Below are 271,564 nucleotides of genomic sequence, written 5' to 3'. Positions count from 1 at the left end.
GTTAATTGATACGTTAATAAATGGATTGGTTGATTAATAAAGCTTCATTCCCAGACACATCTGAAATTTGTCTCGCTCACAGCAGCAGCAACATTTGAAACATTAAATATGTAAGAGGTAATTAGAAGAAAGTAAGAAGAAAAACAAAGGAAACACATTTAACATCACATTCAATCTACAGAAGACACTTTAACACTTCTTCTAATCTTTTTTTCCCTTTAGGTTATTTTTATTTAGCACAGATTGAATTTGAAATACATAGAAAAATGACAAATAATAATATACAGTGCAAGCAGAGGCAAATGGTCAGTGGGCTCATTTGAAATATTTTGCTAAAATTTCTAAATAGTCAGCAAATCAACAATAATATGTATAGCTCAAGAAAAACAAAAGTGTGCAGATGCTTTCACATGCACGCCTGAGTGTGTTGTTAGGGAAGATATCATTTAATACACATACAATACTCAACAGTAATTACAAATCATGTCTCCAGAAACAATAATGCATAAAGATCCATTGTAGATCAGCAGTTAAATGGTCTGTTTAACTGCTTTTCATCTTCTGTAACCTTTAATAGAAGAACACTTCTACCACCTGGGAGAAGCCATCCCATAATTTGGCTGCTCTACATCTTACTGAAAATTGACCTCTGCTTTAATGTGTTTTATATCAGTCAATCAGTCCATACATTTTTTTTTTATAGCTCCTATTCCCTGAATCACAATTTGCGTCGCAGGGCTTAATAGAGGTGACTTCTTCTGCCTTTAACCCTCGATAAGAGTGAGGAACAACTACCGAAAAAACCTAGACACCTCAGAGAGAGCCACATGAGAGGGATTCCTCTCCCAGGGCGGACGTCAAAAATATATTCATTACATTCATAAGAAAAGACAACGTGAGAGATAAATTCGGAGGTGTTTCAATGTTTTAAGTATTTATACAAAAGAAAATGTCTGATAGAAATGAAAGAGCAGGTACATTACATATCTAAGCAATCTAGTTGTGATCAATCCGTAATCAAAAGTAAAAACAAATCATATCTCCAAAGACAACGATGATAAAAGATCAGTTGTAGAACAGAAGTTAAATGATCTCTTAAGCATCTTTAGTGACATTTTACACATTTTCACAATTTACAGTTCTTTGGCACCTGTGGAAAGCCATCCCATAATTAGGCTCCTCAACATCTTGTTGAAAATTTACCTAAAAAAATCAATCAATCAAATTTTATTTGTATGGCTCATATTCAAAATCACAATCTGTCTCATAGGGCTTAACAAGGTGCAACATCCTCTGTTCTTAAAGGTTCAGTGTGTAAGATTTAGGTGAAAGGGATCTATTGGCTGAAATTGAATATACAATAATCCTAGTGATGTTTTCATTAGTGTATTTCATCTGGACCATCTAAACACCTTTTAAGTTTTTATGACAACTGAAGGCTGCCACAGGTTCTCTTTCATGTTTGGAAGGGGAGGGTGAGCACACGCATTTTGAAGCCTGTTGCGGTTAGTGGAGAGAGCGATCATGCCTTTGCATGCCTTTTGTGCACTGTGGCAAGGACAAACGCTTCACTTCCTGCGTGTGTCACGTGATGTCGATCCTTGCCTGCTAATTGCTCATTACGGTCCACGCTATCAATTGCACATCACACTGTGAAAATTGTATGTAAATCGAATGATAGTTGTAAAACAAAGCTTACTTCCTGTTGCCAGACTAATAGATCTGTTCAAGTAGGGGCTCTGATGTAGCGTGAGCAATTTTGTGTCAATTGGACAATGTTACAACAACATAATTATCACACTGATCAGTAGGTGGCGCTATGACCCTGCACTAATATTAATATATGGAGTGTCCGTCTGTCCGTCCGAAAAAAGAATAAAAATACGGACAGACAGACGGACGAAAAGCCGTCCGTCTGTCCGTCCCAAAAAAAAAAAAATACGGACAGACAGACGGACGAAAGTACAAAAGTAACTAAAAAGTAACTAAAAGTACGAAAGTAACGAAACGTAACGAAAAGTAACAAAGTAACGAAAAGTAACGAAAAGTAACAAAGTAACGAAAAGTAACGAAAAGTAACAAAGTAACTAAAAGTTACGAAAAGTTACAAAGTAACGACAAGTAACGAAAAGTAACTAACAGTAACGAAAAGTTACAAAGTAACGAAAAGTAACGAAAAGTAACGAAAAGTTACTTAAAGTAACGTAACGTAGGTGGCGCTATGACCCTGAACTAATATTAATATATGGATGTGTTCAGGTCAGGATTGTGATCATAGGGCAGTAGTTCGGAGCCGGTTGGATAATGCAGAGTGGATTTACAAAGTACTTCCTGTTTCATGGCAAATCAGTAGGTGGCGCTATGACACTGAGGAAATATTGACACATAGAGCTGTTCAGGCTTGGTCTCTGATCATGAGACATCAGTTTGGCGGTGATAGGACAATGCACACTGGACTTATGACAACATCGTCTCCTTTGGCGAAGGATGAACCTCGCGTTTTGATGGCGTGTAATCAAACTTTGACGCCACGCCACGGTCACACCGTGTGACGAAAAATCGATCTTTGAGGTAGTTTTCATCTCCATCTTGTTGTGATGACACGCATCTCCATATGAAGTTGATCTGATGAAAGCCCTGGGACAAGTACATCAAAGTAAAAATGTGGAAAATGGCCAATATGGCCACTAAAGTCAAAATGGCGGGCTTCCTGTTGCTTTTTTCCCATTGCACCTCTGACCTTTTTTGTGAAGATCGGTGAAAGCTAACTGAGGGGCTTTTCCTTAGATGGCGCTGTTGAGCCATTTTTCCACGCCCATTTCAAATTACTCCAGAATACAATAACTTTTTGGGGTTTTGAATTCCCAGCAAACTTTGGTAACAATTTGAGCATGTCTAGGCCCTGAAAAAGCCCCAAAAGGGAAATACAAATCCTTCGAAATACAATAGGGCCTCCCACCGGAGGTGCTCGGGCCCTAATTACCCCCAAAAAACGATTAACAGGTTAAAAAGAACGTGGAATCCTCAGATAGAGCCACATGTGATGGATCCCTCTCCCAGGACGGACAGAAGTGAAAAACAACCCATGCATTCATGCACTTACGATACGTTTTGCAAACTTTCTTAGACATGACGCAGCATTCTGGACGTCCTGTCTCCTGTCGATCCTCCTGTGTTGTTTCACTCCTTGATCCTCGACTCTCTCGTCTCTGATGGATCCTGTTTCAACAGGCTTTGCTCTGTCCGGTGAGGGGCCTCTTTCTGTTTGCTGGGTCCTCAGTGTAATGAGTTCTTAATCGATGGGCCTCACTCAACAACAGTTACAGTCAATACAAAATCCTCTCAAGGTGCTGAATTCTCAGTTTATCCCACAGTGAGGATTGATTCGATGGTTAAACAGAGGATAAACCTGTCAGTGATATTATTATGTGTTTATTTTATTGTAATGAGCAGGATTTAGGTCTCTGATGGAGCTAAACAGGTTATATTCACATCTGTGCTGGATCAATATGTGCGTTTACATCCAGTCATGCTGAGGTTTAGCTGTTGCCGCAGTCTCCTTCATCTACAGTATCTGTTCGTGTTTATCTGTTATCGCTGCCCTCAAGGGGAAAAAAAGCCAATACTGTAGATTATGGAAACTTCTGCATTGATTTTAATATAAGTCTCCGCTATAACAGTGTCTCAGTGATCTTCAGTCTCACCAGTAACAACATTTATAATATTTTCCAGGGAGCTGGTGGCTCCGGTCCTTTAATAAACGTCTACATCAGCACCCAGGGGACACGTTCACCTGAAATGCCTGGGTGCTGCTGTTTCCTCACTTCATGCTCAAAGTCGCACAGTAGCGCACTCTGTGTGAGTTCATTGCTTTAGTCTTTGAAAAGTGAACGTCGTCGTCAGCGATATCTGTGGTCATCTCTGTGCTGAAGGACGGCCAGGTGGTTTGTGCAGAGGAACAAAGAGATGTTATCTGCTGCTGCTGCTGCTGCTCTGATCGTTCAGAGAACTCAACTTAAACCCAGACAGAGCAGTGACTAAGTACATTTACTCAAGTACTGCGCTTAAGCACATATTTGAGATACTTGTACTTTTTCGGTAACATTATAAACACTTAAGTTGAATCAAGTGAACAAATTCATTCACTCTCTGTTTTACATTTGCTTCTGTTCCTTCATACTGTGCTTGTTAAAGTCTGTCTCAGTACTTTTCAATACATACTATGAATTACAGATATTTGTACAGATGTAATTAATGTGTTTACAAATGATCATTGTCGAAAATACCTCAAAGTGCACTGATGTGACAAACAATTCCATGTGTTGGATTTAGTTGTGGATTGTGACAATGTGACAAGGTTACGTTATAACCTTGGTTCTCTGAGTGAAGAGATTATCTCACTCAACTCCGTACATATGAAACATGTAACGGAGAGATAGTCCCGATACGGTAGAGAACATTGGTCTTCTTCTCTTCTGAAAGTTATAAATATATAAATAATGGTGGTTTGATGACCACTTAAAGGGAAAGTTCACCCAAAAATGTAAATTTAATCATCTACTCACCCCTATGCTGATGGAGGGTGGGTGAAGTGATTGAGTCCACAAAACACCTCTGGAGTTTCAGGGGTAAACAGTGCTTCAGCCAAATCCAATACAATTGAAGTCAATGGTGACCACTTAAAAAAAAATACATAACATGCAGGAATTTTCATTTTGGGGTGAACTATCCCTTTAAAGCTCTTGCAGCACAGTTTTTAACATTCATCCATTCACACACACATTGATACAGTGCATCTCTGTGCAGCACTTTCTCTATGAGAAGGGTTCCGCCCAAGGACACTTCAGCCTGCAGAATATATAACCTCTCTAACATTTAACTGATAATAACATGTACCAGCTTCTTCCAGCAGCATATCACATGACATCTAAGAATATTTCTTGCTGCGTTATCTCTTTGCAGGGTTTCTCGTGCTCCAGCAGCAAATACACACACTACACATATGTGGTGCAGTGTGTGTATTTGGTCTTATAATAGGATTTGAGCCATGTGCCCCAGTATACATCTTCATCTGTAATGTTTGTTAGCCTCGATGTTGGGCCTTTACTCCTTTGTTATCTTCACAGTGTCTTTACAAGACTGAAATCAATTTCCTCTTTACTGTAATTATCCCAGTGTGTTTTTCAGCGGCTCTGCTTACTCAGCACAAACACGCGCAGGGAGCATGTTGCATTCAGGTGGAGTCTGTGAACGTGAATGCTCGGTTATGTTGTAACCTTGGTTCTCTGAGTGAAGAGTCTATCTCTCCAACTCCGTACATATAGAATGTGCTTACAGTGGAGGATCGCCCCAAAAAAGAGAAGGGCAAAAGTCAGAGCCATGTTTTTTTCGTCTTAAATTCATTGTGAGCTGGAATCAGATCTCAGGGCGGAAATCGATTTAATCCAAGAACATGAGAGTGAAACATGGAAACAGAGAGTTGTGTTCTGTTTGACTTGACTTTCTGAGCTCTAACTGTGTTTCTACTGTAGATTATTTCCATAATGAAAAAATACTAAGTAGATTGATCTATAGCATGCTCTTTGTCATCTGGGCTGACTTTTTAAAATATGCAAATTCATTTTAACGATTAAATCTCCTCTGCTTCTCTCTCTCTGCCAAAGAGTTTGCTGCTTGATGGTGGAGCTGAACACAACTGCACCGAGGGCGTCTCAGAGGTTGGGATCAAGTTTTCTGTTTGACATGAAAATTGATTTTGTTTTTTTTGTGTGCTGACAGGAAAGAAGAAAAGAAAAGAAATGGAATTCAAGTGCAAATGAAATATAAACAGCTGATGTCATTATATGAGCTTGTAAAGATGAAGCTGTGAGGATACAACTGTAGTTTTGGTTTGATACGAATCAAGTTGTGAGGTGATGGTGCAATTTTGTTATCACTTTAAATGTGAAGCTAGGGAACAGGACAGTATTTTTGCTGTGTGTCACCATGTCTCCTGAAATCAATTTATTCTCCTTACCATTATTTTAGGACTACACTGACCAGCATGCATTGTGAAAGGTCTGCAGACCAAAGAGGAGTTCAGGATGTGAAGTACGGTTTAAACACTGTACTCTACACCACGAGCTCAGCAAATAACACATAATATATTATATTATATTATATTATATTATATTACATGATATAATATAATATAATATAATATAATATAATATAATATAATATTATATAATATTATATTACATGATATTATATTATTTTATTTTATATTATATTATATTACATGATATTATATAATAAAGTATTTTTTTCTTATGTTTATCAAAAGGCAGTTATGTAGATTATTTGTCTGTACGTGATCTACAGTTTGAAAGTAGGACTATTTTCACCATGTCATGTTTGCTTTATGAGCCTTTGATGGAACCACACTGCCGCTCTGTGGTAGTTTTTTGCCACTACAGCTCAGGAAGGTGTACGCCTTTTATTTTGACAGGTCAAGCGGAAGTGTGATGTGATTATGTCTGACTTGATTCTTGTGATGACCCGAGAGACATAAAGTCATTGATAGAAATACCCGTTTTTATATTTGAATTACTAACTAATTTAAAGTGTAATGAGACACATAACTTTGTATTAATTTACAAATGTCAAGCCTTCTAAAAATTATGATGTTGTACACTTATTATTACCGTTGACTGGCGTAAGTAGCATTAGCCGGGTTAGCTAGAAGCTAACACCATAGTAAAGTCTACATGTTGTAAGTGATCATGTTTTACTCGATGCTTCATCCAGGTGAAGTTACCAGCTCAGCTAGCAGTTACGCCACCTAATGGTCACAGTGAGTAACTGTAAAAATCAATCAAACAACCTGGAATTGTAGACATAATTTCTAAAGATGCAGTTGTAGTTACTCAATATGTCCACGAGAGGGCGATGTATTACAATGAGTAAGTACAGGCGCTTACCATTACAAATACTTTCTATTTTTTTTTATGTTCTAAAAAACACATGAAATAAAATAAACACTTGAATATCATTACAAACTAATAATATTAGGATTAATGTAATCAATGTAATTATTAATCTGACCACTTAAAAGTCATAAATACTCATAGTTTTAAAAACACCATCACAAACCTCTGAAGGCAAAAGATAATAAGAGCACGGGCACACTTCAGGCTTTCACTTTCAAAGTAAAACAATTCAAGTGTCTCACATAATTATTAAAATTCTGTCTCCTCTAATCTGTTGGAAAATATTGAACATCCTCAGAGACAGCACCGGGAGTTTGTATCAGATTTAATTTGTTGTCAGTTTGCGCGAGATAAACGACAAAAGCGTTTTCTAGCTGCTTTGTTGCAGCAGACACACAGTTTGTAGAAGAATAGCACTGTCTTCTTAATGATTGATTATAGACATTTCTATAATAATAATGTAAAATTATTATTTGACACTTTATTTGTGGATTAATTCTGGGAATGTAATTACATTTTCATTTTATATCGCTAATTCAGGTAGGTGCATAAGAATAATAGACATACTGTATTTAACTAAACAAAATAATATAGACAACTAGACATAATATAACATAACCATAATATTTGATTTTAAATACTGCATATACAGAAGACTAAAGGCTATTTCCTCTATTACTTAAATATATAAATATATAGACTATATGCCTCCTAGTCTTGGAGGCATATAGTCTAGTCTATTCTGGAAGAAAATAAATTACATTATTTAAGATTTAGAATAATATTTTTTTATATAATATTTCTGAACCAGAAAGAACGATAACATTTCACTGGGACTAATTGGAAAAGTTAAGCCTGTAATGATCATAATGAACATTGTCATTGGACCAAAAGGTTTTATTTAATCCTACCAATCAAAAGATGGGTACAATAGTTGTTCCTCTCTTTTTCTTAGAATGGTAATAGTATAATAATAATATTAATAGTAATAATAATAGTGTGATGATATTTTCAATATTAGAGTTCATCTCAAACATTTGCAGAACCTGCAATGTGAATTAGAGTCAGCACATTACCATGAACGAAAAAGAACAATTCCAAGTTGAAAATCATTTTATTATTATTATTATTGTTCATTTAAATTAACAAACACTGCTATACATATTGCTGTTTTTTATTAATTTTGAATCATTTTCAACAGTTAAAGCATTTGGAAAAGAAGTAATAGTAGCTGAAAACAGACGACAGACAGTAGATGACATGTACAGTAGAAGATCTACAGTCAATGGCTTTCCTATGTGTGTCGAGGAGCTTCAGAGTGTTTCAACATACAGACGCATCAGACTCGCCCACAGTTAAGTGTTTTTGGTTTTGGTTTTCACCTCCACAGGATCCCAGACGTCCTGCTGCATCACACCATATCACAGCCGGTGATGTTAAACCCAACATCAGTGAAATATAAATAGCCGACATGGTTTTCTCCAAACAAGTAGCAGCAGCTCGTATATTGAATTTCCAAAGTCTGTATTTCTGCATCCAGCGCAACAAACCACAACTCCTCCTCCTCTGATAACAGAAAGGATTCGAACAAAGATGACACCCCCACTTTCACCCCTGACATGTTATATTCGTTAGGAATGTTTGAAGTAAACATAAGAAAAATCCCAAATATCGCTGTTGTGTCCTTCTCAGTGCACGGTATTTTAAATCCCTCATCCCTTTAAGATACACACATGTAAAAAAAAAAAAGAAGTGCTTCATAGAACTTCAGAAATATTACGTCTTGTCAAGGTGTCTCCTCTTTCATGTCAGGCCAGCTGGGGAGAGAGTTCTTCTTATTTCTTCCTCAAAAAAGTGAACCGTGTCCGGCCCTCACTCGAAGCCAACTCACCGAGTACATCCGTGTTGGCCTATATTCATACACACCCATAAATTAGCACATCTGAGTTGAATTCAAACATCGTTTCTTTACTAAAAGTGACAGATTTACAAACACAGTATAAACAGGGTTGACATCATTGGCAGCTGGCGACAGTCTAGACCACAGTGGCTTTTTCTATTTTTTCAAATTTTAGCAAAAATTCCTTCTTTTAGACAAAGACGGACGAATCACAAGCCTTTTTTGGCTTTTTGAAACCTGACCTGCTGCAGAGAGGCAGCGTTGAGAGAAAAAAGACCTTTATTAAGAGCCTATAGGAGACAAACAACAGAATCTTGAGGAGGAGGAGGGTTCTGTTCGGTTATGTTGTGACACAATGAAGCGATGAAGTTTGTCGCCCCCTGCACATAAAGTACCAACTCTCCAACGGCTCGACCATTCAGCGGCCTCCAGTCCTGCCACGCTCCTCGCGACGGAGTTCTACTACACCAGAGATATGATCCCTGACATCAATGTAAATCACATACACTTTGTCATAAACAGGTTGTAAAGTTCAGGTACAGAACCACTGAGGAAAAGCACAACAATACTACTATAAAGTCAAGCCACTATGGCAAAAATAGAAGGTATAGAGTATTGAGGATCTAGTCATTGATTGAGAGTTGGCTCATAGGTTTGCAACACTGAGGAGCGCTCCAGTCACCCTGCGGATGACGACTTTGCTTTTTCTACAGGCGGATTAAGGAGAGGGGCAGAATCTCATCAAAACACTTTGCAAAACGGAATCGGCACAGTCCATAAATACAATTAAAGAGACGGAGATCACGCCCGGAAATGTGCGAACACCCTCGGCAGTGATTCCCGAAGCGAGGTCCAGAGAAGAGAAACAAAAAGACACGAGGAAGTCTTCGCTCTTTGTCTATTTCCCTCCTAAGAAGTGCCAGTAAGACGCTGACCTCGTAGAAGTGATTTATTGATTCGTCTTGGCAGAGTGCAAGTGTCCACATGGCTTTTTTCAACAGGTTCAAAAAATATATATATTAGTTAGGAACACGCTCTCTAGTTTAAGTCACGTCAACTCACGGTTGCCACATGGAGGCGAGTCTCTCGTCAGGATTGTCTGCCCAGTAAACAAGTTGACACTCGAGTTGAAATGGCAAAGGGATGACTCTCTTTAGGTTTGGTGCACGCACTTTTACAAATAGAAATATTTTTTTACAGTGAAGCAGAACAAGAGGAAACACGCGGCGTAGCCCTTGTGGGTCTCCCTGCGGAGGGGAAACGGCTCACATGGTCAGCTTGGTCTGGACTTTTCAATGTGCTCTTGGGTCTTTATTAAAAGACACTGGAGAGAGGGGAGGGGGCGTGCAGTCGGTGCTCATGCTCGCCCTCAGCCACAGTGTTTGTTTCTCAGCTGCGCCGAGCTGATGGCCTCGCTCAGAGCGCCAGCAGGGTGGGCGAGTTGAGGGAGTCTGAGGACTGGTCGCCGCTGCTGCTGCTGCGCCGGTGGGCCTTGGAGCAGGACTCGGAGGAGGGCGACGGGCTCTCGGGCTCCAGCATGCTCGGGTAGGTGAATATGAGGCTCGGGGCGTTGGGCGTGGCAGCCGGGGTGGACGCCCCCACCACCGGCGTGTTCAAGCTGTCTCCATCTGTGCAGTACATCCCGCCGCCCCCCAGGCAGATAGGCTTGATGACAGAGCGCTGAAGCTTGCCCAAGTCTCCCACATCATCATCAGGCTCCTGCTTCACCACCACCGGGTTCATCTGAGCGCGGGGCGGCATGCTGGGGCGCATGGTCAGGGGGAGTGGGGCGCACTGCTGCTGGTGCTGGTGCTGCTGGTGGTGCCCCGCCGACTGTTGCCGATCATCAATGGGCAGCTTACACACTGGATTGTGGGCGACCAGCATGAACTCCAGCTTGTCCTTCTCCTTCTGTAGGCTCTCGATCTCTTTCTGCAGGTCGGATTTCTCATCCTCCAACTTCTCTGTCTCCTGTTGACACACAAATGAGATATGAGAAATGAGAACTTGAGCACAAGTATGGACATGTTCATTTTTGTTTACTTTATCTTGGACAGAATGGCAGAATGATGAAGAGATGATGACAAATGGAGGGAACACCATCCAAAAAAGATCTTGAGTCAAATGTGAATCAGGCAAAATGCCCCAAACACATTATTTGTAAGTTGAAAATGCTCGGCTGTAGAAATGATCGTCAGCCCAGTAAGGGCTTTCTGAACCATGTGATGATGCCAGAGTTTCCTCCACAGTCAAGTAGTCAGGCTGTGTGAGTGTGTTCCTCCAAAGCGCCAAAAGAGGGCACTGTTTGCTTGCTGTGGTTTCTCAAAAGCAGACAGTAGCACAGGCAACATTAAATCTAGAATTAATCACGGACCATTTCAACTTACAACGTGTAATCTCAAGGCCCTCCGTTTGAATTTGAGCGCCCAATAATGACTGCACTGTTTGTGTCTGGGAGATACGGGATCTGCATCAACAATGTGTCATTAATGTTTCACACAAAACAGACAAAGGCAGATCCCATGAAAAGCTGTTTGTCAGGCTCAGACACAACGGGCTGATAAGCTGACATGCTGTCTGAGAACTTTGACTCGTGGGCAAAGGTATGAGGAAGTTGTGCACAAGAGGGCCAGGAAGGAGGTGGTGGTGCCCAGTGTGAGGCTTGTGTGTGTGAGCGATATCAGTAAATCAAAGAGGAGATTAATGTCGGGATATTGCTCCGTCTTTTCTTTTCAGTGGAAAGCGATCATAACATCCTTATTTGGAATAAAGAAAACAGGCATGTGAAGAAGGAAGGGCTTTTTTCTTTCCTTCCAGGAAGCATTTGCTGTAATGTGTGTGTGCTTGAATATGTGTGTGTGTGTGTGTGTGTGTGTGTGTGTGTGTGTGTGTGTGTGTGTGTGTGTGTGTGTGCAAGCAGCATGCCTCTATGTGGGATTGTGAAACAAGCAATTTGCCCCTTTTATAAAAATGTCCTGCATTCATGGAGACAGCTGCCTACAGCAAATTCCATTCCTGCATGGGGTTTTTTTAAGGCCTGACAAGCTCAACCTCGCTGTAATTCGGCTAATTAGTCCATTTAGATGCCGTTACTGTCTGCCAGGCAGGGCCACGAGACAGCCCTACCTCTGTCTACAGCTGCCCAAGACAAAAAGCTTTTCAGCGCCTGTCATCTCCTCACTCAGACCTTGCACTCAGAGGCACAGTGAGAGTCGAAACCAGTAATGCGAGGTTGTAAATTTAGGTGTGGAGTTCAATCACTCGTCAGAAATCTGGATTCCTGCCAGACGTCTGAACAAAGTGTATCCCCCACCTTCCTATTGTGTCCTGTGTGATCTCTGTGCAAAAATCTTTTCTCTTGTTGCTCTTTAGTCATTTTTCAAATTTTCCGCATCAACAATAAACACGACAAAACTGGGTGTTTATCAACTCGAGCTTTTTGCCCACATAAGAGGAATGAGAGGCTCTGATTTTGCGGTTGTTTTACACAATAGCGAAACCCACGAGATGATTGTGATGTGCTCTGGTGACTATGGTTGTCAGATCTCCGCCACTCACCCCTTGCAGCATCTCGGTGAGCTCTCGTCTCCGGTTGCGGCACTTGGCGGCGGCCAACTTATTCCTCTCACGCCTCACCCTCCTCTTCTCCTCTTCCTCCGGGGTGAGCTGAGGGCGAGAAAAGAACGAGCACGACAGGTTAAAAAAAAACAGGCCGTTTTGAAAAAATATTAAAATGAGGAGCAAGAATGTCAACAAGAGCTGGGTGATATTATGGCAGACTGTGAGCAGAATAACAATCAGAGAAGGAATTTAACGGTAGAGTAAAATGCAATCAATGATAAACATGTTTATTCTATGGTTTTTAATGATTACCAAATAGTTTTGCTTTGTTCTCATCTAAAGAAAGAAATTCACATAAAAGTATATTCCCCAAAAATATTTTTGTCATCCCAGGTCTCTCACCTGTTCGTCCCGCTTACGCCGGCCTCTGGCGTCCCCGATGGAGCGGATGACCCCGGGCCGAGCCAGCGTGTTGTGCCCCAGCAGCCCCGGCCCGTTGGTCAGGTGATGGCCGTACGGGTGGGAGCGGGAGTAAGGGTTGGACATGGAGGTGATGACGGTGGGCTGCACCATCCACTGCAGGTCCTGGCTGGTTGTGATTGCATTGATGGTGGGTATGAAGGCACTGTTGGAGCCGGGCATGTCAATCCTGTACTTCTGCAACGAGAAGGGACGAGGCAAACAGGATGAAGAATGATGAAAGAACATTTTCCAGAGAAGTGGGTTGGCAGTCACATCCAGGGGAGCAAGCCTATTATGCTGGCGTGGTGTCAGTGGATACAAGGACAACAACCTCACTTTAAGCACCGTAGTTTGTATATATGAAGCGCTGCTCCACTTCACTGGCAGCACAATCGCACACACACACACACCACCCACCATTATTAAATTCACACTTTTTCCACATTTCAAGCAAATAGCCGTGATTCAATCCACGCAGGCCAAATGCTGTGTTTGTCTGTGTGTGTACCCATAGAGTGGAACAGTGACACATGCTGTGAATCATGGGAAAGCCCAAGGTGTCCATTGCATCTCACTTTACTACAATAACCAGAGACAAATAAACTGAACGGAGGAAGTGTTACACACGTCTGGACTGTGAGGAGAGAAGGAGGGGGGGATTCATTTTAAATTATTTTAATAAAATAACATTTAATAAAAAAACATTGTTCTGCCATCACAAGGATGCAGAATGGTCTCGCAGCTCATCCAGAGACATGAATGTGAATCCAAGCTTTTCAACTTTTGGCACAACCCCTAAAATAAAAATATTTAAGATCTTTTTCAAACACTAACATATATAAATGTATAATAATCTACTGTCTATAAGTGAGTGAAAATTGTTTGCGTAATAATCAGCAGTGTGAGCAGCGGTGTCAGATCAGTATTGCCTCATGTCTCTGGACTCCACAAACAGTCTGCCAGCCTCTGTGCGTAATTTACGCAGGTCCCTATAGCCCCCGATATTCCCGATTTTCCGTCGGACATCCTGGCAGTCTGTTGGAACTTTGTTTATCTGGTGAGTCATTGTGTATGGGATTTGTTAAGCACATGCGGAACGCAGTCAGTTCCAGTAAAGAGGGAAAACAGCCAGCTGGTACAAGCCAGACATAGTTATGTGAGCGTTTTTTTTAGGAGAGAGCTTGTCTTGAGAATTCGCTGTAAATCAGAACAACACGTGGATACATTTCACGCAGTGAGGTGTGAAGGACATCAACATTCATCAGAATAAATAAGGAGAAGTCTGCTTAAACTTCTGGTCTCATAAAAAGTATGTGGCTGCAGTGAAACAAAAGGATAAAAAGGCTTGATATGTGTCAATAAAGCGCACAGAGGGGTCGTGTTCCAGGCCGCTGTAATGGGAAACAGCCAGTGTGAGATTACAGGGAAATGATAGATATGGGCCAAAAGTCCTTTTACCGTAATGTTGCGTGAGCCTGGCGGGGCTTTTCCACAGAACTGCGCTATCTACGCAAGACTTGGCTGCGGGTAAACAACACACCACTTCCTGGATTTGTATCCTATTATTTGTGAGAACAAGGACGCGGCGTGCTCATAACCTCACACAGACACAGCGACAGTATGTGTGGTGTAAATCTCACAGAGTGTATCAAAGCACAATTTGATGGAATCGAAGAGATGAGTTGCAGGGATTTGCGTTTAACGCGCAAATGTTGGAATTTTCTCGGCTACAGGAGGCTTCAGATGGCCCCGAGCTCCTCGTGCGTGCGCGCAGCCCGAGACCCGACTGATCAAATGTGATCTATAACCATAGTATTCCCTACAGCGCAATAAGAGAAATGTCTGGGACAAATAACAACTTTAACTGAGCTCCGCAGCAACGCATGCCTCCGGTGAATGTCCAGAATGCTTTAACACCTGGCCAAGAAAATGTAGACATCTCCAAATCCGTGCGTTGCATCTTCCACTATATAAGCTTCAGCTCTGCCCAGTTTAAGTGCCGGTCAGAGTGTCGTATGTACAGAATGTGCTCTAGAGATTTATCGTCCTTGTCATGCGTGCGCGTATAATGCTCCTCCGGTGGTGCCACAGACGAGATGACATGGTTTTACGCACGGATTGGAAAGATGGCAAGCATTCTAGGCATTTTAGTGTGTCCATGTGCCAGTGGAGTTAGTGCGATACGCACTGTTGAAACATTAGGGACAGATTCAAGAATAAATGTTTTCCTCAACTGATACACGCACGGGTTCGTCATTTACTTTAAGTACCAGCCTGTGCGTACATTTCTGATCAAAGCAAATCAGCAGACTGTGTCGAGATAACTCATGACATAATTCAAATGGTATGAGTCCAAAATACTTGTGTACAGATCCAGTCTATTGCGTCTGTTCTGAGTCACCGTTTCTATCTGTGTCAATGGGTTCGTGCGTATTTTTCTCCCCAAACGACCTGCAGGAGTCAGATGAATTAGTAAAAGCGCGGACGCACGGTTGAATACATATTTCGTCATGTATTTCTAAGATGTTCCGAGCCTCAAGCTAATTTCAAAACATTAACGTGTTACTTCCGCCACGTTTGCTTATTTTTCTTTACCTGGTAGTTTGAGGTAGAGATCGGACTTCCGATCGTGCTGCTGCCGCTAGTGAAGGACTCTGGCTGGGCCGGAGAGGTGCTGCTGCTGCCGCGGGACGAGGTGTCGTAGTTCCCGGAGTAGTCCTGGTACATGATCCAGGAAAGAGGAAGATTTCAGTAGACGATCTGAACTGTGGAACTTTTTTGTCTTTCTTAAAATCCTCGCAGATTTTTAAAAAAAGGCACCAACAGAAAAAATTTAAAAAATCCTCTGACTGGAGACGTTGTTTTTTGAGGAAATCCAGTGAAGAGATGGCAGAGCCAAAGTGCAATAATGCTCCTATAAACTAAAACCTAGAGCATCTTATAGAGAGTGCAGCGTAGAATAAATATTGTCTGTTATATTAATGGCTTCTTCTTCGTCTTATTGCGCCTGAGCCGCAGGTAAACCTACGCTAAAGATCCTCTCAGGTGCGCAAACTTCCGCCTGAAGTCAGCCTCAGCAGTCAGATCCAAGTGAACCTGGAGTTACAGCAGTGACTCACATGGACCTTCGCTTTAAAGCCTATAGCCTGTCTGACCTCTGAGGATTCTCTCCCTCCTCTTACCTACTTCTCTATCTCTGCGCTATCTGCCGCTCACGGAACACTTCGAAGTTTTTTTTTTTTTTCTCTCTCTCTCTCTCTCTCTCCTTCTTTTCCTTTTCACCACACTGCTCAGAGATGACTCACTTCAATGGCACTATGAAGAACTGCAACGGCTTTTCAACACCAACGACACAGCCTACGTCACGGCCTGGGCGTTGCGACTCCATCCGAGGGAGGGGTCGCGTCTGGATAAGGCAGCGAAAAGGAGAGATCCGCCGCGGCCGCGCGTCGACCGGAGCGCAGCGGGGATGTAAAAAGAAAGAGTGCGGGTTGGGTGAAAGTGTCAGGAACGCGTCTGGAGATGCGCGCGTGTGTGTGTGGTGCACGGAGCTGTGCGCGGAGCTCGCTGTTTGGCTCACTTGCTTTGGTCCATTGACGCATGTTTCCTGAAATGGGCAGTTGCGTCAGAGCGCGCGTGTGGGTTTCCTTGGTAAAAAGGAGCGTCACACACGGGAGGGATTCCCTCCCCTCACAGCGCGCGCCGGTCCCGGTCCGGTTCTCTCTTCAGCTGCAGGAAAGTGAGGAAGGTATAGAGAGATATAGATATCACATAGACACACACACACGCACACACGCACTCACGTCATGTCTGCACGACTTCAGAACTTGCATTGATTTCCCCTAACCTTTACCATATACTTGCCTAACCTTAACCTAAACCTTAACCTAACCCTTAACATAACCTTAAGGGTATTACACAGGTATCATTTGTTGTGATGGGCCTTTTAATGAATCAATCAATCAGTATTTAATAAGCACTGCCCCCAGTCTCCTTATAGCACCCATTACGCATTTTAACTAACTAACTAACTTACGTACTAACTAACCAACTAACCAACTTGAACCTAACCTGACCTAATCTTTAAACTAAATTGAACTTTAAAACATTTGTCATTTTAAAGTATAATCATTTATGTTTATGGGGACTTATTTATTTAACCTAATTTTCGGTCCCCATAAGGAACAGATGTAGGACCTCACAACATGAGAACCGGCTGCACCAGACAAACACACACACTCATCAAAAGACAAGTGGCCAGTACGGGGATCGAACCCGCGACCTTGGCGTTATTAGCACCACGCTCTAACCAACTGAGCTAACCGGCCATGAGCGATCGGAAGAGCATCTGTCTTTTTTAAACATACACAAAAAATATCCTTGTACTTCTGTCTTAGTGAGGACACTCATTGGCGTAAGTGGCTAGACCCTTACCCATAACCTTTAAAACCATAACTAAATGCAGAACTACCCCCCCCCCCCCCCCACACACACACACGCCGCCTGTTCTCTATCAGTTAATAAAAAGCACTCAGAATGATTGGAAACGCGCTGTTTCTGCACAATCAGGCTTATTGTTATTAAGCGCATCATTTGAACTGAGCGCACAATGGGATTCACAAAACGCGCAGTTATCCTGCGCTAATGGTCAAATGACCGTGGCCCGCTGCTGTTCGAGCGCCGCGCTGCTGCTTCAAAGGCTCCTCACTGAAATGTGGGCTAATTGAGATTCGGACGCAGCTCACAAACAAGGGCGCAGCGCCCAGAAAGTGACACGTTACACGATATGAATTGGCGTATTAAGTATAATCCAATCGACCACGGTTCCTATTTTAATCTGTATCACCATAACCGGTTAATGCTGAGCTCTCCTAAAGCTGTTTGCCGCGCGTATCTGTGCCAGAGCCGGAGTCTCCCGTCAAAAAGTTTCCTCCACCGTGTGTGCGTGTGTGTGTGTGTGTGTGTGTGTGTGTGTGTGTGTGTGTGTGTGTGTGTGCAGTCAGAGGAAGTTGTGCAGAGGGAACATAATCAGTCTGCAGGGATGGAGAGGAGGGGGTTGTCTAAGGTGACCAGTCAGTTTCTGTGCTCGCTCATATCTCCAGCACATCAGTTGTACAGCAGGTCCATGCAGCCCCTCTGGAGAAAGACAACACATTATTATTCTGCCTGCATGAATGGGAGAAGCCCAATATTTGCAAAAGTTTGAGCAAATGAAATTGTGATATCATCCAGTTATAAAAGATTTTAATGAATGAAGCCTTATGACCCTTATCATGACACACTGTCCAAAATCACATACGTTTTGACTGGGAGTCTGAATTTGCCAAATCATACCGCTGATTAAAGTAGTTTACAGGAAACTATAGCCCACCTGCACTTATGTGTTACCTTAAGCTGCTTTCAGACATGAATTAAATTCTGGACAACCTCCGGACATTCTGTATTTGCGACACATATTTCAGAGCGAGAGAGTCCAGGCTTTCTGTGGACATACACGTAGAAGACACAGACTAAGATGTCAAGAGAGCGGAATCCAAGCCGACACTCCACGTTACATCGGCAGCAGAATTCATACGTCACGATCGGCCTCACCACCCCTCACCTGAAGGATTTCTGTGCTGTTGTAAACACGTCTGATTAGAGGATCTCCTGCTGTGTCGTGCATGTGTGAAAGGCGACCTTCGCAGAAAGTCCGGACCCAGTTCTGTAGACATTCTCTGGAGTTCATGTCTGAAAATGGCTCATGTCAACTCAAAATAATCTGAATTTATTCATGAAGAGAGTTTATTTTTGCAGTTTGAATATTGTGGTTTGCAATCAGAGCGATGACAGTCAAGACGGAAAATCACATTACTTCTGAAACCAGTTAACAGGAAGCTGTGGCCTATCTGCACTAAGGTGTCAACTTAAACTAGGGGGTGGGCAATGGCCCCTCAAAATGTCCGTGCACGTCCCTGCTCTGACCTTTGCAGTGATCTGTCTGCAGAAGCTTCTTTAAGCTCCGAGCTGCTGCTTCGCCCCCGAAAAAGGCGACATGCAGAAAGCACGCAGATGTTCAATAAATCTTTATTTGAATGACATTAATTAATGATTAATGTTTATCATCTGCCAGCGGCACAGCTTTTCAACGGTGACGGTGTTGCTAAGCGACACAGTTTCTCCCCAAATTGCCTGAGGAAATCTAATCTGCCATAGTCCTATAATTAATGCAGTAATATCATTTTTGAGATGCACCCATCGGCGTCAATTTGGGCAAAGCAAGGTATGGCGCTGTGACAGGTCGTGTTCCTATAGGAGTCCAATTTTGATCTTTAAGTACATAATGAGATATCAAAGCAGAACACTTGGAATGCACAACAAACAGCATTATAGGCCCGCGTGACGCCTGTCACTCACACGCTGCTGCTCCACTCGTTGCTTCCATAGAAGATGTTAAATCACAGTCTCATCTCCAGACGTGATGGAGAGACTCTGCAGAGGTCAGCTCAGGACAGGTCGTGGGTCAGTGTGCACACTGCTCCTACATCACACATCATAAGGAATCAGCTGCAGAACATCTCATCCAGCCTGTTGTGCACACACGTGTTATGTCCACTCACAGACTATTAAGCAGGAGGCTTACCTGACTGTGATATGGCTGCTCTGACGCAAGAGCACCCATGGGCCTGATGCTGCCTTCACGGACCTTTAGATCAATCAGGGCGGGGAGATATTAAACAAAGTTGGTCAAGAGCAATAGGAAAAAATGCATTAGGATTATTATCTTTCTAATTTAATAAAGTTGCTTGGAAATGTTCATATGGAAGCCTTATAGTTAACGTAATCCTGTGTATAGAACATACTTTGACAACAGTTAAAAGAATAAACACATCATGCAAAATGAAAAACGTACTATATCATCAGAAAATCTTTATTTTCTGTTATTCCATTCCATGTAATGCTGTATCACAAATGTGTTTTTTAAGGCATTAAGGAGTACATGTTATTGTTTAATAATTCACACGTTTTTCATGGTCTGTATTGTATTTAATACATTTTTTTAAACATAAAGGCCGACATCACTCATCCTGCTTGGGCTACTACCCAATGATGGAGGGTGCGTATACTCAACTCATGTGCTACAAGTAAACTTTTGATGAAATTGTACTTTTAATTTTGTGCCCCAATGCCACCACATTTATATGGTAAATATAATACCTTTTACAGTTAATTAAATATGATGTACTGTTACAGATTAAACTGTAAATAAAATAGTTAGAACCACCGGAATCCTCCGCATCACCAGAGGACAGAAAGTCGTATGAATAACAGGCATAACAAATGGAGATAATAAGATAATGGAGCAAAGTAGTCACCGAAAATACCCCCCCAAAAAATCCACTTATACCAAACATAACAGTTCAACAGTGTTTACAGACACCAGCAGACATCAGCATTAGTAATCCTATAATATTATTTATAATCACACAACACTGAGAGAACCAACATGCCACATTTACCTACATTTGATTCTTTTTGCCAACACTAACTGTAATGAGGTGATATTTTAAATGTATGACTTTTACTTGTAATGTTGAATTTAATATTTGACAACGTTGGCTTTTTTCACCCAAGTACAGAATCTGAATATGTCGTCTCACTCTGACTCCTCTATTATCATCAAGTGATTATTCAGATACGAGTTTGTGTACAGTAATATGTTTTGCTGCCTGTACATTTAATTCAGATGAGATATTCAGGTGCAGTTTCTGACAATAAGAAAAGTCTTCACTCCACATGAAGAAATTGGTTCAGACTATAAATCAACTCATAAGTGCATTCAATCATTTACAGTATCAGTGAGTCACAAATGTTAAGCATGTAAACAGTTCGGTGGAACAGAGAGGGGGGGGCGAGTGTTTTCTCTGAACTGAAACTTTTCCTCACCTCGGAACATTCAGACCTCACAGTGACAGTTTCATTTCTGTTTTTGTGCCCTTGCCTTCCTTTGTTTCCTCTCTGAGGCGTCACTCACCTGTCTTGTTGTAAGACCTTAACCTGGATAACAGCTCGACACGATCAGCAAGGCTAATCTCATGGCTCAAGTGCTGGCAGCAGGACACGCGTAGGCGGCAAAGTGCTGACTAGCAGGGTAGAGGGAGCGGGTTAAACAGCAATCAGTGTCACCGACAGTGGGATTTATAGTTGCGCTCCTGGCCTGTTAACACACTAATGTTTAGCTGCGTTTCGTGATGCAACACAGCAAACGAGCAGCAATGCACGGCTGCTGAGTTCACTGCATGATTCCAGGAGCAGGGCGAGCAACACGTGCCCTTGTCTGTTGAATCCTGTGACTTGGTTTGCTCTGACAATGCAGTGGGAGACACGTGCGCCCTCGTGACACTGCATCGTGCAAATTGGATAGAAAAATTGAATAAAAGAAATCGAATCGGCGGTTTCATCAGGATGCCCGCTGTGCAAGAACATGGCTTTAAAAAGAGGCTGGATTACCAGACAGGCAGACAGCTCCTGTGAATTTAAGTAACCATCCTTCAGTGATTTCTTTTACCGGTTGCCTTGGTGACTCTTGAACACCAGTCAGGCACAACAGCGCACAGGGATAATTTGATCGCTCTTGACCTCTGGAGTGTGGGATTGGGCAGAGAAGAATATGAATTCATTAGCTGCATGTCCTCCAATAAGGCCAATCGCATAGAGGTATGCAAAAAGAAAAAGAAAAAGAAAGTATAGCTGCTTGACAACGTCTTCTTGTTCATATACAAGACAGGGAGACTGCATATTATGCATTTATGTCATATCAACCTTCTTCTGTGGCTTTAGACTGAATGTTAGATCCCATTTGCTACAGATCCAATACTGTCTGTATCGAGACACCACCTAATTAAAGGGCCACTCCAACAATGTTACACAAGAAGATGATTTTAGTGTTCGTCAGGAGCACCACTCAGACTGGAGAAACAGTTGTATAAGGTCTCCTGTGGCTCTGCAGGGAGCCTTGTGGGTCATCCCAGCTTGTGATTACATTTCAGAGGGTAGAGTTGAACTCTGAATCAAATTTTAACTGTTTTCCGATATGGAGTTATGGAAATATTTTCCTTGTACATATGAAGAACTCAGCATGAGATTGTCAGAGTCAGATGTGTTCACAACAACAGGAAAATGTCCGGAACATTCAGGGGAGGTGAGGGGGCTGCGTAGAACACGCAGGACGTGTATATTCCACTGCGGAAATCACGTGTCGACCCTTTTCATCAAAAGCTCTTGAATCTCGATGACAACTTCATCTGCGTCTTCAGCGTATATGACACCTCTTTTTTATCCTGAGATCTTTGTACTCTTCTTCGCGTGTTAGATATGTCATCAATTGCTTGCCCACTTACTTTTTGTGAATAATCTGGATATTTTCTATATTCTTACATGGGCTCACTCAAACGATTTGTGGACATTTTACTAGGGGGCTGGCAGGAAAAGTTCTGGAAAATGCCTTGAACAACTGACTCGAACATTTCCATTCTCACTTACAGCCACTCTGGTGCACAGATCATGTCTGAGGGCAACTAACTTTGGAGTTTGACCTTTTTTCTTTCATGTTTTTCTCTTCTTTGAAACATACAGTATGTTGGTTTGGTATTTAACAAATTTAATAACTATTAAAATTGATTGGTAATAATTGATAAACTAGTCTTTAGTACAGCCTATTGCACTACCAAGGTGTAACAATTACACTAATACATCTATGACAACCAAACTAAATATAACGGCAGAGGGTGACTTAACAATAAATAATAGACACTAAGTAACAAACAATACTGATCAGATATAATCAATAATGAGCAGTAATTTAATAATCAAGGCACAAATATAAGGGAGTGAGGATAAGTATTCAGGTGTAGGACTGAGTGAGTGTTAACGTGAAGTAAATGCTAGAATGAGAAAGGAGGTGCATGCATGTGTGTGTTTTTGTGTGTGTGTTTGCAGGTGCACACTGAAGAGAGGAGGAGGAGAATGTCTGTGCGAGGTGAGAATGAGAGTGGAGGTTGTGAACCAGGAAGTGCACCTGGGGTGAGATAAACAAAGGATCTCCAAGTTGAGGGCGAGTCCCAACTCGACCTTTACCCACTGAGCTGAGACCTCAGACTAACACTGAAGTCCTAATGTCTGATAGGTGTGTGATAAGATTACGACCAAGGGAGTTAGAGCAAGGGAGACAAACAGAGCATGCAGCCATTCATAGAGGTAGGTACAAAGGAAAGAGAACCAATTTTACATGTAACACAGTGTGCCCATCCAAATCACAAATTCATTCAAACAGCAGCTTTTCACTCATATACTCATATTACCTAATATACTACTCTCTCTGCTCATATGCCAGTTTTACTTGAGAACAGGTGCAGGTCAGAGGGAGAACAATTCATCAGCTGAAGAGCATCGCTGGTCCGAAGGTTGTGTGATGATCTCGAAAGGGTCTTATCTTGTAGTTTGTTGAAATTAAAGAAATGAAAATGTTTCCAGTTTCCTTCTGTTTCTGTGACACTGTGTGGGCAACATACTTAACATGAATGTTACGACTTAGTGAGAGTAATTAAATTATATCTTGGCCATTTTTATCTTTTTAGTGGTACCCGATTTTAGCTCTGATGTTGATGTTTGTTGGTTTTATTTGTTATTAATGCTAGCTAGCCTAAGATGTGTTGGACCGACATCTGTTGGAACAACATCTGTTCCCTTTAAAGCTAGGGTTGGTAATCCTGGAAAAGCTAACAAGAGCAGGCTACATTTAAAAAAAGATAAAACCTTCATAAACATCCCGCCCCCTCCCATGACTGTCAACTGTTAGAAGCCGACTTTTCCGTGACACGCTCGCTAACTTCTGACAATCGACTCTGCTTCAGTGGTGTATAGCGAAAATAATTAGGTCCGAATGAAATGATTGGTCATATTTATCAAAACGGGGGCCACAGACACTGACGTTTTTTTCTTGTTGGTCACCGCGACGTCAAGAGGATTCAAACAAATAAGATAAAAAGTGTTTCAGAAACATATGACCAAGCCTAACATTAAATGGAGCCAGACTGGCCATTACCTCTTGTATTCAGTCTTTATGCTAAGCCAAGACAGCTTGTCACTTACGTCAAGAAAGAGGATTTGCATATTTCCTAACAACTGTAGCCTACTTTTTCTAAAAGCATTAAACTAGAGGAGAAGAGAAGCTCTAGGTTTTCTTATGGTAATTAATGAGCTGGATGCCAAATATGTCATGTTGCTGAGTATTGATTATGTTAAGAGGTTCTTCTGATTTAAATATCAGTCAACAGGGTTAAAAGACAAGGTGGCAATTGGGAGAAGCGCTTACTTTCCTGCAGGGATCAAGTGTTGCAACCTGAAACTTGCCCACACATGAATGCTGCTGGATACGAAGCTGGATCACTTTTTAAAGAAATGCATCTTAACTATCGGAGTCAAAATCTAGACTAGACTTGAATTGTTTGCTGGACCTCAAATTAAAAGAAGGGCAGCGCTGGAATTGTCGTGAGACGGGAATTAGAGGGTGGAAGCATCTTACTAAATGCCATCACATAGCAACCACATGTTTTTTTGCTTGTTTGCAGCTGCAGTATTAAACCAAACAACCTCACCTGATTCAGCTTCAGCTATACAACTGGTTTTTACATCACTGTGCACGAGCCAGCAAATCTAAAATATGTTTTGTCACAGGAGGTTACAGTGAATCAAGGTGCTTTATTCTGAAATTTGCCAAATTATTTCAATCTGAAATTCACAGAGTAAAGCACTAGAGTATAACGGCCAAGTGTGGGTACATAAAAACCTGTACCTTCCAATCAACACACCCGTTTGACAGTAACTTTACAAGCATCGAGGCATCAGTTCCTGATACAATGGAAGGAAGTGCGTCACCGACACGCTGTAGCTCGAGACAAAGAAGAATGGAACGCAGCTCGGGCGAAAACAGCGGAGAGAGAAGGGGAAACGTTGGAGCATGTGGTGGAAGAAGTGAACAAATAACAGGGACTGAGAGAAGAGAAAAAAACCTGCGAGCGGTCGGGGGACTCTTGAGCAGGCACGGAGCGACCAACACAGCCACCTGCAGACCGCAAATAAACAGACCCCCAGTGTTCCTTCCCCTTTTACTGGACAGCTTGTTTTCAGTGGAAGAAAACAAAAGTCCCCGACGCGATAATAGTAACCGAGGAAAAGGAAAATGCTGGCCGCCTGTCAAAATCTGCGCCACAAATTATTTTGTTTTGGTCCTTCTGTGTGTTGTTTTCCTTGTCGATGGCCTGAAACAGTCAAATCAAATAGTGTTTCCGAGAGACGCAGCTCCGTGCAGCCACGGTGAACACACAATGGACAAGTTTATCTCACTCCGTCAACAAGGTTGTCAGTATAATTTATGAGTATGCTGGTCTGAGAGCAGGCTGACGGCTGCACAACTTGGAATGTTAATGGGTTTTGGTTGAGGATCCGAGTCGGTGTTTGACCTCGGCTGAAAAACCATCACCCTCCTCTCTGCAGATAATTATCTGAGCTGCGCAAATGAGACATTTAAAGCAAAAAAAACCTTGATATCTGACAGACTTCTTCTTTTATTTCTTCACTTCACTTCCCAGAACCTCTCAAAGTGAAAACGTGGGTGGCACAGTGACATCATCTTTCCTTTGTGTTACGGTCGATGATGCTCAAGTTTCGTAGCCTCTGTTAGTATCTAACTAACTCCCTCTTTCTTCTGGACGTCAGGAAACACAAACACATCACTTCCTGTTCACCAAAAGATATTTTCCCAGGAAGTGGTAAAAGTGTTTACAGTAAGTTCAGAACGGTTTTTGGTATGGAGGTTGAGTCATGTCATTACTGTAAAAGTCTGTTACTTAAGCAACTTTCAGACAGGCACTGAACTAAAGTTTTGCTGACATTCTCCGGAGGGGCTGTATGTGAGCATGCAAATGTCTGGACTCTATCCGGAATTTCTCCTTCCAGAGAATGTCCGAAAGAGCACAATACAGAAGAGAGAAATCCTCTCAGGATTCACTGTGCAAGGGTGTGTTAATGTCCTTTCTATCAGAGATGCAAAAATGAAAAAACTAAAAGAAAATGTCAGGATTTGTAAGGATTTGTCAGCGTATGTAAGGATGACAAAGTGGTGCCAAAGTGGTGCCACGTAGAAGACACAGATGAAGAGAGTTTGTGGTGATAAGGGTCAACGTCGGAGACGATGTGCTGTAAACAAAAACACGTGATCTCTTTAGCAGAATCTATACGTTACACCCTCCTCTGCCTGCTGCACCCCCCCCCCCCCCCCCATCATCTGAACGCTCCAGATACTTCTGTGTTGTTGTGAACGAGAGGACACCTGGCAAATGTGGTAAGAACGCAGGCAGCTCTCATGACAGAGTCAAGGTTCCCCTTGAACTCACTACTGTCACTACAGTCCCACAAAATACTCAGACATTTACATTTTCACTGTTTAAAAATTCCATAAAACCATCACTTTCCTTCACTTGGCCCACAATAGAACCAAAAATCTGTTTCAATAGATACAGATCAAATTTGACCTGGAACACCTTCAATGTAGAAAAAGTGTGGGCAGCTATACAAAAACATAATTTATTTATATATTCAGATTTGTGAATTCACTTTAGATAAAGTCATCAATAAATCAAAATGTTATTATAAACTGAAAGAGTATATATGAATAAATAATATGATAAAGGAGTAAAAATCAATAAACTCTACCTCTAGCACAATGACAAACAAAACCTGGTCGTCTGAACTCAAAGTAAAAAGAAGAGGAGGATAATGAAATATTTAGCTTCTCAGTAATTTAGCTCAACCTTTCAGCTTTTTAACCATCGTCAAATTACAGACTGTGGTTCTTTAATAGATCCCATTTAGTCTGTAATCTATAATAGATTCTGCAGAAAGCCAGTATCTACATGCAACATTACATCAGATGTTTTCATGAGCATTTAAGGAGTCTCACTCTTTTGATGTTTTTAATCCATTTCATTGTTGCTGACCAGATAGGTCTGCATGTCGGTATTAACCCCTCTCTGTAAATCTGTTTTTAAAAAGAAGCTAAAATTAAAAAACAAAGACTTTGTCCTGGACAGAATTGAAATGAGCGTCCCTGTCATTCAAACATTAAATTGTCAGAGTTGAAGACTACAGGCTATCCTGAAAGTCGCTTCTTTTTCTTCTTCTGTTGTTTAATGTTGTCACAACTTCCTGCAGTTGGTCCGAAAGTCCAAACTAACCCCAACATTTTTTGCAAACAATCCGAGCCAGGGTTTGTTTGTTTTCATCATCACAGCTGAGATCTTTAATTTGAGTGATAATGAAAACAGGTCAAAAATATGTGAAAAGAAGACAAAACTTGGAAACCTTCAATATAAATATATGTATAAACCTTTTTTTTTTTTTGTGTAACATGACCTTTGAGCAATGGAATCTATGTGTCATTTTAAACCGAACTGTATTTACCAAACACGTGTGGACTTCTGCGTGTTCCTGGACACAACATATTCCCAGGCCTGCTTCATCGGCCAAGTGGAGGCAGAGTCGACCGCACGTTTTTTGTTTGTCTGCTCTGTGGTGGACAAAGACTGCAGAAAAAAAACATGGCCATAGAGTCAGTGACATTACCATTAGGTTTGTGACGGGATGCTTTGAAGCTTGCTGGCCTTTCGTCAAGTTCTTTGGAGCAAAAAAAGAAAAAAAAAAGGAGAAATTTCAGCGGTAGGGTGGAGGCCGGGCTGAGCTGAAGCGAGTAAGCAGCGCTCGCCTGTGAATGACTGATACACAGAGACACCTGTCAATCAAGATGCACACAGCAAAACATACGGTGCCACTCTTTACACCTTCAAGTCCCAACCAAACAAACTGCCACAAGTACCCAGAATCTGTTGAAGTGGGGGAAGTCACCATTGGAGACGTCTTGTGTGAAATCGGTCAATAATCAAACAGAGATGTGGAATTGTGTGGAAGAATGGGAGGGGAGGAGGCGGGGGTGCTGGGCCATCTTCTTCCTGGGGTGGACTCCTCCGGTGCGTCCATTCCTTCCGGCTCGATGGAGGCTTAATGTGAGTGTGGAAAAGTGGAAAATTTAATTAGGCTGCCAAGGGGGGTTTGTGTCACTTGGCACGAGCCATCCCCCACCCTCCTACTACCACCTCCGCTGTGCCCCCCCACCCCCCTCTCCTCCTCCTCCTCCCACCCTCACTCACCCTACCTCATTTGTTGCATCGACGCATTGTACCTCTTTTTATGTATTTTTACCCATAGTGCTCCAGGACATGTCCCGCTGAGGCCAAAAGGAGCAGACAAGAGGTCAACAGTTTACAGATGTGCAGATGTTGTGATGCGGGTGAGAGCTGATGTGGTGGAGCTGTCACTGAGCACTGATGTGTGGATGCACTTAAAGAGCGAGACTACTGCCAGGAGAGCGGGGCACACACACGGACTGTACCACCGACACTGAGTGTTTGGATTCAGACTGATGCTCATATCTGGGTTTATATCTGACCACAGTGGTAAACCAACATGTGACACTGACAAGGTGTGTCAGCACATACAGAAGTTAGGTGTGTGTTTTATGTCTGGTTTTCTCTTTTTTGAAATAAAGTTGGACATTTTGCTTAGTTTTCTTTAGTGTGTTTTTCATGCTGGTATGACAGGATTCATTTGTTAGTGGACCCAGGACTTTCCAGACCACTGTCACAGATTGTATTTATAGACTGTATATATTTATATACAGTCTATGGTGTGTGTGCACTGTCACCTCCAAACGCACATTACACACAATGCACACAGTACATCTATGCTAGAATAATACTACCTGGCTCAAATGTGTCAGTTTGTTTTCGGTTTTCCATTTGATTAAACTTTATTTGGCAATATGCATCATGTAAGCACAATATCGTTACTCGATTTACTAAAAGAGCAGCTGTCCTATTCTCAGGATTGTGTTGCACAAACTGTTCATGAATCCATCCTAAAATAATTACAAAGTTCTAAACAGCTCTCTGGTAATATCAAATTCAGTTGCAACAATAAAACTTGTCTCAGCTCGTGTGGACTTTCGTAATGTGCAAATGCAATATGAAAATATCTGTGGTGTTGTCTAAGCAAAGTCAACACAGTAAGCAAACAGTCATTGTAGCATCATGAGCTGCAAGATTACTTCTGAAGGTAACAAATATAATTACTAAATCTTTTTGTTTTTAAAGGGGTTACGTTATTTAAAACCTCGCTTTACATCAATATTAAATGCTGGGTCATGCTGGTTTTCATCTTTTACGCTTAAATCACACATATGATGATATGATCAGTTTACATATGATCTGGTTAGTTTTGTTTTCACATTGTAATTTAGGGAGCAGACTTTTAAATGATATACGCACGACATGTCATCATCACTTATGTGGGCTGCGACCACCTATACTTGACAGTGATTGGTTGTCTACAAACAATCATTCGAGCTGCGTCCACTTCTTTTTTTTCTTCCTCAATTGTTTAAAGCTGTCTCAACTTTGTGCAGTTGGTCCTCAGGTCTGAACCATCCAGCGCAGGCTTTTCACACAAGCCACAAGCCAAAGCACCTCCATGTTCGTGGATGGGGCCTGGACTAAACTAAAAAGTAAAATACAATATGTTCAATTGTTCATGTTTCTGTTAAGTTTGGTTTGAATTATTTATTTGATGATAAAAACACAGGGTGAAATGTCATGATTAACAGCAGCAGGCTGGCTTGTAAATGGTTGAACTCATGTAAAGTCAGGGGCCTTGTTACCAGGCTTCCCCTAATCGCTACTGTACAGACTCTGGCTGTAAATTACATCATCACTCCAAGATGGCAGCGTTCGGAATATTTTTTTCTGTTAACTGGTTTTTAATAAGTTATTTGATGCTATAAAAACAGGATGACAGCTGAGACTGAATCATGATTGGTTGAGCGCGTGTATTGGCGGGACCTTGATACCGTGGCTCCACCCCCAATGTGCAAATTCTTTATACACAGTCTCTGGACCAGGCTGTAAGCATGTGTAGACGTTTCAGTAACAACTAATCTCTTTCCAAGAAACTAGTTTGTGTCCATCCTGTTAAGTGTTCAGAAATCTGCTGTAGGTAAATAATAGAGTCGGAGTTTGATTAGGGCTGCTGGACACTAGAGGATACTCGGGCTGATTTTTGATCACCTCCAGCTCTAAAGCTTATTCCGCCCTCTCAGCTATACACCCATAGTTTATATTCTCTTTTTTGTTTTTTTGCTGCAAATCCAAACACCCAAAAGTGCAGCCAGCTGACAATTGTTTTTCTTCTGAAGTCACGTTTAATCACGTAAGTTGGCCACCCTTTCAAAGTTGTTTGCCTACTGTGATAAATAAACGAAAACAGAAGAAAAATCATGTTTCTGTGAGATAACAAGTCTCTGGAATCGCCAATGTGAAATCGTTTCCTTCAGATGGCGTGCGTGTGGTCTTACGTTCTGGCCAAATCGTCTGATGATAATGATATTAAAAGTCAGTTAAATCTTGAGAGTGGAAAATCCTCTAGCGTGCACCAGGCCTTGGAATCAGTTGTACCTCACATGCCTCCCTAACAATTACAGCTAAAGTTCATGAGCTAATGATCTGAATAGAAAATCTGTGATTCCTCAGTGAGGCACAAATTGGATTTCAAACACTGAGTGGTAAAGTCTCTACATCGAAGTAGATTTTGTTCAGCTGCATACAGAGTGTCTATTTGTCGAAATGTAATTCAAAGATACAATTAATTTGATCTTGTGCAGAAATAACATTTAAGCTGATGCCCAGGCCGTACTTCATCACGTGGCTGCATCACATCCACTCAGCTTCAAAAGGAAAGTTTCCCTCAACTCGTCAGGAAACATGCTCATCCCTCATGCACTCCTCCAACTTCCAACGCATGGATATTTATTTTTTGGATTGGGCGGGTGGGGGTTGGTGGTGGACAAAGTGAAGGGAAGGGGTGGTGGTTGTGGTGGAGGGATGAAAAGAGTCTTGTCACATTACATGTACCTGTCTGCGCATGTCTTCACTCGGGGCTGTCATCTCACCTGACAGGTCTATCAGTGTCCGCGGCTGATCAGAACACGTCTCTCAGCCTGACAGGTTGAACCGACAGCGCGGCAATCCAGACTGACAGCTCCTCAGGTAGCTGGTGGAGGGAGGGAGGGGAGGGGGAAAAACGAGAGGGAGGAATCTGGGGGGATGAGAGGAGAGAGGAGAGGCCGCGAAGGAGTAAAAGAACACACACACACACACGACAAAAGGAGTAAATGAAGTGAGTAAACATTGAAAAAATTAATTCAATACGACTGGTCTCAATGCTGCTCGCCTAAAAACCCTGAAGTGATTGTGAGATAATTCTCTTTAAACGAGTAATAGCTGCCAAACATTACCTTTAAATCCATTAAACATTTGAATCCTCTTCTCCTTGGCAAACACCCGGTGCCAGTTAGAGTATTTTTATAGCAAATCGAGTCTCATCTGTTTTTACGACAATCGCGCAAGACTGAACCAAGGCCAAAAGAACAAAACACCTGCGGGATGTGTTTTGGTTTAAACCCGTGAAAGGTTTAAATCAAGTATCTATGATCACACCCAGGGGGAAACGAGGAGGGGAGTGACACCCTCCACCTCCCCACTCCTCGAAAACAAATCTGTCTTTATCTCGTCAAAAGCCAACAAACACGAGACCATCCAGAACGCCTCGACAACACGAAAGACAAAACGGGGAGAAACCGACAAGATCCGGAGCAAAGACTCATCTGATCAGCTTAGCTACGCTCTCTCCTGGCTGCGGAGTGTACGAGGAGTAATTAGCAATTAACAATCAAGGTTTAGCGAGATCCAGTTATTATCTGTATAAGCAAGAGGAGAAGGTGTGTGTGTGTGTGTGGGGGGGGGGTATCTGCCACTTCGACTTGGGAGTGTATTAGAATTCCCGCGTTACTCGAGTTTGTTAAAGAAAAAGAAAGAAAAAAAGAAGAGTGAGGGACCCGAGAAGTAATTCTCTCATTTCAACGACATCTCTGGGCCATTTTTTTTTTTTTTTCAAATTCCCAGATCAAACAGCCGGTAACAAAAGGCCCCAAATCCCCCCTCCGCTCTCCTCCTCCTCCTGCTCTCTCTTTCCAAAATTAGTTAAGCCTCTCAGCTCCATCATCCTCAACATGGCTCGCATCAACAACCCTACGCCGTGTCGCAAATGCTGCATAGCCTCTGAAATCCACCCTTCAGACACACATACACACTCCTCTTCAGCCCCATCCCTCCAACACGGGGAAGAAGATGATGATGGTAGAGGGAGGGGGGGGGGGACAGAAAACTCCCCATATGTCACTCTGAATTTGTACTGACAGAAAAAACCCAGAAAGTACCCCACACTAAGAGTTTTTGATTTCAGCCACTCCTTCCTCTTCCGCTCGGCTAACTTTCTGTCTTTTGTCTTTTTCTGGGAGAAGATGTGAAATCAAAAAGGCGTTGTATGAAATATTAAAAAAAATATGAATCAGGCGACGCTGACAGGCGATTCGGACAACAGGAGAATAAACAGTCTAGGATGATGCAGCTGTTACTGCTCTCTGACATATTCAGGCCCTTTTGGGATCCTCCTTGTTTCCCCCGCTGATTACCTCACCCTCTCTGCTGTTTACCATGACAGTTCACGAGGTGATGATTCAGGATTTTCAATCACTCTCCTTCCTCGTCTTCCTATGCACACTCTCTGCACCGGCGCCTGCAGCTTCGTCCACTTTCGACACACTTTTCCTACTCTTCAAAAACTTTCTGGCGGCTTGCCCCGACTTCAGCTGGGTGAGTGATGCCGAGAGTTAACTCCGGGGTTATTGCCCAAGCGGGAAGGTGCTCGTTGCTCAGCTTTAAGTGATCCTGTTTCACACACTTGTCAGTTCTCGGGGCTGGCAGGTCCTTACTGCCTCCGAGCTGGCTGCTTATAGGGTTGTCACCACAGCAGTTAATGTTAATCTAATGCTGAGATTCATGTTTGCCAGCTCCCTTGAGCTAAGGACACCTGCTTGTGGAGCATGTCAGGCTCCTGCCAGCATCAGACCCGTGCCCTCCATTGTACAATCATTACTTTGTATAGCTTGTGTTAGGTCAGCTGTTCCCCCACCAGCACGTCGAGGGTGGAGATGGAAGTCTCACCTCAAGCAATGCTGGAGAGAGGAAAAAAATTAATCTAAAACACAACTCAATCGTCCGTTCATCCTCCGAGGGAAAATGACCATGTTTAATCGTCCCTAAAATCGAGTCCTGGTCCAGCAAAGCGTGAACTCAGCCTGACCACGATAAAACCCCCTCCACCCTCATCAATTTAATCATCCCCCGTCCACAGATTCCGAGCTAATTATTCCAGCCTTTAATTATTCCATCCGACTGCCGTTGAGATCTCCTAAAGACGGCTGGATTAGTGGATTTGGAGTATTAGCTCGGAGGGTTGGCAGACCTCTGCACTGTGATTCAGGGGGCTGAGAAATGCATCTTCAAAAGGTACCTTTAGCAGCACCTTCACAGGATCATTACGCCGGATAAATCCGTGTTAAGTTGCTTAAAAGCGTGTAAAGGTGAGCCATGTTCGGGTGCAGACACCTCGGAGGAAGGGGGCTAACGGAAATGTGACTTGAACATCGCGACTGTGACATAGTTTAAACCACTTTGGAAGGAATTGTTCACAAGTTACTTAAAGGGCTTATGTCAAGTTGGGTCAACGTTAAGGACGGGGGAAAGTTCCGGACTGAATACGTTTACAACCCAAGTTGGCACACTTCACACACTGCAATGTCATGGTGTGCTTTGAGTGGAATCATTTAGGCTTCACTTTAAAGAAAATGATTCAATTTCTCTTTTGTGTTTCAATGTAAATTTAGACTTAGTGAGTTTAGATTCACAAAGTGGCTCAAACCATGTCAAGACTCGCTACCGTTTGAAAATCGGCTGGTACCTTTTGGGTGAGGAGTTGCGATGTCTAGACTCGACTGTCAAGTTAAACTATTCTTTGCTCATGCTTGTTAAAGATGCTACCCATCATCCCGCTACCCCTGCTTTGAACTCCTTCCCTCTCCAACAACCCTGCAGCTCTCCAAAATGAGAGCAGCCTGTCCCGTGGCTGACAACCGAGATGTTTTGAAAGCAGGTCGGGAAAGGTTAGAGCAAGAAACATGGAGTGGGGCAGTGAAAAAGACAAAAAGAATCTTGCTTTTTAATTATTTTATTAAGAGCCTTGATGCTATTAAATGCCCCAGATACATTCACCCTATAGTTCTCAATTAGACTTGACAGTTGCTGCTTTACCAACAATAAATATAGCAAAGGGCTGCGCCTGAGGCCAGGAAGGACCCCTAACTATGACCCTCATATTTAATGATGAAAACAAGCACACACGCACACGCACACGCACACACAAACACACACTGCCTCGCTCAAGCACATGCATGTGCACATCCATGCATGGGAATGTTCACACACACACACACATACTCTCTGTGCTGTGGCTCCACATCACACGTTAGGGTCCTTCAAAAACAGTCCTTTACCAATTGACATCATTTCTATGGTTTATAAATACATAAGTGTATAAAATATAGTGTTTATTAAAGCTTTATTTGTAATTGTAAGATGGCACTAAAATAAATAGTGTCTCTGAAAAATGTTTTGTATTTCACTCAGCAGTCTTTTCCTCTGAGCACCTCTCTTTTTCAGCCACAGCAGCTCCGTGGCTTGTGGATAGCCGCGTCTGTTGGTCTGTCCCTCGCTACAATTCAGACTGAAATACCACATTGTCTATTGCATGCATTGCCATTCAATTTTGAACAGACATCTGCGCTCCCCAGAGAATAAAGCCTCATGACTTTGGCGATCTCTTGACTTTTCATCATGTGCCACCAGTAGGTAAAATCTTTCACTCATCCACCTGAAAATATCTTTATCTTAAAGACAAACATTCATGGTTCCCAGGCGATGAATCCTTATGGTCATTGTCATAGACTGTATATAAACATGGATGACATGACAGCTCCCCAAAGAGCAGCCAAAGCGTCTCAATCGCTCTCTGGTGGCCGACGGCATTATGGATAAAAAACCCTGCCTCCTCCATGTTTAGGGATGGGACATGGACCAAACCAAAAAGTTAAAGTACACGTAAAAACTATGGTATATGTCATTTCAGGTCACACTGTTGTTGGTTTTCTGGTAAGTTTGGTTTCAGCTAGTTATTGGATGCTATAATAATGGCCAGATTGACAGATGAGACTGACTCACGATAAGACAATGGTGTGTATTGCTGGGATCTCTCTTCCTTCATTCCTCAATCACTACTGCACGGACTGTGGCCTTAAAAGGACGTATTCGGCGCAAGATGGCAGAGTTCATATCCGTTATAATTTGGCTTTATTTCCAGATAGTGGGAGACATATTTAAATACATGGTCATTGGCTGATTATTTCTTTAGTTTTTTCTGTTTCTAGTTTATTCCTGATTTTTTTTTAGAGATCATCTTTATATTTTAATCCCCACATGTATGAAATGCCATGACCAGCATTTCTATATTATTAAACACATTTTCACGTAGCGATTTCCTGATGAAGCAATGACCAAAACAAAACAAAACAAAAGCAGACAAACTGTCAGAGGAGACATACTTCTTTACTGGATAGACATTTTGACAAAACACATGAATTTACAGTACTGCCGACATCTCAGACTAGATTAAATTAAACCCACATCATTCTAACACAGATCATTTCAACATTCGATGGTGGAGTCAAACGTGAACGAACAGCAAACAGAGATGTAGCAAACTCACAACAGCTCTTTGTGTAGTTAACAAATTGTTTAACTAATGTATAAACAAACATCCGTTCACACTGTGGCACCAATGTATGGAGTGTTGTGAGTCCAAACCCCAGTGCTTTGAGAGCTTGAAGCCAGGTGTCATTGGCAGAACACAATAAAACAACATGTACAGCTGAGGTCTTCAAAGTAAGTTCCTGTCAGACTATGGAGAATCTTATTCAAATTCAAGGCCTTTGACTGTGCCAGTGATAGTGATCCACAATCATCATGAGAAAGAGTTTGGTGCTGGGACGACTAGACAGCAAAGTGGCTTCTCTATACAGGTACAATAAAAAGTGAAGGTAGTGATTAAGAGGCAATAACTTCAAGGCCAAACGATGTGGAATTCACAGCGTCTGCGTGCAAATACGCACACTGTCACTCTCACTGTACTGTTAAGTTTGTGCACGCTCATGTGCAGGTTCACAACTGCATGCACGGACACACACTCACACACACACACACACACTCCCTCCCTCAGGCAACTCTCCAGGCAGGTCATTTAGCTGGAGAGAGTGAGCACTACAGCTTTCCGTTGGCAAAGGCTCCCTCTTGGAACTGCGGGATGAAGCTCTTGAAGTACGCTCTGGGTGGGAGACAGAGAGAGAGAGAGAGGGGGGGGGGGCGATGGAGGTGGGTGAGCAAATGAAAATGTGACAACAACTGAGTTTCAGCTGCTTCAAAACGTCAAACAAATTCACCGCGTCGGTCCCGCTCCCAGTGTTTATCAGAGCGCAGATGAAAGTCAGAACGTCTTGTACTTGTTAAACTACAAATGTACATGAGATGCTGTGCGTATGCCTCTGTGTTAAACTCTCCAGGGTGAAAACAAGACAAACATACTGTACGTATTGAGGTTTGTGTGTTAGCGCCCTCCAGTCAAAACACTGAGATATACACTGATTTACCTGACAAGTTTCCAGTAAAGTCACAATAGCCGCTTTCGGACACGCACTGAAGTCCAGACATTTTCCAGAAATTTTCCAGAGGGGCTGTATGTGTGAACGCAAATGCCCGAGTCAGTTGCTCTGAAAATGTTCCATAGAGCAGGAAAATCTGAGTGGGTGGGTGTGTTGATGCTGTTTCGAACATGCAACTAGGAAAATCTGGGACCATTCAAATATCTCAGGATGAAAAAGAGGTGTCATATACGTAGACGACACAGATAAAGAGGTCACACAGACAACGTGATTCAACAGCTTTTGGCAGTAAAGGCTGACGCCAGTGTAAATGTGATTTCCATAGCATCTACTGCATACAGGTGCCACCCCCTCGCCAGAATGTGTTCGGATGTTTTCCTGTTGCTGTGAACGCGTCTGACCCGAACACTCTCCTGCTGCATTCTTCATAAGTGAAAGGAGCTAATATTGTTGGAAAACCTTATTTGTTAGTTGTTAGTTGTTTATGCTTTAAACAACCATTACAAAGCCAAACTTGTAGTCAAATCCAGGCACCAACAGACAGACTGAATTTAAAGGGTTTCATTGACATTTAAGCGTAGTAAATATTAGTAGGTAAGATGATAAGGTAAGATGAGAAAGAAGTATGTGAGTAAAACTGATAATTTGTTGCCTTCTATAGTCACTTGTGCCAGGAGAAAGAACAGGCTGTGCTCACTCCTCAGACAACGCCTAGCTTTACTCTTGTGAGGTCAGGGCAGTTAATGTGTACTGAGGGTGGAATCAAATCTGTGAATATCAACACAGTTCATGTGCTGCATAGTCCACACAACACGGTCCTATTGTGTCATTCTGTATCTAATGCATATTCATTCTGGTAAATGATGAATGCATGATAAATATGCCTTTATTATAAATACTTTCATGAGGAAGAATATTCCATCTATGCAAACGACTTTGTGAGGAACAGAGCATTTTCTGACCTTCTGTTGTGTTTAAAATTAACACATTAAATCCCAAAATTAAATGGTACAACTTCCAAAATGCAGGAATTTTTATTGTATCAGATTCTACTTACTTTGCCCTCTTGGCCATCTCGTTGCCGTCCCAGCGTGGGCTGTAGGGATACGACTTCTGCACCTGAGAATACAGCTGACCGCTGTTGGTGAAGTGGTAAACGGACTGAAAGGTGAGGGTAGGCTGGTCCCTGGGGAAGTACAGCGGGAGATCCACTACAAAGAGCAGAGGAACAGAGAGAGAGAGAGACAGAAACGCATAGACGGAGAAGGAGAAATCGAGGATTGTTAGGTAACTTCATCGATCCAGATCGATCAGAATCAGAATCAGTGTGATTGTGACTTTTCCTACCGTGAACTAGGAAGCAAAAGTCTTTCCACATGAGTAGCAGGGTGAGCTTTGTGAATCCCTCGGCGTCGTACTCCACCACCCCCCTGCAACACACACATACCAATTTCTGTCATTTGGTCTCATTTAACACCTCTTTTGTAAAAAAGGCAATTACAAACGTGTTGTCAATCTCAGAGTCTATTGACGTTGAATCAGCCTCTAGGGGGAACGGACAATATTTTGGGGCTTCCAGTGTAGGCAGCAGATATCGGGGCCAAGACTCTAACCCTCTGTTTGCCGTGCAGTCTGACTAGTTTCTTTCTCAATCACAGAGGTCGAATGTTTCCTCACACAGAACCCAAACAGCCATACTTTTTGTATGTGTTCTAGATCCAGACGATATATTGTCTAATCTCTATGGACAGCTATCTCCATGTGAATGCAGATAAATCAAAAAAGCCTCTTTTCCTCTCCACATGGACTGTTTACCTGCGGCAAACCAAAGCCTGCTCAAACTAGAAACAGGAACCAGAAGGCTTCCAGACCCAAAATCGTGTCCCTTGCCAACAGATTCTGCATATTCACATGCAGAATCTGTTTATAGAGATTATGTGTTGTGATTATGTTGGTGGAGAGCGTGGCCCTCGATGGTTCACTCACATTCCAAAGTGGCTGAGGAAGGCAGCGATGTACTCTCTCCTCTTGTGATAGCCTTGGATGACATACTGCACCTATAGAAGTAAAAAGAGGAAGTGAAACAACATGTGAACATGAGCAGAGACTTAGGAGAACTTCAAAATCTCAGGGAAAGAGAGGTAAATGAGGTATAGGGTATATCTGAAACAATCTCGATGTTTCAGTTTGTGAATTTCCAAATAATTCTAAAAGACATTGTATTTCTGGTCAGAGCCATTATATATTCAAATCCTAGCAGTGGCACACCCAGATCCGAGTTTGCATTGTATATACATATATACCAAAGGTCTGTGCTGCAGTTCAAAATGTACGAATGGGTTCACAGAGTGCGTTGAAATACAGGCAAGTGTTTATTATGCTGCCAACACAACACATTATATATTACAGCGTGTCTGCAAATGTGTAACAGATTTTTCTACCACAAACCAGATCCAACAAAAACATGTCACATGAGCAAGTTTTACACTAAATCCATACCAGAAGAAAGATGTGAAACGCAGCCACAAAAATGTACAAGACGTTTTGAGGAGCCACAGTAGATGTCAGACAAGAGCTCACCAGAAATGTGACTGGATCATTAATTGCAAATCCATTTATTTGAACTAAATTAGTGCAGTGTGATGATGAATAATCAGGTTGGTTCCAGATAAGCACAATTTTACTCTAGAAATAAACTGAAACTAGAATGGCGTTCTGTAGAGCACACGACACAGCCAAGACCCAACAGCCTCCTCATGAAACCACATTTAAATTGAATAGATCCTGACTATTTTTTTGTTCTTCCCCGAGTCTTTTGCATCCTTCCACTAAGTTTCGTGGTAATCTGTCCAGTAGTTTTTGTGTTACCCTGCTAACTAACTAACAAACAAACATACAAAAAAACCCACACAGACTTATATTATAATTCGTCTAATTTGTCCTGCCACAGTTTCATAATGAACCAAATAAAATACTTAACACTTCTCATTTTATCATTAGAGATCTTTAAGTTGGTGTTTTGCTCTGTTGCTGCATTGTGTAGCTGTGTGCAGCACTATTTAAACACTGTTTGCAGCACACTTTCTCATGTTATCGTCCATAAAGTTGTAACAGTCCACGCAGAAAGTCAGACCTCATAGTTTCAGCTGCAGTTGTGTGCGTGCCTGCAAGTGTCATGCCTAGCATTTCTCTGTCTCGTGTAAGAACGTATCTTTCAAGACGGAGACACTCATTTGTGTGCACTCATCCCTGCTACCGCCATAGATTTAATGAATTCTGTGGAGAAAGCTAATTCCTGGATCCACACCAAAATTTATTGGGCTCTTTCCTGACATTTAACACATCATTCCACCAAGTTTCGTGGTGATCCTTCCAGTAGTTTTTGTGTAAACCTGCTAGCTAACAGACAGACGAAACAATAACATAACAAACAAACTTGATTATTAATAATAGATTTGTTGGTACATACTATCAAACCACAATAATTTAACATCTTGATGATAATAATGATAAAATAGTAAATTTTTTGGGCAGCTAGTGAACCTTTTGGAAATGGTCATCACAGCTGCAACAGATTTTTTAAAGATTTTGACAAGTTACTGAAAACATAGGAATAGAGATTAATGGTTCGAATATGGTTTGTATTATTTCCACCCGTCCTCACGGTTTCAGGGTCTTTGTTGCCCTGAACTCAGCCTCTGTCTGTCTCAGTCTGGCACTGTGTGATGCCAGCAGAGAGGCTTTCTGACTGAACCTACCCAGAATGTAAACAATGCCTTGGCAGGAAGAGAGCATTGACAGAGGTGAACGTTTTAATGGTTGCTTTCACTTTAAAACCAGACGGCTCAGAGTAACAAAAGCAGTATTACATGCAGTCTTTGTGCGGGTCGAATTTAAATGTCACAGAAGTACAAAGTCTTTAGCTTACCACTTGACAGCTAAATAAGCTGGTGTTAAAAGCTCTACCATAGAGTCTGTCAAATGCAATGAGAAAAGACTGTCTGCTCAGGGTACTGTGTTCATTTTACAACAGTTTCTCACATTTCGCTCCATATTTTTGAGTGGAGCCTCAATGTTGCATTTTTCCTACTTAAAGGGATAGTTCACAGAAAAATTTAATTCAGTCATTATCTATCCACCACTGTGCCGATGGAGGGATGGGTGAAGGGTTTGAGTTGACAAAACACGTTTGGAGTCTCAGGGGTAAACAGCATTGTAGCAGAATCCAATACAATTGAAGTAACTAGTGACCTCTTCTTCAGATGTAATAAAAGAACAGAAAATAGTTTCCGCAAGCCCCGACGTTCGTATTCGAATCGAAATGGCATCATTTACACCGTGTTTTTAGCCTAAATGTCCTCTGATTGCCTCCTCGGAGGCACATTCACGTACGCACGGGCAGACTGGAAACCTGCACACACTCTCGCAAAAGGGCACGTGCGGGGTGCGCGCTCGTGTGGCTACGTCCGCTAGCATCCCCACGTCCAGTAGTGGACTTTTAGGCCTAAAACATGGTGTAAATGACCTCATTTCGAGTCGAATATGAATGTCGGGGCTTGCGGACACTTTTTTATGTTGTTTTATTACGTCTGAAGAAGAGGTCACTTTGCCTGAAACACTGTTTATCCCTGAGACTCCAGAAGTGTTTTGTGGACTCAAACCCTTCACCCACCCCTCCATCGGCCTAGTGGTGAGTAGACAATGAGTGAATTAAATTTTTTTGGTGAACTATCACTTTAAATCTTGCAAATGTGTTCTGCGCTACATGCACGTTTAGTAGCCTGCTTAGAAAAGAAGAAAAACAGTGTTCGTCTGTATCAACATTTTTGTATTGTCTACACTGTTAAGACACCAAAGCAACTGCTCGTTATCTGTGATGGTATCATAACATTTCCCCACACAGGAATTCCCCGGCTGGAGTTATTGCTGTGATGCAATAGAACATATACAGAGACGACTAATACATGAATGAGTGTGAATTCAAAGGTCAGTCAGTCAGCCATGAAGGTGACTGACTCTATAGACTAGTGCTCAAACTGGGGCCATGTCTCTGGAGCACATGGCTGATTACTGTACACAGAAAAAGTGGATATCCAGACTATATGATTGATGAGACCAATATGCAGTAATGTGCAAGAAGGTTCCTGGTTCGAATCGACCGGGGTCTTTATGTGTGGGGTCTCCTAGTGTCCAGTGGGTTTTCTCCAGATATTACGGCTTCCTCCCACACTCCAAAGACATGAGGGTTGATTGGAGACTCAAAATTGTTTAAATATGAGAGTGAATGTTTGTTTGTTTCTGCAATACACTAGCAAACTGTCATGGGTGTACAACGCCTCTCGCCCAATGTCAACTGGGATTGGCTCCCGCGACCTTCATGGATAATACATGGATAAATAGTTCCATTGGCCAGTTTTCTCCTCACTCTTCTTATTTGTTTGGAGCACTAAGACCATTGAGGTAAAATCTAAGTTTTGGCTGGCACTAAACTTTACAATGACGGATATCATCAGTGGCAGATCACACTGTTTCCACTGTACCTAATTATTATCAATACAATAATGGCTATGATGGAACTTCTGGTTGACTTTTGTTCTCTCTGCAAGACAGGATCGGTGGCTTATCTAAGGATTGTAACTGTGAGGACACCATGGACTCATGTCCAAATCTCTTACTATTTTAACAGCAGAAAAAAACGTGTTTCTGCACGAGGGGCATGGTTCAAAAAGGATTTGCTTAATCTCTCAATGAACCCTAGGTGTGTTTTGGTTGGAACATGAAATAAACGTCATCACCCATTCCCACAGCCAGGTGCAGAGGCACCATGCTGGACTGAACACTTGTCGGCAGAGGGAATGGTCATCTGTGTGTGTAACATGTTGAGCACTTGCATACGTAAGCACATTCTACTATCATGATAATCTGCCCTTAAAATACCAGAGAAATACTTTGCCAATGACTTCAAACCAGGATCCGGTTTTAGTTGGTCAATCACACAATCGCTCTCTGCAGCCTCTAGAAAGCAACGTATTAACAATGCACCTGACCACACCTCATTTTAAGACCAACTTGCACGCATTTGAACACCCATGGGTGTGGGTGTTCAAATGCGTGCAAGTGCATTTGTGTTTTAAACAAAGTGGGGCAGGAAAATTACAACTGTGTTATGTCATGCTTTGCCATCACTTTACTTTGGATGTAAGATAGGCCCCTATAGTGGGAGAAAATGATATAGGACCTCTAAAGATATATTAGGCTTCCACTAAAATATAGCTTATATCAAGTAAATATTGACAACTGAATCTTAATAAATACAATAATGGATTTGGCATGAGTCATATTAAAAAGGAGGGTTTGATCTGAAATGTTTTTATCAACCAATAACATAATATGATGATGTTTCCCATGAAAGAGGTTTTTATGATACAGTATGATACATAAGCCAGGGCTTACGATAGTGTATTAGAGGCAGATTACCAAACCGTTTTTGTGATGCAACAGGAACCTGGAGGCAAAATGAGCACAGCCATTTGCAGTTTGGAATGACTGAGGTGCTTATTAAAACTATTATTTACCAACAGCCATAATTTGGACAAAGGGTTCAATTTTGGAAGGTTAAGGAGTTTAACAGTCTGCAGCATGAGTTAAACTTCAATGTTATAATGATGACAGCGACTCTATAATGCATAACATAGTACTCTATTGCTGGAACAGATTATTTATCCCTGCTCTAAACAGTCAGAAACAACTAGTATAATAGCAGTTCGCTTGAGGACTGGATATATAGACAGAGCTGCAGGCAGTATTGGGTTACTACATGGTGCTGATTACTCATTAACCTTGTATGAATGACAGTGTTTTGTGAGAGAGGAAAAGTGTATGACATCTCTGCAGAGCTCGTAAACAGTCGCCTCCTGTTGAGTTATGCTTTTCATGGGACAGTGGAGACAAAAATTAAGCTTTTCTACAAAGCTACAAGGCCACATATTCAATAAGCTTTTTATTTAGTTACACTGACAGTGTTTCAAGGGAACTGCAGATCAGTGAACTTTCACACCCATACTGGGAGAGGATTTTCCGCCCCCGCTGTCACTTTGACTCGAAGCCAAGTCCTTCTATTGGCTGCCTGGAGGCTTGATTGATGCAAGACAGGTGATCTTGCTCTGCAGGTATTCCAACCTGCCCACACCCATGACTCCCTCGCCCCATGCTTCCGTTTTTTGTGTTTGTGCATGTGTCGGTGGGGACTGTGATGCAACAATGCTGAAAGTGCTTCCTGCTGTGTGATTAAGAAATCTCTTCTCACTCTGTCACATACGCATTTACACCACCCCCGGCTTTCAGAATATAGAGAGTGGCTGATTTGATATCTCACTATGAATTCATTTTAAAAATCAATGCCTTTGGGGATCTGATGAGCTTAACACACAGGGTGTATAAAAGGAAACAGTAGAGAAAAATCGTAATGGATAAAAGAATAATAGCTTAAAAGAATTTTATTTGAAAGAAGTAGGGGAGTGAGAACATGGTGACGAATTTTCCTTTACAATTATGAATCCTATATCAATAAATCCTGAAATCTCTGTCTGACAGTGGGACCGTTACATGCGGATTAATCTCAAGCTTACAAGTTATAACTATTCTCCACATGATGATAGAAAAGGTAAAGGGTCTGGAATCTATCTAATAATTCCAGGAATCTTTGTCTGTCTGACTGTGGAATACACATCTTGAGAACAGTTCATTTAATCGGCCTCACACTTGGCTTGTGAATTTTTAATAGCCTGAGAAAGTGCAGTGTCCAATTTTTTGCAATTTAGACACAGGATACATTCAATATTAATAAAATTTGAATAAACAGGTGACCAGCACTTTGTAGCAGTCAGTGTCGGTTGATCAGGTGCATTTGCGGACTGATCTGAATCTTCTACATCCTCAAAAGGTAGTGGTCGACAACTGGGTCAAAGCTCGGCTCACCAGATCATTTTGAAATTTGGATTCAATTTATCTTACCATATCTGACTGACGCGGACATTTACAGGTGTCCCAAATCTCCAACATGGCAGCAGTATTCATAAATCACTCCCTCTTTTTCAGTTTGTCTTTAAAGGGCCCATATTGTGTAAAATTCATTTTCTGGGCTTTTACTATCTGTAATGACTTGAAGGGGGTCAGTAGGGACCCTCAAAGTATGAAAACAGTCACTCCACAGACTTTTTCACTCAGTCCATTCTAAGAAATATGTTATTGAAACGTCTCGTTTCGTACTTCCTCACCCTTATGATGTCATCATAGAATCGAACTCTTCCCTCAGCCCCACCCAGCGGGTACCAGTCCAGCCTCTGAACCCACCACTCCTCCATGTCGCTGAGCTAGCAGCTTGTTAGCTACCACAGGCTAACCACAACAACAACACTGAAGAAACACCGCAGCGTGGAGGGATGCAAGGAAGAGAATGTGTCCGTGCACATTCCTCCTAAGAACGTTACTGTTCGAGACCAGCGGTTACGCTTTATTTCTTCTGACGTGCCGTGTCGCTATGTTCAGCAACATGTCTGCTTGGTGTATTGAAACTCCGTACTGTAACTCGGGACGTTACTCCTTCATTGGCCGACTGTCCTGCTAACACTTGAACAAACATGAGGACGGTGTAACTTACAGTTAAGAAACACCCTGTTGTAACCTACTGTAAATATGTGGCTGTTCTTCTATAGCTGTATCCAAACATAATGTGACTTTCAGCTGGTTTACCAGAGAGATCGTCAATGCGCCAGAATGAGACCGGTGATAGGCCTGGTTGCGTGTCACTCAAAGTGCAGTTAGCCAATCAGAGGAGGGGCTCAAGAGGCAGGTGAAAACAGCCTGTTCTGTTGCTCCAGAGAGAGGCAGAAGAGAGGACATGGAAATACACATTGCAGCGTTTTTTTCGACTTTAAACCACTGATATATCATATTAGGAGGACCAATACCTCAAATTAAATCCCAGAAAGGTGTAAAATATGGGCCCTTTAAAGTAAAAGCACAACGTTCATTTTGTTGCCGCCATGCTTTATATTGAGTTGAATTACAGAGCATTTATTTTGAAAAGCTGTGAACCTGGGAGTGAGGGGTGTTGTTGATTGCTTAACAGACCTCTGAAATAGCTGGCATGCATCAAGAAATTCTTCTTATGAAAAACACTGAATATAAAATCTGGTTGCAGTTTGAGAAAGAAATCTGCAACCAGCATCACCACAGGCCAAGGTCAGTTTGTTCTAGGCACTGCAGTTTACGAGAAAACTGTTGGCATCAGTTTAGTTTTCTTGCGACTGATAAAATATCTGTTATCTGTTTTTGACTGAGGAAATACGACATGCAAGCTAAGAAAGTATGACATTGAAGTCTGATTGATTGATTCTTTGTCTTAAGCAAATAAATTACATATGTATCACACGCAGAGGAGAGGACTGAAATGCCCACAGGGCCTATTAACTTCTGAAGCTGATTTCCATGAGTAATTTTTTGAGTAATGCAGATGCCAGGTGCCGCCATCACCCATAACACTCACAGCTGAGGTATGTGGCAGTAGTTCTGTCAAAACAATCATAGCATCTGGAATAAGTGGGAGGAAATAACTGATAAATGAATATAAAAAACCCACTGCACAGCCTGTCCTTGCACAGACTGCATGCATGTTTGCCAGGAATTTTAGAATGATGTCTCTTATCCTTTACCGTTCTTCAGCTTCATTTGATAAATACCGTACACAACATCAGATGTGCGGAAGCTGAATAATGCTCCGTGTCTTTTGTTACTCGTACAGCTTCTGTACCTCTGCTTATTCTGGCAAAGCTCAGGTTACTCTTGTTAAAAAAAAATTATACTTCATGCTATACAAGTGATACTTTTTCTTTTAGTGTGTTTCTGCTTGATAAATATGAGGCAACAACTGCCAATAACAGTTTGACATCCAGGTCTGATGTACAACAATGACAGCTTCATGGTGACGTGAAGAGCCAAACGGTTGCTATATCAATGATACGATGAGCGATACCGTCAGGAAAGTGCATTTTTAAAAGGCAGCAAACACTTTTTCTATCAATCTTAGCTGCACTGATACACTAGAGATTCTGATGATTCACAATGCTACAGCATATTGTATAGCACTGATTACACTTGCTGAAAGGAGCCAGTGGCCCACCTCGAAATCAATGCAGGACTGATGAGTGATGTGGATTGTAGATGTCTTGAATTTGCACTTGCTCTCTGGTGGTGACATGATGAGCAAACAGTCCTTCTCCTCTGTGTCATGGTGCCTGTATCTGCTATTGACTCTGCTTTTCAACATGCCTTTCCAAACACAAGCTGTGGCTCTTTCAGGGAGGTGGAGGGAGCAGCTCTGACACTGGTGGACTTAAACAATCAGCGACACTGAGGTCAGTCAGGGACACGAGTGTTCCAGACATTCCGAGTATGCTGGTCAGAGTCCAGGTGAATAGGGAGAGATGGCGGGTATCTGCCTGTGTGTATGGGAGACTGTGGGTGATGGGCAATTCTCCCGAGGGAAGTGGCATTACAATGTGTCTACACCGCATATCTACCTGTCAACCTGCGGAGGCCAGGGAGCGCTCAGACAGCCTATGGAGGTTGGCCAGTACGCCCACGATGGCACAGGCCAGATACACATGCTTGAGTGCACATACACAGATTACCGCACCCATCCCTCAGTGGGCACATGCCTTCCTGCACCGATGCTTACAGATATGCAATAAATAATTCACATACCTGTCACACACTCACATGGAGGGTAAGGAATATTGCTCTTAATCAAAATACCAAGACATGAAATGTTGCAAATGAATGTGAAATAATGAAAACCCCAATGCTAATGGCTAAATGACTTCTTTGAGGGGAAGACAGTGACACAACATACAGAGCATATTTAACAACAGTGTGTGAGCAACAGCGAACACCTTTTACCTTGCTGGTGAGTAACTGGCACACCTGAGGGACATAGTCAATTAGGCATCCTCCACTGGGGAATGCTGGGATATGAAGTGCAGAGGAGCCTCCCAGAGCACTGGTTGAATGAAAAAAAAGAGTTAGCAGTTAGTCTTCAAGTTCATTGTTATTACTGTTCATCATTTTTCATATTATACTAGTAAAATCTAAATGAATACAGTGAACATTTTCTCAATAACCTGTGACGATCAGGTAAGAACATGTTTTCAGAGACTTTCATACTTATATACAAACATATTTGGACTCTTAGTTCAGTACTTTGTATAATCTCCTATGGCATCAATTACAACCTCATGTCTTCTTGGGTAACTCTAAAGCTGCACTTGGCTATCAGACACCTTTACCAGAGCCACTCTGGCGTTGTCTTGGCTATTTGCTTGAGCAGGTTTTCTTCAAGATCCTTTCTCAAGGATTTCCTCAAGGTCTAAGGTTCTCTGTCCAGCCCCTTGACCATAAAGGCCTTATGGGTTTAGTGCTGTGTCCTTACAGCAGCTTCTCTAATCTGAAGCTCTGTTAGAGTGATTGTTGGGTTCTAGGTCAACTCTCTGAATAAGGCCCTCTGTTCCCAGTTGCACAGTTTGGACAGACGGCCAAAAGAGGAAGCCTGGTTGCTCTAAACTTCTTCCATTACATAATTATTGAGGCCACTGTGCTCCTGGAAACACTCAGAGCTTCGAAATGCCTTTGTACACCTGCCCCGATCATTGCCATGTATCTACTTTTAACACAGAGCTCTATTTAGAGATCCTTGGACTATATGTGACCACCTGATTTTATGGAAATGAATTTGAACTAAGAACATGAATTTGCTGCTCTGTAGTTTAAAATAACGTGACTTGTGCCTGTGGCATCATCATCCTCCTTCACTCGTTCTTATATTATTTTGACGTCCTGATTCAATCCTGCAGCGCAGCTCCATTAGTGATTAGTGCATGCTTGTTTAATCATGCTGCTGCAGCTCCCCGGTGACTAACCAAGCGAAGTAGTCACTCCCTCATTTTTTTCTGATCTGGGGCAAAAAACAAAGAGAATACCCTGAGGATGGGTTAAAGGTCTTAAGGAACCGCTTATTGGCTTTTAATGCTCACTTTAAGACACATAGAAGAGGATTTCTTCCAATGCTTTCTATTTTTATTCCATTCATCATTAGAGCAGGACAGTCTCAGGACATTTAGAGACACTCCTATGTCATTTTAAAAGAAACATTGATGTGGATGACAGACGTTTACCAGGTTAAGCGTGCATGATGCATGTAAATAGCACACATCCTGTACGATTTTTCCAAATGTCAAAGATCACATATGTTAAGATGCAGCCCCTGAGGCTTGTTCTTTAGTTGATCAGAAAGTCTATGATGTGCAAATTGTAATTGTGTATTAAAAGGTGAAACATAACAGTGAGTAACAGAACCAGAATCCTGATCCCACCAATGGATAACATCATCATAACATTTTCACATACACCACAGATGTGTGGTGTATGTGAAAATAGTTTCCACATCTTGTCATTCTGATCAGCAGCAGCTAACAAAGAAATCTAGAGAATTTCACAATGCTCAGACTCCCAAAGAAAGGTTGTGGGAGTTGTGAGGAGAAAGGTGGAGCACCTCATGATTTTCAACATCTTACTGTCATGACCAAAACCCACAAAGTTTACAGGAAAAATGATGTGTTAACAGGGGTCAGGGAAAGTTCACAAGCAGCCGGACGAGTCTACATGCACATTCATTCAGAATAAATAACTACTGCTTGCCTTGTGTAGGAAAGAGCTGATCTAATCTAGTTTTGTGATGGTGTCAATTTTAATTTAGCTAAAGATAAGAATCACATCCATCCTCAAAGATTGAAATATGTTAACAGTGTTTATTTCAATCGTTTTGAGACTGCGATGCCATGCAAACTCGTGAAGCTGTTTTCATTGTCAAAATGATTCTTTTCTCAGAAACTCCAGAGCCACCATGTACACAAGGCTTTTCACACAATTAGCATTATCCTGTGCATTTTGCCGTGCGCCGACAAATGGTCGATTGAAAAATAGCTTACAGCGATGAGGAGAGAAGCCTTTGAAAATGGAAAATCTAAATGATGCCCATCTATCCTCCCACAGATCTAAGAATAGCTCCTAATCATTCAGATGGAAATGCGGACAGAGGCACAAAATAGACGGTGGAGTGTTTGTCAGTCATTTGTGTCAATTGAACAAATGTGGTGCACTTTGTATTTCAGCAGTTTTTCCTCTGGAGTACTCATTTGAAGGAGGACTGATAAGGCACTGGGTTCATGTGCAACAGACAAAAGGTCTTTCAACATGTTAAAATTATATGACGGCGGTTACCAACTGGTCGAGCCTTAAGGTCAAACCTTTCCCTTCATGTCATGATCGACACACCACTGTCAGTGGATTCAAACCCATGACTGTAAACAGTGTTAGGCATTTTTGTTGAGACAAGATGAAAATTAAAGGCAGCAAATTAAGTTTAATTAAATTTGATAAAAATACAATAATTGGCAGATTGGAACAATGTGGTTTGGCCCCATCAGGTCCCTCTTACCTGGGGCTCCCTTAAAATGCGCCTGGGCACATGCACTGTATTTTAAAGTTTAAGTGGGTCAGGCTCCAGAAACACTTCATCATAAAGTCTTCATGATGCAACCAATATCATCTTTTGTTAGAGCCTCTCTGCCCAGTTAATTTTTTTTCGTCTTTCAAACTCCATACCCCCGGTTTGTAGCGGAGCCTTCTTGTGTTATAAATTTGTAGTCAAGTCCAAACTGTTATTATACTGATTAAATATTTTCTTGGACTTGGCACAGCTGCTTCTGGGCTAGAGAAGGCATTATAAAGCTGTTTAAAAAGGCTCAGTGGTACTACTCACAACTACAACACTGACCTTTGTAAATGTGTAAAACCAGCAGTGTTCCCCTTTAAACAAACAGTGGGTGCTCATCTTAAGAAAAGGTCCACCATAGACACGATAGAAGAACGATATCTGAGTGCACGTTTTGAATACGGTCCACTTTTAGATACAAACACAGTATAACCTTGAATATTTGCACAGTTTGTTGTGTAATGGTTAAAATTGCCATTTGCAAATAGTGCCTAAAGTGTTTCTGAGAATTTATTGTACAGTGTTATGCGACTCCAGTATGAGTATTAAACTGCTTTAAATTGAGCTTTCTGTGGGAGGGCTCAGAATGGAGACATAATGGTGTTTTACTTTCAAAGTGGCACCCTGAAGAGTCCCCGCTTCTGTCTCCACTGGTGACACCACTCTGAACACTGCCCACACACACACTTCAGTCATCAACGTGCCGCCGAGCACAACCCCTCTGAGCAATGTAACCTACTGTATGACATATTTACACTAGACTGTATACATGCATACATGTGAACAAACACACTGTACAGTGACAGGGCTGCCTGTGACTTCATCAAGCACTGAGATTATCCTGCGTGACTCAGGTGGATGGTGACGAAGCTCAGTTTATTTGTTTGTGTGTGGTGTGGTCTGGTGTGTGTGTATGACAGTACAGTGACAGCGTGAGAACAGATAAAGGCAAAATTGTAAAGAGGGCAGACATGATTCATTACCCAAGTGAAAGATAAGGCCAAGTAGAACTGTTTGGAGATTCAAATGTAGTTTCAAAGCAGGAACATTTCCATTTTGATTGCCTCCTTCATTTCCTAAAGCCTGGAGGGTCCTTAGAGGTCCACATATGACTCTGTTTGTTGACTCTATAGACTAAATAACATCCTATTCCTCTACTGTTACACTGTAAAGGCTCTCTTGGCTTATGTCAATAGGAGTCAGTAACCTTTCTGTTATGAGGTGACCACGTTTGCATAACGAAGCTGAGTGTTTCTTTAATTTTGTATTCATCATCCACTTGGAGAAATCCAGATTAATCAGAACCTTTAGCCACAGTCATTGAACACTCTCACTAGAATACTGGAGAAACAGGAAAAAAATGATTCTATTACACCCATCAAACATCACTGGCTACTAGGCAAATTTATTGGTGGGGGGGGGGGTGCTCATGGCCACGTGAGCTCCATGTACACCCCTGCATGTTGTTGTATAATCACAATTTCCTGCCTAAAAATGTCATAAAACAGCTGCAGCTGATTCTGAACTCTTAAGCCCGAGTGCTGACCAGGACAGAAAAAGAGGGAACATACAGACGAAAGTCTGTACATTGGTGTCTTCTCTTTTCTTTTTTTCTTACTTACTTTAAGGCAACTTTTAGTTTTTATGCTCCAAGTCACTGCAACAGTTTGCCTGACGACCTGAGAGATCTTTGAACGCAACCTCCAAACCTCTTTGGCCTAGTTTTTGATTGCGTAGGGTTTACAGACAGTATTTTATTGCATCTATGTTGTAAATTATATTCCATTTGACCTTTCTTGTAATAAAACTATATTTAATACATTTTATCCCCTGTTATTGACCCTTTTCTTCTATTTATTTTACCTTTTTATTATTATAGCTTTTAAATTTTACTTATTTTATTGTTTTTGTCTTACCCATGGCTCATCAGTTACTTGTGAAGCACCTTGATCTACATAAAGCCTGTTTAAAAGATGCTATACAAATTAAGTTTGATTGATTGATGGAATAAGCTGGATCCGTGGAACTTACACTCCCTTAAAACGTCCTTGTCCAGAAAACTGAAATAACACTGACATCACAAAATAACACAGTTTGAACAACACAAGCAACCATTTCTCATATGAATTGCATTTATATACTAATAATTTGTAACAGCTTATACATTTTGTGAGAAATATAAATCATAATTCATCAACAATGAGAGAACATATTTTAATGAACGTATCTGCTAAGTTGCAGAACATGAATGTGTCAGCAAGATTTTCACTTGACTTGACAACATAGTTCATATGTTTTCCTTCTAAAGTCCATGCCTGTAATCAGCACTAACATCTACCCATAGCAACCAGAGCATGGTGACATTTTTTATAGTAATGGCAAGGCACTCCAAGTGCTTGGTTGAGTCAGAATAAGGTTTCTTTCCAAAACAGGATCCTTCCGTTTGTGTAACCAATATGATTTTAGTAGCCTAACACTGTGACAACACAGCCTGCATAATGAAGGTACCTTAGCAGAGCAGAAGTTTAGTCCTCTATCTGTGTCTACACAGGATGCGTTCGGACTCTCAGAGCTGTATTGCTAGTTACACATGTTAAATGGAACAGAATAGATTAAAAGAATAAAAAAATACAAGCTTCTCTCTGTTTGCATGCAGTCCAATACATGGTGAAACAAGAAAAAAAAAAATCACTTTTCCATTACACCTGTGTAGTATTTATAGAGTGCATGGTCTGTAGGTGTGAATGCACCCAAGGAACATTGAGGCGCAAATGTGATCCAATCACCCAGACCCCATTTGGAGGTGGTCACATCCTTTATCGGTGTGAACACAAATGTGTCCTCGACCACAATGAAGGACCGATAAAATATTTAACTTCTCAGTGCCACAAGATTAACACTGACCACCACAGAATAAGCCTCTTTTTTTTTTCTTTACAGTACACACACATTGACAACTAACATGACAATCAATAAAATATGTTTGTATGATTTCTATCTTGCATGGTGACCTGATTTGATGTAATCCTTTTAAATTTTATCTGAATTTCCAATGACATATTTAAGTCATGTCTCTTTACGACAGCCTTCTTTCTTATTGACGGATTCAGTGGAGATATTTCACAAAAACACTTTTTGCATTCGAACCAAGGGCCTACATATTGAGAAGGATGTGTTACCAATAACAAAGCCGCATCACCAAACTCACTTCATGCAGCAACATAATGCAGAAGTGTTCAAGGTGACAAGGATGAAGAAGTGGCAGAATGCTTTGAGATGCTGAGAGTGAGAGACGTGTCTGCGCTGATGTTTTCGATTGCTGAGTGGGTTCGCTGGGTTAGGGGTGAATTTATGCTATCAGACTGACAATTTCCGACTGTGACAAGATGTTCACAAAACCTTGAAAAATATCTTATCGCAATGCAAAGATTTTCAAAGACTATACAACACCTCTACAGACCCTGGAGAAGGGACACACACAAACTGTACACCCACACAGGCACACACAGATACTCACACACATCAGGAGGCAGGCAAGCATGTGCGCTTAAATGTGCATGCGTGCGCTCACGCTCACGCTCACACACACACACACACACACACACACACACACACACACACACACACACACACACACACACACACACACAGGCACCTAAAGGCAAATGCAGATACACAAACATTAGTGCACTGCAGCCTAAAACTGTCTCTCTGTGTTGATTTTTCTGGGCTCCTAAATCTGGTTTGGGGGCAGAGACGGTGCCCACTCGATTCTTTTATGCAATGCAGCAGGTTTTCTGGGGGAAGGAGAGATGTATCCAACTCATCTCATGGGCACAGTAAAATCAGGTAAACGAGAAGCAAAAGTGAAAATGAAAGGAGCGATGGGTCTGGTTATAAAACAGTTGGAGAAGGAGAATAAAAACACACAATGTGGATAGAAATAAAAAAAAAACTGCAGACGTGGTTCTTAACGATGATTGCGAATGAAACAAAGAAATTCTGTGAAACTGCTTCGAGCTGCACGGACACAATCTCATCACTTACTCAAATCTTTCACTGGTACAAATAAAACCTAAATAAGACATGCTAATGAGTATTTTACTGCTGCTGGTAGGTGCTTGAAGAAACACTTCTGGCTAAATGCTCTAAAAGAGCAATGCAACATGAAGGATGAATTAAATCTTACGTTTGGGTTCCTTCAAATGAAAATTTGAAAAAATATGTGTTTTAGCAACTATGTGGAAATGGCTGCTCGTAGTGATGAACCCACACTGGTGTTCCTTAATGCGCTAACGACATTTAGTGTCTTTCAGCTCAGTATTTTGGTTAGTTTTTGTTTTTCACAGCTTTAATGTTTTCCACTCATCAGTTTTGTTTTTCACCATAGTAACAAACAGTTTTTAGCAGTAAAGCTCCTAAACCCCACTGTCCACTAAATGCTCAGCAATAAAAGACAGACAAAATTTGTGAACTGGCTAAATGAACATTCAGCAGCTGAAGAGCCAGATAATTCCCTTAGGAGGTGGAGAGTAAAACAGAGCAAAAAACATTTAATTGAAACTAATGACATTGACACAAATGAGAGTGCAAATGAATCCTAATATCCTAACATAAGTGACAGTGTCTTACAGTCGTAGCCATCCTAGCTTGAAGTGTAATATTCAATCGCAGCTTGTTTCTGTTAAAACAAATTTCCATGCCCTCTGGAGCACACAGCTTTTTTGTGAATGTGAAAAAATGATGTAAAAACAGTGTTGCCTAAAGGATCCTCTAGACTAAGTTGCCTTGGCAGAAATAGTTTGATGCTTTGTGTAAGATTGATGTTATTCCACTGGGACAGATATGTTTGATCTGCATCTTCTGAAAACCTTTGCTCAATCTGGTAAATCAGTCAATGACTATTAGTCCCCATGGTGCAACTGGTTACGCAGCACTGGGATGCACACAGGGCACATAAATACAACGCTTAGACCATAATACAAAATACATAAATACAGCACAAAATTAAATAGGTAAAAAAAGACTGAAAACCAATTATTGAAAACCTATAAACTGAGGAGGGTGAAACATTTGATATAAAGAATACGTAAATAACTGTAAGTTGTATATATCCACTTGAGTTTCCATTTCCTGCTGCTGATATGAAAGACCTTATTGAGTACATTTCTGCTTTTAACCTTGAGAGATTGATACTGGCAGAGAAAAGAGAAAGTGAGCACAGACTCAGTTAAAGATTAATAAAACATTGTCTTCAGGCTTTTGTCAAACTGAAACTTAGAGAGCTTCCTGAGACAAAAGAGACGCTGCTGGCTTTTCTTGTACACTTTGTCAGTATTACTCTCAAATGCCAGTTTATTGTCTCGTAGAAGCCTCTCTTATTTCTATCTCTGGCTATCAAACACTTTACTGTCTGAGGAGGAGGGAGAATGTTGAAAAACAATTGAAATGTTCTTGGGGATCACGGTCCGGATCAAGGTTCACATCTTTGTTACATTGTAAACATTTGATCCAATTTTGGTTTCAAATTGCAATGTAGAGAGCAGATTATCGACTTTTGTGTGACATACGCATGTCCTGTCATCTTCACCTACTCGGACTGCATCTACCTATACTTGACAATGATTGGTTTGCAGATGGCTGCTGGTACTATTGCTCCATAATAGACAATCGAAGGTCCAACATGGCAGTATGTCTGATGTTGTCATGCTGTCAAATCAGCAGATAGTATTCTTCAAGTTTAAATGGAGAAAATACTGTAATATCATTACGATATTGTTGGATGTGATGCAAGCAATCCTGCAAGCTGGAGCGACTCAGTTTCTGGATAGACTTCTGCTTCTTTTTCTTCTTCTATTGTTTAACACTGCGTCAACACCTCCCAATGTGTCTAAAAGTCCAAACTCTCCGAAAGAGTTTTCACACTGCAACCAAACCAATTCTGTTTGATCCGGAACAAGACTACTTCTTTTGCTCTGAATACATTTTGCTCCGTTGGTCTGGACCGTGGTCTGAGTCACCTTTCATTCAGAACTAAAAACAATTGAACGAACCAATTTAAAAAGCCCGTCGAAAACAGGACTGTGAGCCGTTTCCTGTTGAACAGGCTCACTGTGACAGTATCATCAAACTCCAGTGTGTGATGGTTATCATAAACAGATGTTCATGTCTTTAATTGAAATGTATAAAGACCAGAAACAGCACATTCCCAACTGACTCCCAGTTGAGCCAAGTGACCCTGATCTTGCCCTTTCTCAAAACTATGCCATTCCCCTGGGATACTAGATTCCTTGCAAACATGCTACATCTCACAACACAAACTGTTAAATTAAGCTATCCAACAAATTCTAACCCCAAATGCCCCCAAAGAAAACCACATTTTCTTAAATTATCTAATTGTCTTACCTAGTTTGAAAGATAGAGGGAAAATCAGAACGAGCTACACAACGTGACACCATGTCTTTCACAGTTGTTATCTTCTCTGCAGCCCCATAAAACATTATATAACAAAAGAAAACTGAATCTTAAGCAGGTAACTCTCTAAGCAGAGTAACACCCATTTGACCTCTCATAATCAATAATTTGTACAGAAAAAGAAGCAAATTCCGTGGAACAGTTCTATCAAAGAGAGAAGCGAATGCAACCTTCTACGTAAACTGTACATTATTGGTAAAAATGTGGGTGTCTGTCAGGGTATTTCAACATCATTTTTCCCCCTCTGTAAGGCATAAAAACATTACAGTGACGGTCTGTTTGAAGACAGAGGAAGAAAAAGTAACAGAAAGAGCAAGAAAGAGAGAGGAAGAGGGAATAGAAATAGAGGTAAAACACTGTAGCTCAGGGGGCTTACGAGTTTGCGTAGAGAGCTTTTAGATCCGAGCCCCTGCTGAAGGAGAGTAAAAGTGAGATATCAAACAGCTCAGGAGTGATGGGAGAGAAGAGAGGTGGAGGAAAGAGAAAGGAGAGAGAGAAAAGCCCTCCTCTCCCTTGTGCTGTATGTGTGTGTGTGTTGTTTTTTTTCCCTCGCTGCATTTCAGTCAAGCGAGGGACGACCTTGCTGGGTAGAGCGCAACGCTTCTCTTTCTTTCAAGTCCCACTCACTCTCTTGGTTCCCTTTGAGGATCAGCCAGAGGGATCAGCAGAGGGGAGAGAGTGATAGAAAAACGGAGGAAGATGGAGAGAAAAGAGACAGGCGGCAGACATGTGAAAAACGGGAGGGAAAGGGAGGAGGGGTTTGGAGGAGATAGGACCGAGAAGACAAGAGTTAAAAACTGGAGAAAGTGGATAGATAGACAGGATAGCAGTGAAGGATAAGGATGGAAGAAATGGGAGGATGGAGGATAAATGGACAGATGATAAAATGATCATATGATTGATCATTGACAGCAAACTGAGACAGGAACAGTAAAAACCCTGGAACATCTTGACACAGAGTAGATGGAGCTGAAATGACAGCCTGTAACAACACTGAGCTCAAGTGGTGCCAGAGCCGGAAAATAAATCATGTCTGCAGTTGCTCACAGCTGTTTCATGCAATGATGACAAATTTTAAGATATAATATTTAGCAATTCTTCGTAAAAATGTCTAAAAACAACTAGACCTATGTTATTTATGTTGTTGCCTAATGTACTTACATTATGCAAAATGTTTCTAAAAAGGGAAATCCTGAATTCTATTCAAGATATGGGGGACGTTTATTTTGGCCGACTTTTAATTTCACATATCTGCTTTACCATCGTTTTGCTCTATCTTTCGGGGGCAAACAAAGTATGATAAAGGAAAAACACACTGCTAGCGAGTTAGCCAGTTAGCGAGTTGGCTTTTATCACATTAGCAATCTCTAACTTGGTTTGTGCAGCGCTATTTGCTGCTCTCTCGCACTACAGCATGCTCACGCTGGGCCATAACATTTTTACTATCCACGCAGACAATCAGAGTTCATAGTTTCCGCTGCAGTTGTGGCATCAATGCAGTTCTTTCTCTCAACCAAGCACTTATCTTTCACTCTTACTCTTTACTGTGTACCTGTCACTTCAAAAATATACATTTTGCGCATGCACTCCCATTACCGCTAGACATTGAATTAATTCTGTGGGAAATGCTGTGATGTCTACACAGCCCACATAGTAAGAGCACAATGTTAGCAAAGCAGCCAAATCAGTCCTCCGTCTGACTCTACACAGGAAGCATATAGTCCCAACGCAGAGTGTAGATCCCCTGTATTTTGGCAGAGGTCGACTTGAAATATCAAATATTGGGTCTTGGTTATGTGACTGTAGTGAAATGCAACCCATGTGGTGGCTTGAATCATAAGCTGGATTGATGTACACAGAAGGGCGTTAGTTTGGGCATGTCTCTGCCCACTGCGAAGGAGTAAGGCAAGAATCAGGAGCTGTCACAAAAATAACAGTCAACCTCCAACTTCTCATCAATGTAACTCCACCGTCCTCTAATGCAGTGTGGAAAAATACGAGCGCTGCATGAGCGTGCAGCATGAATGCAGATCACTGACTACACATGGTCAACTGTAGAATTTATAACTTCATTTTTAAAAACAAAACATGAGTTTGTGTGGTAGCACTGTAAAGAGATACCAGCTCATCTGTTGCACATCTGACAACGTAGCTGCTCCACAAGTGTTTGCTGTGGCATTAAACCGCACTTCCTGTTACCATGGTAACCACTAGTGTCACCGGTAAACCACGACTGATCCCGTCCCTTCAAGTTACAATCTTGAAGGGACGGGAAGGGAGGGAGGTTGGTTAAAAAATAATGGTTTGTAAAAAAAAAAGTGAATTAAAAGACAGACAAGAGAGCAGCATAGGAAATCAAGAAGCAAGGGAGGGATGAATGGATATGTGGACAGATTGAGACAGAAGAAAATCAAAGCATAAGATGATTGATTAAAAGCTAAAATTAACAGGCTTTTAATGTCATAAAAAAAGCCCTGAATATTTTGACACTGAATAGATGTAGTTAATAAATCCGCCTGTACCAACACTGGGATCCAGTGGTGCCAAACCAAATCTGAGTGAATAGTTCTCCACAGTTGCTGTATCCACCATTTCATCACATTAAATCTGATTTAAACATTTCTGCACTGTATATGAATTTTATCGTAACATTATATGATACTGTGAACATTTGTGGTTGCTCAGGTTAATGCAGAACCTCATGAATGTCGCACTCTATCAGATGCTTACTAGAAAAAAACAGAGATGTGCAGGCACACTGCAACAAATGAGTTTTCCTCTTCACTGGAGCCAGCGCAGAGATAATGGGCAGCTACACAAGACCAAAGGACTAACAAGGGTCAGCAAGGACATGGAGGAAAAATAACAGGGTAACAGATCTGCATAAACACACGTACAGCGGGAAGGCTGGCTCGCACAAATGTGCATGCTAAATTAGGTGGCAACCATAATGAATACAGCACAAATGCGCTGATGCACGAACTCACACACACATGCGATCGTTTGTCTTCAAACAATGGTGAAGAAGACATACATTCTCGCCCTGGGTCATGAATTAACACACTCCCACACAGCTGACAAAAAGGTGCACAAAAGCATGTAGCGGAGTACATTCACACACGGCCTTGATATGCATATGTGCAAATATCTCCAGACAAAGAGGCAACATTAAGCAGGAGAACAAGGGTGGTAAATGAGAGTTTGGCTCAACACAGCGCGGTTAAGCCTCTGCATTTCCAGATCATTCTTAGAGGGTTTAGATGAGAGCGGTTTGTTTTAAGGCCTCTCCTCCTTTATCTAACCCCCCGTCGCTCCACCGGCAACCACCCCTCTCAATCCCATGCGCCATAGCTTCGCCACTTTTTGCTCTCCACTATAGCGCCTTCAGCCCCCTTCTGTCTGTTCTCCTCACGCAACTAGTAGTGGAGGAGAGCCTCTAACGCCACTGCAACAGCTTCATTCGGGCCTGTAGCCTCTCTGAGGTCAGTCTCCCTCACATACACACAGCTTCATCATGGAAGAGGCAGATATGCAATGAACGCACATATCCACACCCTGAAGCATTCCGCAGTTTCTCTGCTGAGCGGTGTCCGTCAAAACATGGTGGTGTCCATCAGAACAGCACATAACACACTGACAATTAAAATGACCACAAATGTATGGCATTTGCAGAGCATGTGCAAATATAATTATTAAACTAAAGCTGAAATCTTGTATATTTGTGTTAGTTGCTTAATAGTAAAAACATAATAAAACATCCTGGAGGTTGTGCTACAAAAAGGTTAGCAGAACTGTGTCTCTCATGTTATTGCTTTCATGTGCTCTTACACATGCACAGCCCGGATAAAACGAGGATATTGCAGGACAAGCAGCAAGTAGGTGACCTTTTTTCTGTGGGGCACATGCTTAGGGTATTTTGTCATGCTTCCTGCATGGGAATATGGTCCTGTTGTGGTTCATTACAACCTATCGCAGTAGAGTAGTGCATGCATGTATCTACTTTAGCAACGGTGTAGGAGAGTGAGAGACAATTGCAAAGATGTATAAGGAGAGATGATGTGCAAACGTGGACTGCAAATGACAGACAATAGACGATACAAGGAAGAATCTGATTATTGTAAAAAAAAAAAAAAAAATTGGGAGAGCTAGACAAAATAAAGGAGACAAGGAGGAGCATGGAAGATGAAGATGAAAAAAGAACATGGTGAGACAGGGGGACGAGAGAGAGAGAGAAAGAGTGGTGGTGGTGGTTGGGGGGAGCAGAGGTCTCTTAACCTGGTGCGACGGTGCGTGTGCTTGTAAATAAACATCAGCCTGAGATTATTCCGAGCACGAAAGCCCAGACTGTGGGGCCCTGAGGTCAGAGTGGGCCCATACCTGTCTCTCTCTCTCTCTCTCTCTCTCTCTCTCTCTCTCTCTCTCTCTCTCTCTCTCTCTCTCTCTCTCACACACATCTACATCCACACCTACAAAAGACTGTGTCGAGAGCAAAGCCTATTCAAATACAAGTGCGTGCACACAAGCCCATGAAAACAGACATACATTTGTGTTATAAAAACCCACAAGCATGCATGCAACCAAACACACGCACAGAAAAACACACACACCCAAATGCAAACTGACAAATGCACACCAACACATACACACAAACACTAAATCTAGCCAGACAAAAAATGGATTTGATCAAAGAGAATACACACACTGGTGAAGTACCCACTCACACAGTGCCCACAGACTCACAGAAAACATTCCACCCAGGCCTGTATGCGCACACACACACACACATACATACACACACACACACACACACACTCTCTGTACTGTTAACACCCCAGATGTCTGCAGACATCCAGTCATCCCTGGCTCAGACGCTGTGTGTCATCCATCTCATTTTTTTTTGTTCTTCCCTTATTGTTTTTGAGGAACTGACTGATAAATCCAGACACTGGGATATGGGATTATTCACAATGACATAATATGTCGCCAGATTCACAGCACACTCACGCTAATCCGTCAACTACATCTTGCACCCTCGAAATCAGAAGGAGTGCCGAGTGGGCCTACATTACCTTTGGCTGACCTTCCCTGCTCCTCCCTGTGAGTCTCAGGGTATTCAGGCTTTATTAGTGAGGAACCGCAACAAACTTTTTCTTCTCTTTATAGAATTTGCATGTGATGATACAACCCCCAAATGTAATTACAAGATTTGTACAAAGGAGAGTGGTAAGACTGACTTTCTCTGGTGACACAACGAGGAGATGCTGTGATGACCATGAAGTCAACCTTTTGTGAGACCGGTATGAAATAAAGTTTGTTTAGATCCAATTGGTTACTATATCATCAGCTTTCTGTTCATCAAGGAGCAAAATATGACTCCTTGTCCTGAACACAACATACATTTTACTGAATGGACTGATAAATGGAAAACACACTGATTTATGTGATGTACTCACTGTTCAATGCTGGGGGAAAGGTAGAGTTTAGGAAAAACTTGAGTGGCCTCAGCATCCTCAAAGCTCACTGAGAGAAGAGCCACATCCTCTCCAGGGTCCAGAGCTGTGTCCTGAGAAAGACAAAAGAAATGCTGAGTATTAAATTCAGCAAAAAACACACAAACATACGAACAAAATACCATTGGGATTTATGGATCATTTATGGTTACTCGTGCAAGTAACCACAAACTGCTAATATTCACCAGTTCTCTTCTGTAAAAAGAGGAGAGGAGTACTACTGGCTGCAATAACTACAATAACTATGTTGTCCACAAGACCATCCGGGTGCCAGGACCTGTCTTCTGTGATTTTCATTCTCAGCAATGACTTGCTTTTGTGACATATCATCACGCTTATCTTTTGCTCAGTTCAAATATTTTAGTTCGAGCGGGTGAAGGGAATAATTCAAATGTTGCATCTTTGCATTGACTTTGTACATAATCTCATCGTGCAAATAATTTGCTCCGAGTTTGGTCTGAATGCACCAGTAGAGCAACATACATATCAAATAGGTGTCATTTCCTGAATTATAACTTAAGTAATCTAGAAATTGTAAGAGGCTAAACTGTAAGAGAGCCGCAAAGGTTGTCGATGCATTGGTGGATTCAGATTTGGTGGAAAATGAACTCTGGGCATGATGCACTTCTATGTGTTCACAACAAGTGTGCAAGTCCCAAAAATATTGAAAGAGATGAAGAGGAGAAGAGGAAAGACACCAGAAGAAACATCTGTTTTGTTTCATGCCACATTAGCTTCAACAGCTGCACCATGAGGCTGAGCTGATGACTGCGAGCACCAATCAAATCATGTGTGAGATGGATGCAGAGGCCACCCGGAGCTGCTCGCTACAAAGCCTGTCTGTCTCTCCAAGGTTCTAATTTCTCATTCTGTGATATTTTTCCTAGAGCATGGCCACTTCCGAGACACTGTCATTAGTGTGATTCCACATCAACAACCATTCCGGGCTCTCTCTGCCGACAGAAGCTCGGCGGCGTTAATCAAATGTCTTACAGATGGTTTGAACTCATCCATTTGTTATAATCGCTGCCCACCGTGGTGAGAGGAAATCTAACCACCATACATGATGGACAGAGGCACAGTGAAACCAGTTTGCAGCAACGCCGCCTCAAACATGTGATCAGGCCTATTAACTGATTACACACGCTTTGGTCTGTTAATCACGGAACCAAAGTGACCATTGGATTAAAAAAAACACGGCTGAGTGGGCGGAAAATGAAATTCCTTCACTGACCACGTCTTCTTCAAGTGAAGCTGAATTAATTTTCTCTGCATGTAATCTAATGATTTTGAACACAGTGTTTAATTAAAGATGACAAACTATAAATAAATAATAAATCAAAAAAAAAAAAAAGGTGCATGAATGATAAAATTCAGGGGTAAGGGCAGCAGTTCTGTCTTTAGTATTTAACATAGAAAGCAAATATGAGGATCATTGTTAAGAAGTTCTTCAGTCTTAAATACATTAGTAATCTAACATCAGCAGTAACAACAATGGCTGCTGCTCTGCTGACTGTCATGCAGTTTGCCTTGTCACTACAAATACATTAGGGGGTGAATACATAAGGAGTCGATGGGAGGCGGTGAAAAACAGCAGGCTGTGTGGCATTCAAAAGTGTTGCATGATGGAATCAGCTCACATCAATATAGTGTGCATTTGTAAACAAGAACTGCTCTGTGTCTCACAGCAGCGCCTGCAGCTTCTGCCGCTGACGATATGGGACGGACATGAACAGGCATGGCGATGTGGGGCAGGAGATGGCTTTTCTTTTTTGGTGAAAAGATTGCTTTGCTCCAGTTTGTAGCTGTCAAGTTCCGTTTCCGTCTTTAAAGGTGATTTAATGGATGCTTCCTTTGGACTGGGGCAGAGTAAACAAATGAATGAAAACCAACAGGAAGGTGAGAGGGCCAGGAGAGGAAGATGGGTCAGCTCCGTATGGGCTGCAAAAGAACATGCCGCAATTCGGTCAGACCAAGGGTGCTGTTGCAGGAACAGCCTTTTTTGCCGAATGATTCAGACTCATCTTGTCCTAAGAGACAGCAAAGAGCTGTCACAAGTCACGTTGCATCAGTGAAACAAACAAGCTCACAATAACTAAAGGCAGAACCTTTAACTTTTAGCTGTTGCCATCGTAAATTAAAGGTGCTGTGCAAGGAAGCTGAAGATGTGCAGATGAAAATAGATATTTTGGGTTTTCAAAAACACAAACTTAAAATTCAGTCTTTGAATAAACAGGGTAAAAACTTTTTTATAGTGAGTTTTGATAATGTTGCTTATTAGACAACAGTCTGAGAGATAAACACAGATTGTGGAATCTTCACACAAATGGCTGCAATGCTGTTTGCCTGCGTCACCAACCTATTAACTGTGATCGACCTGTTAAGGTTGGATCTGAGAAGATCATGAGGCATTTCAGTTGAGAGTTTATTTGTGAACACATCTGAACTCTCTCACAAATGCTTTAAGTTGCTGCTAAATCAAAGTGACTGCTGCTGCCCTTGTTGTACATTAAACAACAATTAACAGTGTCAGAGTGTAACAATGTTGATGTAGATCTGTTTGGACAATACGTTTTTTCAGGCAACAGGATCTCATGATCTGATGTCATCAAGGTGAAAAACATGGTTTAGATTAAAATCTATTTAGACTAAATCTATTATTAGCTTGTTGCCTGAGAGATTCCATTTGTAAAATTTTTAAGTGTCACTATTGAAGATTTGAATTTCCCACTGATCTTGGGAAGCTGTGCTTTGTTTCTTGCTGTGCCTAATTTTCTCCCAAGACAAAATATGAAAATGTTTGAAACTGATGTGTATACTGTGTATTCAAATGTACTGCATTAAAGAAAAGGCCATGTGTTCGATGGCAATGATATATAACTGGATTTATTAAGCAGATAAATAAACTGGGTTTATAAGGTCAATTGTAACCTCAGCACTGCCCAGATGCTGTAACGGATAATGCAACTGTGTGACATATATCACTGATTTATAATGAATTAAAGATCGTTTGTTGCTGTCAAATATTCAGGTTTAGGAAACTTCCCAAAATAAAGGCATTTTTGAGCAATTTTCACCCTTATGACCACTAAAGCTCTTTGGACTGTTGTTTCAAGTGCTAAAACCTACAATCCATAGAGGCACAATGGAAAATATAAGAGGAAATATATATATGATATATAGATATATGTACTTTATTTATTTATACAAAACATAGGAGATACAAAATACAAACAATATAAAGGAATACAAAATATTAAATATGTTTTTTAAATCGTGTGACAAAGATGTCTGTGTGTTAATCATTTAAATTCCATGGTACAAAGTTTTCAAAGCTTCTTAAGTGGAACTTGAAAAGCAAAATTAAAGTGTAGAAGGACAATACACATGATTTTCTTGATGGCTGGTTATGATTATGGAATATACAGAATACCGAAGAGTATTCAGTTGCAGTGTGGTTGTTATTTCCAGGCATTTCAAATCTTTTCTTCCTCCCAAACTTTGCAAATCTACACAGGAAGCTTGTGAAAATGTATCCTAAAGAGAACAAAAGTTGACCTTTTAACCTGCCTGCCTTGAAACCATTACTTAAATTGAAACAGAGGAGCTTTCTCCCAAACTAAATGCCCCAAATGGCCATTATTTGTTTCTGTGCACACATACACACATCCTTCAGCCCTTTTAACCAAATACCCTTGAGGGCAACTGCTGCTTGCTTATGTAAACAGTTAGTAGAGAATTAACATTTAAAAAAAAGCCTCTGCTCCACAGGCTATAGTTAGGAGCTTAATGAAGAGACTTCTTCATTGGTAAGTAATGAGCACGGAAATGGCCTGGGTCAGACCACTCCAAGTAAAGGAGGGCGTCCTGCAGGGGTGGTAGTTGGACGTTGAGGCAGTATTTACTACATGCCCAGAGAGAAAGTGACTCAACTGCTTAAGGACTGGATTCAAGAGGAGTGTGCATGCCTGCGTGTGTTCGGCCATCAAGGTTAGTGAGTGCCTCAGAGTCAATCCCTTTCACGTGGCCGCCACCCCACGTCTTCCATCCTCCTTTCTCTTTCAGACGTATGTGTGTGTGATCACACACATACACACAAACGCATAGACTCTATCCCTTGTGTCCGTTCTAGTGTCTCCTGATGCCCCGGCCTCTGGCATCTCCTCTGTGTTGCATGTGACAGGTTGGAGATGTGACAGCTGTCCTTATGCCAGACCAAGTCTGGCCAAAGTCACAACACACACAAACACACTCATCTGCAAACGCTATACAGGGGCTCGACTGCAGGGCTAGTACGGAGGAGGTAAGGGCACTTTGTCCGCCTTCTTCGCCCAACTTTAAATGTCATGCCCAACGTAATGGGGCGGCTTGACTGACAGCAGGGTTGTTGCGCAAGGACATGTCCAGCTTTGAGGCGAGCAGCGTTGAGTGCCCCTGTGCACATGCCGGACACAGCCCCTGAAAAACAACTGATTGGGAAGCATTGTGGCTTCCAAAAGAAAATGTTGAAAACTAGAAAATATCTCAGAAATCCGGGAAGGATCATTTGAGCAACACTAGTGCCCAAGTGCAGTCTTGAAAGGGTTTATTTACCTGGAGAGATCCTTCAGTAAAAATACCATACCAAAATACCAAAAATAGTTTTTTTGCAGCATCAACCAATTTCAGAGCCACTGGGCTCTTCTGCAGTTCCAAGTGAACATGTGGCATCAAACTAGCAGCAGCAGCTTAGAATGGAAGAGGTAGGCATGCCAATGTGCGCCATTTGGAGGTAACAAATGTAATGGTGTCCAAAAATGGTCTCACCCCTGGGTAATGCACTCTGAACATCACTGCATGTCATCTGGGCTGTAAGATGCCTTCCCTGTTACAAGCAGTGCACGTTGCTTATGTACACTCTTTGATGCTCTTTGTCAAAACCTGGGTTTTATTGAATTCATTCAAATATTTTTGTCTTTGATTGAGGTTAGATAAGGATACGTTTATTTATATGCACAATTGAGGACTGGATACCAAACTGAATATGGGCAGCAGACACCATCCAATACACTAACCTGACTGGGCAAATGAAGACCTTCAACTCATGAGGCTCACTTGTCTGCTGGCTGAGAGTCAGTTTATGACTACTATATATTCACTACAACTAGATTGAATAATGATGACTTAATTGTCCCTACATATTTATAAAGAAAAGCTTAATTCACCCATGTAAATAAAGGTGCAATAATTCAGGTTTCAGAGGAAGAATATTTTACTCTCTGGTGAAATACTATAATCATATTATGGTTCATATGGTGTTTCAAGGTTAATTAGATAAATCTGGGTAATTCAGCATGTATACTCTTTGTAACTATTCAGGTGTACATAGAAGGTCAATATTTAAATAATGGATCCAAAGTGAATGATTGAAAACACTGAAAGAGCGTTGGCAGAGGAAGTGCTGGTAGTCTCCATTGAGACTCAGCAAAACAGATATACTTCGATGTAATCTTAAATAATGTTTTGAAAATCAACATATTAGAGCACAAAAATGTGTCTGTGTTCATTGTCAAGAGCCTTGAACTCAGCGGGAACAAAAGCAGTGACTACTACAGTGAATTAAATTATACTTTGAGTCATTCCCCAGAATATAGAATATGTCTGACATAAAAAGTTATCTGTTTGTGTCAGCCTTTCCATTGAGACTTTGACAGAGACTCACGCCATCTCACCCTAAGGACGAGAAGCATGGGGTCAAGGTGGCAGCTGCCAAAATGTCTCATTGCATGAAGTGAAATGTTCAGATTGAGAAAGAGAGTTGAGGATATTGCTCCTAATGAAGTGGTGGGGCTGCTGCTTGTGGGGAGGGGGTGAGTGGAGTCGTGGTGGGCTCCAGGGGCCATGATGATCCTGCTCCCTCCACCTCAAAATGCAGACCATGCAAGCAAGACCAGGTCAGCACAACCCAGTTGGCACGCATGTCCAAGAGGACCTAATGTCCTTATTTGAAATAGCTGCCCTCACTCATGTCCGCCCCACTCTCTGTCGAACTCTCCTCTAAATCAACCTCTCAGCTCGTGCTGTAACTCGGGCTGACGTAAGACAAGCATGGTGGATGATTAACCAGGCAACTTTGTGCCACCACATACTTGTGCCTTGTGCCAGGAGTTGATTCTGTCAAGAGGACAATTGGAGAGAGATTATGCAGCACTCACGCTCCACCTGGAACCATGTTGGTAGAACGAGATCCAAACACATATAAACACAGACCTGTTGCCACAGTCCAAAGGCTTTGTGCACTGGGTGTGTTTGCAAACTGAATAAGAACATGCTTATCCCTGCGCCTCTCTCTGTTGAGCACACAGAGCTTCAAGAATGATGGGTGTGGAGAAAAAATTATAATCTATCAAATTGCCCTGAGTTGATGGGTTAGTTACAGCAAACTGTAACTGCTGTGTGTAATGAAAAACAAGTTATAAAAATAAACTGAGCTCAGCAGATTAAGTCTCTGGACTAAGGGGTGTTGAGAGGGGTGCCACTGTCAGTTGATTGCTATATACGCAGAACTAGAACAGCTCTCAGAAGAGTGCATACCTCCACCAAAGCCCAACAATCCCCTTTAATTCAATTAAGCTGACATTAATGGTACACATTAGTAATATATATCAGTCCACTAAATATGCCATCAACATCCAAATATATATCAGGACATGGTCACATACACAAAAACGAGGCAAATGTAGTGGGTCAAAGTCGGTGGAGTTCACCGATGTTGAACTCCACGTGAGGCCAGGTTGCGATTAGCTTTGCCACAGGTCAACCCCAAAAAGTTATGTGTTCTTCCCTGAGCCATTACGCAACCTTTCACCAAGTTTCTTGTAAAAAAACGTCACGTATTGTTTGAGGAATGCTCCTGACTAATAGAAAAAAAAAAAACCTGAGAAAAACATAACCCCCTTGGTGGAGGTAAAAATGTTGACTTATTCCCTCTTCAGTTCATGCAAGTAGGGTAAAAAATATGGTTAAAAAATAATTTTTACCATATTAAAAAATTTGAGTATTTACTTTTCAATTTTAACATGGTGAAAATAATTCACCATTCAATAAACATAATTGTAGAAGGGGTCAAATGGTAGCTTCAAAATAAAAAAACATCAACTTTAATGTTCCACTACTGAGGGCACTTTCAGTTATGTGGGCAGGTTTTTTTCAGTTCTGGTGGTGACTTCTCAGAAATCACTATATCACTCTATCAATAATAGAAGCTGTAACAACTGCAAAACAAGTCACAAGTGCACTGGGTTGCCAAAGGATTAACCACCGGTGTCTCCACCCCAAACACTCACCCGCTTAGGATGCTTTGCTTGGAAACGAAAGTGAATGAGACACCTATTGCCATGGATGAAATATGACAAGCTGGGCCAGAGCACAGTCAATACAAATCACACCAGTCACAAGTGGGAAGATCCAAAATATTATGCAGAGGTCATAATAACAATTACTCTGTACGTTTGGAGGGAACCAAACACGGCCCTGACGTCTCTCCTCGTATATTCTCCTTTCTTAGGAGCTTGGCAAAGAAGCAGAATCTTTACGTTCTTTGTGACAATAACTGGCAGATGACCAATAGATGGGCCTCTGACACGCTTGATCCTGTTTTGAGCCAACACGCGAGTCATATGTGTGAATGTGGCCAAGTGTGAGTGATAGTGTGTCATCGATAGCATGTCACTGCAATGATCTGGCTTTCAGTGTCCTCTCTGTGTGAATCTTAAGTGTGTGATGCTACGGCTTGAAGCCACAAGGGTGACTCAAGCATGTTTGGGTATGGATAACTGCATGTCTGCGTGTTTCAAGAAATGAATGAATGCATGTAGTATGTTCATACTGATGACACAGTGCACAGTGATCTACAAGTCAAATGCCATTGGATGCTTTGACTGGTGACAGTATGTGCAACATTCCTAAATCTCAAAAGGAGATGTTTTATTGCACTGTAAAACCAGAATCTTTTTTCTCTCTCATCTCATCACCCAATGCAAACTGAGTGCAAAAGCTGAAAGGCAAGACTTAACGCACTGGTTATTGTGGCATTTGCTGGGGGTGATAATTGTAATTGCGTTAACATTGCTTCACTGATGGTGGTGCAGTTTACTCCCACTGCAGTGTTAATGACACTATTCCCGTTATTTGGACCACTGTTGCCCCTTACAACTTTTTGGGGACAAATTATTTATTTATTAGACAAATCATCAAATCAGGTTGTTTCTGGAGTAGTTAGCAAATGTATTTATTGCAGGGCTTCTATATTTGACACAATGTATATTTCAACAATTCACCAAGATTGAAAATGTAGATTAGTATTGCCTGCTGACAAGAGTGGTCTCTCCTCATCTTTACTGCTCGTGTTAATATACTGTCATCTTAAACTTGAAAATATCCCACATATCGTCATTGTCGTTCACCCTAGAAGGCATAGTATGTGGCATAGTATCTTATAGTATTGCAGACATACATTTAGTTACAATAATGAATGGATGCTTGATTTGTACCACATCAATTTAGGAGGAGAAATACATTTTCTTTTCAGATTCTGATGCTTAGTTATGATACCTTCATATGTGCTTTTGTATGTTGCTTTGCAGAAATAGAGGAAAAAGGTGAAGGTGGACTTGGGCACATTCCTCTTCACAGTGGGAATTTGAAGTCATTGGTAAGCCAAGGGTAAAGCAAAGGCCAGGACTAACAAATGAGTACAGACAGGCAACATATAGGGACGCAATTTCACCCTGAGGCCACCTATGTGTTAATAAAAAGCCTACAGGAGGCAGAATAAGGCATGCAGAAGGACAAGGAATTGAGAGATAAATGAAAGCTGAAAAACATCGAGGTTGAAGTGAGAGAAAAAAAACAAAGGATTAGGAAGAAGGACATTTGGATGTGTTACAGAAAAACAACATATAACTTGATATAGAGCGAGGGCGGAAAGTAGGCCAGATGGAAGTAATTCCATGGAGGCGTGGAGAAGTGTGGGGGGACGGAGGAAGGGGGAAGAGGTGGTGGTGGGGTTTCTCTTGAGACTCTAATGCTGGAAACCTCTGATGCTCAGCTGGGGGTACAAGCAGGTGGGTGGGAAATCTTCGTTTGGAGATTCAGTGTGGGTGGTTATGACGGGGTGGGGGTTTGTATGATTGTGGATCGCATGTTCGCCTAAGGAGACAGGAGGCGGGCATGACCTTTGGTAGCACGGAGTCATATTAGGGTCACTGGATCTGAACTCCTTGCTCTCTAACCACACCTCCCCTGGCTCCTCTCTTTAACACCCTTTCCTAACAGAGAATGCTGAGGTGTTGTCCTTCACCTCCGTAGGTAATATTTTTGCCATTTACTTCCTCACTTCAAAAGGAGGTGACGGAAACTTATATGTTAGATGTCTTTTGAAAGGCACGGTACATTGCATCAGTTCCTAATATAGGAGATGAGCGCTTTATCTATTTATGTATATACACATGGGGATGTAAGGAACATCCATAACATGTGGTGGGCTTTTTCAACAGGCAGATATGAAAGTGATTGTACATAAAAAAAAACGTCTGAATTAAAGGGTAAGGAATGCTGTACATTTTCTGCTTACATGCATGAGACACGGAGAAAACAAATATGACATTTTTTTTACTGAAAGCTTAACAGTAGAAGATTAATAAACATAATCAATTAAAAGTAAAAGGCCAGAAGCATCATCATTATCAAGATGAGACGTACTGAGTAAATATGTTCCATAATTGCATGTCATGAGGCAAGAGATGACTAAGTTACAGTGTGGAATATGTTGTTTATCCTGTGCAAACAATTATCAATTCACCAGCGTCAGAGGCATTCTGTGAAATTAGTCACCACATATGCTCCCACACCTCGGTATCATATGATTGGACCAAGACTTAATAGGCCAAATGTGTGTCATCATCAATAGGATGTGAGGGCGCTGAGGTTTTTCTGATGTATTCTTACCTCTGATGAGGACTACTAGCTTAGTAAGGCAGTGCTACAAAGAAAAATTTAAATGGGAAAGAGGAAAAAAGTAGAGAACATACGAGCTGAAAGCAATGTCAAAGATATAATACAACTCAATTCAGTTTAAAAAAAAACATAATTTAAATAAAAGGTCAAGCAGCTCACATTTTCTCTTGTTGCTAACCACCTCATCATGTGGCAAGGCGGTGGTGCCACTAGTCATGTGTCACAACATGGAATGATGGAGAATGCCTGACTCCTCCAGCTCGAGGCACGACCTTTCCAACAGCCTGTCTGTCAAGGCAGCACCAGGGTTGGGTCAGTGGGTGGAAGTGCACTGATGGAGGTGAGGGCGTGAAACAAATAAAGCAACTGTCACCTGTATCCTAACAAAACCAAGCCCTCTGACCTTGCCACATTTACTCTATATTACTTTATCATCTGGATCTCTTGCCTACAGAAGCAGATTGCAAGGTCAAAGGTCATCTGTGATAAAGTTGGACTTTCAAAAGAGGAAGCTTTGACATGATGGCCATTCTGACCTCTATAGAAATAGAGGCATATGACCAATAAACAATACTTGAATATGTCTCTTTTCCAACCATGTGTCTGTTTAATAATAAACACATTGCTATGTATATTTATTTGCAAGCAGTATTTTACTTCCCAAGCAATATACTGTATATATATTTGAGAAAATATATATTATATATCAATAGGCTCCTTGACCTTACAGCGAGCATAAACAACACCATGGCCTTGGCAACACCTTGGTACACCAAAATGGAATGCAGCCATTTCTGCATCAGGGAGTATTGAAAAGCTTTTGTTTCTGTACCTACAATCTGAATAATAAATAAGCAGCAGAGTAGGAGGTATATATGTAGGCAGTTAGTGCAGTGATAAATGGCAGTAATAAAGTTGCATGTAATAATATTCTAATATTCTACTTGTGGATTGCTACTGTTAGCCTGCTAGAAAAGCTAGCTACGGCAGCTTATGCTAGTGACCCTGCCACATTATTTCATGTCGTGCCCGATTTTCCTGCTGAAGCTTCCTGCCCTGACCTGACCTGACAAGTGCAACAAAACAGGAGAATGAGGAAGATGTGCATCAAGCACAGCAGCATATGCCCACACAGTCTTCACACTCCTTGGTGATGTTACTGATGTGCTGCTATGTATGTTTATTAGTCTTCTGTCCTTTTTGTTTTGTGTTTTCGTGTGATACGTTTGTATTATTCTGACTTGACTGAATACAGCAATGGCAACAATTGCTTAACACTGTTCATGGTTTTCAACAAATTAAAAAAAAAACTCTTGGTTGGTTTGTCTTTCTATATTACCAGTGCCACCGTTCTCAGAGACTGAAGACAAGTTGAGCCAGCACAGGGGCGCTACTAGAGTTTAACAGAGGAGGGTTATGTCATAAGTTCAAATATTTGCATTTAGCTCCCTGGGTTTTTCAGGGAGTAGGCATCACTTACCACAAATTGATATTTACAAGATCAGGGATGAAATACTTTCTGGTTTCCCACAGGCTTTCTATTTATAGTGGATCCACCAGCCTACATGCCCTGTCATACCTATTCCAGGCAATATAGTGCAGTCATAGTGTGCTGTAATATATAATGACCTCATTAGTTTTGTGAGTAATTAGTACAGTGTGGCTTACTGCATGCTATTACAGAATCGCAACAGATGAGCAGGGCTGAAACAGCTCATTATTCAGACCTCTATTTGAAACTAGGCACAATCCATTTTTCAGTACAACCAGGAAATTTCCAGCAAAGAGGAATTTCTAGAGAACTAGATCTTCTCTCATAATATTTTCTTGGGCCCACTCCCAGGGTCCTCCCTACACACCAAACTCTCAGCAGTGCTCAAACTACAGACGACTGTGTTAAATTACAGTAACTGGACCCAGTGAAATGCAAGGCTCATATTATATAAATGTTTTGAAACAACTAAGGGCTTCTTGCCCTTTCTTTGAATATAATAACCTACTGCTTTGGTTATGTTTGGTCAACATGGATCACAAATTAACAAAATTATGTCATTCTTCATGGAGCACTGTGCTTCCTGCAAGGCACCTTCTAGCTTTTTCATGACCTACTCACTCAGGAGCATCTGCCCAGATTAATTGGCTAATTCTAAGGTCAGTTAATTTTAATTGTAAGCAAAAATGTTCTTTATATGACATGATGCATAACAGCAGTTACTTATTTTCTACCAGAGAGCTACTGTGGAAAAGGCTGGGCCAAGACGAGGAAAACACAATCTGAGGGCATTGAATTTCACGTAATGATGACAGTTTTGCATGCAGTTTGGAAAATCACTCTCTCTTGCACATCATTAATGTCAGTTAGAGAATGGATGAGTTTTTGGGTGTTGCCATTAGGTGGGGGCTCTGGTAACTCTATAAAGGAGTAATAAATACATGTTGAGAGTTTTAAACTCCGCAGAAAAAAATGTTGATAAACACCAAGCCAATAATCTGTATTCTTTACACGGCAAGGGCGTGTCTGCTGAAAGCTCTGAAATCATGGCCAGGTGGCAGTGCCATCGCTAATTTCACACCAACCTGGGGAGGAGTTCCTCAGTTCATATTTGCCACTCAACAAAAACATGAAATGATAAGCACACAAGGCAACTTACACTCATTGGTGGCATGACTGCTAATAATTACACCCCATTTTAGTTGTCTGTTGTTCACACTGGCAGTGTGTCCGCTACTAGAGGCGGAGCTGCTGGCACTGGAACTGCATTTCCTTGAATACAAGTCAGATTATGTACTAAACTAAATGTCAGGACACTACAGCATGAAGACTTACATCTTCCGGTCTTCCGATAACAATCAAAGCCCTGTTAGAACAAATGAATAGATTCAGGAAGTAAATACAACAGAGTGCTTTGGGAAGTGTTGGAAATACGTTTGTGACATAGACAGATAAACATTGTGTTTCACAGCAGAATAAACAGAGAAAATTCTCTGCAGAACATATTGTTGCTAAATATTGTGCCCTGAACAGATGCTGTAAATATGAATTGATATTAATGTGAATATTGTGCATTGAATAGATAAAGTTGCATAACTGCCTTTCTTTGTGAATATTGATGCTTGTACATTGAGCCTTTAAAAGAAATTGCAAAAATAATAAATATGACCCTCCTGAGTGGGTTTACATTGTGAATTAAAAAGTGATCATGGGCCTGAAAAGGTTGGTGACCACTGGTTTAGAGGGTTTTTTTCAGCAATTCTTTTTGAATATGTACAATGCATTTAGAAAAAAAAAAATTTTACTCAGACTTTAATATTTGCAGGGGTATGAAAGCCACAAATTTGATAATTGTAAACCTATATTCCAAACTGAAATAAACTATTCATACTATCACCCAAAATATCTTATTTCACTAACTAATGTACTTACTTATTTGGTCATGTTTTCCTGCTGTTGCGGAAGCAGTATATTTGCAGCTGCAATCTGAATAAAATGTTTTTTCACCACAACAGGTGCTTTTTTTTCTGGGAGGCCTCAGAGATCAGTCACATGCACTAATGATTAAAAACATTAAACTGTCTGCATTACCCCTGAACATTCATTGCTTACACGCCAGCGCACAGGTGCCCTTTGATTTTCAGAGCTATAGCCACAGTTTGTCTGTCCTCTGTTCGTGACAGTCTGACACACGAGTGAGATGAAAGCATGTTACTATTAACAAGAGCAGCTTCATCCAGCTTCATCAAGGCTCCGTCCAACTTTTTCTCAGAAGGCTGAGAGCTGTGGGGACCCAGATGTTAAACCACCTGGCAGTACTCACAGCTGTGTTCTCAAGTCGATAGAGAATGAGAGCAAAACTAATCAGATACAAAGTTCTGGACCTACAACTAGAAGGCTCAATTACAGACTACAGTCAATGAAACACAGGTACATGAAGTCCCAGCGTCCTCCTTTCGGATCACATTTTAACAGTGGGTAATTCAAGGTGAACTTGCTAATGCCATGCTTATTTTTATAAAATGAAATAAATGTCAAAGGTTTCTTGTACTTATTAATGATCATCATAATTGATTCTTTAATATCAGCAAAGTTGGTCTCGGCAGTGGTCTCTTCAATATAAGACCTGATCTTGAAGTACTGGTGGTTTATCAGAAATACAAAGATAAGAGAAACTAGTTTATCTGCTCGGTTTAAAGGTTTAAATATTGTCTGGCAACAATTTTCAGTTTGCATTACTACTTACTCTGATGCAGCTGTGAGACAGTGAACAGTTAACTGTGAGGCTATATCAGTGAGATAAAATTAGAAACAATAACCCTGAATTAAATGCTGCATTGTTTCCTGTGGAGACAATGTGCCTATGAAGGCAGTTGGAATCCCATGGAGAAATGGCATCCTCCACAATTAACAATAACAGCTACTCTATGGAGAGATAATTAAAGATAAACATACTGAATGGCTGTATAAGTGAAGACCACAAAGTATCAAAAATAAGGTTTTAGTTAAATTAAAGTTAAAACTTAAATCAAAGAATTCAAGTAGATACAAAGTATCTATTAAAATGACTGTCTCGCTTGAAGATATTTCATTAACCTAAGTCAGAGAGACCCCTGGTATCTTTACCCTGAAATAAACCCAAGCACTGATGTAACGCTTATATATAATAGCCAACAACCCACCAACCCACTGTATCCTTCTCTTTTGCAACTACATCCAGCATCTTGCAACAGAGGAGTTTCAGTTTGCTGCATCAGCAAACTTACAAGAGTTTCCTACATTTTCTATCACATTGGAGTAAAAGCCACCAAGGAGCAAATATTACCCATATTTGGTATCATTTACTCAAGAACATTTCTATACAAACAATATTTCTGTAGTGAAAGGTGTATATCATGTACATATTCCATATTTTGTATGTATTCATATATTTTTACTCTATTACCTTTTTACATTTTTATTCTCTTGTCTACCTCATTCTCTGCTGCTGTAACAAATGCATTTTCCTGGTGTGTGGATCAATAAAGTTTTCTCTTATGTTATCCTGTCTTTAACATTACTGCTAATTAGAAACAAGCTATTTGGAATAGTGATTATCTAATGAAATAATCAGTAATATCAATTTTGTTGTAATTACATCATGTATGCAAATAAAAGAAATGTAATGAGAATGAAAATTTATATTTCAACACTTTGCTTTTCTGCTTTAGAGCCGTTACATCTGACATTTAAATTCATCTTCCTGAGCATACCAAGCCATAATACTTCCACCATTTAAAAAGCCACATAATTGTTTATCTGCGTGGAAGCATTGGCTGGCCTTTTCAGATTTCAGTCATTCACTGCATTAGTGAAGCCCAAACTGGCAATTACTTGACAATGTCTTTTGGGCAACTTGGTTTCCTACTAAATGCCATGTCTCAGTGCTATACAGATACACATCACTCAGCAACAGAACTTTCACAAAGCACCGTGAAAACAAAATGAATGCATCTTATAATGCATTGGTTTACCCTGTATTCATTCCAAACATAGCTGAAGATTGCCTATGTGTTGTAATCTGTACTGTCATGACAAATCCTATGACAGCGCTGGCAGCATACTGTCCCTGGAGAAAGGCATCTTGGCTGCACACCCCATCAAAATAATTCGCAAGGAAGAGGAAACTAACGCCTGTTTAAATCCTCTAAAGATATACTGGTGGCTTGTACTGTGTCAGATTCATCTAAAAGGGGATTCATGTGTCAATAATCGAGGTCATGGTTTTCCCAAAAAGTGTTGAACTGAGGGCAGCTGGACTTGGTTGTAAATACTTGAAGGATAGTCCTTCCAAGTATTTACAATTTTATTTCACCCCTGTGGGGATGTTGTCAAGGCCATCCATCCCTCCACAGAGGAAAAGGTCTACGACACCACACATCCTCCACCTACACTGTGGTCCTTTCATTCTTTCCCAGGAGATTTAACCAACCATTTACCCGTGGCCTTGTGTGACTTCAGCATCTCAAACGATTGTTGGAGCAGTAATAATACAAGTGACACCCCCACAGCTCATTCAGAACTGAAGAAGACCCTTAGAGGAGAGGTTGAATGTCTTTACCATAGACTGCTCCAAACTGATAAGATGTGATCAATATGCTTTAAAGCGGCAGTTCATACACCAATGGGTGGCATCACGCTAGGTTGCCACTTGGTCTTTACCTATCTACAACCATTTAGTTAACAGAATTTAAATACAGACATGATTTCAACATGCCAAACAGGTACGTAGAACAACTAACATTTGCTACAGCTTTATGACATTTCAGGGACGACCACATTTTCATTATAACCGCTTTCAGACATTTGCCTGAAATTTTCCAGACGGCGGACAATTCCTGCAGATCATTTGAGGAACTTTTCCTGCCAGCTCCAGTGAGCCCATGTGAGAATATAGCAGGAACTTTTCTGAAAAATTTGTTTCTAACTTCTAACACACGACAGACACAATGCTGGAAGATTACAAATATCTCAGGATGAAAAAAAGGTTCCATACAAATAAAAGAGCCTGACAAAGATGTCAACTTGAAAAAACAATGAGATTCGAGAGTATTTCACCATAAGGGACGACAGCCGTTTCAATGTGCTGTGAACAAAAACACTGTGTTCCTTTCTGGAGCAGAATTTATACGTCATGTTCCGCATCTGGCATCCTTAACCCAGACGCTAACCCTCACCTGAATGTTTAAAAAAAAAGTCCTGTTGTTGTGAAAATGACTTGTACAATTTTTCTTCATATATGAAAGGCAAACTCTGGCTTAAGTTTTCCCCTAAAGTCCTTTGACTTTGCCAAACTCCAGAAATTGTCTGGACCCAAATTTCAGGAGTCTTTCCAGAGTTCATGTCTGAAAACAGCATGTACAAGAGTACACACACAGCATGAAAAGCATCACTTTTTTGTATAACACAAGGAGCTACAGAAAACAGGAGATGGAAAAAAAAAAAAGAGAAGAGACAGAAGAAGCAGAACTGAGGCAAGGAGCAGCACACCACTCTGGGCATTATGGGAGTAACCTGCAATTATTTTATAGCTCTTAAGATTCCTGAGCTCTTAGTCAGTGTTTACCGTGCAAGGGCACGGCAAGGCCACAAATTACAACCACTTGCTTTGGCACCAAATGCTCAATAGTCACGCACAGGCCCAAGCTTTCTCTCAAAATAGCAGGCAGGTCAAGAATAGAAAGACAAAAAGCTAATAAATGGAAGGCACCCATTAGATGATGATCTTTTTTGTTTTTCATGTTGTCATAGGATCATCAGAATTGGTAACACAGCAGTCGTTCTGGGCTGAATCATCCAGAAACAGCTAATTCTATTCAGTCCCCTCCACTGACAACAGCTCTTTTGACCTGATGTGCAGCCATGTGGTAAAAACCACAACCAGCAGGTCAAACCAACAGATAAGTGAGACTGTCGAAGAGCACAGCAGACACAAGTCTTAAGAATCCTCTGTCCTGGTCATGACACAGCAAATGACACAACAGACATTATTGACAGCACAGCCAGCTGTAATGGTCGACTGAGGGCCATTTTAATTATAGCCTCAATGAATCCTAAATGTTGGGTGCTGTAGTCACACTTGATGACGTTAAAGACACAGTCTCCTTTGTCACAACCACATGTTCACGTGGAAAGAATATACGTGCATGGTTGCGTTAGAATGCCTATATGTGTGTTAATGTGTGTGTGTGTGTGTGTGTGTGTGTGTGTGTGTGTGTGTGTGTGTGTGTAGTGGCTAAAGAGTTGTATTCCAAGTCTGTGCAGAGAATTGTGAAAGACTCAGCATGTGACGCAGCAGGCTATCTTCAGCCACGACTTCTCCAAATGCTCAACTGCCATGCGGAGGGGGACGTAAGCTGGCCAGAAAACCGCAACAACGAAGGCCTCAGGAGCGGTTGAGAAAGGAGGGACAATTATGTGGCAACCGGAAAGGTAAGGTAACCACAGCTGCTGCTGGCTGATGAGGTTTGTTGAGTTATCTTTTTGAAAGTGGTGGTGGTCACCATGTCCTCACAAAAAGGGGACAAGAACATTTGGACAAACACATAAATAAGCATGAGTGCTAGGCCCGGAAAACCCAAAAGGTGCTCTGTTGCCAGTGGTGATTCAGTGTAGGCCGGCACATAAGGGGCTTTGTGTCACTCTCCAGCTCTCTTAATCTAGGTTTTGCGTGGAGGACTTAGGTTATAAAGTGTTTTTCTTAAAGAGGTAGCCTGGTGCATAGATTGATAAGACTCTGAGAATCATGGCACTTGCAAAATGCTACTATAAAGGATTTTAACTTTATTTACCATTTACCATGGTTTAACCCTAGAACACTAACGTCGGGTGATTTTTACCCGAGCGAGTGTGGTCACAGGATTTTCATTGTGTTGCTGCTGTCTGAGTGTCGTGGGTCCTTGGGTAGCTTCAGTCTGCTCACTGACGTCATAGAAGGTAGGCTAGTTTCCCTGCTCCCATCCCTGGTTTTTTCAATAGGCACGTGTTCGGGTGATTTTCACCCGACGTTAGTGTTTGTGTATTAAATCAGGCGATCTTATTACCTTTCAAGGGTAACAACGTTCAGGCCCGCCATATTTATTGCCCCATATCATGCACAGCTATCATCCTGTCACAGGCTTGGTGACTGGCATGCCAACAAGTGAGTAAATCATAGCTAAGGTTTGTTTACGTTGGAAATCGTTAGCTACGCAGATTTCTTCTTTGATACTAGAGCTAAGTTATCTAGCTTGGAATTTGCATGTAATCCTTATTTAGTGTAATGGTTATGAATAAATATCACTTAGTGGTAATTTCCAAGGGAATTCATTTGTTAAAATCTTTTTTATAGTCAGCTCGTCATTTTTCCCCTCTCGAAAAAAGCCATTTTTTGTTTATCTCTCCCAAAGTTGTCAGTGATGCAGGGAGACTGTGCCTTCAATGGACAAGGCTCACATGTCCCAGGAACTTGTGGACCGAAGAACAAGTTCCCAGCTCCATTATTTTTTTTTTTAGGAATCTCTTCATTAACGATTCCCTAATTTTTCACTAATTTTAGATCCTTTTTATAGGGTCCCCCCCATGATACCATTTTTTCGTTTTATGAGACGTTTTATAGGGGGAAATAAAAGAAGAGTACTTCAATTTGCCATGTATTGTTGTACTTTAAAATTATTTTGATGAGAAGTATTTTTTATTGGGTATATTATATCGGGTAAAATATACCCGACGTTAGTGATGGTGTTACTAATTTTACGTTAGTGTTCTAGGGTTAATAGGATGAGGACATTTTCTGTCATGTTCAAGTTCTGGTATTTCTGCATCAGAATTTTACTTGACAGCTTTAAATGAGTTACAGAAACTCCAAGGTTAATGTAAAAGTTAGAATGATTAGTGGAAATCCTCGACTGTCATTTGATGAGTATTGTGGAAGACAACACGATACATACCAGGGGGATTTTCTGGCTATGTAGAGATTTGATTGACAGCTATGATATTTGTTTTGAATGAATAAACTTGCTCTGTGTATATGCTGAGGCAAATATATGGAATAAACAAATATAATTTGAAAATATCTATGACTTCATTCTATGCACTGATGAAGTGAACTGGACCCTGCTCACAAACAGGTTCCTTATACAATGGACTAATTAATCTATTGGTTGATTTACCTAAAATTATTCTGCAACGATTGTGTTAAACAATTCTTTAACTAAATTATTCAAAGCAAAATGCTGAATATTGTTTGATTTTAACACCTCAAATGTGAAGATTTGCTGCTTTTCTCTTTCATTGAAACCTGATTATTAGTTACCAAAAAATAAATTAGACCGTCACACTAAACTGGACATGTTAAAGTTTCTGGCAATTCTTTCAATTACACAATTGATTGAAAATGAATGAAAATTTCCCACCACGTGTGGATTAGAGACTAAATATCACTAGAATAACATAAATAAAAACAAAACTGATATTACTTTTCTCAACGTGAGCAATGCTTAACAGCCCTCATTTTGTAATCGTTCTTTTTGGGAAAATTGCAATTTCAAGTCTTAATTCAATTCCATCAAAGCCTAAAGCACTGTCTGGGATTTAGTCAAACCTGAATAAATGTCACCTTATGAGACAATTGAATTAATTAAATTATTTTGAAGAAATGTATGAACCAACCGATTGTAAAGAAAATACCCATCTGTTTATTCCACAATAGACAAGTGAAAACACTTGTTTTATATTGTTTTTGTATCGTAACTTTATGACTGAAAACAAAGTGCACACCTTCAATAAAATGAATTAGATTACGATGAAGAAATTCAAATTTGAGCACAATGTTTTGAGATTAATACATCTTATAGTAGTAATAATATATTCCCCATAATATATTTTCTGACAAAAATGTATCATTAGTCAGATTCGCTCTAAACTCAATACATCAATATAATTTTTCATTTTCTGTGTTGATAATGAGTTCATTACTTGGCCATGACTGAGTGTTGCTAATGTTTGTGATCTATTATAAAACCCACACTTGAAGACACATAATATCAATATCAGCCAATGAAGAAATAGAGGTGAAGAGTGGGTTGGTAAAATCAGTTGTGTTTAATAAGCAACACCTACGTAATCAGCCCCCTGAATTAATAAAAGACGACCTCTCAGTAACGCATGCGGTTTGATCCCTCAATAACCCATTTAACACTGACACAATAAACGGTTATACGGGCTATAGGTTATAGAGATGTTTTTCTTTTTTTAGTGGCGGTGTCAAAACTGGAGTTGTGCAGAGGGAAAACACTGGGGTGAGGAGGCAGAGGCTTTCAGTGGAGGTTAATAATTCAAATGACATTTTAAACTTTGTAGTGTAACATGCCCGGGAGCAGTGTAAACAATATGGGTGAAGAAAAGGTATATTTAATGCGTTAAAAGAAGGTTGTCTCCAAGGAATCTATGTAGCAATGGTATACACACCAATTTTACACCGTTTAGAAAAAGTTTATCCTAGTTATCGTGCTGGGTACAATACTCAACAGTTAAAGCATTTATTTAAACGATTTTAGATGTTTTTCTTATAGCTGAATACTTTATTGATAACATATCTAGTGCTCACTTTCACTGGAATTTCTGCTGTGACAAAAAACCTCACTGAACTGTTTGTGTGTCAGTAAAATTGTCTGTGCTTCTATTGTATTAATTAGGCTTTGGAAAGCAACTATTAGTTTTTGGGGAGGGTTTCTCACAGGGCACTACACAGGTTGCACAGGATGCATAAAGATTAGCTATTGTCCAGCTCCTCACTGTCTTCACAGATTTTAAATCCAAAATGCAACAAGACATTTGCCCTCAGGCTTGGCGGTGCCATCAGTGGAGCAGCTCCCGTCATGTTTTATGTCTCTTGCTCGGCCAGATCTCATTGTGCGAGATGACTGGTTCATGTCAGGCTAACAGGCTTAAAGCTTCATGCATCCATGGGAAAAGACCATAGAGTATAAAAGACATGTTAAAAGCTTGGTCGAGAGAATTCAGTGAATCAACATCAGATCTAATAAACAAAGATTGATATGAATCAGAATTATTATTTTTTTAACCCAACCAAAATGATCACCTAATATAAATTTTAACACATTTATCCAGATCTGCTACAAAATTTATAAATTATTTCTTTGGTCATGTCCCAACTCACCATATATTTGAATGCAAATCGGTGCAGTAGTTTTTGAGTAATTCCAGTGGGAGACAGACCAACAAATAGCAGTGAAATCATTATCTTCTTGGTGGAGGCAACTACATCATATCACTGTTTTATGTTCACAACCGAAACAGGTCCTGATTCCTATTTAAACTGTTCCAATTAATTTTATGATGAAGCTCATTTTGTGGAGGACATAAATTAAACAAAGAGACATTATGTTTAAAGAAAATGATCACAACTTGAATTGTAATCTCAATATTGGTCAGAAGAATACCAGTAATTATCTTCAATCAATGAGCTCTAGTCGTGGGTTTAACTCAGATTCCTTCTACTGTTAAAATGATGCATTCTAGTCCAATATTTGTATGTAACCACAGCTGTGTTATTCGGCATGGGTCCTGTGCATAGACAATATGATTAGGATATACTTGCCCCTCACTCTGCTGCCAACCCCTATAATACCTTAAGTCTGCCCTCCAGAGGGAACAACGCTGCTCTCTCACCCTCCTGCAACCGAGGTGGAAGACTGTGGCTTTGATAAACACGGCCCCAAGGAGCATCACAAGTACGTTTTCAGAGGATCATTACGAGGACATTTTCATGTTTTCTCCTCCTTTGTGAAATGTTTACTGAAGCTGATATGTAACAGTAAATAGTGATTTGATAAGATAAAGAAATGTCATTAAAACCCACATGATCTCCTGTTTACTTTAAATATCTATTTATAATCAAGATCTTAACTTGGAAAGACAACAAAAAGGAATTTGACCATATTTGGCTGCTATTTTGTTTTACAATTTAACTCAGATTTGTTTGAATTTAAAATTACTAGCAGTGTCTGGGAATGCAGCTTTTGCTAAATGCTGATTTAGGAACTGACATTTGCATGAAAGAACAAAAAAACATGACATGAAATGAAAAGGAGGTACAGAAATAATCGAGTCACTGACGCTGGCACCACAAATTAAAAGACAGAATGAAAGCCAGAGGCTCCGCTTCACCCTGACCCTCCCCCTGTCAGTAGCTGCCCGTGGAGCTTTGAAGGTTAAAGTGTGTGTGTGTGTGTGTGTGTGTGTGTGTGTGTGTGTGTGTGTGTGTGTGTGTGTGTGTGTGTGTGTGTGTGTGTGTGTGTGTGTGTGTGTGTGTGTGTGTGTGTGTGTGTGTGTGTGCGCGTGTGCTTGTGTGTGTGCATGCTTGTAATAATTAGAGTACAAATAATTAGATGTAAGTGCTCTTGTTGAAAGCATGCACAGCTTGAACAGACAAAATGAAGATACAGGGACGCCCAGGGCTCAATGCAGCCCACCCTCAGGTCAGTTCTGCAGGATGCAAAGATCACCTGGGGGGATGCAGGATACCAGTTGCTAGGCAGTGGTGAGGCTTTGTATATAAAAAAGGTTAAAATATGTAAAAATACAAATGTGGCTTTAGAGGAGAAGTTCATGATTTTGGGAAATATTATTATTTGCTTTCTCATAGAGAGTTAGATGAGAAGATCTATAGCCCTCTCATATCTTTACATCCAATATACGAGGCTTAGAATGCAGGTAGTTAGCTTAGCTTTGAACAGAGGCTGGAAATAGGGGGCAACGACAAGTAATACTATTTTTTTATGTTAGCAAAATCTATCGAACAGCACCTCTAAAGATGTATGTCTAATCTGTAAAGAAACCAAAGTGTGACTACAACAACTCACTGTTTAATAAGGAGTTGTGTGCCAGATTATTTCTTGGCTGGAAGCGGCTCTGTAAATTCCTGGTATCTCCACCGGATGCATGACAACTGCTCAGAGCTCTTCCCCATATAGCTGCTTTCAGACATGCACTGCAGTCTGGACATTCTCAAAAAACTGTCTGTATGTGAGGATGCAAATGTCCAGTGTGGCTGTTTCCGCAACTTTTCCTGCCAGACCCTTACTGAAATGTCCAAGGGAGCCCATGAGAGAATAGGGAAGGGAAATGTCCTTGAGTGGGTGGGCCTGTCGCTGATGTTTCTAACATGCATCGGACGCAAAACTGGAAAAACAAATATAATATCTCAGGGAGAAAATGTGGAGCCATACACATAGAAGATGCCTACAAAGATGTCAAATTAGAAAGAATGTCCGTGTTGTTATGATGTAAACAAAAACATGTAACTTCCTCAGTGGAATCTAATCGTCATGTCCCATCTCCTACAAGCTCTACTAAGACGCTACTCCTCGCCTGAATGTTCCAGATATTTTCCTGTTGTTGTTAACGCATCTGACCTGGACAATATCATGCTGCGTTCTTCATATGTGAAAGGTAAACCCAATTTTCCAGAGTTCCTGTTTTAAAGAGCTTTTTTTTTTCAGTCTATTTGCCAGGCTAAGCTTACGGCTGCTAGCTGAAGGTTCAGATTTAATGCACAGAATCAAGAGCGATATTAATCTTCTCATCTAACTTTGTGCAACTGAAGCCAAAAGCACATTTCCTAAAATGTTGGGACCATTCTTCAACATATTCGAAGAGTGCCAACGAAGATGGGAAATACAGCAGACCGACGTGAAGCATCATGATCCAGCAAAACATGAAGAATGTACAAGCTTAGAGTCTCAAAAATCAGCAATTAGACCCATCCACTGGGAGGAGCAGAGGGGTAATCAGGAAAAACCCTCAGTAGCAAACTGAAGGTTAAGTGCTTTTTACAGCTTTAATAGACACATCAGCGGCTGTAAACATTTCACATGGGGTTTCTGAGGATTTATACTGTCAAGACTGGATATTTCGCTTCACAATTGTATGATTGATTTAGTTAAATAAATGCTCTGTTCACAGCTCGTACAATGCTTCATTTTCAAGAGTTGGAATCTAGAAATCTTAACGCTTAACAGTTGTATTTTTGCAATACGTATTTAATACTGTCTGATTAGGCAAAAAATGATCAAGATAATTACCAAGATATTTTTCCCCCATCCGAACCCTCAATCACATAATGTGCAGACAGCGGCAGAGAGTCTTAGCAGCGGCTCTGATGCAATTGCTCAGTGATGTGATACAAGAGCACACAGCGCTATAACTATTCCATGTGCCGCCATCATTTATCAGCCACAAAACACAGCAGATATCAGTTAGATATCCCAAAAGTTTGGTCACCTGAAACATCCTGTTGTTGGATCAATGACAGTTGAGGACCCCACACACACACACACACACACACACACACACACACACACACACACACACACACACACACACACACACACACACACACACACACACACACACACACACACACACACACACACACACACACACACACACACACACACACACACACAGCTTTCCGAGCTGGTGACATGGGTCAGTGCTTGTGGGGGAAACAAAGCTCAAGTGAAGCGAGAGCAGAGGGCTCAGTCACGAATGTGGCGTCACTCCGCTCTGATCAGTGTAGACATTTAGAGGCAAGCCGCCGCTACACATACACATATATATATATATGTGTGTATATATATATATACGGGGCAAGGATGGACAGACAAATGGCCACAAAAGGTCATGGTTGTAATTAAAGGAAAAATGTTTAATGTATCGTGAAGTTAGATATACAACTTATATATTTCAGGATTAATACTACACGTTTTATGCCATTATACATTAAGGCCTAAATATTAAAGGCTGGTTTTATCTCATACTGCCTTTCAGAATAAATCTGTTAACTCGAACATAACAAAGGAACTTCAGTACAAAACCTCACAAAAATGCCATGAAGTGGGAGGTCAAAGGCCAAAGCTAAATGAGAGGGTACGAGTGAAACCAACTTCAAACTGGTGACAACCCATAGGTCAAGGTAGAATCACTGAAACAGTGCCCAAGAGAACTACATGCCCTTTAAAGGGGAAGAAAACTGCCAACACGCATCTGTGTGCATTTCACTATCTTCCCTTCATCTCCGCTCTCAGTGTCCTTCCTACTCTTTCATTTTGACTATGACTGCGCCCCTTTCAAAATAAATAAATAAGTAAGCCAGCGTTCCTCCCCCCTCCCCGAGGCTGGCCAGTCCATGCGGGAAGGTAAACATGTCCACTGTGGTGAGCTCAGACCACGCGGATGCTTCGCTCCAGGTAACAGTCGTCCTCCACAGCCCTGCGCCCACCAGCAACATCTCGGCGTTCACGAGCAGCGCAGAGTAGCCTATGTCTGAACAGATTTCCGCTTCAGTGCCAAACCCTCCCTCCTCAAGCAAGGACATCCATGGATTTGATGAGAGTTTGATTCAAATGAGGGTCAACAGTCTGACCTCTACCTACAGTACCTGGCTGATGGCTTGTAGTCTGTCTGCAGAGTATCATCATTTTGAAATTTTTGTAGGAAGAAAACCACCAGGTATTAAATAGGCTGGAATGCATTTAAAAACAGCCCTGTGTTAAATAATGCATGTAGCGGTGGTTACTGCCACTATGTTTATTTTAATAGCTATCACTGCAGCTAGCCAGATTACAGTGCATTGTCTCGCAGCAAAAGTTTGACTGTTTACAGTGTTTTTACACCAATTGCCCTCTGTGTCAGCACCATAGACCTTACCTAAAAATAGATGATAGGACAGCTCCCCAAAAGTGAAGCCAAAGTGTCTTGATTTGCCCCCGGTGTCTGGCTGCAGCATAGGTCATAAAACCTCATAAAATTAAAGGTAGTTCTTGTCACACTGGTCTATATACACATGTTTTTTCAAGTTAAGTTTGGTTTAAATGTATTTGATGCTATTAAAATGGGGTTTAACATCATGATTGGTAAAGTGCATGTATATGTGGGACCTTGATACTGCAACTCCATCTCCTGATCGCTACTGGGCAAACCCTGGCTCCAAGTGACTTAACTGGCACAAGATGGCAGCATTCAAATCTGGGATATTTGGGATTTCTGGATAGTGGGAGGAAGTAGTGAAGTGTCGTCCATCTTCATATTAACTCTATGGTCGTCACTCAGCACAGTGGTCCCATTAAAATGGAAAGCTGAAAAAAACAATCTGCTAATCAAATCTAAACTGAAAACTGCCACATTTACAAAGTGATGAGTGGTTTTCATTTAAAACCATGTTTCAATGAAAATGACAAAGAAGGTGTAGAAACATTAGCAGACCGATCTAGGTAGTGACCACCAGCACATGAAGGAGAGCTCAGTCAGCGAACTAAGATGTCCAACCTCAGAAAAGTTGTGATTTTTGTGGTAATAAATATATGATAAAAAATATCCTACATCATTCAAATATTGATTTAAAGGTTGCTCACCATGGCAACAGTTGAAGCTCCAAGGCATTCACATTTTTCTAATAATTGTATTTTAATGAACACAAAAGCCTTTTTCTTCTCCCTAATAGCTCATAGCTCTATAAAATCCCATTTGCTCTATGTTTAGGCCAAGTCTTTAAAGGTGGAGAATTTTCCCTGCAAGACCAACAGTAACAAATTGAATGATTTAAGTAAATCCAGTAGAATCCAGTAGAATTAGACTTTTGGAATGTTCATATACAGTGATAAAACACAAAGAAGATCTGCCAGTTCAATCAGAAAGTACCATAGTGAGTTAATTAACGGCACCTCAATTGCTCTACAACATCTACGGAGTTACTTACAGTGAAGAAATGCACAAAAACACTCGACCCTGACGGAACTAATTGTACGACAACTGTCAAACGGAAAATTCAGGTCATCGGCTTGGCATACAGCACATGTGTGTTCTCAGAGTCCAGCCTATACGCTGCATAATCCCATTCCTAATGCGGAGGTGGACAAGGTGTGGGCTCATGTTCATTAATTTATTCTCTGCAAGACGATACTCTTCCTATGTCTTCAACCGCTCCCATGGTGATACTATGTATACCGTATCTGCCAAAGACAGCACAGTGCTGCAAGAGAGTGAATGTGTGTGTGTGTGCATGTAAAAAAAATAACATGGTATGACTAGGGTGACAGGAATACACATTCATGTCCAAGATTTTGTGATAAAATCACTAAATATTACAGAGTTCTTCTGAAATAACATTGTGTCAGTGGCTATACAGCCACCACCATCCCCTGGTTCAAGGTGTCAGCATGTCTCCCTTGCTTTTGAAAGCCTTTGCATAGAAACTTTCAGCAAGTGACACAAGTGACAGCGTACTTGTTTGAAATAAAATGTCACACGTACTGCTTCCCACCAGGAATGAGTCTAGAAACTTTCCTGCAATAACACACACTGGTAAAAAAATATCCATCAGGACCAACAGTGTGGCTCTGAAATAGGACTTTTGGATGGGTACACTCAAAGACTGCTGAGAGAGAGAGTAACGAGTCTCAGTGCTCCTGGTCAGAGAGACATGGGGACAAAGCCTGATGTGAGGCTGATGATGGCTGCTGTTTCCCTTATGTTTACCATCATTTCTCCTCACAAACAGAAACAGAGGCCAGGCTGGAAAAGGCCAGAGAGCCAGAGCCTCCAGCGTGAGCACGGGCTGGGTGGGTGGGTGAGGGTGTGTGTGGGGGGCACAGAGTGGAGAGAGAAGTGGAGATAGAGGAGAGATTGAGAGAAGGCAATCACTGATCTGAGAGAGAGAGACTGAGAGAGAGTGAGAGTGAGAGAGAGAGCGAGAGAGAGAGCGAGAGAGAGAGTTTGGGCTAAGCTGCCTCCAGACACCACGGGGCTCAGAGCAGATCGAGAGTGACGGTTTGCTGATTAGTCAACTCACAGCCCCCAAGACCGAAGTCTAAACACACACACACACACACACACACACACACACACACACACACACACACACCCACCCACCCACCCACACACCCACACACCCACACCCACACTGCTGTTCATTTAAATAAGCTGTTATCATTGCACACATACAAAACACATGGACACACATACATGTAAACAAATGAACACTCATGATATCTAATATCAGAAGGATCCAAGTCATGACAAAATCCAACTAGAGACTAACAATTCTGGTGCACTGTCTGCAGTGTGCACATACATGTGTACATTATGTTGTCTGCAGGTCTGCAGTGTGCACTTACATGTGTACATAATGGGGAAAATGTGTGGAGCTTGACAATGGGTAAAAATGTGTATTGTTTTGATGAAGTTACCTTCAGGAGATAGACGGGAATGTTGCTGAAGTCCACAGGGAGTTTAAGAAGGAAACGGGCTGAAAACTCTCCCGTCTGGAGAACAAGAAGCAGAGGTACAGTTATACAGATATACAGTTCATGAAAAAAAACATAATACTTCAATAATATGTATGTGAGACACATTAAAAAAAGGTAGTTTTCCCTTAACATTATCATCAACAAGAAACATGCTGAGTTTTGATAACAGCACCAAACAATACTTTGCTTTGGTTTGGGGAATATAAGTAATTTAATTGTCACTCTTTTCCTATTTTAACAAAATATATACCGCTCAACACATCAGTGTAAATAGGGAATTTTTCCTTAATAAAAACATATTCTAAAGTTAGTATTGCAAGCCTCAAATAATGACCATAAATTTTAGGCAATCATAAAGACAGTTGGTACCTTACACGCCCTTTGCAACACATGCAATTTCCAAAAATCTTTGAAGAATATCATAACTTTTCCTAAAGCACTGAGCTTTCTTCAACCACAATTACAACCACAGTCATCTTCACAGAGACTGGATGTTGCAACAACCTTACTACATCAGTTAACACCAACTTTACCAGACAAATCTTCGTGAATCATACAATTATCTGCTCTACTAAAGCAATGATGGAGTTTTGAAATGGGCAACTCATAGGTAAAATTCTGTCAGTATGCTCTCTTTTTTGAATGAGAAACATTAATTTGATGTATGACTTTCCAATAGCAACATTTGTCTCTGAAAATGCATTTAGTAGTTGAAGAATAAAACTGGGTTATGTCCTGTTCATGAGTTACTGTCACTGTGTCCTCAGGAATTTGTCTTCACACACGCAAACAGATGACAGCACAAAGGCCTGAAATTCATGTACCATGGGGTAGAAATGTGATTGGTCAAAATCAAACCAAAAATACAGTATTCTGACTCATCTGGCTACAGTTATTTTGTACAATCAAACAGGAAGTCTTATCACAGACTATTTCCTATGGAAAATTCCAGCAAAGATCCAGAGATTTCGAGACACAAAACCTTCCTCATATCATTCCATTTCATCTTTATCTTTGGCAATCAAACTCAAAACTAAAGAAATGACAGACTAGTGTTCCCAGGGGACAACATTTAGGTATTTTATAAAAACTATCACGTGACTCTTGGTTTTTGGAAGATCTTACCCAGCTGTTCTTGCGTCCGGCATATATCTCCATGTTGCGGCCATAATTGGGATCCTCCAGCAGGCTGTCGTACTCAAACAGGAGCCTGGAGCTCTCGCGCAGACGCTGACATTGGTAGCTGTGGTACTGCTGGATGAGCTCCTTCACCAGCTGGAGCAAACATTCAGGGTCCCCTGCATCCCACTGGACCAAGTGCTGCAAAACCAACATATCATTATTATAATTACAAAAAGAAAATTTAACTCAGGATTAGCGGTCTTATTTGGCATCTAAGACAATGTCTGTTGCCGAGTCGGTGAGGAATCTTCTGACAGGGACACAAATAGATAGATATGGTATAAAAACAAAGGAGGCTGGGCTTTGAGCAAAACTGAAATCAATATTTCAAGATTTTGAATGTCTTCTAACAAAACACACTGATAAGCTGGCATCAGTGTTTACCACTAATCATCCAGGCTGCGGTGGCCCGCCATATTCTGATTTGTCCTGCCACAAATATTTATAATAGCATAACTGTGTTTTTCTCTGTTGCTACATTGTATAGCTCTGTGCAGCACTATTTGCCGTATGTGCACTCATGCTACATCCATAAAGTTTTTACTGTCCATTGAATTCTGTGCTATTTTTTCTGTTACTTCACCTCAAACGACATGATTAATTTGAAAAACTCAGTAAAACACATCGGGAAATGTTGCAAATGAAGAAGAAGTAGTAGTGGGTAGGACACTGAGCTATTAGTAGCAGTCTGGACATTTAGTAAGAACATGGTTGGGGAAAACTGACTGAGTCTGGAATAAAACAAGTTATTGGCCTAATACTGACAACTGGCACTTCCCATTACCAGAACAGAAGGAAAGGGTTGTGCTGGAGGATGTCCTGTTGCCACAGAGGGATTTAAGCTGATATGGAAAATTACTGAACCTGATCTCTTGTATCTGAAAGCTCTCTGACCACTGCTGCCTCACTGACTGATAGTAAAACACTTTTGATAAGGGTGTAGCATGACACACAAAAAAAACCATAATATTTATCATAGTGCTAAACAATGGAAAAGGTTAGACTGATTTCTACACTGGTTTATGTTATAATCGTAACCATGTTGACCCAAAGTATTCACCTGATTTGTTAGTGCTCCTTGCATATCTATGGGCATGCTGACTATGCCTTCCACGAAATTCAATTTAAGCCATCACAATAAGCACCTTAGCAACTGACTGAGGCTAGAGAGCACTATGTACATTTATAGGCAGAACTACCATTATATGCAACCAGCTGTTTCATATGAAGAGCAGAACCAACCAAACATGACCCTTGTAAATTCTACCAAACAGAAGTTTTTCCTCTTGTCCACTGATTCGCGAGAAATAGGATGTTAATAATTATTGTGTAGAACCCTTTGAAAATATCAACAACAGGAAACATGACAGGTTTAATAGAAATAATGGATGGCTGAAAGGTGCAAGAGCTTTATAATAGAACAGTAGAGTAAACGGCACATGGATTGCATTTACAGCTCTTTTTTTAACCACATCTGTTAACCACCAAAGAGTTTTACACTACAGGTCAAATTCTTGTTCTACATACACACAGAGCACTTCTGTACCTACACTCATTGGGGGCAGTTAGGGGTTCAGTATCTTATCATGTTTGACATAGTGTTAGGGCTCGGGACACTTTGACATGTATACTAAAAGAGCCATGACCTTTTGATTAATGATGATGCTTGTCCTCCTGAGTTAGAGATGCCAACCTACAGTAGGAAAATCTGAGCAAAACATACCTGGTTTAATGAGTCTAGTGCAGTGTTTGGACTTTGAATGACTCTGACTGTATTTGTTAGGTTAAATAAAAAGAGATTAACGTCAACCCGTTTTGTATTGTTTTTTGAGTGATATTTTCTTCAAGTCAATACTTGCTTTCAATTTCGATGGTGCATTTTTCCAAGATTTTGCTTGCGAAACATCTAACAATCAGAGCGCATGTTGTTGCCAAGGAAACATTTTTCTTTAGCCATTGATGTTATGTTTGTCTTTAAAAAGATATGATGTAGTTGACTTGAAGTTAGCACCAAACAACAGGTGACCCAACAAGCGTCGAAGAAACTGAATCAGCCAATTGTGCCAAACAAAGGAACCAAATTAAATACTAAAGAAAACATTATGATGTCGGTGCCATTTTTTGCAGCAGTTCTTCAAACTGCCTGACAGACGTCCTGAGATATGTCCTGAAGTGACTGTGGAACAGTTTAAGCTCCTGGACCAAGCTGTGAAACTCACCAAGTTCTCCTCTCTTCATCAATATTAGGTGTACACATGTATTTAGTTTTTTTCTTTAAATTAAGTAAAAGTGGAGCATCAGATCACTTAAGGTAGATTCCTTATATCTCTTCCTGAAAGTGCTTTTTTTTTGTATTTGAAAAATTGCATCACCCTTAAAGTGAATAGTCAGGCATGTCGAAATTCACCTCAGAATTATCTGCTATTTCGTGCCATTTTCTTCGTGTGGCCGTAGATGCAAAGGCCTTAAATTTGCAGCTTGAGAAAACATTTCTTTAACATGGAGAGATTCAATAAGAAGGTGATATTAAGATGCTGAAAAACAGTATTCACAAGATAAAAAGATTTGGAATGACACTGTGCAGCCCTTCAGCCATTCAAAAGGAAAGTGATTCCTTTTTCCTATCTCATTCTGAAAGTGAAATACTCCTGGCAACCCGTCAAACTATGAGTAGACAAACAGCATGCTGCCTTATGACATAGCTGCAATGCCAACATAAATATGGAACTACAGTTCAGCACTGGTTGCCCTTGCCTTGCTGCAAGCCAATTCGTAGCGGATCACCCAAAAATCTGAATATAGACCCATTACATTGTGTACTGAGTGGGTGAGAAGATAAATAGGCACTGGGAATACTGTAACTATTAATACCCATTACACAGAGTTGGCAACAGCAGGATGTCTTTGACTTGCCTTAACCTGTCTCCTCGACTATATGTATGTCTGTGCATCTGTCTGCCTGTCTGCTTCTGTGGCAGTCCACATCAGCCCAGTGGAGAAAGCTTCCATTGTTTCAAACTATGGCAAGGACGTGCTAAACTGAGACAGTGACCTCATCATCCTGATCCACCACTGGTTACCAGCAATGCTGGGATTCCCGGAACAAGGGGGCGATGCAGACAAGGATGGGTATTGTCCAAAGAGGCAGTCAGTGCCCCAAGGCAGGAGCAAGCTGTAACTGAGGAGACACTGAGAAAGTGCTGTGTCAGCACTGTGACACAGGATATCAGTGGAACTCCACTGAGAACGAGGAGAGGCAGGGAGGAGAGATCAGAGGTGGGAATAAACAAAATGTAGAGCTCGGGCAAGTAGGCCAATGCCAGTGAAAACAGTCTGAGGACTCTTCACTTCTGGTTTCATTGGTGGGTGGTGATGATACTGTGACCCAAACTGAACTCCTTTATTAAAATATATGAAGCTGCTTTTGTTTTCCCCAAAGATAAGTGTTACTCAGAAAGACAGCACAGGGACACGACAGACTCCTGTGTGTTAGGACAAGAGTGAATGAGAAACACTCCCTCAGTAATTACAGATGTCCTCAAGCTCAGTATTTAACCTCAGTTGCTCCAGTGGTGCTATTCACTGGCCAATGAAAGAGGAGCTGAGCTTCTTGTGGCAGTCTCTAAGATGAAGTAACTAGGTAGACTTCTACTGCTATAAATACATATTGTGTGTATTTTAAACAAGGTAAAGGCAGGTTGGCGTGCTACAACTGCTTACATTTGCAATTAGTGTCCAACAATCGTGTGATGGTACAAGTGATTGTCCACTACTTTAAAGTCAACACTGCTCCACCAAATGAAAATCCACTCAAACATTGTAGTCCAAAACACCCTAAGAAACTCTATGACTCATGCAGGCTACCACAATAACATTTTACAGCTCGTCGATAAGATTATTTAAGAGACAGTTAGATAATAACTCACAAGGTCTTGAAGAAAAAACCTGACATGTTTAGGTGACTGATATTTATGAGTGTGTACAGTTTAGTGCAGATCCAAATAAAATCTGGATCTAGCAAATTTAAATGTTTCCTAATTAGAATGTTGCACCTTGGTATGCACTTAAATGAGGGCCATTCTAGTTTTCCTCATTTTTTATAATTATATGCATATTTTGTGTGTACATTTGAGTGTATTTTCATGTTTCTTTAAATAGATTAAAAAAACTGAAAACCATTTGATGTTCAAATTAAATATGGAACTTCATCCCAGATTGAAAGATTGTATAGGGACTGTTAACTGTCTTTAGTAGATTTAGTTATTGTTAAACCTATGTATCCTTTGTTTTTCTTGTCTTAATTATTTTATATTGCAAATAAAGCTTCTGCTGTGATGCAAGGCAATTTCAGAAGTGTCTGACAATAAAGTATTATCAATCACAATAACTAGCACTTATAACAAAGGTACAGCTGAGGCTGATTGTAATTCATTGGTTTTGCAGGTATTTGTTTTGAAAACAATGTACAGGTCAGAAAGTAGTAGTTTAAAAGTAGATAAAAAAAGTAATAGAGACATGAAATTCACTAGGATTCATCCTCTGGAGACATTGAATGTGTGTATTAAATTTCATTGTAATTGATAAGATAGTTGCTGAGATATTTTTGTCTGGACCACAGTAGTGGACTGACACAAACCCAGTTAGTGCCATCCCTGGAGACGCGCTGCTTGCATGGCTACAACTCACAGATATGGCCAATAACAGGAAACCACAGAGGATCATCTTGTGTTGTACTGAATGTTCTGACTTTGCTTTAACAAGTGCTTGAATGCTGTAGCGAAAGCATCGGTCCAACAGAGAGGGAGAGAGAGCGGGAGAGCACTGAGCCAAAAAGCAATGTCCATGTGTTGCACTGTGTGTATGTTTGTGTGTAGACATGAGAGTCTGTACAGTCTCTTCACTGAATTGATTTTATACGCTCTGCTGAAGGCTGTGTGTGCCAAAACAAATCTATGTTTTTGTCATGAATGGGATAAAGCCCTGCAGAAAATGTACAGATTTGATATATAAAAAAAGAAAATCTAGTTGCAATCTCTGCTACTTGAGAGCTGAGATTTAACATTTGATGAAATTAACAAAAACAAAAAAAATCCATCTACATGCCCTCTGGATCATTCTCTATGGATGGAACATCTTTCTTGGGCTTTAGCCGCAGGGGGTAGATGTCACGGCCCTCCACAATACTCTGTGGCTCAATTTGGACCTTTTAATCCAATTATTGTGTCACAACACACTGGCTGAACCTGTGTCAAATGATTAAGCCTAAACTTGGCGTATGATAAGACCTGTCACCTATAAATCACTCCAATAAATAAACCACTGATACATTCTTTTTTTGACGAGTACGTATTCGTGAGGGAAGCAATTTATAATCTTATAACCATAAGATATTAAGATTTTATTCAATATTAATGTTAAAAACTGCACATTAAAAATATAGTGGATTAGCTTTAGGGTTTAGAATTAGCAGTGTGTCTAAGCCAGTGAGAAAAGTCAAAATAGCACACTTGGTGAACATACATATTATAGAACAATAAGCCTTTTAACTGAAATATACTTTCAGCCTATCGATTCATTTACTCAAATTACACGTTTTCTGATCAGACAGATATTTTGAGATTGGGGGAATAATGAACATGAAGAAAATTATGAAATAAGCTCAGTAAGAAACATGTCATTGGAGGTCAAATTAAATTGGACGTTATAAAAGAAAATATTTGAACTGTTTCCAAATTTTGTAAAAGAAGTAACTGTTTACAAGTTGTACCACTTGTGGATACAATGTCAAGCTCGGTGAAAGCAGTAGCCACAGGAGTTGTCTTTATTGTTGAAAAATGTCATTGCCAGTCTATTTTTAGGATAGGAGTCCTTCAATCCAGGAGGTTTTTATCAGTAGCCGAAATATCAGTAGGTCTCTTCTCCCCAAAACAAAGTAAATAATAAATGAATTAGTTAAGTACCAAAAACTGGTAAATCACTGAATAAAACTTTGACATGTTAATAATTAGACATGCAGTGAAGCCAAGACATTTCCCGGAACATTTCCTGCCAATCCCCTGGTGATATGTCCAGAAAATGTCCATGAGTGAACCCATGTGACAATGCAGCAGGAGTGAGTGTTGACACACAACAGATGTAAAACTGGAAGAATACAAGTATCTAAGGATGAAAGAGATGTGCCGTATACATAAAAGATGCAGACAAAGCGACCGGTCCTGAAACTCTCAAACAGGGTGCAGGGACCGCAAGAGACTTGGTCGCAATTTGTACTTAGAGGGATAGTTCACCGAAAAATTCCCTTATTATCAACTCACCCCTATGCTGATGGTGATGTGTTTGAGTCCACAAAACACTTTTGGAGTCTCGGGGGTAAACAGCATTGCAGCCAAATCCAATAAAATTGAAGCAACTGGTGTATGAGAGCGGATGTAGCGATGCTAAAGGCGCATTCTGCACGTGAGATCCACTAACAGTTGAGGACAAGATTAAGAGTCTACAGCCATACTTACACAACCAAGCTGTGTTTAGGTTTAAATACTAATGTCAGAATACTCACATCGACTCTTTTCATACCTGGTATAAAGATCAGACTCGAGGGATCCAATTACAAGTGGACTCCAAGAACGTCCGTTCACACCGTGTCTCCAGTAAACACTAGTGATCAGACCTCACTCCCTTACTGGATATGCAAATACACATGTACATCATTGCAGTTTGCAAATGATGTAGTATTTTAAAAGTATGACTATGATAGACGGGTCTGTTGTGTTCTTCTGTGTGTGTGTGTGTGTTATAATGTTGATAATATAACCTACCAGGTATTATTGGTTGAGTAAAACAAAAACTCCATCAAGACCTCTCAGCATGTGTAACGGCACAGTTATTTGTTGAAGCGGCAGTTTTAGTAAGTCGAACATGTTGTAAATATGTTGACGGGAACTGAACAGAAACAGTGTTTTCCTTTAAGAACAAAATGTACACCTAAATTGGGCATCTTCACACTGAATAGACCCAAGTTGACAGAATTATTTCTTCCTGTGCCATCCGTCTGTACCATCTTCGATCCAAAATTTATCTTAGGCCAATGAGGGAGAGTCTGGCATCTGAAAATGCAAGATAATTATATAGGCCAAGGGAAAATATTTGTTTTTACGTCTTAAATGTGATTTTTATAGATGCTGGCAGCCTGATCCAATAAATCGCTGTAGACTTGAAAGTGTGGGGCATTAAAAAACTCCCAAGTATTAAATTAATCTCTGTTAGTCTCTAATTCAAGTGTGGGCTCACACCCTGTTTCGCCCCCGGAGAGTGCCAAGTCTAAGATCATGCTAAATTGCTCTTGTCATGTGTTGAAGGCACTTGGCATTCTCAGCCCAGTGTTTTTTTTCACTAGGATCCGTGTAGTTTGTGTCCAACACAGTACAACTTGTTGACAGAAATAGCACGTTTCTGACAACTTTTCATGTGGTTCAGTAACCGCTTCAGCGCAGTACCAGTCCACTGTGAGAGTCGATATCATTGTCCCATCTTTTGCTTGGCGCGCAAGTCTCTTGTTTTCTTCCATCCATCAGCTGGTGTTTAGGAATTGCCAACCCCCTTTTCATCAGCCATCTCTGGTAGCAAACAATAGCCTCCCTACTAAAAGCATTCCCAGACCTGTCAGTGAGCACTGCCAATAATAAACTCTAATAAAAGCTGGAACACATTATTCCCTAAAGCAGGAAGGAAGCAGAGGCAACAGTTGGTACACTATGCCCAGGTTGACATAATCTTGCTTTACGGGCCACCTGAGGTCCATTGTTCGAACAGTAACAGGGAATGAGCTGGAGCAGCAGATAGGAAGTGCTCACTAGTGCATTCAGGATTACCAGGGGGTAATGTGAAGCCAGGAATGTTTCCTTTTCCTAGATGGGAGACTGCTTAGGTTGGCTTTACACCCCATTTTCTTAACAGGAGTCGTTCTAGTATCTAAATAACAAACATTGTCTCGGTGTAAGATAATAACTTTGCTGAATAGTCTTCATTTCCTTAAAAAAAAAGAGAGGAAAAAATACACAACTTACTGTGAATACAGACAAAAACATTTCATCTAAGAAAACAGGACAAGTTAACCTCTCACCCAAATAATTGAAAGCATTTAAGGACAAGTCAGGTGTTTCTCAATATCAACAAATCCAGTGAAAAGTGAGTGTGTGTGTCAAGAAGATCAAATAAAATATGGTCCAAATAATAAAACATTTTCAAGATATCACTCCAGATAATTTTTGAATTTGAAATTTACATGCAGTATTTGATTGTGATTGCTTTAATTTTCTTAAAATCAAAATCTATTTTTAAATAACGTTAAATATTTTCTCCACATTAATGCTCAACCCACAACTTTTTCAATGAATTGACCAAAATGCAGCAAATTTTGTTTTTAATTAACAGCTGTCCAGCTGGGCTAAAAACAAACAACACATACAAACAATGAAATAGTAAGGAATTAATGCGGGAATCCCCAGTATAGCCAGACAGAGCCTGTTTCAGTAAATCCCAGCCGAGACGTGCAGGAGAGATAAGTGGAAACATATACGCGTTGTATCTAGAGAAACCATCAGGACTAAACTTACGTCTCAGTCACACAAAGACTGAGAAAGAGGCAAAACACTGGGGAACTCCCAAAATGTTTAATGCCTGCACGCAAACTGGACAAGTCTAGACCAGACAAATGACATGTTACACACAGAGAAGGGGACAGAGGGGCAGAAGAATAGGTGAATAAAAAAAAGAGAGATGCAATTAGTAATAACTGGTCTTACATGTTGCTGCACACATACTAACATCTCAAGGTGGAAGATAAAGAGTGTTCACATTATTTGGCCTAAAAAACATGTCAACTACACAGAAAGTAAATAAGTCAAAGTATCCCAGCAGTGTTGTTCGGTCTCCAGACATCTGTGGTGAAACACACCAAAACATTCTGGCCCACAGGGGATTGTCTGACTCTTTCTGAGGCTGCTTCTTTCTTAGATCACCTCCCTGACGTCACCGTTGGTGAACTGGAGCTCTTGTGCAATGTATCCAAATTCAGAACACACAAGATTTCTATTTACTGGGGTAAAATCTATAAAACCACCTGTATAGCCCTTCCATGGCATCTCGCATAATAGTATTTGCACAACTACAATACTTTAAAACTGACTGGAGATTTGTGGAAACGAAATCTTGATTGACAGAAAAGGGCATCAATCACAAAAACAAGCAAAAATACACCACAATACAACAACACCATCAAAACGGACATGCACCATTATATGTACTAAAATCAGCACTTCCATGAAAGTATTTGTACAAAACGTTAAATTGAACTTTTTTGCTGAATTAGGGAAGGACAGAAAAGAAGAATGTGATGCAACATTACATCTTCTACGTAAGAGAAAAGTACTGTTACTCTCCACCTTCCCTCCCTTCCTGCCTACGTCTTTGTCATTTCCTCCTCATCTTTCCCGGCAACTCGCGTTGCATTCCTATCATTAAGTCTGTGAACATGTTTTAAACAAACTCCTCTGCACCACATGCTCCTCCATCCAAGCAAAGTTGAATGCACCGTTAATCCTAGTTTATCCTTCTGTGTAGGATCAACTCAGTGACTACACGTTAGCCTACGCAAGTGGTCTACATCATTGTAACCATTTATAGTTGTGTGCTGGTGTGTTTCTAAACTGAACGATTACGGAAATTATTACAATGAAGAAGGGAGAGACGACATCCTCCGAGATGATGTGTACAATCACTGAACTAAACGAGGGATATGGGGGGGTGAGTTCTGATATTTGAGTTTTTCTCCTGCTACTGAGCGATATGGACAACACATGATACCAAGATAACCAATCACAGTTGTTTTGGGCAGCTGCTCACGACACAACATGTAGTTACATTTCCAGGAAGGTGACGTAGAGTACACAGTGAGACTGTATCTACGGTGGCAATTCAATACGAAAAAATAAACAAGCCTTAGATATGTTCAAATTTATTAGGATATAAACCCTTTAGGATGTGAAATTTCATTTTCCCAACATATATCACAATCATTATGTATAAACTTAAGAGTGATAGAATAAAACAGAAACTAAAATACTGTAACATACAGACGAAAAAACTAAAGTTCATGAAAACTTTATAACCACAAGGAAGCTAAAGTGACCAGTGATAGGTAGGCGGTAAATGTGGTATCTACATCAGGTATCAACAACAGATAGAAACAGTGACAGCATCATTCATAAATGAATAAAGACCAGTCATTATCAGAGTAAGAAGTCAGGACATGCTTCAACTTCATACTGAGGAAATGGATCTACAGCAGGTGAATAACTAAATTATGATCATTTATTCAAATCAGCCGGAGCTTTAAAGATAAACACTCTTTTGCTAATTTCTTCTCCAGCATGTGAGACAAAGAAAAAAGATCTGAGGAGTCCCTAACTTGGGTATTTGACATAAATTGTACAAGAAAGTGTTTCAAACAATAAAGGTCATTGAAACAAAACATTTAAATGTAATTTGAAGCAAGACTACCATTTAAGTGCATCACACATTGTAGTGAGAACAGTCAAGGATGGAAATTATAAATTGAGAGGCAAGTTTCTCATGAGCAGTTTCGACATTGATTTTAAACACTGATTCCAAAGTTGACCTTACTTACGAAATGATCAATGTGTTTGAAAGAAAGTTCTGAAATCCCACTAGACGACAAACTGCAACATCTCTTACACACTGTTTTTAGTGTTTGTGTTTGCTTTGACCATTCTTCATTTACTATCCACTGTAGGAGCTGTGCCTTTTTGTGCAAGTGAAGGCCAGTTGCACTGCACAGAAGGATAATGAGACCATACTTTAACTATAATGTTATATATACATATACCTTGCAGTAAAGCTAGAATTTTCCAGCCCAAAATGACTCACCATTACTCACACACAATTATTTGGGTCAACACTAACTCAGTTCCCATAGTAAAATCCACACTATATGTTCCATTGTATTTTACATTTATCAGTCCACTTCACCACAATTAAGTCACCTCTGATGACTTAATTGTGTATTGTGTAAGAGAGTGGTTAAGTGATGATTACATTTACAAGCACAATCTCTGGCTCAATTTAGGATGTATTTCTGTGTTAAAAGAAACAATGACTCCCTCTCTGTTCAAATTAAACCCATCGGCTTGTCAGATGACTTTCCACAGCCCTAACAGAATTAGAGTAAAACAGCTAACGGAAGTGACCAGTGAAAAACAAGCTCTTACAGTGTGTGTGTGTGTGTGTGTGTGTGTGTGTGTGTGTGTGTGTGTGTGTGTGTGTGTGTGTGTGTGTGTGTGTGTGTGTGTGTTTACAAAGCACTCCGAGGCGAGGAGCTGCCTTGGTGGCCAATTAGCCACGATCTGGATGTCATTAGGCTGATATTAGCACTTGCCAGAGAACCCTTGAACCCGAGCAACTACGCAACAGTGAACCCCAATAAATTTGTGGCAGACTTTGCTCATGTTTCATGGCTCATTGACGTGTTTGGCTACAAAAAAAGCTTTGTCTGTGGGTCATCCTACCAATTGTGTACCTACAGAGTGTCTTTGGTAATTTTCTCAATAATCACTGTGGTTTGAGGATTTCTTCATGATTGCTGTTGCGGAACTGTAATATTAATATAATAATAATAGTAGAACTTTATTCTATATGTATACAGAAACAAACTCTGCGTTCATTTTGTCTGTATTTGTGCTTGTATACTAAAAACTTATGGATACGGATGAAACAGATGAAACAGAGCAGTACCAACTGAAATCATGGGGTGGCAGTGCAGCCGATAGTTCAAGCAAGGCGACTATAGGACATGAGAAAGACATTTTTTGAGAAGTGACTTTGCGAGTAAGTAACTACAGGCATCTAAATGACATTACTTACCCCAGGTATAGGGGAGAAACAGCCACTTTTACATCTTTCTTAAGAGGTACATCGACACAACCTCCTCTATTGTCACAATGTTTGTTGTTATCAGATCACTCCTGACTCTGCGCTGCCCTCTAGGGGATGTATTACTTAACAATTCCTACGTAAAAGACGTATGTAAGTATGTAAACAGTGACAGATTTATTTGAAACAGACATATCTGATTTTATGCGAATTGTAAACAAGCTTGAAGGCTAACGTGCACGTAGTTCCCTTTTTCACCATTATTCAACATGAAGGTTGGTAGTGAATGTTCTATGTGCATGTTTTTGTCCTGTCCTTTTTTCTCTCTGTCTAAACAGAAACATGGATAACAAACCTACTCAAGGCCTGGTGACAGCAGGGAAAAACACATGCCTAAACAGAGAAGCTAATGATACCCTTGGCTGGCTGTAAACAAGAGCAATATGCTGCTGAGACATCAGGAATTCAACCAGCCACTGACAGAGGACCCAAAATTAGCCTAATGTTAACCTCACTGGATAAAAACGTCCTGAAACATATTGCCTATGAGATATACTTCTTGTGAACTAAGAGATATTTATATATCAGTGACAAACAATAATGTTTTTAATCTTTTTTAATTTGTTTATGATGGTATTTTAACTGAAGGCTGTACAGGTCTGAGAGAAATATGGTGTAAACAGCTGGCCCATTAGTTTTAAGAAAGATTCACACTGTCAGTGCTGACGGTAAAAAGTTTTCCATGGAATATGGAGGAAAATCTGAGGGACTGCTGGGAATTCAGAGCTTTAGAAGCAAGAGGGGGATGTACAGGAAAAAGGAGTGAGTAGGAGAGGGGGATCTCAGACAGCGAGGCAGCCGAAGGAGAATTATGAAAGCTCGAATAGCAAAACACAGCGAGAATATAAGTGAGAAAATAAACAGGCGATGGGCTGCCAGGCACTGGCTCAGCAGAGGTACTTCCCCTTATGTGCACAGCTGGATTTACGAGGGGGTGAGCAATACTCCCCTCTCTTCTCCCAGACCCTGACACAAGCAGGGGAATTTAGCTTGTCCATGCTAGGCTGATTCAAAAATAGCACTGGATCCCTGCATGGTAGGAGCAGAAGCAACAACAAGGAAGCACTCAACAGTGTGAAGATCTCCAGCAAAGACGAGTCATGTCACCAGGTCAGCTTACTGAGCTACTCACAGCCAGTTCACATTAATGCCAACATTGTACAAGGTAGATTATTTTTCATAGGGAGGGACACAACTTGGTGCGGTAACAGAAATAATCTTCTATGTATAAGGCATCAACTTTTTATAAAGACTGACGACATGACAGCTCCCCAAAAGTGAAGCCGAATGCTTTGATTGCCCCCTGGTGGCTGGCTGCACTATAAATCTCCATGTTAATGGACCGGACATGTAAACTAAAAAGTTAGAGTGCAATTGTTATGTTCAATTTTTGTCAAAGATTGTTTCTGTCATTTACGGTAGTTACACTGATATTGATTTTTCCAAAGGGTTTGTTTTAATTAATTATTTGATCCCCCAACTGCTAAGCAGACTCGGACACTAAATTATGTCTTCATCACAAAATGGCAGCACTAATATCCAGGACATTTAGGCTTAATTTCCGGATAGTGGGAGGAAGTGAAGTCGTGTCATCCATCTTTATATGCATTCTATGGTCTGGAAGCATGAGAACAGAAAACCAACTGTTTGTTTACAACGAAGCAAACACATGATTTTCATTGGAAAAAGCTGGTTGTTTGGTTTTATAGTGGCACCATATGAAGTTCCAGCCCTAGATCCCTAGGTATTACTTCCACATTGAATGACTCTGTCTTGCTCAAGTTACATCCACTGCCATAGTTCACTACCAATACAGAAAACCATGTGCCATTTATTTCAAATGACTAGAAAACCGTGTGAACGGAAAGCAGCTGCCTCAATGTAGAAGATTCCAAACACAAAAATTTGAAACAAGCTCAACCTTTGCTGGACTCCAATGTGACATCATCCCGGCAAGGGGCTGCGATGGCCAATCAAATAGAAGCAAATCCACATTCCTGGGAGATTACTTTGCAAGGCATACTCTTCTTTTTTAACATTTAGTTTGACATCAACTTCATGAAAGATGAAATTATTGCAGCCATGGCAAATGTTTAATGATATTATAAATTCCTGTGTCTGAGTATCATGAACCTCTGTGCAGTGTTTTGACATTTGATAATCCTGTAAACTCATTTATCTGTTACACAAGCCAGACTTTCTGGATCATATTGCAAATCTCACCAGTATCAAAGGCAACAAGCTCCCAACAGCACAGCTCCTTTTATTTTTTTAATGCAGGCCTGTTTTCAGTCAGAACGCCCACTAAGCAAAACTAAATTAGTTACTTCCAATTTAATAGCAGGCATTTCATTACAAAAAAAAGTCAAACTGTTAGGGGGTGTTTTCTGTCTGAAAGCAAACCAAGGCTTTGGCTAGTTAGATGGCTGTGCACGTTGAAGCCTCTCAGGTTGTCAACGAAATATTTTGAATTCAATTGTAGAATCAAATTGAAAAGAAAACCAGACATTTGATTTTGAAAAATAACAGTCGATTGTGAGGAAAAAAAATAGAATCCCAGTGCAGACGTCTGCTCCGTCAGCTCACAAGACACCACTTTGATTGATTGAAAATGAAATGTAGGTCAGGCTGAATTGCGCGAATAATTCAACAACAACCATATGGCAGTGGCGGAGTGTTTAAGAACAAACTCAACTGCGGAGAGAGTGACTTGCATTTTTGAGTAATCTAAAAAGCTACATTTGGAAACACTTCAGATTTTGGTCAGTAGGCAGAACAATTAAGGAACTTCCACTCGAGATAAAGTAGATTGCAAGCTTTGTAAGCTATAGTTTGCCAAATATTCGAGCAACCTGAGGGCACATCTGTAAAATATGCAGCGACGTGAGCAGGAGTTGATGTCCAGTGCTCCACCCAAACATCTACAACTCGATATATTTCACACCATAATGTGTAGGTATGTCCATTGTTTAAAGTGAAATAAGATTGAAATTGTCTATGAATGGGAAATGTAAAGTTTTATTTGTCTGATCCATGGCTATAACTACATTTAATTTGCCATAACCACCATCTTTCCTTAACATTATTCATATCGTAGTTGCCACCCATATTGCAGATAAGGACATTTTTAAAATGTTGACTTTGACCAGTAATGGACCCTTTTCCAGTAATGAGTGAAATTCTTGAGCATAGAAACCGAAAGGTCAACCTCCAAGTATGCTGCCCTTTTTTTTATTTTCACAGGCTTTTATCATCAGCATTTCAGCTTCAGATTTCTGTGTCTGGGAGAGAAATGAACATTGTGTTGATTATATCTCTGTCTTACATACTCAAAGTGTAGTAGGGTACAACAAGGGGAGGACAAAACAAACAAGAGAGGCTTCATGTGATGACCAATGTTTCCTATCATACTGTCTACAAAGTTATTCCTCTCTGGCATGTTGATGTTGCTTGAACGTTAAGGTTGAAAACTAAAACCACAGTGAAATCAAATAGTTAAACAGACTTGACAATATGGTAAAAAGTAAGACTATGATCCAAAAGCTCCAGGATCAGACGAGTAGAGTGATACACAAAAAGACGCATGCACACAGATTATCTGGAACTCGAGATCATGTTGTAACTACTTTTTCTCAAGCAGCAGCTTGTTACGATATATAAACATTAAAACCACACCTTGTTTGAAACTCAACACTGCTGATGCAATCAGACCAGTTCTGAAACTAGACAAAACTATTTGCCAAGCCGGGATACGACTGAGTCAGCATTTTATGGTGAAACGTAAAAACATGTTTCATTGTTCTGGAAACTTAAAAAGTAAGATGTTAATGTTTCAAAGTTGTAACTATACAAGAGGACAAATAATTGCCATCAATTTCCCCTCCATGTAAATTAGCTAGATGCCTACTATTACCATGAACCCCGTTATCTGCTTTTATTTTTTATTGCAACCCATTATTTTCAGCTACGTAACGCACCTACAGTGGAGGCAGCATGTTAGTTTGCTCCGTGAAAAGGGGTCAGATCGGTGAAGCTGTGATCAGTAATTAGAAAAAAATCTGTAATTTAGTATCACATCAGAGAACCTTTCAATGCAGCAAACGAGAAAACAGGACCCAGCTTTAACAAGTGGGAAAGAACAAAATGTATGTTCTTGTTATTATGATGCTAAAATAAAGTACATGTTCTATGTAAAATATCACATTTTGTCCTTTTTAATCTGAACAGAAAACAATGTAACCATGAGACAAGATACTCACTGGTAGCTCTGAGGGTTCAGGGAGAAACTCAGCATCTTCTCCAAAAATAAAATCTGGAGGCAGTTCTGGATATTGTGCATTGAATATGATATCCCCTGTGAGAAAACAGGAAAACTGATTATGAGCAGGTTGTTGACATCTCACACAGGCATCAACATGAATTCCTAGAGCTGACTTGTTCACATGTGTAAGTGAAAATAAATTTATTTTCTGAATGTTATTGTGTGGTTTCAGGAGACAGTCATATTAAAAACAAGGGAAAGCGCAGTGGAAATAATTTGACATTATCTGGGTCAAGTGTATCTTGATGTCAGAAATTACTTGTTTAGTGTTTTTTTGCAGCCACACAATATGCATTTGGGGTCTTTCTTCTTTGAAATTAAGAAAATGAACTAATTAGCTAAATTAAGTAATTTACCATTAAAGCAACTTAAATCCTGTCAAACACGTCTGTCCTGTAATTATGTGTAGGTATTTTTTTATATAGTACATGTAAAAAAAGTTAGCTTTTAGTTTATTTATTCTAAATCTGAGTAAAGAGTAAAACAAACGAGTGCTGACATACTAAAGTTTTAAGTGCAGAAATGAATGCATTCCGTTAAAAGGAAGACAAAAATTAAAAACTACAGGCAGGAAATGGCTCTAACTGAGGAAAGGACAAGACATCACAACATGATCACATAACTCATTGCCAGGACTGGTTCACAATGTTCTCCTATTATGTTACACAATTCTATTTGTGTGCTGCAAGACTGTTCTGTTCTGCTTTTTTTTTTCTTCTTTTGTGTCTTTCCAGCCACAGCAAGAAGAGAAGAACACACACATATGGAAGTATTTTCCCAGTGGAGAAGAGTCAAATGAGGAGAGGATGAGCTGTAAATCTGTTACAAACTACTGGAACTCTGTCAGAGACGTACTGGCTCTCATCCAGACAGGAATGGAGCTGTTTGAATTGCATCCTTGACAGGTTATAACATAAGCTTTTATATACCTCTTTGTTCGCACAGCATAAGAAGCTTCACTCCGCGGTGCAGTCTAATCACTGCATGACGTGCCTTCTCAAAGTCTCACTTACATTCCAGCCAGACTTTTTTATTGAGGTCATGGGGGCGTAAAATGTACAACAACAAAGGCCACAAATTGTTGTTTAGCAGTACCAGCCACGGTGGAGAAGTGGAGGGAGCCTGGGCATGCATTAAGTGCTCAGTTCTGTGCACAGTGGGCCATGCTCATGCTTTCGCACGCCAACAGTGGGCAGGTCCGCAATCTGGCACAGAGCAAACCTGCGGCCCTTGATTAGCAAACCTTCTTCCTCAGGCCAAAGCACAGGAAAGTACAGCGACTAGTGCAGCAGCTGCACACATGTTATATACCAAGCCAGGATGCCAGCAAACTGTTTTCCTGTGTTGTTGTTGCTGTTTTTGCACTTTTTTGAAGCTTTCAGGTTTCTGCATTTTACATGAATAGTACAGTGCCTGTTCTAATCCTGCCTGTTTGAAATGGGCTGTTTGCTTAGTCTGTGATGATGCTCCGGAGCAACTTCAGAATTATTCCTTGTCATCAGTGAGTCCTCCTCGAACGGTTCCACAATATACTCTCACTTTGTGTTCATCCTACCAGGTTTATCTGCTGTGAAGAATCAATGTCAACGTTTTAATCAAATTAACTGAATTTGCGTCATTAATGTTCACTTGTGTGGTTTAAATAAGTTGGAATAATTTACTGAACAGCTGTAATTTTTCATTCATTTCATGATGGCTATTTCAGAGGTCTGTTAAGCAATCGACACAATCTTCAGACCCAAATACTATAAAAACACAGACAGACATACGTTTGTGTAATTAGTGGTAGATGATTTACAGCAAGTGTAAATGTAGGGTAGACATGACTAAAAGATGATAAACAAACTCCAATTTTACACAGATGTGTTTCCTTAATCGGGCCACCCCATCATTATTCATGTATTTTACAAGAACATCACAACATTTTCTGAAAGAACTGAAACATCATGCAGCTATCACCCAGATTTTGATGAGTAAACTACTGTGTTGCATATTCTTACACCTTATTTCTATACATTCCTCGAATCTAGCCACGACATCCTGATGTCGGTCACAAACATTTCTGCACAGACAGATCATTTTGAAAATTGCGCAAATGGAACAAATCGTACTTCCGCTAACAAACCACAGGTTATTCCCCCCCCACCCCCAGCACGGCCACATTTGCACCAGACGTCAGAGACAACTAAACAGAACTTAATGAACATGAACTTACTATGCCCCAACGTTGTCAGGCAGCTTGAACACCATCAACTGAAGCTTGTGGACAGATTTATATTTATGATTTAAACCTGCAAATTAACCAGTGAAAACATTCCATTGAAAAGCCAATGAAACGAGAAGGCATCTGTTCAAAGAACTTGTGAGTTACTCATACACCACAAAAACCCGATTCACCTATCAAGCTGACAGATTTGGCATGCACCGCCGACTGTATTTGTGAAGTGGGTGAGAATATGAGTTGCAGACTGGGAGATGATGATGAATGAAAATGATTGAAACAATACATGCAATCGACTTTATAATCACGTACTTTTATGAGCTTTATACAAAAAAAGTATTCTACACAGACTTGTTGACCCGGAAATTAGTCAAATCCAACAAAAATGACAAATGACCTTTCTTTGCAAAGCCTTGAACTAATTCCTCAGTAAAGTGGAGAGATGAAAACTGATCTTCTCAGGATGTGTGTGTAGACATGGGCCTGGCATGGGTCTTGTGAGTCACTATAATTACAGTGAAAGCTAGTTAAGATAATTCTAATCTGAATGACGCTCATAAAGGAAAGTGTCTGATGTGGGGACTTGAAACAGTGATTAAATATTGTTCCAGTAAAAGTTCAGTGACAAAGCAACACGGTGTTACTGGTATCATTTCACTGGTTAAGGAAGAGCCCTCATCAAAAAAATATTGATCGTGTTTTTGTAGATGAGCAGTTCCTGTGGGTGCTTTTGATCGTACTGCTTCCCAAGTTGCTCAGCAGTTACAAAGCATTCCTATGGTGATGTATAGTTATTTATGATTATATTTAAAGGTTCAGTGTGTAGAATTTAGTGACATCTAGTGGTGAAGTTTCATGTTGCAGCTGAATATCCCTCACCTCACCCTCCCCTTCCAAAGAGGAAACAGAACCTGCGGTAGTCTTCACTTGTCATAAAAACTCAAAATATGTTTAGTTTGTCCAGTTTGGGCTACTGTAAAAACATGGCGGCCTCCGTAGAGAGGACCCACTCCTAATGTAAATATAAAGTATTTAAATATAAAGGGCCAATTCTAGGGTAAAGAAAACAACAATTTGTACAATTTAGATTAAACACTAGTGGAAACATCACTAGGGTTATTTTATATTCAATTTCTGCCAATCTTTCACCTAAATCTTTCACACTGGACCTTTAAGTGATACATAATGTTTGTGCTGTCTATTTATTGACAATCAGTCTTCTCCTTGCTTCTTTGCATAGCCCTGAATACGTGTTTAGAAAATATTTACATTATTTCAAATATCTGGTGTAGGTGACTTCACCCGAAAGCACCTCTCATCTTTCAACTCACCAACTGTGAGAAAGAAGTGAGTCTTTATAACATTGATGATCAAAATAAAATGAATTCAGCACCGACATTTTCTATTCAAAGTACAGGCTCGACATTGAAGTACTTAACCTGAGCAGAGGGCAACCTTTAAACTGAAATGCAGATAGAGCTTACATTCTATATTAATACAAGCAGTCCAAGAGTCTAATTCTAAAACAACAGAAAGCCTTAACTGACCAAAAACTGCTTATTTACTATGACAACATTTTGACAAGAAAAGCAATGTTTGCTATTTTTCTCCAAAACCAACAATAACAGCAAATTGTCAACTTAAGACTCAGTAAATATCAATGGTTATTTATTTAACAAACATTAGATCATAGACTTGTCTGATTAATCTGAAAATATCAAATAAAAAGGAGAGTTAGTGTAAATTTTCTTACATTTTAGTGTTTCTCCAGCATAGGGGATGTGAAGTTTGAAGCGATCACAACAGGGACCAGGAGTCAAAGATGTGCATCTGAACATGAGGATTAATGAAGACAACGAAAACAGGTCAGCAAGCACAGTCGACCATAAATATTGAACGTATGTAAAGATCCAAAAGATTTAGAATGATCTAAACCACATAATATTATTAAAAGCGATGCAAACTTAAAACTGTGTTCTTTACAGCTTCATTACACTGCCTTCTTTTTAGGTCACATCCAGTTTACAACTTACAAGAGATATGATGAACAATAATGTATTTTTGGCACATATGTAATCCAGTGAACTGAAACAAGTATTTTTTAGTGCGATAAATGAAAATGAACTCATAAATAAATAAAGAAACAAACACTACTGAGGCATCTGGTATTTACTTAGAATGAAAGTGAAACGAAATTTTTTAACAAATTTAACTCAGATGTGTTGAGTTCTTAATTTTCGGGAGATCACACAGACTGTTATTATTTAATTTTTTTTAAACATACAGTCCAATAAATGTCCCCTGTCCTTAAAGACAATATCCTCATGAAAAAATTGAAAACAAACTTAAACTGTAGTTTGACATAATTCATTACAATAACCAATATTCATTGAAATTGTCATCCTATCATCCACTACAGCCACATCTATAACAAAGCTGTCATTACAAATATCTCCATTATCCCATGTGTCAGGGGTTGATATCTGTGAAATTGTAGTAGAACATATGAGATAATACCTAGTTGTAAATGTTATAAGACTGTGTTTATGAACACCTCTAAAATGACTGATGAATATTTTGGTAAGATTAGCGATATAATCCAATCCCTGTGTTTGTAATTATGCTAAAATTGTGCTTTTATAATACCGTTACAACAAATTTATCAGATAAAACGTCCCTTTCCCCATTAAAATGCCAATCTAGCATCTAACATTAATTCAGCAACTGTGGCTTAGTAACTATTAATCATTCCAAACCCCAAAAAATACTGAATTCTCAAAAACTAAGTTGAAATCCATGAACAACGGCCTTGACATACACTTTTTTGGATTGTTATCGATTATATACCTCCTGATATGTTGAGGACTACTGAGGTTCCACAAAAAAATACCTTCAAAACGACCCCCTCACATCTAGTCCTATGTTTACAGGATGTGCCCTACACGTCACCCATCCCACTCGTATTGTTTGGATGCAATGCAAGAGGAAGGATCTTGTGTTTCACGTGGGGGACCTTTAGCACAGAGCTGCACCTCACCCAGTTTTGAGGTCAGTGACACGGAGGCAGTTTGTGGAGTCCAGTCCCACTCGGCCGTTCCTCACCACGCTGCACAGCAAGGGCCGCAGCTCGGGTGAGATCCGGTGCAGTGCGACCTCAGGGGAGATGTTATTCATTGTATCCGCTGTGTGGAGTCTGTGGAGATACAGCGGCACTTTGAGGAAAAAGCTTTCACGTGATGCATCACAACAATGGTTCGCAATACAGAAGCATGCGTTTGTGCTGAACGTTCAGAGGACGTGTGCTACGTCGCGTAGGTCACTTGTATCTGTCATTTCCCGGTGTTGTGGAAATCTTTTGTGTGCGCGTCAGAATCCGTTTCCTGTTTTGCAATTCTAATATTCTGTCGCAAGTTAATTTTTTACGTTTAAAACAATGTCCATTTACCTCAATGTTCCTGGAAGTTTGGGATCATACAATCTTTTAGGGACCAAGAGCTGTCATGAGGAGACATGTATCTATGACAGTTTACTCCTCAATGTTAAATGCCCCATATACTGAGTGAATACATTGTGTGGAAAGGACATAATGTTGCACCACTACACAGCAATGCTCTGCACCTCGGTGACAGTTGATTCATGGGGGATAAGTCTGTTCGCCACAGTTGAATCAGGATGTCAATGCTCGTAAGCTTCGTTTAGTTAGCCACTATTAGCTTACCACAGAACGAGGCGTCAAATTGCCCCAGTTTAAGCTTTTAGCTTTCTCCGAATACAACCTGTTCATTGTTGTGAGTTTAAATACATCACTGAGAGCGTGTTAGAATACCTGAAACAGCAGGAAGTCAGATCATTTGAGCGTTAACTCCAATGTTTACTTCATGCTCTCAAAGTTTCCGGTACATGTTGTTTGGGTCCTTAGGATGGCCCCGCGCTTAGCTGTCTATAATGATGCCTGCTCACACAGTGGGCATTTTTATTCACAGAGTAAAAACATATTCATCTATATATTACTTATAAAGCATGTGTAGTTTGACATAATCATACGATAATGATTTCAATCAACACTCAATGTGTATGCACTGATTTGGTGATGATAACTGGTCTGGCAATGACTACAACGATACCGTCACTGTCTGTGGTGGGTGTTCAGTTTCCCTCTGTGCAGGAACAAAGTTTGATCTGCAGGTAATTACTCTGTCGCATTTCTCAACAACACTCTGATACCGCTCAATGGACCTGACCTAAACTGAGCGGAAACATTTCCCCATTGAGTTGTTTTATTTAATTCGTCAATGATCATGATATGTGAGGAGCTATAAAGCACGAGTGGCTACACACGTAGTCGTGTAGATCGATGTCTACACACGTAGGCGTGATCTGATTCGTCACTTGGACGGTAAAGATTAACATGCAAAGCATATTGCATGGTTTTCATTTATATAGCAGGAGTAAAGCTAGTCTTTAACTCTTAAAAGGTAAACACAGGAAAACAATTATTGATTATGTGTTGTGTAAACACAGTGAGGAGGTATAACACATACCTGATCCACCTCTGTTTTATTACATGTTATTGAAGTGTTTGTGAAGTGTAACAAAGCTGGTAATGCAGATAACCCCACCTTTCCTGCTGTAAGAGTCAGGGGTCAACTGTCAATATCTGTTGTTGTAGAAAAAATACAATCATATGTTTTCAACTTGATGTGTTTCAAAACATATCAAGTTGAGGCTGTTAAAACACTGTGTTCCACCAAAGAAATGACTGCCCATGAGCATTTTGGCAAGATTATAGGAGGCATTCATCAACATACTTTTTGGGCCGTACCATCACAGATCTTAATGAAATTCGCTGCTCACAAAGAAGAGTTTAAATCCACAACCTTCACTCAGGAGCAGAAATCACTCTTTAAACCTAAAAGGAAACAATAATGCGACATTTATCTTATATAATTGATATTGATTTAGATGAACAATCTTATCTTGATGTATTTTTTTCATATCATTTAGCCATAAGATTCCTTTATTGTCACAATATGTCACAAATTAGTTCCACAAGTGCACTCACACATGAAAGACAGTGAAGGATATGCATCAACAATGTAACACAGCATTATTCATAAGGTTATGCATTTTTAATTATGATACTTGTAAAAGGTAATAAAGTACCCATTTTAAGTGACAAAGTACTATCTTAAGCACTGTAATTATGTAAGTGAGTTTATTATTAGGTTATATGCCCATATACAATATTTGCTTTCTTTCTTGTAAACAAATATATTGATTTAGCCAAAATAAATTGTATAATACCTGATTTTTATGTGTACAACTACAATGTTACAAAATGTTTGCCAAACAGAGTGGACAGGTTTTACACAGACAAAAACGTCTGAGGTTTAATGTGAATCGTCACCTAATATGTGTTAATTCTGCATAAACAGAATAGTTGTCTTTAATAAAGTAAAATCAGAAATGAGGACAAAGCCACAAAAAATGTCTGGGTACCGGCAGTAAGACCAGTGATGTTTCCGATGAGAGCAGCTGGTGTGATTCATAACTGGGAATTTCCACCGTCCTGGGAGTGATTCACAATAACTCTTAAAGTAGCAGGGGAGAGACAGCAACGGTAAAATAGGTTCAGTTATCATCCAATCATCACTGATGCAATTCAATCAATGACATGAGGGACTGATTTATTTGTTTGACATTCAGATAAAGTGTAGTTTTCTTATTTATTAAAATGGTAAGACAAATATGACACTGACACCTTTTACAATCTAGGTGTGTGTTTGTGTGTGTGTGTGTGTGTGTGTGTGTGTGTGTGTGTGTGTGTGTGTGTGTGTGTGTAATAGGAGTGGGGGTAGAATGACTGTAAAAGAGGTATTCTGTGATTATAGTCATTATCTGAACTTCTGAAAAGCATTTTTCAATATTTATGGTCATATCATTGTAATAACAATCATTATCCTGTTAAGACTCGACTGTGTAGTCAGACGTAGGGAGAATGTGTAATCTTAGAAGTTTCTTTTAGATGAGTCCAACAACATTTCCCTCTGAATTTCTTCTGCTGGCAACCCACTGAATCCACAGAGTGCAACTTTGATTTGCATTTAGATTAAACTGTGTAAACGTATGAGAGAGTCGTTTTAGAGCATGCTCTGTTCAATTAGTCCCGAAAAATGTCGGTGACAACTCTTTAATCATCACTTCACTCATTCATTTGACTCATACAGTCAAGTGTTTTTTGCCTGAGGCTGAGTGGAACCTCTGGTTAAGCTAAAGCTAATGTGAATTGGTTAAACACATTTGACATTAAGCTGTATGTGCTAACACTTCTCCGGGTTGGTCAGCCACTGTGTGATAATTGAGCTTCAAAACTCAACAAGCGAGGGAGAATCTTAAAAGGGCTCCCTGCTGTTTCCAGTGATTGGACAATGCAGATCTCATAATGTTCTCCTTCAGTGGAGATGTGGAGGGTTCTAGGCTGGTTTTTCCCTTTCCTGCAGAGGGAAGACAATATGCTGCGAGATGTAGGAGAGAGAATTGAGCCATCCTACAGCCAGCGGCCAGGCTTTCCAAGTCTTCCACTGCCTAGGAAGAGATTTGAGGAGATTAACACACTAGCATTAGCTTCGATACAAGCCGAGGATTGAATTAATTAAAGACTTTGCTGGGCTGCAGTGTTCACGTGGTGTAGCATTGAAATGCCTCCACCCTTCTTCCACCCCCAATAAGATTGGAACCTGTCCAACTTAGCCAGCGATGAATGCTCTATTTTTACCTTCGTTCCTTGTTTCACTTGAGCTCATGCTAATGTGGGAGATAAATAATATCAAGTGATTTTTGTTTGGCGGCTGTAGGGAAACTAGTTTCCATATTTTGCCTGAAATGCCCCTGAGGGGTCTGTCGTGCTTTAGATTGTGTCCTCGTTTATGAATAGGTTTCCACAGGAAAAGCTGGATGAATGTTGAGAAATTCAAGAGTCTCCTAAATCATCAACAAATAATCCAAATTGAATTCTTGAAGATATGTCATGCCTGGAAATGAGTGCTGTAACCATAGAAATAACATAAATCTGTGTCTTAATCAGATCATGACCGACGAGGCTTACGATGTGATGGTGGTTGGCTCCTGTATGACTGACTTAGTGAGGTGAGTAAATGTATCCCTTATTTAACCTTGTCTCCTGAACAAGATGAGTAAGTGTATCAAGCTGTGTCAGTATCCACTGTGCTCTTTCAAATAACCTTAGAGCAACCTTATATTTTCTGAGAAGGTAGAGCAGAACATTTTGAGCTAAATCTGGTTCAGGAAACTCCTCTGCTTCCTCAGGTAGGCCCAACAGGAAGCTGCACATTGGGCAAATCTTCATTGCCATATTAGGACATGTGTTTTAAAAATGTTAAGCAGAGTTTCTCAACATCTGTGTGAGGTTATGTCAAAGGGGCTGGGAGATGTTTCTAAGATAGATTTGTTTGATTTATTGTTGGTAATAAATGCATTAAATTGTTTTTTAAATGTGTAATAATCTGTGTATAATCATCTCTAAAAAATATTTTTAATATTTCACTATTTAAGGACAATTGATCGTTTTTTTTCAACCCTGTGGTTTCCACAGCTAAAATGTCCAGAGATGAACATGAAGGATCAAGAGATTATTTAAGGGATACGAAAAGAAAACAAAATATTTGTGAAGTAAAATCATTTTCTCGAGTTTATGCCTATAACATAACTTCAATTGCAACTGGAAAATTCCAAGTTAAACTTTTAAAAGATGTCCACACATTATGAAAGGTCACAGCTGGAAATTGCTTAGTTTTAAAGGGCCACTGATACAAGAAAATTTGAAATCTTGTTTTAACTGATACAGTTTTACTTTGGGGGCACTTCTACAAACTGTATATAAAGATGGACGACATGGCAGCTCCCAAAAAGTAAATCCAAAGCATCTAGATCACCACCTGGTGACTGATTGCAAAACTGGTCATAAAGTTCACCGCCTCCAAGTTAGTGGAGGGACATGGATGCAATTAAAACGTCAGGTTTCTGTCATTTAAGGTCGTTCTTATCACACTGACATATGATCAAGTCAAGAATTTGGTTTGAATTAGTTATTTGGTTATGAAAACGGGGTAAAACACCATGATTGACAGCTAAGACTGACTCATGATTGGTCGATTGGATGAAGTTGACTTTAATACCGTGGCTCTTACCCTACTGCAGAGCTTTTGGCTCCAAATTCGCAAGATGGCCTACATAGTGGGAGGAAGAGATGTGTAATCCATCTTTATATACAGTCTATGGTTAGCCTCATCCTAAAAGCCTTTATCTCTTTTATTTTTTTAAATTACAATGAATTTCAAGTGGTAAATCTGCCATTATCATTGCAAACTGTATTATGTCCTGCATGAGGATAGAAAGTACAACAAGCATAGCAACAGTAAGAGGGGTGGGGCGTAGCTATCAGTTGTCTATGTCTTTGTCTTTATTTCCCTTAATTATTTTTAACCTCCACAACCACTCTTTTCCTTCATGGGTTTTATTTAGGCTTATGGAAAATATGCCATAAGGGCTGATGGGTGTTTTCCATCGTGGTTTGAAAAGGACAACGCAGTCCTGTCTGCACAAGAATAGAGGAAGTGGTCTAAAGATAGATGAAGCTGCTGCATTTCAGTACTTGAGGACTAAAAGCCCAAAATGCTGTGGTGAACATCTAAAGTGTAATGGTCCAACAGATTAGGGCCATTAGGCCTAAAAATGAATCTGTTTGGTAAATCCATTGAATTTGAAAACAATTCGTTTTTCGGGATACTAAAGCTGCTGTTAATGGAATTTAAGGTTGCAGATTATAAATCAAATCATTGGGGTCATCACTGACACATAATTTGGGTGTGATCATCATACCATGATGAGGATTCAAAAGAAGTGTGGTGATGATGTGGTCTAATCACCGCTTACTGAAATGTCAGTGTTGCATCATCTTTTTACACAGTAAATTTGTTAAGCCAAGTACGATCCATTCCCACAAATTGTTAGTCATCAACTCAAGCACAATGGGTGAGTGTAAAACAATATCTCACTGTCATTTACCATAACCCTGAATGACACAATCTCAAAAGACACACAAAGTAAATATAGTGTCAAAAATCTTCATGGGCTCCAGCCAACTAAATGTCATCTGTCAGCGTAAAGAAATGTGTTTGCTTAGCTCATGGGACAGTTTTGTCATACAGAAAACAATTGACACCGGGGAGTCAGCAAACTGACATCTGAATAAACGCAATCTGTGCTGCAGGTTGAAATCTTTAATGGCATTTATGTAGGAGCGCACACTTTTAGTTTGTGCAAACAGTTGCACACGTCTTCACTTATCAAAAACATATGCCTTCTCCACTGGGTTTTTTTGGGGGGGGGGAAGCATTTATTTTGGTGCTCATTAGCAATTCAACCAATGACTCTCTGCTTTGAAGGGCAGGAGTTGTCAATTAAAACCTTAACAAGCTAGCGGGAAATGGCCTGTTTTTGGCAAGTGTGTGTGTGTGTTGGGTTGGGGCTTTTTGGATGGAGGTCAGAATGCGGATAGGGGAGGGTAGTTGGAATACATTCGCAGCCCTTCAAAGTGACATGCATGGCTTTGAAGTTAGAAATCCAGTTGTCTTGAAAAGCCAGTGTTTGGGTGGTGGTACAGTTCTACTGACAGACAGTGGAGGAATGAGTACACACACACACACACACACACACACACACACACACACACACACACACGTTCTGTCTCTCTCTGCTCCAGTCGTACTGGATAAACTCTCAGATGTAACACAGATCTCTCTACTGTTTTCTTATAATTGTATCGGTCAGGCTGTCCAGCGAACTGTGCTGTTATTTTTACAGCATGTTGTTTGGTGGGTTGTATTAAATTATGTGAGGAAGAGCACAGCTTCCCAAGCTTTCAACTCTTTCTTCTCAAAGCCATACAGTGCCCCCTACTGCCACAGCTTCCTGAGTGGAGACACTTTTCACCTGCTGGTTGAAACCTGTTTCTAATTTCAGGGGTCATAAATCATAAAATTTCATATATTCATATTTCTTTGTTTAATTGTTTCTTAAAGGATCCCTCAGTACATAAGGCCAGTTACCAACATTTAGTATTAGCTTCTATTCAATCATCAAAAATCCTAAATTATAAAATCAATTCAAAGGTTGGTTCCGACTTCTCAAATATCAATATTTGAAGTTTTTTCATACTCCTCATCTTTGGGTTTAGGACTGTTAGTTTCATTTGAAAAAAAAATATGGCCTCTGGGAAGTTATGGTTGGATTTCTTTTCTTTTCTTTTTCTTTTTTTTCCTTTTGCAATTTTGTGACATTTTATGGAGCGAATGATGAATCAGTGCATCTAGAAAATAATCAGTAAATTATCCAATACTGAAAATGTTGGTTAGTTGCGTGCATTGTAGCTGCAGTGTTTAACTCTTAAATGCTCACTACTAAATATATGTAAATTACTTTGCAGACCATTTTTAAGTGCAGTAGTTCCCAGTCTGAAACCATTCAAATGAAAGGGATGTCGACTGGCAACGCCTTCTTCAAAACACTTTAGTGACCATACCACATGTTTTTCCCTTCTTAAGTTGTTTTACTGTGTTTGTATAAAAAAAAAAAACATGTCTTATATTTCTTCTGCGATATTCTATAATATGAGAGCTCAATTTGGCAACATCTTCTGTAAACTAAAAAAACATTAAACAAAGCTATGATGTTTGATACGTTGAAAAGTGGCTGATTTGATCTCCCGAGATACACTGCATGCTGTTCCTGACCATCGAGGGAAAAATGGCAGACATGCACATGGCTCCAACTACTGCTCTGACCACACAAAACTAAACGCCCACGTGCTACTCTGACACTGCACCTCTTGTTAGCAAAGGAGCTGACAGTGTCCAAATACGGTGTGCTGTGGACCTGCCCTTTGTTAAGTCCCCTCACCTTGTCCTGTTTCACTGGAGCTTCCCCTGCAGAGACCCTCATGGACGAGGGAAATTATACTAGATGAAAACAAATGGACTTCATGGACTTGGAAAAAGTACTGGTTGCTATCACAATATAACAGTTTTTTTTGTGTTTAGTGTTTTTTTGTTTGTGCATAAGCTTGAGCTCAGCCTTTGGTCTTATGTTGACATTGGAGGTTGTGTTCAGAACCGGAAAGACTAGCACTTGTTCCAACTTCAAGGAAAACAGCATTTCAATTTGTTTTTGTCCTCCTCTACTTCCCCTTGCTGCTCACCAGCAGCTGAGGAATGGCTTTAATAGAAACGGAGGGGACGGAAACGAGAGCGGCAGCCTTAAAGCAAACACTTCACGTCACGGAACACCTGCGTTGGACTTTTGGTTCCGTGGGAGAAAACGCAACATTGGCGCATAGCTGCCCTGTTTGTTTGGTGCACTCACCACAGACAACAATAGTCAAGTGTCTCTCTGGGAATGAAGAAACGTGGGTGGGTTTATTTAAGAATTTGGAAATCTGTTTATCTTACCTGCCAGTTTTCCGGCTTCAGGTGGCTGTCGGCCAAGAAGTGGAGTCATTAGGTAAAAACCTTGTGCTGTCAGTTAGACAAAAGGTTGTGCTATGAATATCTTAATAGTTGTCATCATGAACATTCAAATGTCAAGGCCAATCCTGGCAAACAGCACATCAGTTTCCTGGGCATTTTATAAATATAGAAGTGTATTGTACTAATTACTAAACTTTTAAGCTGTTGGTGAGATATATTTTTTGAAATACTATCTTGGATGTTCAGACTCTCAGCAGGAAAGCAAATAAGCTTATTTACCAACACGTGTTAGTACTCCTTTCAGCAACTCTGCATATTTAAGCTCCAACAAGAAAAATGCTTGTTTGAAGAACCCATCTCTCAATTACTGGGATGGCTCCTGTTGTACTTTGTAATATCACTTGCTGATGCACAGCATCCAAAAGCAGATAAAACCTAAAAAATAATTAAGGTATAACATCTTATTCTACCAAAATTTAAATGTGTTGCTGTCCTTTGTTAATTAACATCATCCATGAAGTAATGTCTATTTCAGGGAGGCAAAGCAACAATGAAGGAAATGATTCAGACCTTTAAATGGCTGATATGATTTACTTGCTTTTCTTATGAGATTTAGACAATTAATAACCTTCCCATAGAGACTACTGCCAGTTCCTACTGTGAATAGGAAACAGCTAGCCTGGATTTGTCCAAAATTGACAAATCTGTAAGTCAGCACTTCTAATTAGCTAATTAGCGTGTTTTATATTTTTTGGTCGATGCATATGAAAACAGAAGGTACAAACATTTTGTCTGTACATTTAGTGTTTCGTTTTTTTGGGGGGGTGGTTAAGTGTCTGTGTGTCGTCCGGAGTTGGAGTTTTATCATCACAACGAGCCGGACAACCTTGAACTCGTGCTAAACAACTGAGCTGGTGAAAAGTCAGCAGAATGTCCAAAGGAGCTGATGTGAGAACACACCAGGAGATCCTACACAGAATTCACTGCGAGTGAGTGGGTGTGTTGATGAAGTTTCATGAGACAGATGCAAAAATGAAAAAACGAAACGAAAACAAATATCTGCAAATTAAATAGCGGTGACATACACGGAGAAGACACCGACAAAGATGTCAAGAGAGCTTTTGGTGTAGAATTAATACGTTATGTCCTAGACAGGTCACCAGTCTTTGTCAGTGGACCTTTTTTTGTCTTTGCTGTATTTTTCTGTTTTGAGTGTCGTCTTTGTTGTTTATTTTGCATTGTGTTGTTGTTGTTGCTGAGACGTTTTCTGTCTTTGCGTTTCTACAGTTTTTTAGCCAAACTGCATAGTCTATCATCTTAGTGATATATAATGTATGTGGAAAAAAGTAAAAACAAACAGCCTCCAAAACTTAAAATACATTTATAAATATATAGATAGATAGATTACTTTATTGATCCCAGGAGGGAAATTAAATTGTCTTAGCAGCCGGTTATATCAAAATACAATAAAATACAAGGTAAAAATACACCAAAAAGGAAAAGCAAATACTCAAGTCCCATACACACTTAAAATATTACAGTATAAGAGATTAAATAAATAAGATGCAAAGGAAGATATGATTCCGGTGAAATTATGATAATGTTAATTATAATAATAATGACAAAAATGTTAATATTATTAACGTTATTATTGTTAACGTTATCATTTCATCAGTATGTTATCACCACTATTCTTTGCACACCAGGGTCACGTCTTCCTGTGCAGCATTGTGCGTGCAAGCACATCTTTTCCACCAAAAGTCACAGCGGTTACACAGACAGGAAAAATTTAGTTAGACAGCTGCATCAAGGAGCAGAATAGGTAATATGTGTGTGAATGTGTGTGTGTGCGTATTTACATGTGTACAACCTTTGTTCCGTTTCCTTCTCACCACATTTTACCCTCGCTGACCCTACATCCTGTTATAGCTTCGGGCATTTAAGTGTTTTTTTCACACGCCGGTGCAAAAACAGACTTTTATAACCACCTCCAGTGTTTGCCACCGGCGTCTCAGTTACTGGAAATCCTGGGATTGAGTGAACTTACTGTAATAGCACACCTGCCACAAACACACTGTGTCTCTCTCTCTCTCTCACACACACACACACACACACACACACACACACACACACACACACACACACACACACACACAGGCATAAAAAGAGCAACAGCAGGGTGAAAAACAAGTTTATGACAACATTTTGCCATCCGCAACCCGTTGGCCTTGGGCAGTGCTGGTCTGGGGCCAGACCACAGCTTCTTGACGTATGGTATGAAACTGTTTCTAGCCCCCCCCCACTTCACACAACCCCATGTTACTCACCACCATCCTGGCTCTGTGATTGGAGGAATCAGGGAACAGACAGGTCCTCCTCAGGGTGTACCACCTGTGGCATGTCAACCTTGAGGGGAGGGGCAGGACTTAACCTAACCCCGATGACTCAGGCATTACTGGTGTGGCCAGTGTCTAGTTGAGACATCTGTTGGCTTTGCTGGTTGCATCATTTGTAAATTTGGAGACACTTTTATATCGGGTATATCTACCCGAATGTTTGGATAAAACATCTACCCTACTTTTTATAGTGGTGCGGAAATATTTGACTCCATTTTCAGTTTATTTTTTTTGTGTTATCTGTTTGTGTTTTGAAAGCGGATGTTATATTTAAGTGTGAGAAATGGCACAGGGGAAAAACATTCAAGGAGAAAAGTTCCCTATGCCCAATGCGGAAAGGTTTGCTTTGTTGACCTCTCAGTGAAAGACCTTCACATGACCAAAAGATACAATCCTCTGCAGACTCCACACAAGACTCATGTTTGTGTGTGTTTAAGCACATTTTTCCAGGGATAAATAAATAGCTTAACCGGGGAAGGTTCGGCCCTGAAGGGTTGTCTTCACATTTTGACATCTCCCTTTACTCCTTGGTTTCAATGCAGAACACTCGCAGTGCCAAAAAAAGCAAAAACATTCAAAGTTTGATGGAGGATGTTCAAACTTTTGTCTGCAGTGTGAAGAACTGTTGAGGTGAATAAAAGCAAATTACAATTAAAAATTCAGGCAAATAATTCCTTTATGAAGAGGACACATTCTTTTTGTGTTCCCTAAATCCCATGAGGTTCTTTTTGTCAATGCTACAAAATCGTGCTCACATTTTTGTTTTTTTGTTTCTTTTTCCTCAGCCAAGCACCAAGGCTACCCAAACCAGGAGAAACCATCCATGGTCACAAGTTCTTCATCGGCTTTGGAGGAAAGGGTGCCAACCAGTGCATTCAGGCTGCCAGACTGGGGGCCAAAACCGCCATGGTCTGCAAGGTACCTCAGCTGCAATCATACGCTGCTGATGTGCTGTATCAGTTTGTGTTGGAGTGTTTGTTCATTTGCATCTTAGCTCAAATATGTGTGTCTGTAGAAAAAAAGTATTTTTTGCTTGTCTAACCTTTGGCTTAGCCGCGTCTTACTCAGTAAGAATAATCAGCTATCAGCTACAACAGTCCACCAACTAGTTAGCAACTCCTCAAAACCTTATAGCTTCATTCACACTTTTCATTTCACCACATCAACTCTTTGTGCCTCATTTTCTCTTGATCAATACCATACCGCATGCAAACGCCCACCCACGCTTGCGCGCCTTCAAACAAGGCTATTCCCATACCATACAACCCAGTGTCTCCAATCACTAAGCTTAGTGTGGCCTTTCAACCTGAGCACTAACGCACCAAAGCCCCACCTCTGTCAGAACAAAGAGGCCCGATCGATAACAACCCAGTGCGCAAGGAGCTCTCCGGGCATGGGGAGAACCCAAAAATAGACAACCCGGGCTTGTCAAAAACATCCAAGACAGAATGCCGCTCTTCAAAGAGAATGGGGCCAAGCAGCCAATACCAGTCCAACCAGCTATCACAGGCAGCTAGAAGTGCCCGCATTTTGGCACGTTTTTTGAAAAGCGTGGGTTCGAAGTAGGCGCCTCGGGGCAAGGTGGGGACCCCTTCCACAACCCAAAGTAGCTACAGATGTGGACATCCCAGTGCGGATCAGGGGATGTGTGGAAGGAGGGAAAGAAAACGATAGCGAGGTGGGCATGAGGAGGCGTGAAGGCGGGGTTATCTTGTCTTCAAGGCTTGGCGCAGCTGGTCGTGTGTTTGCGCGTGTGTGCGTTTGTTGACTTTGTGTGTTCGTCTTTGCACATTTCGGCGGCGGCACCATGCCAGTATTCTGGCAGGGCACAGGAAATCCAACCCAACTGAGATTTGAGTATACCACTTTTCAAAAGTTGCCGCTAACCAAGTCTGACCCCGCTTGATACTCTCTTTGTTGTAATCGTTTTGCCTTCAATGTTTTCTAGGTTGGTAAAGACTTCTTTGGAGACAATTACATCCAGAATTTCAAGGACAATGGCGTACACACAGGTAAGATGGATTTCCTCTGTGCTTCACATGCTAAATTGGTTCCCATTTTCATGTTGCACGACGCAAGGTTTTTTTAGTCTGCATTTTGTTGATTCTTACTCAGCTACTCAAGGCTATTTGATAGTCTGGAAAGTCTGTCTATTGTTGTTGTCACTGATTCAAACCATTTGAATTAGTTTAAATTAAAGTTTTCAAAAGTTCAGTTTCACCACATTCCAGATGTTTGTGGCCTCTCTCATTATAGCCAAAAGACAGCGACCTGATCTAAAAGCACTCAACAGTGATTATGTTATGACTTTTTGTTTTTAGAGGTGTGTTTCATTAAAGTTGGACTCAGCTACAACGTCATGGCAGAAGAGCAACAAACTTTTTTCTGCAGGAAAGGCAAATATTGGAAATTTTCAAACTGATTCTTTCTTTTCATATTTCCTCTCCATCTCAGACTTTGTAGGGCAGACATCTGACGCAGCCACAGGGGCTGCCTCCATCATCGTAAACGATGCAGGTAAATGTTTTGTACAACATTGTACATTTAGGTCATTTAAATGGTTGCATGGTGGGCACACTTAATCAAAGAGCATGTGTGGTAAGTCCACTATTTCTGGCTATTACACACATGCACACGCGCTGTACACAGTTCCACCATTGACTCACTGCTCAAGTGACTGTAATCACCACACACACACACACACACACACACACACACACACACACACACACACACACACACACACACACACACACACACACACACACACACACACACACACACACACACACACACACACACACACACACACACACATTCATGAGCATGTGCTTAAGTGCACCAAACCATGCTGGGTAGCCACAGGTTCAATCTGCTACAGGCCAAGTCGTTCACACAGTGAGCAATTTCTGTCAAGTACATGACATATGATGGCGCATTGTGGGATTCTCAACACTTATTTTTTTCAATTAAAATTAAAATTAAATAAATGTGTCTATATAACACGTGAAGGTCATATTAATATAATTGATATGATGAATAGAGTATACAGTATATATATATTTACTAAATATAATATATTAGCCTATATTACCAGGTATTAAAGTAATTTTAGCAATCACATGAATGTCACAGTTCAGTTGTGAGACAAAACACATGTCTTTAAGACAGATGGTTTAGGTTGGAGAGGAGCCATCTGACACTTATTTATGTAATAATAACAATTATAATAATAGTAATAATAAATATTGTGTTTATTACATTGTATATATATAATCTGTGTTATACACTATATTATTATTATAATAACACATATATTATATCAATAAATTATATTCATAAACTCTTTGACACTTTATACACTAAACAGGTGCAGAATAATGCATAAAAAGTACTAATCCCCAAATGTCACTATGCCGTCGGTCACCACAGTTTATAACGTAAATGCTCAATTTAATACCAAATATGGACTTTGTATTTCCCATAGAATCTCACATTGACCACATAGCTGTTGTCGTTTCTTCTCACGTCTCTTTTTTCCCTGTCTATGGTCAGGTGAGAACGTCATTGTGATCGTGGCCGGTGCCAACTTGCTGCTGGGCAGTGAGGAGCTACAGGACGCTCTTCCAGCCATCAGTCGTGCAAAAGTACTGGTGTGCCAGCTGGAGATCAGTACCAAGACTTCCTTATCTGCACTACGCATGGCTCAGGAAAACAAAGGTCAGTGAGTGTCTCTGTTCTGTGTGTGGTGGTGTGTCAGAAACCCATGTGCAGGTCCTTATGAGGCTGTGAAGTTACTCTCATAAAATACAGAACAGGAAGAAACATTTGCATCCCAGTGACTGTGATTTGTTTTTTAAAGGATCGGTCACTCCTTTGTTTGACCATAGAACAAATATGTCTACAGTATATAGTTCAACTTTGTAATTTTGGGTGGAAACATACATGTGCCTCATTTACGTCAAAATTATTGGGTACATGCAGGTCTTTTAAACACTGTTGAACCTGCTAATAAAAGGCAATTGACTCCTTTCACGATGCCAGTTGAGTAGTTTGCCTTTCAGTTTTTTTCACCCTGGTGAGAAAAATCGCTGTTGCACATCAGTGGAAAAAGTGCAGCGTCAGCATCTAGATTGCCAGAACAAAGAAATACAAGAAGAAATTTGCACATTCACCCGAGTGCCTTGTTTCCATCTCTGCTGATCACAGCCAGAGCCGATAAAAACCTTTGTCAACTGCAGAGTCATTTGACCCCCGAGTTAAGTCCGATTTTAGCGATTCACATTGAGATTGGGTCCTGAAATCCAGTGCCAATATTTATATTTGTACATGTTAAGTATACTTTAAACAGTTAACATGATACATTTCAACTTGCCATAGGAATAAAGACACTGCTCGTATTGTCGACCGCCATTTTGTGCTTTTTGTTTTGTTTAGGCACTGGAACCATTTTAAAAGTATTGATTAAGCTAATTAATTATTGAAACAAACTCAAAGGATACCCAAACCTGATTTACATCGCACAGGAAAGCCAGATGTTATCAGTGGGTGTTTGTGGGTAATGTGACCTGTGAAAAAGGGGCTTTACTATAGTCCTCTTCTTCTTCCTCTGTTACACAAATCCCAAACAGCAGTGAAGAATATAGTTTTCTGTTATTGAGTATTGAAAGACTATTTGTCAAACTATTTGACTGTGATGGCAGATAAGAATCTAAATGTTTTAGGTTTTGGTGGTGAGGGAACTCCTTTCTCTACATTCTACTTGGGCTTGAAATGGTTAAAGTTTGTTCTACAAGTGAGAACAGCCGTTGTGGTAAATGTGGATTCACTGTGGTGCAATGGAGCCCAATGGTGACGCAGTAAGAAAATGTGTCCAAAAAAATTGATCAAATATGCAGTTGAAACTTCTCAAACCACTTCTGCAATATAATCCACTGCTCTGTTGGCCATCTGTGTGTTCAGTACGCTCCAAACCCTCATACATTTGCCAAAACCTATGACCGCAAACACTGCATCTCGCTTAATCCTCATGCACGACACTGTTGAGCCCGCTCCTCTTTGACCAGTGGCGCTGTCCAAGCTCACTCATTGCCTCTCTCTCCACTGCACTTTGGTTGAGTTTATTGTGGTGAATTTAAAACCCGTCTTGTTGTGACCACTCTCGTGTGACCTGTAGATTTTGGTGACAAACGTTAGCCAGTGCTGGGAAACTTACCAGCAGCAGGAGATGTTGCAGAGGATTCATCGCAAGCGAGTGGGTGTGTTGATGACATTTCCAACAAGCGACAGATGCAAACATTTTAAAAATATTCGTAGAAGACAGACAAATACGTCAAGACAGACATCTTCCAGAGTTCATTTCTGATAACCGCTTATGTGTGTTGCTGTATAACTGACATAACACTTTATGACTCTTCTTTACACCTCATACCACAGATAAACATTTGTGATAAAATATTGCTTCATGTCGACCGAGTAAAGAGAATCTGAATCGAAAATGTAATCGCCATCTGTGGCCACACTGGCTGCTGTTCAGGGTAGTTTACAGAACCTCACTTTAAATGTGGTTTATTAAACCTGCACATACCTCAATACAAGGTCTCACTTTATGCTATTTTGTTGGATTCCCCTACCCCTCGTTTTCTACATCAAGCATTATATTGCGTACACGTTTCTAAAAGCCAATTGAATCCTTGTGGTCCTGCACAAACAAAGTCCTGTTTTTGATCACCACGCTCCCTCTTTTATTGATAACCAGGATAGTGACCTAATCATCTTCACCACCGTCCTATTATTAGAAGCCCTCTGCGTCATTGGAGACGTCTGGGGAGGTTCTTGCCCCTGTCATTTGGGCGGTAAACGCTCGCTGCAGGCTGCCAGAGTGAAAAGAGTCGCAGCCGTAGCCGTGTTGCAGATGGGACACCCAGATGGCCTCGCCGAGCACCACACTCTCTCCCTGAGCACCCCCCCCCCCCCCCCCCCCCCCCCAACACCGTGTCGATCATACCACGGAATTAGGCTTGGTATGTGGCGCCAGGAGAGAAGCAGGGAAGGCGAAGATGCTTGGCAAAGACACCACCCTTAACGCTGCCGCACCAGAGCATTGCGTAAGTGGAGTTCTCCGGAGAGAATGGGTGTTAATGGGTTTGTCGACAAGGATTTTAATGACGCGGGGGTGAAGCGCCGCTCAAATTACGCAAATGTCACCAACGAGCAACACGTACTGCGGATGCCAGCTCTCAGAGGCACTTGACAAGATAACATATCCAGAAAGAGTTTATTCTTCTTGCTTTCGGTAGAACACATTTGTAATTCATCACCACCTACCATTTAATAGAAGTTAATGGAATTAAATTAATTCTAATGAAATGGTAGGCATTGTGTAGCTCCACTCTTTATTTTCTTGTTTTCCGTCTTTACCCCCCTTCTTCCTCCCCCTCTTCCTTGTCTAAGCAATATTATTTTTCTCACCAGATGCAATTAGAGCCTCTTAAAGCCCTTTCACATACTCACTGATGACTCATTTCTTTTGTGTGCGTGTGTCTGCGTGTGTGTGTACGTGTGTGTCTGCGTGTGTGTGCGTGTGTGGAACCAGGAGTGATCTCTGTCTCACTCCGTTTCCCCACAGCCATTGTTTTCCATCTACCTTCCCTCCTAAATGGACCAAGGCAACACACTGCCGTGTTTTTGTACTTCCTGGACGGTCCTGGCTGTGACGGGGCGACCAGACTTTGAACTTCTGCGTGAAAAAGCCCAGAGTCATGACACACATGCTCAGCCAGACGTGACTCAGTATGCACACATCCCAGTATTACCACATCTGTCTCAGCAACTGTGAGTGTGTGTGTGTGTGTGTGTGTGTGTAGTGGGTTTGTGTGGTTTCACTAACACCTGGAGAGCAAAACAAAGCCACCCGACACCGAGACATTAAACACGCCAGCTAATGTGACGTCTAGCTCCTTGCATCAGCGAGGCAAATTCCTTCGTGCAGCTGTGTATTAAGGATTTCACCCAAGCTGCGCGTGTGTGCATGTTGATCAGGTTCCGTCCTCTGCCGTGTTATTGAATATATACTTCATGAGCACCGGCTCTCTCCATTTGACATCAGTTACACGCTTGACACAAACACTGTGGTCACGCCGCAGATGGCAGCGAAGGGATGAAAAAGTCAACTATCAGACTGTCCATGTGCGTGGCTACAAATAGCATTGTGATTATTGACAATAATGTGAGTAAGACAACAGCATGAGTAAACCTTTCACATGATTCAGTGATACTTTCTCTGCATAATCTTTTTTACATGACACACAGTACATGGCTGAAGCTTCACTTGATGTTGGGATTAGTGGCTGACTGTCCACATATGTTATGACTGTTTCTCCAATTAATAACATAATGAAGCAGGGGGGTGACATGTGTCCACTTGTTGGGCTCATTTGCCCTCGTGTTTGTTAAGCCTGTGTGACTCTGAAGAACAGTGGGAAAATGTGAGGAGGGGAAGGAGGAGAGGCTGCTACGTGTTCGTCCTCTGAGCTAAAGAGAGGCGTAAAAGTGAGTAGTGGGAATTTTGGCGGTTTTAGGTTAAACCAGCTCATGTTCATAGTTTACAATTTAGAATTTTGTATTATGTCCCAAAAATTAACTAGTTCATGCGCATATCTTGCCTTTTCTTTAACCTATTGAAACCCATCGGGTCCCAGGGGAGCGTTACAGACAACGAGGAGGTAAGTTTATGAGAAAAAGTTTCGTCAATATGGACATTTTATACCTTGACAATGGGTATAAGCTCTTGTAAATGCCCATAGCAACCATGCTCTTCTAAACCAAACACAATTCAAACACAAAGCAACTAAATCAGCATGTCGACAAAACACACAAACTATACATGTCCACAAAGCCAATACAGACAATCCTTCTACTTCATGCCTACAACACAAGCCTTAGACTCCACAGATTCCAACAGCATCTTTCTTATCTTTCTACGACCAAAACTCACTGCAGCAGCCAAACAAGAGCAAAATATAAAGTTACGTCTTAACTCTGATGTTTTATCACGATAAAGCTGCTAATCCAATGTCGCTACTAAAACCTCTGTACATTTGCTCTTGGTTACTTGATTAAAATACAAATGCATGATTTCATAGAGGATATTCACTCTTAAATTGTAAAATTCTGTTGGGCAGAAACGTAAACTTTAATTTTACAGTGCAGTAAAACGTGAGTGTCTGTCTGTGCCACGAGAGTGAACGACGCCTACATTCACGTTCAGAAGTTGCAAACTGATCGGTTCAGTTCAGTGTTCACCAAAATATGTTCATCGAGTTATTTTAGGCATGTTAATGATTAAAAACTCTGACGTGTATTGCATTTACAGGGTCGTCAATTCGAGATTATAAAAGCATTATGACACTTGGACACCGGACGTTTCTTCATCTGTTCGTTCAGACCCAGATACACACTTCACATCGTATTTGAAATTCCAATAAATGCTTTTAATGTACATTTCGTCCTTGGTCCTTCTAAGACTGCCTGACACATGTTTCTTTTCTGTGAATAATTTAAGAGTGCCCTAAAGGACAAGGCCTCTGTATTTTTCTTATTGGTTTAACTAACAAGTTCCAAAGGGAGCCCTTATCACTTTAAAGAGTGAGCCACACTGTTGGGTGATATATTCCTTCATTACGCTGAACACACACAGTGCAGTTTATTTTGTATCAGTCCTACAAACTCTGTCCTGCTACTGAAAATACTCATTAGAGCGCCAGAAGTGTATTAACGTGCTGCAGAAAATAATCTGCAACAAAAAACAGCAACAAACCTCCTGTTTGACTAATGTTTCCTAAAAACTACAATACCCAACTATTGGAGGAAAGGACTGAGCTTTATTCATTATATACGTGAGGTTTACAAAGCAGTGGTTGTAGTGTGTATCACATTTTCCTGATTTGCAGATTGATTTCATGATTTCCGATTTTTAGCGTCTTTCGGACTTTCCACGTGATGTTAAAAAATTATATTCATTGAGATATTGAATATGTAGTTTCGGTATTTGTGACTCATTTTTAAAGATTGAGGGTCTTCGGTCGGACCTTATGGGTCTGGGAGTTATTACCACAGACGGAGCAGGGATGTAGGAAATAATTAAACAGCACATTTTCTTTTTGGTCTTTTCATTGCTTTTGTTGACAGGCGAAAAAACTTGAACAATGCAATTTGGGTTGCAGACAGAGACACTTCGACTGAGGCGGTGATAAAAAAACTAAAATACTTTCAACCACGATTATTATTATGCACTTGAACTGTGCTAAATCCGAAAACAGAATATCAACGTTAGGCTACGTTATAAAAGCTCCCGGCAATTCACTTCACATCATGGACACACACCTCCGGACGCTGGCGAGCAGTTGCCATGTAGCCAGTGAAGGTGTCTGAATTGGCAATGACCGTAATGTGATGCTAGTCACTGGTATTGCTGCTCACTGGCGTCCAGCGGATTTTACCAGTATATTTTGCTTATGCAGACAGGAAATATGTCAAACTTAACATTAATACATTGTTTGCCTAATTACATTTTATTGTACTTAATGCAAAGACAGAATTTCAAAAGTAGATTCAAGCAAAACATTGGCTTCACTCAAGGAGGACAGGTAAGATAACTTGTGGTCAAAAGCCCCTGCAGAACTGCTCTGTAGACCCCGTTCTTTGCAGAAACCCCTGCATAACATGCTGGTAGACCCCATTCTAACCTTGAAACTTAATTTTTTTGTATTGAGGCCAGCCTTTTTTTAATCTAATTAAATCTTTTTCGTGCAGTTTATTAAAAAATATATATTTAGATGAGCAATTTCAAGTTTAAATTTTTACAGTGTAGTATGCTTTTAAATACATGATACCTAATATAATTTACACTGTGAGCCCCACAGCTCATACAGGTGTGAGTGTAGGTATACTCTCAAAAGCAGTGACACATTTGACACATAACAAGTGTCATCGTATGCATAGTGAGCTAAACGGCAACACTACTGTTCGTACAATCCATCCTTTCAGTGGCAAATAAGCATCCAGAGAAAGATGAGATGATGTTGAGCCGATACAGAAGGCTAAAGAAGGTCCACGTGAAGAATACAAGAGATGCTTCATTTTTTATACAAAACATTTTAGTGATGTCGCACTTGTGCTGGAAACGAAACCGATGGAAACTGAGGACCTATTCAGTTTACACAACAAGAGAGAGGGGGTGGGGGGGGGGGGGTGGGGGGGGGGGGGGGGGGGGATAAGAGGAATTGGAAAAAGCCCAGTGTCACTTTTCTATGACATGGCCCTGGCTCATGTGAGTATGCATATAGTACATTGTGAGTGAGTGTGTTTGAAAAAAAGAGAGACATTATTTCCACTTTCCACTTCGCGAGCAGCCCAGTATCCACCTCAAAGCGCCAGGTGGCCAAAGCCCTGCACAAACCCACGCAGCTGCTCTCTTATGTGCCCACGCAAACACACACACACACACACACACACACACACACACACACACACACACACACACACACACACACACACACACACACACACACACAAACACTTTTGCACAACAGACTTTGATGTCACAGACGGCGAACATATATTTCACTCACAGACGCACACACACACACTTTCACAAGGCTTTATTTTGTACACAGAGATATCAGAATTAATCGCTTCGTCGAGCTGGGCTTATCCGCGCACAGACACAGAAATCGTGGTATTAGATGTGTTAATGCTCTGTGCTCATGAATATGCATGAGACGGGGATGTGCAACACGTACAGAGGATTACTTATGACAAACACTCTTTGCTTTCTCACCCTCTCTTGCGCTACTTAACGCACACAGAGGAAGGGTCACAACTCAGCGCACCCACACACTCACATACATGTACAGTATAGGGTTATGTACCGCGTGTTCTATCTGTTCCGCGCACACACACACTCTTGTGGAACTGCAGGGGTTACAGTGTAACAACTACCCAAAGCTGCAGGATGGGAGGCCCTCTTTTTTCCCGGGGAGTGCTAATGTAATCGTTTAAAAGGTGTCTTTTTATAGAAGCTTATGCACTTGAGCTTTGCCTGCGAGAGAAATCCCCAGCAGTAGCCCCACTAGCCTCTTTTCCCATTGCAAGTTTAATTAAGGTATTGACAGACCTCGACAGTGAAGCTTAGCAAATGGAAAAGAAACATCACATGTGTCTCTCAGGGACACTGTCATAACTTTGTTGTTTTAAAAGCAGCCTGACAACTGGAACTGGGATTATTATTCAGTATATTTTTTATTATAATATTATAATAGATCATATTATATTATATTATAACGCTTGCTAGTGGCATGTTCCACCATTGTGCGATGTAGATTATGATGCTGAAATTAGAGCTTGACAAATTTATCAGTTGGCCAATATGAGCCATTCACAGACATATCCGTGTCTGCATTTGTTTGCTGATATGCGATGATAATTAAAGTTTTAATTTACAAAATAAACAATAGAGAAACGATGTTAATTAGTGTTTACATTTTACGTGGGGAAAAAAACGTGTGTGTGTTCTTAATTCAAGTACTGAACTTTAATAATATTGTAAGTTCTCTGCCTTACTATGTATGAATTGTCTTGAGATAATGTATGGTGTGATGCTATACAAATAAATTTAAATTGAATTGAAAAGATAAGATGACACAGTGCTGTATAAAATGGATGACATCCTGGTTTCTTGTTACAGTGAAGACAATATTCAACCCAGCGCCGGCCATTTCTGACCTGGATCCAGATTTCTACAGAGTGTCTGATGTGTTTTGCTGTAATGAGTCTGAGGTGATGAATCACACACACACACACACACACACACACACACACACACACAACATTTTAAAACAAGAATCTTGAAAAGGGGTCATAAATATGCTCCTGTTGGCAAAATACACAGAGCCGAGCATGCGTAGGTTTGTGTGAGTGGCGCTGCAATTACACCGCAACCATCTTACAGTTTCTGGTCCACTCATTTACAACTTCTTTGGCGTCTCTGTTTACTTCAGAGCAATGGTGAGTGTTACTAAGTCGTAACCTAATCGTGTTGGAGTAGAAGCTGATAGATGCGTAGGTTACGCCGCAGGTTACGGCGTAGGTTCGACGCAGAAGCATTGGGCTTTATGATGATTGACTAAAAGGGTGATGACTAAACCGTAAGCGTGGCAAAGATAAAGCTACCACAGGTAACCGGGGCTGAGGTTGCCGGAGTGTAAACTTTCCCAAATCCAACACAGAGCAGGACAGACCTGATCAATCAATTAAAGCCGGGGTATACACTGCGACTTCAGCCTGATATTGACACGCTGTGGGAGACTCACTGTAGAGTCTGACCGGTTTTCAGCATCGTTGTGTGTCTTGCGATGTACAGCGGTGATGCGAGGAGCGATCAGATTCTGATCTGTCAGAAATTTCGTTTGGCTCTCGTCATGCTCTCTTACGTAGTCACGAGTCGATTCCCCCCCAAATCCGCACATTTCTCACTGCAACTGCGCAAAATGACAAAACACAGTTGTAGGAAATGTAGTTTGTAGCTGGAAGCAATTGCAGAGCAAAAAGTGGGAGATAACGGGTTGTGACAGTACAGTAATCATAATGTGGCTAGTGATCAATTTACAATATAGTGGCTTAAAATATAAACACCTCTTTTTCTGGACGTTTCGGCACACGGCATAAAAACTGGGGTGTTTCTCCCTTATTAGCATTGTTAGCAAACAAACTTCAACTTCGTCTTTGACCAAAAGTGGGTCCGGAGGAGCCGACACAATGTACAGTGTGAGCATTCAGGTCGTCTCAGACTATCGGGCTTTGGCTTCACATCTCAGATGATTTACTCGTACAGTGTGAGGTCGAATTTAACAACTACATTTTCATGTCACACAGTGCAGCTTAACTCTTGATCATTAAATCTACAGCTGCTACAATTAAAATGTCCAATCACCTCTTAGTAACACTGGGGGACTTGTTGTGCAGCCAAGAATCAGGGAAAGGCAGAAATATTTTGTTTCTTCTGTGAAAGGAAAAGATCAGAGGTTTGAGATGTTATGAGTGCCCACACACACACACACACCTTTTTCCAGTGATTAAATTCTACTTTGGGGGTGATGAACCCGCTCAAGCCTTTAGCCATTCATGTAAACTCTCCGGCATGAAGAAGGGAACAAGTATGTCTCCACCCTTCCATGGTAAAAACCAGTGTCATGGCACCTTGCGTTCTGACTGTCAGGCGATGACAGATGAGCGACAGGGGGCAGGAGTAGATGGGAACCGCAGTGAAAACAACAGGGCAGATGTGCCGTTCAGCTGAGTCAGCCGCCCCCTCAGGATAAAGTGGAGGTGAGTTTGCCTGCGAGCCTCCATTTGATGTGGTGATGCAGAGCGGAGAGACGCCATAGCCAGGTGTGGGGACATGAAAGGGAGAGTTGACGAAAGGGTAACGTGTCTCTTCAGAGACAGAGGCAGGTCATGGAGGTACAGTCATGTTACACTGTCAACTATGCAGGCATGGAAAGAGCACCAAAAACACATCCCACTAAAAGAAGTTGAGATAAAACAGAACTAAATCCATAATAGATACAATATCATAATTAAATATATTACAACTAAGGGGCTGAGTCAATAGGCATTTCATATTATTATAATCATCAGGGCTATATGATTAAAAACTCAAGAAAAACTAGTTCAATACACTTTTACAGATATTTAGTTGAATCAACTGTTAAGTCGTTGTGTTACTCACTGCAGACAGAATCGAGAATTGAGTCAGATCTTCATTTGACATTTGACTCCTGTGAAGTTTTCTGCATTGTTCATCATGTCAAATGTCTTTATTTGTGTAAGTGTGTGTGTGTGTGTGTGTGTGTGTGTGTGTGTGTTTGTGTGTGTGAGAGAGGTCAATATCTGTTGGTCTTGTTTTTATTGAGCCACGATTTCAGTCAAATAATTGAACTGTAACAAAACAGAGTTTTTAAAGCCTGTATTCAGTATTTGACTTCACATTTACTAAATAACCTAAAATTATTTTTAACAATAAAAAGTTTTTACTTGTAGGCTACTTCATTCACATTGTAAATTTAAGTTGACTTATTACAGTAATTATCATGATTACTAAAAAAAGGGGCCTTCTGCATAATTCATTCGAGGATCTGTTGCAGTATAATATTAATATATACTTTCTAATGTTTTTGTTTTGTTTTCTACTCTAAGGTAACTAACAGTCCACGTCACCGTACTTATGAGTCACATCAGCTAATTTAAGGTCACAGAGTTAAACAGTAGCTCAGTCATATTGCTTCATTATTTAGTTAATTGCAATCACGCCATATTTTTGTAGGGCTGTTTTTTTTCTTAAGCCCTAAACTAGTTAGAAATTTTATATTTTAATAGTTTTAGAACAACTCCTCCAATTTGGATGTTTGTGATCAGTTTTTTTGTTGTTGCAATGTTCTCTGAAATTGTGTTTTGAGTTTTATTGTATTGTATTGCTTTCCACAGCTGTGAACATTTTGAATCATTTCCTAATATTTTAATGGTATTTCATATTGTTTGTTAAGATGATTCTGCAAAAGACTTTGGAAATGATTTAAGTACTTTTAATGCAGCCAATCTAGGATTAAAGGCCACAGACCTGACAAATCAATGCAAAGACAATATAGCAATGTAAAAGGAACAGAGTTAGACATCCTGACAACAGGTAATGTGATCAAATGTAAGTTGAGCTTCAGATCTAAATAATGAGCAAAGCAAACCATTTTATACTTTAAGTAAAAATAAACTGTGTGTGTGCGTGCGCGCGTGTGTGTGCGATAAGAACATAATAATAATCTGAACAATTCGACTTTCTGATACTCTTGTACACAGAGGGAGGTAGATTGATTCTCTGCCCTGGTGTGAAGCTGATGACTAACAAAACGGCTCGTTTTCTCTTTTGGCTTCTGACAGCACTGGCGTGGCTGCGGGCTCTAAAACCACGGATACACTCTGCGGTTTATTTTTGAACTGTCCAAGGTCATTGTTCGGTTTGACAGATCACAGAGGCAGGAGGGGATCGTATCCTCACACCCCTATTTAATGTTAGCATCAGCCGCGTCCTGACCCTCTCATGTGGGGTCATAGCTGGCACACACTCCGCACATGTGTTTGTGTTTGTGTGTGGTCTTTCTGTGCCATGCTGAGGCGAATAGGAGGGTGGTACGGGGGCTCAGGGATAACAGAGTGCAGGCGGTCTTTGATCCTCATACTGCGCGAAGTGTGTTATAGTGAGCTGAATTATCTTTCATGTCCATCTCATGTGCCACAGTTTTGTCGTCCACAGATGTGAAAGGATCATTTTAGCTTGATGGCAACATGAAGACATAACTAATGTGTTTGCCTGTTTTGTGCTTGTGTATTTTTGTCATTGTTGATACCTTTCAACAAGTTGAGGTTAGATCTGTAATTGTGACAGAAAATTTAAGAGAAAGTTCTCAATGTGTTTCATCTATTTTAGGTCATTTGAAAAACACAGGAAATAATTGTATTGGTGTAATTCAGTGATAAAATTATTTTTGTGATGCACAAAAAAATGATTCAGTATCTAGTTTAAAATAAGATGCGGGACACAAAGAACAACAAAAAAAGAACAACGGATACATTTATTACATTACCTTAAGTAACGATAGATGTTCTACCACATATTAAGTCTGTGTGCGTTTGTGTCTGTTACTCTATATGTGTAGTATATGTTACGAGTGGGGAGCAGTGGAGAAAACACGATAAATTGTCAAATAGGAAAAATAATATTTTTGTGCACTTTTCTTTCTTTCTTTCTTTCTGTCACAAGCAGTTTGAATTTGCAGAACTCCCAATTTCAGCCTCCAAAATCGCACTGAGCTCATACAATAAAGCAAAGACCTGAAACAACTAAATACTTCATGCAGCAATTGTATCATCACAACAGTTACAATTTTCGTCATTAAATTTAAATATAGGTTTCATTTTAAAATACAATGGTCAAATAATTCAAAAATAATTAATAATTTGTTCATGATTATACAACAAATCCAACATGTGTCATATAAAACAAAGACAGTATTGTAACTAATGTAGAATATTTTTGAAATGTTTTTATTTCATCAATAGACAATTAATATCACAGTAAATCCAGAATTCACACAAGAGTAAAGTATGAATGTAGGTGATTGGAATATTGTACCTTTTAAGTTCTGCTTCTACCATAAAGTTTGTTTCTATTCAATACACATTATAATCATCTTAAATATTCACATTATTAATTTGACCTTTATCATCTCCAAAACAATAATCCACAATAATGCTGTGATGCTGAAATATATCAAACAATGAGCCACATTTTACACGACTCTGACAGACACTTAATACATTGTAATTTTTTTACTGGCAGTAAAGTTACATGAAATTATGTTGCAATACTGCTCAACAGGGAAATTATAAAATACGGAGAAATGCTTGCTAACCCCAGCTGCATTCATTCTGTGTTAAATAAATTCAGTCACATGTATTCTTATGAATGAGCATTGAAACTTGTAATAATACATAGTGTCCATGTTCTTAGAGCTGAGCATGTTTGGGTTTGGTCCTTGGATTAACAGATTGGTGCATTGGAAAAAAATTGGACACAAAAATAAAAAAAGATTTAATAATAGTGAGTAATGTCGGTCAGTAAAAACTGCTGTGAAAGTAAAAATATTTAAACATAGTTATTATTATTATATATATACACATTCATAACATGATAGTCATTATTAATGTCAGCAAAATACAGACAAACTGGTATTTCTCTAAGAATATTCTCTAAAGCCTCAGTCATGCTCGAAAATAAACTTTGCCGGCAATTTCCTCTCAACTCCAGAATATAATACTGTGTGGATCTTTATGGAAGGTGGGGCTAATTTACTGTGGAGAGTGCTGCTGCGGTTCTGAGTTTCCCTGAAGTTCCTCAAACATCAGCTGTTGAGCCCTGCTTTGTCACTGTTGAGTCACTTTGGAGACAGATGAAGAAGCCTGACTCATACCAGAGCTGTTGCTGCAGCAAGTAAGCCAGAGACTCGTAATAGGCTCCTAATTAGAGATCACTGCACAATAAGTGGTCATGATGTACTGAACTTTGTTAAGTAATAAAAATAAAGGATTAGTTTTGATTTTATGAAGAACAAAAATACAGGGCCTTGCAGACAGTCCTTGGTACTGTGCCTTTGGGAATTTCCACCATTCAGTTCCTTATTTATCCACCCACTCCAGTGCTGGTTTTGCTCTATCTTTAATTTGAATTCCTAACCTTTGATTAACTTGTCTCCCTGACCCAGAAAAGAAGAAAAAAAGCCACACTGGTTTAGAGAAAAAAGGCCAATAAATACTGTGCCGTTATCATCTTATTCTAAATGAGCTGAATGTTTAAATGAAGATTGTTTTGTGTATATGATGTAATGACTCTTGATGTTGTCTCTCGACAGGCTGAGCTGCTGACTGGTTCCTCCGTAACTAATGTGGAGGAAGCACACCGGGCCGGTAAGGAGCTGATGAAACGAGGCTGCGGGTCGGTCATCATCACTTTGGGATCTCAAGGTTGTGTGGTGCTCAAGGCACAGGAGTCTACACCAAAACATGTTCCAACGACTGCGATCACAGCAGTGGACACTACAGTAAGCACTACCAATATATTGTGTGTGTTTTTATACAACTTAAACATTTTCCAATTATTTGGATTACTTTAAAATAAAAGAAAATGGTGGGGAAAGCCAATCACAATCTTTTTGAGTACAAGACGACATCTTTGTCTTTTTGCTCATTTTGGTCCCACAAACAAAGACATTTGAGCAGTGATATAATCCACAAATCATCACATTTCAGAAATTAAAACTATAGAATGTCCAGCATGTCTACAAATAACAAGGTCAGTATGTTGGTTCAGACAAATATCCCAGCAGTTATTCAATTAGATTGCTATCAAATCATGTCCAAACATCCATAGGTTTAATCCTACTTACGTTGTGTTTTTCTTTTCTAATGTCTCGACAACTATTGCAACTTAAAGTTTCATCTTCACCTCAGGATGAATCACTTTAATGAACCCTGAACTGTTTATCTTGAGTCATCATCCGGTCAAAAGTTTGATTTCTCTAATACGTTGGTGTAAAGCTTACGACTATGAGTCGATTAGACCATTGACAGGAAACTCATCTGCAACCTTTTGTGATAATCTATTCATAATTTTTCTAAGCACAAATATCAAAACTGTCCCACCAGCCTCAGTTTTACATTTTGCTTATTTCCATATCGCAAATGTGATCTGCATGATAGCATGGTGACCTTTTGTACAGCCTCAGGGAGCTGCTTGCATGTCTGTAGACACTTATTATCAACTAATGTTATAATTATTTAGTAATTTTTTTTATTTTGATAATTTTTTTTATTCCAGAATTATTTTGTCTTCTATTCAAATTAAAATGATAGAAAATAGAACATGAGGAAAATAGTCAAATATCAGAGGCTGGAACCAGATGTATAGTATATAGACATTAAAAATACATATTTTACTGTTTTTGTACTGTTTGTACTATTTTATATATTTAATTCAAAATTATATAATATAATAATATATAATATTATAATACGTTATTCACTTCATGAGTAAACCACTATACAAGGAAAAAAGGAAAATGTTTAAAATGGAATATTATGTAATCAAGCCCACTCCTCAGTGTATTATAGAAACAGCAGGGAATTTATTTTCAGCATTAACAGAGGAAAAAACAGTCACAGAAAATTCTCACATTCAACTGCTACTATTGTTCCGTAACCAGGCTCTGTCACACAGAAGTTGTTGTCGGCCCAGTCATTACGGCCGAGTAAACTCCCGCTGCTTTGAGACCTGTAGTGGAGCCACAGATCTGTCTGTTGCTCAAGTGGAATGCTTTAAGAACACTGGGTATGCGGTGACCCCCGGCTGTTTCCCTTCCCTGACTCTAATCTTTAAGAGAAGCCAGCGTCACTTGACTCATTTCACACTGGCCTCTGTGGTTTGTTTTCGTCACAGCAGCCCAGGTTGCATGTTTGCGTATCCTGTCTCTGAGGGTTTTGCGGGGCCTGCGCTCAACCGACCGAATGCGTCATCGTATGAAGGTGTTAATCACCTCTTTGTTGTTACCCGGTTTGATTAAAGCGCCTCGATTGTTTGTGTAATGGATTCTTTCACTGAATAGTTCCCCCGGGGAGTTTTATTGTGCTATAATTTCCAAATGCCTTGCCATGGTGCAGCGTAGTAAAAACTGGAGTGGAGCAGTTACAAACACATAGTCTGAGCTTCACCCACATCACAGATTGTGAAAGTGAGGTAAAGAGTGTTGAGTGTGTGTAATAGAGAGAAGAAACGCTCATACAGAGGCGTTGTGGTGCGTTTTAGGATTCACTCAAAAGGAAGTGCCAAGCAGCAGCATCTCCTTATTATCCCGGGCCACTTCAGCGTTTCAAGAACAAAGGGCATGCTTTCTTTAACGGTGTGTGACCTCCTTCTTTCGTGGCCCCCCCCCACACTTTGAAGCGGACAGACATAACTTAGCGTTATTCGCTGTCTTCACTCTATCCCTGCTTCCCAAAAGCCCCCGGGAGAGCTTCACCCCCCCTGTCGCCCTCCTCCTCCTCCTACCCCCTTCCTCTGCTGTGACTCACCTCTCGGGCCTGCATCAGTCAGCAGAAAGCTGTGGTCGGGCCTGCTGCATGTACCCACACACACACACACACACACACACACACACACACACACACACACACACACACACACACACACACACACACACACACACACACACACATTCTCACCCCCACCTCTTCTGTTTCTTTGATGGGCCCATAAATTGTGTGGCGTTTAACTCTTTTGGACATCATAATCCCTCTTCCAGTAAGGCCCTTTCGGGTTTTTTTTACTGGAGAAAGAAAAAGAAAAACAGGTTGTTATCAAGATCATTATTCACTTCTCTGTTCTAGTAACTCAGGCGTCTTAGTTATGATCACTCTACATCCTCTGTTATTTCTACTTTGACTGTGTTGTCTTAGGTTATAAATAAATTTATTAAAAAAAAGACTTACTCAGCACCCGGATTTTTTTTCTTGCTGTTTCGCTGCGATTTCACTAGTATGTGATAGTGAGTCGAGGCCGAATTTTTCTCCTGTGATTCCTTATTATCATGAGTCAATAGCGGTTTCTCGCTATTTTAGCGACGCTTCTGTTCAGCTGACTGCCGCGGGTGGCACGACAAGCTACTATTCAGAACAATCCCACTTTTTCTACCATTCTTATTTGGTTCCATCTCATCACTTGTCCCTGACGGAGCTTGGGTAAGGGTTGCCATCATGGCTGCTAATCATATAGCTGTCCCCCCGACTGTAACTATATCATCATCTGCTCCTCCTGCGTCTGTCTGAATAACACATTTTTAAACAGCTGGAGCAATTTTGGTCTAAGTCAGGGTTGGGAATCTGGATGAATTACAAAGCAAATCCACTCATCTACTGTGGGTCCCCCCCCCCCATCCCTCAAGCTTTTGTCTTAAATTGAGTACAGGCTTCCCTCGGTTAAGATCATAGGCTTCGCTCTTTTTGTGTGGACAGTTAGATGAGGTTAGAGTACACACACACATACACACACACACACACACACACACACACACACACACACACACACACACACACACACACACACACACACTTTATGCCCCAGCAGGACTTGGGTGGCCTTGGTTTCCATTGCTCCGGGAGGTCCACTGTGTAGGGGGAAAGGTAGACAGTGCTCTCCAAACCAGACATTACAGCTGGACAGTCAAATTATTCCCAGCCCTCTCCTATGGCTGCAGACACGTAAGGACCAATTGCTCGATTCCTTCCTGGAAGCCCAAGGTAAGGGAATACCTCCTGAGCAATGCATTCCTCCACTCCTGCTAGCTCTGGGTCAGCATGACACAATGAGAAAACAGCCACATCACCATGTTTTAATGGGCCACACATGCTACGGCAGCTGCTGTTGAGCAACCCAGATGTTAGGCCAGTCCTCTGCCAGTGCAGAGTCATGTTGATCACTTTTATACACAAATGAAAATGAGACTTCACTTGAATAGCACAACCGACCAAGTGCTTCACAGTGGCCGATGCAAACAAACCACCACATAAAGATAACATAAAAATAAACTTCACAATAGGAAAACAAATAGAAAATTGTTTCTTAAAGGTCTAGTGTGTTGGATTTAGTTAGTTCACCATTTATATCTACATCAGGAGCAGGTTCTCTTCCAGTCCGCTTTGTTGCACCACCACGTTTATACAGTAGCCCAGAATAGATAAACCAAACACTGGCTCTAGAGAAGGCCTTAGGTATTTTAGCATCACCTGAAGGCCACCACGGGTTCTCCTACACCCTTGGAAGGGTAGGGTGAGGCGAGGGGTAGTCTGTTTACCGCTAGAAGACATTAAATCATTCACAATGAACATATAAGAAGTGGGGGGAAAAAGAGAGTAACTGGCCTCACAAGTCTCATCTCCTCTGGCAGGTTGTTCCAAAGTTTAGACACCCAAACAGCAAAGACCCCCGTCTCCTATGGTTTTCAACCTACACGTTGAAGTTGCAATGCACTAGATCTCAGACTGACTAACAGGGTGATAAAAACTCAAAAATATATGTTCGGGCCATAATGCGCCTAGTCTCAGTCCACAACTAGAATAGCTCTCATTAGAGTGGATATCTTCGCCAAGGCCCAACAGTCCCCGTAAATTCAATCAGGCGGCACCAAATACACACTATCAGTCCCCTAAGTATGCCTGATTTAGTTTTTCAGCAAGATCTAATAATTAATGAATCCCTGAAAAATTTGTGAAAATGTTCTATCTTCACTCAATCTGCTAGTTCACATGGGTGAACAAAGGGGTAAAAGAGGACTGGATCAAAGATAGCAGAGCTCTAACTGGTCATATTGAAGATGGTTTTGATCTCTGAATCGTCCTTCCTTGTTGCTTCAGAGGAGTCGTCCCCAGCTGTGGGCCACCCTTACAGGAAGCTTCTGGACGTGGAAAACACTGTGAATCATCACTGCCCCTCACTTGGTCTTTGCTCTCCCCGGGGTGCCTTTCATTGACAACGGCTGTAGGCTTCAGGAGTTAACTGCACATCGCTCCATCTGTCATACCAGGATGGGAGTCAAGATTGCAGGGGGCCTCTGGGTGTGATACAGTCACAGGTTCTGGAGGCTCGAAAGGTTCTGTGGCTGCAGCAGTCAGTAGCATGACAGATATGAAGTGAGAAGCTCTCTCTGAGATCTGCATTTTCTATAGGTTTTGTGTTTTTTTGGTCTGTACAAAGATCACTTGTCAATCAAAGTGCATAAGCGCTGCTGCCGTCTTTGTCCTTTGATTTCCTGATGATGGACTTCTGAGTTTGTGTATGCGGTCCTTTGTTTATATGTACAGTCATAGCAGTAATTGCTGCTTGCTTAAAATCTTCAGCTGTTCTTCTTTTCATTTCAAACATACACAGGACTTGTGCTGCTGTGGGAGGCGTTAAAAAAAAAAGGTAACTTCGCTGGAGTTCCGACAGTGAAAGTGTACCGCTGACAAATGTGTTCCAGCAAATGGAAAGCTTTCAGTGGCTATAGGTTTGTCAGAGTTGTAATAAACTGACCCAAGTTGCCACAGGACAACATACTGTAGTCATATTAACAAAGCAAGAGAGTTTGGCGGCTCTCTGATCACATGCTTGTGTCGCAGTGTCACACTACAAACACATCAAACCACACAGAGAACTTCTGAACTCATCCTCAGTTAATTTGGTGAGCCCCTCGCAGACACGTCTGCCATCCTAATTTCTAACTTCAGTCGGAGCACCGGCAGAAAACCGGCAGACTAACGGCATGGAGGTCAAGATGCTGCGGATGGAGCCGACCAGCAAGAGCATCACAGCTCATCTGCGGCAAGCGCTTGTGTCACTTGATTGACGGGCCTTGAGATGTAACCTTCACCAAACTGTGTCGAGGGCAGCGGCAGCGGGACTGAAGGGGGTAGCGCTTGTCAGCCTCGTTGAGCTTCATTCACTAGATCCAGTAGCGTCACATGCCAGTCTTAGAGAAGGAGTGTAAGATGGAGAAAGGTTTCTCCAATGACCCCTCCACTGAGGAGTGAAATCTTCTTGTTAATTTGGAGGTATCCCAATTATTACCTCCGCCAAGGAGGTTATGTTTTTCTTTATTTTTGTTTGTTTGTTCGATGGATCACGCAGAAGGTACTGAACCAATTTGCAACCAATTGGGCATCACCCAGAGAAGAACCCATAAAATGTTAAAGGGGCATATCCAGGATTTTTTTTACTTTTCTTCAATGTTCAGTGTGAAGGGTTTAGGAGGATCTGTTGGCAGGAATGAAAAATGATATTCATAGTGATGGCTTCAGTAGTGTAAAATCACCTGAAAGTATTGTCTTCTTGTTGACTTTGAGCCCTTTATATCTACGTAAGGAGCAGGTCCTCTTCAACTGAGTCCACCATGTTGCACTGCCGTGTTTCTACAGTAGCCCAGAATGGACAAACCAAACACTCTAGTGAGGTCCTTTCATATTTTTACATCTCACCCTTGGAAGGAGGAGAGTACAGCGAGTATTCTGTTGCTTGCAATATGCCACCTTGCCACTAAATCCTACACACTGTTAAAGATTTTCTGACCAAAGAAGATATGAGTGGAAGTCTGGCTTTAGCAAAGTTTTAATTTTCTCACTTTTAAGATAATGTTGCCTTTATTAGCTCCGCCAAAAAGGTAATGATTTTATCACCATTTGTCTGTTTGTTTCTCTGTCTGTTAGCATTATTGAGCAAAACGTTCTTGACCGATAAGGGTGGGGTATGGGTCCGGGAAGAACCAGATCCAGTCACTTTCTTTAAAATTGCAAGAAATAATGCAGACATGTGGTGAAATTGGGTAATTTGGGTAAATCTGGATAATGATGTTAATTTAAAGAATCAGGGTTGCTCTTTAATACCCCTTTCATTTATAACAGAAAATGGATGTTTTACTGTAAACAGTTTGCAGAAAATACCTGTGTACATGGTATTTATACAAAAATACGTAGGACATAAATATTATTAACGTACATATTGGGAATTTAAATACTGAAATTTCCTGGGACTCCAGGATTATTAGCAGATAATCTGCTATCTGCTGTGTGTGTTTGTGGGTTCACATACTGTAGACTGATGATTACTGAAACACACCTTCCTTTCTAAACCTCATTAATCTGTTCTCATGTATTTAAAGATCCTGTACAGTTGATGTTGTGGTTTTTGTGTCCCTCAAAGTTAATATAATTCTGAGAGGACTTGTTGCTCTACTAAACATAAAACCACATAATCTGAAAAAAGAAAAACATGATAGAATAATAACATAATTTTATAATCAAGAGTTATATATATTTCAGATAAAATAATTTTTGTTGAGTATTTATTGATATGTTCTCACACTGGAGAGGATTTTATTGCAGTGGCAGTTGAGTTTCACTATTTTCCTGAATGTAAATCCTGTTTTTTCCCACGAGGAAATAAAACCTCTCCAACGACATATATCAGCAACATAATAAAACATTGAGAATCGTAGCCCTGAATACTAGTATTAGCTTGAAGGAACCGGTTTGGGTCCCACCCGATTTTGTTCTGACTAGACAAAGGTGGTTGTGTTTGCAGGGATTTGGTTCTGGATTAGCAGGTGATTCAAAACATAAAAGAAAAATGAAGAGGCTTGTTAATAATAATGATGTGGCCATGATTATACAGACCAAAATCTGGTTTCCACCACTGAATACAGTTGTTAATTCTGGCCTCTTCATGGTTCTGTGGTTGTTGATTCCCAAGCATCCAACCCCCCACTCGAGTGGTTTCATCGTTTCAGCAGCTACGTGTGAACCGGGGAGATGGGCCGGAGCCAAACCAGTGGGACGGCTTCACCAAAGCCTTATTTCCAAATGCCGGCTGTATTGTAGCCCTGCCCAGCTACCAGACAGGAGACATAAACACACAACGGCTTTAAACATTGGAAATCCACCGGGCCTGTGAAATGTCTCAGCCCTGATCTCACTCTTTCCAGTATCTCTTCCAGTCTGGGAGTCAAAGCAGGGGCGTACACCGGGGTGGGGGTGGGGGTGGGGTCCAATAATGCCCTTTTTGATAATGATAATAATATCTTAATTTATATAGCACCTCTCAAAGTAAAGTTTCAAAGTGCTTCACAAATAAAAAAAACCCCATACAAATGACCATAAAAACAGATAAAAGAAGTTATAAAAGAAAAAAGCAATAAAAATTGTAAGCGAGTGACAGGTATTCAGGCATGACCTCCCAATACAATCATAAAAAAGGATTAGATAAAATCAGGGAATGTGGTACGATAAATATTTGTATTTTTCATCAGGATCGAAGTTTGCTTGATATAATTGTAGTTTTGACTGCTTGTGACATCCATGTGTTGTTTGAGCTGCGCCCTCCAGATGCCCCGTCTAACGTGGGACCCGCTCTCTGTTCCCACTGCCCTGTCTGTTGCAGGGCACTGCCCTCTGCCAGGATGGGGTCAGGGGTTAGGGTTTTTTTTTGTTTTTCGGCATATGTCCCTGAATCATCCTGCACAACTGACAACTTTCGCTCTGATAAAAGTACTTTGAGGTTGGAGGGCGATAGGGGGTGTTGGGGGGGGGGGCACGGGCTTACAAAGGTGCTCAGAGTGCACTGAACTCTTCTGAGAGCCAAAGTGATGAGTAATGGAGCAGGCTTGTGAGAACCAGTGTCGGGGGGCCATTTGTGGTTAAACACAAGCGTGTCGCCACATACCATTGTGCCTTTTCCCATCAGTGAAACCCTTCCCCCTCCCCACCCGCCTCACTTGGTGTACTGTCCCAGCCAAACCCCCCTCCAGGGCGTAGACGGCACATTCCATCTCTATCAATAGATGAGACGGGAAAAAGGGATGATTAATGTGTCCATAGAGATATAGCCAAAACCAGAGCTGTTGGCAGTTATGGTGAAGTCACTGACGGGTGTTTAAAGCATGCACGTGCTGCTCAGCTGACTCTGAAAAGCAATCAGCTGTAACTGCCATTTTTTGATGATCAGTTGTTAATATATATTTTTCTTAAGTAATGAATTTGTTTTCATCAACTTTAATTTGTCAGGTCTTTTTTTGAACAGTCATTTAAATAGATAGAAATTAATTTAACACCAACACAGTTGGCCCTTACATAATGTCCATGTAAGAACATTATGCTTTCTAAAATATTAAAGGATGCTGTGTTCCTGTTGTACCATGTTTAAGATGTTGTTTTAATAGAATTATTACATCTCATTTATGAATCTGTAGCATTATGACCCTGTTGTGAATATGAGTAATGTCCGTAATACAGGTGTTTCTCTTAAACCGCTGACTGAGACACATTTTCCCACTGTGCAGATGTTCAGTAAACCAATCCTAATGGCTGAAGCTTCAATGGACAGTATAGGACCTGGAGAAACAGCTGGCAAATGCCATAGCACCCCCTACTGTTCATAGCTCATTGAATTTTACACTGAACCCTCTCATCTTGTCACTTTTCATCTCATTATCTTCACAAAACACAGAATGAAACATTTTAAGCAATAAAACAAAAGAATAAATTACGTTTTTTTTTTTTACATGAAATTCAATCCCCATCAAATGAACTTGTCAGACCAGATTGAATGACTGCTGTGAGTTACAGGGTAACGCTTGCACCACAGCTGACTAATTAAAACACTAACATTATACTATTGTTTCTTCCCAGGGTGCTGGTGACAGCTTCATTGGAGCGCTGGCATTTTTCATGGCTAATTATCCCACATTGCCTCTGGAGGAGATGGTCCACAGAGCCAATCAGGTGGCAGGAGTGAGCGTGCAGGCTGTCGGCACGCAGACGTCTTACCCCTTCAAAAAGAACCTGCCAGCTGAACTGTTCAAGGAACAGCTCATGGGCGAGTAGACGCCAGTTGGACCAAATCTGGAACGAGTCTCATTGAAAAGTAAAACACTGGTTTATAAAATGAGCTGCTTTAGAGAAATCTGAATTTTATGACATGAATGAGTATAAGTAATGATGTAACAAATGTTTAATATAAAGTTCTACACAACCTAAATTTGACTGTCAATATTCCTTACATGAATAGTGCCTAATGATGTGAGAGCTATGACAACACACAAATGTCATTTTTTGGACCACTTTTTTTAACCTCAATAATTTTTAACAGTTAAATAATTCACAAGAATCTTAACACTAAATATTCTATGGAACATATGTGATTTAATTGATGCCAAATAGATCAAATTTTTTGTGGTTCAAGAACATTTCCTTGGTTTGAATATTTACATTTTGCAAAACTTGCCTGAATCATTATCATTAATATAACTGTACAGATCTGCTGAAAAGACAATGTATTCTTGTGTGTAGAGGTGATGGAGACTTTGTTAAAGTTGAGCCTGTGTTTGCATCATGATGAACCGGTGCAGTAGGGAGGGTCGAGGCCTTCTGACAGATCCAAGGAGAAATCCTCTGCACTCATGTCAGCCAGCCAACCACACATTTTCACTGACAAACACCTTGTATCATCCAAGGCAATTGTCTGTTGAAACCTTGAAGGTTTATGTTGTCCATTTATTTTTCTTCACTGTTAAACTGATCTGATCTTCCTCTTCTCAAAGAATAGGACATGCGTGTTCACTGGAAAGAGAAGAACAGCAGATTTAAAATCACGTTGAGAAGAACGAGTGATGAACCACATAAATTGAAGCTTGTAACTGGGAAGTGTTAGAAGGTGAATTGTCCCAGTGTGTTTTGTAAAGGGAGAATTTACTGGTACGACTGTCAACAATTTTCTTAAACTTTTACAGTGTTCTAATCAGGCCTGTTTGGAATTGGATGTTTGCTTGACCTGTGGTAATGCTGGTTGGAACTTTGTCGTGTCTTTCTCACTGTAAAAGTTACCTGCAGCACTTGAGACGCGACAAGTAAAGACCGGCTCCCAGACTCTCAGTTGTCATTGGTGTTTTTGTGAACGCGCTGCTGTTGTGATCGACAACGTCACTTATTTTGATGAGTCCCAGCCGCCACTGCTACAGAGCGCAGATTGTCTATTTAAAGTTTATTAAAATTGAACGTATTGCGTTTCCAAATTGCACCAAATTCAAAAATGCCCTTCCTTGGGCATTTCAGAAATAGTGGATAGATTATTACTATCATAGCATTACAATAGGAACCTTATAAGGTCAGAACGAATGAACGCACGTACACACGCGTTTCCTTTGAGGCTACTACAAAGCTACTACAGTATTTCAAATATTATATTCTGTTAGAGCTGAGGGGAGAAATTCCATTTAAAAGATGTTTACTTTTAGAGAGACTAAAAATCAAAGGGCATCCAAATCAGGTAGAGACAAGGGGCAGAAATGATGCAACTTGTAGCTAAAGCAACACAAACAAGGGCAGTTTATGCAGAGCAGAAACACAGAAAGCTGCATATTCGTATGTATTACCGATAGGATCGTGTTTGCGCAGCACCATCTTGTCTCGGAGACGGTTCCTCTTGGTGTTGAAGAAGTAGCCTGTGCCCGCAGAGCTCATCATCTGCACCAGGACGGCCCTGACAGCACAAAACACAGTGTGTCAATGTGACTAGAGCTGCATCATACATGTCTTTATCATGATGATAACATTGAGTCACTAAAATACGTTGACAGACTTACTTTGATTTAGCCTTGGCCACTGGAATATAAAGGAAAACAGAGCATATGTGAATATACACACGTATACAGACGAATCACACGATTAAAGCTCAGCAGGTTAATGCTACAGTGGCTAGCCGCAAAGCTAACCGCTAAATACATAACAATGAAGGCTTAGCGTAACAACATGACATAGTGTGAACATCTAACTGTGACAACGCAACAGACAGCGACTGTTAACTCACAAGTAAACAGAGTTGAACCGCAGACATTGTGATGCTAAGTGTCCTGGGTGTATAATGGTGCTAGCACCGGGGAGTTAGCTGACAGCTAGCTTAGTTGAGGCTAACTAATTAGCTCATTTTGGTTCAATTTGAGACGACACTACACGTGCACGTACCCGACTCTTAAATATCTACACACAGACATGAAAATACTCACAATTCGCTGTGGTAAGAAACATTGTACAGACTCTAACCTGCTACAGACACACAGTGTACAAATCACAGTGTTCACCACTGTAAGTCACATTGAGGATGTAGAACGTCCGGTTTACAAACACTTCCGGGGGCTCTTAAAGGTGCAGAGCACATTTCCAGAGCAGTGACAACACATGGAAACGTCCATTATTCCAAATTGAGGAAGAGTGTATAACACTATAGGTATAAATATAACTCTTTTCATTTCTCTTAGATCAACAACCTTTTTACCAGATTGTTCTATTCAGCTTATTTATGCTTCTGCTATTTTTTTATATACCGACTTGATCCAGTTTTATTGTTTCTGGTTTTCACATGGTTTTTGCTCTTTTATTGTTTTATACCTTTTAGCTTACTTGTTGATTGCTACGATAACTTTTCAGGTTTTAAGGTTTCATGTGCTGCTGTATATTTGTATGTATTTTAAGCTCTTACTTCATTATATTTGTTCATTTTATCCTATTTTTTGTGAAGCACTTTGAGTTGCTTTTTATGTATGAAAGGGGCTATATAACAGAAATGTATTATTATTAGTAGTAGTAGTATTATTAGTATTATTAGTATTATTATTAATGTGGCTATACTGCAAGTTTACTTCAACCAAGCTGTCTTCAACCAAGCTGTCTAAAGATCTGACCTCCAGGTTCTGATTATAACTTTGGATTGACCAGAGGGGATTGATAAAACCGACACTGTCCTGAGAACTCTTCCATCTGTCCATCCATTGTCTACACCTTTGAGGGTCGCGGGGGGCTGGAGCCAATCCCAGCTGACATTTGAGCAAAAGGCAGGGTACACCCTGGATGTCATCAGTCCATCACAGGACTGACAAATGAAAGAGGCACCATCGTGCTGCTCCTCAGATTAAAGATTACCTGCAATAATTAAACTGATGAAAGTGGTTTAGTGGCTGATAAAAAGTAGACAAACATCAGACAACTAAAGACTTACATACTAAACAATCCTTGTGAACATAAACGTGTTCAATGATTAGGCCTTTGAGTCACGTCTATATATAGACATGAAACAATATTTTTCCCATAGCATGAAGACATTATCAGTACATGAAGTTCCTCTGTGCCACTGAGAATTTTTTTTACATTTTAATCAGAGTCATAAAGTTGCTGTGTTTCAGAGTTTATTTAATTGGCATGACACTGGAGATCCCTCTGTGCCTAAAGACTGAACTGTGCTGGAAGTTAAAGAAGATCATAGGAGGTGGTTCCCCTGGTACATTATTTATTAATTAGCCTCAGGAATCCACTGGTGTCCTTGAACTACGAGGGGAAAGTAAGGATGGACGTCAGACTGTCTTCTCTTGGATATCTTAGAAGAGGTTGTCTATTGTTGTTTAAAAAAAACATAGGGGACATAGAAATATTTTTACTTTGGGAATGAATTCATCAATCTTAGAAACATGCTCTGAAAGATGAGCTATCCTGCAGTCTTTTTGGAGAGGAATACTGATTTAGTGTGTTGACAGGGCAGTCGACAACCATTTTAGTTTTTATTCATCACAATCAATTTCTCAGAAAGGTCAGTACGAGGTCCTGTTGCTCATCCACAAATGAAATTATTCTTTTTCACAGACTCATTTTTCTCCTAATTTTCTACCATCTCAATTTCAACACAGAGCCACTGTCTGTTTAGGTGAACTGAAAACATTTCTTATTTTGTGTATTTCAACACGAACCAGCCTTAAGGTCTTGACCTGGGTGGCTGTGGAGGACAAGCGGGTCGTCCACTATCCAGAATGTTGGCACTTTGATCCCTGACTACTCTGATCTGCATGCCCAAGTGTCCTTGGGCAAGACACTGAAAAAATTGCCCATCACCTGTGTCGGCAGTGTGTGTGAATGACATAGGTAAAGCGCAGCTCATGTGTGAATGAGTGAATGTGACTTGTAGTGTAAAGTAGTGATAAAGCTAGAAAAACATTATATATATATATATATATATATATATATATATATATATATATATATATATACAATAACGGGAGCATCATTGAAGAACTCATCATCCTCATGCAGAGTGCATTGAGTTCCTAAGAGAGAAATTAGACTGGATACGGTCACAAGTTCAACCTTTTTATTATTTTCAAGTCTTTTTACAAGTATTTTTATCTGATTGGTGTGTTTCCTGTTTTTGTTATACCATGTCTATATCCAACTTCACCTGCCTCTGCTGGACAAGGAGGCTTTTAGATCATCCAATACGAATTTCTCTCGTTCTTTTTAATGGGACTGCATTGGTGGTTGCCATGAAAGCAGAAATGAGCATCCACTAAGACATTCTAACCAAGATGGAATTATCAGATCCACTTGTTGTGGATGAAGCCATGTATTCATTCTCCCTCTGACATCTAGCAGAGGGTCTCACATTGGGATTTGTCACTGCCAACCAACATCTGCTGCTGTTTTCCTCTGAAAGAATGATGCACGTATCTCTCACTGCATGTATCAAAGCGATTTTTTCTTTTTCATTCAACTCATTTCACCCCAACTTTAGTTTAGATTTCATTTTCACTGAAGTAATTCAAGTGTTAGTGGAAAAAGATGTGAGTAGTTGTTGCACATCATCTTGTCTCAGTGAGGCAGCTCAGATTTCATGAATGGGCTGGAAGAGAAAAGATGAAGGTCCCTCTGGAATGTCCTGAAACCTCAGTGAAAGCCTGTCTCTCGGGGGCAGATGAATGGGTGGGACACTAAGAATGGCACAGTGGAAGTCCCCTTCTTTAACTCTGAATGTCACACAGCCTTTTGTGTGTTCACACTGAAACACTGGCATGATGAGATGCTTCAAAAAGCACGTTATCATTTTGCATTTCTGCTTAGGAATGACAGTGGTTTCCATACATGGCCATGTTCAGAGATACGTAAACATGATGTAAATAATAATCACTGGGTTTGTTAATATGATGAAAACAAGTACAGACATGTTATTTAACAACTTTAACTGGCAAGTAAACACCATTCAATTAATTTTACTTTATTTCCAAGTTGGTATCATGGTAACAGAGCTAATCAATATTTCTGGAATGGGGTTTGCTGCTTGCTGTGATGTACTCACATTATAATGGTTTAAGATCTCAATATCTTTTGGCAAACTGTATTAATCTATTAAACTATTACAATGTAGTAGTAGACAAAATAGAGAGGGATCCTTCACTTGTGGCTCTCTCTGAGGTTTCTGTGTTTTTTCTCTGTTAAAAGTTTTTGGGTCTTGTTAAGCCCTATGAGGCAAATTGTGATTTGTGAACATGGGCTATACAAATAAAATTACATTTTTCTCCACTCACCTCAACTCAGTGTTTTATATTATTTTACACTGTCCCTGTTTTTAATTGCCAAACACTTTTTCAGCTGACATTATATTCTGTGATCAGAGCTTAATTTAAGTTTAAGGCCCAGTTACACTGAAATTAGTTTTTACTGATTGTTATCGTAAAATTCCCTTTTATTAATTCACTTACACTGAGTCATCCAGTCCTTTACATGTGTTACTGAGGGACTCCTGTGAAGGGACTTTACTGTGTAGTTACTGCTGTGTCCTGCTGCACTTTAATGCTAATTTCACCATTAAAAAAACAGGGGGTGGCATGTCTCTGTAATCAGCGAGGGCCCTTCAACTATCTCCAACATCCGATGTATTTTGGTCTGCGTGGCGTCACACAGGAAGAACAATGCCTGAGGCAAGTGCGGTGAATAACGGCTTATTTTCTTCCACAGCTTATCTTCATTAAATAAAGAGGAAAAACATGAAGAGCCAGTGTATTCAAGCAACGCCGTGGTCCCACTAGTGTATGGATTAGATGGAAAACAAAAAAGTAGTTGGTGAACATGCACTCATTAGCCCTGAATGGAGCTGTATTGGTAAAACCCTGTGGAGGATAAGCCACGCATTTAAGCGGAAATGAACATGAATGTTATTGGATGGGCCGAGGAGCGCTGTAACCAGGCAGGGAGCAGCTGTCAGGATATGTGTGGAGGAGCTTGCGTCACTGAGGGATAATTCTGAGAAGGAGGCTGAGACCACTAGCTTCAGCTCTCCTCCTCCTCCTCCGCCACCACCAACCCACCCACTCAACCCTCTCCACAGCCACTCCTGACGTTTGCTACTCTTTTCTTCTCCCACTTCACTGCACTCACACTCCCTCGCCCCATCTCACCTGCTCTTTCTTTTCATTTACAACCCACTATTTCCCACCTCCTGTATCATGAATGCGCTCATTTCGATTTTAGTCAATCGAGCTCAGGTTCCCAGCTCAAAGTTGCTTACACAGAAATAATAGGTATACGGGTTCAAGGTCTTCTGAGCTTTGAGATTTGGCAGTTTATTATCAGGAGAACAACTGAGGGAGAACAAATTAAAACTGGAGCGGCGGTTCATTCATTTGAAAGTTATTACTGAAGGGCTGACGAGACAGACACAGAGGAGTCAAGGCCCGGAGCCGTGAGCTTGATGGATGTTTTTTGACCCTGCGGGGGAGATTTTAATGCTCGCTATCAACAATGGTACACCTGTAGTTTGCTCACTTACTTTCTTTATGCTATCAAACAAAAACTCTGAATGGAGGAAGCCACGTGATTCAGCCAAGCACACGGAGTCTCATTCTGTAAAACTTCACCCTGCTTCACTGTGCTGTCCATCTGCTTTTTCAAATGACTACTTTTGCATTAAAAATGTATTAAATATGTAGCTTTTTGTCTATGATCTCCAAAGAAAATACTCAATTTGTTCTCATATGTCAGTTCTCATCTTCAGTAAAGACAAATATATTTTAATTTATGTGCATTTTATGCCCTGAGTGTGTTCTCCACAGAATACACTGCAACATGTTAGTTTCCCGCATTGTGGCTGGCTGTGGCTCAGGAGGTAGAGCGGGTCGTCCACTTACCAGAAGGTCAGTCAGCGTATAGAAGCGCTGTGTGAATGGGGAATGTGACATGTAATATAAAGCACTTTGAGTGGTTGTTAAGGCTGGAAACGTTTTTACATGTACAATAGGAAAGTGGTTATAGTGGCAAATCCCACATTTAGCAAACAGAGAGCCACATAAGCCTCAGCATTTGGAGTTTTGTGGTGAAGTAAAACCTGTAAAGTAGTATTCACATTGTGGCAATAAGAGAAAAGAAACTGCTTTTTTGTGGTGCAATGTGACAGCTCTGCACCACAGACTGCACATAAAGATGGACACGTCTCCACTTCCAAAATATCCCGGATTCGAACACTACCATCTTGCACCCAAGACGTCATTTCAGCCAGAGTCTGAGCATTTGCAATTGTTGAGTGGACTTGCGAAAACAAAAGCACAATCCTTCCAATAAACACTCGACCAATCATGAGTCAGAGTCAGCTGTCAAAGTGAAACGTTTCGTAATAAACATTTAATCAATATTAAACTGTTGATCGTGCAGCTTTAAAATAAACACCACTCTATCTGAAGTGCTGAGCCATGTAACTGCTGATGAGAAAATACAGATTGTGTTCATTTTGTATTGTAAATCGTGCATAATCAATAATGTAGTTTCTAATTGAATCAGCAGTCATACCACAGGCTGTTAGTGTGATGTGTAATGAGTAAAGTGCACGTGTAATGATGTCATTCAGCAGCATGTGCACAGCTCCACAGCACACCTGCACGCACACGCACACCACCTCCACCAAACAAGCCCCAACTCGCACATTATTAGCTGTCACAACAACGGTTTGCTGTTCTTTTGACCTACCAACCGGATTGCAGTGGGTGAAGCGATGACTCACACGCACACACGCACACATGGACTCAGAGGCCGCCACACACCGGTTTACAACTCCCCAGCTTGCGTCAGCACAGTGACCTGTTAATTATTTTATAAAGACGGGCGGAAGAAGTTATAAAACGTGATCCCATGGAGTCTTTTCAATCACGTCACCTCACCACGTCTGAATCTGTACCAACAATAACAGGTGATCTGTGCTTTGTTTCAAATATGTGATAGGGTGCAGGGAGGGAAGGAGGAACACCCAGCCTGCAGTTCTACATCAGAGACATTTTCATCTGCCATATGAAGGGGACACCAGTGTTCACTATTAATCATTAATGTACAGTGGGTGCATATGGAATGGTTGCGATATAGTGGATAAAAGTCTAATGACTATTACTATCTGAAATAAATAATAGTAATAATAATATATAGAGCACTTTTCAACACAAAGTACTGAGTGCTGCACAACAAGAAAACAAAGAGTTGAAATACTGAATTAAGTACATAAATTATAAATAGATAAGAGAACAAAATAGCCTGGTATCCCAAGTAAATTCAGGATTATCCCAAATTTATTTCCTCAGGCAATTCATTCCAGAGCCTTGGGGCCCTGGTGGTAAACGCTCTGTCGCCCCCTAGTTTCATAGATTCAGGTGACAGAAGTGACAGCAGACCCTTGCTCAAAAACTGAGATACCACGGAGGATTATTGAAAGATTAGTCATACAGCCCCTGCAAGGTGGTCTGAAGTTCAGGGGCAAGTTCAGGTCACAACAGAGGCAACAGCAGCACTGATATCAGCAGTGAGAAGATTAACATGAACTGCTGCTCGGACACGACACAAGAAGAGCTTTCTACCACATCGCCTGTTAAAAACTTAACGTCCCACGGCCGGAGAAGAGTTCATTTGTTCACAGCAGGAATCTCACCAGTCAGCAGATCTATGACGGTGAGTACCACAGACAGCTCCCTCTTCACTGGTGGTCCCGGGATCAGCCACCTCGGACAGCAGCCGTGACACATCTTAGTGCAGAGTGTTGTGATTGATTAAACTCTTCGGTTCACTAGAGCTTGTTGTGACTCAGGCCTTGAGTGAGATGAAGTCCATCTGCAGGGGGCAAGAAGAAATCACAAGGGGAAAATGCTGATGTGGCTGCAGAAAAACAACTAGTGTGTTCAGGCTGTAGGGTTCGACCACATGGATGTGAAGTGGGGTATTGGGAAAATTGGTTTTCCAGGAGTTTTATAATATCAGTGGATGAGGAAGAAGAATGGTAAATGGAATGATTTCCACACTCAAGGAGCTTTATACAGGGATCAAACCACTCACCCTCTGGTGAATGGCCGACCTGTTGTACCCACTAAACCACAGCCGCCCAACCAAGAAGAATATTCATGCAAGAACCAAAACAGTAGGATTCATCCTCAGGGGGGAAATGAATTTATTCTACCAATTCAATGGTGAACTGGCCTTTAGTGTTCATGGTAGGTTCAAAGGTGCCAGTCAACCAAAACTGCTTCAAATGAATTTGTATCCATTTTTGAGGAGGTGAAATGTTTGTTTGCTTTCTTTTAATTTAATACCATTCTAATATATGCATGCACATTTTTTTCACTTTGGATTATGGCCAGATTAAACAAACATGAAAGAGTGTGTTGATAAGTTTTAGAGGTGTTGGCAGGCAGCAGTGGTGGATCTGAGATTTTTCTAAATCAGGGGCCATAAAGGGGCCACAATTTACAAAGAGGGGACACTCATATGTTCAACAAAGAGCTAAGAAAACAAAAAAAATATTGTTAGAAGGGCACTTCAAGGGCACTTCAGGGGCCAATCAGATTTCAGCTCAGGCCAGTGGCCCCCTGGCACCGTGCTTGATACGCCCCTGTTTGACTGGCAGATATCTTTCCTTGCATTAACATAAAAGCACAAGGACTGCAAACAGGGAAGAAACTAATATAAATGAATGTCTTCTCTGTCAAATCTGTGCAGAAACCAGTCAGTAAAAAAACACAGTTGAATATAATCACACATTTAATGCTCAAGATTGTTATAAGCCCAAATGCTCTGCAAACGCTGACGTAAAAGCTAAACTGTGGATGTACAACACAAATCTAAAATTTGTCGGTGGATAATTTTGTGGACTTTCATTATGCTTCAATGCCCACATCTGTACCTACAAGACAGGGCTTAACCAAAAGACAATCTCATATACCCACAAAAAAAACCACCACCCTGGGCACCATGTCCTCACATTGACACATTCAGTTCAATATCAGTGAGGCTGATCCAGAAAAAACTGCCTGATGGCATCACACACTGGTGTCTTCTCTCTGCAGAGCTTTTGAGGCAACTTGTCTGTACATCTTAATCCAGCTGTCTAAGATCTCTGGGAGACAAACATGGGAATTCTCTCCCAGGGTGGATGTTTGCTTTCACTTGCGACCCAGATTTGACTGTTCATGCTCAAGCTTTGCCGTCAGAAGATGTAATCTGTTGTTTACACGCTGCTACAAATCCCATTTTTGTTTTGTTCCTGTGTAAATCCAGTAAACAGCATTTGCATTTGAACATGCTTTATCGCTATCCCCACTGCAATTTGTAGAATGTAGCATATTCTATTATTGTAATTGTCATCTGAGACCAGAATCTTATGCAATGCTTGTTATTTAAGTCATAGGTAGGAGCTGGTGCAGGCTCGAATAATGAGAGCAGGATGGTCTGAATTGTTTTTCCACTTGCGTAAATGGGGAGTGATTGTGTCAGTTATGATGTCACGCACTGATGTGCATCACGTCGCTATGGTTACACCAATCTTGTTAGAGCGAAGCCCTCAGATTGGATTTCCACACTTAGGAAACGTGTGCATGAGGGTGAGTTTATGGTCAGGAAAGTTGGTTCCCATTGATAAAAAATAAAATAAGTGCCTCCTTCTTTTTGATGCTTGTTTAAATCGTCACGTTGCTAAACACTGAAGCACGTGTCTCTCTTACAGAAGCAACACTTTGAATCCTTTCAGAATCATGAATAAATCTTCTAACCTTTCCCAAACTAAATTCCCTCCTCACACCATTTCTGTGACTTCCTGCTCCTCTAAATTAAGCCCAGGTCTATATATAGGCCCCACTTGACGAGTCCACAATAGCCTGCTACTTTACACAGTCCCACTGATGACCACAGTGCTGTTAGGAGTAATGTTATAAAACAGGCAGCCAGTGTGTCCTCCTCCCATCTGTTCTCTCTCCTCTGTCTCTATTTCTCCGTGTTCCATGACGCAAAGCCTGAGTGGGAGTGGACAAACCTTCTGCTCCCTGAGAGGACTGAGTGGGCCGCTGCCATCCGCTGTACGCACACCAGAGATGGAGGCAGAGATGGTGTAGTGGGGAGGGAGGGAGGCGTTTTAACGGCAGTCAGTGGAAGGCCTGAGAGAAGGTGATGAAGGGGGAAAAAAGCAAATAATGAGGATGAATGGGGACAGGAAAGAGGAGAGTGAGTTGTACAGTGTTGTGGGAAGGGCTCATTGGAGGGAAGGGACACGTGGAGAAAAACAGAAAAGCAGGGGAGGAGGGGATGAGAGCTAAGGACAGAAGAGCGGAAGCAGGAGGAGGACAGACGACGAGGAAAAGGAGCGGTCGGAAAGAAAAATATCAGGATTCAGACTGACAAGCCTTTAATGACATCATGATGGGAAATGATTCTGAGAATGAAGACTTTTCAAATAGACTGTTTCAAAAGAATCACACTGACTGTGGTGTCCAGTCAATGACTCGATTTACATGCCCACCATAACTTAAGTCAACATGCAGAAAATTGTGTTTTGAATAGTTTAGGTCTTATAGTCTTGACTTCTATGCCCTTTACTTAAGTGTTACGCATAATACTTATATTGTGGTAACTCACAATACGTACATATTACATCATTCTGTTTCTCCATATTGTAATTCTAATAGTGATACTTCTGTCTATTAGTCCATTTTGGAAAAATAATCATTAAAATGATAATGAAGTTTAGCCAACTGTGACAAATGTCCCACAAAGGACAAAATAATATTTTTCAATTATTTTCAGGTAGGCCAGTGTTATGGTTCTAAGGAAGGCAACGCTGGTCTGCTTGGCATTTGGCCAATGATATATCTTTAGTGATAGACAAACTTTGGTGATTTACTTTTGCAAATATAGTGTCTGAGGATAGAGGATGTGGATAACTTGGATCTACTCGCTCTGCCTTATATGGTTAGGGGCACCCATAGCTACATCATAACTTGACTGGCTAAAATGGAAACATTCAAAGTTACCGAAATGTTACCTCCTCTCTGAGTAAGTAAGTAATAAATCCCAAAAAAGCATGGTCTTTGTCATCGATTACATGTTCTACCATAAACACACGAACATACAGTAGTATGACCTCATAACATAAATATGGTGTTAGAAAGAAGTTGCCTATTTTAAAATCCAGCAGACACAGAGCAACATGGTTGTTGCCGAATCATGGCAGCAACTTCATTCACAGTTTAGCTCCGTTTTGTTCTCCAACAACTCCAAAGAAAGATATGTGGCTATCCTGTTGCTAAACAAACCGCTGTCTTCTAGCAGCTGATTGCTCACTGTGGCGTGCGGTGCTGGAATGAAAGGGTTTCCTTTTACAGCTGGAAAAGATGATGATGAGAGGTAAAAGTTAAAGACAATAAAGCTGTATTAACAGTGATCTGCAGCACTAAGAGTTAATCACAAAGAACAACACATACTGTCACCTTGTGTCATATTGTAAAAATACTATGAGTGTCTTATTTCCTAAATCGGTACTAAAAATAATTACTTGGATTGAGTAATTAATAAATGTACCTTTATCTGCTTCTGTGGGTGAGTGCTACAAAGTGCATCAACACTGATACATGATCTCCTCCTACATGTTGGAACTATAGCGCCTCACTCCTACTTTTATTGGCCTGTAATTGACCCCAGCCGGCTCGCTGACAAGAAGAGAAACAAAACGTGCTGAAGGGACATTATCATGCAAAAATACTGATGATGAAATGTCTTTTTTCTTTCAACCTTTAAAAAAGGTCTTGACACTGGTTATTTATTGATGCTTATTGCACCACACACCAGTGGTTAGTTCACAAATAGAGTCCAGGATAGAAAACATTATTTATTATACATATGTAATTTTTAAGCCTTAATATTGGTGTTGTCATTCTATTATTGTTATTATTGTTATAAAATCATATTGTTTCACATGACTGCTTATAGGATAGAGGGTTTTTTTGTGCTAATTTGAATATAACCGAGAAAAAAACACTATAGTCATGCATGGCCGTCACAGTGACCTCTGTCTGTTTTCTGATCCCTCCCTCTCCCCCGGCCTTCTGCTGCTCATCTTTAGTAACTCGCCCCCCTCCTCCCTTCATGATCCAACCAGTGGCTATTTTACAGTCTGGCTAAATCGAGCTCTGAGGTAACAAGTGACACCTTCTGTTTCCAGGCTTCCGGTCGCTAGGCAACCTCAGCAATTATGGCGACTGCCAAGAGAGGGAAAGGGAGGAAGTGGCACCCCGAGGCCCCCCGCCTCTGCTCATCTTGGCCGTGGATGGCCCAGCTCCATCCTTCATCTGAGTGTGGCGCACCCATACCAGGCCAGTGACGAGGGCAGCTGCAGCATGCTGTGTTTCCTACTGCTCTCATTAAATCAGCTCTCTCTCTCTCTCTCTCCTGCCTTATCAAGATACAGTTGTCTGGTGAGGACAAGTCACTGATTGCACCAAAACCCTCTGCTGCCCCCTGTTGGTCTCTACAGGTTAGGCTCATAACTAAGAGCCTGAACTGAAAATCTGGAAATGATACAAATACACTGAATGCAAAGCCTCTGTGTGTAGTACTTTTCACTCCACTGCATTTACCTTCCAGCTGTAGATTTTACATTAAAACACGTTAATAAAATATTATGTATAAGTATAATTTCAAAAGTCCACATGCACTTCATTAAATCAGATGTGTATTTCTGTTCATGGAGTGAAACGGTGGAATTCTCTGGACAATGATTTCGAATGTTTCTCAAATATTATTCAATTTAGGAAGAGTTTATAAAGAAAAACAAATGAAACACTTATTCAGTTTCAGTAATACTTATGTTATGATGACGGCTGTTGTATGTATAATAGGTTTGTTATGTGATTTATGAAAAGAAAGGGAATCCCAAAAGGGATGGCCATCTGCATTTTTTTTACAGACATTTATTTTATAGCTAAACTATCAGTAAAACAGTTTAACTGTAGAACTGTATTCCCCCCCCCCCCCCCCCCCCCCCCCCCCCAACATCTTAGTGCACCATTATTAGCCTAGTGTACCACAAATAGGATAAACTTTATTTACTTTAATGCATAATTAATGATTCCACCTAGTACACTTTGCTGTTATTATAGCAGTGAGACCAACCTTTGCCTGAGGATCTAATTGCTAATGTCAGTTGGTACAGACCGGTATCATAGTACTAGTGTTTTGAAACGGATTTTACGACCCAGTGCGTGATGCAGTTGCAGATTCGTCATCGTGCTCGGAAGAAGAAGAAGAAGAAGAAGAAGAAGGAGAAGGAGAAGGAGACCGAGGCAAAGAAGAAGGAGGAGAAGGAGAAGACCACAGCATCACCACCACCACCAACGGACTCGTGGAAAGAGAGACCTTCCTGTCAAGAAACAGAGAAATAACATGGTCCTCGAGGGCGTACGACCGAGAGGAGGGCTGCTGCTCCTGCTCCTCCTCCTCCTCCTCCTCCTCCTCTGCTGCGGCTCAAAGCGCCGCCGCCGCCGCTACGCCCAACGGGGTCCCCCCGAGCCCCATGACGCACACGACGGAGTAGTGTGAGTGAATTTAGGTAGGTTAAAGACCAGTGGAGCTGCTGCATTCTGGATGAGCTGCAGAGGTCGGATGGCACTAGCAGGTAGACCTGCCAGGAGCGAGTTACAATAGTCTAGGCATGAGATGACCAGAGCCTGGACCAGAACCTGCACCGCCTTCTGAGTGAGAAGGGGGCGTATTCTCCTGATGTTGTGCAGCATGTATCTACAGGAACGTGTTGTTGCAGTAATGTTGGCAGTGAGGGAGAGTTGACTGTCGAGTGTCACACCCAGGTTCCTAGCAGTCTGAGTGGGGGTTAACACGGAGTTGTCAAAGTTAATAGTCAGGTCGTGGGTGGGAGAGTCTTTCCCTGGAAGGAAAAGTATTTCAGTCTTGTCAAGGTACATTTTCAGGTGGTGTGCAGACATCCACTGAGAGATGTCAGTCAGACAGGCAGAGATTCGTGCTGCTACCCGTGTTTCAGATTGGGGAAAAGAGAGGATATACTGACACATGTAAAACATTTGCTTTTTGGTCTTGACCCTTTCTCCCTGCATTTCTACAGCTGCAGATAGAGTCATACTGGCTCCGTCAACACTGTGGTTGGTAAAGATAAAAAATAATGAATGAATGACAGAAAATGCAACTCTTTAAGAAAATAAGAGCTACTCACAAATGGGTCATGTACAACTTCATTATCTTATGATGAGTCTCTACAAGTAATATTCAGTCTTCCCTCACTGATATATAACTGATCCAGTTGAGTAAACGAAGTAAAGATGTGCCCCCCCCCTATCCCCAGCTCCTCTGCAGCTGTTAGGGCTCAGGTGGATGTCGCCCACTAGTGGCTGTGGCATCTTTTTGTGGCTAAAAGGTTCATATTTACAGATTTACGTCTATTTAAAACAAACACTCTCTTCACAGTTCATTAGAGGCTACTTAATACTGTGTATACTATTTTTATACTTTATCTTCCCTTGTTGCCACGTCCCTGTTTGGCTGCTCAGATTACTCCTGATGGGATGTGACAGAGAAGAATGAATAAAGGCTGTGGGTTATTAGGTCAGTGGGTCAGAGAGGCTTCACACAAATCTCACCTTATCAGGCTAACTAACAGTAAATGTATTATAGTGATGCAATTTTTCTACACCACCGTTTCAAACATATCTGATTGTATCTATTAGCTTAGTATCCACAGTCTTGTGGATTTGACAATTCATTTAAAGGGGACATAGCATGCAAATTCCACTTTGTTAGTGCTTCTACAGGTTAATGTGGGTATCTGGCATGTCTACCAACCCAAAAACTCTGGGGAAAAAACACTCGCGCGTTTTGTTATAGTTCCTCTAAGTCAGAAACGTCATGCTTGAGCGACTCGATTGCGCTTCCTGGGTTTTGTGTCGTAACAAGGAACTGGAAGTCTCCCTACATGGTCTTGGCCCACCCCCCACCTCATCCCCCCGTCCCCCCACACTCGCTACGCCGGGTTTACACCGGAGGCAGCGCAGCGCCGTTCCCAAGCACGCAGCCGGGCTGTTCACACGGGACGAGCATTTCTCCGCTGGTCAGCCCGCGATTCACTCACATGTGCATTTGTCTGGATCGTTGGGACTGGGAGGCTGCAGCAGCTGCTCGGGAGCGACCGCTCGCTCTCCCGTGCGTGAGCTGGAATTTGTGTCAGCGCCACACAGCCAGCAGTGTGGAAGACTTCCGCAGTGTTCAGCGCTACTGTAACCCCCGAACCCCGACATTCAACGGGTACAACAACAAGCGGAGAAAGCAGAATCGCGGGCTGACCTTATATATACAGTCTATGGGGCTGACCAGCGGAGAAATGCTCGTCCCGTGTGAACAGCCAGGCGGCTGCGCGCTTGAGAACGGCGCTGCGCTGCCTCGCAGCGGTCTTCCACACTGCCAGCTGTGTGGAAGACTTCCGCAGTGTTCAGCTCTACTGTACGCCGGGTTACAGTAGTTACGTCGGGGTACACCGGACGCGGAAGTGCCGCTGCGAGGCAGCGCAGCGCCGTTCTCCAGCACGCAGCCGCCTGGCTGTTCACACGGGACGAGCATTTCTCCGCTGGTCAGCCCCATAGACTGTATATATAAGGTCAGCCCGCGATTCTGCTTTCTCCGCTTGTTGTTGTACCCGTTGAATGTCGGGGTTCGAGGGTAAATGATGGTCTTCATAGCCCCCCCCCCACCCCTCTCTTTCTCTCTCTGTCTGTCTGCTTGTGTGCTTGTAGTGGATGGGCAGAGGGGGACATTTAATTATGTGATTGGGAAAATTAAAACTCCAGGACAACAGAAGGGGAATACAAAGTATGGGATGCATATTTGATAATTTATATCATATAAAATATGTAATTTATATCGTTTAAAATCATGGGGGGAGAGGGGGGAGCTGGCTCATTAGCATTTAAAGGAACAGGCACTCAAAACAGGTCACTCTGTGGAGGGCTGTTTTATACAGGGTAAAAAGGGTGCTGTTTTATATGATCCTTGTGGTATTTTGACCAAAGTATGTTACAGACATTTCATTAAGACCCCAAGGAACCATATCAACTTGTGGTAAAATGGGCATGCTATGTCCCCTTTAAAACATACAATGAAAACAGTGTAGGCAGTGGAGAAAGATTAACACCACACGTGAAAAGGTTTAGTTTGTAATAAAATTCTGCAGATTCTTATACTAATACTGACATGTTGCTCACTTCGTAAGAGTCTTTGTACTCTCTTCTCTGTCTGTGGGTTCATGCCCTCCTCATAAATTTATTTCACCAATACAGACGGTCAATGTAACTTTTACCTTCAATCTGTCAGATATTGTCTGTCATGACATCTCCTTAGCCTTGTGCTTACGAGATGCTTCCTTCGTTGGTTTATATGAATTTAAATTCTTCACAGAGCTCTATGATTCTTTGTTCCTCTGCTGCAGAACAACACACTGCACTGGTTTTTATGTCTGTCAGGGACTTATATCCCCTTTTCTTTTCGATTATTCTGGGCTGCATGCACATGACCAACACAGGCTTATTAACCCTCGTGTTGTCCCTGGGTCAGATTGACCCAGAGTGTGCGTGTGCGTGCTTGCGTGCGTGCGTGCGTGCGTGCGTGCGATCATCCGCAAGCCCTGGCCGGTCAGGGTCAGGGTTAGGGTGACCCATGGATTGTCATTCTCCAATTCTCCTGGGGTCATTGAGACCCACAGAGAGGCCGGTGTGTTTCTCTGTGGGGTCATTGAGACCCACAGAGAGGCCGGTGTGTTTCTCTGTGGGGTCATTGAGACCCACAGAGGGGCCAGTGTGTTTCTCTGTGGGGTCATTGAGACCCACAGAGAGGCCAGTGTGTTTCTCCCGAGATCACAATTGGAATCAGCTGTATTGTCCAGCAAATTGACCAATTCCCCACCCCCAACGTGTGTGTGCGAGTATAGGGATATAAATAGATTACTAACAATAAATCCGGGACAAGTCAGGACACGTCCGTGTGCTGTTCTTCCTGACCAGGTCTCGATGTCACATCAAGCACGTTTCACCAGAGAACAGGTTCTCCAACAGCTGTTCTCCCAGCAGCAATCCTCTGAACCGGAAGAGGACGCGGAAGAGCAAGACCGAGAAGCGGACCGAGAAGAAGGCCGAGACGACGACGACGAAGACTACGACCCAGTGTGTGATGCTGCTGCAGATTCGTCATCGTGCTCATCCTCGGAAGAAGAAGAAGAAGAAGAAGAAGAAGGAGACCGAAGCGAAGAAGAAGGAGGAGAAGGAGAAGACCACGGCACCACCACCACCACCGGACTCTTGGAAAGAGAGACCTTCCTGTCAAGAAACGGAGAAATAACATGGTCCTCGAGGGCGTACGACCGAGAGGAGGGCTGCTGCTCTTCCTCCTCTGCTGCGGCTCAAAGCGCCGCCGCCGCTACACCCATCGGGGTCCCCCCGGGCCCCACGACGCACGCAACGTCCCGCACCCATGACGTAGCCTCGACGTTCCGCCTGTTCGTCACGCCGAGGGTAGAGAACATCATCCTGGAGATGACGAATCTGGAGGGTCGTCGAAAATACGGCGACGACTGGAAAGGGATGGACGAGACCGACCTGCGCGCCTACGTAGGGCTGCTGATCTTAGCGGGCGTGTACAGGTCCCGGGGCGAGGCCGCCGCCAGCTTGTGGGATGCCCAGAGCGGCCGGGCGATATTTCGTGCCACGATGCCACTCAAAGTCTTTCACACGTACTCCAGACTCCTGCGCTTCGACGACCGCGAGACGAGACGCGCGAGACGCGCCGCGGACAAATTGGCGGCCATGCGAGAGGTCTGGGATGCGTGGGTGGCGCGGCTGCCGCGCCTCTACAACCCGGGGCCCGAAGTGACCGTGGACGAGCAACTGGTTCCGTTCAGAGGTTATTCTTTTTTTCCGTTTTTTAAATATTATTATTATGTTATGTTATTATGTTATGTAGCTATAGCTAGCTAGCGGCTGCTAGTCCTCGTCCTCATCTCCTCTCCTGTCAACATTCGCATCTCCTCTCCTCCTCTTTTTCTCCCCAGGCCGGTGTCCTTTCCGACAGTACATGCCCAGCAAGCCTGCGAAATACGGGATCAAGTCGTGGGTGGCCTGCGACGCCAAATCCAGCTACGCTTGGAAGATGCAAGTCTACACCGGAAAGCCGATCGGCGGACACCCGGAGAGGAACCAGGGGTTGCGGGTCGTGCTCGATGTCACGGAGGGACTGCTCGGTCGCAACGTCACGTGCAACAATTACTTCACCTCCTACGAACTCGCGCGGCAGCTCCTGGAGAGGAAGATCACCGTGGTCGGCACGGTTCGGAAGAACAAGCCCGAGCTCCCGACCGGGCTGCTCGCGGTCAAGGAAAGAGAGGTGTTCTCCTCCAGGTTCGCCTTCACGCCCACCGCCACTCTGGTGTCCTACATCCCAAAGAAAAACAAGAACGTGGTGCTCCTGAGCACGCGGCACGCGGAGGCCGACGTCAGCGACCGCGAGGACAGGAAACCGGTCATCGTCCTGGACTACAACCGCAACAAAGGAGGCGTGGACAACCTAGACAAGGTGATCGGAACGTACAGCTGCAGGAGGATGACCGCGCGCTGGCCCCTGGTCGTCTTCCACAACATCCTCGACGTCTCTTCGTACAACGCCTTCGTGATATGGAGAGAGATAAACCCCGACTGGATGCCGGGCAAGCGGAACAAGCGGAGGGTGTTCCTCGAGCAGCTGGGAAAGGCTCTCGTGACTCCGTTCATCGCACGAAGGGAGCGCATCCCCCGCACGGAAGTGTCCGCCGCGGTTGTGAAGGCTGTGAAAGCCACCGCCGCGCGGAGAGCTCTTGACCACGACGACGACGACGACAACGCTCGACCCGAGCGTCCGGCCACCCCTCTAGCCCTACAACAACAACAACAACAACAACAACAACAACAACAACAACCTGAGCATCCGGCCTCCTCCCTAGCCCTAGTCGCCGCCGCAGCAGCCCCGCTCGGGGCGAGTAAGAGGAAGAGGTGTCAGATATGCCCCACGAAAAAGGACTGTAAAACTCACACCATGTGCCGCGGGTGTAACAAATACATCTGCAAGGGCTGCTCACTTGTCTATTGCCCTACGTGTGCGTGCTAATATGTGGTGGGCTATGTGAGGGGGAGGGTTAGGGTCCACAGTCCAAGCAGGAGGAGAGGGAGGAGGAGGAGGAGGAGGAGTGGGGACAACACAACAAGGGTTAGTTAAATCAGTACCCAAACGCTCACAGCCAACAGCCGGGGGAAGCAGGGACAACACAAGGGTTAGAGGATGTCCGCAGATTCCCTGAAATTTAGTCCATGTCTGAAATCAGCGATATTCTCAGATCTCCTTGTTCTAAATTCTTCATGACATTAATTTTCAATGAGCTTGAACTGTTACGATTGCACTGAGAGCTGAACCCAAGTGCAACACACATAGGAGCAGGTTTAAAGGGTTTTATTGTCCAAAGAAGGCAGTACGGTAATGCAGGGAGGCGGTGAACAGGCTGGTGAGACAGTGGCAGGAAAACACAAGGTGAAAAAAGACAAGTTATAAGAACTCAAAATATATACGCTAACTGAGAATTTGAATATACAATTTAAGCAGCTGACTCTGAGTCAGCTGTGAGCAGTGATCAGATGTTCTGGTGACGAATGGACGAAAGGCCGGGGTTAATTACGCAAACTAACACCGTAGTCCACAGACAGTCATTGGACAGGACTAGTTTATGATAAACGTAATGACAGAAGTGCTTATAAACAGTAAAAACTATAGCTTTCACTTCTGTTGATACATGGAGCAGCCATCTGTGATTAGTCAGTCAGGGGTGATGAGGTTCCTCCGACCATCCGAGTTGAATTTCCGACTTGAAGGGGCGCTCCAGTTGCAACTTCAGACTCGTGGGTTGGTAATTCCGAGCTCTTCTTTCGATATATATTCCTTTATCTGTAGTGATAGATGATTCATTCATCTTTTATTTAGTGTTAAAAACAAGACAATGAAAAACACGCCAGTAGAAGTAAAAGTCTTGCATTAAAAGTCAAAGTACAAAAGTATTAACAGCAAAGTTTACCTAAAGTATCAGAGATAGAATTACTCATTATGCACCCTGTCAGTGTTTTATTATTACCTCTGCCAAGAAAGTTTGAACAAATATTTTTACATGTCTGCTGTTCGCAAGATTGAGCAACTACCAAATCGATGCCAACCAGACCTGGTGGGGCCTGGGAAGAACACATCACATTGTGGTGGTGGGGATGCAGATTAAAGGGCAGGTCCAGACTTTGAAAAAATAACTATGTTTTACAAGATATAAATAATTTAGGTTAACAGACCACTACTTTTTTATATGTCTACTATAAGAACTAGTTGATCATGTGAAGGATTATTGTGCCTTGGCGAAGGTAGGCGATCTGCTGAGTGCCATTCTAGTTCTTACTAATACATTAGGAGCTACTGTGGTAACTTTGTTTTTATTTTATGTTTCAAAGAAATCACTATTTGGTTTCTTACCAAGACTAAAGTTTCATTGAATAATTCCGTGTAATGCTTTTGTCTTTAATTGTCTATATTTTCTGTGATCTGGTTCGTACATTTTTAGGCGATCAGATAAAATTTTTCATTATAAAGTTATTTTAGAGAAAAAACTTTGTTTGATGTTCTTTTTGACAAAACAAGGCTTCTATCTGCCATCAATCATAGGTCATCATGACAGGTCATCATGACAGGTCACCATGACCCCGTGGTGGATTAAACACACACACAAACACACACAGAATGTTCCATCACTGTGTGGACATAGTCCAACAGTCATTGCACATAAATTTCACTTGTGAAAGTGAATGCAGGTCATAAATCAAGGCTGTGTTCCCAGAAAGAGATGCCATATTTTCCATTTGGAGTTTCACCACACTTTACTGCACATGAACAAACACAACTGGAATAACTGTCAAATACAAACAAGCTGTGGAGGATAAAGTGCTTTTAAAGGCCAGCATCTTATGGAAAAGATTGAACATGTCTATTTAAAGTCTACCCCTGGAGAGGAAGGTGTCACTGTGGGTAAACACTCACGCCTGTGGTTCAAATCAGACCTGACATTCAGGACTGTAGCCAAAGTATGTAATTGCTCAGTTTGGGTTTACTGTGTGAAACATGGGAAACTGCTTGTTTCTCCCTCAGTGATGTCATGTGTCTCAGATCAACATGGTTTAAAACACAAGACTGACTTGTGGTCAGAGCAACTATCTTTAGCCACAGTGTCTATCAGCTGTTTAACCTGCAACTTACATCATTTCTCTTTTTTCCTCTGGAGTCATCAAAACTCTCAGTGAGTCAGTGTGTGACACTGTGACTTCATACCTTCATATGGCACAGGCATTTTTACCATTCATGCAACTTTTTGTGTTAAAGCATAAAAATGTATTTTGCCCTATGTGTGTCCCCTTTGTTAACATAAGACAATTATTAATGCGCCTTAGTGTGTTTTAAAGCATCAAGATTTTCTATTTGTCCGAAAAATATAGGAACATCTCTCTGTAAAACAGTATTTAAACTTACATTCACCACAATGCAAACACCTGAAAAGTTCATTTATTAACTTATTTATTTGAAATGTACACAACCTGTATAGAAATGACAATTTGTGTGTCTGTAAGTGAGAAAATGTATTTCTCTGCAAATTCTAACTATAAAAGAGCATTTTCAAAGTATTTAAAAATACACCAAATTACTAATTATGAGCCTATGTTAAGGGGGGGGGGGAAACATTACCTTTTAACCTTTTCACAGCATTTGTTTGGTGAAATGTCACTGCTTTTCTATTTTCTCCAATATTTTGAGGATATTTGTTTGCATTTCTCAATTCTGTTTCTTATGTGTCACGTGTTATACAGTACTTTAATGTAGGCTATATTGTTAGAGAAACCTGTGCTATGTTGTCCTGTAAGGATTGTCTATGTTGAAAAAATGAAAAGTGTTCACTGAAAGATGAAAATTCACTCATTATCTACTCTACTTTAGCTTACTGATATCATTTAGTTTTATGCCTAAATGTCCGCTACCGGAATCATTTTTATTTTTTTATTACGTTTGAAGAAGAGGTCACTATTTACTTTAATTGCATTGCATTTGGCAGCAATGCTGTTTACCCCTGAAACTCCAAAAGTGTTTTGTGGACTCAAACACTTCACCCACCTCTCCATCGGCATAGTAGTGAGTAGATGATGATTGAATTTTCATTTTTCGATGAACTATCCCTTTAAAGGGGACATAGCATGCAAATTCCACTTTGTTAGTGCTTCTACACGTTAATGTGGGTATCTGGCATGTCTACCAACCCAAAAACTCTGGGAAAAAAACACTGGTGCGTTTTGTTATGGTTCCTCTAAGTCAGAAACGTCATGCTTGAGCGACTCGATTGAGCTTCCTGGGTTTTGTGTCGTAACAAGGAACTGGAAGTCTCCCTACATGGCCTTGGCCTTGGCCCCCCCCATCCCCCCCGTCCCCCCACACTCGTTACGCCGGGTTGTTCACACGGGACGAGCATTTCTCCGCGCTGGTCAGCCCGCGATTCACTCACATGTGGCATTTGTCTGGATCGTTGGGACTGGGAGGCTGCAGCAGTTGCTCGGGCGCGACCGCTCGCTCTCCCATGGGTGAGCTGGAATTTGTGTCAACGCCACACAGCCAGCAGTGTGGAAGACTTCCGCAGTGTTCAGCACTACTGTAACACTGGCACAAACACACAGAGCCCCCCCACTCGTTACGCCGGGTTACACCAGACGCGGAAGCGCCGCTGCGAGGCAGCGCAGCGCCGTTCTCCAGCACGCAGCCGCCTGGCTGTTCACACGGGACATGCATTTCTCCGCGCTGGTCAGCCCCATAGACTGTATATATAAGGTCAGCCCGCGATTCTGCTTTCTCCGCTTGTTGTTGTACCCGTTGAATGTCGGGGTTCGGGGGTAAATGATGGTCTTCATAGCCCCCCTCTCCCCTCTGGGGAGGGGGGGGGGGGGCTGGCTCATTAGCATTTAAAGGAACAGGCACTCAAAACAGGTCACTCTGTGGAGGGCTGTTTTATACAGGGTAAAAAGGGTGCTGTTTTATATGATCCTTGTGGTATTTTGACCAAAGTATGTTACAGACATTTCATTAAGACCCCAAGGAACCATATCAACTTGTGGTAAAATGGGCATGCTATGTCCCCTTTAAAGTGGCTTTTTCAAGCACCAAGGAAGTCACAATTTTACCACCATCCATTAGTTTGGTTTGTTTGATTGGCAGCAGGAATATGGAAAAACTTCATAACGGATTTCCACGACACTCGGTGGAAGGGTACAACATGGTCCAAGAAAGAACCCATCTAAGTTTGGCATGGAATTTGGAAAGGGGGCAGATCCAGGAAACATTTTAATTTTCTTTAATATTGCAAGATGGAAACACCTCATGGATCCATGATTAGGGGACCGATATCTTTTAGCTTGAGCAATTCTATGCAGATCCAAATAAAAATCTGAATGTAATGGATTTAAATGGGGTTTCATGAAGACTGTTGGGCCATGGTGGATGTAAACGCTGCACAGAGTGCTGTTCTAGTGTTTTCGTGAAATGCCTCAACAATTGCCATTAAAGTTGGTAAAGAAAACCTTAGTAAAAGTCAGCTAAAGAATGCTAGTGACCTTTCATCCAGTGCAATTTACTGAATAAGATATCTCAACATCTACTAGATGGAGTGGTGCTGAATGTTCAGACATTAATGGTTCACAGGCCAGTGAATCCTAATGACTTAAGCTATCCTCTTTCTTCTCGTGCCGTCATTGTGTTGTTATTTGCATTTCTAAATTATAGATCTCATCAACTCTTGTAGGTTTCCATGGATTTTAGGCCACACATTTATACCCTCCTTTGTAATCCTCTGTTTATCTAGCATTGCCACGAGCTAGAAATTATTATTAGATCTTTAAATATGATCAAATACCTTCAGAACTCATTACATCGGCTTTGAGTTTAGTGATAATAAGTCAGTGTGTTAGCACTGTCAGTGTGAGTAGTTGTGTTAGCTTACTGATATCAACACAGCTTCAGGCACTGCTGAGCTTAAATACAGCCTCACTCAGACTCAAATATCATCAGTGTGGCACCAGTTTTACAGTTGCTTATATTATATCTATTCAGTTTCAATGACGGATGCTGTAATTCCAATCATGTTATTGTATTTTACTCTGTTAAATATCTTATCTGCAATCAAATTCTAAACCAGGTGGACAGTGGAAATCAAGTTAAACTAGTTCAAACTGAACTGTGAACTCAAAGTAGAAAAACTGACTTGGTGACTCGATCAGACTTGATCATTGCATTGAGTTTGTACACATAAGGAAAGACAAGGTAGTTTTATTCATAAAGCACATTCCATGCACAGAGATAGATTCAAGGGGCTGTACAGGGACAACACTTCAAAATCAAATAACACAGATCAAATCTATTTTCAGTAGAATAAAAAAGGGTAAATAGATTAAAAGAGGTAAAATAAATTAAAAGGGTAAAATCTAATAATAATGCAAAATAAATTTGAGAGAAATGTGTAAAATAATCAAATATTGTACGTTCTTGCTGTAAGATAGGATATGATTATCCTTCATAGATGTTGAACTGGTTCTGAATATGTTTGTTTTCCCTTCTCGACATGTTCAGCTATTTCCGATCTTGAACCATTTATTCCTCCATTTATTCAGAAAAGAAGAAATCCTCTCATGTCTAAATTTGACAGCCATTCTTCCTGTAAGGTTGTGTTGCCACAGGCCAAGTGCACTGTTGTGCAAACCTGTGAAGCAATGCAAGAGAGAAGCAGGGAGTGAGACAAGCATTGCGTAAGTCGGCCTGTGTTTTTAAAGCCGTACAGTGAAGAGAAAATAGCAGCCTGGGAGACTAAAAGTAGCCTCTCCAACACAGATGGTCCCCACGCTTTCCGCCAGTGGGTCAGTGGGTGAGGGAAGAGTGGAGGGGAGTGGGGGCGAGTGGAGAGGCTGTGGCCGTCCGCCGCTATCCAGGGGAGAGCGTGGGCGACGCAGGCAGCAGGGAAGAGAAAGACAAGGACTTCCAAGGCCAAGTGGGCCGCGGTTTTGCAGTATACATGACTAAAAACAGACATGATGACGCTCAGGGGTCAGCCGGCTGATTTGTCATCAGCTATTTCAGCAATGTTTAAACAACTGACGAGGGAGAAGGAAAAATGTTGACATCACGTCCGCATGCTCACATCACTTCTGCCCCCACATTCTTCCAACTGTGCAGTCATCAAGTCAAACAGTGTTTCCTGGATATGAGATTAAACCATATTTGGACAACACTGGGTCAAAGTGGCTGATGAGAGGTGTCACAGCATCACCTATAGGTGCTGTCTGGTCCTGCTGCTGCTGCTCAGAGGGCATGACCTCTCCTCTCCTCTCCTCTCCTCTCCTCTCCTACCCCTCCACTCCACTCCACTCCAGAAGCTACTGAAGGCCAACCTGAGAGTGGTGCATGATTATTACAAGATGATGGCCAATGCTCAGACTCTCCGTCACATATGGAGAAACGCAGTGCAGATCTCCATGTGTAGTTGTCTTAGTTGTGTATGTAGGTGGATGAGATTAATATACATGGTGGTAATATGTATGTTCTTAATTTACTTAATTTCTTGTGTTTGTTTATATGTAAAATTTAAAATTTGACCAATAAAAGGAGGATTCAAAGTAAAAAGGTCTCCTCTCAGATTCCACTTGCATTGATGAATAGCCAATGAAGTACTAATGAACTTGATAATGAGCTCTTTCATCAGCATCTCTTATATCCACTGATAGCTACTTAGACACAAATGTTTGGTAAATGACTAAAGCTCAGATGAGGAAGAGAGCAACGCAACTTCTGGCCTTTACCACCACCCTGTAATGTCATGTCAGGATAAATGGATTATGTGCTTGAGGTTTTTAGTGTCACAGAGGTATGAACAAACACCTCTCACACCCTCCTACACTCAACAAACATTTGTTAGCACGTACAACCATCTCACGCTCCGCTCTGAGGGATCTGTGCACTGTCACTCAGCTGCCAGCAGAGAGCAAACAAGACCGTTGTTTGCTCACGAGCTGTGTTTGCTGTGGCAAACAACTGCAAACATGAACATCTAGGATATAATCACTAGATTGAAATGTCAGTTACTCAAGTAGACGTTTGAACTCCACTAATGCAACACTGCAATGTGCAGCGAGGGGTGTGTCGTCCGGTGTACCAACTGTACATCATCACATGGTGGTGTTCAACATCAAAACGCCAGAGATGGTGTGTGTGTGTGTGTGTGTCACACTATGGGACATTTTCTTCCTTAGGGGACAAAAAGCAAGTTCCCATAACATATCATTATTTTTTAAGGTGAAGAAATGTCTGAAGGTCAGGGTTAGGCTAAGGTTAAGTCAAGGTTAGGTTGAGGTTCATTTGGTTTAGGGTTAGGGCAAGTAGTAACAATGGTTAAGGCACGAGTATGCCTCCAGGAAATCATTGTAATACTCTCTGAAGTCATGGAGACTGTGTGTGTGTGTGTGTGTGTGTGTGTGTGTGTGTGTTTCTTAATTACTACCTCGACCAAGGAGGTAACGTTGGATGTTTGTTGTTTGTTTCAAGAAAGATTATGCAATACTTGGTGGAGGGATACAGTCTAGGCCAGGGAAGAATTCATACAATTTTGGGGGTGGATCCAGATCAGGGGGCGGATCTAGGGATTTTTAAAAAATAACTTTTTTCACTGTTTTCCCAAAGAATAATTCATGGCTCTTGATGAAGAAAAGAATATATCACATTAAGCGAACTGATATCTATGAGTGCGTGAAATTTGGTGCAGCTTGATTAAATTAAAAGGGACATTCTCATTTGTTACATTCTTGTAAATTTTCCATTATTGTCAGAAGAAAAGAGAAACTGTCACAAAACAATATTTGAAATACATTTTATCTATGATCTGAAATTGAATACTTTTAAATAATGGATTGTTTTTAACAGAATAAACCAGGATTCTTAGCAGTTAACTTGAACTGCATCCCCTATCCCCACTCCTACACACCGATACAATACTGTTCTATGGACTCGTGACCATCGTTGCAATCCAGGATCCTTTATCTCAAGTAATCCACTTATTCCTTGCCTCCAAAAGAATACAAATGCTGCCCTCGTGTGGCCAAAACAGGGAAGACCAGAGCCCAAAAAGGAATTTGACAAGTGCTTCATATAAATGTATCGTGTACCTTTTCTCTTCTCGCTCTTCTGTGAGACAGTTTACAGAAAACATAAGAAAAACACACTTTCACAGGCTACACAGGACTTGAGTGTTGCTGACTTGCTGGCTATATTCAGCAGCAAATTGGATTTGCACTGACCTTGACCTGGAGCCAAGTCACAGGTTCCTTGGAAAGTTTACCAGATCATTGACCCGGGGTTTTAAGTAAGAAAGTCTCTCACACACAAGTAGGTGAGCAACGAGCCTTTGAAGGCACAGCAGGGCGTTAATAATCATCCTCAGCAATGCCATGCAAAAATAAATAATGTTAGTAATGTTACTTAGTGTAGTGTATTCAGTGTTTATTAATGTAAAGTCTTTAATCCACCTTTGGATACATGTGTTTCAGAGAATAAACAAGATACTGCAGTATACATGTTTGCAGCATACACATGCATCGACAGTTTAGAGAAGACAGAGGTTGCAAAGAATGACATCATTGAAACTGGATGCCTCACTTATACCAATTACACCTGATGCTCTCTCTCTCCCTCTCTCCCTCTCTCTCTCTCTCTGTGTGGTTGTTGTTGGACATCAGAATCAGAGAGAATAACAGAAATGGAAACGTTAGCTGCTTTTCAGATATAGAAATGTAGAAATCATTTCAAGCACTTGCTAATATTTCAAGGATTAGATTTCAATGATGTTGACACACTTTGGTCCCTTTCTTCTGCCGTACGATTGCAATATGCTACAATACACTGGTTATTAAAGTTAAGAAAAAAGAAAACGGTCTCATGAATATATACTTTGAACACAATTATATGTACATTTGTGGAACAGTGCAGGCTCCAAACATGGACACACACTGAGTGTTCTGTCCTGTCCTGAAGCTACTCTCAAGCTGGATCCTATGTACAGTGCTTATGTGTGGGAACTAAAGGTGCTTTTTTAAATATAGGTTTATCTGATCATTAAAGTGTTTTAATAGTGTCTCAAACCATGAAAATCATATCAGCTCCACCTTCTCATGCTCAGACATTGTTAATTTGTGGTAAACTGCAGTTTGAGGAAAGTATAGTGTTTTACCACAAACAGAAGGTGCATGTACTTTATTTCAGTATTTCCAGAGTGTACTTTATTTCAGTGTGAGAATGCAACGTTATGCTTTGCCTGCAGTTCACAGGAAAATATTGTCAAGTACTTTTGACTCTACAACATTTATTTAACAGCTATAGTTTCTAGGATGTTACACTTAAAACGTATTATGATTTAATATATGTCATGCATGTATTAAACCATCCACTAAATCAATATAACTAATATTTTAGAGTAACCACACCTCAGCTAACTACAACAGTTACACTTTATCTACACAGCAATGGAACGAGAATGGAAAAAGCAATATAGTAATAGCAATAATAATGGAATGGTATAACAATGTATAGGCCCTTTTTTACTCTGTGTGTGCCATAACTTTTTATGCTTTTAGTAAATTCTGTTGATTATACATTTAGATTGTCACTGCTTCTGAATACTTCTACATTACTGCATGAAGAAAATGGTTACACTTTGTTATAAGTCTGCCTATTTATCCTTATAAGTGTTACAAGCACTTCATAATAAATACTTAATAAACGCTGTGCATTCATAAACACTTAAAATGTACTAATAGCGTTTATAGTGTGTTATAAACATGTATTAAATGTTTAAATGGCGCCTCACAGCTTACACAGACAGACAGATCGATGGATAGACAGATAGATTTCGATCATAAGAAAATAACTACAAAGGAACAATTTATATAAAGGCCTGTGCTGATATTTATACACATACACACCAATAGAGAAATCTCCAATAAAATAATTACTGTATATATCACTAGTTACTTGCTAACAGTCAGTAGTGGGAGATGGTTGATCACAGCACACATATAAACACAGCTGTGTGTGCCAATGTATATGAATCTATCATTATTATTATTATGAGTACTATAATTATTATTACAATATTTTTTATTGCAGTTAGTAGTGGAAGCTGAGCACACATATGGACACAGCTGTGTATATAAATTATGATGCAGTAGTAAAAGAGGAAGTAAACAGAGAAGATAATGTGGCTTTAACTCTGTCAGTCCCCCCCCCCCCCCAACGAGGGGGAGAGAGAGAGAGAGAGAGAGAGAGAGAGAGAGAGAGAGAGAGAGAGAGAGAGAGAGAGAGAGAGAGAGAGTGACATCACTGCGCGCCGAAGCCAATCGGAGCGCAGGACGCTCAGGCTGGCGTGTGTCCGTGTGGCTGGCGTGTGCAGTCGGTTGTGTGAATGCGTGTGAGTGTGCGTGTGTGTGAGTGTCTGAATGCGGGCGGCTTCACGTTACCATTATTATCCTTATTATTAGTGTTATCATTATTGTTGTTGTTGTCATGAAGTGTCCACTGGTGGCCAGTGGATGAAGCGGTGCAGCTGAGCGGTGAGTGGCAACGAGGAGGAAAAAAAAGACACTTGGGACTTTTTTCCCACAACAAATGAAGTGGAGAACAACACATTTTTTCACGCATAGAGCCGCTGACAACAACAACATCTGCGCAGTTGCTCCGCTGTATCATGCGTCTCCCCCCTGCTAACTCCGAGCTACAAGTCCGCAGCTGCTCCACGTCGCTTCTATTCCGTTGTTGTTTGTGTGTCAGCTCGGAGTGAAGCGGTACTACCCGTGTGCCTTCCTCCCGAACGTGAGGAGTCGCTCATGTTGTGGCTCGCCGACGTGCCACCGACTCTCCGTGGTAGAACAGCCCCGCAATAAGCCATAAGCTAGTCAGAGTAGAAACATGCTAAAGACGCTGACGAAGAAGCTGAGGAGACATTCACTCAATGAGATTCATCCTTTCCAGCTGAAGGTACGTGTCCCCGAGTTCATCACCAGAATTCACACACTGTCTCTGCCTCTGTTTACAGCTTCTAGTTGACTCCAGGGGCTTTGGAACAGAAGGTAGCTTCTCTCGCTGCTTACTTATTAGCTTTACTTTTTGTCTTGTGACTCCATTCGTGGGCCAGCTCAAACACTGGGAGCTGCCAGTTTGTAACCTCGCATGAACAGGGTTACAGTGAGTTAATTGACACCCTCCCTCTTTCTCTTTCTCTTTCTCACGCACTCTTTTAAAAGACAGGACACGCGCACAGTGCACGCCCTCAGCCTGCGTGTGTGTTCCCATATTAAAGCATGTGTTTGTTTGGAGGTGTTTTCTCCTCAAACCCCTTCATTACCATGTTAGAAGGAATTCACTCTGCAGGGCCGAGACAGATGTTTAGGGGAAAAGAGGAAAAAGTCCACATTGCTGTACAAACATGTGGCATGTCAACAAACTCTCCCACTATCACATGGACACACTACCTTGACTTACACACTTTATCTTCTTTTCTCACTTTTTTTTTTTTCACTGTCCTTTCTCATGAAAGTTGTAAATATCATTTCTCTCACACATGCCATCTACTGCACATCTGTCCATCCTGGGAGAGCAACTCTTCACTTTTGTCTCTCTCTGAGGTTTCAACGTTTCCCCCCCCCCCCCCTCAGTTAAAAGCTGGGATGGAAATCGCAGTGTAACTCAAGATACGATATGATACAAAATACATGGTCCATGATAATGGAAAGAAAAAACTGTGATAATCAATATATTGCAATACAATCATATAACGGTACATTTGTCTAGCTGAAGAATACAAAATTCCCCTGAAGAGGTAAAGTGGAGGATTTATGTATTTATTCATAGAATCATCATCACAATACATTAAATAATGTACTAAAGTGAATAAAGTCTTATCTTAGTGCCTCTTTAGTCTTCAACAAACACACTGTAACTAGTCCATGTCCACATGTGCCAACTTTCTAAAAACTACTTATTAGTGCATGAATATTGATAATCATATTTCATAAGTCAGGACGAAGATGTATTGCTGTGTCAATATTTTTCCCCACCCCTATTTAAAAGTTTTTTACGGGCTAAGTTCCACCTCGTTAAGCCCTATTAGGCAAATAGTGATTCGTGACTATGGGCTATACAAATAAAGTTTGATTGATTGATACGCTGCAGCTCAGATGAGAAAGTACTTCTAGAGAAAATGCACATCAGTAAACTAAAAGTGAAGTTTCACAAAACAAACACTTGAGTAACCTCACTGATGAGCTGTAATCGTCTCAACAACCACATCTTTACGCCCCAGTTTTACACAACAGCGTCCATGCAAGTGCTCATCAATCGTCACCGCCTGCCCAGTTTGCATAATGCCTCTTTTTTTTGGTGAGTAGAAGGGTGAATTGTATCCTGCATGGGTCACTAACTTTCTCCGTCCAAAACACTGTTGTGCGTCAACGAATTGCATAGTCGCATGGCAGCCATTTTGTGCCAAAGCGCTGCGGTTCAAAGGCCTGGCCGCGGACACAAGGGGAAAGTGTGCCATCCCCATTGTCTGTCTTTGTTTGTGTTTGTTGCTCTGCTCCGTTGAAGGATTCTCTCTGCTGAAAGTGGTTAGTGTGATGTGGAAAAGTGAACAGTGGGTCGTGGATCTGGTGCCTACAGCCTACCCTTAGCACAAGAGCTCTTTAGGCTACGTGTCACACTGATACAAAGGCTTGATACAAAGGAATTCCCATTGTAAACTATTCTAATTCTTGTTTCTGCATATTTTAATTTCAGCTATCACTTAAAGTGCTCAAAAGCTGGACTGATGCGAACGTTTAAAACAGCATGAACAGTTGAGGTCAATGAGCAGACTGCAAAATCATTCTTATTCTTTGCTGATACGTTGTTTTTAATGCTTATTTGATGCTACGAAAAGCAAGTGCAATGTCATGATTGACAGCTGAGGCTGACTCGAGAGTGAGTTGGGCAGGTGCATGTGAAACTGTTGCTCACAGACACTAGCACGAATCGGCAGTGCCCGTATCAGGGGATATTTTGGCTTCATTTCGGTTCTCTAGGAGGAAATGGAGACGTGTTGTTCATCTTATTATCAGTCAGTGGTTGAAGTAGTGCTGAACTCTTATTAGAAAGTTTATTATTGTTTTAAAGCTATAGTGGGACGCTTGGTTAGGGGGACTGTTGAATGTTCATTTAATCTCTTATTCTATTTTCAAAGTTTTGGTGGTCATTCATATCAATAACAATAGCACTAGACTCACAATACTGCCCACCAGGAACATTACAACATCACTGAAGAAGCCTTCAGTCTCCATTGACCTCTCAATGCCAAAGCATTATCAAAACTCTTTAATAACGGTGAGTACAAGGTAATTATTACTGAGAAAGTGAAGGGCAAGGTTACAAATATATGACAGTATTTGTAATAAAGCAAAACTATGCATTAAAAAGGCACGTCATGGATTTAGTGTTGCCTTTTATGGCCTTACTCATACTGAACTTTTCAGGCCAGTGCTGATATTGACACTAATTGATTGAATGATACTGATATATCAGCTACAAGTAACTTTGAAAAAAATCTGAAACACAGCAAGATTAGAGCAGCCTGGTGTGAGCCTTGTTTCAGTCCACATTTCCTTTGTGGCTAATTATTGACATTCTATCTTTTGATTAAAGTTGAATTGAGACGGTTCAGTTTCTGGTCCTGTTTTGAGTTAGTTTCAGAGTTTTGAGTAGGCGGGGTGCAGCAGTGGTCACTGGCTAACTGGGGGCTGAATGACAGGACAGTAGAGAAGGGACTAAAGGCCTCTTTGGCCCTGTTACGGTCGCTGTTACAGTTCCTTTCCCAGGAGCTTACACTAATCAAGATTACTTTGCTCCGCTACAGGGAAGATTCACTGGAGTGTGAGTGAAAGTGAATCAACCACCTCTGACCCTGTGCTGTGTGTTTTTATGAGCCAAGGGGAACGGAGTGTGTCAGTGTCCGTGTCTGTGAGTGGAAGGACAGAGCAAAGCTGATATGTGTGTGTGAACTGGGTGGTGTGTGTGTACGCTGTGACATTGCCATTGATCCAGCTTAGCAAGCTGCTCAGCATTGCAAGGGACTGACAAGGATTTCATTCAACTGTTGTTGACACACAAACACACAACTCTTTGTCCGTCTTTGCATGTTTGCACAAAAGCAGTTTTTATTCCTCAGAGTTTCATGGAGTCTCACTTTCACTTTGCTTATGTGTCTCAGCTGTCTGAATAATATAATATAGTCTGTAATTACTTACCCTGAAAGAAGCTGACATAGTTCTATAATATAAACTGATAAATGATTGTCTAAAAATTGTAAGGCTGTGATGTAAACTGTCTGAATTATACCAATTGTCATGGAATTTGTCTCCGTAAAACACATGTTATGAGAATTAGCTCTAAAAAGTTGTCATGCACAGCATGTCCAATCACCAAATATTCTCGAATGCATGTAGACTTGTGCAAATCCATTTGGAAATGCAGCATGTATTGTATTGCACAATTGTAGATTTGGTTAGCATGGACGTTTTAAAGATTATAAACATGATAATACCATTTTTCAGTTAGAGGTCAGACTTACTGCAAAACATCTGTTTTGTGAGAAAAAAAAGTGAGAAAAAAAGTTGGAAAAAGGTTCCCAGGGAGTTTTTCTCAGACGACCTGCAGGCCTATCATGCTAGTGTCATTGCTGCTATCATACCAAATCCTTACCTCAAACATAGGTGGAATATATTTAATGCAAAGCAGGTGTTGAGCCAAATGTAGCTGAATAAGTTGATGAAAAGCACAATTTGCTAAGAGATAGTATTTGAAGTAACTGCAGAAACTACTAGTTTTTCAAGCTATTCCAGAGTTATGGCTAGTAAGCGAATGTGGAAGAATCACCTCTTGTCTTAATCTTAACAAATCTCCTTCAACATGGTTTGGCTTCACTATGAATGTGATTCCTATGACTAATACACACATTTGGAAAGGTGTACCTGTGGCTACATCCACACTTACACATTTAAGTTTTAAAACACATCACGGTTGTATTGTTAACGCCTGCCACCCACAAGGGTAATAAACAATATCAATGATTATTGCAGTATAATTTTTCAATATAATATAACACATACTTGTTGCTGTTCAGCCAGTTTTATTGTCATCAGTAAGCAACTTCCAAAGTAAGACAAACTGCTTCCTGTTAACACCGGCAGGGACTTGCCAAGTGTACATGAATGGTCATGTGATATGCGTTTTTCAGGTGTGTTAGTATAGACAGGGATTGATACTGATATGGACCAAAAGATGCTCGTGTGGATGGAGATTTTTTTTTGCTTTAAAATGCAGTTTTATAACAAAAACCTATTTGTATGGATGCAGCCTGTGGGCAGTTCTGATTGAACTTCTGAATGGGCTGTTTCTGTGATTCATGTAGCCTACACGTTGTGTACTTTTTGTCTTGTAGCATGAATATGTTGTTTGTACAACTTGTATTCAAGCACTTGTGGATACATTTACGGAGGTACTTTTTGTGAGACATCTGCATAGATCTGCCAGTATTACCCAACATTTTGTTTTCATACATTTCACTTATGCTGTAATGATCAAGCTTTGGAGCAGCAGAAAAAAAAAAACACATTGCTGTTTTGTACTTTGTACATCGAAGGCCAAACTGTGGTTTCACCACATCCACAGCTTCGGTGTTTTATAGCCAACTTTTTTTTAAATTTTTATCAACACTGTGCAACTGGGGTTGTGCTGCTCTTTATGTGAAACTGACACTTCTGGAGAGGGAGTATCGATGCTTGGCTGCAAGGATTATAATATGAGGCGGCCTATCCAGGTTGCAGTGGTGCAATCCAGGCTTAATCACAGCATTATACAAGTGATGCAAATAGAACAAACTCAAGAAGACAAGAAACAAAGTAACAAGTTTTATAAGATTTTTATCCAAAGCATCAAACTAAATTAAAGTTTCTCACAAAGGCTAGCTCCTAAACCAGTCTGTAATTTTAATGATAATACACACACGACAAGTGAACTACTAGTGAACACAACAAATTATGTGCAGCAGTCTAGCTTGTGATTTGATTTACTTTTCACCATTAGTATTTTTTGTACAAAGTCAAATTTCACTTAAGTGTTCATTTAGCACAATGTTTTAGGTAGAGTATGATGATGAAAATCTAATTTTTCTTTTCTCTTAGGAAAGCCCTTCCATCCTGTCCAACTCTAAACTGAATGTCAGTTAGGCTGAGTCCTGTTTTTGTTGTAGCAGGATGAACCAAAAGCAATAACCATAGCAAATATGGTGCACAAAAAACAAATGGAAAAAAACATTTCTTGTTCTCTCTGATGTCACGACATCCCTCAACTGTTTAAAAATAACACCAATGCCTAACTTCCTGTCTGAAACAGAACTGGGAGTGAAATTTATTCAAATACTTGAACATATAACTTGTTTTTGCATTTTACTCCAGGATAAGGTCTGCATGTTTGGATTTTTTTACAACCTGTTGTTGTGTACTTGCTTTGCATAAGTAGTAAATATCTCAGATATTTTCTCAGCTATTCAAATGGTGTTTAGTGTCACAGTGACAACAGTGTCTGTGTGCCAGTGAAGTAAGGAAGTCACTGAAAGTAACACAAATGTTATGTGTTTTACATGCGTGTGTGTCTGAGTCATGCTGCTATTACAGCCTTTTGTGACACATGAACAAGTATTTTGTTGTAGGACATCAATCCACATCCTAGAAGTGAGCTGTATGTGCTACAGAACATGTCTGTTGTGTCCAGACCCATCAACAACGATTTCTGAGGAAGCCCCCGAGGGGACGGAAAGGCTGAATCGTTACTGTCAGCTTATATCTTCCTCTTGTTTCACAGAGAATGATTGCTCTGTGGAGAGGCATCAGACTTCCAGGCCATAAGAAGTTAATGCTGCCAATTCTGACTGGGCTCTATCTTACACCCGGTGCCAAGCACGACGCAAGTGTTAGCTAGTTTCAGACAAACCCAGTTGTCACTTTTCCTGTCAAAGGGATTTGGAGGTGGCACTCTGATTGGTTTATTGCGTGTTACACCCACAACAGTCGTGATTATTTAAGAGACTAAGTACAACCTTTTTGAACCTAGCATGAGGGGATCTGGACACACCCTGTTTGCTTCATGTGCCACATGCTCAGATCATTAAAGACCTCCAACTCCTTTTCTCGTCTCGTCTTGCACTGAATTTGTGTCTCTGCTGAGTACAATCTGGATACAAAGTTTATGAACCACCAGCGTCACTTCATTCCTCGTATCCTGCAGCAGGAGCTTTTTATAGTTTTTCAGTTGTTTCATGGATGCTGCCCAACAATAATTCACTGGAGTGTACAGTGCAAGGTCTGAGTCAGCCAAAATACATTTCCTTCTTCCCACAGTTATTCCTCAGTGTCATTTTCTTAAGGAGTTCATGAAGTGATGCATCGGAAGAGTCAAGGTTTTGGGCCGTTCATTGAGAATCTGTCCCACAACTCGTGTTCAGCTGAAAAGCAAATACCACTTCATATGATTCCTTTAAAATATGAAATATAAGTTGATAGGAAAAGTGTTTATGTATCTAACATTGTGACAGTTGGTATTGAACAGGTAAAAAGGGGAGGATACAGCTACAGTATATGGTGTAGACATCTGGTTTTTATTTCACCAAAATTATATATATTGTTGAAGAGTGTGTGAAACTGTAGGTGGAATTCCCAGTCAGTTTGAATTGAACACTGTCTGTCCGTGCTGGGCTTTTCAGGCCTTGGCTCCTCTCTCCCTCTTCTTTTTGGAGAGCGTCAGAAAGAAGAGACGTGTGTGTGTGTGTGTGTGTGTGTGTGTGTGTGTGTGTGTGTGTGTGTGTGTGTGTGTGTGTGTGTGTGTGTGTGTGTGTGTGTGTGTGTGTGTGTGTGTGTGTGTGTGTGTGTGTGTGTCTCTATTAGAAAGGGAGAACACTGTATGTTTGTGTGGCTGTGGGTGTGTGTACAAGCATACACACACACACGCACACAAGGACAGATGGCAGCTGCTCAGCGAGGCCTCGCAGTAGTAATTACCGAGTGTGAGGCGCATTACTTAACTCTTAGCGTTGGAGTCTGCAGGGTATCTGTATTGTTTCTACTGATGTAGACGGGGAATTGATTTTAGGTCGGTTTAGTTTGTGAGAGAAAAAAACAAGTGTCTGCAGTTAGTCAACGCTACAACTTTGTGTCTGAGCCTCTCACACAGGTCATAGTTTGTTTTTACAAAGTACTAAGACATTGCACCTGACTCAGAATGAAGAATTCGTTCACCCTATTTTTCACTGCATCACTGCAACTTTTAGGTTTTTGCTTTTTGTTTTGAGTATTTAAATTCTGAAGCTCTGTAGACCGGATGTTGTAATACTTTATTGATTCAGTGAAACTGAAAACAGAATTCAAAATATATCCAAATCGAATTTTTACTTTTTTGTGAGAGATGTCTACCACAGTAGATTTTGTGAGGGACAGTCATTTCTACATGGCGTATTGGACCTACATTATACCCTCAATCCTTTTCCAGATTTCTTACCATGGCAGTGGAGAGGGAGTGGAGAGTGATGACTCAGAGGGGGAGAACCAGGAACTGGCACAGATTGACAGAGGTATGTGTTCTCTGCCAAACTATTTACTTTCGTTTATAGATAGATGATGATCTTCTCCATCATTACTTATTATCACAGATTATAATGATTCAAGTCAACAGATAATTAGCTTGTAGATATGAACGTTTTAACTCGTTTGCACCCACATCTCCACCTTATGCCATTTCCTGTTCATTGACTCCTCTAGAGAGACGGAGAAATTGTGCCCTGACCCCTTTGGCCACCAGCCAGCAGCACAACCAGGGTCCCCTCTCTCCAGCCCGGTTACGGCGCCTCCGCCTCCTTCTAGATGCCAATCTGGATCGTCACTCTTCAGAAGAAGAGCTGGAGCGAATCAGCTGCGTCGACAACAGGAAGTGGATGTCCTCTCTTCCCCAGCGCCACAGTGATCACCACAGCAGTGCCTCCAGCGATGAGGAGGTGCGGGACCTCTGTGGCTGTGGGTCCCCGGCTGCCTCTGCAAGGCCGCTGGTCGAGCCAGGAGCTTGTCTGGCTGCCTCCTCCAGTCCCGTGCTCTTCAGCTCCAGCCCACCACGTAGTCTCAAGCCACCGCCCATGCGCTTTCAGCTGCAGGTGGTTCAGCCTGTGGCACGGCCCATTATCTTGACCCACTTTGACCAGGCAGCACCTTACAGAAAATATCGGCACAGCTATGGCGGCGAACCAGGGAGACCCAGTCTGGACCTGGAGAAAATGCAACAGGTTTGTGGTCCAAGTTATAGTTACATGTCTCATAATGCTTCTTTCAATGACATTAAACTAATAGAGATCATAATAATAACTATACATTAATCATGATAATCTTTAAATCGTTTATATCCGTTCAACACTTCAGGCTCAGAGCAGTGTGTAGGGGCTGCTACTCTACATCAGTAACATTATTAACTTAACAACATGACAATGTTAGAGAATCTGTTCAGGTGCTTTATCCGAAATTGCTACACTGTAAAACCTAAAGCAAAACTTGCATGTATGTGAAAATGTATATTTAAAATTGTCTTATTATTATCAAAATACTATTACACTCATTACGTAATGAGCTTATTACTATTGCTTTCATGTGTAAGTAGCATTTTTATGTTGTAGCTGTTCAAGATGGAGCAAATTAAAAAATGTACTGTACATCAGATACTGTGGGGTAGTTCAATCTATTCCAATGCATTACATTTCATAGGCTAACGTAGATTTGAATACAAAAAAAATCTTAATTTGAGTCACTATAGCAGTCAAATGAAATAATGAGATTAAAATTAAGAACAAAACCTTTACCAAACCAAACTGTAGTGGAGTAGAAAGTAGCATAAAACCACATCAAATACAATTATTAAAGTAAAGTACAAGAATCTCAAGTTTGTACTGAAGTACTAGGTGCTGTACATCGTTACCATACTTACGATATTAAAATGTAGTGAAGTTCTCAGAGCACGTAGTACCTGATGCATCATTATCAGTGTAATTGTGACACTAATTGTCTCTTAGATAACCTGGACTAATTATCTTTGTTATTCTCAATAGGACCTTTAGCATGGAGAGCACCTTAATGAAGTAACACTGTGCACTTTGCCACTCCTCAGTGTGTTTGTTGAGAACTGCTGATTTTGTATTTTGTATTTTGATTCACTACCTGACAAGGTGGTGTGACGTCTTCCTGTCAGCCAGATTTATTTTCTGTACCCAAATAATTGAAAACTTTTGTATGATGCCTTTTTAATGTTGAAAAACCATTTCACCAGTGCTTGAAGTGAACTTCATAGTGATAACAATACAGCCTGCCTGCGTAGCAATAAGTACCTTCCACTTAACAGCACCAAACAGCAGATGAGTCTTGTACTGCTCTCCTGAACAGCTCACACTGCGATATTGGGCCGAGGAGTAGGTCCAAAAATACAATGATGTCCCTGCAGACTACCCTCCATACACACACACACACACACACACACACACACAAATGTGCACACTCACACAAGCAAACAAAGTCTTCCCTTTCCATAGCCGGACGCTCGCCACCACGGTGGTCTGGCTGGAGTGGGATGAAGGAGATGGAGGCACGGACGGCAGATGTCCGCCCTCGTTTCTCACAAAGGCTAGCGAGCGAGGGGAAATGATGGAGGGGTGGAGGCAGAAGGGGAGGATTAAACAAACAACAGAAAAACGTCAGCCGCTAATGAGTCATGGAGAAGCTGGTCCACTAATTATTAAAATCCAATAGACTTGTTGGCCCACACCGTGGATGGGAGAGGGTGTGTGTTTGTGTGCAGAGAGAGACACTGCAGGTTTCAGGGGTCCATATGTCCATGGGGATTTTAGAGGGAAAGAACAGATGATGAGAGACAGCGGGCAGCAACGAGAAGGGTGAAGAGAAAAAAAGATGAAGAGAGAGAGTGTGTGTGTGTGTGTCAGTGCGCATGCAAGATGGGGGGGGGGGGGGGTCATGTGTCTATCATCCTGTCTTTTTGTGTCTGCTTGTGTTCATCCTCCTCTCTGTGAGTTTGTCGCTCCGTGTGTGTATGTGTGTGTAAGTATAGGCACACTCAGTCAAGTGGAATGGGAGGTGCTGCAGGGAATACAATAGGGGGCCTACAAAGGTAGCTCACAGACACAGCCTCAGTCTCCCTTTAACCCCTTAACTGGACAACTTCCAAAGTCTGCCTCAATTTACACACCATGTGATTTCTTTTACAGATGCCTTTCTTGAGTTTAGACCGAAGAAAGAAAGAAAGTATGAGTAAAATAACATTTAAAAGGTATTAAAACAAGGAGGAGTCTGTGTGATTTATGTAGAAAGTATAGGAGCCGTTCAGGACTGCAATCAACGATGGGTGGTTTCCATGCTGTGCTCCTACAAATTTCAGACTACACACTGCTACTCTTATAATTTATTAATACTTGAACCCATATGAGAAGTTTGGCGTTATTTTATTTGATCATAGGTGTCATAATTGTAGACGTATTCTTGATATTCAACTATTAAATCAAATGTTGTATTAAAAAACTAGTATAAAATACTTTGTAAAATGGAGAGTCCAGACCCCCTTAATGGACACCTCTGATCCAGGACTTTTAAGGCCTTCCTGCCTCAGTGCGAGCAGCATGAGCTGCCACCTTTAAACGTACATTTATCTATCTCATAATTTACTTAAAGGCAGGGTCAAAGGGTTATCGGGTAGATTTCTGTTAATCCATGATAATCCCTCACGCATGCTAATCCATGACCAATTGCTCAGGCGTGGCTCTGCCATTGTTGGTTATCCTAAAGGAACAACTGTGTGTGGAAGACACTGGTCTTCTGAGAAACGTGTTGGACCTTTGCTCCAAATAGTTCAACTTTTTAGAGGCAAAGAAATACACACTTGTCGATCAACCGGCCACAGCAGTGTTTTGACATGTAGCCATTTTGCTACCTTACTTTCAATCCTCATTTCCTGAGCACAACATTTTTTTCCCCCATCCATTATTTCTATTTCCCAATATTCATTTCATTATATCATGAAAATCAGCTGGTGGAGATGTAAAACTAAATCACGATCCCTGTGCTTAGTTTCTGCGCATTTCATGTTTTTTTGTGATAGTTTTATAGGTTTTATAGTAATGCCTTTAGAAGTGCAGATTAAAAAACAGTTGTTTTGATGTCCAACATTTTGAGATAACTGTAAATATCAAGACATAAACACATTGGTTACATTTCAGCTTTGAAGGATGAGCCCAAGACACTTTTTTTTAATATACAAAGATTCATAAATAAGTAACACAGGTCATTAAAACACTTCATACTACGCTGTAAAACAATCATATAGTCAAACTAAAAAAGAAACAAAATCTTAAAAAAAAAAAAACAAGATATATTTTTATTCTACCAACAACACAAACAGGCAGCCAAAACAGTCTGCTAGTTGTCAAGTCACGACCTGATGTGATGGCCGTGTGTGTGTCTGCGTATGTGTGTGTGTCTGTGTATGTGTGTAGGTAAAGAAGAGAGTGGTGTGGGTTGGTGGTAAATAACAACAGAACAGATGAAATCAGAGCCGGACAAAAGCATCAATCAGTCACAGGGAAAACTGTCGAAAACAAGTTATTTAGACTTTATTTTTGACGCCATCACTTAAGTAAAGTCAAACCTGAGTCATTTAATCACACACAGTGTTAAAAATTTACCTTTGTTGGCTTTTTTATTTTGAGCAGCTGAATTAAACAAAGTGCAAATTTCCGTTTTGAATTCACACACAGCAGCTTGCGTCCAAACGGACTGTGGTCCCATTGATTATAAAAAAAGATAGGAGCCGGCAGGAGGTGAGCATGAGGGCAAGTGCACACCAGCTCTCTCCCCACATCACAACAGCAGGAGTCTTGTGTTTCCATTCTTTCCCTGCGCTCCCTTCCCCCTAAGAAGCTACCTCCCCGGCCCGAGACAATTCGATGATTGTGTGGTCCCTCCACCCCCACTGTGTTTTTGAGAACAGTGGAGCTGCGTGGACATGGAGCAGAGTGGGAGACAGGATATTGCATAAGCTTCGTTGACCGACTGTTTGGTTTAGTGAGACAGCTGGATTTGCCTCACTTCTTTCACCCCCCCCGATCACACGTTAATTGACTACCAGTGTTAACTTCAAGTCTCATCATTCAGTCTGTGTTTTAATGTTCAAATAATGGATGTGAAATGCTTGGAGTTTAGTTATGTGCTAAATCAACATTCTGCTGTTTGTTGAGCTGTGTACGTGTCAGTCACACTTTGTTTTACAGTGCGCTAATGAGACATAATAACCTGCACTTTATATGAAATTACACAAAACTTTATTAGACAACAAACACAGTTTACTCTGTTAAGACGCAACAACCTGTACTTCATATCAAATTACATAAAAGGAGAAATAACCTCATATGAGATAAAAATCAACTATAAGACACTTTCTACTAATTAATGCTGTAATTAGTAGTACTCATAATAGTCAGACAAAACACTGAGACCTCAGAGGACAATGTATTTATTTGGCTGTGAACATAGTTCCACTTTCTTACAGGTCCATTTGTTGCTTATTAAAAAGAAAAACTGCCAGACATAACTCCACATCTGGCTGCTTCTTCACATGTCCCTCGTAGCCTTGATGTTCTCCTCTGGAGTTTGTTGGTTTAGTCTACATGACCTAATATTACATGCTTACTCAAGGATCAACTCACGCACCAGTTGTTATTATGAGACCATTTAATGCTATGTTATCCAACCCCAGTAGCTACGGAGCAACATGAAGAACATATGATTTCTAGTTTTGTGTAATGCCATATTAAGTGTGGATTGTTACGTTTGAGTGCACTGTAAAATAAAGTGTGACCCAAATGTCTAAATTACACAAGCAAGTATCTTTTACATAGTTTTGTTTCCATTCATAAAGAGAAGCTGCTGCAGGAGTTTTACTCAGTGTTGAGAAAAAGGAAGTGAATTCCCCTCCATAGCTGTCACTGTACATTCTTGTTCTCCACAGAAAATGCTGCTGAAAAAGAATTGCGGAGGGAAAACGAGGACCATAAAGATTCGGGTGAGTTAGTTTTCCTCTGTCGTGTTTTGTCATGATGAATATTAACAGTTTATGATACGTTTATAACCCAGTTGTGATGAATGGTTTTATACATGTGGTATTAATAGAACACACACACACACACACACACACACACACACACACAAACCCTGCAAATGATGTTAACATTTGCAGGGTTTGTCTTATTTTACAGTTGGGGAAGAGTCCATGGGACCCTTAAGAAACAGAATATTAGGCTGGAACTCCCATTGTCCCACATGTGCTGTTTGTCCTTTTAAATCTTTTTAATTACACAAAAATATTTTTTTGTGATGGGCTTAGTAACTTGTTCAAGTGTTTACAAAGGAATTTATATGTATTTTTTAATAACCATGGTCCCCAGGTGTACGTGCCCCACATAGCACTCATAACGAGTGCTGCATTATAACTCAAACCTAACCCTAAACCCAACCTAACCTACTTAAAACTTGTCATAGGGATAGGGGGGGTTGAAATTTGATGATTTACGTTATGGGGACTTGCTTTTGTCCCCATAATGTGACTGTGTAAACAGATTCAGGTCCCCACAACATGTACACATACAATAATACCTGGACCACACACACACACCCACCCCCCACACACACAGCCTTTACAGACAGTCCAGATCAGGTTGTCCATTACAGCAGTGATAAGGTTGCAAGGTTGCCCAATGCCCACCCTGGCCAGTCTTGTTGCCAGAACCTTGATGTCCATCCAAGTGCATGCTGGGACAGCATCTGGCAACGGTGTTTGCTTTCATGCCTCAAGCCAAGCCTGACATGTCTAAAAAATCTGACAGATTCCTTTTGCAAAGCTTAACACTGTTTACTGCACTGATACTGAAAATAAAGAAACAAGGAGGCAAAACGTGCTCTTTCCTTCCTCAGGTTCGTTTGATCTCTTGATCTCACTCAACAGCCTTTAATAGCTCAGCTTTGCACTCGCACATTAGTGGTCTTAGAAGTGCACATTTACTTGCCTTAATGCTGCAGCTTTGTAAACAGAAAGGTATTTTCCGAAGATTGTGTCACTCTAATGTTCCTGTAAAGTGGTTTTCCCAGACACCATGTCCAATAATCATCCACCAACTTAGCGCTGCCACTGCATAAGGGTTGATCTTGTTTGTAGCGGGTAAAGGAAGGCGTGCTGGGGGAGCTGACTGGAACAAGCCTGGGCATCTTGGCACAGAGCAGGCAGCTCCAGAAGGACGCACAGTGTGGTGAGAAAAGTGACGTTATTATCACGTTGTGTGGGCTAGTGTCAATGGAGCCTCATCACACACTTGTTTGTGTTCACACACACACGTACATCAACCACAGCAGCAGCATTCAGGCTGCTCCGAATCCTCCATGTAGGTACGTGTTATCAGTGCAAACATGTACATAAAGTGATGATAATCGTGTTTATAATGATAGTGATAATAATTGTGTTTTCATGACGAACAAGTGAGTGGAGTTGAGAGATGGAGCTGAGGAGGAGGAGGACGAGGAGGTGGAGTGTTGTGCGGTTCCCTTGTGGTGTATTTCTAGGGATGAAGTCATTTTCCATTTATAGCTTGGCTGGCTGCTATCGGTTTAGCTCCACTGATGCTGCTATTGCTCATTATCCTCAGTTCTCGCTGGTGTAGTTTGTAGTGTTATTGTCCCTGTCAGTGACGTCTGTGGGCATTGGGCACATTCCAGTTCATAGATTTTTCTTGAAGCGAGTACACAGTGAGGGTTTGGATTGATGAGCCATTTGGAGGCTTGTGTTCCATGTGCCACTCCACACCCATTCCTCCTTCTCTGTTACAACTTTTTTCTGCTGTTACTGCTCTCCTTCTATCTCTGTTCCCCCTTTTATCTGCCAAACCTCCAGTTTCCTGGCCAGAATCCAGAGGAGACACTGGATCTGGATGGGGCCCCGGCTTTCAGACTGGATTCATGCATTCAAGCATGGGAGTTGTTAAGAAGGGTTGGGGAGGTCAACGATGGTGGCTGTGTTTGTGTTTTAAGGAGGAGGATGGTGGGGGGGAAGCAGTAGGAAGATATAGCTGTGGCGGCTGCTGCTACTGCTGCTGCTGCTGCTACTGCTGCTGATGCTGCTGCTGAGGCCTTCCACCCTCTAGGGGTTGGAGGTGAATAGGAGAGTGGTGAGAGCTTCTCAGGTTGAGAGAGTGATGGCGTCTGGTTTCAGCCACCGCAAAGAATGGTTGGAGAGGAGGGCGAAGATTGATCGAGGTGAGGGAAATGGTGCAGGCAGATATGGAAAAAAAAGTGGAAGGGCAAAAAGGAAAACGGGCTGCATTCCGCTTTGATTGAGGTAAACTACATGGCTTAGACTGTAACTGAAGGACAGTTGTGATCCTAGCATGAGAACAAACAGATGTTAAAGTAGTACTTTAACATCTGCAGAGAGGTAGATGAAAAGAATGCTCGTAGGTGTATTTTTTGTTACTTCTGGACACAGCCAGGCTGTTATACCTAGCTTTCAGTCTTTGCTCAGCTAAGCTGGTGATAGCTCCATATTCACTGCACAGACATTAGAGTGTTAGCAAGTCTCTCATCCAACACTGCAAGATGGATTATGAGATGATGGGCACAGACATGTAAAAGCAACCCTTTTACAAGCAAACATTTAGTTCACAGTGGAGATGATGAGAAACTTTATACGACCGGCCTCACCACAAATATTACACCAAACACCACAGGGCCATAATGAAACAGGGTTAGGCTAGAAGAAGCATTCTATGCATACACTGCATTCATTTTATCCATATTTGTACACTCCCTCTGAGAGCTCACAGATATGGGTGAAACAATGACCCGCAGCAGTACCACCAGAAATGGTGGGGGGCAGTGTAGCCAGTAGTTCAAGCGCGATGACCATAAGACACAAGGAAGAAGGAGGAGACTTTGGGAGTTGGTACGGAACTACAGGCGCTGTAGATTCAATGTTACTGACATTACTTCACTTAGGCCCAGGCACAGCCGCCACTACATTATCACAACCTCCTCCACCGTTGCCATGTTTGTTGTTGTCAGAAACTCTCGACTCTGCGCTGCCCTCCAGTGGGTGGCCTTCTTAACAACCATGTCAACGTATAGGATGTAGGTATGTTGTATTTGAGCAGTGACTGACATCATTTGAAATGGATGGATATCTTTTCATATGTAAAGGCAGCGTCAAACAAACAAGTTACAACACAACTAAATATCCAGTCACACATGGTAGGAGCCGATTTTAAAGGATTTTCTGATCAGGGGCATAAAAAACCCTGTTTAGCAGATCCTGTTTGCTGTATGAGTCCTTTGACTTAGCAGTAAGAACGATTAGAAACAACGGCTCAGAAAGAGGCTCTCGTTCAGGGGATCCTGTGAACTCTTGGACCCCTGGACCTGTGCCTGGTAGGCCTGTTTTTTCAGACCGAATGATAAACAGGACACACTTAAAACTACATGCAATCTCCAGAGAGAGATATTTTTAACCTGGTGTTTTAACTCCTGTTTTCCAGCTGCTGCTTTTGATGTTTGCACAAACTTAGAGCAGTATACTTTTGGGAACCATACTTTGCGTGACCCTTTTGGGCCCTAGATGTCTGTCGTACTGCAGATGTGACCACAGAACAGCTCTGCGGGGACTGCTAATGTGGATAGGTAGCCATCCTGATGTACGACCCTCTCCCTGCAGTTGGACAGACTCACAGTTACCATATGGAGAACATCTTAACTGCACTATAACTTGTTCTTGGGCTGCGGTTTGTTTTTTCCCCCCACGTGTCAGTTTTTTGCCTGTTTATATCAACATTGGTCGATAAAACAGTAGTGCTGGGAACAGTCGCTGTGGCTCAGCACCGAATCCCTGAAGATGTTGGCTGAAGTCATAGCAACACCTGTAGCCTCATATGCACGGTTAAGAGGCTTTTTTTGTACATGCACTCACTACAGTCACTTGGTACTTTTCCAGAGAGTGAATGGAATCAGTCAGTCACAGGGATGCATCTGTCTCAGTTGTCAAAGAGGCGTTTGGCTCTGAGAACCTACAGCTATCCATATAAACACACGTTTATTCCATGGGATCAGCTCATAATTGCAGTGACTCTGTCTCAGGGTCCTAATCTTTCTCAGTCCTCACAAACTACACTCCCCCTCAGCAGGCTCTGGAGAAAGTGCAGCCTCACTGCCAAATCCAACAAAGTCATTTCCTGTCGTTTCCTGTAGGGAGGAAAATGACCAGGGCTAATTTTAGACTTAGTGCTCGTACAGCTACAAGAAGAGAGTTTTCGCTAAGACAGCTCTATCGGGGGGAGGTGTGAAGCACACCTGCAGTGTGAAGAAAAAAACCTTCTCTCTTTCCAAAAAACTAAATATTCAGTTATTTTCCAGCAAGTGTCGGTCTGGTTTCCAGTGAACTTCCACTACGGAAATCATGATTTTTGTTTACAGCACATTGACAGTGGCGTCGGCCCTTGTCACTAAAAGCTCTTCATCTGCATTTTCTACGTGTATGGCACCACTTTTACATTGTGAGATATTTGTATTCTTTTTGTTTTTTCATTTTTTGCTTCTGTTGCATGTCAGAAACATCATCAACACGTTTTTACTGGCAGAAGAAACTCCTGAGAAAGTCTGGAGCCTCTCAATCGCACATTTGGGCTCTCACATATACAGAGTTCAGTGCATGTCTCTTAAAACAAATACATTTTAGTATGGATGTAGCCTTTTCCTAACTGAACAATATTTCCATAACTCAAGGACAGCAGGGAATCGAAACATCTTACATCCAGTGAAGCTCAAAAGCTGGATTAACCTAAACACCCACATCTGACAGATGCATGAACGACTCTCTGTCTCCTTCTCTGTCCTCAGAACCTGACGGGCACTCGTCCTCCGCCCAGGTACACCTACGACCCATCCATCTTCGCCTTTCGCTCCTTGAGCACAGTGCCCCCCTGCAGTCCCCTGACCCCGTGCGAGGATCCTCCATGCTCTTAAGGAAATGAATCCACTGGCAGATAATATCCCCCCACTCCCACTTCTCTTCATTCCCAGGCGGCTGCTTTCGTGTTGCTTCTGCAGCGAGACCAAGGAATGACCGTTTAATGACTGAACGACTGACCGCTAGAGACATTTGTTTGATGGTCGAACTATTGCACACTCAGGTAACGCCACCCCGTAAGCGCTGTCACTTTGATCTTTTGTTCTCCGTGTGAAATCAGCAGGAACATTTATGGAGGAAGAAAGAAAAAAATGGCCGCGACACAACATTTCTAAGGATTCTTCAGGTATTGTGAATGTACGGCTGTTCCTGAAAAGATCCTTTGATTGGATGGAGAACAACCGAGAAACAAATAATGGACCAGAGGTGGTACAGGGGCCCAAGGCCAACCATTGTGAGACTTGACTGTAGTTTTTGGGTTGGATGAATTTCAAGGGAAATAATGCATGTTAAGACAATCAAACGGTTCCAGGGTCTCTTCCTTCGATGTGATTACCCGACATCTTGTAAGGCTCTTGGTAACTTCATGTACTAAACATGGTGAGTCATCTGATATCGTGTTATTGTTGCAATGAACATAGACAGTGGTCACATTCGTCTGTCTGAAAAAAACAACTTCTTTGGATGTTTGAATATTGAATATGCAGGTCATGACGAGCTATAACAACCATGTATGACTGTAGCTGAATAGTAGACCTATTGACGATGTACGTTTCTTAATGAATTTGTCACTTTTTAGTCAAGCTCAGAGTTCAGTACTTATATCCTCTTTCCCTGCATGAATTCCACTGTTTTGCAGAAAGAGAGGTATATGGAAATAAGGAAGTATATGAGAATAGTTTGCTGCACATTTGGCAAGTGTAACTGGTGCTGTGTTCTGCATAGCCTACTTGTAGTATGCCATGTTGTTCCTTCCTAATGTTTTACCTCAGTACTTACTAGGTAGAAGAGGACCACTGGTGTATCTGAAGACATCCCAGTGTTTTGTAAAAAATCTCTCAATGCCTTGAAACACTTTCCCGTCGTACTGTTTGTACGAGGTATTTCTCAGCTCTTGAATTCAGCTCAATTGTTAAAAAACACAACGTCACCACTGTAACCAAGTTTCGCCGAAGTGAATGTAACATTGTGACATTGTTTCTGTCCACTGTTGCACAAAATGAATCAATAAATGCCCTGTGGCCTCTTGTTCAGGTGACTTTTATTTGTGATAAAAGCACACTTGTCACACAAAAAAGTGAAAACCTGAATAAATAAGTGAAAGAATATAGTGTAACTGCTTCATAATATAATTGAAAACACTTTGTTTAAGAACAATAAAGCTTTTCTTACAGCTCATGGTTTGCCCTTTCTTAGAATTTATGTGTGATTACCTCCGCCGAGGGACATGTGTTTTCACCCCCGTCCATTTGATTATTGGTTTGTTTGTTTGTCAGCAGAATTACTTGGAAGGATGGGACAAAGTCCAAGAGAGAACCCATTCAGTTCAAAACACTTAAAACAGCAGCTTTAAAATATTTGTGATGGTTCAGTGACATGGAATAGGGGGAATGGTGTTTTTACCCGATGTAACTTTGGTGAGTGGATACCATTTCCTGTGAGAAGTGTAACAACAAGTTCAAGAGTAATTCTGAACTGTAGATGAGCTGAAAAATAGTCATTAAAAACCAGCGTTTATCTCAAGTGTTCAGCAGGGAAACTGTTAAAGTACAAAGAATTCTAAACAGAGTTTGGTGTCTTTGTTACAGGGTAATAGGCACCATTCAGTTGTTTCAGTTCAGGGAGTGGGAGGAACCAGTCAGAGCTCCAGTCAACACATAGATGCAACTGTTGTTTTCTGGTCATACAAAAAAATATATATAACTGCTCGGACACAGAGCTCAAGGGAATTAATCACCATGTGTGTCTATAGAGGGCGCTGTAATCCAGTAAAAGTTACATACTGTCACTTTAACTTTGCAAAAGGGGTGTTAGCCTTGGCAGAGGTATGGGGTCTTCGATCGCCCTTCTAGTTTCAAAACATCCTTATACAGGAAGCGAATCGCACATCAGTCACTGAACCTTAAAAACCGAAAACCTTTATTTTTACATTAGGACTGTATAAAACGACTGTACAATATAAAATGTTAACTTTGTAAAACTTAATAAGGTAATAACAGGAAAACTTCCCCAGTGTCAGACAGAGTCCTCTTCGTGTGTTCGAGGCAGAGAGGACTCCATCTGTGATTAGTAGGTCACAGCAAAGACCACAAGCCTCTTTGTGCCAGATCATATTCTGAGAAAGACTGTGTGAAAGAGAGCGAGAGAGAGAGCTCCAAAGAGAGAAAGTCTGACGTCAAAACAAGTGTGAGTGTGAAGAAAGACCAGCGAGGGAAACATTTATGGCAGTGAATGCCAAGACCATAAAAACAAGGGGAAGCAACTCACAGGTTATGTACAGACACTTTTTTATTTTACATTTATATAACAAAAAACACTTGAGAAGAGGAGAAGAACAGGAAAGAGGGTGGAGAGTATGGCAGGAAACCAAGAGCACAGCAACGAGTGGGATTTCACAGAGAGAGGAATCCTGCTCGAGGCAAACACAGCGATGGCTGACTCGCTCCTGAAGACAATCGTGTTAAAAAGAGAACTTTGAGAAGGTTGGGCGATGAGTGTGAGTGTGTGTGTAAACGCAGACACACACACTCCACTTAGCTTGAGTCATTATCAGCTTGCGTTTCATCCTGTAAGCCATCCAAGTGTCCAGATGGTCAGAAAAGCTGCTTCAATGCTCTCCCTCTCTCTCTCTCTCTCTCTCTCCCTGCTACACACACTCCTTTAGAAAGAAAAAAGGTTATGCCAGCGATCGACTGAAGCCAAATAGAGGAGGGACCCAGTTTGGATGTCAGGTGGATGTAACTGCAAGGAGGAGCAGCCAAAGAGCAGGAGGCTGAACTCAGATCAGTTGATGCTGCTATGTAACTTTACATTTTCTGCTTGATTACACAGAATTCAAATGTTTTTAAATATTCAGGTGCCACCCAAATCTATCGTTGTCATGGTGGAAAGTGCCAAGAGGCCGACTGCCCAGTGCCTACACCAATGAGGGGGGAGCAGGAGGGGGCAGTTCCCCAAGCTTCCCAGTTCAGTTTGAAGTGGAATGGTGGGATTTCTGTTCATCACAGTCTGCGAATGCAAATATCCTCAAGAGATGAATAAAAGGTTCAGCAGAATTTTCTCTGCAACTCCTACTTTCTTTCAGGCTTCTCTCTAAAGGTGAGCCAGGGGCTTCGTGTGCTTTGTGCTGCAGGTATTATCTACAGTATGAGAGCTGCTGGAGTGGACGCTGAAGAGCTCTCTCTCAGTAGCCGTACTTGTCGTTGAGGTGAGTGCGTCCGTCTCCAGTCTGATCTGTGAGTGAAGAAAAGAAAGTTTGAGCATGGAAAGGATCCGCACACTAGCGTCTGACCGATGTATCACTGAAATTGGCCAATATGAGCTTTTCAGACATATTGGAAAACAAATGCTGATAAGATTTTTTTTTAAGTAAACAATGCAGAAAAGATGTGCATTTATGAAGGAAACAAGTTTCATTTTATTAATCAAAGTTCTATATATATATATTTGGTTTTTTTTTGTGTTAATTTATTCACTATATGTACTCATTGTATCCTCTCGACTTCATTGTAAATGAGGGCATCCCTCAATGCATTTCAAGTATAAATAAACGTTAATAATAATAATAATGAAGTTTATAGTTTGATGAAGACATCAAACATCGACATCGTTAGAAATTACTGCAAATCCAATATATCAGAACAGACATTTTTTACTCCCCAAAATCAGCATCTGAATCTGATTTAATAAATCCATACAGGTCAGGCTCCACCACACACACACACATTCTTGTACTTTGTGAAGACACTGTGAAGACACAAAATGCATTCCCTCGCCCCTTACCTAAAAATGTACAACCTAATCCTAACAATAATCTAATCTTAACCCCCAAACAGCCCTTCGAAAAAGTGAGGAGCCACAAAAAGATTTCACACCGTAAGGGGTATTCTTAAAATGGTCCTCAAAGATATGTAGATAAGTACACACACACACATTATATATAATATATGTTGAAACTAGAATTACAGCAGTGCAGCTGTATGCCTCCACCATATATTTCTACATACTCTTTTCTTCTAGATTCATATCATTTCACTGTGACCAAGTGAATGTTTGTGCCAAATGTGAAAGGACTCCTTCACGGCATTGCAGAGACATCACCCTTACAAGGCAAAAAATGTGCTTAGCGAGGTCACTGTGACCTTGACCTTTAACCACCAACATCTAATCCGTTCATTCTTGAGTCCAAGTGAATATTTGTACCAAATTTGAGGAAGTTTTCTGAAGGCATTCTTGAGATATCACTTGAGATATTAATGCCGGTTCAGAGGCATAAAAGAACCCTTTAAAAGACCAAAATGAAAGAACGTATAATCCCATGAAATGTCCCACACGGATCTCTAACTGTTGACCTGTTTACGTGGCTCATATTCAAATTAATCAGGTCACTGACATGACATGAGCACAATTAGTCGTGACCCTGAGTCCAGACCTTTCAAAGTGCGTTTTATACAAGCTTATCTTATCATGGGGTCACTTTGATCCAATGCATTCCTCAGTGAACAATCAAAATGTTACAGCAATTTCTGCTGCACAAATGAACCATGACAAACTGTTTACTTCCTCTGGCAATATCCTCAAAAATACTCCCCTGCATTCCTGAACTCAGAGGTCCCAGTTTATCAGTGTCAACAAGTGCTTGTGCAGACGTTGTAGAAAGCTGTATCTTGAGAATGAGAACAATACTATCTCCTGAGTAGCTGCTTTCATTCTGCATAGATCGGATACAAATTTAGATTCTAGATCATTTCCAGGTTTTACAGTTCACTCTTAAGATTTGTAGAAATAACTTCTACTGACTTATGGAGGTAACAGTTGCACTTGTTTCCTAAGAATATCATCAGTGGGTCAGCACATCAGTCAGGATCAGACTGTTTACCTGCAGGAGGCATCCACACTGAATAATCAGGGTCATCGTCAGGATACTCTCCTGAGAGCTGCACTGGAGGCTGTGGAGACAAACCATGAAGAGATTCAGTTCATGTAAAACTTTATTGTTTGTTAAATGTGGATGTTGGTATTTGTGTGTGAGGACTCACTCGGCTGGGGCCCTTCCCTTTCTTCTTCTTCCTGGCACCAGGGTCAGTAGCTGGGTCTCTGTCACCTTCTGCTCTGGACTCTGGACACATCAGTACAGAACAGTAAAGAAACACCACCGACATACAACAGTCACTTTAACTTAACAATATCTGAAGTAATTTTTTTGATATTTGTACTTAACATGAATGGTTATATTTAATGTTACTTTATAATTGACACCTTTAGTTACTAGTTACACTTAAAAATCAAGATTTTATACAGAAAAACATGCTAAAAGTCATGTTTTGACTGAAGTCAAAATTTGAGTATAGGATTATTTTATATTTTAGTACACCTACACAATCTGAATAACCGATCAATACATGAGAGCTACTCTAACATTGAATCAATAAAAACACGTCACCCACTTGGACTGGATTCCGGTGGGGACTTGCTGCTCTGCTCCACTGCTTCAGCAGCGCCCCCTCCTCCCTTCTGTTTGTGGCTTTGCTCTGATAGGAAATCATAGAAATTAACATTTTAAATTATAAAAAGGAGATTTGGGGATATGCACTGTTCTTTAAATGTACAAACAAATCCTGTGGTGACTTTGATGTTGCAGATGTGGGTCATTAGGATGAGATAAGATATGACCAGGAATGCAAAAATATTGATAAACTTTTCTTATGTAAACAAACCACAGCTTGTTTTTAAAATCAACAATCTGTATGTGTATGATAGAATACAAATTTAACACTGTGCTGTTTGTATGTATAACAGATCTGCTGCCACCCAGTGGCATTATGAGACAGCTTCTTACCTTTCAGCTCATTGGACTGAGCTGGTTTCTCTCTTTGCTGCCTTGAAGAAGAGCTCTCACGGGACATGGATGGACTGGACTCCTCAGATTCGTCATTAGACTCTGAGATACTTGTACACTGTTCATCATCATTGTCCTCGTTTTTCTCTGCTCCCTCCACTTCTTCCTCTTCCTCCTCTTCTCCAGTGGGTGCAAGTTCCTTCATGTTGAAGAGCTCCACAGGTAAGTTTGGTCGCTTAGGAGGCAACTTCTAGAGACGGAAAACAAACATCCATATCAGAGAGGAAGAGGAAAGACTAACACATAGGGAAATGGAAGGATTTAAGTTAGTTAGAAACCTAACACTTACCCCGATGGTGCCAGTCTTCAGTTTGTATTTACTTCCTCCTTTCATGGCTCCAAACAGGGGTAAGGTCTTCTTGGGCTTCTCCAACTCTGAGCTGCCACTACCACACCAACACACATCACCATTCCTCGTCAGTGTTCTCATACTTTTTTCCTTCTACATTAACCCACAGATAAAATCTGCTATTGTATATCAGGAGTTTATCAATATCCCAAATCACTAAAATACATTTGCAATTCACAGATTTGTGGTGTGAACCTGAAAAACCCAGCAGACAGATGACTGTGGTTCTGTGTCTAACCTCGGCAGCAGTGATGGCATCTGTGCCGGCCGCGAGAGTTCGACCAGTCTGCGGAGTCGCTGGGCATCTTTGCGCAAGTCTGCTACGTGAACGTGAAGCTTCCTGCGCTCCACGGCGTCCATCGCTGTCTCAGTTCTCACTGCGGTCATAAAGGCATCTAGCGTGTCGCCCGTGGAAGAGCCAGAAGAGTCTAAGAGGACGGAAGAAACGCACAATCACACGAGGAGAACATACATCAGCAGGGGCTGTTGCACATGACGACAGCCCCTACAGAAGACTGAAAAGACACTGATTGTGACTCACCTCCTCTACCAGCATTGAGCTTTTTCTGAGTGTCTTCCAGATCCTTCTCCACCTCCGACAGTTTGACCACCTACATTACAATCAAACATACAGTATACTGAACATTACATTATATAACAGATGCAGCTTATAACAGTTGTTGGTTCTAAAACCTGGTTCCATCACTTTCAGTACAACTCCCCCAACCTAACACAGAGCACCGTCATTACTCATTTTAAGTTACCGCAGTTTTTATGTAGTTTGTAGCTACAATACAAAGTTTTGACAAAAATCTCGATATCTCCTTCCGTTTTTTGTGTTATACATCCCTACTTGTCATATATATATATATATATATATATATATATGATACTATTTCATTTCCTGCTCATCTTGACCAGGACTCGCTGGCAGAAGAGATCTTGTATCTCAATGGGACCTTCCTGATTAAATAAATTATTAATAAAGAAAAATATTCTGACAAAGACACAGACACCTGGTGTTTGATTTATTCAGTTTGTTATTGTAAAGGTGGAGGAATGATTGACAGTTGTGCAAGCAGCAAAATTTATCTGCTGATGTGTTCTGATGTGTTTTGTTCTTGTGTGGTAGTAAATATATTTTATAAAGAATTAAAAGAGTAGACTAGGTTTGGTGTCTGGTTCATGTCATGGATCTGAATCACAGTGTCAGGCAGATGGACAACCCAATAGCTGAACAGTCAGGGCACATACCACATGGTTGCTTATGCCCTGAGCAGCAGGACCCCAGTTTCACTCCCAGCTGACCAGAAGTTTTACTGCGTATAATTCCACTACTGTTTGACGCTGTTTCTTGTCTCTCCATCATTATTTTTATCGAATAAAAGGCTCAAAAGTATACATGAAATGTTGGCAGATGTTTACCAATGATTCATATGTCTCAGCCCGCTCCTCAATCTTTCCGGCCTTTTTCATTCGCTCTTGCCTCTTCCTCTCCACAGTGCCGGTTCGATCCAGGAAGGTGTCATCATCGCTGTCATAGTAGTCCTCATCTTCCCAGTTCTTCTTCTTGCGTTTGCGGGACACTGGAAATAAGAAATAAAACAGGAAAAACTTATCCTCACAACAACAACAAGAAAATCCAGAACCTCTCCAGATGGTGGTTCACGATCCCCCTTTCAAACATTCCCAGTGTGAGCTGAGCTCCCACCTGCTTCCTGCCGCAGCAGCCCTCTGGCCTCCAGCATGCGACACGCCTCCAGGCAGCACTGGATGGCTGCATCTTTCTTTTTCCCCGTGTGGGTCACCTCAGCAACCAGCTGTCGGCCCTTGGCGTCATCCACAGGCAGCCTGGCAAGAAAGGAAAAGTCAACAAAAACTCTGCAACTCTCTACACCACATCCCCATTCTTTATGTGCTTTTTGATGTCAAAGAAATGTCACAAGTCTCTTACTTTATTCTGCACAGCCAGGAGCCATGACTTTTGTCTTCATACTCAAACTCCAGCTCCTCCCCTGAGACGCACAATGTCGATAAAAGAAGCTAAGAAACAAAGAAACACAAACACTTTTCTTCTGCTTCTCATGAAACTAGATTTCATCTCACCTTCCCTGTCATAAAAGCCCTGCAAAGCTTTCTTGGGATCTTTCAGGTATGCAGCCTCCTGGTCTTCTTGGAATTCAGTTGAGAAGGGGTTTTCCTCATCCTCGTCTTCCTCTGGAACAACCTCCTCATCTGCAGGGTGGATTTGCAGAGACAGATGGAGTGAAAGGAAAGAAGAGAAGTGAAGGATTAACTGGCGTCTTCAGTTACTCGCCCTGAGAGAAACTTTAGCACCAGCTCACTAAAGATGACCACGCAGCAGACACGGAACACACTGTGATGTAATCCTGGGACCGGCAGGAAATCTCACCAATTCCCCACGAACACCCTGAATCTTCCTTTGATGGTTTGCTCTGGGACTTGATGCTATCGCCTTCCCCTTCTTTCGCCTTCTCATCATTGTCGTCGTCGTCATCATCATCCGAACCGTCTCCCATCATCCTCTTCTCTAGCTCTTCTTTCTGTTTGCGGGCATGCTCCCTCAGCTCTGTCACTGTTAGTTCAGACTCCTCTTCCTCATCAAACTCTGGACCCTGAAGAAGCAGAGCGAAGATGAAGACTTAAAGATAACTGTATAAGACAACATCTTCATCAACTATGGGGAAGTTTATTTTTCAGTTCTAAATAATTAATCATATGTGTCACCCTAGAATGAATTTTCCAAAAAGCTGGAAACAGTGAATACTTGGCACTTTTGCTTAATAAATGGCTTGCATGAATAATTATCTGTCAAATGACTTATAAATCAAATAATCTATTATTTTAAGTTTATATGTCTTATCTGATTTACATTATTTGTCAACTTTCTGCTTGACACAACCTCACAAATAACTCAATTTTGAATTGGGCTTATACTAATTTTCTAAACGTGGGATTATACGATGTAGTCAGTCAAGTTGATATTTATGATTTATTACTTATTTCTTTGGACAGCTGGACAGTGCCAGAGGCAAAGCTAGATTTAATAATAATATGTTAGGAATTAAAGCAATTGTATTAAAAGGTGTAATTTATAATAAAGGAGGGCACATGAGTCTTTTCTTTACTTGACCATGAGTCTAAACCTAGACAAGGAAACCAGGAGCCCTGAGCAGTCGACTCACAGCTTCTCACAAATGTCTGTGGATGTTATAAGACTGTGAGAGACCCTAGGATTTCAAGGACAGCATTTTAGTGTTGGACAAAGTTTTATTTTTCTGTGAGAATGTTTACCGATTACCTGAGAGACTAAGTTCTATATACCAGGGATGAAGGGTTGCTCAGCAGCAGAGGTTGTCACTTACGTTTCAGACACACACTATGTATAAAAACATTGAAGGAAAAACTGATTTGCAGTGAGAAAATGTATGTAGCTAGGACTAATAAAGGACTAAATAAGGTGTAATTAAAAACAATAGACATGTGATCAGAAAATACTGATTATATTATTAGGAACAGAAACCCAAAGGCCATGATGAGACAAACTCAGTTTAGGTATTTTAAGTGTCCACGGTAAAGAAGAGTCAGATCATGATCAGAGGAAAAATCTATAAAGCCAAATTAGTCACAAAACTAAATCTGTGAATAATATTTAATAGTTGATTGTGAAAGGCTTTAAACGCCCTCATTACTTAAAGGGCTAGTGTGCAAGACTTAGGTGAGAGGATCTATTGGCAGAAATTGAATATACAATAATCCTAGTGATGTTTTCACTAGTGTGTAACCATCCAAATTGTACAAAGTGTCGTTTTCTTTACCCTAGAATGGGCCCTTTATATCAAAACACTTTATATTTACATCAGGAGCAGGTCCTCTCTACGGAGGCCGCCATGTTTTTTTTTTTTACAGTAGCCCAAATTGGACAAACTAAGCTTTTGAGTTTTTATGACAACTGAAGGCTACCACAGGTTCTCTGTCATGTTTGGAATGGGAGGGTGAGGTGAGGGGTGTTCAGCTGTAACATGCTACTTCACCACTGGATGTCACTAAATCCTACACACGGAACCTTTAAACCTCCACTTCAGTGACAGCTGTGTGTGTCACCCATGGTCATGTACCTCAGTATTTCCAGAGCAGGTGTATAATGGCTGACGCGGGTTTGTGACTCACCTGCAGGATGAACAGTCTCGTGCTCCCACCGAACTTCAGCACGTGTCCCACCCGGAGCCTGATGTAGGTGTTCGGCGGGATCTTCTTCTTGTTCACCACGGTGCCGTGCGTGCTGCCCAGGTCGTGGACGTAGAAGCCCCTCTCCTCCCCGACACCGCCCCCCTCCCCGGCCTGAGCGCGGAACTGGATCACGGCGTGGTACCTGGAGATGGACGGGTGCTCCAGAGACACGTCGCACACCGGGAGGCGTCCCACCACGAAGAAGCTGCTGTGGGCCAGGGGCACCTTGTCCACGATGGTGCCGTTCTTGAGGATCTCGAGGGCATACGGCATGTCCGCGGCGCTGCCTCCCCACGGGGGCTCCGTGTACAACAGAGGGGGGAACTTTCCAGGTAGGGGCCCTTTGACGGGAAGCACCCTGGGTTTGGCTTCAGGTTTGTTTCTGACAGTGGAGACGCTCTTGTCTTCTCCGCCATTTTCATCCTCCTCTTTACGCTTCTCCGCAGTTTCTTTTTCAATAGCAGGACTCGGTGAAGCGTTGCTTGTTATTTCTGCGACTTCAACTCCATTATTTTCTTCCACAGGTTTTGTTTCTGTAGCTGTTTGTTTGGACGAAGCCGCGACGTGACCGCGTTTGCTCGCGAGAGAAGGAGCCGCAAAAAGAGCGGGTTTCTTAAATTGCTCCTCGGCGTCCGGTTCAGTTTTAGTCGAGTCTTTTTCAGGTTTCTCTCCATTTTCTGATGTGGACTCTGTTTCCTCCGTGGAGCTCATTTCTTCATCTGTAGTCTCCACTCTCACGTCTAACGGCGGGGGGGCGGCCATGTTTTTTTTGGTGCTACTGTAAGAAATGTCCGTCTCCTCTGTGCCTCCACAAAAGTCAGAAAACCCGTTAATAAAGAAAACAAATCCCGGAGAGAATATATTAAGAAAATGATTAAAAATAAAACTAAGTGTCACATTGATATAATTCGTTTAATTACATCTAAGTCAAAATGAACGGGTAGTTAAGGAACCAAAATTCCCATTCAGGTTTTTACTCGAGCTTTTTCCAACAAGGACAACAAGGATCTTTATTTCCTGTGCAACATCCGTGAAGGAAACAAGCGCTGCAGCTGAGGTCTCATCATCTGTGTGATGTGAGTTACATCAGTGGTCTTAACTTCAGGGTTTGACAGGTTAACAGGCTAAACATGGATGTGTGGTACTTGTTGTTGGATAACTGGTTTGTTGTTGTCGGTCCATTACGAGTCAGAGTTGATACGTTTTCTGTTGTGAAGCGCATCCGGTACAAAACTCCCTTCAGATTTTTGACATTTAGTGTTGTCCCGCTGTTTGAAAAACACACATTCATGGTGAACCTAAACTTCAGAGCTGACACTTTTTTAGGTTTATAGACTAATGTTTGCTCCTGAGTGAAGGTTGTGGTTTTAATCTCTAAAATTACAAACATTTCACTAATCTGAGGTGGATCAATTATGTGTTGTACAGTGAGGACGCATAAGCATTAAAATCAATATATATTGAACCATTGTTTTATTGCTATTGATGAACATCATATTGCGATAATCGTTGTTATTTTATGGCCCAGCCCTATTGAAACTTAACTATGTAAACAATTTTGAAAAAGACTTAATCAAAAGATCATAATCAATGCTACAATGAAAATACTGCATGTTGTTTGATATCCGATGTTTGTGCTGCCCCAGTCACTCGCACATCATCCATCTTTGTATGTACGCTCCTCATCCTCAGTTTCAGTTGTATTTACTTTTCCTCCCTCTCCCTCTTCACAGTTCCAGACTTGATGCTAGTTTGAATCCAGTGTCTTCGATCTATCATCATGATGCGTTACTGGGGGGAGATCCCCGGACCTGCGGGCGCACCTCCCAGCCGCAGCTCCTTTGACCTGCTCCAGCGCGAGTTCCGCTCCGTGGAGATGCAGGACCCCCCCCTGCACCAGCCCTCGGCCCAGCGTCCGCGGCCCACCACGATGCTGGACATCCCCTCAGAGCCCTGCAGCCTCACCATCCACACAGTGCAGTTGTGTCAGCATGCCCGCAGACTCCGTGGCCTATTGACAGCGGCCCAGGGTCAAGGTCAGAGCTCAGCGTCTAATGAAGGCGGCAGCAGGATGGAGGAAGCTGATACCAACCTTCCGCCACGTCCTCCCACCCCACCTATCATGCCAGATGATCTGCTGCCTGTTGACAGCAAAGCACCACGGCAACCCTTCCAGCTTCGCCACAGTGACCCTGAAAGTGACTTTTATAAGTAAGTTAATCTAGCTTTGCTGCATAGATAAGATTGGATTAAATACCCTATTGAGGCATCTTATTGAAGTTTAGATATTGTAATTTATTTAAGAATTGACATTTGACAAATTTATCCCTCTCCATCTCCTTTGCGTCTTCTAATCTTAAGGGGTAAAGGCGAACCTGTCACAGAGCTGAGCTGGCCCTCCTGCAGGCAGCTCCTCTACCAATCAGTGGCCACTGTGCTGGCACACGCTGGCTTTGAGTCGGCTCAGGAGAGCGTGCTGGAGACGCTGACCGACCTGGTCCATGAGCATTACCTGCGCCTCACCCGCCTGCTGCGGGTGGCGGTGGACCGGGAAGCGCGGCTTGGGGCGAGTCCCTTCCCAGACGTGGTGGAGCAAGTGTTCCATGAGGTGGGCATCGGCAGCGTGCTGGCCCTGCAGCGCTTCTGGCAAGTGAGGATCAAAGATTATCACAGCTACATGCTTCAGGTGAGGTTGGACATGGGTCAGTACTGTTCATAGGATTGTGTTTTTTGATATTGTATATAGATATAAATTTGTCAACCATACAAGATTTTTCTGTACTTTTACACTGTTTTTCTATCCCTTTTAATATATCTGTTTGTACTGAGTTGTTGTAGATGTTGCGTTATCAATGAGTGAGTTGCATTTAACTTTATATTAATATAAGTTGTTTCAAATTAGATTTTCAGGAATGTTAGTATTCTATTATTATTACTACCAGTAAATATAGATATGACATAAAATAATATTAATGATAAAGAATTGTATCCATATGACCCATTCCTTGATTGTTTGTGGCACTCGACATGGTTGTCAGCAATATTTCATGAAGTTCATCAGTCAAAAACATTCTCTAGTTCAAACTGCTCCAATATGAGGATTTGCTTGTTATCCGTCTCTGTATTTTGAAATGATATATACTGAACAGTCATTAAAGCAATCTGCAAAATGTATTAATCAATCAATTAATCAGTAATTGAAAATAGTCAGTTTGTCTCTTGAAAAGTACTATTGATTCTACATAACTCGTTGCACCTTCTCAAAGAGCATAAAGCACTTTGTCTGACTGAGAGTAATAGCGCGTATGGCAATTTGTGAGATAGCTGACAGACAGTGACTGTCCTCAGTGACTGGAACTGTGAAGAGGAGAAAGTGAAGGAACTGATGATGGCAAAATGAGCTTTACTTTTATTATTTAGACTAAAGAAACATGTTTAGTTGTTCTTTAGAAAATATGATCATTATCGAAGACTAAATCATCCAGGTTCTCACATCGTCTTACACCAGAAAAACAGGACTAACAAATGTTTTTTCCTCTCTCAGGTCAGTAAGGATCTGTCAGAGGAATACGAGCGGCTTGTGAACCCAGAGAAAGCTCTGGAGGATTCCAAGCCACTGAGGATTAAGGAGGAGCCCATGAGTGACATCTCCTTCCCAGTCAGTGAGGAGCCCGAAGCCGACCTGGCCTCTGGAGACCAGGCTCTGCCCATCGGGGTCCTCGGGGCCCACGGTGAAAGGCTGGCTTCAGGTCTGGATGCCGACCATTCTCCTCACACGTCGGGTGAGAGCTGCATTTATATTAATATCCTGCATTCATGAAAACATTTTCTCCAGAGTCCACAGTCAGTGTTGGCACTCGGCTGTGACCACATGGAGCAGTAACAGCTGCTGCTGGTTGCATTACGGTTGTATTTTAGTTAGTGAATGGCCTCCTACCTCCTTGATGCCTAACTAGGACACTTCCTAATAAGATTTCTCCTCAGAAGGTGTTTTCAATAAGCTTGTTAACACAGTTTATCAGGTCACTCTTCTGACAAAGATGAAATTATATCGCAAGTCACTTTAATTAAATTTGTGTGTATTTGTTTACTATTAAGACATGTTGTATATCCTGTTAACAGATACAGTCAGTCCATCATCTGCTGACCGTTAAACTGAGTTTGACAAAGTTCTTTCTACCACAGTGACTGTATCACTGCACCATAATACTGTTTCTGAAAACAGCCAGTATGATCAAACTACTTTAAAAACACATTAAATATAACTAGAATGGGACTCGGTTGAGCGCATTCCTCTGCCAAGGCCCAACAGTCTCCTTAAATTCAATCAAGCGGCACCAAATTACACAGACTCATAGATATCCGCCCACTATGTGTATCACATTTTTTTCATCCAGATCCATTAATTATCCCCTGCTGTGAAAATGTCAAAAAATAGCCCCATCTCACAAAGTATGTGAGAAAGCATTCCTGGATCCGCTCCTTCGTCTGGTTCTGCAGCAAAAAATAGTGTTTCTTAGTTACTTCTGTGCATGTTGCGTAATTTAACCGACAAACAAAGTGACAGGGACAATGCTTATAGTTAGTTATATTATTTCCTCCTTGACAGAGGTATTACAACAATTTGTGGATTACTGCTGGTTTCTCTACTGCTATAGAAACCACTAAATTCAGGTGTTTTATTTTTGCACTGTAAATTATTGCTCAGCTATGTTGCTGCTGCAGCAGTGGCCAACTTGCTTGCCAGCTAAGCCACACAGAGAGTGACGATGTGTCATTAAAAATTATCTTATTAAAAAAAATAATCGTATTAATACTTCACACACTGGAAAACCATTAATTTAGAACATGTTAAGACATTTGATAGATCTTTTTCACAGTCTTGCAATCTAATGTATGTTTGTTTACCAGAATCTGTCAATACAGCACATCTTTGAAGGAGGCCTCTTACAACCTGGAAGTTTTGACTTTCTATCAACACATATTACCGACATCAGGATGTTTTTTTGTGTTTACAATTAAAAATCAATTTTCTAAGTGGATCACTTTGAGTGACGGTGTTTTCACACCTCCACATCTTAGTGCAGAAAAATTGGGTTGGTTCATTTCCCACTTTGGTGCAATTCATTTGAGTCTGAACACAGTAACCCATCTCTGGAGCAAAACAATTTGCACCAAAACCCTTTGAGTTGTCTCGGTCTCAAATGAACTCATGGAGCTATTTCTTTATGTTGGGATTTTGATCTGATCCTGATCTGACCCGAATACCAGGTGTTGTCTGCAAGTTTGGGCTAAATGTCTCCTGTAGCCAGATGAGCTTTACACGCTGGGATGTGGCTGAGCATGCAAACTGTAGAAGCCAGTCAGATAATGAACAGAGGTCTCACTGAGGCACCTTCTTTCTGTATTTACTTTCTTGCTCCAGCCCTAAAAACGTCAGAATAAAGTTGGAATTTCAAAAACCAGACAATACTGCAGGGGCATCTTTAAACATCCCCAAGCATATACATTTAGATCACCCGTTTACTAAAGAGGAATCAATTTTGTAGTAGAAAATCACCTTTGCTATCTTTTGCTTATCTTATAAGGTGGGGGCGGGGCCAACAACTCCCCCCTGTGGCCGCAGGTTAAAATGGAGCCGCAGGATGGCGAGGACGGCCACACTTCAGGCCACCACCATCACCACGGTGTCCTGGGTGGGGATGTGTTCGAGGAGGGAGGCCCCATGTCCACCATGAGCGAATCGGGAGGAACCATGGCGCCCTCGCCTGGTGGTGCGACCTCAGAAGCCAGCTATGCCTCGCATTCACCTGACTCCTTGATGGGCTCTTCACCCGTCTTCAACCAGAGGCCCAAGAAACGGGCAAAGAAGATGTGAAGTGTTGGAGGAGTCAGTGGACATGTTACTAAACTGCTCCAGCTGCTGAGATCATGGCCTCTGGATAAACTGACTGAGACGTTCATGTCATGAAAGAACTGAACTAATGGGAGTGGGGGGGTAGTTTGTAGTTTTTCTTGTAGTTCCTCTCAAAAAGCTTAATATGTTGGCACTAAATATATCAATGCGGTTTATTGTCAAATTAAAATGTTCTAAAGCTTTTGAATTCTCTTAATTTGACTTAATTGTTTAAAAAAACCCTCAAGAGATGAAAAAAACAATCTTTCAGTTAACCTAATAAATTATAGAACACGAAAAACAAGAGGTCTAGAAGTAAATCATTTAGTTAAACATCTTAATAATTCAGCAGAATGGTTTGTTTTCCCAAGCTATTAACTCACTTTCTCCTAACATACCAATTACTGTCTGCGCCATTCATTACGATACAAGACGCTCCACCAAAGACAAAATACAAAAGAATATTTTGTTTTCCTCATGTATTTTCATCCCCTTGTTTCCACTCTGCAGTTCACTTTACACGCAGCTCGACACAGCAGAGTAAGCCACACATACACACACCTACACACCTGTCAACCTGAAGCGGCTCCGCAAAATTAGCATCTGTTTCGGTAATGAGGCAGAGCTGTGAATGCAACACCAGAGGCAATTATGGTTTGATTGTCTGCATCATGACGGCGACATCAATCCAGCCTTAATGGCAAATTAATTACGGCATGCATACGTTTGCATTCTGAATGAGTGGCTCTGTCTGAATACCTATGTGTGACTTTTTTCCCCCTCTTTTCTTTTCACAACTGGGCAGGTAATGTTCTTCCTATGGGAAGTGCTGATGGGGTCATATGTATTGATTTTCAATTAGCTGCAACGAAAGTTGATGCGTGTTTTTATTTATTTTTTGTGGCACGACTTAAAAAATGTGTCTCTGCAGTGCCGTGGGAGCTGGAGCAGCTGGAAAACATTATCAGTATTCCAGACTCGTAGCGAGAGAGGCTCCCCTCGTCCATGCTAATAACTGTAAGCTGTGTCGCCTGCTTCTAATGGGAGTCCTGAATTATTTTCTGCTCTGATATTCTGTTGGAAAAACTCCAGTGTCCAGCCGAAAAACGGCATCAACATTGACCTTGTCACTTCCAGTCTGTGTTGACTACGCAAAACGGAATCTTTGCCAGATGTGGCGTCCAAAGCTGTGGCCCTCATGAAACAAAGGACTGGCTTAACCCTTTTTAAATCCAAAGTTATCTCAGAAATCGAACTGTGACCAATGGTAACAAACAATGTTCTGAACTTTACAGTCTATGGCAGAGGCTCTCAATTTTTTTCTCAGCCTAGGACCTCCGAAAGATTAAAAAAACAGAGGGCATTCTCAAATTAGGTTTAATTTGATGAAAAACACTGACCATAAAATCTTCACTGCAGATAAACCAGGTAGGATGTACACAAAGTTTTCCAACTTCACTCTGCACAATAGACTGTTTATAAAAAGCTCTGCACACAACGTCCAGCACGCAAACAACAAAGGTGACAGTATTTTGTAGAACTGTTTGAGGAGGACTCACTAATGACAAGATCTAATTCTGAAGCTCTGGAGCATTAACACAGAACAAGAGAAGAGAACATTCCAAAAAGGAAGGTTTACAACGGACAGTATATGTAATGAATCGCATAAAATACTGATGTCCATCATCCTCATCACAGTGCACCATGGGAACACAAGCTGTGGTCATGTGACTGTGTGATGCTGCTTGAATCTCTTCGAGAAAGTAAATCTACAGCCTGAAAAACAAACGTCCTGAGTGGTCACTAACCGCCTTGATTAAATGTGCTAACACGCAGTCTTATTATATTGGTGCTGTGGCAATGTGACCCCTCAGTTTGTCAACAGCTGCTCAGTTGCTTTGCGCCGCAGAGAAAAGGTGTAATTACAAAAATGTCAAGATGTTTTTTGAGCAGGGGTCTGCGAGCGGGGCCAAAACGTGCTGAGAGCCAAAGAAAAGACCCAACAAATGATTAATTACCTTCCTGTGTGCAAACTCATTAATTTAGAATGAAATTTAATCTCTCCGACCGTGTTGTGAGCGGAATGAGGAATATGTCTACTTTTGACTCCCGGAGCTGGGATGGTCCTTCAGGCTGCTCATCTGTCTGTTTTTAGACAAATCCCACTCAGGATTTCTCTGACTTCTATATATTGCAATCACGTAAGAGATACTGTACAACTGCGGTGGAGCCAAATAATGAATTATGAGATGAGATGATGGTATCAAGAGAAAGATGAATTGCCAGACATACGGGATATGACAGGAACAAAGGGTCCCATGCTGCACATTGCCACTGTTGCAGCCATTTCACTGCAGGCAACAGATGAGAGAATTGATTGCAAAGCATCAGAGTCTCAGTCTGAATCAATTGATGGATATTTTCTCTTGGGTGATCGGACTGAAAATGTAAAATGAAGCGAGGATTGATGCAGGCTCGTCAGACGCGGGAATGCATTCGTCCCCTGGTTGAATTTTTTTTTGTTTTCGTTTGGAGAAAAATGGTTCAAAAGTATAATTCAGAGTAACAAATGAGAAATGAAGATCTGATCAGAAAATGTGATTGAAATGTAAAACACGCTGAAAAATGAGGCGCCGAGAAAATCAACTTTGTCACATTGGTGATGCATGAATATTATACATAAGTTACTCAAGTTTTTTGCTTGAGCACAACTTTGAGGTACTTGTACTATACTAAGTATATTGTATGCTACTTTAATCTCCTGCCTCACTATAATTGTTATGGCTTCTGTCATCTTAGGTAGTTCTTATCACACTGTTGTAGAGTGTTCATTTCCCCAGTACATTTGGTTTTAATTAGTTATTTGATGCTTTAAAAATTGGGGTGAAACATCACGATTGACAGCTGGGACTGACTCTTGATTGGTCGAGCTTGTGTATCGGCAGTGAGTTTCCTTCTAAACTTCTCAGGTGGTTTTCTTTAAATAACTCTTCAATGATCCAAAGCTCTCCATTATTTCTGAGATTAGAGAAAAGTTCATCATTGAACATAAACGTGTAGCTCCTCAGAAGTCTGACTCTTGGATGGTAGAACAGCTTCAGAGACTATTTTAAAGCTGCTTCCAACTATTTCTGTAGCTTTTGAAGCAAAGTGTTGAAAAGACGTCCACGCCGACTTTAATCATGATTGATCAAGTGTGGAGGTGAATGTATGCAGGGTTTAAATTTGTCTCTCTCACTTCATTTTTTCCCACTTCTTATGTAACTATTTCAGTCCCTTTCCCTGTGAACAACCATGTGCAACACACTGAATACCTTCTGGGAGAGAAATCTCAACCCTCTCCACGATATCCAGCTTTTCACATGCACCCCCCCCCCTTTGAGTTGATGAGTTATACACAGAAATTTTAAATCTAGTTTCACCTTGACCTGCTACAACATTAAAATGCTACTTGACTTATGATTAGCAATCTAATGATGCAAAACATTATTAGATACATTTTCAGCATAATAAGTACTTTTACTACTTTATAGTACATTTTGCTGACAATACCTCTGTACTTAGGCTTATGTTAGAAACTGACCAAAAGTGGGAATGGTTGTTTGTCTCTGTATGTTGAAAACCGCCTGACCATCTATCCAGGTTTCCCCCCAACCTTTCGACCAATGACAGCTGCTCTCAAAAGGATAAGCAGTAAAGGTGATGGATGGATACCTCTGTACTCAACTGACTGTTACAGTGTTGTACTTGCACTTTTACTTAAATAGTGGATATTGCCTCCACATGGAATTCTGTAAATCTGAGGAAAAAGCAGAAGAAAGATATTTCTGCTCAACGAAATTCAATCTTCATTTTCAGAATTTATTCAAAACATATTTTCAGCGCCCTAAAAAATATTCACATTACACAGATATGAAGGAAGAAAAGAGTGACAAGCCTTACGATTTGAGAACTACTGCTTTTGTGGGTGAAAAAGCAGGAAGTCATAAGCACCACCCTGTCTGAGATGCAAGTAAACAGAAGAACAAACCTCCACCTGATTTAACCAAGCTTGCTCTTTGTAGCATTTAAAGAGGATTTGTCTCTTTAAAACACACCGGCAGCAAACCACAGTATTTCTTATGCAGACCGGTCAACCCACACGCCTTGTTCGCCCCAGGTTAAGCTGCCCGTGCAGACCTGGAACACGAGTCCCACCTCCTTCACATAAACTGGCAGAACATCACCCATAACCTCAGCTGTATGTGTGTGAGTGGTAGAGCTCACCGGGGGAGGCCGAGCTAAGTGTGGGTAGCCCGGGGGAGGAGGAAAAAAAACCCATATCCATGTAGCCCTGTGTAATGTGCTTTCATACGATAGCTTTCATCTTCATAGAATAAAGTCGACTCTGGAAATGGAGTCACTCTACAGCAAATCCATTTTACTGGAAACAATATTGGTCTTTTGAAAATCTGGTGCTATATTGTGTCAACTCACCATCCCACCATTGGAGGGCAGCCTTGTGCCACATCCAAGCGGTGGCTGGACCGAGGCCTCCTCTCTGTCACATTTAGCATTCTCCCGGTTACCACAGAGACCCGGGCGCTCCCGAGCCCTCGGAGCGAGCTGAGGTTTAATGGCATCAGAATGCTGCAGTGAAAACGTTACCAAATGAATATATTTCCTCACACAATCAGCTCCCTGCTTGCTGCGTTGCATTCTACGTCCCTGAATGTCTGGTTTGGGATGCATCTCAAATATAAACAAATCAAAGCTGTTATGTTATAGCAAATGACTGAGCACGATGAGTTGAATTTGTTCCTCTACAGACGAGTCACCTTTCAGGGTATTCCCACAATCCGATGCCAGTTTTCTCATCCGGACACGTTTATTGTGCCATAAAATCACAAATCCCTAATTGCTTGTCAGTGAAGGCAGCCAGTTGTTGAGTAGGTGTTTTCTCACATCTGCCTTCACAGCACCAGGGCCAGGGTAACCAATTAGAGTATTGTGTCTGCATATAGCTGCCAGCCAGCGTACAAAAATAGCACCAGCGTTTTTCTCAATCCATTGCACCACAATTGATATGACTGTGGGTAATGTATTCACATCAGGCGCTGAAAGCACTTTAGATGATGGTACTGATATCATGAAGAAGCCTTCAATCCCCTCCCGCACCATCATCTAGTGTACAATACAAGCTTTTAGTGTTCATATTCATTAAGTCGGCTTAAATATGGACGTGCCTGAAGCTGCCTGTGCATGGGTAACTGGGCTAAAATGATGCTGTGAGCTGTTATGGAAAAGGAGAAAGTGAAAGGTGACACATTCATTTTTATTTGTTGTATTACAATCACAACAGCCCTTTTTAAAGCCTGCATTTTGGCCAATTGGCACCTTTGATTTCGAGGGAGTATTAGGGCCATGTTTAAGGAATACGAAATTCAGAGATTTCGAAAATAAAGTTGTTATATCACCAGAATAAAGTTGTAATATTACGAGATAAACGTAAATAAGTCAGAATACTACGGGAATGAAGTCAAATTTGAGAAGCAAGTCATAATATTATGAGAAAAACATTTGCGAAAATATAATTCTAATATTACAAAACTAGTCAGAAAAAGAATCATGTTATTTATTTATTCTCGTAAAAGTTTAAAAAAATTCTTGTAATATTATAACTTTCCTCTTGGAATATGAGAAAAAGTTTTATGTTTAGAAGAAAGGTTATAATAAGATGAGAAAAAAAGTGTTGATTTTATGACAACAGAGTGATTTTTTTTTTTCTTTTATAATAGGTAGCAAAGAGAACCTGTGTTGGTCGTATAGTTTCACTCCTTCTGGATCCAAAACCATCAACCAATCTCATTGTGAAACTGACAACCAACTTAATTCTCGAAAATCTCTGAACGAAGTTTTCTTTAACATGGCCCTAATACTCCGTCATCATTAATTATGTTAAATGTAATGTACAGACAGATATCACAGGATTACTTTGATACTGGAGAAAACATCAACACAAAAACTGAAAGGTTCAGGAGTTATAAGGACAGAATTATTTACCTTTATCTACAATGCACATTGGAGATAATGATATTCCTGTGAAAGTATACTTCCCACTGAATGTAAAAATGTGTGTGTCATGTCAAAGTGTTCAGATGTGACTGAGTCATGACTCACAGAAATTATTTTTGAAGCAAATCGGACGTGGATGGTTTAAAGGAGCTGAAGTGCATGGGCTTAAACGGGGCCTGAACATGACATTAGCCATTCGCAAAACACATGTGCAGCATGAGTCCAATAAAAAGGCATTCATCAATTCTACTAAAGTATCATAGTGTCGGTTTTTACGTGCTGTGATGATGCAGTAAGATGTTTTTAAAGGCCTTGTGATGTTGATCTCAAACTACAGCTGTCCAGGAACTGACCTGAAAAAAAAAAAAAATTAGGTCACTGGTTCTTGTTTCACCTTACCCCTTGACACCTGTTCTTGGAAAGCACATGTGTAAAGCCTGAGCCCCCATCGGTTTGTCACAGCTCGGTTGTGAAGCTGTGACACTGTGATTAGTCTTCAGTGTCAGCGTGCTGATACCATGGCTATGACACCATCCCCTCCCCATGTGCTATCCGTCGGCAGTCCCTCAGAAACTGTCAAAACATTTTTCGAGAATGTGCAAAACCGAGCACAAGCGGTGACGGCTGGCGGAAGGATTTTTTTTGATGTACGTGACACCATTCAATCACGATTGTTTTGTTTATCCGTTGCTATTCCCTCCAAAACTACTGAATTTAGCTGTGCAGAAGGAACGCCTGGCAGAGAGGAGATTTGTTTACTCACTCGCGGTGATGTTGAAATGAGAATGATGCTGTGACCTAACCTTTCTGTAAAATCCTCTCAGAGCAACATTGGAGGGAAACAATCGGGTTTGTTTCTAATGCAGTTGGCAGAAAGGAAGCAGAGGGCAGACGCTGTAGAGGAAAGTTTCTATGATACCTTCTTTTGAACACGTATCATGTTTAACATGCTAAGTTTAACAGTGTAGCTGCAAAGCAACACTCTTCCTCCTCATACTCCTGCTTCTTATTATGTGTCTCCCACTCAAACTTAGTCATCAAATTACTTTCCACACTCCAAGCTATAAATTGCAGTCCAACCTCACAGATTGTCTGGAACATGGTTTATTTTCTTTATCACGTCTTTCCATGCTGTCTGAGATGGTTTCTTACACTGCTAATTATTGTTACACACACACACGGGAGGAATCACCTGGAGAGCTCAGTGCCGTTTGGAGTTCATCTTTTCGACTCTTGTATTTTGTTGTAAAAGATATAATATGTAACAGTACTTCATTAAAATGTCTAAAAACAATTGGACCTATATTATACATTTTGTTGACTTGAGTACTTACATTATCCAAAATGTTTCCAACAATGTTCAAACCCAGAGAAATACTACATTCTCTTTAAGGTTACAGGACATTGCATTTTGGTCGCCTTTTATTAGTGTTATATCTGCTTTGTCTCTGCTATAACTTCTGGGGTACATGATGTATGACAAAGGCAAAACACACTACAGCCAGTTCACGTTTTTTTTTCCTTTCCACTGCTTGTGATCATCACTCATATGATCACAATTACTATTATTATTAGATTTTCATTGGCAATGGTGGAGAGCGCAACAACTTTCATGATGCCATGCTGCTTCACGACATCATCAAGCTCACCCTTTCATCATTGTTTTGATTAAGAGACCCCTAGAGACCAAAGTTACATATTGTACATTGAAGTTGAATCAGAGTTTGCTTCCCCTCCCAATTAACTCAGTAGCCTTTTTGTGAGTTTTTCCTTTGATCTCACTAATCTATTAGACATTTAAAAAAGTGTCTTTATCTAGTTTACCTTCTTGTCTTTTGTTTCCTTTCATTGCCAAATCACACTAAAAGGAGACATATGATGCTCATATTCAGGTTTATAATTTTAACTTAAAAGGTTTACATGCTCAAATACACACACATTTCCTTATACTATCCACTGCTGCAGCTCCTCTTTTCAGCCTCTGTCTGAAACACAAGTTTTAGCTCCCGTCTCTTTAAGGCCACCCCGCCTTATAAAGCCCAGTCTGCTCCGATTGGCCAGCTAGCCCACTCTGTTCTGATTGGTCAACCCCTCCCAGCACAAGTAGGAAATATCAACCTCTGCCCTTGCTTTACCTGACCCGAGATGCAAACTAGATGCTAGCCGAGCATGATGCAAATGTGAGGAATTACGATTCCCCGGATGTATTGGCTGGACAACTGAAGAGGTGTTTCAGGAGCTTCTGTGTTTTTTGTGGAGGAAAAGAGCATTATCCCCCGCTCAAAAAAACCCCCAACACACTAGAGGAAAGGCAAACATTGAAAAATCATAATATGTCTCCTTTCAGCGCTTGTTTCACTGTTGCCTCATGTTGCTGGTGCAGAGACATGTTTGTTCGCTGTACGACGAGTGCTCTCGGGAAAGATACTGTTGCAGCTGCTTGATATTCTGAGAAACACAGGTGAAATAGCATATTTTGCACTGGCAGGAATAGTCTTTGAAATGAAAACTCCCTGAATAAATATTGGCTTCTTTTGTAAGTTTGCTGCATGACTATTGAGCAATGTAACAGTGGGACGGAGCCTGACAATGCTAAGTGTTTGGGGAATATGCTTATTTGCTGTGTTGCCTAGAAAGATAAGGAGACTGACACAATTTTTATGTCTGTACAATTAATTTTGTATGAGCCGTGTTGAGAAAAAACGAATCAGTTACCATTACATTTTACATATTGAAAGTTGATTGTTATATTACTCTATATCACTTTCATTACCTCCACACCCACGCCTTCCATATTCTGTATTTAAGACAGTGCATCAAGCTACATATGTTTCAGAGGTACTTACTGACTAACAGCGAGCACAACATGAGCTAGACACAGCACTTCAGGTGTCCCGTCCTCACGGTGCAGGGAGGTTCTTTAAAATCTCCAAACTCATTTATCAAAGCAGGTTTACTTGTGGCTAACATCAGCAACTAAGACACAACATTTAAATAAAGTGGAATTGTTAAATGTCCTCCTTTGACGCAATATAATTATTGAATGTTAAATTTAAATCCCTAAAACTACTTATTACCCAAAAAGTAATGAAAGGCATGATGTATGTGATGCATAGCTAAACTGCAAATTGTAAATCATTAACTTTTCTACATAAAAACTGTATTTAACTTTAATAGTTGTGAAAGTATGGTTGTTATTTTTTTTGTGTGTGTGTGTGTGTGTGTGTGTGTGTGTGTGTGTGTGTGTGTGTGTGTGTGTGTGTGTGTGTGTGTGTGTGTGTGTGTGTGTGTGTGTGTCATGGAAAATGTGTTCCTGAAGACACCTCAGTTTGTAATACTGATAAAGTAGTGATCCTGCGCTGTTTGAATTCATTCAAGTGAAGGTAACTACTGCTTGTCCCTTCATACTTACCATGCAGACATAACAGTGGTATTGATCTTCTCATCTTACTGTCATGAAATTTCCCAAAACAACACCCTGTAAGTTTGTTTCAAAACTGAATAAACTTTTCTCGTCTTTTATTTTCCAGGGGCCAACGTAAACGTGACACAACACCTTTAAGGTTTCAAATAAGCACATAAAGTCCGGTGAGATAAGGGCGAGCTAGGAAATACAAGGGAAGGGAAATTATCTCTGTTCAGTTATCAGAGACTCTCAGAAAAGATGACCAGCAGCAAGAGCAGAATGAGAAGCTCTCAACTTTACTGCAGAGCCATTTGGGTACAATTTGGTCCTGACTGCAAAAAGGCCCAGAGAGACTATTTTTCGATGTCCTCTGAGATGGTCTCAGATAAGCCGTTTCATTGTACCTATTTAACCGCAGAATAATCTTTGTGTTATCACAGTAACTCACTCTGGACCAGTGGAGATTAGGAGACATGATATGATTCGGTCACCTGTAACTGCTTTTGTAATGACTGTGGCCGTACGCTATACTTGCTGAATGCAGACCTGCATCACCTTTGGAAAAAAAATCTAATCATAGTTATTTGAGCTCAATTAACTCCAGTCATCCTCTTAAAATGCAACGTATTGAAGCCATATGTTGCTGCGGAGCTCCTACTGTACGCTCTCTCTGCTTTTAAAATATGTGGCCTTCAAATGCCTTTGCTATACAAATGATTCAATTACTCCTCCTTTTAAATGTGCGAGTACAGATAACGGTTTGCTGCCAGAGAGGGAAGAGAGAATGAAATTAACCTCGGCCCTCTCCCTATAGCCTCGACACTCATATTGTGATTTTCTATTAAAACCCTGTCTTTCCTTTAATGAATTCGCTCCTTCTACAAGAGAGGAGTCCCCGTGTTTGCACAAACTAATTGTTATTTGTGTTCAGGTAAAAACTCGCAAATGAGCGGCCCGGTGACAGTGCGGCACCGAATATCATGAAAGACTTATTCGAATATTTAGAGAATAAAACAAAGGTTTCCACACCAATCGTAGGAGCCAGTGACATGGCAACGGCTGTTACATTAAAATGCTTAGGAGGATAAATAAACGTAGATAATTATGAGCTACTGATGATGAAATCTCCACTTAGAGAGCACTTTATTTGGAACACCTGTACACCAGCAGGCAGCATGGTGGTTCAGTTGTCGCCGAACAACAAAAAGCTTCCTCTTCCAAATCCCAGGGTCTTTCTGTGTGGAGTTTGCATGTTCTATCTATGTCTGTGTGGGTTTTCTCCAGGTGCTAGCTTCCTCCCACAGTCCTAAGACATGCAGGTTGGGTTAATTGTAGGCTGTCTAAATTGTCCATATGTGTAAATGTGAGTGTGAATGGTTGTTTGTCTCTATACGTCGGCCCTGTGATGCGCTCCAGACCTGTCCAGGTTGTAACCCATCTCTCACACGTTGTCCGCTGGGATTGACTCCCCGCGACCCTCAAAAGTGAAGTGGTACAGATATTGGATGGACGGATGTACACCTTCTTATTTGTGAGATCATCCAATCAGCCAATCAAGTTGCAGCATGCAGGTCGGAAGGTCCCATTCCCAGAGTTGTTGTTCCGACTTTAGTGTGTTCATGTGTTATGAAAATAACATGGACACTGTCAACAAAATGGGTTGTATTTAAGTATTTACAGTGTTTAAACAACATCTTTCCAATATTTGCATAATAACAAAGAGCAAAGAAAAATAAATCTGGTGTGAAAGGCACATTAATGATTTAAAAGGAATGCACGTATATATATCGTGAATATTGCTTTATTGGCTGAAAATCACAAAAGTGTAATAGTTTAAAAAAGTTCACATTAGAAGTTGTTATTTAAAGCTGATTTTAAAATGATGTTGGTTCGTTTTAAGCGATGACATCAGCAACTGTTTGCAGACTTTCTGAATTGTTGTCCCGACTTGAGATGGTGTTCAGCATTTTCCCAGTCGGGAAGTAATTTTTCCGATTATTCTGACAACACGTGGATGCACAATGAGATCATATCAAACATGTGACATGTCAGATGAGCTGGTTTGATCACTTCTGAAACTGCTGATCCCCTCGGATTTTCATTCACAACAGTCTCTAACGTCTTCTACCGCGAATGATGTGGGAAATAAAACATGCAGTGAGCAGCGGTTCTGCAGGCAGCGGGCGGAAACGTCTGGTTGATGAGAGAGGTCAGAGGAGAATGGCCCGACTGGTTGGAGCTGACAGACAGGCTACAGTACCTGACTCTGTACAGCCATGCTGAGCAGAGAGGCATCTCAGAATGCACAACACATTGAACCTCAAGGTGAATGGGCCACAACAGCAGACGAGCGTGTCAGCTTCCACTCCTGTCAGTCAAGAATGGAAATGTGAGGCTGCACAGTAACACGCACTCACCAATGCTGGACAAATGAACACTGGAGAAACGTAGCCCGGTCTGAATTTGGAATCAACGGCATGAATCTATGGACCCCAACCTGCCTCGAAACAACACTATGCTGCTTGTGGTGGTGTGATAGTTTGTTCTTGGCACACTTTGGGCCCTTTAATACCAATCAGTCATGGTTAGAGTGCCACAGCCGTCCATGTGCATCACTTGAGGGTCTGATGTCTAATGTCCGAGTCAGTTTCTCGCGGAAATGTATCCTGAACTTTTTCTGCCAGCTCCCCAGGAAAATATCCGGAAAATGTCTGAGTGAGCCCATGTAAAAATACGTCAGGGAAATTCACAGCGAGCAAGTGGTTGTACTGGTGATCGTCTCTGGAAGAAAAACAGGTGCTATACATGTAGAAGATGCATTGTGAAATTGTCAACATGGAAAGACAACATCGTTCGAGAAGTTTCGGTGATACTTTTTGGAAGTGTTTTAGATCCAGACAACATTTTGGCTAACTTGTATTAACAGCTATCTGTATATGAACGCAGATAAATTAGAAAGCTGATAGCTGATGCATGTTGGTCAATGTGTTAAGCCTCTTTTGCTCTCCACACACACTGTTTACCCGCGGGCAACCAAAGCCTGCTCAAATGTGACTGGAAAGCTTCCAGATCCATAATCATGTCCCTCTCCTATAGATTGTACATACTCATATGTTTATAGAGATAATCCCTCACCTGAATGTTTCAGACATTTTCCTCATGTTCCTGTTGCGAACGTGTCCGACCAAGACAATCTGCTGCTACGTTCCACAATGGCCGGACCCAATTATCCAGACATTCTCCAGAGTTTAAGTCTGAAAATGGTTTATGTGTGACAGGGAAGCACTATGTATAGAAGTGCTGAATGAATGTCTGTGTGAATTGGTGTCTGTGATGTAAAGCGCATTGAGTGGTGGTTAAGACCAGACAAGCTCTAAATGCTGCACGTACTTCAGTGTCCTCCCCAGCCACCAGCTGGGAATCCAACAGAGCACCTTGGGGATGTGGTAGAACTGGAGAATGGCAGCGTGAATGAGCGGCGGACAAATCTGCAGAAATTATCTGATGCAATTATGTCGACATGGAGCAGAATCTCAGAGGAATGTTTTCAAGCTCTTGTGGAATCCACGTTACGAAGAAGCTTTTTTGAGCAAGATGAGGCTCTACCCGGTGTTTTTAATGACGTGTTAGATGAGTGTGTACTAAATTCAATTTGTGTCATTATACCCTCACAGTTATTAAATTAAATATCAGTTGTGGACATAGGTTGATGGGTGTTTGTGGGTGAAACGGTCAAAGCATGGACTGATATCCCCTGATATATATGAGCCCCCAGTTGGTCAGTAATTGAATCCCTCGAGCCTCCCCTCTTCTCCTTTAAATCTCCACAAACTGAGTATTGTAAGGATGAAGGAGTGCATGATTAAAAACATTCAAGATGCAATATATTGATCCACCCCCCCCCCCCCCTGTTTTCTGGAGCGTAGGGTTGTGAGTGTACGGAACCCTCCAGCATTGACTAGTGATGGATGATACAAAATAAAGATTGTATATAATTCTGCCCCAGGGCCATTTTTTTTATTTTGGCCTTACCCCTTAGATCCAGTGAAGGGATATCTGGAATTAAAATATGCTAATTGATCTCTTTTTCAAAGTTAGAAAAAAAGATTGATACCACTTTCTTATCTGTGTGCAGTGTTTAGCAGGAGCCAGGAGGTGATTAGCATAGCTTAGCATTAAGTGAGACCACAACTTTTTGTTTTGAATTGCTACACACCAAGTGAAATTCAATGGGCCAATTACTGAGTGTTAGAGGTGCTGATAGGCTAAGCCAATAAAGAAAACATTAATCTAAGCTAATGGCCTTCTGGCTCCACGTAGAGATGAGACTCGTATTGTAACTTTCTTTTGGCCACTTGGAAGAAGTAGAAACAAGTTGTATGTTTACAAAGCAGTGGCATCATTTCAAAGAAAACCACAGGTTTTAAAAAATAAAGTTCTTCAGCAGGAGTTACATGTGTGTGCGTGTATACAAGACAACTCAAAGATGCAAAGACAGATTTTCACCAAACTTACAAAAATAATATGGGAGGGTATCTCCATTTGGAGCTGATTGGTCAGTGTCAACAAAAACATGCTCTGAAAAATTAAATCTCCAAAATAGCTCCACAAATAACAGGACTAGAGATATCATATGATAAGTGACATAATGAAGAAGACGTGCAAAAGTCAAAAAATTACATTATCCATAGTTAAATAATTCCGTTTAGGGGTATCTCTGAATACCTATAGTGCTATAGACACAACCTAATGCCTATATAGATTGCAAAATGTGGTTGGAATTATGCCATAATGGCGTCACTATGAAGTAGTGTAGTAATTTTGATACTAAATTGTCTGATTGTGTAGGGTATGCATCGCCCCCCTGATGCTTTTCATTATCTCTGTTATTGGTGTCCACCAACTCCTGACGGAAATATGTGGCTTTTTAGCTGCTAAATGAACCACACTGTTCCCCAGCTAGTGGTTAACTGTCTTTCTCCTGTTTGATGCTGAGTGGGTGGTCTACAACTTCTTATATTGTCCTATGTATATGTTGTTCTCACCAAATGTCAGCTGGGATTGCTATCCTTAAAGAACAAGCAGTACAATGGATGTATGTATGGATATGAATATATGTATATATTCTTGTCCAAAATGCCGCAGCACGTGTCCTGACAAGAACCAAGAAAAGAGAGCACATTTCTCCAGTATTAGCTTCGCTACACTGGCTTCCGGTTAAATCTAGAATAGAATTTAAAATTCTCCTCCTCACCTTCAAGGCCCTTAACAATATGGCACCATTATATCTTAAAGAGCTGTTAGTACCTTATCAACCCACTAGAGCACTGCGCTCCCAGAATTCAGGCTTACTTGTCGTCCCTAAAGTCTCTAAAAGTAGAGTAGGAGCCAGAGCTTTCAGCTATCAAGCTCCTCTCCTGTGGAATCATCTCCCGCTTTCAGTTCGGGAGGCAGACACCATCTGTACGTTTAAGAGTAGGCTTAAAACCTTCCTTTTTGATAAAGCTTATAGTTAGAGCTGGTCCAGGCTTGTCCTAGACCTGCTCTTAGTTAGGCTGCTATAGGTTTAGAAGGTCGGGGGACACATGACACACGGAGCTTCTCTTTCCAGCTTCTCCTTCCTCTTCTCAATCTTTATCACATCAAAGTAATTCATATCCCATCAATACATGTTACTGACTTGACTTCTTCCCCGGAGTCCCTTTGCCTTATCGTCCGCAGATCCAGGGCCGCAGCTGTGGCCACATCATGGATTAGGATCTGGGGATCACGTATCAGAGATCGTAATGGTGGATCCAGTATGGCGGATTCTGCATCGTGCTGGCTGATCGTGATAACAAAGGCAGATCCTTTATCGTGTTGGCATCAGATACTGGTAGTGGACCACGACCGAGGTGGCAGCTGATGATGGATCCTAATGGCGGCAGTGGACAATAACTGTGGACTATAGTGGCATCCGATCTTGATGGTGGATCATGATCTTGCTGGCTGCTGACCATGGACTATGATTGCAGCAGGACTGCTCGATACATAGTATTTCTCCTCAGACACTTGACCATTAATGACATTAATCCACCAATTCACTGACCTTCAGTTATACTTCAAAATGTTTACCCTAATCAATGCTGCTAAAACCTTTATCTTGTTGATGTTCTACTTTACACTTGACATCCATTGCACTTCTGTCCGTCCTGGGAGAGGGATCCCTCACATGTGGCTCTCTCTGAGGTTTCTACGTTCTTTTTTTTCCCTGTTAAAAGGGTTTTTAAGTAGTTTTTCCTTACTCTTGTTGAGGGTTAAGGGCAGAGGATGTCACACCATGTTAAAGCCCTATGAGACAAATTGTGATTTGTGAATATGGGCTATACAAATAAAATTTGATTGATTGATTGATATATACACACACATTTATATCCAGAGGAGGAGCTGGCTATGAACAGGTGGGTAAATGGTACTTGGCTACATAATTACTTGGCACTTATCTTCTTTAACCGCCATGAATATCTGCATGTGAAAGTCTGTGTGGTCCCACAATAGACATGGGCCACACAGCCTCTACAAATGAATGGCTGATTAACACTCCGGCCGCAGTTTCTTAGGGATCCTTAAGAAGCCGCAATTTTATTCCTTTTGTTATAATTTTCTATTCAGATACGGAGCTGTTTCTTTGGCTGTGAGGTACCAGGGGTTGTTCCCGTGCAGCTGCTCTGACGAGAAGAAGAACTCGATAAACAAGATCAGATTGCACAGACAGACAGGGAATGAGCTGTTACTATGGCAACCCCACTACACCACTTCCCCCCAGAATCAAGATCCCTCACTCTAGATGCAGGTGATACAGGGGGGAGTCTGATCCAGCAACAAGGTGACAGACAGACACTTGGGTAATCCAGAGTGGATGTCACGACCTGATGGTATCTATACTGTACATTCCTACCCTTTGAGAAGTGTGATGGCTGTCAAAAGAAGCATCTAATGGTGAGAAAAGTGGAAGAAAACATGATCAGAGGAAGACGTGCAAGTATATTTTATGCATTGAAAGGCAAATGATGTGCAGACTCTAGGCAATGCTACGCATGTTTGAAAGCACAGCAACGCAGGGACAGACATCTCAGATCTCTGTCGCCACGAGTACATCCATACATTATATCTGCCTGCATTAGCTACTGGAACAGAGACACTCAACATGCCTTCCTTGGATGTGAGCCGTCCAATCAATTTTTTTGCCAATGCAATTTCTGTACTTATGACCCTGTGCCTCTTCATTTCATTATTGCGTGAACATTTTCCCCCTCTCATTCAGTTTCACTCCAAAAACCTCCCCTTGTTGCCTGTCCTGTCACAAACCAGTCTTTCAAACATTATCGGAGACAGCTCAGAATCAATAAATGAGGTGTGCACCATGTTGATGTCACTGGTGCTGGCTGCAGACACAACTAAGTGTCAGTAATGCACTGATAGGCATGGAGGCCCATATAGACGATGGGATTATATGTCGTCTGTAATGAGAACCTGAGTTAATGATGTGTTCCGATGCTTGCAAGCTTCCTATGGCTTGATTTGTCGATGGTCATGGCAGTCAAATGGTGCTTGAATGTAAAAAATATCGGCTTTTATTTGTCACAGCCTTAAAAGAATGTAAGAGAACATTTCACAAAGCGGTAGGTATGTAGCTGCAGCATTATGGGTAACACTGGATGATCAAAGTCATATTTACGTCAAAGCACAGAATGGGGAATAGAATATAGGCTCAATATTGCCCAGTGGAGGCGACGGGAAACATGCATCATGCTTTCTGTCGACATACTTGGGTTCTATTGAAATCAGGCATGTGCAACTGTGTGGCATTAAGAGCTGGAGCGAGCTCCCGCCTGCTCGCCATAGTTTAGAGTGAATAGATGTGACGCTGAGGCCGTCTTTACACTGACGACCAACTGTGTAGCACGGACGGATCATCAGTCAACCCCCCCTCCCTCCTACAGGGCGCCATTGCTTTCCCTTACTCCCTCCTCGCCTCTAGAAGAATGCACAAATGGGAATAAAAAGAACTGGGAGCCCAAATAAATGCGGATCCTGGTGCCAGATCATTTCTAATGCAGGATGTTTGATCGACGAGAAGGAAAAACACACGCACAAGGTGAAAGAGAAGAGTTTAGACTATATCACATTTAATACCCGGGGGATGGCTACCTGAGGAAACCACTGCTTACAGAATATCAAGAGGTACAATGTGAGAAAGCTGGTGGGAAGGCAAGTGATACAAGCCATTTTCAATAAAGTCCCTTTGAATATTAAAAATATATACATTAAAAGGATATATAAATATATAATATCGCCACAAGCTTTCCGTTTTTACGCATTCAGAGGAGTCTTCAGTGCAAGTAGGGGATGACTGGAAATATGTAGTTTTGTTTAAACAACAAGACCTTGATTTCAAACAGCGGTAGACAACATCGGGCTCCTCATTTCTGAAAATTCCATTATGTCGGCTGAAATTTGTCCCTGGTAGATTTTAGCAGCTGCAGTCAGCTAGCTAATTGTGCTAGCTTTAGCATTGTGAGCTCATTAAAATGCAGACCTTTTAGCTCTTGTATTTCAATATAGACCGAGTTAGTCCAGTTGTTATATAGGAAGAATATAATTATAACTGATTCTTGTTGTTCTGGGTTTGTACCCTCATGGTTGAATGCACTTATTGTAAGTCGCTTTGGATAAAAGCGTCAGCTAAATGAAATGTAATGTAATGTGGAATAAATGGGTGTATTCTATGCTTTATTGTATGTATTTCTATGTTTTACTTTTACAAAAGAAACATTTACTTAATTTCTTTAAAGATTTCCATTGGTGAATGTAACCATCTCTGAAAACCAGTCTTATTGGAATTGCAGGAGTGTGAACTTCCCCACATCCATCCTCTTGGTCTTTCTTGGAGGTAACAAGTCTCAATTCAGCAGCTACATTCTTCAAAGGCTGCATTTGAAGATGTATTCCTTCACAGCGGCGTGACGCTGTCCAATTTTCAAGGCTCCATCAAATGTGTCCTTCCATTGCCAAGAAACGATGGATCCTTCCCTGCCCAACCTATCCCAGGATTCAGTGGGCGTTGGTGATGAAGAGGTAATGGCCCCAGCAAGTGACGAGATGTCCGATGATTGAGTGTTGAAAAAACCAAGGGCATTAAAACTTTCTCGTCGTGTCACACTTCAGCTCTGTTGCGAGGCAGCAATAAGGGCGGGTCGAGCTGGTGACACCAATCACTGAAGGCAAGACCATCCCATTTTGCTTCCGCCTTTGAGACACAGATACAATGCTGGAGGTCGGTAGTTAGCCAGATATGCTAACATTGGAACCACACATTAGAATGGGCATGCACACAGTTTAATTCAACCCTCAGATTAAGGCTCTTCAATGTTTTGGTAAAAAAGGAACCGTCATCTGAACACTTTAAAGGGAAAGTTGAAATCGTACATGGACTCCATGGATGTATTAGCCCATAGGAACTGCACTCCAAATTGGAGCCCATTCACTTGAATGAAAATTGCTCACACATCAGCCAAAAAACTTTTCTTACCTCCAGATTTACTTCTGTGTTGTGCAGCCTGTGCTCATCAGTGGGAAATTGCAGTTTAGGGAGAGAACTTCACAGAAAAGTCGAAGCAGTTTTAAACTTTGGTGAGATTCATTTTTCACCATCCAACTGCTAAAGGGGCTACTCCAGAACTGTATTATTGACTTCCATACAGTTGGGCAAGATTTCAATATGGAAATAAAAAATCTAAGCAACAGATATCCTGATTTATAGTCTCTAGTGTGGGTCAAGCTGCAATACCACTGGATCCTACACTTCATAAATGGGACTAATACATATATGTCATTGGAGCCTCCCTGCATGGTACGTCTTTCAAAGACCACATTTCTTGGTTGCAAAATAGGTTTGCATAAATTTGTAATCTCAAACCTAAACTGAGATCAGCTTGATTTAACAAATGTCCTTGAGCCTTCACATGCTAAGTTGCTATATAGTTGCTAAGTAAAACTGGTACAATGTCCTTTTAAATGTGTGAGTTGTTGTTGACTCATTTACCTTATACAGTATATGATCAAACTCTCCCTAAAGGGCATTTCTGATTATTTGTTTCTGGCAGATCTACTGAGATGAGCAGCAACACTGAGGAAATGAACCATGAAGCCAAAAGAAACAGTAGAACAATCATTTGGCTGATTATTTAAACCCTGGATGAATACTGTGATTGTGTAGAAACATGTAGTACAAATGTAGTTTCATGGTAAGGAAATAAAAAATAAACATGAACTGAACTTTGCCCTTTTAGTTTGTAATCAGGCAGCTGTCACATATTTTACTGTAACATAGAGAAAATTACAAATAATGAAAGATCTGTCGGTTTCCTTTGCTGCTTTACATTGTTAATGTTCATTTTCATGACCATTATGGATTTATAGGATTTTATTTAAAACTAGGAGTCCTAAAACAGGCCAGTTAATGTATGTATGTAGCCTACTCAAGCTTGAAAGGATCATTCCTTTGCATCCAGATTCATATTTATACTGACTATACTACTAAATATTTATCATCTTCAAGGTGGGAAAACTATTTTGAAAACCTAATACATCAAACTGTACAAAATTGCAGCCCACTTTTTTCCTCCTGACATTTGCAATAAAAATAATCACATCTTGGCATTTGGAAATGTGAATCTTAACTCCCCCTTTAGATCTACTGTGGGAGAACTGCTCGGCGAATGCTTTTCTATCCTCTTTTGGCTCAGGCAGTCTGACACTGAATGTCTGAGCCACTAAACGGAAGCAGCCAACACTGCGTGCACACTGAGTTCGGTGCTGAGGCCTCTGGAAACAACATTCACTTCCTCTGCTGGAGAAGACCAGATTACTGGCTTGTAAACTTAATTTATATGTAATTTCCCAGTTGTCTCCAGGAAAATATTAGCACCAGTAGAGGCTGCCTTTGTATTATCCCACTTTAAATTAAAATCAATAGGTCCTGCCCATATGGAATCTATAAATAAAGAAATGTAAGGTTAAAGTCAATATAACTCACATCAAATAAGTCACAATATTAAAGGCCTTTTATACTCGATACAAAGCTGTGTGCAAACAAACAGAAAGATCCACACACACACACACACACACACACACACACACACACACACACACACACACACACACACACACACACACACACACACACACACACACACACACACACACACACACACACACACACAAGTTTATTCAAAAATTAAAAAAATTCTAATTCAAAGTTGAAACTTTATTTATTTTAATTGAGGTAAATTAAGAAAAATATACATTATGAGCACTGATCATCACAAGCTGGCTAAACTCAAAATCCTAGACTTCAGCGAAGGAACCCAGGACACAGACAGAGTTAGAATGAATAACAAAAAGGTTTGGAAGTGACGGTGGATGGAGGTGAGGAATACAGGCTGAAGGCTGAGGGAAACTAGTGGCTGGGAAAAACCTGGGCCGAGCAGGGATGAAGGCAGCGTTGTGACTGATCGGCATGAGCAGGGTGATGAGCAGGAAAAACATGCTGGCGTGAGATGATGCTGTGGCACAGAGAGACGAGGACTCGTTCAATGATAAAAAAAACACGAGTCAAAGCTCAGAGAGTGGCGTGAGAGCGTGATTGAGCACGCTGGCTTAAACACCGGTCCGGTGCCAAATGGATGAAGAAGCAGGTTTGATGTGCTGCGAGTGAGACGCCCCACAACACATACACTCACCTCCATATACATAGAGGGATCAGTGGTGGTTCTAGTGAGCAGCTGGTTGAATATTCTCACACTCAGTCCGTTGTTTGTGATCAGAAACAATAAATATTTGATTGCCTCTCTTCGGACACTGCAACACTTTGGGTCGTTTCAATATATACCACAAAGGTTGGGCACACTCCAAATGTAGGAGTGGCTGGTTTGACCACAGAGGAATAACGGCTGGGCTGACTGCCTACCACCATCCCCCCTTCCCCTTCCCCTGACTGTGAGTCTCCAGCCATCTTGCCTTGCCTTTCACATATGAAGAGCCCAGCAGGAGATTGTTTGGATCAGACATGTTCACAAAAGGAACATTTCTGGAACAATCAGACGAGGGGTGGCGTCTGGGTGAGTAATCCAGGAGGCACGACATAAAGTATAAATTCTGCTGCGGAGATCAGGTTTTTTTTTGTCTACAGCATATCATCACCGCCATCTGGCCTCATCATCAAAAGCTCTTGAATCTTGTTGCTTTTCCAAGTCTCTGACATCTATGGTTCCTCTTTTTTCATCCTAAGATATTTTTATTCTCTTAGTTTCTTCAGTTTTGCCTCCATGTAAGAAACGTCATTAACGTGGCGACCTGCTCGTGGTGAATCTGCTCACTCGGACATTGAAGGCTCATTCGGACATTATCCAGAGATGTTTACTAGGGGGTTGGCAGGAGAAACTCTGAAGATTTTCAAGAGCCTGTGACTTGGACTTTGTGTTCTCACATTCAGGCCCTCCAGAGAATGTAAGGAGATTATCCGGAGTTCAGTGCGTTTCTGAAAGCAGCTTTTTTCAGCAGGTATCTGTCATGCTCACAAACTAGAACTAGGGCGCCCACTTCGACAAGGTTCATTGAACTCCACATGCAAAACATGATTTTTGTAAAGTTCCAATGAGTGGTAGAAAATCGATTGTGAGAATGCAGCTTTCTGCTGTGGCTAGATTCCACTGGGTGGTTGCCCATGTTGCTCATATTTAAATCTGCTACTGTGACAAAGAGGTTAAACCTAAATAGCTGGACTCAAAAGGGCATAAGAAAAAGCCATAGGTGCAATATTGAAATATCCATATAAACTGGTTATGTAGTAAATGTAAATTACCCTCTTTAGCTGCCAACTGTTCCCTTGTGTTCATTTTTTTTTTTATTGTTGACAGGAGGCGTGTCACTTTTACTAGTACTTTTTTCTCTGAAAACAGCTGCCTCCTGCATCTGGATCCTACTACACATATAAAGACATTGAATATTGCAGCTATAATCTCTCTTTTTAAATGATCTTTTTGGGGAAAACATGAAAAAAAAAAGACTGTTTGAATGAAATCAAACAGTAAAAAGGACTATAAAAAGGAATACGTTTGTGTTTATGAGAGAAGAAATAATGAACTGGTTGGTAAAAGATAATATCATGGCTGGGCGATAAAACAATTACATAATATAGCATATTATATACGGGTATAATATAATATAGATACAGTTATACTGTATTCAGTTGGCATAAAATAATGGTGTACCCACAAGCAGACAATAAAACCTAGTAATGAGGCATTAGACTCTCCAGTGTGTTTGAATAGAATTTTGCATAAACTGTGTATTTGAAACACAATGTCAAGAGGCACCGATCCCCACATTTTACCCTCCAGAAAAAGCTGCTCTTCATTGCGTTGAGTTCAGTTCATTTTTGTCACTTGAGTTCAAAACAATGGCCCTTGAAAATGCCTTGAGTATTCTTTTATTTTAGAGTTAAACAGTTTCAATAGCTCCCATGAGCAGATTCCTGACATCATAACTCCAAGGAAAGAGTCCTTCAGAGAGCGGGGGAGGGGGGACCACCCACGAGCCGTCATAATAGGTTATGTTCTGTTTTACAAATGTAGAAAAGATGCTGAACGAGGGGCCGCACTATAAAAACCGCACTCAGCAGAGTTGTTTCTCCTCCCTGAAGCTGTTTCCCTGTATCATTTAGCAAGCTGCACTGAGATTTGCTTTTCTAAACTTAGAGAAGTGCGTGCTCTGCAGCTAAAGGCACCGACCTGACCTGAACCCCCTACATGTCGTCTTTTTTTTTTTTTTTTACATGGATTTAAAGCGTCGGTCCAAGTGCCGCAGCATTTTCACTTACTGCACACTGTTCTCAGGAGTCTCTCCCAGGAGCTCCAGCTTCCATTCTGCTCCTTTCTGCGACTTCAGTGACAGAGTTGTGATCCATGTGAGTGCAACAGCAGCCAGACTCTTCATGAAAGACAGAGTGAGATATGTCTAACAGTGAAGAGGAGCTGTAAATGCAGCTCCATCTACCAATAACAAAAGGTGCAACACACACGCCGTCTCCGAATCTGCGTTTGGTGTTTGAAGCGATCATTTGAAGGAAAGAAAACAACCCACAGCCTGTAAACCTCCCTGGTTTGTATTTGCTGGAATTTCACAGTGAAATTTTGTTGCTCAGGTAAAGTTTTTGCTCCTTTTTTCTGTCTCGGAGGCAGAGTTAACTTTTCATGACTTTTCTTACAGCCTGTTGGTGCAGGAAATACTTTTAAGGACCATCTGAAATAGTGAGGGCCTTGGAAAAAGCATACTATCAAGCTATTATACTTTGTGTATGTACTATTTTTTTCTGAATACAAAAAGACATGTTCTCCAGAGGAAAGAAAATCTGAGGAAAGGCAGTAAAAGTGCAGACATCGTTTTTCTACTGTTTTTAAAAAGGTCAAGGCTCTTTTCAGTAAGGTTGAAAGGATCAGGTTAGGGAAGTAAAATGAAGCCGGCGCATTTCAATTTGAGCCCAATTTCTGACTCAAATGAATTTCTGACTTGTCACAAACCTTGGCTCTCGTACAGTTGAAGCATAGTCACAAGTCGATTTCCCCCAAATCAGCACATTTTCCCTTATCGGTCTGCACAAAATGGCAAGACACAATATACTTGGAAATGTAGTTTATGGCTAGAAGCAGTTGCACATCAAGAAAGAGGGAGATGAAAAGGTTTTTAATCAGAGTGTAGATAATAATCAGTTAACAATATAATAGCCTCACAGGTTGCCAAACAAAATTCCGACGTCTTCCAAGCCACCTGCGTATCCATATGCCGACGCCTCTTTTTGTGGACGTTCCCACACAGATTGGCTCATATAATCAAGGCAGCAGGTTTCTCCCTTGTTTGCATTGATAGCAAACAAACTTAAACTTCTTCTCCTTTGACAAAATCACTGAGCAACCACAGACACACAAAAAAAACTAAAAAACATGCAACATGCATCGAAAATGTTTTCAGAAAAGCTGACAACAAAATGATTCCCCAAAAAACCTGCAAAAATTCTGCAGGAACTGGATAATGAAGTCAGTAAGTGTTATCTGAAACACAGCAACGCGGGTAATGGAAGTGTGTGTGTGGCATCTTTAAACATTTGTCAGTGAGTATTCCACAGAGCTTGAAAAAAATAACAGGCACTGACCACGCTAAGGTCACAGCCCTGAAGGAGACGGCCCCTCGCTCTCCTCGGTCACAGCTGGTGTGGCTCCACCGCCGTTCACACACCGATGATCATCCACTCTGGGTCATTGTGCGGAGCCACATCTCTCCCCGGGTCCAGCAGCCCGTCACGGTCGCAGCTGGTCACACCTAGGTGAGTCAGTGCTCTGCGGTGTTGATAAGCGCGCGGCGGCGGCGGCGGCAGGGGTGCTGACGGGGTGAGGTTTCACCGGTGAATTTCACATGGGCTCTAAATTAAGTGGTCGGTGTGATGTGCACAATCATGTCACGCAAGCAGTAAATGCATAATTTACTGCGTTTTGTACGGTGGCCCTGAGAGCTCAAAACTCACTGCAACCTGAGAAAACACAGAAACGACACCGAACAAAACAAAAACAAACGAACTATGAGAACATCGATACGAAACACACGTGCAGCAATGTAAAGTAAAGTGAGACGACACAACCACATATAGAAACACAACAAAAATATAGAAAACCCTCCAGAACTACTGAGGCTACAGCAATGCTGCAGGTAACAAGAAATGTTCTAGGGGACGCAAAACTGTGATGAGCGCGGCGGGGACATGCTTGCTGTTGCCATGGTGACTCATGGAGCGCCTGCAGTTGAATTTCTGTCAGTGGTGATGCTAGAAAAGAACATTACCTTTGATCGTTACTTTGCTATATACGATGTAGAATCCCAAACACTTGCATCCTTGATTTCCGTAGCAAAACAATGTAACATTACTGCCTTACTTAACTGAGGTCAAGATCAACAGGTCAAGTTGACAAACTGCTCCAGAAGGTCTGATACGCCTCTACACTGTATATTTCAAACAGGCCTATTTCAACAGTTTAAATAGAAACTTTTCGCCCTTGTTTGAACGAATGTGTGAATTTCCGATAAAAACCTACCCCCTCTGCTTTACTGCAAGATATGTATCAATTCATTGACGTAAAGGTAGGTGCTCTCTCAGCTGGGTGTGGTGTCAGCCTCCCTGCTCCCTCCATCTTAATCTCTAAATTGATTTCATTACTGGTATAATTGGATGGCTCCGATGACTCTCTGAAGGGATTCATGACAGCTGAAGGGCCGGTGATGATGGCTGATAGTCCATCTTTCTGCAGACTGTTGGAAGATAATTGTTTCCATATAATGTTGGTTCATTTAGGAGAAGAAGCACTACCCTCCATGGAAATAGGAAAAGGTCAAGGTCAAGATAAGGAAGTAGGATCATTTATATAAAGTAAGCAGGTCTTTTAAGCTTTTGAGCACAGGCCAAGGACATTTCAGAGATAGCAACAATGCAAACTGACACAAATGCTGGAGTTAAATCCAAAACTGAATTTCATAGAGTAAAGTAACTGTTTTTTTTTATTGTTGTTCCATTAGCACTGTATTGCATTCTACATGTAACTTTTTGTTTTAACTAGTAAGATTAGAAGTCACACTGAACTGTACAGCTGTACATACAGCAGCAACATCAATGTACTTTAACCCTTAGGGGCACCTTGGTGCCATTTTGGGGCTTTTTCAGTGTAAATCTTTTTGATAACTTTGGCTGTGTTAATTCATATGGCATGACATTTTCCGAAGATGTGTTTTTTGTGGAATTTTAAAATGTCAACCCCTTTGTCCCCATTGAAACTCTTTGAAACTGCTTTTTCTGATCCCACTGCCATAAGAACATAAAATCAAGCATTTCAGATTTTTAATGCTTTCATTTTTTTCACCCATTTTCCCATATTTGGCATTTATGTAAAATAGATACTATTTTGTGGTCTCATTAAAATCAAGTCATTGAAATGGTGAAATAATATCAATTTATATATATATATATATTATCTTATAATAGTTTTAGGGCATAGACATTTTTGTACACAAGGTGCCGAAAGGACTTTTTTTAATGCAGCCCTAACAGTAACTTTACTTCTGGGATGAAGAACTATGAGCTCAATAAAATTATTATAACTTTTGGTGAACTTGGAATAGAAAGAGAGCAAAATAACATCACCCCATAAACTTGAAAATGTAGCTCTGTTACATTTTACCTTTGTGTAAAGCAAGTTGATATGTCAGTGTTTACTGAGACTTCTACAGAAGCAGTGGTGGGAGGGAGACAGGTTGGGCTGTCCCATCTGTGTGTGTCTGAGGAAGCGAGAGTGAGTGAGGGACATTTTTTCCATTGCATCATCATCCCCTGCTACTCCTGATTTCCATGCACCTTTGGGTGTTCTGTACAGTAACTGCACCTGCATTAAAAAAAAAGTTTTATTTTGTGAACTTACTACCTGAAGTAACAAGGAGACCTTTGTGTACTTGTGTGTGTTCTAATATGACAAATGTATTTTTGGGGTATTAATCATATTATTGCTATACTGATGCAGATTTTTACCATTATTAAATTATATAAGATATCTGCATTATATTTGATATTAAAATTTAAGGTGTCAAGCTCTACACTCCTGTGACTAACCCTCTCCAGTGCTCTTGTATGCAGTGTAGATTGTATATGATAAGTCGTGATATTGAGATGCCAGCTGCCTTCATGAAAACTATAGCGGTGTCTGAATTTGCGTATACTTCCACATTCACACTTTCTATTTTCAGTGCATGGGTGTGTTCATGCTGTAACATATAAGCGCAGTGTAAGTACCCAGTGGTGCACAGAGAGGGAGAAGCCTCTGACGTATTTTCAAATGAGAGACAACGCCAGGAGAGGAAGACACGTTGTTAGCGCTAATGGGAACTTCACTGTCAAAAGATGAAATAGGGGACAACAGGTTGAAGTAAGGTGAGCAAAGCATCCAGCTGATACAAGTTATGGAAGTTTTCTGGAAGCTGGTGAAAGGAGAACTCAGGCAGCAGCTGATGTCTTATGATGAAGGTTTGAATGTGGACTTGATGCATCAAGGAGACCAGAAGGTGGAACAATATACAAACGCTAACAGAGTAACATGAGCAATTAACACCCCCAAGTCTAAAGATGTCTCCCACAGCTTCCCATTATATCTTCCTCTACTTGCGTCACCCATTCCAACAGCACATCCATGACTGGCTAGAATTGCTGTCACTCTCTATGTTACATGTAGGTGTTCACATCCTATTGGATAGTTAAGTCTAAAGTGTGCATTCATAAATCACATGTGTCCTTACGTCTTGCCACTGGTGAAATACGCAAAAGTGTTGAAGTTGGTGCCTCTTTGTCTATGGCATCTGAGTTAGATATGAAGGTCGCGAAGCGTAGACACTACAATGCACTGTTAGTTGGTCCTTTATCTATAACCTGAGCTTGGGTACTGCTTAGAGAGAGAAGGGAGTATCTGTGGTATAAGACAGGCACTATTCTCCTGTACAGATATAATATACAATTTATACATAATATAAAGTGGCATATACAGTAATGTGTGAGGATGGTCAAAGATTCCTCATCAATACATATGCAAGTAACCCATCACACACTACCCTGTCAAAATTCATGCACTGTACCGAGTACATGGGAGTGGGAGAGCATTGGACTGGACCACATGACCTGTGTATGTTGTGGTCTGTCTATTTGATCTTTGTAACATTCTATATTGAAATGAAGCTCAGCGTAAGATCAGTCAGGAAGACATAACCTGCTTATTGATCAGCTGATTGTGGGCGTTCCTAAATGGCCAATCGGATCTGCCACGGTCTCTTTCAGCCAATCATTCAGCACCTGTCAAACTTTAAATCCCCTCTCCTCTCGTCCACGTTCAGCCTTCATTCATTGACCTGCATAACCCACCTCCCCCCCAGTCTCCTCCAGTCTTCAGCAGAATCATCATCACCTCATCCGGATCCCCGACCTCAACTGATTGGGATCATATGTAAAATCCTGTATCGTCTTGGTAGCCGATCATGACGATGGATTGTGGATCATGGTGGCAGCTGATCGCAGACTAAATTCAACAAGACTGCCTGACACAATATACCTATTATACGCGGCATCTATTGCTAGAGGCCAAAGACTAAAACATTCATATTACTGTGTGCACTTGTCAAATAAACATTGTTAAATCGTGAATCAAGTCTCTCCTGATTGAACTAGACCGTGTGCATTTTTAAAAGGCACTTAATAAACTGTCTGGGGACTTGGCCAGTTGTGTGATCCACACACACACACACACACACACACACACACACACACACACACACACACACACACACACACACACACACACACACACACACACACACACACACACACACACACACACACACACACACACACACACACACACACACACACACACACACACACACACCACTGGGAGCAGGGGCATTGCTCTAAATGTGTTTTATTTGAATAATAAGTGAGAAGAGGGTCGAGGTTTTATTTTCCTTTTTGTTTAGAGCTGGACAGGTAAGACCTTTTTAAAATGGGAGTTTTCTTTGTGTTTTATTTCTTTTTTGATTTAACAACCCCCGGGGGCCTTTTCCCCGTCGCCTCTCCTGCTGTAATTTGTAAGACTAAATGATCAGTCCTGCGATAAATAAAGTTTATTCACCATAACCAATCTGCTTTTGTCTTCCTTCTCTTACCCCCAGAGAACTGGGTTGTAACACCCCTATCAATCCATGCTTTATCGATTCCTCCGATTTGAGGGTCACTCGGTTGCTTTGGCTTCCCACAGTGGTTGAAGAAAAAAATACCTCATACTGTTGCGTAGCAGCCATGCAGCAAAGTGCATATATTCATTTGTTTCTGAAAAAAAATTTGTGAGATGTATCATTTAGGTGCTATTAAGTCAAAACCTGCCCCTTCTTTTAGTTTAGCGTAATTTTTGCTGTTTCATAGCACACTATAAAAAATGGTTTGCACCTTAGGTGTATGTCTCCTGTACTGAATCACTATGTTTTTTCCCCTCTGCCTGTTTGTTGGTTTAAGTGTTTGCATTCCACAGTTTTTCTCACCAAACAATAAATGGATCTTGATGAAAAAAACAAAAATCAGGCATATTTAACAAACTTCTATCACTGTGGGGTGCAGCTCAATTTAAGGGGACATTGTAGTTGTCTTATCCGTTCCTTACTGGTTGAAACTGAACAAATGGAACTTTATATTGATTCAGCGTGGAAGTGATATCATATGGAAGTGAATAAGCAAATGTATTAGCAATAGAGAGTTTCTGGTAATTAGACCCTAACCCATTCATGAAGCATAGACCCCTATGAACACAGCAGATAGGGGAGGATCACATGGAGTCTATAGATGCTGGTAGCGGCTGTGGAGTGGAGCAGGCAGGACCCTGATGGGAACCTTTGGGCAAGTGTCCCTCATGGACTTCCTCAGAATATCAATGATACTTAAAGAACAACATCCACTGATTAATTGGTTGGATGAACACAGGCTGAAAGATGAGACAACAATCAATTTCTTTTTGCATGCGTGAAATTACTTGTATTGCTAGACCAATTATCTGCATTGTAAACATTAAACAAGGTGATGAGATCGAACTTGTGTCACACTGTTCACGTCACAGGGAGTGTCGTGGCTGTAGAGCAGCAACATAGGGTACAATCATAAAGGTACGCCTCAAGTATCCATTACTTGGTTCCTGTCATTGAAAAGAATGGGATTGTTTACAAAAGTCACATCACTAGTAAACAGTGAACGTTAGGGAGCCAGGCGGAACGTGAGGCAAGAGATCTTCCTCATTGAACTGTCACTAAATTCTCATTAGATTCTTTCACATTGTTAAAACGGTTTTGTTCCACGGCACTAAACACAAAAACACCAGACTCACAGCAGCTCTGAAATAAACACAGGAGCTTTCATGTCGAAACGATGACTGTCACATGTCTCAAAGTTTCCACAGAGGCTGTTAGTCCGAATGACACAGTTGTTCATTTTCCCAAAAGAGCAGTGAGAGGATTTTGTGTTTTCTGACTATTGGACCACGGCAGAAAGTCACTTTCATGAGCTGAGTGTTGTTAGTCGGGACAATTTAAAGAGAAAATACATGAACATATTGAAATAAGCAAATGTGCCGTTTACAGTTTTAAAAGCTTGTCCAACACAGTGGGACTTTGTGTTCCTTAAGATGTTCTTATAGACACCAGAGCTCTCACATATCACCTCTTCCATTTCTTCCTTCCAACAAGAGCTGGTGATTATTCACAGCACGTTGTCCTTCTGTGACGCAGAATATCAACTCTCCTGAACTCACAGATGGAACTCACCTCTGCCTACAGTGGAAGTGGTTCAATTAAATGACTGAATAATCACAATGTACAATTTGTTCCTTCATATTGCATATCGTAAATTGTATTCAATTCATCTTTGATATTTCCAAGGGTGGTTTATTCTGTCAGATGGCTTACTTTCAAAAACCTTTGTATTACCTTTAATCTGGCAGCTTCTGTCCAGAGCAACTTATTTATACCATCAGGGAAAAAAAGAAACAAGAGATGTCATGTTTTTTTCTTGAGTTTGAGAAAGGTCTGGCAAAATGATAAACGACTTGCACGCCCGCGCAAATGTTTTAGAACACTTTCATTCCAGTTATATCAACTTTCAACATTTCTACAGCAACATTAATCGGCAGCTTTTGTCTGAAGCAGTTTATATCCTATGTACCATCAGGAAAGAAGGAACAAGAGTTACATGTCATCAAAAATGTGAAATGCACCCATGCAATAAAGGTGCGTTTTAAAGATCTATGGTGCATTTAAGAAAAAGATATTAAGTGAGATCTATATAGGGAGTCAGGGTGCAGTCAGAAAAAGCATGAATTCAGTGCCATTCGTTAACTAAAAGGGCCTCCACTGAAATGAATGAATGTGACGTCCTCTGTGAGTGTAATGGTGAATATTTCTCTCGTACAACAACCCTGTGTAAAGATCAAGGTCTAGTTTCTCCAGAGGAGGTGCATTTCTGGACAGTGGGTGGAAGTGGATTGTCCATCATTATATTCAGTCTATGTTCTTGACACAGGGGAACGAGGATGAGGGGCGTAACGACAATTTCTTGACCCTAGACTTTCTCGACTGTATCATGGCTCTTAAGTTGTGCTTGAAGTTGAAAATACGGACCTTTTCTTCCATATGAACTTTTGTATTTTCTTCATAATCAGTTAAGGGGGTTCAACTGCTTTCCACAAATTCCTGCCACAACAGAGCAACATTAACGCTCCCCACAGATATTGTACAAAACACAGCTGCGTTATATAAAATGACCAAAAAAAAAATCTATTTTTAGAGGAGCAGATCAGCTATAGTTCACTTGATTATTGGATTTTTGACAGAATTGAGGACAAGTGTAAAATTGAGAGAGCTATTTTTTCAAACTGTACCAGGGTAATTTTAACCATCTGCTCACAGTCTGTGTCTTGATTGTCATAAATGAAATTAGGGGAACAGAACAACAGAGAGGCTTATCATCAGTCTGAAAGACATTTATCCCACAGCGTTTCCATTATGTGAAGGCAGTGTGTCCCTGGTACATATCAAGTGCTATATTCAAAACATGGCAGCGCTGATCGAGGGCTTTATCTCACACAACAGACTGAGAACGAAAATGGAATCTAACCAAACAAATAATCCACTTCAGCAGGGTTCTGTCACCCCTTTAAAACTGCCTAATATCACATTGCATGTCACTTTATACTTACAATTATTTATATTGGATTACATATTAATATCATTAGGGGGAAGTGCTCATTAAAGTTGATGTTAATGCATTTATTGTGCATTAGCCAGCTCGCTGTGGGAGGAAATTTAAATGGCTGTGAAGGAAGACAAACAGTGGATTCAAATTCAGAAAGTAACAATTAGATTGTGAGGGTCTTTGCTGACTGAGCTCACAAATCAAGTCTTTGACTTTTCTTTGTCTCGTCAGAGGTGATTTAAAAAAAAAAAAACTGTAATCTGTGCATGGCGTCTGTAAACAGCTGCTGCTGGGAGACTGTAGAGCACAGGTGTTCAATTAAAATACACAGAGGTCCAGATAGAGAAGGTTCACTCAAGCAAAAGGTCCTGAACATCATCATGTTTAACTGATTCACTGCCATATAGACTGAAGTAATAACATCTGTGTGTAGTCAACACCTGACTGTCTAATCAAAGAAAGTTTGATGAAATAATCCCTTAATAATATTTATTGTCACTTTTTACTTTTCACATTGAACTAGAGGGACTATAAATAAGTACTCAATAAAAATATGAATGCACAAAGCTTTTTCGAGAATCTACATCTTTTCCTCTTTATGTTAACTCACAAGTACTATATACAAAATGTACACTACATTTGCGATTACAATGTGAATCCCTTTCACCAGGTAAGGAGCTTAATGTGCAGGAACAAGACCACAAACACAAAGTTTAAAGCAAGATGCAAGAGACGCAACAGCACCAGCAAGGATGTGGTGATCAGACCGGTGCTTATATACTCCAGGTCATTGACAAGATGATTAGAGGATGAGGAACAGGCGAGTGGGCGAGAAGGTGGGAGGAGCAGGAACCAGAGGTGACGCCCAGTAAGCACAGACAGAGACACACACACACACACACACACACTTCTCGATCAATTAAACTACAGGCCTGTATAACAAAAGATTGACCTCTACCAGGTATTATCACAAATGTATCTCTTCTACATAAAAATTATTAATTTAATATGATAATCTTTTGTTTAGGTTTTTTATTTTGTTTTCACTTGAGACTATTAGAGAAAAGTCTGGCAAGTTTACTTGACAATTTCTTCAACTTACACAAAAGTGTTGGAACAACTTTACTTTTTATTTTCCAGCTTTTATTGAAATTTAAACAAGTCAAGCCCAGCTTTCAAGTTACACCTTTCCAGCAGTAATTGAAATAAATGAAGCCCTGAATGTTAATGCAAACAATTCATACAGGTACCCCAACTTTGGGCGATGACCCTCTGTACAAAGGTAATGTTGGAACACTACAACCCCTCTGACGCATTATCAGGACAAGTCTGTACTGCACAAAGTATTACTGTATGTTGAAGTTTAGCAGTTTACTGAGGAAAAAGACAAGTAGGAGAGGACGACAGTCTGGTTGGTCAGTGGCTCATCCTACAGCAAAAATAATGAGCCAAAACATGAGAAGAAAAGAGGCAGATGGCAGATTCACATGTTGAAGAGCAGCTCAGTCTCCAGATCCTCCTGGAGCCGAACTGGACAGAAGGTGAAAGCAAACTACGACATTTGTGGGAATTTCTTCAGCAGTGTTGGCACAGAAAACTTTTCGAACAACATTTGGTTTCCATCATAGAAAAATAACCCACGGGACTGTTCATCTGCTGGACATTAAATATTGTGTAAATGTTCCCCAGTAATTTATATGTCAGATATTACGGAACTGGAGGCTCTAGTTTAGAAATGTTGCATACAACAAAGAAATGAGGGGGCGGCACGGTGGGGCAGCGGGTAGCGCTGTTGCCTGACAGAAAGATTTGTCAAGATCCACAGTCCAAAGACATGCAGATTGGGGGATACATATACGGGAGAATCTAAATTGGCCATAGGCCTGAATGTGAATGGTTGTTTGTCTCTGTATTGGTCCCTGTGATACGGTGACTACCTGCAGGTTGTACCCCGCCTCTCGCCCATTGTCAGCTGGGATTGCTCCCTCCGTGAACCTTACAGGAAATAGATAATGGATGGACAGTGAAATAATATGCTTCTAAGTTTAAAGGAAGATTCTGACAGATATGTTCTTTACAAACACTGAGCCACCAGCTGCTTGCCTGACATTGATATGATGCCATCACTTAGACTGTTTATGTAAAAATAACCACGAGATTTGTGGTCTACGTGACATCTCTCAAAAAATGAAATTATGTAAATTCCGTCCTCTGTCATTTACACACAACATCCAATGAGCTACCAGCTTGCTATTAAGATTGAATTTAAATAATATCCCTCATTATAAAATACAGCTGAAGCCATGGTTCCCTCCTGGTTAATCCCAGGGATAGGGTTTCTGAAAAGGCAAATGAGGTGTCATTAACAAGGCAACAAATGGAAGCACAAAGCCCAATGCACGGCTCGCTGAAACACCGACACCTCCTCTCCGAGGGAAAATACCTCAACAACACTAAACCGCCGCGTGGATTATGGATATCAGTTTTTCCTGTGAACTCCACCGGATCTCTAATGCAAGATTTCCTTTGGGAAATGCACGCCTTTGTGTCTGTGGTTGTTGATGAGTAGCGTACAGCTGCTGGAAATGTGCCTTGCACAAAAAGGGCTGTCATAGTTAATACGGTGCTGCACGTCAGCAGGTTGGGGGCTTTGGGGGATAAGCCTCCGCAGAAGCATGTGTTTTTACCGTGCCTATTTATCCTAATGGCTCGAACCCCCGGGGGGGGAGGGGGAATTGAAAGGGTTTCCCCCACAGCAGCTACAGCTCCGGGGAGGATGTCAGCCGTGACACCAATGGGTGAGGAATTTAGTGCTTAGAACAGGATAGACAGGCAGTTAACACCAGGTCAGGTACGGTGCCAGTGTGGTAAACAGTTTGAAATAAATGATCCCCAGGGTGTGATGGTGGCAAAGTGTTGTATTCACAGGATGTGTGCAGCCACATACCAATTATCACATATGACTAGATACATCAGTATTTATGGGCTAATATGTGCATGTTTGGATTTTCTTATCACGCTCACATTGTGTGACATGTCAGGGGTTCAGTCAGATGAGGCAGACTCATCTCCGTGCTGATTTTACTATTACAGCTGCAGGAGGCGGCCTTGTACCTTCCCGTCTCCACGCAGCAGAGGTAACTGTCTGAAAAATGTGAACTGTAATGGCCGTGTATCCTGTGAAGTGACGTCTGTAAACTGCACACAGCGGAGCCATCACATATCAAGGCCAGTCTGTGACGCATCTCAGAGGACTCGAGAAGGACAACACAGAGCTGTAGTTGCTTTGTCTTTACTTCTTAGGGACGTTGGTAAAAATTGACAGGAAATAGGAAGAGAGAGAGAGAGAGAGAGAGAGAGAAAGCAGAGGACATTGTGACTGCCACGTCGAACACCTAGAGGACACATGGATGACCACTCAGTGATTCTTAAACTTGAATTCCAACTCTTATGTGAGGAAAGATTGGAGCCTTGATGACTCCTAAATTTGCGTCTCCACTGCAGCCTCCAGTAACATTATCGTTATGCATAATGTCACATTGCACAAGTGGATTTTCTTGTTTTAGCCCAATAACTGATATTTGAGACCAGGGATTTTCTGACTCATTTGGTTATTTCCCAGATTAGTTTCCGATTAGATGATTATGGCTAATTGTCATACTTAATGTTTTGCCACCTGCATCTGTTCTGTTAAAACAGAACAGTTCTGTTAAAGCTGTTACCATTATTAAAGCTGTTTTTGGTTTATTCAAGGACTCCAAAAGATTGCCCATTGTTTCATAGGCTGTATATAAAGGTGGGTGACATGAATGCTACCCAAGGGTGAAGCCAAATCACAGAGATCGCCCTCTGGTGGCTGGCCGCAGTATAGGTCATAAGCCCCACCTCGTCCATGTTAGTGAGTTACATTTAGTCAAGTGCGTGTATTGGTGGGCCTTCGATAACGTGGCCCCATCCCCGACTACAACTCTGCGTTGTCCATCTTATAAGTCTGTGATGCACATTTGCAAGTCCATTAATTCCTATGAGAACATCTCTGATCACTGATGTGTTTGCAAATAGTATATTGCAGGTATAGAAGAATCTTCTCTAGACCCGTTTCAAGTGCTGGCAGCACATCAACCCGACCCTCATCCATCTTAACTGGATCAGAGTAAAGTCTGAGATCACCTACAAACTCCTCCTCCTCAGGTACAAATCCCTCCATGGCCTCGCTCTGCAGTACATATCCGACCTGCATCGACATTACACCCCGTCCAGGAACCTGAAATCCTCTGACCGCAGTCTGCTCACCAACCCCAACACCAGATTGCTGACTTTTGGGGACAGATCTTTCAGCGTGGCAGCCCCCACCCCCTGGAAGGCTTTGCCATCGGAGATTCACAATGCCACATCCATCTGGACATTCATAAAACTACCCAAAACTCATCTTTTTAAAAATGCATATGACCTGACTTAATGCAGTCTGTCCAAAATCACTTTCACTTCTGGGCATTACCTTGTCTTCTTCTTTGTTGCCTTAAATATGTCCTTGTCTCTGTAAATGTAAAGCGTCAATTAAAGGCAATATACAAATTTAAATAAATTTTACTATTATTATCTTGAAACCAAGGGAAGATTCTCTTCAAACTAAATTTCCTTGGAGACAAAGAAGTTGGACATTACTGGCTCCGTTCACCCCCAAAAATACAATCTTGACTTGCGTTGTGCACACTCTATATCACACAATGTCAAATTCTGAGTCCTCAACAACATGCTAAACATACAAAACTATATTTTCATGGTTTTAGTTCAATAAAACCTTCATTTATAAAGCAAACCTGATAGGTAATTTTAGTTAAAAAAGAATCAGGGGAGAATGACAATTTAATTAGAATAAGGAGAGATTAAGTATCAAATGGAAGAGATTAAAGATAACATACAAAATGCTGACGTGTTTGGCCTTCTGTAAAGACCCTCAGGGTTCCCCATTATCATGTGTACTCATCCTAAAGAGATGTGCAGCTTCTGAAGAAGCTCTGGAAAGCATTAGCATGATGTTACCCACAATCCACTGCACCCGTGCAGCAAAGGCAGAGGGTTTGTTCTAAAAGCACACAATCACAAAAAATGAATGAATGATAAAAATAACGAATAAATGCTAAGAATTCAATAAGATTCCGAATTTACTCCAAAAAAAAAGACTCATTGCCTTTCATTCAATCTGCCATGAGCTGGACAGCTGGAGGCTGCAGAGGCTAAACTTACTGCGTGTATCTGTATTTTCCTGCTTGGAAAGAGTCTCTTTTGCCCACTCCCCTCCCACACATACACACACACACACACACACTTATACACAAACCTTGAAGTGAGCATAATTCAGAAAAACATCCGCCACCGAACTTTAATTCCTAACACAACAAAACAAAGCTTTTCTTTAAGTGTGATATGTCGGGTCGATGATGATAGACAAAGCACAGTGTCTGCTTTGACATAAAGATCTGTCAACAGGCAGTACACTTAGATAACATTAGAAGACAACTTTGGGTAATTACCTTCTCACCACTGTGCCAGGGATACGAATGTTTTGCCAAAGTCAATATGATTATGGTGATGAAAACACATTTTGCCCGCAGCAGGAAGAATGGATCTGTGAAGAGTATACTGTATTTCTCTTATTTTCCATGCAGCGCAGGAACAAACCAACAAAACAGAATGTCAATAAGGAATTTACGATACTTTAAATTGTGCTCCGAGAGCAACACAACTGCTAAGAAGTCCATGCATCACATGGAGCTAGAAAAAACACGGCCTGAGGCTGGAAAACATATTAACCCATAATAGATCCCAAATAAAGAATGATAACCCGCTTAATGGTGCACACTTTCCTGTGCGTGAGCGGTGGCTGCAGTCTCAGACATCATTTTTAAAACAGGCTTTGTCTTGTGTGTGAGAGCTATGTTGTTTACTGCTGGGCAAAACCAACTATTAAAAAGTTTATGTCATGCTCATGTGTGAGTGGTCTGGTCCTCGTTTTTTTCCTGCTGACATGGAATAAATGGCCATTTCACTTCTGTGTAACTGACATTTAGGTGAACATATAAAAACTTGAACCTGGTTTTACCACCATGACCTTGGCAGGGGCAGATTCAAGGCATTTACACACTACACGCATATTTTTTTATATAACTTTTAATATTTGTTTAACCTCTGTACAATCAATGCGTGATTTTACATCATTGACAGAATTTCTCTCAGTGGCTTTAATTTTTTTGTTTTGATTCTCATAATTTATTTTCACAATAGTGTCACCTTTTAATGTAAATACTACGGCGTGTCAAAATTCACCTCAGAATTATTCACATAGTCTAAGTGACGTTTATTTGCGTTGATGTGCAGAGGCCCTGAGTGATTCTGGGAATAAAAGGGTGATTTATTACTTAAGGATGAAACTATTCTGATTGAGAAAAATATTATTGTAGCTTCTGTGAACACTGAATAATACAACCTTCAAAAGTCAATACAATCAGTCCCTCATTCACTTCGGTATAAGTTTTGATTACATGTGTGGGAGATTCATTAAGCGAGAACTCTACTGTTGCTTTAATTACTAAAACAAATTATAGTGCTGTTTAAGCAAACAAGTGTGAAGTCTATGTTGAATATACAGTGTGTTACTATAGCTGCTTTCAAACATGCACTGAACCCCTTTCCAGACATTTTCCAAAGGATACAGTCCCTTTGGAAAATTGAGAACACAAATGTCCGGGTCAGTTGCTCTGAACATTTTCTGTAAATTTTCCATGTCGGCAAAGATGTCAACTTGGAAAGACAACAAGATTTTTCTCCTCCATTCTCTCACCATGCACCTCCCCTCGCCTGAATGTCCCAGACACTGCCTTTCGTTTTGAACTCGTCTGTATTGGACAATCTGCTCCTTTATTTTTACCAAAATATTTTCTGAAGTTCATGTCTGTAAAGGGCAAATAATAATTTCAATCCACAAAACACCTTGCAGTGTTTGTGGCTGCATTCAAGTGTACACGGGGTAAATCTGATAAATTTCTGGATGGTAAATAAACAGATTTAAAGAAGAGCATAAATTATATAATGTTGTTGATATTGTAGAACCGTAGTGGCCCGGCTTCGATTCCTGTGGCCCTGTGCTGCATGTCTCCCCCACTCTCTGTCTGCCCCCCTTCACAGCTTGCTCTCTGTCTTCTCCGAAAAAATTATATAAAGCCCCAAAAAATAAATAAGTGAAAAATACCACTGCTGATTACAGCTTGTAATCTTAGATAACGGTGATGAAAACCCTGCAGCCCTTTGTGCCACTGCTCATTCCCTGTGTTCTGAAATACCTCAATTCGATGTCTCCATTGTCCACAATGGATGAAAGAAAATGTCACCGCTCTCTCTCAGTCCACCCCAGGTAAAGTAAACTGTGATGCATCCTTCTTTATAAATTTATGTGTTGAACAAAAGGTGATGTGAAAATGGTTTCGGGCTCAGATAGATTTTCAGAACATGGATTCTGAAAAGGTGACACATTTTCAGACGTACAAGTGGCGCCCTGTTTTTCCAACCAATCTGTGAGTGTCAGAGAAATGTGTCTCAACAGATTGAACCGTCTTCAAAGTCTTCACCAGTTGACAGGGATTGATCTTTGTGAATGCGTGGACTTCTTCTCTGGCCTTTATCTTCTAAAGCCCAACAATCTCTCCGAGCTTTGAACACCACAAAGCCGCCTCTGGAGTGTCTATTGCTTCCGGTGAGGTTTTGAAAAAACCCTTTTTCAACTTTTAGTCGCCCGCTGCATCATGAGTCTGTAGTGGCAGCTTTGGGGGAAATCGAAAGTGTCACCGCGTGTTCCTGCAGATTTATTGAGAATGTGTAAAATGCTGCCATGTTGTCCACTACTGGGGTGAAAAATAGGAAGGTGGAAGCGTCCTGGAGAAGATGAATCAGTTTTTGAAAACTGCTGATGTTGGTGATGGTGGTGGAGTAGATTCGGGACAAGACAAATGTGCTGAGGGCACACTGGGAATGATTAGTTACTCCAGAATGTGGATTATATGCCTTATGGGAGCCGTCCCTGTGGATGGTGTGTCAAATTAACTGCCTACTTAGGTTTTAGCACTGTAATGCATTTTGTGAGTCCACTGACCAGTCACTCTTTAATGGATGCTAAGTTTAAAGAACCTGTAATGTTCATTAAACAATCAAATTGTTGCCCAAGTGTAAAAGGAGAGACCTTTTTGTTCAATCTTAAATCATAAATATGTCCTGAGGGTGGTGCCACAGCAGAGGCCACGTTTTTTACATAAATCTTAAAGGTTTGTTTCTTGTTAAGTTGTGGTTTATACTTAATGGTTTATCCCTTTTTCAGCCAGCAGCAGGAAGAGGAGTTTGCCTTGAGTCATGTTCAACGTCACAAATGCACTGACAACTGATGCTCTCTCTCTCACCTCGCTGTCTGTCAAATTAGAGCATCCACCCGGGTGTCATGTTTACATCACCTCTGATCTGAGCTGGAGCCGATAAAAATCTGAAAGTGTAGAGACATTTGACCCAGGAGTGAACACCAATTGACTCCATTCCAATCGCAGACAAAAGCCAGATGTGAGTAGGTGTTAGTGGGTTTTCTGAACCATGGAAATAGGTCTGTGGTAGACACTATGGAGCAGATAGAGTCAGATATCTTCCTCCAGAGGACCCGCAGAGGCCCCGGGTTAGATTCCGACCCACGGCCATTTATGCATGTCCTCCCCCACTATCTCTCTATCCCCCCTTTCACAAGCTTACACTGTCCTATTCATTTAAGGCGATAAAAAGCCACAAAAATACATTTAAAATAAGTTAGTGTGAAGAGCAAAACAGGTGGAACGCATTGGCCAAACTGAAACAGCTATCATCTTAATTTATCTGCATTCAGATAGCTGCACAATACGTCAGTAATAGCTGACAATAGCTATCACCGAAAAAAACTATCACTGTTTGTGTTTTGTGTGGCGAAACGTTTGACTGATGTAATAAAAGAAACTATTCTGTAACAGTGCACAGCGAACGGAAGATGGAGTCTTGACCCTGATATCCGCTGTCTACACCTGAAGCACCAAAATATTGTCTTTTGCCCCAAAGGCTAATTCATTGTCAGCTGATAGCCAATGGGCTTTCAGATCGTATATACACCAGTGACACATTACTTACATTTTTATATTGTAATAATACCATTTCATAATGATGTCATCATTAGTAATGATGTAGATTGTGTCTTTATTAATCCATCAATCAAATATTATTTGTATAGCCCATTTTCACAAATTACAATTTGTCTCATAAGGCTTAACAAGGTGCGACATCCTCTGCGTCTGGAAAACTAGGAAACGAACCCTATTAACAGGGGTAAAAAAGATAGAAGCCTCAGGGAGAGTCACATGTGAAGGATCCCATCCCCAGGACGGACAGAAGTGCAATAGATTCCGCGTGTAACTGAACAGATCAACAGAATAACAATGTTATTTTTTAATGTTATAATTTGTATTATTTATTCTTATAATCAAGGCATTACTACATTGTGTTTGATGTAATTTTCTGACTTTATAGTGATAAAGTCACTCCTACCATTTGATCATTAATTATTTTTTAACTAAATAAGCTTCAGGTCGTGTCTGCACTTTTTATAGGTGTGATAGAGATACATGGCAAAATGTTCAGTGTATTCCGGATGTGTAAACAGAACTGTTCACATGTAGAATGTAAAGAAATGTAAAAACAATCAGCTGGGCCTCTTTCATCATTTTATTCAAGCTGCTTGGGAGGTTGCGCCTGTTGTTACTAAGCAACCAGAACTTCTTGTCCAATTACTTGACTAAGAAAGGTCTCCAGCGCTGTGTCAGCAGTCACATGACCTGCAGTCAAGATTTTACCATCTCTGTGGACGCGCTGGAGAAACATGCGCATCACAATGAATACGTGCTGTGATTGCATCACTTTAGATCGTGTGTGCTCTTCATGTGCGTCTCCATTGAAATGTTTTAATGCAATAGATGCAATCTGAACAGTGCCTGAAAGTCAGTGTTGTTTTTGCAGCTTGTTCTGCTGACCCCATGTGACAGAAAAATGTATTAATGTAGGTAGTAATTATTGTCGTCATTAATTTGAGAGGTTTGAATGTTAATATATTGAACAGAAGGTTCAGTTAGTCAGGCCAGGGCCAAGAGCATTCATACCCTGGGGACCCTGAATTTGTTGATGCAAGTTATTCCCATTGACTCGGGTTCTGGACAGACAAAATAAGCCGATTGACTGAATCGCCTCCGATGCCACAGGTTTGATTCAGACCATGATTTGAACCAAAGCTGCCGCATGAGGTTTATCTTGATTACGTATTCTTTGCAACAGAACCATCAGAAGTTTGAATAGTTCATTCTGGGTCATGTACGGCTCTGTCCTTTTGAAAAGAGGTCAACTCAAACATTATCTCCCTGCGACGTTCTACAAACAGCAAACATGACCCAACCTCAGGGGCACAACACTTGATATGAACGAGCCTGCAAGGTTGCTCAAAAAGCCTCTGCCACTTCTAATCACTGACGTATTGTGCAGGCAAGGAGGAAATTTGTGAGATTTTATGCACAGTCAGTTCCGATGATCATCCTCCCCATTGTCACTGTCCGTGGTGCTGAAATGACAGCATCATTATTGTGTCTTCGAGCCCAGTGGACATGGACTTGTTCCCCGCGGCCTGATGAAATGGGAGCTATAAGAAAGGGCCGACAGTTGCTTGCTCTCTCTCTCTCTCTCTCTCTCTCTCTCTCTCTCTCTCTCTCTCTCTCTCTCTCTCTCTGAAGTGAGAACATGCCACCCACAGAAGCTTTAACTTCATCAACTGGAATTCAGGGACAACCATTTTGCGGAAACATCACAAAAAAGTGGAGTTCCTTACATAAATGCCGACATAACCACAAAGATGATCTCACAGGATCTCTGAATCATAGGGATATATTTTTTTTCTTCTGGGTGTTATTTTGTAATACTTGAAATTACCATGCTGCAGTGTGACTTGCTCGCTGCAGCTGGTGGCAACTCTGCCCTGACAGATTGCTCATCTGCAAATGCCATTTAGATGAAAACCAGACAGTAAGATTCCCTAATTATTTCAGTTTCAAGATCATCAACATCCTTTGCTGGTTGAGCACACTGTTCTGTCATTCCAAATATTTCAATGTCATGATCAAGGTTTGGCTTAGAAATCGCACCTGAGCTGCAACAATCAGTGGATGTAGGTGAAAATAATTGTAGGATTAATTAAAAAAGATGGACTTGCATGCCCCCAACAAGGCACCTTTTCTCATCATAACAGCAAAACACATATATCACCAACAACAACATGAAAATATCTGACTCTTTAGCTCTGGTGCAAATGCAAATTATAACCAGGATAGGGTCTAACCAGTGGTCAAAGACCCAACAGGGCGCCTGTAACCCCTTCTGCACACGTTTCGGGTCCTATTCAAGCCTTGCGTCGGTCACGAAGGTTTTGCTGATTTAAGGCGGATTCTGTGGTGTGACCTGTTTTGTGTTTGTCATAATCTAAATGTTACTGACTGAATTTTGAGCCACCCAATTCTGAATCATAAATATGTTTGTCATGTGCAATTCAAAATTGGGGAGGCTCAGAATCAGTGAGTGACATAAAGATTCAGAAATCAGGGGGAAATTAAATGTTTTCCATGCATCATTTCCTGTCAGTCTGTAGTCCATTTAAAAGAGGCTGACTTCACCTGGAACAATAAAACTGACCCTAAAGGAAAACATGGTAACAGTGGTATAATGTAATAAAGTGACATTTAGAATAAGGTTAAATTGTCTTTGCTCTTTCATATCTATATTTTGCAGTGCTGCTTTTATAAATGTGACCTGCGACTTGTTAATGAGATCTATGGGATTCACTCGAGTGACTACGGCAGTAATTGCTTCTACACCGGTGCAGATCCTGTTGCTTTGCTTTTTTGTCCGGGGGCAGGCGTCAGTGGTGCCACCCACGTACACCTGAAGAAATCCGACGATCGTCATTAAAATGAGGAGAGGGCTCCAGTTTCTTACATCACTGCCTCCCACCCTCCCGCCGTCTCTCGCTCCCCATCACTTGCAACAGGTTTGTGTGAATACATCCATTAAATTGGATTCCTGGCCTGCAGGGAGTGGCAAGCGGAAAGACGTGTTTGAACCAGGAAAGAGGGATGATGTGCATTTTCGGGGTGACGGGGAAAACAGTCCCTGTCGTAATGACATGGCTATTTGCTGTGCTTAAGCCCCAATTTCCACAGTCCAGGCCACTGATGTGTTTCAGACACAGTCAATTTGGGGGATGGCTGATCACAATGAAATGGCTGTGAGAGCTGTCCAGTGCCGGGTACAACATTTTCCCACTCTTAGTTTGTTTGCAGAGTACAAAACAATTATTTGCAGAAATGTATTTTAGCATGAGTCGCTCCCTTGTGTCCTCGCAGCTTTTTAACTGGTTTCATTATCATTCTGTCGCTGCATTCTCAACGTCCGTATCTGTCTTTGTGCTTATGCCTTTTCCCATGAAGCAGCCGCTGAATGGAAACCAGCCCCGATGGAGCAGTATGGCAGTGACTAAGTCAATCCAAGACTCACTCATCTCCCCATGCTGTTCTTCCCATGCCAATGTCACACTGGTCTGGAGTTTAGTCTGTGATTTGTCTTAACCAGTCATATTATTCACCCCATGCTTCCCTGGACCTGAGCAGATGAGGTCCCTCCAGTCCATTAGCTCCCAATTAAAACAGATCATAGAATGGTTTGAATGCTCATTTAACAAGGGCTTTGGCAGGAGGCCATGAAGTTATTGGCTCCGTGAGGGAAAGAATACACTGCCACAAGACAAATCTGCCTCATGCTTCCTTAATTGGACTCAAGCATTAAACAAATCCATCTGTTTCAGGAGGTTTATGCTGCTCTGATGTGTGGATACCAGCTTCTGGGTCAAGTGTCAACCATGGATTTATGTTTACATGTCTGGATAACTTTGTGGCCAAATAGTCTGGTTTATTAGCAGCAGTAAAAACAAAGAAAGACCTCTCAGTGTTCTGCATGTAAACTATGGCATTAAATCACAGACCATGAAACTCAGTTTTAATTTGAGCACCTTTCCAAGGCCCACAATGAGCTCAGTTTCTCCCCGAGACAAGTGATGGCAAGTCTGCTTGATGGACTGACACCAGCAAGCTCCCACACAGTGTCACACTATCGACTTTACACATCCTGATGCAATTTCCCCTGGTCACCACAAAGCCTCGGGCTAGCATCCACTCTGCTATGTTTGTATCTTATGGTACAGCTTGGCCCTTGCGGGATTTACAGGCACTGCGTGGCTGCAGATATCAGAGAAGTGCCGCTGCCCTGTTGCCTTGCACTCACACAGAGGTATGACATGAGTCAGTGTGCAAGCTGTCATTTTTACAATCTTCCCCCTCACTGGGATTCATGATGGACAATAACAGCTGGACGTTAAAATAAGTGCAAATGCTCTTGTGTTTACAGCACAGACCGTATACAAAGATGAATGACCAGACTGACTCCCAAAAAAGAGGCCAAAGAGTGTCCATCTCCACCTGGTGGTTGGTTTCAGTGTAGGTCATAAATCCCACCTCCTCCATGTTAGTGGATGGAATATGGGCCAAAGTAAAAAGTTAAAGTACAGATAAAATAAAATGTTTTCATGGATGGTTTCTGTGGTTTTTGGTTTAAATAAGGTATTTGATGCTATAAGAATGAGGTAAAACTTCATGATTGACAGCTGTGACAGAGTCATGATTGGTCGAGCCTCTGTATCAGTGTGACTAAATCAGTGTGGCCAAATACCTTGATTGGCTGGAAATGTGGAAGATGGTGGCTTTTGTATCAAAGATATTTTGGCTTTATCCCGGATAGTGGGATGAAGTGGAAACAAAATGTCCATCTTCATCCAGTCTGTGGTTTACAGTTCTTTCAGGTGCCCTGAATGAACTCTAAGAAAATAAATGAAATAATACTGTTTTAACATCTTGATGTGCTTATGATTAGATTTTTGGCAGGTTGAATTTTGCTAATTGACAATTAGCACTCAGAGATGCACACAGAGATGATCTTGTTGGGAATACCATTAAATGTTGAATGTGTTCTACTCGTTAAAATTCTGTATGGATTATTCACTAGGTCACAAATAATTACGGTTTAATCTTGTTTGGCACATGAATGTGTTGATAAAATTTAACAGCTGCCGATTTAACACTAAAAATGAAACATTGTGGTGTTTAATAAAAGGTTTGTTCTAAATCTGGTGCCAACACATCTAAAACAATGGTTCGCAAACAGGGGGCTTAGGACCCCCTGGAGAGTCACAATATAAATCTGAGTGACCACAAGACTTTTAACATGAGCATGCAAAGATTTGTTTTCCCCCTAACCTTTTCATGACTTTACAAATGATTAAAGTAGAACATAGAGAAACGATAAATACAGGGTGTGGCAACACAAACAGGCTGGGAACTAAGAATGATCAATACGATGAATAAATACCATGGTCAGGACAATATTGCAAATGAATCCTGTTCGTGTTGACTGGATTCCACATCAGGGGCCTTTGATGCATGTGATACATGTCTTTCACATCATGTCTCCTGTCCGTATCTGCACCGCTGCTATCTTATCAATACAAAGTGTCAAAAATGTTTAAGAATATCGAGTTATCCACGGTCCTGACTGTATTCAAAAGGGCTTACGTAGAGTGGGGTAACCTTTCTGTTTTGGATTATCAGGCAGTTTTGGATTATCAGGCAGGGGGGTTTGTTAAGTGTGTAAAAAAATCATACAAACAAACCACTATAATCATTATATATCTTTTCAAATGCATACGCAAGCAGTGCTGTTTGTGTTTTTCACCACACAAATGCGAAGAAAGGCCAGAACCTTTCCTTCACACTTGTTTAACACAGTTTGGTCTTATTATAGCTGAAAAATACCGGCACAGACACAGAGTGTATAATGTGGAAATTACCATACAGTATAGTATCACAGTGTTATCATGGGAGGAGGTGATTACATCGTTTGAGGGCTTTGTTTCATTATGATTTATGGAGAGCATCTACAGAGGAATGAATGGGCTGTGGCAAAGGAATCTGCCGTGTCACTTTGCTCATACTCTTGCTGCCCCGGTGGACGAGATGACAACAGTGTGAAATGGTAGCCAATTTAAAGGTTCACTGGTCAGGACATGTAATGTAAGAAGGAAAAAAAAACACCCGTATTACCGAGTAAATCATGAAGCGAGGCTGCGAGAGAAAAAAGTGCATCCCATCACGGGTGGGTTGTCCTCTTTGACCAAATCAGTGATCCTTTGATAAACATGAGCAAGCTGTCGGCGATTTACTGACACGGGGCTGCAGCTGGTAGGGGTCCGGTGTCTTGCTCATAAGCATCTCAGCAGGGCAGATGTTTATCCCCCCCCAGAAAAAAAACGATGCTCCTGAGCCTGAGTCTCCTTCTTGGTGGAGAACTGTGATCCAATTATACAGAATTAAAGCGTCACAGCTATCTCATTTAACACTTGTGTGAAGTTTTTTCCCCCTTTCTTTCTGGAGCTGCTATTGTGTGATATGAAACCATCTGTGTTTGTTTACATATGTATCCATACCTGCCTTATTTACACTAAGATTAAGTCAGGTCAATTTGTATCTACATGGCTCGAGGTCAGAAATCACAACTTTCCCTCTAGGGGCTTAAATGATCAGAGATTGATTAAGATTTAAAAGACAGCAGCCAGAACTAAAGCTGTAAACCTGGACAAGTAACAGATGCTGATGAGAGTTTAATGTCTTATCGGTGCAAACAGCTTGACTCGATGGCTGCTCCCCGGAGACTGCTTTAACAGGTGAGTCTGTGAGAGAACACAAAGATGCTGAGGCTCAGGATGTGTATCACTTACCTGTGGGAAATACCAGCGACCCACTAAAGGGTATAATGGAGTTAATTACTGCAGCTTTATGGGGCAAAATGCACTGGAAGCCTCATAAATTGTCTAATTCATTCGCATGTTATTATGTTAGCGTAATTAGCATGAACGAATAACAACATTAGAGTATTGGCAACGACTGTACTCCGCTTCCACTAATCTAACTACGGAGTGTGAACCTAATTCTAAATTATGTGAGAGTCAGTCTGTTGTTATGGATTTTATTTTATTTTTTTGCTCTCCAGAGCAAACACAGAGCGAGAGAGAGAGCGAGAGAGCGAGAGCGAGAGAGAGAGAATGGTGACCTCACAGCACGAAGGTCCTTGGTTTGAATCCTCCTGCTAAGTGTGCTGAGTTCAGAGACAAGCTGTAAGGTTAAGTGGTGACACTATTAACGGCCTGTCAACGTTACAGTAAGGGCACTTTCACACCTCTTGTGAATTTCCTTTGGACCAAAGGACAAGATTATACACTGTTGCCATGATGGTGTTTAACCAGTAAGACTAGTTAAGCTTATTTCAGTCAGTGAAATGAACCAGTGGCTGTTAAACATTCCAAACATGCCAGTGGGCTGCATTGGTGGAATCACAGGTCTTCAGAAACGGAGCAACGCCCTGAGACAGAAATTCACAACTGTGCAACACCAGCATTCATTTCATCTTTTAACATGACAATCCCCATGTTACCAGGAAACTCGTGTATTTGATTGGCAAACACAGTGTGTTACTAGCTACTGTTGCTTTGAGTTGCAGAAAAAAGTTGAGCCAGGTTCACCTTTTGTCATTCTTTTCTGGACGAGCCGGAGTGTTTTGTTGAAGCCCTCACTCCCACCACAGCAACTCTGCGGCCTCATTGAAATGGATGAGGGGGCTGCTGTGCACAGTGATGCTTACTGATGTGCTTTTGAAAAGTGATAAGATTTGTTGAACCTAAAAAAAAAAAAGAAACAAAAGTAACTACATAGTCAGTGATTTGAATCTCCTGTGCAAATCCGGATTAAATGATTCAAATCACACAACTCATTTACATTTCCTCTATTGTTTGTTTTTTGTTACGATTTAGACATAGAGTCTGGATGGTTGAGGTCAGGAACACATATTTATACCTCATGGTTCAACAGTCCCCATATGAAACCACATTCAAATTCAATAGAGTCCAGGGACGGATCCAATTATAGGTACAGGGGGCACTGGCCCCAGATAAAATCTGATTGGCCCCTGGCCCTGCCCTGTCAGTAGTTTAATAAAATACAGATAGTTACAATAGTTACTATACTGATAGTTACAACGTTTTTTTTTAAGTACACAATTTACTTGAAAATGGACACATTTTTACAATACATTCAATGATGTGGTGCTATTGAGCTAACAGTAAACAGATTACTTAATTTGCACCTTAATGAATCATTAATTATCCATAATTATTTGACATGTAATTGGCCACTTTATGTAAGTAGTGGCCCCTTTAAGGACCCTGAGTTAGAAAAATCATAGATAGAGGATAGATCTGGGTTTTTATTTGGATCTGCACTAAATTGCACACACTTGTTTTCATCAAGATCCATGAAATTATCTAACAAATCAACAAACATGTTGCAAAACATCCTATCTTTCAAAAGAAAGTTTGAAAAAATTGGAATTACCCCTTGATCCCAAACCAGACCAACATTTTATGGGACCTCTCCTGACCAGTGGTCAATTTATCAGACAGACAAACAAATGTCAACGATTAAAGCTTTCAATATGAAGCAGCGACTAACATTGACAAAAAGGGATCTCTTCATCACATTAAGAACTCATCCCTTCTCATCGGTTTTATAGATATAGATATAGTTCATGCAACGTACCAAACTGTAAAGGAGCCAAACCAGAGACAGGCATACTGCTGTCTACCACATTTTGAAATATAAAAGATTACAGGCCACAGCCCAAGGCTGTAGCTCCGGCTTGCCTTTGAGTTAAGCCACGGAGGAGTGAATCATGGCTTTATCCTCTGCTGCAGAATATCAGCTGCCCTCATCAGTGGATGTCCTCAGTGGCCGCTCGCAGACAGGCCAGCCCAGCTATCTCCTTTCCCTGGGCAGAGAGGGAGCATGCTGCAAAACGCTTAGCAGGAATTAGGGTGCGACTCGCAAACAGAGAAGCATGTGGCAGGGATATGAACACTAAATAAAGCTTATGAAAACAGCCTACAAGTCCGTTTTACAAGATACAGGGAATCTGGCTTTTCCGTGTTTCACTAATGGGGAGTGTATACCAGGACTCACCAACAGGGGCAAATAACTAAGCTACAACCTCAAAGGAGATGCATTATATTAAAAAACAGTGTGATCAATGAGACAGCATCCCCAGCTCTAAAAGGAAAGGTCAGATTGATGTGATGTTCTCACTCCCAGTGAGCAGCTGCCACCAGGGTCAACACATGTTATTCATCCAGCGGGACTTAATTAAAAGGCGCTCAACTCAGTGCACGGGCTAGTGGTGATTTCTCGAAGGAGGCGCCGGCACTGCTCACATTAATGCATTATCCAATAGATAATCCTCAGGTGCGCTGCGTCACCATTTGCTAAGATCACAGCAAATAAAGACCATCTGCTGTTTTTTTATCCATCCTTGATTGAAATGACAGCCCTCTAATGAAAGGATATTAAAATGAGTGTTCTCTGCCAATAGGGACCCGTGTTAACATGTGAGTAAAACAGATTAGGATGACGCAGAGGAGGGCATGGGGCTGGATTTCCAGGTTTGGGTGCAGGAAAGAGATCAAACCCCAGGGTAATTACGTCTTCACTGACGATTCTAACTTATCGAAATTTCACAGGGCACGGATGTTGCCTCTCTGCTCCCTCCAAACTCTGCATGGGGGCTCGCCATGACTCCTTTGTGCTCTTTTTCTTCTGTGTGTTTTCCAGCTTTTTCCCTCTCTGCACTACACAGTCATGCGTAGTGGATTCTAGGGATGCTCATGCTGTACTTTCTTTCTGGACCGGAGGATCTTGCTTTAATGACAGTAAGGTTTATCTCAGTATTACATATTGAGAGTTGAAGAACATTTAAAAGGTGTATGCGGTAAACATGTTGGCATATTTACAAAGATGACATGCAATCAACTTCATTAATCATACACAGAACTAGGAGGAGAGGAATTATTTCCCAAAGGAATAATAGAAAAGAATATCCATAAGTTAATGTCACTGATACGTGTATGATATGATTTATGTGTTATTGATAGATTAATTAAAAAAGTTGTATTTCCAGTTTTATTATAACATCACGAAAGAGTTAGCCAGTAGCTCTGTTTTGGTCTCCACCATAGCTCCCCATAAGTGAAAGCAAAGCATCTCAATCACCACCTAGTGGCTGGCTGCAGTATCGATCAGATATATCACCACCTCCTCCTCCATGTTAACAAAAGGGACATAAACCAAACTGAAAAGCATGATTTTTAGTTTGGTTTAGCACTTTTTTTGCTAAGATGGTTTCTGTCATTTAAGGTAGGTCCTATCACACTGATGTATATATATATATTTTTCAATTTCCCTGAGAGAATGGGGTCAACACAGCCAATGAGGGAGGCTGTCCTGTGTTCTGTGATGGACAAACCGAAAGGAGGCGGTCTCATTGACAGAGGATTTCTGTGATCGGCATCACCGGCTTGTCCTGCCCTTACTGCTGTTACCTAGCAGCACAGCTGCATTTGGACGATGAGAAAGTTTAATGCCTCTTGTTTTTTTTAAATATGTGTACGGCTGTTTGACTGTGTTGAAGACAGATATTTTAGCTTTGATCGCCTCGTTGCTCGCTGGCGCCATTAACCCTTTGAAAATTGGTTTGTTACCGAAGCGCAATGAATCCTGGGATAGGTTGGCCTGAGATGGAACCACCTGTTGGGACCTTAATTTCTCTGAGATGAAAGGGTGCAGTGGAAGGAGCCTTCACAATGGGACAGATTAGTCCCACCACTGTGACACAAAGCAGCCTCCAAAGGCCCCTTAATGAGCCACAGCTTTTGGCTCGAAATGCGCAAGATGGCAGCGTTGGTATTCAGGATATTTTAGCTTTTCTTGATGGCTGGAGGAAGTGGAGGCCCGTCGTCCATCTTTATTTACAGTCTATGATAAATACATACAGCCATGACATTAAAACCAGTATCTGTTTTTAATGTGGTGGCTGCTCTGTGTATATCGGCCAGGATGGAAAAGATCAACAAGTCACTATTGGTTAAGAATGAGCTACACTTTCACTGCACAGCCTCCAGAGCAGAAGGGTTGTAATGGGATGTGGAAAAGGTCAGGCCTCTCTGACATGTACAATGGGAACAGACCTTGATATTACAGCCCCCCTCAGATGGCCTGCCCGCGCCCTCTGATAGTATCAAGCCCATGGACCTGTGTGGCTCCCGGTCTCCAACTAGCCATGAAGAAATGATGAGGTCCCCGTGTGCCCTGGCTGCTGTCGCAACCAATAAATCTTCTCTGGTGAGAGTCAGGGGCTGGGATGTACTAATTGCTTTATTGATTTGTAGTTTTGCTCCACGACAGCACCTGATAAACACATCAGGGAGACAGGGGAGAAAGCATATGGGCCCGCAGCGCTTTAGCATTCACCCTTATCATTTCTAAAGGCAGGGACTAGAAGCTTTAGGGTGGCGACTGGCCCTGCGAGGGTTTTCTTCTTTGTCGCCTGAACGCACATCACCGGCTATACATTTTTACAAAGAGAGAACATGTCAGAGCACCTGCTGATTTGTTTCTCCAGGTGACGCTGCGAGGCGGGAGAAAACAGTAGAGAACCAGTAAACAATATCACAGAGATGTTTGTCTTGAAGGCCTCCCTCCACTCTCCTTGTGTTGTAACAATAGAGCCGAGATACAGCACTGTGATTTAATTAAAAAGGCTTCGGCATCATTTGTCTGCCTTGTTTTAGTTATGCATGGCTGAATGTGTTAACGGAAAGGTAGGACAACTAAAGCGGAGCGGTCTGTCAAGCACGGCCTCTAACTTCATTATATCACAGCCTCTAATAGACTTCATTTTTAATGAGAACCAATGGAGATTAGTCACCGCCTTCAGGACAACAATCAAACAGCTGAAGTACAGCACCTGCTTAATATCAATTATG

At 41.2% G+C, this 271,564-nt stretch overlaps 8 protein-coding genes, 1 long non-coding RNA gene and 1 other non-coding gene across 16 annotated transcripts; 5 read left to right on the top strand and 5 right to left on the bottom strand.

Annotated features, from left to right (window-relative positions):
- Nucleotides 1-8,066: 8,066 nt before the first annotated feature.
- fosl2 (FOS like 2, AP-1 transcription factor subunit) lies at nt 8,067-16,416 on the bottom strand. Its single transcript, XM_034576615.1, has 4 exons — nt 15,490-16,416; nt 12,835-13,089; nt 12,430-12,537; nt 8,067-10,842 (listed from the first exon to the last, which is right to left on the bottom strand). Exons 1-4 carry the CDS (start codon nt 15,619-15,621, stop codon nt 10,288-10,290), a joined length of 1,050 nt encoding a protein of 349 aa, XP_034432506.1. The 5' UTR covers nt 15,622-16,416; the 3' UTR covers nt 8,067-10,287.
- Nucleotides 16,417-17,148: 732 nt separating this feature from the next.
- On the bottom strand, nt 17,149-17,222 carry trnai-aau. The gene has a single exon. It is a non-coding gene; the product is annotated as a tRNA-Ile (tRNA).
- Nucleotides 17,223-35,578: 18,356 nt separating this feature from the next.
- Nucleotides 35,579-114,820, bottom strand: babam2 (BRISC and BRCA1 A complex member 2). 3 transcript variants are annotated; one of them, XM_034576607.1, is made up of 12 exons: nt 114,692-114,820; nt 113,903-114,058; nt 112,619-112,695; nt 108,583-108,677; nt 92,261-92,455; nt 91,076-91,150; nt 62,243-62,352; nt 47,666-47,765; nt 38,693-38,763; nt 38,054-38,136; nt 37,764-37,917; nt 35,579-36,372 (listed from the first exon to the last, which is right to left on the bottom strand). In XM_034576607.1, the coding sequence occupies exons 2-12, from the start codon at nt 114,037-114,039 to the stop codon at nt 36,309-36,311; spliced, it is 1,161 nt and encodes a 386-aa protein (XP_034432498.1). In that variant the 5' UTR covers nt 114,040-114,058; nt 114,692-114,820; the 3' UTR covers nt 35,579-36,308. The 3 variants fall into 3 exon arrangements, with proteins under 3 accessions (XP_034432498.1, XP_034432499.1, XP_034432500.1); XM_034576608.1 differs by having other exon boundaries at nt 113,903-114,077; nt 114,692-114,807; XM_034576609.1 differs by having other exon boundaries at nt 114,584-114,755.
- LOC117756324 lies at nt 80,717-99,209 on the top strand. The gene is made up of 3 exons (XR_004612785.1): nt 80,717-80,844; nt 93,887-93,893; nt 99,198-99,209. It is a non-coding gene; the product is annotated as an uncharacterized LOC117756324 (long non-coding RNA).
- On the top strand, nt 113,928-152,912 carry rbks (ribokinase). Of its 3 annotated transcripts, none has more exons than XM_034576618.1 (9): nt 113,928-113,996; nt 117,950-118,011; nt 125,590-125,722; nt 126,753-126,816; nt 127,259-127,321; nt 128,360-128,524; nt 136,551-136,642; nt 142,324-142,512; nt 151,679-152,507. In XM_034576618.1, the coding sequence occupies exons 2-9, from the start codon at nt 117,953-117,955 to the stop codon at nt 151,871-151,873; spliced, it is 960 nt and encodes a 319-aa protein (XP_034432509.1). In that variant the 5' UTR covers nt 113,928-113,996; nt 117,950-117,952; the 3' UTR covers nt 151,874-152,507. The 3 variants fall into 3 exon arrangements, with proteins under 3 accessions (XP_034432509.1, XP_034432510.1, XP_034432508.1); XM_034576619.1 differs by lacking the exon at nt 113,928-113,996 and adding an exon at nt 114,106-114,176 and having other exon boundaries at nt 151,679-152,912; XM_034576617.1 differs by lacking the exon at nt 113,928-113,996 and adding an exon at nt 114,973-115,050 and having other exon boundaries at nt 151,679-152,912.
- On the bottom strand, nt 152,093-154,191 carry mrpl33 (mitochondrial ribosomal protein L33). Its single transcript, XM_034576726.1, has 4 exons — nt 154,051-154,191; nt 153,631-153,649; nt 153,421-153,527; nt 152,093-152,608 (listed from the first exon to the last, which is right to left on the bottom strand). The coding sequence occupies exons 1-4, from the start codon at nt 154,070-154,072 to the stop codon at nt 152,559-152,561; spliced, it is 198 nt and encodes a 65-aa protein (XP_034432617.1). The 5' UTR covers nt 154,073-154,191; the 3' UTR covers nt 152,093-152,558.
- A 12,168-nt stretch (nt 154,192-166,359) lies between these two features.
- On the top strand, nt 166,360-178,361 carry LOC117756533 (piggyBac transposable element-derived protein 4-like). The gene is made up of 6 exons (XM_034577078.1): nt 166,360-166,437; nt 170,173-170,270; nt 170,520-171,067; nt 171,216-171,952; nt 171,983-172,175; nt 178,159-178,361. Exons 1-6 carry the CDS (start codon nt 166,360-166,362, stop codon nt 178,359-178,361), a joined length of 1,857 nt encoding a protein of 618 aa, XP_034432969.1.
- Nucleotides 178,362-182,731: 4,370 nt separating this feature from the next.
- Nucleotides 182,732-202,859, top strand: si:dkey-16j16.4. Its single transcript, XM_034576623.1, has 5 exons — nt 182,732-183,322; nt 190,916-190,997; nt 191,185-191,699; nt 196,472-196,525; nt 201,394-202,859. Exons 1-5 carry the CDS (start codon nt 183,254-183,256, stop codon nt 201,517-201,519), a joined length of 846 nt encoding a protein of 281 aa, XP_034432514.1. The 5' UTR covers nt 182,732-183,253; the 3' UTR covers nt 201,520-202,859.
- Nucleotides 202,860-203,948: 1,089 nt separating this feature from the next.
- slc4a1ap (solute carrier family 4 member 1 adaptor protein) lies at nt 203,949-212,985 on the bottom strand. The gene is made up of 14 exons (XM_034576562.1): nt 212,122-212,985; nt 210,344-210,566; nt 210,037-210,165; nt 209,885-209,945; nt 209,642-209,781; nt 209,356-209,516; nt 208,472-208,541; nt 208,169-208,358; nt 207,871-207,967; nt 207,522-207,771; nt 207,130-207,213; nt 206,722-206,801; nt 206,562-206,631; nt 203,949-204,916 (listed from the first exon to the last, which is right to left on the bottom strand). The coding sequence occupies exons 1-14, from the start codon at nt 212,941-212,943 to the stop codon at nt 204,867-204,869; spliced, it is 2,427 nt and encodes an 808-aa protein (XP_034432453.1). The 5' UTR covers nt 212,944-212,985; the 3' UTR covers nt 203,949-204,866.
- Nucleotides 212,377-218,381, top strand: supt7l (SPT7 like, STAGA complex subunit gamma). Of its 3 annotated transcripts, none has more exons than XM_034576604.1 (5): nt 212,377-212,513; nt 213,915-214,392; nt 214,543-214,867; nt 215,726-215,963; nt 217,770-218,381. In XM_034576604.1, exons 2-5 carry the CDS (start codon nt 213,962-213,964, stop codon nt 218,057-218,059), a joined length of 1,284 nt encoding a protein of 427 aa, XP_034432495.1. In that variant the 5' UTR covers nt 212,377-212,513; nt 213,915-213,961; the 3' UTR covers nt 218,060-218,381. The 3 variants fall into 3 exon arrangements, with proteins under 3 accessions (XP_034432495.1, XP_034432494.1, XP_034432493.1); XM_034576603.1 differs by having other exon boundaries at nt 212,439-212,555; XM_034576602.1 differs by lacking the exon at nt 212,377-212,513 and adding an exon at nt 213,178-213,257.
- Nucleotides 218,382-271,564: the final 53,183 nt, after the last annotated feature.

The sequence above is a fragment of the Hippoglossus hippoglossus genome, chromosome 22 (assembly GCF_009819705.1).
Source record: "Hippoglossus hippoglossus isolate fHipHip1 chromosome 22, fHipHip1.pri, whole genome shotgun sequence".
Lineage (NCBI taxonomy): Eukaryota > Metazoa > Chordata > Actinopteri > Pleuronectiformes > Pleuronectidae > Hippoglossus > Hippoglossus hippoglossus.
The sequence above is the reverse complement of the archived record's forward strand: the minus strand, read 5'-3'. Positions and strand labels throughout refer to the sequence as shown.

What these genes read in the sequence shown, in the direction of transcription:
- fosl2 (XM_034576615.1), bottom strand. Translation starts at nt 15,621, where the DNA reads ATGTACCAGGACTACTCCGGGAACTACGACACCTCGTCCCGCGGCAGC. An exon ending in TCTCTACCTCAAACTACCAG is followed by an intron (nt 13,090 to 15,489) that starts GTAAAGAAAAAT and finishes TTCTCGTTGCAG; the next exon opens with AAGTACAGGATTGACATGCC. An exon ending in TCACCGAGATGCTGCAAGGG is followed by an intron (nt 10,843 to 12,429) that starts GTGAGTGGCGGA and finishes GTGTGTCAACAG; the next exon opens with GAGACAGAGAAGTTGGAGGA.
- babam2 (XM_034576607.1), bottom strand. Translation starts at nt 114,039, where the DNA reads ATGAATAACATCTCCCCTGAGGTCGCACTGCACCGGATCTCACCCGAG. An exon ending in GTCACTGACCTCAAAACTGG is followed by an intron (nt 112,696 to 113,902) that starts GTGAGGTGCAGC and finishes CCTCATGTTCAG; the next exon opens with ATGCACATCTTTGACTCCTG. An exon ending in CTGAACCCTCAGAGCTACCA is followed by an intron (nt 92,456 to 108,582) that starts GTGAGTATCTTG and finishes TTGGTTTTGCAG; the next exon opens with CACTTGGTCCAGTGGGATGC.
- rbks (XM_034576619.1), top strand. Translation starts at nt 117,953, where the DNA reads ATGACCGACGAGGCTTACGATGTGATGGTGGTTGGCTCCTGTATGACT. An exon ending in TGTATGACTGACTTAGTGAG is followed by an intron (nt 118,012 to 125,589) that starts GTGAGTAAATGT and finishes CTTTTTCCTCAG; the next exon opens with CCAAGCACCAAGGCTACCCA. An exon ending in CATGGCTCAGGAAAACAAAG is followed by an intron (nt 128,525 to 136,550) that starts GTCAGTGAGTGT and finishes TTCTTGTTACAG; the next exon opens with TGAAGACAATATTCAACCCA.
- mrpl33 (XM_034576726.1), bottom strand. Translation starts at nt 154,072, where the DNA reads ATGTTTCTTACCACAGCGAATT. An exon ending in GCGCAAACACGATCCTATCG is followed by an intron (nt 152,609 to 153,420) that starts GTAATACATACG and finishes TTCTCTTTCCAG; the next exon opens with TGAACACGCATGTCCTATTC.
- LOC117756533 (XM_034577078.1), top strand. Translation starts at nt 166,360, where the DNA reads ATGCAGTTGCAGATTCGTCATCGTGCTCGGAAGAAGAAGAAGAAGAAG. An exon ending in CCGGAAGAGGACGCGGAAGA is followed by an intron (nt 170,271 to 170,519) that starts GCAAGACCGAGA and finishes ATGGTCCTCGAG; the next exon opens with GGCGTACGACCGAGAGGAGG. An exon ending in CACGAAGGGAGCGCATCCCC is followed by an intron (nt 171,953 to 171,982) that starts CGCACGGAAGTG and finishes GCGGTTGTGAAG; the next exon opens with GCTGTGAAAGCCACCGCCGC.
- si:dkey-16j16.4 (XM_034576623.1), top strand. Translation starts at nt 183,254, where the DNA reads ATGCTAAAGACGCTGACGAAGAAGCTGAGGAGACATTCACTCAATGAG. An exon ending in ACTGGCACAGATTGACAGAG is followed by an intron (nt 190,998 to 191,184) that starts GTATGTGTTCTC and finishes TGACTCCTCTAG; the next exon opens with AGAGACGGAGAAATTGTGCC. An exon ending in CGAGGACCATAAAGATTCGG is followed by an intron (nt 196,526 to 201,393) that starts GTGAGTTAGTTT and finishes CTCTGTCCTCAG; the next exon opens with AACCTGACGGGCACTCGTCC.
- slc4a1ap (XM_034576562.1), bottom strand. Translation starts at nt 212,943, where the DNA reads ATGGCCGCCCCCCCGCCGTTAGACGTGAGAGTGGAGACTACAGATGAA. An exon ending in GCTGCTGCGGCAGGAAGCAG is followed by an intron (nt 209,517 to 209,641) that starts GTGGGAGCTCAG and finishes TCTTATTTCCAG; the next exon opens with TGTCCCGCAAACGCAAGAAG. An exon ending in ATGCCATCACTGCTGCCGAG is followed by an intron (nt 207,968 to 208,168) that starts GTTAGACACAGA and finishes TTGGTGTGGTAG; the next exon opens with TGGCAGCTCAGAGTTGGAGA.
- supt7l (XM_034576604.1), top strand. Translation starts at nt 213,962, where the DNA reads ATGATGCGTTACTGGGGGGAGATCCCCGGACCTGCGGGCGCACCTCCC. An exon ending in CCTGAAAGTGACTTTTATAA is followed by an intron (nt 214,393 to 214,542) that starts GTAAGTTAATCT and finishes TCTAATCTTAAG; the next exon opens with GGGTAAAGGCGAACCTGTCA. An exon ending in CCATTCTCCTCACACGTCGG is followed by an intron (nt 215,964 to 217,769) that starts GTGAGAGCTGCA and finishes TTATCTTATAAG; the next exon opens with GTGGGGGCGGGGCCAACAAC.